Source organism: Magallana gigas, chromosome 2 (assembly GCF_963853765.1).
Source record: "Magallana gigas chromosome 2, xbMagGiga1.1, whole genome shotgun sequence".
NCBI lineage: Eukaryota > Metazoa > Mollusca > Bivalvia > Ostreida > Ostreidae > Magallana > Magallana gigas.
This window is the reverse complement of record NC_088854.1, coordinates 32,197,991-32,460,041: the sequence shown is the minus strand read 5'-3', so window position 1 is coordinate 32,460,041 and position 262,051 is coordinate 32,197,991. Positions and strand designations below refer to the sequence as shown.

Sequence of the window (262,051 nt, the reverse complement as noted above, 5' to 3'; positions counted from 1 at the left end):
ATGCGCTCTATGTTTTCTGAAAGAAAAACTGCTTGAAAACAAGCTGTTTTATGCTAAAAATGGCGGGAAAAGGTTGTCTTTACGATGTCATATTTCTATATTGTGGGCACTTGAATCAAAATGAATATTATTTAAACACATCACATATATATCTGAACTAAAAAATCAAAGAATTACAGGCCCATATCATATATATAGTCCTTTTTCGTAAGTATGCAAGTTGTCGTTATTGTCAAACAACCTGTTTCATAGACAGCTAGAGAGCGAATATCTCATAGGGTTTTTTTATTGTGAACAAAGGCTGTGCCCAGATTTTCTCATACTAGTTTTGTTTTGAACATATTTTATTGAATAAACAAAAGGATCAGAAACAAGTTCTAACAACTTACAAGTTCCTCTCCTTAAATATAACAATAGTTGTCATGCATATGAGTATAGAACAAAAGAATATAATATTGATATACACAAAGAAATATTATTTAAATCTCAAGGATTCGTCTATAAACTTTTGTACAGAAGCAAAAATGCTTTTGTTGATATGTAAAGGAAGGTTATTGTTGCCATATAAAAGTAAATCAGTATCAATATTGACTAAATCTAACATAAACAATTGATCAAACATGTTGTTTCTCGCTCTAGAGTATTTTTTACAAGAAAAAAAGAAATGATACACATCTTCTGTTTTACCACATAAACACAACGGATTATTTATAATATTACGTTTACAAAGATCATAGTTTAATACACAGTTATGTCTCAGCTTTGTATGAATAATGTTGGTACAGCGTTTACCAAAAGAAAAATAAATAGGGGGTTTCGTAACTTTAGGCATATGTTTGCAAAACAAATTGATTGAGGTGGCTGTTCTGGCTTCTATATTTAGTGAATTCCATTGATTGACAGCATTGGGTACAAATGATTTTTTAAGTAAATCTAACCTGCACTTAGGTACATTAAACTGATCCTTGTTTCGTGTGTTGTATCGCGATATATTTTCCCTCTTATTAGGAATAATATCACATAAATAATCAGGGAGACTCCCCATGTTAAATTTGAACATAGTTTTCATCTTGGCGATGTATCGTCTGGTTTGTAAAATTTCCCACCCTGTTTCTAAGTAAAGCGCTTCCCTTGGTACAAAAATTGGCAACCCAGTGACAATTCGTGCAGCACACAATTGAACCTTTTCAAGTTTGTCTGCATCATGCACAGAACAGCCATCCCACACAATCGAAGCATATTCAAGGGTAGGTCTAATGAATGAAATGTATAATTTAGAGAGATGCTCTCTACCCAATTTATACTTAAGTTTTTTTAAGAGTCCTAATTTTTTGTATGCAGAGTTTACAATACCATCAATGTATTCAGACCAGCTGAGATTTTGCGATAATAAAAGTCCTAAATGGCGATGGGTCGAGACAAACTCTAGTCTATCGCCTTCAAAAAATAATTTAGGTAAAACAGAGTTATGCTTCTTAGTAAAAAAAACAACCTTAGTTTTTGATGAATTGAATTTAAGAAGCCACTTTTTGGACCACGATTCCAAAATTTTTAAATCATGATTTAAAATATATTCAATGTTAACTATGTTGTTTGAAGAGTATTGAAGCGAACTGTCATCAGCAAATAATCTACACAATGATAACATATTAACCGCCACATCATTGACATATATCAAAAATAAAAGAGGTCCTAATACAGATCCCTGGGGTACACCTGCTGAAATTTCTGATGTGCTTGACAAAAGATCTTTATACATAACTTTTTGGGACCTTTGACTTAAGTAACTAGAAAACCACTTAAGAAGATCTCCACATACTCCATAGGTTTGTAACTTGAATAATAGGCCGCTATGCCATACTCTGTCAAATGCCTTTGACAGATCACAAAAAATCATACATGAAAATTTACCTTCATCAATATTTTGAACAATGCTGTGATACGTTTCTAATAGTTGATAAACAGTGGAATGACCTGGTAAAAAACCGGCTTGATATCGATAAAATAAATTGTTCCTATGAAAATAGTTGTACACATGTTTAAAAACGATTCTTTCCATAATTTTACTAACACATGATAACAAAGATACCGGTCTATAATTAGAAACCAATGACGGATCATCTTTTTTGAATAGAGGAATAACGTGAGCAATTTTCCAAAAACATGGAAAAGTATTATCAACAAGTGATCTATTAAATAACAATGTAAGTGGTTTTACAATAGTAAAAAGGGTTGCCTTCAACATTTTGTGGCTAACCAAATCAGGACCAATTGCTTTATTAACAGGTAATATTGAAATAATGTCTAACACTTCTTGTTCATTTATATAAATATTACAAAGTGTTTCTCTACATAAACTATACATATTAGGTAAAGCCGCATTCTTATTGTCTACAGAAGAAATAGAAGAAAAATATGTATTAAGAGATTCGATCTTCCCAAAATCTGAATAAACATACTTGGTTGTACCGTTTACATTAGAAATTTGAATAGGTGGTAATTCCGTTGAAAGCTTCATATGAAATGAGTCTTTCATCAGCTTCCAGTATAACTTAGTATTATTTTTGCTTGAATCATCTAAATACGTTTCTATATTGTCATAATAATTTGAGATAGCGTGTTTTTTCATATTGTTAACTGAATTTCGGACCTTTCTATACGCAGACCAAACAGAATCTTTATTCGTTTCAATTGCTTTGTTACGCAGTCGGTCTCTAACTCTGATCTTTCTCCGTAATACAGAGTCAAACCATGGCTTGTCACGAGGCCGAATGGTTATTGTTTGTTCCGGTATACATTCCCTAACAAACGAAAGAAATTTTGTGGTAAAATTATCAACTGCTATATTAACATTGTCAGCTTCCGTAATAATGTTTGTCCAATCGCAATGTTGAATTAAGGAATTTAATTTATCGAAGTCAGCATCTTTGTAGATCCATACCTTACGTTTGTAAGAACGATTATAGTTTAGACTTGACGAAAGTGCAATGTATGTCGCTTTGTGATCGCTAACGGACGAGTCCATTACTAGTGTATGTATATGAAAGTTACAACAAGTATTTTTAAGTCTGGCGTCAGTTCATGCATTCCTTGCTTTTAACATATACATGTAGCTAAATTTTTTGATCGATCACTAAGTGATCCTGGCATAGTTAATCACAAAAGACATCATTCACCGATTTACTTGAATAGATCTAAACGTTTGTCTATATACACTGAAAACTGCTCTATAAAAAAGCCAAGAGATTTTCAGAGTAACAATTCGGCTGTTTACATATATCTGCAAGTCAAAATAGTAAGAACCGTTTTTATGCCATATTTTATAAATTAGGAAAATTAAGAGACGTTGGTTTTATTTTTAATTTAATGTGCAAGTACTTTCATTCATAATAAAATGATAATAAAATAATAAAATTCATAAAAAAATCGTATTCAATATTATGTAATTCTGAAGAGCAACAACTTTTGTAAAATTGAGGTTTTATTGTATGATACTCTAAAAAAAAAGTTTTAAAAACTGCTTATATAAACAATCGAAAATTCAAAGTATAAAACAGTTATAAATATTAGATTTAACAAAAAAAAAAACACAGAAAAGATTTACAACAAAATATTTATGAATGATCGGTTGACAAGTGAGAGTATATCAAAGATGTGAAATGGTTTTGGCACATGATCAAGTTAATAAAAAAGAAGTCTGCATGTGAGAATATTGCACAGCTCTCGTTATCCTTCCACCTCGAAGAAGTTGCCGTATAGAAACTAAAACCTATAAAAGAAACAAAAACGTTAAAAACAAAAATTAAACACGTTAAAATAGGTATGGGACACCTGTCGATATTAATGTAGATTAAAGTAAATTATAATTGAAATACTTCATAGAATTTTCAAATTTTACAATATTTAACCAAAAAATGGCTTTTAAAAATATTTGGAGAGGTAAAAATTGTAAAAGCCCGAGTTTTACAGAATCGTAGTAAACCCTCAAACCCACTGCGATACGCTGTTAGGTAACAATATTGGGAAAGAAACTATTTATATGGTTACATTTCTTTAATGATTTTATTGTTTATTTCGATAAACAATACGTCACAACACTGAAGTATCCCATACCACCTAAATGCAATGCAAGTGTCATGTTGTAAATTTTGAATTTACTGGGTGGGTGTAAATACAAAATTTACAAGTAGTTGTCATGTTGTAAATTTTGTATTTACACCCACCCAGTAAATTCAAAATTTACAACATGACACAAGACCATTTTACCGATTTCAATATTTTCGCTCTAAAAGACGGATTTGTTTCGCGGGCATGTTTCGGACTCTTGGGCCTGATTGAGATTATTTTCGACATACTTGTTTAGATTTTTTCTGGGTTGGTTCTTGGATTATTGTGTGCCTACCTTAGGCTGCCAAGGATGACCCCGGCTGTCTAGTCAATGCCAATTGCTTAGGCGTCCATCTTGGTTCCTCGTACTGAAACAACTTCCATTTTCGGTTGTGACTGAATTTTACTCTCTCCAACCACTCGTGCTATAACAACGAGTAAACATACGAAAAACTATTTTCAGTAAGTCTATAAAAGGCACAAAATATAATCAGCCTTTTGAAAATGAGTCGCAATTATATGAAAAATGCTTATATGAGTTAGAGAAAAATTAAGATATTTTCCTGAAACTTTTTGCATAACTTACCAAGTGTGAAGGATACTTCATTTTATGAGCATGTTTAGAATCAATTGCCCGATTTCTGGCTTTCTGTAAAAAAAAATAATGAACAGATTGATATTTTTTTAAATGTATAATTTAAAAGGAAGAAATAAAGAAAAAGGCATTTTTTTTCCTCAGATGAAATGAGGAACACATTTCATCTCCGAGGTCGGAGGTAAAACGTTTTCTTCGAGTCTTACCCAGTCATCCAACTGTTTTTTCCAGTTGGCGATCAGTGAATTGTAGAGAGTCTGTCGCTGAAGACGACAAAGAAAAGTAGAAAAGAGTCAGATGAGAGAGAGAGAGAGAGAGAGAGAGAGAGAGAGAGAGAGAGAGAGAGAGAGAGAGAGAGAGAGAGTTTAGAGCTGCTCAATACATTGCATCTTTTGCATCAGCAAACTATTAGCAAAATATTAATATTTCAGTCAAATTATTACACTAAAGTTGACTATCAAACTTAATAGGGTGCATATTAAACATCGACTATGATCATCTAGAGCTCACCTGAGACACTTCGGATATCCTCGGACGCTTAGCAACCAGAGTCTTGCGAGGCTGCAGAATGTCTTTATCAGTAACTGTTGAGATTTCACAATTACTTGTACTGCGTTTTACAGTCTTTTTAGGAATAAGTTCGCCCGAGTCATCAAACAATATAGTTCTTTTTAGAGCTCTCCTCCGAGAAGACCCTTTACCAGATGCATTCTCAGTACACGTGCTGGCCTGCGTTCCCGATACACCCTCAAAGGGAACTCGCCTTCGTGGCTCTCTTTTCTTACGTCTGCTTGATCCAGTTTTGGGCAGCTAAAAAATAATGTTTTTGAGAATGAACGAGAATTGGCGACCAAGCACCTTCAAGTTGAACAGGGCATCTACATGTACTTTTGAAATACGACATGCGCAATCTTTGGCTCACCTGATAATTATCGTCTGGAGTGGCAAGCTCAGGGCTTGCTTGAGACTGTAAGGAGTTTGTCCTCAGATTTAGATCTAGCAGGATCTGTTCAAGTTTTGAGGGTTGTGGCCTATCTTTAATAACTGTAGTTGTGGGTGCAGCACTGGAAGTGATGTGAACAGGAGAAGTGATCGTGGACAAGGCAGTATGAGCCAGCATTTGGAGACCGTCTTCTAAACTCGAGCAGGGCAAGATCTGATTGAAATGCTCGTCAATGGTACCTCCTTGTACCTATAAGGATGAACAATATTTGAGAAGATTATTTTTAAAAATCCATTTCATATAGCCTACATATATCCTAAAAGAATAACCAAAGGACTAGACAACTTCAAAAATAGGTTGAGAAACACTAACCGATTTAGCACTGTGGTTTAGGTTTGCCTGCTCTCGTTCTGTTGGTGAAACTCTGAGCACCGTTTTAGGTTTGTATGGATATTTGCTGAGCAGGGACAGCTGACGATGAGGTGGTTCCGCAGGTCTAGACACCTGATCATCTGCATCCTGTCTAGTAATGATGTCACTGTATAGACAGGCATGGGTCTCGTTTATCGTAGACCCGTGCCCCGATTCCTCAGTCGAAGGTTGGTCCTTTACATAGGACAGAGCAGTCTGAGCCAGTATCAACAGATTAGCCAATGACTGTGCACTATCGTCTACAACTGACTGATAGCACGAATCCTCGATCTTTAACCTTTTTGAAGGCTGGAATATTACAAAACATCAACATATAAGAAAAAAAAAATGTAAAACAAGAATTTTACGTTATTGGAGTTTGTTTGAATGCTCTGGTTGGGGTTTACTGTTTTATAGATTTACTGTGAAAATAATATGAATTTTTAAAATAAATACATGTGAATAAAATAGATAAATTAAAGACTATGTATGTTTCACTCCATTTCTGTGTGCTTAATTTATAAATCCAGAGTTTTAATTAGAAAAAACTGTTAATAAAATACCAAGAATTTTAATTTCATGACGGCAATGTTTTGTTGTACTTTGTAAAAACTAGCTTAGCTCAAAATACATCGATTTTTTCTTTATCCGTGCATATTTATACTTAGTGTGAAACAATTTGGATACTTTTATGCAATGTATCGTGTTTTTGCATCTTTTAATTTCCCGATTTTCTGAATCTCAGAGTTAATAAATGTCTTCCAAAATGGTTTTTTTTAACAAAAATATTGTGTTCTAGTATGAGAAAATCACAATCCTTTGAACATTATTTTAAAATCAAATTGAAATAATCACAATAAAAAGCATAAACTCGAATTTTATTTTCTCCATCACTGCCCCCACCCACATCTTCCCGTTAAAAATCTTTTTTCACCAAATAACTTATCATTTTATGCAAATCTTTCCAGAAAATGCATGACAATTTATGACATGTACCCTTATAAGTTCCTCTGTATCAAAATCTGCTTCTGGATGTTTCGTTTTCATGGCGAAATTTTAGTTTTTGCTCGCTTGTCAAAAGACACGTCCGCTCTCGAAAGATGGCAACGTTACTATGATGCGGTTGCGTAAACACAACGACCTATACGTTATCTCCCTTGACAACGTCGTGACGTGTATGGTGCTGATGAGAGCGTGCGCATTCGGGTTTTTAGGCGTAACGTACAGCGTTGTACAAAAAAAAAGTTTGACGAAATGGGTGGATGAATAAAGATATTTCACTTCGAAACAAACATTTTGAAACGCGAGCTGGTTTAATATTGCAAACTACTTTAAATCATACTTTTGATCAGAGTATAACAAAAGTTCAAATGCCTAAACGCATGGGATGCAAATAGCTAGTTCAAATGCACATAGTAATGCAAAGTGAAGTGACAAGAGGAAATTTTCACATGAAAATTGGTATAACCCCACAAACAACAAATATCAAAGAGTTGAATAATTTGAATTAAATGAATATGAAAATTTGTCAAGTAGAGAATCAAAGTTTTTTATTTTGGTTTTGTTTTATTTTAAGAACAAAGAACAATATTAAAACTCCAGTAAGGATCAGTAAAAATCTAGAATATAGACCTGCCATCAATTACGATCTGATTAAAATCGGATCCTCGATCCGCTCCATTTTGTTTTTATCGCTGCATCAAATAATAAAGGCGCGGATCGAGGATCTAATTTTAATCAGATTGCAATCAATTATTAATCAAAACCACTCAGATTACTTTAAGTATTGAATATGAGTGGATAAAGATATGTTTTGAAATATACCAACAGTATCTACAATATATGTTTTTACAGAGATATCATCATTTGATATTGTGATATTGGGGGATGAAGGGGTGATTAATAATTTTTAAAAGATATTTCAGATTGATTACAAACAAAATTGAGAACATTACTTGCATACTTAATTTCAAGGAGAGTTATCGAACATTAATATTGCAAGAGTCGTAGCGCTGACGTGTAAATAAGTAAATTGCCCCCCCCCCCCCCCCTATGAAATAGGAAATGATGATACACTGTATATTTTGATAACTTTCGAGATCCTCATCCCTAAACCATATAATTTATTCTTGCTCTTTGTGTCATTGCGCATCAGATTGTATATAGGTTATGCCCCCTTGGAGACACCCTGACATTCTAGAACTAAAAATAATAATGAATTTTATCTTATTCGTGTGTAGTGTTTGATTCATGTGGGTAATTCCTAGCCTAATGATGACAGTCATTGAACTTGCATGTTTCCATATTCTTGTATACTATGTGAAAACTGACACTAGCTGGGTGTAAACATGCACAAACTTGATAACAGTAGTATGAGTTGAATGTACAAACGTACACAATTCTCCGTTAAAACACGCAGAAATGCAGCTGTTTGATAGAGTTCTATTTCATACAATCATTAATAATTGTCCATCCATTAACGCAATAACAATATATCTTTTATTATCATATCTTTATTGGTTATTTTGCGTTTTTATCATTGTTTGATTTGAAATTTGACCTTTAGATTTATTATTTTGAAAATACATGTATATCATTAATGAATGGCTAAGAAGTCTGTCAAATGATAAAACTAATTATTATTTATGGTCGAAAATCTGATTACTTAAGCCCCTTTTTATCATTAGTAGGTATTGTATCATCAGCATTTTCTACAGTGCACAAGTAATTGGTATGAGTTGGGTAAAAACATATAAATAAGCATAATACTATATATAATACTATATTTGTATTTATTGTCATTTATTTGAGCAATGAGTGCAGGTTTCCAGTGAACATGGAAAAATGAACAGCATTTGCTCTGAAACTTCCAAATATGAACGAAGTGTCAAAGGTCATCCCTGGAGCTAACATTGCAGATCGATCAAAAGATAAAACTTTTCCCTAATTTCACCTTAATTTAGTCGTATCCATAATATAACCACGTAACTTTAAGACAGTCAAAAATACACTGCAAGAACTGTTTGATTATGATGGTAGCTTACAGTTTGCTCGTCAAATTGGAACAGTGAATTCTCTCGGGGTTTTTTTCTTCAACCTTTTCTGTTAAGGCCTCATTTTTCTACCACTGCTTCGTGATGGTTCGGACATTTATAGATAATGCACGGTTCGCGGCTTTGTTTGTTTTTTGTATTATTAGATACCAAATCCATGTAGCTATGTAAAGGCTGGTTTTTAAAAATACCGGTATTCACAAAACAGGGGAGGGGGGTAGTGGGGGGAGGGGTAGTGGCGGCGATGGTTTTTATTTTTATTTATTTATTTTAAAGCACCCCAAATGTAGGATTGAATGTAGGATTTAAAGGCAAGTTAGAATTGGTCGATTTACTATATATTTGGAACTTTCTTTGAAAATAAAAAGAATAAAGAATTTTCGGGTGAAGACAAATGGTGAATTTTGATAGAATCTGAAATGTTTATTACTTATTTTCATTTTTTTTTTATGCTCGTGAATTTTTTAATGAATTCATCATTCATCTTTAAATTATTTTTTTCCGATAACAACCTTATTGACTAAAAATTTGTTGAGCTTTTCCTAAACATCCCTAAAGCTACATGAATAAAATCTCTTTGGCGTTATAGTAAGTTATTTGAAGTCATGTTCAAACAACCCACAGTGTATTTGGATCATTTTAACAAGACCTTGGACTTTCAGTAGGATGTAACGATCTATTTCTTACGTCAAAACAAGTTAAAACGACACTGGTTTTCAGTGTATTGCTTACAGAGTGTTACATCTTTCTAAGTCAAGGGTTTCTGATCCGCTCCGCTCTACATAAACGTTATGTAGAAGGAGCGGATCAGAAACTCTTGACTTGGGAGGATGAGAGTGTTACGGTTTATGGTGATTTGTATGATAATTTTTATTTAATCCGCTGATCAGATATTTTGCTATATCCGAAAAAATGACACATGTCATGTTTATTCAAAGAGAGAACTATACCTCCCCGTTCGTAATTGTTACTTGATTGAAGTAATTTTCAGGAGAACTCCACCATCAGCAAAATGATTTGAAGAAAAATACAACAAAAAAAACATATATAATTTATTTATAACAACATCATGATTAATGTATACATTTGCATACATTCCTTTCAAAACCACAATTAATATTTATTTAAAATGCATCTTTTAGTTTATGTAGTTTATATGACATTGAAAAGTTGTTGATAAGAGTATTGATATACATGTACATGTGTCTGCAGTAATAAATATATCTAAATTTTGTTGAAAAATAATCACTGTTGTGTATATATATATATGCAAAAATCTCTAGACGTTTATTTGTAAGCCAGAAATAAAATAAACACATGATAAATTGATAAGTCAATGAGAAATGAGGGGACCCACTTTCATTTCGACACACTAAATCATTCGCACCATTTACACAAAAAACAACGGCGAAATATACGAGGAGTCGTTTCCGGATGTCGACTCGGTTCTGCTTTTATATTCTGTAACGGTCATCTGATCACAAACTATGGACAGTGTTTCCTGGGAGAAATATACATGAATCTGTGTATATATGGCGAAAACGAAACCCGATGACCAGTCACAATCATGTCCAAAAGAACTTCAGTTTGAAAAATATTTGTTCTGCCTTTTATGCCTTTGCGGGGACCTTAGCCAGAAATTGCACTTTTGGTGGTCTGCGAAAAGAAAAGTTGATCATTAGCTATAATCTGAGCAAAGAACAATTAAAAAAAGACTGTTAATGAAATAACAAGTTGCTGTCCTTTATAAAAGGAGTGCAATACGTGGACCATATGAACGTGTTTCTAACGGAAACGTGAAAGTCTTAAGATTATCAGAGGTTCCACCGACTCTGGTCCCTTGGTTTTAAACGAAGACATCTACAGGGGGTACCTCTATTTGCAAAAGTGAAATGATTACTATCATAGTAGCAAGCATTATCTTATTCTGTGATGCTGACAGTTCATATCACATGCCGATCATTTCCTAAAAACGAATACTTTGTTCAATTGTTCAATTGTTCAACAGTTCCATTGAACATGCACATGGCATGAAGTCCCGACTCAGGTAAACTATCCTAGTTCCCTGGTCTACCTATAATCCCGCACTGGAACCAGGCTAGCTCATGCATAAGCCGAATTGTCCCCATAGCAACCGTTTTAACCTCGCAGATATATTTTCTGCGTGGACCTCAGGGTTCACGCAAAAAACAATCGTTCTGATAATTTATAATCAAACATCACACTAGAGGTTTGAATAAAATCTTTTCTTTCTCCTTTATCATTCCATAGTATATTCCATATTTTAAAGGTATTCATGTATTAAAAAATAATAGCGATCGAACGTTTTAAAACGTCTTCTTTTCATTAAACAACCTGTGACAAATGCATATAAGCGATTTGAAATCTTTGCTTAAAGTCACGTGATTCTATTTCTAATTTTGATGAACATAATTTTGCGAAAAAAATATAGCCCAGACACCCACATTACCTGAGAAAAACAACAACAGAAAAACAAAAGAAAAATTACAATCCTAAATCTCATTAAAATTCCCCTAGCATAAATAACAGACAATTTATAGTTTCGTTCATTGCGCATGCTAGCAGAGATAGGTCAGCTTAATTTGTGGTTTGAGTCAAACAGACATTCTATTATGGTGAAAAAGAAAAATTCTTATCCATAACAGTCTACGATCTTGTCACCTTATATGCATTTTTTATAACCGAAAATGTAGTGCATGTACAATAGTTCAGGGGTCTCTTTATGGGGACGGAGTATTTTTCATTAACCGCGAGAAAGAAATCCACGTCATAAAAATGTCGGCTATTCATCACTTTGCTTCAGCTATTTAGGACAAATCGTGGACAAAAAAAAGTCGTGAGCCCGAGTCATTCCCATTATTGGTACGTATATGTATTCCTTCTGTTAACCAGTGCATAACAAGACTTTAATGGGCATTATACAATCTTAATCAACATGAAAAGTCAATAATAATGCCAGTACTGTGATTTTAAGACGTTTTAGTAATCTGTTGCAGAGAGAGAGAGAGAGAGAGAGAGAGAGAGAGAGAGAGAGAGATATTATAGATGTTCATTTTCCTCTTTGATTTATCTTGCTATACATGTACCATGTGCATGTAGTAATGCCACTGAGACCTTCTCCTTTTAAAATCCAAAAGATACCAATTTGAAATAGGCTTTTGTTTCTTCTTTTCAAGACATTATTATATCAAATGCTCTTTGCAAGATTAAAACGGTAAAACGACGCTCATAAAAATTACAGACCGAGATGAAAGCAAAGATCAAACAGAAAGAGAAAGATTGATATACATGTATAGTTGTACATACCCATTTCCACCTGGCGGATACATCACTTGGCTGTCAAAAGCAAAACACCAAAAAATGATTTACAATGTAACACAACACAAGGTCACAGACTAACAAGAAAAAAAGCTTTAGTTAGTCAAAGTTTGCATCAAAGGGCGTGAATTTAAATATTTGAAAAAATGTATTTATAGTATCGGTTTTTCTTTGACTGAGTTAGCATACTCTAAACTTTTCTATTATGATTAACAATTTGCTTCAACGAATCATTTTTGCTCACAAAATAGAAAAAGTCTTATTTTGCAAACATTAAAAGCCATGAACGTTGTGGTAAAAATAACGAACAGACGTCATGAAATGATTATTGTAGGATATTGTTAAGTTGCTTGCAATGATGTTAGAGTTAACTTGACTTACATTTTACAGTTACCAGGTACCGTGTGGAATTCGACAAAGTTATTATCCACTGTGTAGCGATAAGTAGGACACTGTTCCCCAACTGTCTTGGGGGCTTTGACACCAAGTGGCGGTATGTTCTGTGATACAGGAGGTTTCTGAATCATGTTGGCCGTATTGCTCATAGATGCCTGTGGCCTCGGTGCCATAGGTGGAAGGGCCTGTTGCGGTGGTTGCATCGGCTGCTGAGGTTGCATTGACTGCATTGGTTGCATTGGTTGTTGTGGTGGCATTGGCTGCATTGGTTGTTGTGGTGGCATTGGCTGCATTGGTTGCTGCGGTTGTTGTGGTGGCATTGGCTGCAATGGTTGTTGCTGTTGTTGTGGTGGCATTGGCTGCATAGGTTGTCTCATTGGTGGTTGCATTGGGGATTGCATTGGAGGCATACCAGCGGGTGGTGGCGGTCTGTACTGATTTGTGTTAGGTCTCATCTGTTGTTGTTGTTGTTGTTGGAAGTTATAAGGTGGACCACCGCCGTACGGAGGCTGGTTATAGCTGACCGGCTGACCTTTCATCTGAGGTGGACCTTGGGGTGGACCATTGTTTGGATATTGTTGACCTGTCGGTGACAAAAAACAAATGAACTGTGATGATATTGTAAAAGAACAACACATGCTCAGACCTTCCAGTGGTACAAATACACTGTAAGTATTTCGTTTAATTTTCCCTTAAATGTTATATTTTGATATTAATTGGAGCTTATCTCTTATATCGATTTTAGAATCGATTGTTGGAAGCTGACCTCTGAAAGGCTGATTTGAAGGGGGATTATACATATTCTGTTGCCCCTTAAGCGGTCTCTGAAAACTTGGAGGTACGTAATTTCGCGGTGGCTGTTTTTGATTTTGGGCATTAGGTCCCCTTTGTGGCCACATATTTTGGTGACCACCTGGTGGTCCCATCCAATTGTTTCGCCTCGGCTCTGGTTGGTGTTCCTGTCTTTGGGAGGGTGGTCCCCGCCGTTGTGGCTTTTTCGGTGGTGGGGGAGGGTTGGGTGTTGTTGTTGTGGTTGTGCTTGTGGTGATTGGAATAGTGGTTTCTTCTAGTTCGAATTCTGTCTCTACCGTTGTTCCTGGTGTGGTGGTTGTGGAGGTAGTGGGAAACACTGGGGCGTTATATCCACCTCCCACCGATGGGTTATTGTAGGGTTGGTTATATTGTTGATTATACTGTTGGTTATATTGTTGGTTGTAGGGTTGACTGTATTGTTGATTATATGGCTGGTTGTAGCCCTGGTTGTTGTATGGTTGGTTATATCCCCCTCCGCCGAACTGATTCGCCATGTAGGGACCTTTGAACCGGAAATATTAGGTAAGATCCCAATCACTGACTACGTTTGCAGAAAGGCAGATTCCCAACGCGTCACGTGATTTCACCGTATGCAGAAAATTGCAGATATACTGGTACATCGTTCATTGATTATAGTTTCAAATGTTTTTTTTCTAATTATGCATGGTCAGAGGTTACATAGAATCTTTGGATAAACGTGGTTAATAAGATACGTGTGTAGTTAGGATATCCTCTCCATGTTTGGTTAGACATACTTGGTCCGATCTCAAAATTAATAGATATATCGATTTAAACCCCTTGTTCAGTGTGTACACAGTTTAACTCAAAATGCAACTTTCAATCTACATAGATTATGCAAAACTTATTAGATTAAAGGAAGAAGAATTCTAAAGAAAATGCCGGAATCCTTTACCAAGGTGATGTTAAACTGAATCGACTACTTACGTGTAAGGGGGGGGGGGTGTCTACTATGGGTTCATGCTGTTAAAGTACAAGTAACAATCTAGATTAACTGTTTGCGGGAATGTTAGTTCATGCCAGAAATCACGTGACGTCAGGTTCTTCTGCCCAACTGCAATCGTATTCAGTATTTTTCAAAGATATGTTGAACAATCAGCAGAAATTATATATGAAACACGATTATTTATAATACCAATTTCACTATACATATGTACGTTTTTATTTAATTCAAGGAACAGCCCGCCACCAAAATATACACACAAAAAGCTCAACACTCAGATTCACCCGTAATAGTGTGACGTCATCAGTTTTATGTCACAAAGTTTTTTTTCCAGTTTAATTCTTTTAAAAAAATAAAATTATACGATGGGTCTCCTCTGAGTGTTGGTAGAATTACGACGATCGGATCCAAGTATACGACTACTCTAGCTAGTCTTAGGTTTCATGGAGAAAGTGTTTCAATCCGTTTAACATAGAAAAAGATTAACCTTCCTTGTAAACCCAATGAATCAATTCAACTTACCATGTGCGGTCTGGGCTTCCGTAATAAGCAAAAGGGTGTCTAAAAAAAGAATTGAAAAAGATGATAAATCCTTAGTTATATGCGTGGTTATCTCTCTTTTTTAAACTTGATTATTATCAAATATTAATGATGCCGTTCGATTTAAATTCTAACCAATACTTATATTTTTAAAAAGTATGTTAATGGTTGTGTCCTACAAATATGTTCTTTTGTATTTTGGTAATATTCGTAATTTTTAGATGTTTTATTTCTTTTTTGGAAATTTGTTTATTTTTGCTTTTCTTTTTGGGTCGGGTGTTTGAGATGCAGATACGGTTCATTATTGATGACAAAATAATATTAAGGTGGTATGGGACACTTCCATGTTGTGACGTATTATTTGTCGAAATAAACAATAAAATTAAGTGCAGTTATATAAGTAGTTTCTTTCCCAATATTGTCATCTAACAGCGTAGCGCAGTGAGTTAGAGGGTTTACTACAAATCTGTAAGTCATGAGTTCGAATCCCACAGTGAGTTATACAAATTTTACCTTTCAAAATATTTTTAAAAGCTATTTTTTGGTTAGATATTGTAAAATTTGAAAATTCTAAACCGGTGAAAGTCATCCAATTATAATGTAATTTAATCCACATCAATATCGACAGATGTCCCATACCACCTTAAACATTTGAACCTGAATATGATTTTTTCTTTCTGATTTGTTAATTTTTGGTTTTCGTGTTTAGAAAAACCCTTTAAAACACGGTTATCCTCAAAAAATAAGATTGCAAATAAGACAACATGTAATTATTCTGAACTTCAACTACATAAACTGGACTAGCTGTACTCAAAACCCTGAACACATGAAAGTCTCAACAGTAACAGCATGTTCATAACAAAAAGGGTTGATTTTTGCTGTTCACTGTCAGCGCCCTATAATTAATTGTTCAATTATCTGTGACCCAGACAGTTATTTTACGGGCTGTGTGGTTCGTACTAAGTGATTCGATGTCCAACAAGTTTTTTTCTTCTATTAACTGCTAATCCTGTGTAAGCCACCTTGTCACAAAAGCTATCTGGTAGGTAATGTGTCCAGCTCAAAGAAAGGAGCTCATGTTTAGGCGCAAATACAGAAGAATTTATAATCATTATAAAAATGGTGTAAATATTTTTTGGGAGGAATGATTATTCATGTATTGATTTCGCACGAGTAGAGTAATGTTGTCTTCCAAATACTAGAAAAGTTGGTAAAAACAAAAATAAAATATGTCCTCCAGTGTTTCAAGCTTTATATAGCCATAATTTTGAACAATTTAAAAATAATTGTAAAAATATTTAACTGTATACATGTACTAGGATATACAAATATTCTTCCTGTTTTTCAAGGTTTATATGGAATAAACTGACCTAAACAGTAACTTTAAACACCGTTAAAGTCTTATTCAAATTGCCTATTATCGTCGATAACAACTTACTTATAACTCTAAAAAGTAATTTGCAATGACTATTTCATTGAACTTGATTGGGATATCGAAAATTTACAGTACGCAGCAGATGATATCTGTACGATATTATGTGTCCAAATCTCTGCCCATGATATCAAGAATATATGATTATCATACATTATTGTCCCCTTGTGACATATATTAACGTGGCTCTGAGCGAATAGACAAACTTGAAGAAAATACTAAATTACTGAACAAAAAATGTTTTAATTTGTTATATACTTACCAATTTCCCGTTTCTTTTACATTATTACCAATATTTAACAAAATTTAGAGATAAGTATGAAAAAAATAAATAAAACCATTATATATGATTTTTAAGTTATATATTTGATCCTTAACAATTGGGGGAATCCCAAGGGAAGGAGCATACATTCACACGTTTTGCAATATTTCATATAGAGGATCACATTGTAAAACAGAACATGAATGTCGCCTTATTCACTTCATTTTTGGACAAAACTATGACAAGAATGATTGAATGCCTACAACAGGTTGTTTTCAAGTCCGGTCTATAAAGGCTGCTCATCAAATATCAGCGATACAGAACTGTAAGATGTAGGTGTCCAGATATGGTAAAGATATGGTAATTCGGGGTTATTTTTGACCATATACGTGCTTGCTAAAGTATGTGCATGAATTATTACCATTTAGCTCTAGAGAGGGAGTGGTGAGGAAGAGAGAGAGAGAGAGAGAGAGAGAGAGAGAGAGAGAGAGAGAGAGAGAGAGAGAGAGAGAGAGGGTCAAATGTTAAGGAGTAAAGAAACAGTTTGTTGCAGAAAGGAACTACTCTGACTAATACTTTGAAAATGTGTCTTAAGATTATTTTATCTTGTTTCTATCTCTGTTGTACACCATGATTTAATGAACTTATTAACTGGTCATTACATGATCCTATTTTCGCACTATCTATAGCCCTTGGGTATAAAACAAAATCATTTCCTGAAACGTGATAACAAGAGTCGTTAATTAAAATGTCTCTAGAAATTTACTCATGCTCGTAAAACAGCGAGTTACCTTGATGAAAAACATGTAACTGTTCATGGAAATTTTAAAAAAAAATAAGGATGGTTGTTTAAAATAGAATGAAATTTTCTTTAACTTCAACTACAATACAACCAGCAAATACAAAGTATAAATAAGCGACGTTTTTCAACCATAAAAATTTCATATGTTCGGAGAGACGTCAATATTTACTATTTAATTATCTTGTAACTAATACTAAAAACCTACGGTCATCTTAAATGGGAAAAGGACTGGTGGGAAAAAGGATAAGAAGAAACACTTCTTGAATAAATATTGAGATGTGCGTGTGTGACAATATTGTTCTTGCAGACAGTTGCCCAATTAATCATCCGGTGTATTTATAGCCACTGTCTTGACATATGGTCAACGTCGAAATGATGCAGCGATGTCGCAGTAATCCTGTTGTTGTTAAATTGAAACGATACCTTCTGAACGAAAAACAACAAGCACGTTAATTCTTCCAGGAAAAAAAAATCCGCCAACAATCCAGATCACCCAAGCGTTTCTTCAAACGAAAAGATGGGTGTAATCCATGCGTCTCTTTGCACTGTCGCTGCACAGTTTTATTGACCAAAGGGAACATAACATCTCACGCATTAATTGGCAATAACAGTTTATGTCCGCCCGCAAAACATGCAGAAGTGTTGCCATCTACATTTATGTCCGATTATTACACATAGTAGAATTATTTTTTTAATTTATGTCAAAACAACCTATTGGGCGTTTTATTGTTATTTTAGGACCACAAGCATACAAAGACGATTTTGTGGAACGTGGGCTATATAAATTACACTGTTGAAGGCACAGAAACATTTCAAAGACAAACAAAAAAAACCCAAAACCGCTCAAAATTAAAAAGAAAAGAAATATAAAATGAAAATTCTTTAAAATAAACACATTGAATTCCTTATATAGAGATCGTCTATGTGATTTGTTCGTGAAGTTTCATTTCCTCTTTATTTTTATAATATGCCTGCGTTGATTTTCATTTCCTTTTCTTTCTTTCCTTTCTTATCATCATCTTAAACCGCAGCTCAATTAGACCTAGAAAAAATTGTTTGCTACCAAACATTCATTTATACCGCAACGTGGAAGTGTTCCATCAAGTATTCCAAAGTTGAAAAATTTGAGCAATGAGAACTTGGAACAATTACAAACTAGATTGAAACATCATACTTTTTGAGAAAAAAAATTATGACGATTCTCCTTTTTTTAAAAATCATAAAGACAGGAACCAAATTATATTTGATTTCAATGGACATTTTTGTTTTTAGCATGATTTACAAATATCATAAACGATGTTTCATTTGGGACGAATAAATTACAAAATATCTTCTGCGTACACAGATACGTATCTAATGAAAACAATACCATAAAATAGGCCATCTCTGTACAAATATAGTTAAGTTGTGTCGGTTTTAATAATTTTTTGTGGTTCATCATTATCTTTAAATAAGTACATACTAATCTGTAAAATGGTTTTCTCTTTTTAAAATCTTTCGACAAAATACTATAATTAAAAATCAAAATCAAATCAACTCGTCAAAACATTATTTTTTAACACAAACTTACAAAAAGCACTGTTGCCACTGACGTAAGAGAGAAGAAAGAACACTTAAACAGTTAAAAAAACTCACCAAAAAGAAATAATAGAATCCCTTTGTTGAAATGTCTCATTATTGCTCAAGTATGTTCATTAAAGTGACCAGCAGGAATGAACGGCGTAGTACGAAAACCTGTATCAGTACCCTACTAATTTCCGGAATTTGTTCTTGCCCGCTGCTGGTTCGACTTTCTTTACGAGAGCGACTGCCCGTCCCCCCGCACTAGGTGTTAATGACAGCGAGTGCCTCCATTTTATGTCAGATGTCATCTAGCAAGTGGCTACGAAAATGTCCAATATAACTGTCAATGTATATTCATCTGTTGTCCTTTATTACTGAATACACAATTGACAAATCTTGAAAATAGAGAAGATTATTTCTATTTGGCTAGTCTGTTCAAAGAATACGTGGAAACACACCTATTGAGCCATAAATGAGTTTATTTCTTTTGTTTGTTTATCACTATTGATAATTAAAAGAATTGTCGAGGTACTGACGCATAGCTCGCTTATACCAGCGTTACACATCGAACACGTATTTCATTACACACCATGTCCCGTTTCTACTCCTGTTAAAAATTCAAAGAACAAGAAAGCATTATGTATTTTCCATTTTAAAATTAAACATTTTAAGATTTTTTAAAACCTGTTTTTACCTAAACCCAATTCAAATTTAAAAAAAAACACCAACATTTGAATTTTCTACCTTATTTCTATTAATCTGTTAATTAAACTTTGTATAAGATAGACATACTTAGTATGAGTTGCAAATTTAAATCTTTTCATAAAATTTAATTTTTGTTGATGGGGTGAGTGGATCCTGAGCGTGGACACATTTTTTAGATCCAAAATATTAAAGTCCTTTATTTTCATGTGCAAAAGCTTAAAAGATCAGCTTCTTAGAGGTAATGATTTTTTTCTAAAGGATTTAATATGTGACGAAACTGGACAAAGATGCCTCCATTAAAACGTTATTCAATGGTGAGATATTCTAACTCCACCTATAAATCAGGCTTATTAAGTAATACAGTAGTGTTTTTAGTACTTTAAGCGAGGAACTAAAACCCTTAGAGATCCACATAACTCGTGTTTTTATCTCCGTTCTCACTTAATCCGGAGACAGAACTTCTAAGCTGTCATGTTGCTGCAATTAATTAATAAGTTATCCTAATTGACCGTAGTCAGGATACAATTTGGTCTTTACAACCGACAGACTTGTAGAAATCCCGAACAAATGACATCCAACATGCTGTTTATTGCTCAAGGTTAACAGGTATTTTGTATAGCATTGCTTAAGGATGTTAATCACGCGACTTTTTGTACACCATCTAGGAGACTTCACGGATTCTTTCTTTTCTTTTTTTTAATAACTGGTCAAAGGCCACACGCATTAGCTTGTTAAGATAACCTGCTTATTTATAAACAGATGTATTTCCTACTTAATAAGACAAAGACGAGGGGAGACATGCCTATTTTTAGACTTGATTTTTCAAATTAGCCAAACGATATATGGGATGCTGTTGCCCTTAACGGTTGTTTGGGAATATATGTTGTAGACAGCGTTTGTGGACGTTTTACTGATTCCTCTACATTCTTTCCCTTTGCTTTTTACATTGCGTTTCGTTGAAGTTCTCAAATGCTAGTACCCATACGTCAATCTGTTTAAAACCTAACATGCTTGCTGGAGTGTAAACCAAATAAATTTTTTATCATTTCTACTTAAAATGATGCTTTTAAATAATGTTGATAATAAACCTCACACTTTATGGTTAACATGTAGGAACTGCATTCAGCGCAGACGCAAAATTTGGGGTTTCGTTCATTTAAATGCCATAAAAACTGTTCTCTCCGACGTATGTCGTACACGAGGCAAATGTTGTTAAAACTGATTATGCCCCTTTAAAGCCACACGCAACCTTCAGCATCAGTTATGTTTTTCGCCTGAAATCTTTGGATTACCCGTTCTTTTGACGCTATGTATTATTTCTTAATTATTTTTACTATTTGAAATTAAAGTTGGAGACTTAAAATATTGTAATGTACGCCAGCTTTGAGAAAATTGTCAACAGAATTTCTATGTTGATCACAAAGTTTAATTATTTAATTACGCTGCAGGAAATTGCAATTTTTTTCAGTGTCATTGTATTATCATGAATGTACTTGACCATAAAATCGTAAGAATACTTCAAAATGACGATAAATATAACATCATGAAAATTTGTCTTAAATAGTATCCTAGATTTGGTATTCCAGATTAAACGTACATTTGTAACCCGTGTTTGATCATTTCGATGCCAAAGCTTTGCCGATGCTGATATCATCGCATCTGCTTCCAAACGTTTTGATTTTTCCGCAAACACTCCAGCAACAATTGTTGTTGTTCGTTTCATTATGAGTGCATTCACTGCAATTTTGAAGAAAGCAACTAACAAAAATACATGGGTTTTATACAACAATCCCCCCTTTTTTTAAACTTACTAAAGAATTCTTTGAAGCATAAGGCTTTGTGATGGCCAATTCTGGCATTTAACCCACCCACCAACCATGATGACATTCTTCTGAGTCAACCACGTGCATGATCTTTTGTGTACGTTTCAGTAGTCACAGAGAAATATACGATTAGTGGTAACCACTTCCGTGTACGCTATGTATATTTCACACCGAGCACCTGGTTGATGCCATCGGTGAAATTGAACATGAAACATACATTTTTGTATTGAAGCGTAAAATTTACAACGTCCTCATTATCACGTTGTAGTAACCATCCCGAATTCTAGGTTTTATTTATTTTTCTCATGTGACAGAAACGCGTTTTGTCTTGTGTGTCTGGCATCTGGAATATATTGTTAAAGAACATAAAAAGATCATAAAAAATATTAACTTGTTACAACCCTTTTTACTTCATGTTATCATTATGCTTATTTTCAAATGTCACCTGTAAGTACTAATAGCCATCCCCCTATCTGAATCTTCCGGAAAAATTCTGATAGAACTGAACACGAGGTAAAGAGGTAAGCTTTTAATAACATTCATATATATCATAAATCTTGTAATATGCTGCATGCAAAAAATACGATTGCTACAAGAATAATCAAGTAAGTTATACACATATGTAAAATAAACTATATTGGACGGCTTGCTAACGAAATTTTATCACAGCTCAAAAGAAAAATGCATAACATATATACCAGGGTGTTTTTTTGTAACACGTGTAAATATGCCGCTCTCTGATGCGACCATTACAAGTTAAGGATTCCAGTTCAATATTACATTAGGAATATTGCATTAGCGATTTCCTCTTTGACATCTACTGATAAGGAGTGAACAAGGGAGTGAAAGCATCTGGGGACAGTTCCTTGTTATCCCGATGGCGTTCGAACACGATATTTGCGATTTCCTCCCGGCCCATGTCTCTCAGTGCGTTTGTTAGGGAGTTTACAGCTCCGTCCTTCTTGTCTTTGCACATGCGCTTCCAGTAAAGAAGGATTTTGTATGTGACGTCAGCCATGCTTAGACCGTTTGAAATGGCATCGAAACCGAGGCCAGTAATGGTGCTGTCGGGTAAATTCAGGTGAACGGCCAACGTCAGACCTTCCGGAACCAATTTAGATAAATTGCGCAGACTCTTTCCAGACAAAACTTTTGACTCTCTTTCAACTGAAAATATACACATTATAAGTTATTTCATCTTTAAAGATATTTCTCATATAAATCTGTAGTGGAAATTCAGGATTTGTGATACATACATGAATACAAAATAGTATTTTGAAAATACATGCATAGGCATACATTTTGTGTATGCACCAGTTTAGAGGCAATATCTAATATATGCACATGCATCATTAATGAATTGAACCTTGGCCAACTTGAGTTTGCATGCTATTTGGTAGCACTAAGGGTTGTTCCAAAGACAAAGTCTAACATTTCATCCATATCTAGCTGAATTCTAAAACATCTTTTAACAGGAGGGATATTAAAAACGAATAATAAGCTTCTACTGACAATTGTTCATCAGTATATTATTCATGCATCTTTTAAGATTTAGGGATTCTACTAAAACTACAACAACAATGTGGTTTGAAATAAAATTAATTAATCCATGCAATGCGGTTCATGCAAATGAAATTCGAGCTACACATGAAAAGCCGTCTTGACTATGTTGCAAACAAATGATTAAATCTTTACCTCTTGCTGTGAATCAAAATAAGATAATTATCATAAATCAATTAAACAGGTTTTATACCCATCCGAAAAAAGACAAATGAAAATTAAATAAATCAAAATGGAAATTCTTGTTTAATATGAAATGACAATAAATACTGATAGATAAATGGTGTTCATTTTTTCTGCATCTTTGTGAGAGTGAAAATGTGGAAAGTGATTTTAAAGTTGTAAGATACTGCTTTTCAAAGGAAAAGTTATCGTTCTTTTCAATAGAACGTATAACTTCAACATAAGAGAAATACTTACTTATAATTGGCTTTCTATTGGTTCTCATCAGTCTCTCCATTACAGTTGGCGGGAGTGGTTTAAATTTTTGAATTACAGGGACTTCCGGTTTGTCCTCTTTGAATACAGGGGTATTCAATATGTCGAAATTAACCTTTTCTTTCTTAGGTTCGGGTTCTTCCGGTACGAACTCTGGTTTGAAATAAGCTTTGACGGTTTCCTCGTCGATTTCAATATGAATGGAACATGTACAGTTCTCTTTAAGGTTTTTGTCTTCAATCCCAAGAGGATCGAGGTTTATTGCACCACTGATTGCGCGTTCTTCGTTTGTTTTCGGCTCTATGACAAACTGTCGGTAACTTTCCGGTAAATACCGGAAATAGTGGAGTTCTCTGTTTTCCATATAATTGCTTTCTGAGTTAACTTTAATGTCATCCACCACTGAAAATTCCCATTTCATGCCATCGTTTATTTCACACGTAGGAGGAACTTGCAATTGGCGTGTTGGTTGCTGAAATTTTTGTGGCCGCCGAAAGAAATTGGTACCTTCGTCCTTTTTGACAATTTCTTTCACAACGTGTTTAAATCCCTTTTCACTCATCTCTTTCACACGACTCTCGAGTTTACTTAGTGGCATGCATTCTAGAACCAAAAACCAAAGTTTTTCCTGAAGGTTTAAGAAGGCCACGATTTCGCCCTTTTCCCGATTGTTGCGATTTTCTAGGACTTGCGCTGCGGGCGGAAGTCGTTTTTTCCTGTCTGGTTTGGACTGCATAACACAAAACCTGCAAAATAAGCGTTTGCCAAAAAATATTTAGTGATGTTGTTCTGCCTGCTAGAAATAACAAACGTGTCAACAAAATATGGTTGTACTATACAAATACTAATATACTTTTTAAGAGTATTGCATTCTTTTGGAAACGTGTCACAGAAGCAAGTATAATAAAATTATCTATTCTACAAGATTAAACAAGCTATTTTTCAGTTCTCCTTAAGTTTTAAGTTTTAGACATAGATTTAAAAAAAAAGAGATTTCGTTAAAACCACAACGGAGATACATGTATAACAATTACTTCGTGAGGGATTTTGTATCGAACGTCACGGTGGTTCTTGTGAATTTGTACTTTGAATCCACCAACTCCCAACCGTTTTCGGTTTTCTGAAGCACTGCGATGTCGTCATTCTCCTCCTCCACTTCAACTCCAGTCGGTAGAGGAAGCTTTACGGAAACTGCGCGTTTGAAAACGCAAGGTGTGCTGGGAATGAGGTCGATAAACTCCGTCGCCAAAATGAGGTCGGCTGTTTCCCCGGGGCTGAGTTCTTTTGCAAGCTGAAGTTTATCGCTGGGAATGGGATTTATCTAAAGAAAAGAATGATAAAAAAATTTTGCTGGTTTTTTTTTTCACAACACATACCCTAACGTTAATGTCAGAGACACAGAATGTAGTCGTTTGGTTGCTTGTGAGACATGCAAAATGAATGCAAACATCTGGAATTTAAAACATTTGAGCTTGACTGTGTAAGCTGGTAGATGCTTCATTTCAACTAAGTTCGTGTATCTATCATTTATACCTGGATTGCACATTGAAATGGTTTGTCATGCGCCTTCTTTGGGAATCGCACGCTGATGTAACGGCTTATGTGTGCGTTGTACAAACAGCCTTGTGGAGTGACGTCAAAGATCTCCTTTTTAGGGGTAAAGGTCACAATGAATATTCCTAATCTGTCCACCTCTAGTTCCACGGAGCAATCCTCCTGCAATGATTAATATTATTTATATCACGTTTCCATCGTTGTATTCTATATTCGGGAATGTTGGGTGAAGAGTACTAGTTGGAGGAAAAGTGAACCCAAGTTCTAATTAAGAGAACAAACGTTTACGTCTAAAGTTATAGGTAAAAAACGTAACTGGTTACTTGTAACAACAAAACGAGTTTGGAACCTTTATAGGGACTTGGACACGATTTGACTAAAATTTGAGAAAATCTAGTCGTATATAGCCAAGTATATTATATACATGGACGAAATAGATCTCAGTTAATTCAAATTCTCTATTATATAATTTCTAACAACGCCCAAATACAGATTTTGAATAACGAGTCAATGTTTTACTTGAGCATCGAAACCAAACCAACTTGTTGTGAAAACAAAGAAGTTACAACAAGTTCACCAGAGAATAGGAGGGTATACTAAGTCAATACGTGGAGTGTTTACCATTCAACTTTACGATACCATGGAATGTTTGTCCACTCTTCATTATAATGCGGGGCATTTAATTTAACTTTAATATACCTAACCCCTTTCACTTTTTTTCTGAACGTGAATTCTGCGTTTCTATATTTGAATTTGGAGAGTAAAGTGAGGGGTGTTTTTCTGCAATTGATTTAATGCCTTTGGTCACTATTTATTGAACACGTCTTTGTTATTTCTATCGACCATTTTAAAGTACATGGTACTTAATTATTGTACATAGGAAGAATATTATCATTGGCACCTGACGTCATGTATTTTTTCTAATTAAAAAAAAATACACCTTGCAAAGGTTACAAATAATGAGAAAAATGTATAAAGTTAGGCACCTGTGGAATATATCCTTATATATGTGATTTATTTCAAATCACATTGTACCTAATCATTGCGATTTTTTTTTAAATTTTGTCTTGCCCGATCGAACACACTTTTAATACATATGGTGAGTGCTCTGGTTAGTAATAAACACTTTTGCAATCCACAAACGAGTTCATCTAAAACTCATTTTGTAAAAGAAGTGCACGTCCAATGCCGAAATCTGGCTTTTTTATTACCTTCTTTAAAAATCCAACATCCACCCATTCATTTTCATCGCTCCACTTTCCTTTAACGTTTATTTCATTGTGTTCAGTCTCGATTTGGTAGTACGGAATTTGAATGATAACTGACTTCTTTAGAGGATGCATGGTCGATTGTAGCGTGTATATTTCGCTCGTGATGTGTTCGTATGACGGGAGGGTGGGGTAGTATTTCCATCTCTGTGAAGGAGATGCCACTTGACAAGTAATAGTGTCTTTTTTGCCAAACAGCCCTTCCGGCAAGATCAGTTTCCCGCCATTCGGAAGTCCGAAATTCCCGCCCTTTTTACCCGGCGAGTATGTTACTTTTAAGCTGAAAAAAAAAATAATTAAAACCCCAGGTTAATTAAAATTGCACCCAAAAAATAATTTTAAAACTGTTCACCTTTTGCGTAAACTTATTCTCTTAAAGTGAGAAAATTATTTGGCAAATGAGTTTTTAATATACTTGTTGAAAATAAAGAAAAACTAACTGTGCGTCGTCGTCCATGAAGTCTTTGTTAGTTCCTATAGCAACGCTACACGAATTAGAAATTTCTTTGTTCTTCATGCTTCCGCCACTCTCGGACCTGAAATTACCATAAAAACAATAAAAATGGGCCAAGTAATTGCGAAATTGCTTGTTCCGACCAAAGACGACTGCTTCTGTGTTGCTATGAATAACGAGACTTGTTTTATCCAAGATTTTTATGTTCTTATAAAAGCGAAAACTATGAGGCCATTACTGGCATCTTTCTTAATGTCGTATTTCAAAATTGACTAAAAAACATTAATGTCAGAATACAAACATACATCAGATGAGTAATATATATGAGCCTTACTTGCAAAAGTTTTTGTTTGCAATATTTTAAAGAACCACTCAAAAAATAAATTGCACTCGCTTCATTTGAACATTAGATTTCAATATCAGGTGCTACTCAAAGTCTCATAACGAACTGATCAAATCAACCGATGCATCATTTCTAAATTAAAGATAAACATGTAGAGAGAGAATGAGTCCGCTACCACGATAGACAAAGTACAACATATCAATCACTGGAAACCACTGTGTTTAAATTCATCTCAGAGAGAGAGAGAGAGAGAGAGAGAGAGAGAGAGAGAGAGAGAGAGAGAGAGAGAGAGAGAGAAGAGAGAAGAGAGAGAGAGAGAGAGAGATTTCAACTTTCATCCATTGCACCGATAATGGCAATGGCTTTTTTTTTAACAAAAAAAGAGGAAACCATATTTCTTTCAGATAACAATCTACCATTACCAAGAACATTAGTGAATATGCATGAATAGAAACAATATCAGACTACCTGAAGAAAAAAAAAGACATCAGAACAGAAACAGCAGAACTGCGTTTCGTTGCCTTAGATGACAAACCAGGAAAAAAAACCTTTATAGATTAACCAATTATTTCAAAAAGTAACATTGATGAAGAAGGAAAAGGGGAATTCAACAAGTGAATGTATAACTTTAACAATTGTGTTATAGCTAGTTTTGAATTCTATAAATTTTATAATTTAGAAGAGTCATAAAAGTTGAGATCCTCACGAGGAAAAAAAATCGTTTTAGGTTAAAGTGTTGAATATCATCAAGGTCTCTATGAAGACTACGAAGAAGTTAAACTTAATTGTTAACAGATTCTGAAAACGAAATTAATCTACGCCTATTATAATAATCCTCTACACCCATCTATTACAGTTTGTTCTTACGCTGATTCTGAAACAGTCGAGTCAGACTCAAGGTCAAATTTGGGTGTTGGGATGACAAACACCCCCTTTGCTTTGGCTTGAAACCTCATGTTAAACCGATCTAGAGGAAGAGAGCATGAGAGAAAATATTGAGTGGAACTTGACCAAACTTTAACGCACATACACTTTATTAAATATAGAGAAGTAATAAACCTCGCTGTGAGTCCAGATGTTGCTAACAACACAAATCAATTAAATCGGCCATGAATACCATTATACAAATATGAAGAACAAAATTGCTTCTATTTATGGACACATTTTATCATTTAAACACTTTCCATATCGTACTTAAAAATTTAAATCCCTTTTCATACTTAACATTTTAAATGTCAAAAATGTTCATTTTAAATTGATTGCTATAACCAATTGCACGAGCAAAAGAAAAGAAGGATATGTTTTGCCAATCATTTAATCATTATTTCGATCCATTTGAGAAAAGAAAATTATAGTTCTGTACGTATATTGCACTTTCTGAATAAAGTTTTTTAAAGGGTCATTAAAATACTTTAACGTATAATCGCTCTCGTTATTGTTTGCTCAGAAATAGATCTTGAAATGGTGTTTTTCTCTCTCTACGGAACCCGATGTACTTTTCTGTGAAACGAATGTCACAATGATCTTGGTTTTCAGTGAAAAAAGTGTGTGTCATACAAGATATAATTGCATACTCAAACATATTAATCTATTTCAAATGTGAAAGACGGATAAAGTTATATGAACATGAAATGATTAAAACAATAAACACTATTTAAGAAAGCTGATCACATTGAAAATTAGGCACTTAAATCAAAAGAGGAAAAAAAATCGACTTTCAATAAGAGCCACATTTTAAATCTAGCGATAAAATGAGATGATATTGATGAACTACAATAAATCCCATTCACTCCTAAAACGTTCCATTTTACGAACAAATATTGGGGCGACTTAACGGAAATGGATAATCGTTTATTAATCGAAACACCTGACGAACTAATTGATTGCTGAAGTACTGGTAAAGTTTCAGGACACCTGTTAAAGCATTAGTTTGGACATGTTCTTTACACATTTTTGGCAATAATTCATTTTTTCTTAACAGTTTCTAATTCATTCGGAGTTGCTTACGATATCTGTCTTTTTCTTGTATAAAGATTACCTGTCCTTATATAGAAAAATCAGACTAAAGATTGGCAATATACCCATAATGGGAAATCTAGATCTTATATAACAAAAATGTGCCGGGATGGATGGTGAGGTAAAAAAATTCTTTCTTTTCATGACATTTAAGCGTGAATTAATAGTTTGGTTCAGAAAGTATACATAATTTGATCTCCAACCCAATATAAATGACACTTTCACACGAGAGAGAGAGAGAGAGAGAGAGAGAGAGAGAGAGAGAGAGAGAGAGAGAGAGAGAGAGAGAGAGAGAGAGAGAGAGAGACTCACTCAGGAGATGGCCGTTTCTTGGCAGTGGCATTAGAATTCCGTACAGTTGCTACCGGCATTGCTGGTGGTGTGAATTACGGAGAAAAAAAATCCTTAAAAAATTACAGTTCTTTTTATACAATTCGAACACTGAGAGTCCTTCATAATTTAAACTCCGAGGGTATCTAGATATATCTTATTCATTGTCCACACAAAAACACTTCAAAGAAGATTGAACTCTCTCTCTGTGCTTTTCTCAAGACGTCAATGCCATTGATCTTATATAAAGTATTCCAGGTTGAAGAAAGCGAGTATAGTCACCCTCTTGATTGACGTTTGTCGTTATGGTTGTTTACGACATACCAAAAAACAATTCCGCCGGTGTCGCTAACCAATGAATCAGTGTTTTAAATCGCGAGCCTGAAGCTCATAAGCCACTGGAGTTGATATTGTCACCAAAAGTTCCTTATATCAGATCAAACTTCCATACAGTAATGCCTAGTAATGCTCATACAAATATTCCTTAACGCAAAGTAAACGCTTTGAGGTCCTGTCAAGGGTAAAATTTAAATCGATGACATTTAAAACTCCACCAGGTATTAACGAGCAAAGTTGAAAGACAGTTCAAATGCAAAAGGCTTCTCGATGCAACTAATGAAAAATACAATAAGGAGAACTCGTTATTTCATTTTGCGACAACTCTCAGTGGAAATCAAAAACCAGGGTTTTTTAGTCAAAAGTTTCCATTAACAAAACGAGTGGGAGTTGCGGCCATGGCAATTACATTTAAAACAAATCTATAAATAATTAATTTCTTACAGACTCGGTATATCAAGCAAGCAATAATTCGCTGCTTGTGAGATTGTTGGGGACAAATTCTGCGAAGAGCTGATGTTCTTTTTGTTTATGGTATATTGCCCGATCTGGCAAGAAATATAACTCTTATCGAGGATGTCATCAAAGTGAGCAGCAATCATATTCTAGCCGGGTGTATTTAAGATGGATGACAAAAATGAAACACGATGCATGAAACACTAATATAATGTTCATAAACTACCGCAATATAATCAATTAAATCTTTGTGTATGTAGATGACGACCTAACAGCTGTTTTCACACCAAAATCAATCGGAATTAGATTAATTCTATTAAGATTAAGATTTTTATATGAACCCGTGTATTATGCGGCGGGGGTTTATGCAGCTGATGAAAAGAAAAAGGGGCACCGACCCAATCTATTCAAACTTTCACTTCATGTATATCAAATAAAATTTGATCTATAGCGTCACTTCAACTCAAAAGATTCTCTCTTTTTGCCATTCCTGGGGAAATATGTTAAAACAACTTTAGGAACATTATACAAACAAAATTAATAACAACTTTAGGAACATTTAACAAACAAAATTAATTTATAATTAACATCATACTAAAATCTTTTTTTTTTTAAATCTGCCCTTAAGTGGGGCCTCTCAATTTGTGTTAAGGCCGGGGATCTATTCATCGAATGTTTTCCATTGTCAAAAAAAGATTGGAGGTTCATTCAGGTTTTTCAATCGTGAACTGTTAAAGTTGATTGAGCAAATAATTAGTCATTACATTTAACGCAACTTAATTCGCAGCAGTGTCTGTGTATTGAAAATGTTCCTTATTTGATCATTAATATGTTTTTAAAGATCGTTTCTCGCAAGTTTAACGACCGACTGAAATTGATTTTTAAATTCAAAATGAATTAACAACAACGGTTGGACATTTAATTCAATGACATATTCTTATCTAGTTTTTATCTATTTTACTTTTTCATATCTATTTTGTTCTTTCTTTCGAGAATTTGGGTTGAGGGTTTCGCTCATGTACAATAAAAAAGTGTAAAAATGTAACTTAATTTTTCAGAAATCTCTCTGGACAAAACTACAGGCATAGAAATTAACAAGTTAACTTTTAAAAAGGGTGTAAAGAAAGTTGCAAGGAAATGGCGTTTCCGTTGCTTGTTCCATAGCTCTTTCAAATGAAACCGACATATATTGATTCCAGACATTATAGTCTTTAGATAAAGATTCTGTATCGCTTGGGAAAGCTAATTCTGACACCAATTTGAGAAATTCCATTGAAAGGCCCGCGTTGTGTTGAACCCCTTCCGCTCGTGATGTTGTAGGAATTGTTCAAAATCGCAAAAGAAAGAATCGATTTTCAAAAATCAACCAAAAGGCTGATTGATTTTGAATTAAGAATATTTTTGTTTATGCTAAAACTCCATTCTAGATTATAATAATTATTTTTGCACAAAGCTACACCCGTAAAAGATAAGTCAAGTTATCACTGTTTTTGCGTCATATTTGTGACGGTCATAGAATAATAGCTTAATTGCTGTATGAGATATGTATCAAGAAAACAATATGAGAGAGAGAGAGAGAGAGAGAGAGAGAGAGAGAGAGAGAGAGAGAGAGTTATAAAACAGAGAAACAAATTGTCATTATTTCTCATGATACTGCTGTCTGCAATGATATCTATTTCAACTCTCCCCAAAAATATGATTTTCTTCGTTTCATTTATAACATAAAATTATATGTAAATTCTTTGAATGAAAGGAATTAATTACTGAATTTGGTCCTAGCAACAAACAACGAATGTCTTGTTCACTTACTTTGTTAGGAACCTATCCCTCGTTTAGATGCATACATAGTTTCAAAAGGGGATAACTTTGATTGAAAACAGAAATACAGTTTAAAAACTTAAACGTGACTTACTTGATGATATTTTGCTGTATAAAACAAATTGCATGCCACCACTTACTCATTATGGAATTATTAATTGATTAAAATCGTTTAATTGCTGATCGCTTTTATATACTAAGCTCAATTAACATGTTAGCTTTATAAAAACCCTGAAGGAGTAAGCCAGAGAATGCTGTTTATTTCGCGCCATGTGCAGGTTTACGTGGGCTAATCGTTAAACACCGAGTGCACTTTATTTGATTATTAATTATTAATCATTAATAACGGTCTAATTGTTGATGGGATTACTTATACTGGTCTGAGTCAGAACTTAGTCTTATCGGGTTCATAAACAAAGTCGGGGATAGCAATGACGAAGTTTGGTTTTAAAAGACCGAGATTGTTTAGAAAGAAGAAAAACAATTATCTTAATTTATTTCAATCGCTTCATTTAACAAGATCATATCTCCGGGAATCCCTTAGTGGCGTCAAATTAGATTGTTTAACAAACATAAAAGCACGCGTGGCAACGATCGCCCGAATTGCCTCGGAGTCAGGGATCAGAAATACAATATCTGTCGTATTAAATTCATAATCCGAGTAACTCACTATTATTGTCAATCGATGAACTGTTGTGCCCTGCGAAATTCCGTTTAATCAGCGGTAATCAAATTTGTTAACCATCTATTTTAATTGTTTTGAATTAGTAATTAAATACAAAAAGAGCGGCTGCATTGCGTCTAGCCACGAACATTTATTTCTTTCCATTTACCTGACCAATTAGCCTCCCTGTTTAGGAAAAACTAAATGCCATATAAGAAATACACAAATATTGCTATTTTTCATCTTCACCAAAAAAAAAAAAAAAAAAAAAAAAATAAAAAGGGGATCTATTTACAAATTCAAATTACACCGTTCAGAATACCAATATGACGATTGGGTTTTTATACATTTGAAAATAAGAAATATTTATTTTTAATACATAACAAAATAATTCATTTAATACAGAGTTAATTTATACACATTAACATATACTTTTGTTAAGCCGATATCTACCAATAATAAAGAACAATAATATCAATTACAGTAAACTACATGTATATCAAGTACAAAAACGTACTGTACCTTCTATTTCTGTTTGGCATGTTATATTTTTTGTTATCCGAAACATACACTGTTTTATTGCAGAGAGATGAATTTTAAATGCAAATGACTCTATACACGAAGGCTTGAGCAAACAGAAATGTCTCGTCTGCGATTCAACAAGAGAAAAAAAAATTGAGAGAAAGAGAAGTAATGCAAATGCTTGTTTTGTCATCGCCAATATTGCCCAAACTTGTGCTTTTATTCTTTTGGTATTTGTACATACATATCCCATTCGTCGATGAATAATGGTCTTTCATTCAATCACCTGTTCAAAAATGTTTGTTTTGTTTTTTTTGTGTTTGTGAATAGTAGGTGGAATCGAATTGATCATGAAATACAAGAAACTTAAGTAAATATTTAATGGAACGCGAAATCGTCATAACCATTGCAATCTATAAAATCTGTTCACACAACCCTTGTGAGTTGATTTTAATTCTTTAATTTGTCGCATAATCAATACTATGATCATGTTCTATTACAAAAATCTTTAATTTCTGATAAGTATTTCATTAACCGGCTGTGTCTGTTTTCTGAAAAATACCAGGTTTATGTTCTTTATTTAATCCAACACCCAAATTCCCATTTTTTAAATTTAAAAACTGTTAAGGCAAACTTTAATCCAAAATATTAACATAAATGATTTGCAATGGAAGCTAAGCTGATGCATGATGGTTCTTATGATGCTGATGCCAATGACGAGTAAAAAAACAGGAATTGCACCAACCCTCTCTTAAAAAACCTTATTTTTTAAAAAGTTGAAAATAAAAAATTAAAGGGTAAGAATTTTTTTCAAGAAAAAATTCTTTGAAAATAAACTATGGAACAAAGAGCAGATAGATGAAGAACATACCATGCTTGTAAAGGCGAATATTCCTCGATCTTGTGTGTTGCAGGGACTCTTAAAATTATGTGTTTAAGCGGGGGCACCTTTTGTATTTATGACATCTAAGAAGGCAGTTGAAGCAACGAATTAAACGCACCTTTAGTTAGACTTATCAAAAGACAGCAATTCCATATCCGTCATACTTCATTTAAATACTCTGACAAATTGCTTATTCCTTAAATGTATATGGGTCGTCATGAATATGGAAATGAAAGAGTATAGGCCTACATGTATAAATCAACGTATTTGAAGAAATGGTTGCGTTCGAGTTGGTTACAGTATGTACAGTATGCAACTGTCGATGACTTCTAATGAGTTTGCTGTTAATACAGTTACGAGGAACTGATCAATACATTTCTTTTGACTCCAATCTTGTTTGAGTATTGATTTTTCTTGGTGACATTTGTCATCATTTTATTAATAATCATATGTTGCATTAGAGGTATTGTCCGCTTAGCATCAATTTTGGTTTTTTTTTCCAACGTTGCAAACATAAGGTTTCAAATTGATTTATGTGTATTTTTATTACTAATAAAAAGTTATTTGCAGCTAGGCAGTATTAAATATATAAAAAATCTACGTGTTGGTTTTAATATCAGAATGCAATAAGGTATTGATAAAGTTTGACAAATTAACGTTATATTGACACCAAGAGAATCTAGATATGTCCATTCTGACATATTTCATGTTTTGAATGCAATGGCTCATGTGACTAATAATTATGATTGCGTGGATGTTGACAGTACAAAGAATTTCTTCAAGAACTGTTTTCAGTGTAGTAGTGAGGGAATGTTGGCGTAGAATGTAGGAAGTAGTTATAGAGACAAGCGCAACTATGTGAGCTAGATGGTCAAATAGAAGTGAAGTAAATGTTGTGTTCTGTTGTATTTACAAAGGAGGAACGATGCAGTTAAAAACGACAATGACAGCGAGTCTACATAATACATTGCAAACATGTACATGTACTAGTATATCACGCAAGTCGGTTGGTTCGAAGTGAATTACTGATGAGGTTAACACTGCCGACAATGGCCCTCATATTGGTAAAAAGAAAATAATAAAAAAACAACAACAACGAGTACATACTAAAGTTATTGATCATATCTTGCAAATACAGCAACAAGATTAGCTAAGTGTTCATTCATAAAAGCTTTTCTTTATTCCATATTTTAACGTCGTCAAGAGACTGAATCTTAAGGGTCCCTAATTGCAAGTTAGTTCCTATACTATGTTAAATGATATTATGCATGGAAAGCCGACACGACAGAAAACAAAACGGTGACAGAGCCATATTTTCTTTTTTTCATTTTCGTTATAATACATTTCATTGCAGACGGAGGGTGGTACGTAAAGATAGATAAAGGGTAGGCAATACATGAAAAGTGGCTTAAAACATTGCACATACCCTTAAAATTCTTCGACAATCTAACCTTTAGGCATTATTTGAATTTTTTTCATAAACAACAACACTGAAAGTCGTGTATATCTACATATATTTCTGATAGTGTGGCCTTCTCTCTCTGTGAAGATTTGACATTCCGAGATCTTGCATTCTTGGATAGGAGGTTAGATATTGGTCGTAAATTAAAGCCTACTTATGCACTGGGCGATTCCGATAAGTGTTATCATTTACCTAGTCACTTAAAGTGATATACAATCTGGACTCAATCGATATTTTAAAGTGGCTCACTGTCTCAATGTATTTCGATGAATACGTTCTGTGGGAGATTTTTTTTTAAGTTGGGATTTTGGCAGGGAGGGGCTGGAGAGATTTGACAACCTTTATAACCTTTTGTTTGGGAAAGGGCTGAAATAGGCTGTTCCTGCTGCCTACTCCAATTCAATATATTATATTGAATAAAATATTGTTTAAATCAAACCTACTGTTTTGTTATAGGACTCAGAAGCGGCAGCACAATACATGTGATGGTTTACAAAGATACTGAATTGAAAACAATTTGTAGATTATACATGTATTTATATTTGGCCTATATGCAAAACGCTATAGCTACATGTATATATTCGTCTACCACCATTCTATACAACCATTTATAATATTTTAAAAACTGTGACAATAGGACTTCACGATCGGCATATTGATTTATCAACTTTAAAAAGATTTCAAGGGAAAAATTTATTTCTTTATTTCACACCAACTCTCTAATGCCTGCTAATAAAAAAGCCACTTCTACCATACAAGCCAAAAAAAAGCCCATATATTTTTCTCTATGACCCGTTCGAACTTCTGAATGACGGATCCTCTTTACATCCCAATACAATGTACTCAAAACGGGAGCATTATGTTCTGTCCTTGAAAGGAACAACTTCAAGTTCTGTTACAACAGAGTTATTATTCGTCTGGATATTGGCGAAATGTTGGCTTTCAAAGCACCATAAAACTTTGAATTGTCCACTTTGAGGAGATATGAGAAAACCGAAATCTTCACATGAAGCGGGCACTTAAGACGCTGTTCATCTATTGTGCCTATTTACAGTGAAGTCAATACAACTCGATTACTCTTTTTATGTCGATAGAAGTCTGTTCAATTTTGTTTGGATGACTTGCAATTCAATCGCTGATGTTGACAGTTCGGCTGTTTACAAACAAAATTTTGGAAATCCGAAGCAAGTGCTTTTAATCGCATTTTTGCTTATTGAAGGAATGTAAATCTTTCAACTCTAGATAATCAAACTTGACTTCAGAACGACGATTTGTCAATGTTTGCATGATTAAATCTGAAAACCCAGTGTCTCCAATTGTAATCTTTCAAAAGTCATTTACTTATAACGTAGTTTCCATAAATCATAGATCATTGCACAAATCAGGGGATAGGATGTTTTGATTACTCTCAATAGCCAGAAAATTGGACCTGGGTTACAGGTATTTTTCTTTTAAAGAAGCAATTATACACCTCGTGTCCTGTGTCAAGTTCTAGTAAAGAATTAAAATTTAAACATTTCGTCAACGTATTGTGTTATAAAGTGCGCAATTTTTAAAATGTTGTCGTCAGTTTTTAAAATTACCAAGTACGCGAATGCTCGCACGGACTGCATAGTATTCTTATTTTTAACAAGTCTGGTGTTTATGAATGTACGTGTATATGTGGAATCATGATTCTGAGTTGAAAAATAAATATAGGAAAATATATGATTGTAACACACCAGAAAACACGTATTCATGTCCAATTTTGTGTTTCAGTCGTTCGCTACATTATCTGTGACTTTAAAAAAAAATGATATTCAATATACAAATACTAGCACATTAGTCATTTGCTAACTGTCATAAAAGAGGGTTAAAAATACAAATAACCTAACTGTAAATATATTGTTTTGTTCTTACAGTGGTTAAAATAAAGGACTTCTTGAAAGTTATTTGGTAAATCGTTTTTGCCTTTAAGTACATCTAATTATTCGTTTTTTGGGGAGGGGTTCATGTAAACAACCATCATTCGATACCCCCCTGGAAGACCAAAAAGAAAGGACAATGGAGAAACAACTCAAGACGGAAGTAAGAAAACAATGAACACAACCAAATCCGGATTGGATTTCTACCAATTGTTTTCAACCATTGAGACAAAAGACAGTTGAGCTTCACTAATCATCCCCTACCCGAAAACAAAAATTACAACAGCAATAAAAAAAACACGAAACAATAACAACCCATTGCAATTTACCATTCTACCTATTCTTGAAAATATTAATAATATAAATAACAAAAAAACCAACAATATGTTGATCTGTCAAAACAACTTTAGGAATTTAAAAAACAACATAGCAGTTACATGTTACCTTTTTCCTCCCTCGGCCATTGGAGGGTTAGATTCTCATAGTCCATACAGACTTATGTACTTCTAGTCCGTCTGCGAGATTTATTTGGGCTTATCATAATCTCCAAGTTATATAGGCATTTAATACACTAATCGACGAGTGATTTATTCCAAAGAACTTCTGTACAAACATATCACTTTGTTAATGCTTTTCTAGTCGCGAGTTTACTTTATAGCGCGACGTTTTAATCTCCCAGGAAATCTTCAGCGCTCCGATTTTAAAAGAATCAATTTTCCGATGGTTGCTTAGGGTACCTTTGGCTAACAATTTTTAAAGTATAAAAAAAGTTATATATAAATTAATGAAAAATTAATGTATGGTTTGATGCTTCGTCGACATGGCCTGTTTTTAAACTGTCACGAGATGAATTTACATTGCAATTAAAGCTTGCCTGAGGTATTAGACTGTTTTGATCTAAGAACTGTAAGAAAGACCGCGTATTTCAATAACTGAAGTTACCATACCAGACAAGCACACCATTAAGATAAAAAAGCTTAAACAACCAACATACACACAGCATTGCTTGCCGGGGTTTCCGGTGGTGGGGATGTGTGTTGAGGGGGTGGTGTTTCAATAATTTCGATTTGCTTTATGGTTAGTGCAACAAGATATTAAATGCTTTCGTCACTTTAGAAACAGTGTTTTCTGGCCAACACCGGAATGTTTAATATGAAATAAAGAAGATCTTAATATGACGACCCTTAAATTGACCTGCATGTGTGAAAACAACAAGTTGAATAATTCACCCTACAATACAAAGGGATAACAAGTAAACCATATCAAACTCGTGTTTCATTTGATCAAAACAAATCCGAAATAATCATCAAACTTTGGAAATCTCCACTTGAACATTTCTTAAATCTGGTATGTACACTTGCTTCGTGTAGACGATTAAAATCTACCAAAATAGGCTAGATGAAACATTACAATTAAATCCTACAAAGGAAAAATAGAACTTTACAATGGAAAGGTCTGATCCTATTCTAAAACATGTTTTGAAAACAAATTACATCGTTGAAAGTTTCTCTTGACGAAAGTGTCATGTGTTGAATGGTTTGGTGATATTTACAGTGTGGGGGTCCATTTCGTGCAGGTGCAAGAACAGATAAACTAGACCAGTTGTAAAGTAGTTTCATTTATAAGGAATTTTCAAATAGGAATTTCATTTGTAACATGTTTTTTTTACATGTAACTATTGCTTAATATTTACAAACTATGATAACGCTATCTTAAAATTATAAAAACTATATATAGTCTCTATACATAGACGAAATATACGTGTACTTACAGTATCACGTTTAGTTTATCATCAAAGAACATGTATCCTGTATTCCTTCGCTGTAGAAAATTGCATTGCAGAGATTTCAAATGTAACTTATATACCGGTAACTCATGAGAGATTACAATTTAAATAAACAGACAATTTGTAAAACAAATTTTAATTTGTCACGTAGGCAGTTTAATCAAATATTCCGGATTTTCTTCATCATGTCATAATCTTTCAAAATTCGGGTTTACGACCTAAACGACCCACTTCCTATTCAATTTTAAGTGGATTAAAATAAAATTGGTTTTAGTCAACCGGATTTGGATTTGATATTTATTCTTTAAATATCCCATCTTATTGAAAATTGTAAATGATAAATTGATCAGTTATAATAATATTGAACTTTCTTCCTTCAATTCAACCCCAATGTCTAAGTTACTAAGTGCAAGAGAGAGAGAGAGAGAGAGAGAGAGAGAGAGAGAGAGAGAGAGAGAGAGAGAGGGGTACATGTAGTAGTGTAAAGTTGTTTTCTGTCTGTTTTGTTCTTTAGAAAATGAAGCTAGTGTCATTAAACGTTTTCACTAAACCTTTTTGTGCTTTAAAAGGAAAGATACATTTCAATTCTAAGCCGATTGAATTTCGTATTCAGATTTTGGTCATAAAACCCGGAGACGAGTTAGAGGAAAGGTATCAAATTTAAAATCGCAATTTAGCAACGGCAGATTCGAGACAAAACAACTTTTGATATCGCGACAGTAGTGTAGAAAACATACTGTATATGAACTTAAAATAAAAAAAATGAACCTTGGAATTCTTAGATTTTCTGGTGATAAATGTCGCACAAACACGTTTTAAGGCAGTTATTTATGCTCAGACTCAACAACCGAGTTTTTTTATGTACTTTTGTTTATCCAATACTTAAATGAAATCGACCTGTCAAATTTCATGAAACTCTGTGTCCAGCAAAAACCATACAAGATCCTCATTCTTATTACCATCAAGTTCCAATATATCTACTTAACTGTCTTGTAGATCAAACTTTTGCAGAAGAGACAACTAAAGAATCCAAGACCTATTATCACCTCTTATAAGAAGCGATTCTTGACATTTTCTCTTTTTAAAACAATTTCAATGAATTTTGTAGACACGGAAGTCGGCTACATTTAGCTTGTGGCCTTTCAATGTTCCTCCACTCTCTGTGTTTATCCGATTATTCCCAAGTCAGATAGCGACTTTCAGTTGGAAGCTGTTTGTGGCATCTGATTACTCGAAATATGTCTTACTTTTGACATTAAGCCCACAATTTGGTTTCAAGAAAAGCTACCAAAGGAATGCGTTATCTTTCCCATCAATGTCGTGAACCATTTTTTAATATACTTATGTGGGTTTTTTTGCAAGGATACATATAAGTAAGGGTTATCGTGAAGTAAAATCTTCGTTTTAGCTTGGCGATTAGCTCAATGACTTGAATATTATCAGGAAGAACAATTTTCCCTACCTTTGTCTTGAATCTCAAAATCGGAACATGAAAGGATCTCCGTGGGAGAAAAAAATCTTCGTGGCGACTTGTCAATTTGGGTTTTTAAAAGTCTTCACAATCATTTTCTCTCTCCTGTCACAACCTCTTCGAGACTGGAGTTCTCTTTTAATATATGAATACACTAACCATGCATCAAGACATGGGGGCCAAAGAAAAAAAAATACATAAAAAGGATTTAATTCTATGCTGGTGTGTATATAGATAGTGGGACAGGTCTAGGCCTATATTGAAGCGATGCATTTGTACGCCAGTGACTTTTAAATAAGATATAATAAGCCTAGACACTCCATTATCTGTCACGGAGCTTTGCAAAGACTTTGTATATCTCTGTATGACCCTAGGGGTAGTCTCGGGGATATTCATTTACCTTAACTTTTGTCTCTCGGAAGGTATATCGAATGTATAGCACTCAATATTACAAGTATTTGAGGAGCCAACGCATGTTTGAGATCAGCACTTTTGAAATTCAATTTCACTGTGTTAATTTCTCGTTTCCTCGTAGAGGTATTTAATGGCAAGTCTGGGCACACTGGAGTTCTGAAATCGGAGCATTAATAAATGATCCCTAGTAAAGACCATTGGGAACCGTTGATAAAGCTAGATTAACCGCGTATCGACTTCGTATTACTATTGACATTCATCGCCAGACCGGGTAACTCGAGTACATTATATATCGAGTGCGAGGTTAAAATCTGCAAAAATGGTATGGATGAAAAAAATGATTATAGAGTTGTTTAAAGTCTGGATGGTTTTTCCTGGAGATGGTTTATATAGGAATCTCTTTCTCTCTCTCTCTCTCTCTCTCTCTCTCTCTCTCTCTCTCTCTCTCTCGTTCACGCGTGCGTTACGGACGTTCAACAGATTCATTCCACTTGTTAACTATTGCATATCCGGGAATCTAGGAGTTCGGAGGCATGTAGTGAATAGCCCGGCTTGATTTCGTTGATGTCCGTTGGACACAAGTGATATTCAGACAACTTCCGGTTGTTAAATGTTCTTTGGACAGTAGTTCCCCATGCATTGTGCACTCGCTTTACCTTAATATATCCGTTCATTACCCTTAATTTGGACCCGTTAGTTGAGTGTTGCTTGTACGGAACATATCCAGTAAATTATTAGGTTGTCCGGGGTTTTTTTTGCCATCACGACAGCCTCCAACAGTCCCTTTATTATCTGTTAGACGTCCGTCAGCTTTATATTATTACGCGTGATTTGGACAATCATTAGCATTCAAGTAGTAATATAGGCATTGTTATCGTGTATCTTTCCGACAATAGTAATTTTTAATGCTCTCGTAGTTAAAAAAATAAGGGAACTAAGTACATAAAATAAACCAGTATCAATTATTCAGATTACGTCACGAATGGTATTTCCTTCTAGGAAAGTGTGTATATTTCGTCATAACAACAATTATTAGGTATTCAATATACAACAACCATTTTTTCATTATTAATAAAGAATAGGGTTGATCATTGGTTTAAACAGGCAATCATCAATAAAGATTACGTCATGAATGGTACTTTATTACAACGACATTCACACAAACATTTTATATGCTTAATATGCCGAAGGTTTAATCTCTGGTAGTTTGGTACCAATATAAAGGGTTAACCAAAATGATTCAACCCCGGTATCCAAATAGCCTTATTTATTGCTCGATGAAAATTGCAATGAAATTTAACGGAAATATAATTTTCGTAAGGTATTTTCTTAATTTATTTATACATATTTCATGATTATAAGTTTTGGGAACCTCCTTTTAAGCATAAATCTACATTTGGAAATAATCAAAGGCACAAGGAATATGAAATATGGAACACCCCCTTTAAAATTAAAAAATAAAAAATTATATGGGACCAACAAATACGGTTCTCTTGTAACAAATAAAACCAAATTGTCTTTTTAAGCTTTGGATTTTTTTCAAAGCATTTTTCGACTGATGTCATAACAGAACGTCATACGCCTTCAATCAGTCAGGGAAATTATAATTTTTTTTTCCACCGTCGAAATGATTTTTGGTGGTTCGTGTGGATATGGAGGTAGTGGTTTTTTTTCAATAAAAATAAATAACCCGCTTTATCATGTTTAGAGAATTTTTTGCAATGATAGCTACTTTCATTGCCCTATGAACATTGTATTGTATTCTTTGAATATACCTTTAATGGTAGAAAAATACGCAATTTATCGTTGCAGAGAAGAAACAGCTAAATCTCCCATACATGGGTCAACTATTTGGATGTCTGGCGTCCGGCCGGGTTCTCAATGTAGCTTACTTTTGATCGATTGTGATATTATTTACGCATACCAATTCTCCATTAACAAAATAGCATACATTAAATAGAATTAATATCATAATATTTCCCTTTTTTGTCATTGTTTATTGACTTGTCATCAACAATATTTACAAGACCTTGGTATTTTTGGCGGTAATTTGAAGGTCGTTTTTTATGGGGTTTTTTTTACTTAAAAAGATTAATATATTATCAAATCTTAACCTTTAGAATGAACTTCTCATCTGTCCAAGAGTTTACGACAAATCGTGTCCTCGATTTTATTCAAAACATCTCTCATCAATCAAAAAATGTATTTTTATTCTATAAAGTATGAAGATATTGATCTCAATCTGACCGTTTTGTACTCGAAATGGATAGCACCACGTAAAACGGTAAATGTAAGAACACGAGTGTCATCGACAGTAATGTACACGCACTTCATTTCAAGATATATTACCTTGAAAGGATAACAGAGTCCGAGGTACATGTCAAAAAAGAAATAAACATTGTTCGTGTCCTTGAAATAGACATTCTTGCTTCCTCTGAAATATATAGGTACATGTACTCGAAATTCGTAGTCTATCCGTTTTAAGCGTGGGCAGAGTAAACTATCAATAGTAGATGTTTTACATAAATAGCCATATAAAAGGAATGACACGAAATAGTGTATTAATTCTAGTACAATGTATCACTTATTTATCATTTGCAGGCACGTAGCATCAGGGGTGGGGGGCAGGAGGTGTACATTGATATTAACAAAGGGTAATATCTTTTCAGTAGTTGTTTTTTAAAACTTTTAAAAATCAAAGGCTCATTTTCGCACAAATTTATAAATGCAATAATACCACCATCCACATACAAACAGATTGACAACATATCCTATTGAATTTCCCATTTTAAAAACTTGTTCAAATCACTTTTAATTTATGCCAATATTTCTCAAAAATATTATAATAATGGCTTTTTTTAAATTTCTTTAAAAACTCGGCTGGTCTTGAAAAACAACTATTCAATAAATAAAAAATGGCCTATGACTACGCGTTAAGCTGTAACAGAGACTATCGTTCTGTAATCGAAAACTTTCTTGAAAAGATACATTGCAGACTGGGGAAAAAAATCAATGGCGTATATTTCAAAGGCTCAATATTTCATTTTTCAATAACGACCATGTCAAAAGGCGAACTCAGAATAGAAGAAAACAACGCCAAGTATTGATCTTGATATCAATATTTCATTTTAAAACTTATTAAACTCAACTAAGTCAATATACTCCCCATGTAATATAGTTTTAAAAAAAACTTTTAGAATCGATTGGGCTGGAAAAGCCAAAAGTTTTTGTGGTATTGCGAATACATGTAAAGGGAGGCAATTGTAATTCAATTCGTAGATCGATATTAATTAAAATACTAGAAATATATTTGTTTCCAAAGAATATTGTTATAGCAAACTGTTCAAAAGAGTAAACCTGAAAATAGCATTTTAATCATAAGCAAGAGTTACTGTTCCTGACAACAATGGTCTGAGAAACCATGCACCTTAAGACAGGAATGGTGAAAGGACACTCGAGATTTTATAATGTCATCTGTTGATTGAGCCTCGTGCCAGACAACACTAAAGTGTGTTTTATACGATATATTATCTACAGGCATAAGAAACAGGACTGAAGAGTTTGACAAATATTGCGTACATATGTATGTTGTGCGAGTATTTGGATGTCATTCATCTTCTGTCCAGAATACTGACATCAGAAGTCATACGTCTATCTACCAAGTGATTATTTATGGTCTTCATGAATATTGGGAAAAATTTATATACGTGATTATCTACTGACTTCTATTCCAGAGAGAGAGAGAGAGAGAGAGAGAGAGAGAGAGAGAGAGAGAGAGGGGTAGTAATACAATGGAGTCGGATGGTGGTGTCTTGAGAAAAGAGTAAAATGTCGGAGTTAATTTTTTAGGAAACATTCTTTATTGGTAATTTGAGTACCCATTATCATTTCATTCCACAGGGTTTATCATTTTATCAACTACATCAAGCTTTATTGGGTTGGAAACACAATATATCAGTTGACGAGAAAAGAATAATCAGTTACATTTACATCTACCAAGTATGATTCCCTCTATTTATATAGAAATTTCAATTATTTCATAGCTCTTTATAAACTACGGAACTGAAATTTATGCGCCCCGATTATCGATTTCAGCGACTGAAACCGACAGGAAATTGACAGGACTGAAGTCTACACGCCCCGTTCATCGATTGGTCGAAACCTACAGCGACCGAAGAAAAATCTTGGACTGCACGAAATAATCATGATGATGTCAGACTCATATATTCCGATATGAGACGATTTGGCTGGTTCTTTTAGCTAACGTACTGTTGTACATTAACAGTAAATAAAGGTACTGTAGCGATCATTGCAGAAAAAAAAACGCTGTAAGCGGGATATGTATTTTTTCTGCAATGTCGCCACCTTCATATCCCGCAGGGATCACTTAAGAAAACATTTAATTGTTTACAATAAAAATCTTACTCTTACATGTATTTCAGACCATCTGCACTGTCATATTTTAAATTTCTAAATTTACTGGGTAAATGTAAAGCGGGTTGCAAGGTTGCAAATAACAGAGACGTGTTAATGATCAGCAGAGCGAGTGCTCGCGAGCGCTCGTAAAAAGTTCCTATAACAAAACACAAATTTTGGCGAGTGCTCGCGAGCACTCGCTCTGAACATTTATCACGCCTCTGATGTAAATTCAAATTTTTTGAAAGTGAAAAAAACGTTGTTTTTAACGTTACATATTTTCAATATAAACATATCTTTATTGTTTCAACCACTGTGTTCCCTACTGAAATTTACTAAGAAGTAAATGAATTTCAAATATTGATGGAAAATTAAACCGTTGAACTAACAAAAGATCAATTAATAACCTGCACAAAAAATGACTTACCAGTCCAGTACTTCCGGTTCAATTTCAGTCGCCTCTCGCGAAATGGTTGCAAATATCCATCGATATGTCCGTTGAATCTTTCCCCTGTCTTCCCTTGATGGAGGGGGTTCTCTGTACGGGGTCCGGGGAGTAAAATTAATCGGATCCAAGAAATTGATCGGCGGTACATCGTCCGTACAAGAATCTTGAGTAATCTTCTCGTGATGTTTGATCCGTTCATCAATACATTCCAAGATTTCCATCCTTAATTTCTATTCCACTTTCAACAGACTATATGCATATATATATACACCACACAGTTCGCATCATAACTATGAGGCTTGCGGATTTAGTCTGAGTTTAGTATCCAAGCGCTTGCATCTATTTTTGAAAACAAATATTGTCGTTCATTATGGCAATAAAAACGTGAAAAAGATTACAAGTTCTTGTTTGCTCGACAAGCCATCCTGCTAATTATCAGTTTATCATAACACACTTTAAAGTTATTAGTGGAATATTTCTTACCAATAAAAATGTCACCGAGTTCAAGAATGAGGGTGTTTATTTAATGGGGAAAAAAGTTATGTACTGAATGCATACTAATATCACAAATTACACGCAACATCATAAATATTAGACCTTGAATGCACAATGCACTCGGATTCCATCTTGCTCAAAATATGTAAATGTAAAATTTCTACACAAAAATTCTTTTTATTTTTTCTTCAATTGACAGAAGTGTCTCGACAGGGAAAATTAAAAATAAATACATCAAACGATTATTTGGGCACGTTTTGTCGTTTGATCCTTACTTTTACTCTATTTTTAATAATTTATTGCTTCCTTCACGATTGTGGCAAAGAGATGCTTTTACCTTCAATTTTGAAAAAAACCCAAACAAAACGATTGAAATACATGTAGTTGATGAAAGAGACTTGAAATATATATTAACTCCTATGACGTGCTTTGTGACAAATTATAATAATTCTTTTATGTTTAATATATATTCTCTGAGTGCTATTAAGAATCATGATACACCATTAATGGTCTTTGAAAAAAAAATAACAAAGCTGCATATTACTAGTTTGACAAATAGCAATACCTAGATCAATTTGCTCGGGCATGAAAATCACGATAACTTAGTAGGCATCAGTCATTTGTTTTAAAATTTTGTGTCTTGTTCATTGCTCATTGTTTATTCAAATGCTTAATAAATAAGGTTAACATTGTTAAATTATGTCTAACTTTTCTGCTTTTGAAGTTTAATTTTTTCGAGAGCGATCAATACTGAAGTTAATTTTTAGATAAAATGTAAAGGCAAACATCATTGGTGGTTCAATGAGACAAACTAAACATTTTCTTTGATATTTCATGTTGGTATGAAGGCAGCAAGCATGCAAGGAGAAAAAAGTGTGTGTAGGTAATTTGTCTTGTCTGAACATATAATAATGTTGAGAGGAGGCCTCATTATTCTAGAGTACACATTTTACGACATAATTTTGTTCCTAAAATTTTGTCAATACAGTTTATAAAAAGCAAAACTATTTATGGGTCTCCCAAGTGAAACAGACCATTCAGTGCAACTTCACCTATCCCCTATATGTAATCCCTTCAAACTATAAAAGGAGAAAAAAGGGGAAGGGCAAAACCAACTCACAAAATCTTTGGAGTGGGATGCAAATTATCAAAATAATTAAAACCTTTAATGTTTTCTTTATAAATCAGAGGAGTGACTTCAGATAAACAATTAAAATCCAGTTTATTCATCATCGCTTATTCAAATACTCACAATAACTTTAATTTATTATCACACGCAAAAAATAAAATAAAATACAATACAATTGGTCAACAGGTAGTTCCAAAATAAACCACAACATAGTGTGCACATAAATACAGAACTATTCATACACACATTAACACTAAATGTCTTTTTTAAAATACAAAATAAATAATTTCTAGTTTTCTGACAGTGATGCATAAAGTATACTATTATCACAAAAATTCAAGTAACATCAATAGAAAAAAAAATATAATGTAAATAAACAACAAAAAAGAAGACATAACAACACATAAATAAATTTAAAAAAAATATACTTTTGACAAGTATGAGAAAATAATAAATGTAGAGGTTATTTTGCTTAGATCAGCAGTTTTCAAAAATAATGTTTGGACTTTGGACGGAAGTAGCTAGATATCATCATCAATTAAAATGAGGAAACACTTGTAAACACTTCTGTTTATAGTGTAAAATTCAGCAAGTTTTGGACGGTATGCTTATTTAAAATAAATACCATGTATAATTAACTATGAACTTTAAGGCACATAACTACAACAATTTTTTGGTAATAATTATTTTTATATAAATGTAAATTTATCAACAACAAAGCACATTTTTTTTTAATATGTCATTTGTTGAAATATTTTGTTCAATAAAATGACGCAACAACATAAGAGATAAAATAATCAATAACATATCATGGTTCTAAATATTATTTTTCCTCAAAGAGAAGTTGGATCTTCACAAATCAAAATAAGAATGGCAGTTCATGTAAACAAAAAATATCCATCAAATTTTGATGTAAGATCACAGCATATCCTTATCACTCTCATCCTTGTCTTTGGCACCAGTTGTCTCCTCCTGTTTAGCTGGTTCTTGCTCTTTGCTGGTCTCTGCTTGCTTGTCGTCTGCTACACTCTCCTCCTGTTTTTGGTTGGTAGCATCATCAGTAGTTGCTGTAGCCTCTTTCTGGGATTCTGAATTCTGTTTCTCCTCCACACTGCGGTTAGTGGGTGGTGGGGAAGATTTTGATTTTTCCGACTCCCTGTTTGTGGCCTGTGGCTCTGAAGACTCTTTGGCTTCATCTGCAGAAGATGACTTCTTCAAACTCTCTTTAGATTTTGATTTCTGTAAGGTTTCAGAGGGTTGACCTTCAGAACTGTCTTTTGACCTTGTGGTCTTGAGATTTTCGCTTGAAGTACCTTTCTTCAAACTTTCCTTAGATTTTGCATTGTATAAACTTTCCCCAGATGTTCCCTTTTTCAAGTTCTGGGTTGATGGTTGTTTTGTAAGACTCTGTGTTGAACTACCTTTCTTCAAACTTTGAGTTGATTCCCCTTTCTTTAAACTCTGTGTTGATTCCCCTTTCTTTAAACTCTGTGTTGATTCCCCTTTCTTTAAACTCTGTGTTGATTCACCTTTCTTTAAACTCTGTGTTGATTCCCCCTTTTTCAAACTCTGTGTTGATTCCCCCTTTTTCAAACTCTGTGTTGATGACCCCTTCTTTAAACTTTGTGTTGATTCTCCTTTTTTCAAACTCTGTGTTGATTCTCCTTTTTTCAGAGATGAGCTTGATACAGATTTTTTCATTGCATTTTGATTCTGATTTTCTTCTGAACTTCTGTCACTAGCCTGGAATGTTAATATAAAGACTGTTAGAAACCTGAACAGTTTCATATTAAAAACATAGGTAATCATAGATTACTAAGCTCACCGAGACGGAGCATCACCCTTATGATACATCACCTTCATAAGACCACCTTTATCATTTTATATGAAAATCATACTTTATGATCTTGGATATTCATGGATTCTGTTTTGACAAAATATCGTATATCATCTGATAAATTTTTTTATGATAATCATATGTTCATATGTTAATCAATACAATGATATAAAATTAAATATTGCATCATGTCATATTTCTAATATTATATATATCATATAATAAATAAAATACCGTAATAAACAATAATGAGATTTGATATTGTAACATATGGTATGACATTGTATTGTGTTATACCTTATTGTATTTGATCACATAATACAATATCCTAAAATATAATACAATATAGTATCATATTACAATATCATATTACATAATACATCATAACACTGAAACATGATATTATATTGTATAATATAGAATGATATTGTATTGAATGACACTGAAACATATTTCATACATTATATGATATTATATCATATAATACAATATAATTTGATTCCAACATTGTATCTTATCAAATGATACAATATTATGTGATATGGTAAAATATTATAAAATACATTATTATATTATACATATTGCATCATATGACACAATAAAATATATTACAATATCATATAATACAATTTCATGTGATATGATAATATATCATATAAACCAATATCATATCATACATTATCGTATGATACAATATTATATTAATAATATTACAATATCATATAATACAATTTCATGTGATATAATTCTATATTACTGAAACCAATATCATATTATACAATATTGTATGATACAATATTATAGAATATACAATATTGTATCATAGGATACAATATAATATTTTGCAATATCTTATGTAATTGTATCATGTGATAAAATAATAAATTAAAAATACAATATAATATCATACAATATTGTATAATAATATACAATACTATACATAACAATATCATGATACATAATCATATCATAAAATATCAAAAAAATTGATACAATATCATATCGTATCGTATAACTTTTTATAATATAACATATGATATCATATTGTATCATATCAAACAATATTGTTTCATATCATACAATACTTTATCATAGGAATCATGTTATATCATTTATCAACAAACACATCTATCTATCGAGCTGGTTTGAGTGAGGTAGGAGATTTCTTTAGCATCCTTGATAATGGAGATCAGGCTCTGCTTCTGAAGCAACCTCTGCATTTAATTTATAATAAAGTTAAATCAACTATGCAAGCTATCATCTATAAAACATGTGACCTGTTCCAAAAAACTAAACCTCATCCAGCATCCGAAACCTATGGCTCAGATTCAGCATTCAAGCCCATCAGGTGCATTTGTATCATAAGACGCATCATCCATGCAATTTTGGTGAAGTTTGGACCAGTAATAACTAAGATATCATCATCAGAGGGCACTAGCAATTAAAACCTTAACTTCCTCCCGCATCCGCAACCTATGGCTCAGATTCAGCATCCATGCCTGTCAGGTGCATCTGTATCATAAGACACACCATCCATTCAAGTTTGGCGAAGTTAAGACCAGTAATAACTAAGATTTATTTTTTAGCATCCTTGATAATGGAGATCAAGCTCTGCATCTGAAGCTACCTCTGCGATTCATTCATATTACAGTTAAATCAACTATGCAAGTTTAAAATAGTACTATCATCTATTAAACATGTGACCTGTTCCTAAAAACTTAACTTTATCCAGCATCCGAAACCAGACTATGCATTCAAGCCTGTCAGGTGCATCAGTATCATAAGACACACCATCCATGGAATTCTGGTGAAGTAAGGACAAGTATTAACTAAGATATCATCATCAGAGGGCACCTGTTTCAAAAACTTTATCTAACCAGCTCTTAAAACCTTAACCTCCTCCAGCATCCGAAACCTATTGCTCAGATTCAGCATTCAAGCTTGTCAGGTGCATCAGTATCATAAGACGCACCATCCATACAAGTTTGGTGAAGTTAGGACCAGTAGTAACTAAGATATAATCATCAGAGGGCACCTGCAACAAAAACTTAACCAGCTCTAAAAACCTTAACCTCTTCCAGCATCCGAAACCTATTGCTCAGATTCAGCATTCAAGCTTGTCAGGTGCATCAGTATCATAAGACGCACCATCCATACAAGTTTGGTGAAGTTAGGACCAGTAGTAACTAAGATTAATCATCAGAGGGCACCTGCAACAAAAACTTTAACCAGCTCTAAAAACCTTAACCTCTTCCAGCATCCGAAACCTATTGCTCAGATTCAGCATTCAAGCTTGTCAGGTGCATCAGTATCATAAGACGCATCATCCATACAAGTTTGGTGAAGTTAGGACCAGTAGTAACTTAGATATTGCTATCAAAGGGCACCCGCAACAAAAACTTTAACCTGCTCCAAAAACCTTAACCTCCTCCAGCATCCGAAACCTATAGCTCAGATTCAGCACTCAAGCCTGTCTGGTGCATCAGTATCATAAGGCACACCATCCATGCAAGTTTGGTGAAGTACAGACCAGCAGTAACTAAGATACTGCTATCAAAGGGCACCTGCAACAAAAACTTTAACCTGGTCCAACAACCTTAACCTCCTCCAGCATCTGAAATTTAGGACCCAGATTCAGCATCCAAGTCTTTCAAGTCCATAAGTAGGTCCAGATGCATCATCCATGCAAGTTTGGTGAAGATAGGACAAGTAATAGCTTAGATACAGGACTTGCAACAAAAACTTTAACCAGGTCTGGACGCCGACGCCGACGCCGACGCCACCGCCGACGCCGAGGGTATAGCATAAGCTCTCCTTGACTTCGTCTCGGTGAGCTAAAAACACCACAAAATATTGTCACAATGAGGTTATTCAATAAATGATACACATGTATATGAATGAAAAATAATGAGTACCGGTACTTGAAGATTAATTTCTATAGATAAGCTATTAAATCAACCAACCATTTAAAAATAATTATTGATGATTAGAAACTTTTTAAAAAATATATGAATAAAAACCAGAAGTGCAGTATACAAATAGGGCATATAAAAAAATACTTTATGTTTGTTTGTTCTCATAATCAGATGTCTTACCGGTTGAGTTTTTCTCTCAGTGTCCCCTCCAACCTCATCCTCACTGTGTTCAATCTCCACCTGAGTGACTGGATCTTCATGCTCTGATCGAGGCCTGGTATTGGTAACACTTCCCTTGTCGTTAACCTCTTCCTCTGAAGCTACCTTTTCTTCTTTTCCTTTCGACTTCTTACTGGTCACGCTAGTCCTTGTTGGGGGTCGGGAACCAGGCTTTGCCTCCGTTGGTGACTGCTGTTCAGATCTTTCACTGGCTTTTGTAGGTGTGGCTGTGCGACTTTCTTTCTTTCCTTCTGACTTGCCCTGGCTGTATACAGAGTCCTTGCTACCTTTGATACTTGACTGTTTTGCTTCACCTGCTTGCTTTGAAGATGATGAAGCTTGGTCACCACCCATAGGCGGTTCTTTCTGAAGGGCCAGTCCTGGCGGCAGGGGTGGGGCTTTGGGGCTCATTGGCCGGTAGGACATTTGAGACTGCTCAGAGTTCTCGATCTCTTCTCCCTGTTCTAGTTCAATTAGTTCCTCTTCTTCCTCATCTGATCGAATGGATTCCTCTTCTTGTATAGGCATCATGGGAGCCTTCATCAGCATCAAATAGGACCTTGATTTCTTTACACCATCCTCAGGGAGACCTTTTTATATTAAAAAAAAAACGTCATCACTGTGAGTATCACCTTTCTTACTTATATATACTAAAACAGTGAAACAACGTACTGAAACGCATTACCGGTATTAAAGATGAAAATTTGATAAAGATGTCTCTTTTTACAACAAAACAAGTGAGAGAAACACACCTGGATCCAGTATTAGGGCTACTCTGGCCATCTTCCATTTGTCCACTGGAACTGGACAGTTCAAGTTCACTGTCGTAGTCTGCACTTGTCTGCTCTGTAATTAAAAATCAAAGTACTGATAGTACTGAAAAGCGCTAATCCAGCTTCTGTATGTATATAACAGATATATGTATATAACATTTCAGCTTCTGTATTCGCACTATATCCTTATCACTGCGTGGCACCCCCTGCAATGATGTTTGTAAGCCCCGTACATCAAATTCACAATAGCCCGTACGATTCACAATAGCCCGTGCAGTTATGTGCATAAACCACTGAAACAGGTTCCCTAACCAATTTTGAATAATGGATACTTTTGTCCATAGGGGGCAGTTATTTGATGCACCGGAAGTAGAAGTCTAACGACAATAAAGCGCTGAGCTATGGCTAAGCGCTTTAAAAAAAGATCCAACTATCAAACCAAAATTCCTAAACTATGTCAAATTAGAAAATTTGATTCAGTGAAACATCTTAATTAGATATCTCATTCTCATATAATTTTCAACCCTTTTTAATTCTTTTCTACCAATCTTATTTCTTTCATATGTGTTATTTAAGAAAATATGATAACTTACACATCTCATACAATTTTCAACTCTTTTTACCAATTATTTTCTTTCATAATATGGCCTTGATTTTTAAGTCAGAAAAAACCCCATACAGAAACATCCATACTCTTTACATAAAAATGATTACATCACTGTAAAGAAACATGCATACCTTATTCATGAAGATAGGACAGGGATATATGGTCTGTTTGTTGATTTTGTCTGCCTGCTCGGCTGTTAGAACTGGCTTCATGTACATGTACGGAATGTTGTACAAAGATGACCTATAAAAATAAAATGGCACATCAAAATTCATGCAAACAAATGAGAATTTTTTTCGTAATATGAAAAGAAGAATAAACCAAATATATGTATTGTTTGAATTAATTAAAAATACTTTTCAATAAAGTAATTAAAAATCTTACACAGGGTCTTTCAGACAGTCGTTCTCGTAATCCCAGGCTGCCGCTTGTAGATGAATATCGCTGATGAACATTCCTCCCTCATCCAGATCATACTCGTCAGTGTTGATGTTGTCCATCACGATGCACTCAAAGGAGATCTACAAACAACATTAACATCATTTTGAATCTACATAATTTTTATAAATCCTTGTCCTTACCACTCATGCCATTGTTTACTACCCCTGACCTTAATACCATACTTTTCTTCTAAACCATCTCATAACTATCTTTGAGTGTACTACACAAGCATCCTATATTCTCATTACTACATGCAGAGATATTTTCATTTTCAGAACTCTCCTCTTTGGTTAAAATACTCACAGTGTAATATGTATGCATTCATTTTACAACATTGTTCATCTCTTTGTATAATTTATACCTCTGACATGGAGCACTGAGCAACAATGGCCTTCTCCTGTCTGATAGCCACCAGTAGGGCCTGAGGGTTGACCAGTCCTCCCAGCCAAACCTTGCCCAGGTGACCGGCAGCAATGGTTGGATTTTCCAGGGTCCCATTCTTGAAAATGGGGACCATGTTGTGTTTGACCCAGTTATGTAGCTGGTCATGTCTTTTCTTCAAATCTAAAGCAGAGAAATATACTGGTATTTAAGTACTTGTAACTTTCACAGGATATTCTGGAGAAAACATTCAAAATATTTTTCGGGTGTACAGGGAATTATTTGCCTCCATTTTATTTTCAACCCTTTCGCCCTCATTGTATCGAGGGAATTTGAATTTAAGATTGGGCAAATTTCCAATATCTCAGATTATCTCTCTTTATACACAACTATATCTGGACGAATTGAAGATGGTACAAGACCGTTTGCAAGTGAATATGGGCGAAAATAACACAAGGTGAAAATAACCCTGTATACAGTATTCTTGTAAGAATACACTTTGTGTAACAACTAAAGGTCAACAATGGTATGATTTCTTTTGTCATTAAAATGAGATCAAAACCAACCATCCAACCAGGAAACAAGGGAGTGAGTGGAAGGCTGACAGTTAGGATGGATCCAGGACACAGGAACATGTTCCTCCTGTAGGCTGCAGGCAGTGGGCAGGAGTTCCTTAGTAATAGCCTCTGGGCCTGCCAAAAGGCAGCCTTGTAGTTCGTGGATCTGTTGCCTCATATGACAGAGGGAGTTGTTCATCCATAGGCACTCCTGTTAGTGAAATAAATGGCCATGTTAATTATTCATAGTACAAGAAAGTCCTGTGCACTTTGTTTACTTTTACAGTGACCAGAAATGTCTCTGAATATGAACCTAAAAAGTTGATGTCAAAGCTACACCAGAAAAAAAGCAATTTTGACCCACCTGCAGCAAGCAGTAGCCGATGGTTTCGGGCATTTGGGAACTGCTGGCTGTGGCCAGACTAATCAGACTTGGAACATGGTAGGGGAAGTTATAGTCCTGCTTGATCAGGTCACCAACTTGTCCCAGCTCCAACAGGATAGGTAACTCCTCGGAGCACAGGTCCAGGGAGGACCTCAGCCTCATGATGTTCACTCGGTCCTGCTGGACGCTAGCTATGTCTCCTGCCTCCATTGTCTGGGTCTCAAACATCAAGTCCAGATTTCGGATAAAATCGGTAGCTCTGAAATAAGACATCAGAAATGCATGAATTAGGTTTGCACATAAGGGACTAAAACCATTCCGAGTAAATTATCAATATAAGGAGTAAATTATGTACTCAGAGTCTATGGTTTCTCGCTCTGCACTGGTGTGTAACTGCAGGGCTCCTAGTGTGAATTCATCATCCACATTATCTTCATACCACTGTCCAAAGTCTGCAGGATCTTAAATAAAAAAAGCAAAATACAGTAAAAAATAGATTCCATTCTTTCTTTTCAGTCTGTTCTGATCTATTTGAAAGCTGACATTAAGCAAGTTGAAAAATGCAGTGCAGGTGTTTTGGTTCTTCATAATAAAATTCCTTACCAACGTTAGCAGGAGGTGTTGGGATGGCCACGCTCCCTAGCACCAGGCTTCCAGTACTGTCCTGATACAGATTGTTAAGGACGTTCTTCACACAGGCCTCTACATAGTCCATGTCACTGTAGGTCAACACACAGTTCTGGTATATCAGCTGAAAATAAAAACCAAACCTAACATTTAGAATAGCCGTCAATATATTCATCCGCATTTGAATAGGTAGTTGATGTGTGTGTTGCATTATTGTTAGTATTATTCCGGCAATTAAAATTTCATAAATATCTATCCTTTTACTCAGACCAAAATCTTTTAAAACTTCAGAGGCCAAAAAATTAATACATGTGTATTTAGCTTTATAAGTAAAATATAAAAATATACATATAAAGCAATTATAGGTACATGTACTGTGGAATCATTAGAATTCGAGGTGGCTCAATTTTCGTGGTATTCGTGGGTACCTCTCACCCACGAATTTACATCCTCCACGAAAACTAATTATAAAAGATTAAGTTTTCCTTCTGAAACTGAAAACCGACGTATCCACGAAATTACGTCCCCACGAATACGTAAAAATCCCACAATCCACGAAAATTGGCCCCCACGAAATTAAATGATTCCACAGTATTTTATTACTCATTTAATTGCAAGATTTGGAAATTGATTATTTAATTAATTATTTTAATCAAATTTTTATTTTTTTTTTAGTTATTTCCCTTTTAGAGGATAAAGAATGAATCAATACACCAGCAATTGCAGTGCCTCAGAAACAAAACATTATTTTTTTGGCCTTTGGTGCAACCATCAACACCACGAATGTGCTTAGAAATTACATGAGGTAAAGAGAGGGATGTGTGATAAACATTCAATGCAGAGGAGACTGATTGAGTGTTGAAAACTGGAATTCTTCCAGAAAACAAAAATAAACAAAGATATCAGCTGTATCCCTAAACCAGAATTACCTGGATGAAACAAGACAAAACCAGTTTATGGGGAGGTTCTGTCTTATTGGTAGTCAATGATGCAGTCTGTACACGTTGACAATATATGTTGTAGTCTCATTAATACATGCATAAAATTACCAGACAATTTAGAAATGCTAAAGGCGAAAAATATTCAGCTTACCTTGGCAAATATTTCAACCATGTTGTCGACTTTTGGTGCCTGCTGTTCTTCAGATTTCAGCATTTTACCGGTGAGGGCCACCAGAGCCTGTTCCATCTGAACCTGGTTGAATGGGTACCACTGGTTAAGGCCCTGAGCTCCAAACAGTTGGCGAGCCACCAGCATTCCTTGTATGACGCCAAGACCAAACGCAATGGTGCGGACCATCTGGGGCTCAGTGGAGACTTTCTCCAAGAGCTCTGTAGGAATTTGTTTGAGGGTGGACACAATTGCTGGGGAAGAAGAGAGACAAAAAGACAGTCAGTCTTTCAATGTCAAACATAGAGTGATATATAAAGAGAATTTTAGAAAGAAGAGATGAAACAAGAAAGAAAAGAAAATATGTGATATACATGTAGTTTTACATGACCATCTTTACAGCACATTCAGTAAATTATTTCACAGTTTGAAATATACAATTGATATAAACAAGAGATAAACAAAAATGAAGGAAATTTTTGTCATGTTTTATTTATGTTTTTACCAGAGTGGAGGTATGTGCCCGGGGATCTGTAAGAAATGGCGAGTGGGGCTTTTGGGGCCTGGTTACCCCCTTCAGCCTCCTTGCCCTCATCTTTCATATTCTTTGAGTCAACCACATCCTCAGTAATGTGGTTCCAAGCTATTTTGTGTAGGTTCTGCAGCAAGAAGCTTGGAATCAATGGGCATGGTTCTGATGTAATCCAAACACAGAAACGATTTCCTTTCTGATTTTCATCCTGAGCATTACCTGTATAAGAAAATCAGAGACCAACTTATGAATTATCCGGTGTTTTGACAATGATATTTTTTTCACAACGCTTCTACATTTTGATCAGAAAATGTCAAAGAATATTCAATAGAGTCAATACAATTCTTTACTAATCATGATAAATCATAATATTGATTGACAAATGAAATCCTCCATTGTATTCACTGAAGAAAACTTACTTCTAGATCTGGCCACTCGGATCAGGTGTTTCTTCAGGTTGTTAAAGAATTTGGGCGGAGCCAGGTGAAGGTCCTGAATGATCACCCAGCCATCGTTCTTATCAGCACTGTCGATGGCTTCATCTACCAAAATCTCACAGCCATCACCCACACGCACGATCTCCACCTGGGCTCCAATGGCCTTCAAAGAGAAACAAATTTAATTAATTTAGGTTTCCCCCTGATGTTTCATGCTCATTAAACATCTTTAAAGAAAGATAAAAAATTGAAAAAATCTATGCAATTGAACTTCGATATCTCAAACACTAATATCTCGAATACAATGGATATGTCGAAGTAATTTGTAAGTCCCAACCACTTATTTTTTTAGTATTTAACCCACAATATCTTGAATACTCGAAAATCTTGAAGTTCTTAAGCGGTCACATCTAATTCGAGACAACGCAGTTTGACTGTTTCTAGAAAGTTATTTATATGGGGTACACAATTTATAACAGAAAATTAAGTTTATTTTGGCTTTCATTTTCTAGGATTTAGATAAAATACCTGTGCCATTTTCTTCAGGACTTCCACTGGTGGTTTGGTCAGGCGCAGTCTGTTGGACGGATGTTGCTGACTCTCTGAGACACTAGGTGGCAGCAGCAGCAACACACCTAGATGGCGCTTTGCATCTTGGAGGACATCACTCAAACTAAGGAACAATGAAGAATAGGAAATTTTTTTTCGAGGCATGAAAGTATCTGTGAGCTTTATTTTATTACCGTATTTTAGATACTTGATTTTTATTTCTTATCTTCTAATCTTTTCTAATCTAGAACTTCTTTCTTATCACTTGACTATGGCTGTGAGCTTTATTGTACTACATAGTAAAAACTCTTGATTTAATTGTGAAGATTGCTTACTTGAAGTCAGTTTGCTCTGGGAGGTTAATGGTGAGATGTTTGTTGACATAGCGGACCAGTGCTGCTGGCAGACGGTCCTGTCTAAGCATGCGCAATAACAGCAGCTGATGGAAGTCAGAAAGAGGCCCAAGGTCAGGGGTCTTCATGCCGTTACCTTGACTGTTCCTACTTCCTCCAGATGATGGACGTTTGTCTGTAGAATTATTAAGCATGTAAGTACAAAGTATACCATATAAACAAATGGTAATAATTCATATCATCCCCTGGAGATCTGAATCCTTCTCTAAGTTAACAGAGAAACAATGAAGCTTAACAAATTCCGTTCAGAGTAAGCTCCCCTACCTTCCTCTCCTCCTGCGGAGGCTACAGGGAGTGGCTCCCTCTCTGGGTAGTCCGAGGTATACCAGCTTTTCCAGGTGTCAGAGTTCTGAGCCATGTGTACACACAGACTGTCCAGGGGCCCTGGGAGGACAGACAGGGCCAATATATCCTCCCACTTCTCCTGTGGGAGCCATTTTGGGGGTGGGTCCTTACAGTCAAAATCATTCAAAGTCAACTGCATTCCCAAGCCAGGGTTACCTGAAGGAAATAAATATTAGTTGAGTAATTTTTTTTACTAAAAGGCTATGCCACTAATTAGACTTTTAAACAGATATATTAGGCACTTTTTCAATATTGGTTACAGGTGATGCTTGTTGTATCTTGTGATAATTATCCCTGTATCACTAAACAAAAAAATTACTAGGAGCACAAACCTTGCAGGAGCAATGACATCTCTTCATTTGAGAAGTTTTCTGTTCCCTCTGATTCAATGTTAAGGCACAGCAGAGTGGCAAACAGTAAAATGTCTTTCTCATACAGGGCTCTATTAATTGAGTTAAAAAATAACAATTAAAGAAAATCAACCAATCAAAATGTTCATGAAATTTTTAAAGTGAATCTTTGTCAGCCAATCCATAGAAATATAACATACTCTCTGATCCTTCTGTATACTAATCCAGTCATCTTATCCATGGCTTGCTTAATCTGATTGGCTGAGAGGCTTTCGTATTTAACTCCCTCTGTTGGCAAGGGGACAGTCTCTGGGATCTCAAGGGGAGGCAACTCATCTGATTCTGATCCTTCCAGAAGTTTCTGTGCTGCTGCAGTACTAGCAGAATCTCCTTTTGAAACAAAGTGAATAAACAAATAATTAATTTATTAACTTTGGTAAGCAATATAAAGTCAATATTTCATTTGACAACAACATATGTAATCCGTCTGTGAATATATTAATTTGAAGCTCTTTGAAGCAAAATTTTGCAGTATCAATTTTAAAAAAATAATAATAAAGCAAATGCCTTTTATGTTCTCTGGTTAATATCATATTGAAATAAAATACATCCAGAACAAGCAAACATGCAATAAACATATGTATTAGTATTTATTTGCCACCATTCAATCTCCAAAATGTGTCACAATTTCTCTGGGTTAGTATAATTCAGGTGCGCTTTAAAACAAACTTCCTGTAAAGTAAACCCTTCTGATATATACAGATCATCAAAACATATATACATATCGATAGCTGACCCAACAGTTCAGAAAAGACTATAGTGAAATAGAACAGACATTACTATAAAAGAGAGAAGTCTAGGCATCAACAGTTCTAGACTATAATCCAATTAAACCAGTTTCCAGATTCCCATGCAGTCCTATATAAATACAGGAGATTTAAAGGACTTCTACGCCCCTAACATTTGACAACCACCTGAAAGACAACAGGAACCAAAGCCCACAGACCACATCACTGAACTAGAATGAATAGATGGATGCAGAACTAGATTGATAAAATTGTTGTAATTGAGAGCCCCTGGTTATATATCAAGCACCACAATTTATAACTGGCTTTCAAATAACTGAGTCATTATTTTCATAATTTTTTTTTTACCCTGCTTTCTCCAAACAGTAAGCAACTCGATATATTCTTGATCTGTGAAGCAGAAGATAGCATTAATATATATTGACAATTGGTACAGCTCTGGTAGAACCATTAGGCAAACACTGAAGACTTTTTTTCTTAGTGCAGGATGAATTATTTTGCTGTGGATTCATTCAAACATAAATTAAGCGTTAATTGTTTCTAGAAAACATCAGGTGTTATGTTAATCGCAAGTGTACTGTATTGGAAGAAAGTTGGGAAATCTTTGTTAAGTGTGTCGAAATTTGATTTGGAACATGGGTTACAATTATGGACTGGAATCAAGGGGTGGGGGTGGTGTTGCAATGGGTACTATGGTTATGGGGATGGAGTGGTACTGTACAGTAGTGATTAAAGTCATGCAAGTTATCATTAACACCATTTTCATCTTATTCTGGATATTGATATCATTTATTAATGATAGCTATACAGAAGAAAATTGTGCTAAATGGATAAGGGATCTTCATAATGGTGTCCAAAAAATATTAATTAGAACTGCACACAATGTGAACTTCACTCTTGTCTCTTTCAAAGACTGTTCAGTCATTATTGGTTTTTTTTAAATCTGTGTTACACATCAATCCAGTAATATCACTCAATCAATTAGTGCTACCTGCTAACTGAGTTTCGGGAGGGGGCTCAAGAGCCTTATCATCCTTTTCCTTAGCTTTTTCTGAAACGAAATCAGTGTATGGGGACATATGAAAAATTAAATCATGCTTAATTTTTATCTTCTATAAGTAGACCTTTGGTGCATTTGACAGAAAAGCAATATGGTTAGCTTCATAGTGAATTCTATATTTGTTTTGTTATCCTGAATTAGTAAATAATGTACAGAAATATCCATGTAAGAATTCTGGCTTATACTTATAGGCATGTAAAATACGGTAGATTTGATACGATATATTTAAAATATACTACAGTCATGATTAAGTGGATTTTACTCTCATTTCAAACAGCATTTTTTCTTCCTTCTCGCGATTTTTTTTTATACAGCATTCCTATTACGAATTTTCTTTCTGCTACTAATTGTATTTACAACCAAGTGCTGTGCCTGTCTTTAAGGTCATATGTGACACCTTCATAATATGACATATCCTATCGAAATAAACAATAAAATCAAGAATAATTTTATAATACGTTAACCTAGCATCGTAGCGCAATGGGTTACAGCATTAACAACGAATCTGAAAGTCACAAGTTCATAAAATTTTTACCTTTTCAAATATTTTCAAAACATAAATAGGTCAAATATTGTAAAATTTGAAAATTTTAAACAGGTAAAAGTATTTTGATAATAATGTACTTTTATTCACATTAATATTGACAGGTGTCCCATACAACCTTAAACAAAAAGCTTCACTATACCATTAATTGCAATGTTGTGGTTCGTAAAAACTGAAATGCCAAAATCAGCATTCATTTAATTTTAGAAATATGAAAATTGAATTTCTAGGTGCTGCTATTAGGGTTATAAATTTTAAGTGCTGAATCTAAAAAATGTGACTTTACAGGATTTACAGCCAGTTTTTCCCCTCTGAGAAGTGACTAATCTATGACTAATAATTGTCTACTCAGTGTTGTTTAATACTATATCTACCGTGTATCTGTCATTTTCATTGACTAATTGTGTCATTCTACATTTGTTTCTTCTTTTATTTCATTACTTTTTAAACATACTACTTGAACATATTTCAAAAGAGGAATGTAGCCATAAGCTTTAGAAACAAAAAGTATTAATAAAAGAATGCTGTGAACAATTAAAATACAAAAAAGTTTGATATTCACAAAATACAGTATTTGGACTACAGATAATCAAAAAAATAAATTGAAATAACATCAATGTAGCAAATCAGTTTTTCTATGCATTGTATTTTACCTTCAGTCTTATCCTCATCAAAGTCATCAGCATATTCGTCCTTCTCTCCATCCTCTTTCTCTGACTTGAGGGTCTGTTTGTCTCCCGTACCTGCTGTGGCACTTGCCTTTGAACCCTGGGAGCTGGCCGCACTGTCTTTGCGCTTCTTCTGCAGGGCTCCACCCGCTGAACTGTCATCTCCATCCTCGTAACCCTGCATGAGTAAAAACAGCATGTTTTTTAAATGAATTTCACATTTTTGTCATACTATTTCAAGAAATGAAGGTATGCTAGTATAATCTTATTAGGAAACTAAGAATATTTGAATAATTCTTTTCCCTCGTTTTTTGGTTTCGTTCAGAGGATACCAGACACAAAATTGCTTTTTTGAAAGACTTTAAACACTGGCATTTTGGCATTTGTTTTGAGATACTGGGTAAAAATAACGTTTTTTAAACACTTTTTTATTTGGATATTTATACATGTATTAACACTCTTCAGATACTGCTAAATTTTACTATTGTTTTTTTCCCACAAGGCAAAGAATTCTGTTCATTATAAAACTGAAATTGTTACTTATAAATGTATAAGTAAAAATGTGGATTCATTTCATTTCTTACCCCTTCTTCTTCATCAGCATTCAAGAACTCTGGTGGCAGTTCTCCACCGACCGCCTCATCAAACAACTCAATAAAGTAATGCAGGGGGAACTGGTACTCATTGTGAACACTCTGCAAGCTGCGGATGATCGCAAATAACATGGCTGCTCTACGCGCCAGGGGAAACAAGTCATCCTTCAGATCATTCAGATGAAGCAGGAGGGCTTGAGTGTCATTCAATCTGTTCGCTAACTGTAAACACACACATCTAACTATTAATTTTTCTAGAGTTGATTTTGATAGGAAAATAATACATGTACCTCTCAATATTTTACAAATATTAGTGTTTAAAACTTACCGGTAGTTACAGATATTAGAAGATGGTATGAGCTTGGTTAGAATGAATATATTTGCAGTTTTGATGATAAGTTAAATTTGCTGAAAAAGACTTGCCTCCATTTTGGCATTTGTCATGTCTGTGATGTACTTGAGGGCCTTGGGACTTCCCAGAATTCCTGCCTGATTGGACAACACATGAGACTTCACAATCTCTGACAGATATAAAAGAGTGTCTCTCTGTAACTGGAGGTTCTTCAGTGTTTTACACCTCTCCTGATACAGCTCGGGTCTCATGCGAGCAAACGCTCTCGTCAAGAGGTCCTCAGTCAATGTGTCATGTGACACTCCAAAGTTGATCAGGGTCGTGGTCGAGGCTACTTCTGGGTTAAATCTGGGTTTGGCCAGAGGGGTAGACAGGTAGAAGCGGAAATCTGGTTGGCACAGGACTCTGCGTCCACAAAACTTGATCATGCGGGCTTCTGAAATACAACAATTAATATTGGATTACTAGCATTTACAGCAGTTTTTAGAAAATTTGACTGTAATTTGTAGCATAAATCTCATAATCAAAATTTAGAGACTATTGAAAAGGCTGCTTATCATTTTGGCCTTTAAAAAATAAACCAAATATGCACATAAACTAAATCAGTACCGATATATATAACACTGATTTTAAGGTAAATATGATTACTGGGTATCGTAATGAAATTCTGATGTAAATGCAATCACATTGTATTTCATCAAGTCTAGGTCTTTATAAAGTAACTATGTTGAGTGTACCTTCATTCTTGTCGTTTTCTTCGGCTGTGTTGCGGTGGTGGATGAGAGGGGTGATTACATTGTCAATGTTTTCCTCACAGTTGGTCAGTATTATTGGCTTGCCCCTCATGATGCCTTTCTCCAGTGTAATCAAAACATGCGGATCAGACCTGTTTGATGAAAAAGATTTAAAGTATATTTAACAATTTTATTTGGATCAATAAATGTTTTAAGAATTGATCATTTAATTTTCATCACTAAATATTGTTCTTTTTTGTGAATTAGTTTGCTTCTAGGTACATATGCATACACTTCCTAAATTTCGTTTATAACCATGCTGTGGGGGAATGCCATGACTCTTATTTTCATTCATAGGTAAAAGAGTAGGAAAAAATATCTCCAATGGGGCTGTCAACAATTCTTGTATAAAACAATCTTTCAATTGTTTTTTTTTTATCTGACAAAGTCAAGTTTATCAATTGCATATGCATACAAAATTTCTCTTCATTTTCTTTCCAAAGTTTAAAATGGTTTTGGATGTCAATCTCAGCTGCATTAAATTCTTTGCATGTTTACCAAGCACCATTTTGTGCCTTGTACCGATTAGTCTTCTATTCTTTACAAAACAAGATATACTGTATGTGGTACATGTATAACTGCAAACTTACCATCTAGATTTGCCAAGCAGCACGCAGTGAATGGTTAGTGATAGGCCCCAAGTCAGAGGAAAAAAACCACAACATTAGTTATGTCAACACATCATTCATGCTATATATTCAAAACATCACCATCAACAAATCCCAAATCAAAATTATTGACAACACTGTGCAATATAAACTATATAACCAATTATCTCTTTTCATATTACCTCCAAATTTTTAAAGTATTTCATTAAAAATTTTTAATCTTAATGTAAAATTACATGTTTCGTAAATCAGTTTCTGTTTAAAATGATTATTTCTTAATTAATTATCAATGGAGTTTTTAAAATATAACATATCTATACATGCATTACTTTTTTAAACATCAATATATTCACATTAAATTGAAGCAAAACCACAGCAAACTTACACAAGTGAAAACACAGTAACACATAATTGATTAATTTTCAATGTAGATACATCTTGTGTGCTCTCTCTCTCTCTCTCTCTCTCTCTCTCTCTCTCTCTCTCTCTCTCTCAGATATGCCCTCTCTCTCTTTTTTACATGTACATGTACCTTCTTCTAACCATGACTTTGTCTTATGTCAATTTGCCCTTACACACCTTGTCTCCATGTCCAAGGACACTAGCTTCTTCTTGTTCATCAGCTTATTGAGTTTCCCAAGCCAAACAGATCCCTCTCCGTTGGGGTCAATCATCATGGGAGGTCGTTGCCATGACGAACATAACATGGCTGCATTTTCAATCTGTCGGGGTCCAAAGTCTGAAAGGAAAGATGTTTGTTTTTAACAAACTTATTTTGATCCTTAAAATCCCAACTGAAATTTCTAGAATCCTGAATACTTTCTTTGGTAAACTGGTAATCTTTGGTACTAAATTCATAGCAATAACCATGGAAAGAGAAATTTTGCAAAAAAGGAGTTTTTTTTTAACACATTACATGTATTGAAAAGCAAAATTTATTCAATAATACGTGTACGATATGTATAAAGTGTATACTCTAAACTCAAGTTAAAATTTCATTACTTGCATACAGGCATTAAAGAATCTTCCATTTTAGCAATTATGTACAGCTGCAGACAGAAAGAGTGCAATGTGAGTCGGTACCTTTACGAATCCAGTCGTTGAGAGTTCTCTCCCCCACCAGGAGCTTGATGAGGGACAGGACGTACTTGTTGTACTGGACCGAGGTGATCATGGGGGTGGTGGACTGGGTGACCATGCTGTCCTTGTCCTCCTCCTCACTCCCCTCCTCCTGCTCCTGGATCTTGGCCAGGGACTTCTCTTTCCCTTTTTCTGATTCCTCTGCCTCTTTATCTTGAAATTTATAAATTGAAAGAATATGATCAAATATGTCTGCAAATATGGTTAAATCAGGATACAGGAACACACAGATCTAATTGAAATGCATTAAATAGCATAAACTGATGCCACTGAAAATCTTTTTCAAGGCAGCAACAGGTACCGGTAATGACTATGTAATGTCCAAATCTAGATTTTCAAACTGCTCTCTATCAAATAAAAGTGTAATGGAATACCATTGATAATTTCTTCCTACTCAAGAAAATTCTGACATATTTTTTAAAACAAGGGCACACAACTCTGTCACCTATCAATGGAGAATATTTTGATGCATTTCTTAAAACAAGGGCACACAACTCTGTCACTTATCATCATTGGTGCACATTACCTGTAGCAGGTTCAGTGCTCTCTTGTTTCTCCTCTTTCTCCGATTTTTCCTTGTCTCCTTTCTCCTCACCATCTTCTTTCTCCTCACTCCCTTCTGCAGTCTCCTTCTTCTGTCCTTCCTTCTCTTCTACCTCCTGTTCTTTGCTCTCCTCTCCACTTTCCACAAGAACCTCCTCCTACAAAGTCATAAATATTCATCAGTCCTTGTTTACATAATTATCCCATTACACGACTCAAAATTTGTAAGATTAAACTGCAATATATGTTATTACACAGCCATGTGAACATAGAATGAAAACAGCATTTTTTAAAAATAGTTGCACATACTTCCTCCTCCTGTGGTTGTGTGGCATTAGAGTCGTCCTGGTCAACATTCTGACCCAGCAGTGCTGAGGTATAGTCTATGTCATACACCTGACTGGCCCCTGTGGCAGTCTTCAAGAAGTCAATACTCCAGTCTATCACTCGACCTACAAAACATATTAGTTACAAACATACAATATTTCTTAGCAGCTTTACATCCTTTTTTGTTAAAATGAAAGAAATTTTATTTGATATAATATTTGAACACAAAGCGCAATAATGAGTGTATTTTCTGAATGATCACTGCATGAATTTTTCAATTAGCTTTATGAAGAAATAAAAATCTCATTTCACATTTTTCATTTCTTAGCTTGAACACGATTTCAGATAAAAATTTTCATAAGTCTACCAGTAGGCCTCTTTTCATTACCAGTATATTTCAATGTATATAGCTGTAATTATTATTTAATGCTCACCTTTCAATCCATCAATGCTATCAATAACCAGGGGAATTCCCCTCTCCCTCAGACAGTTGGGCCAGTGAATGGTCAGCATCACTCGTCGGAAGTTGTGGTGGTAGGGTCCCAGATAAGTGGCGAAGGCTGCCGCCATTGCACAACCACCAGGGATCGCCACAGCGCGGCGCTCATGGGAATCATAAATCTGCTGGCATCTCTGTCTCTCTCCTTTCAGGATCTGAAAACCAGAAATCATATTGTACATGGATGAATCCTTAATGTACAGAACACAATGTCAGAATTCAATACAATGAGTAAATTTGGCAAAGAGCACATACTTTTCTGAGTTGAGCAGCCGTTTCCAGCTTCTTTTTCATCATCTTGGTTTTCTCCTCCTGTTGGTTTTTGTCAATGGTGGCTTCCTCAAATCCTTTGGCCAGGTCTGTCAGTCTTACTTCATGTGACTGTTGACAAAAGCCAATAAAATCGTTCAATGAAAATTCATTATAATAACTACTGCACTTTATCCCTGCACAATGGAAGGCATTTTCTTACAAGAATTTTAATGAAATGTTTCATTATCCAATGAACAATAATAATTTTGGACAAAACTTGTTTTGGAAATCTTTATGTAATTTGATTGGTCAAAGAAAGCACTTAAAACAGTTTGACCTTTAGATATACTTCGTATTCTACTTGGGTTTTCAAATTTCTGTCTGTCCAAGAGCACAGCCATTTTTACCTTTCTTTTGTTTTCCAGGGTAGCCATCTTGTGCTCTGCCTCATCCACTGCTGTAGTGGTCTCCTCCACCTTTTGGTGCAGTGGTTTGACCTTGGAGATCATCATTCTATGGTATCGAACCACGCCAATGACCCACTTACACAGAGCCCCACAGGCTGAATTACTGGTCTTCCTCTCCAAGGCCTCAGGGTCAAAGCTGGGCTTTTTCAGGTATGGTTCCACTAAAAGCAGTGTAGACTCGGGAAGCTGGTTGTCATCAAATGACATCAACTCTTCAATGAATCTGAAATCAATAAATTTTTATCATCTGTTTAAGTTTGCTACATGTAATATTTTTTAAACTCTTTTTCATTCACCTCAATTAAAGATTCCCTCTGATATATTTAAAAGAATTAAATCAACAACTCCATTACTGCTCAACTCATGTACCTTTCTAAGTTGGCCATTTGTCGTTTGGCTCCTTTCTGCCATGTTAAGTCTGCTGATGGAGATTTCACTGAGGAAAAAAGAAAAATTTCTATATAAAATGATACGCAACTAGAATTACCTACTTAAAACCAACTACTTTGCAACTGACATGAACCATTTTCACATTTATCCAATGCAGACACATACCATTTTATAATTCAAATTGAATTTATTGATCGTCATACATTTAACTTACATCCTCATTTAATTCTTCTACCAAGCTAAACTTTCTAAGAATTCCAAGAATTTCTTATATTCATTATTGTAGTGCCATATCATATCCTTATGTAAATGCAAAACTCCATTCAACTTAACCAATACTTATACAACCAATAGATGATTATTGATCAGACTTACGTATCATGATGATGGCCGTCATCAGATCCTCGATGTCCAGGATGGGCTTGTTCATGCCGCGTAGTTCACTCAGCTTCTCTATGTCCATGTTCTGAATGACCTTCTTGGTGTCTGCTACGATGGCGATGGCCTTGTATACCGCCCTCTCATGGGCAACCTGGTATTCTGGTAGCAACTGTAAAATTTTAAGAGATATGTTTATGAAAATAGATCCTCTGATTGCAATTCATGTACCGGTACTTTAAAATATATTGAATCATATGCTGTTTGAATTCAGTGAATGTAATGAACATGAAAATATTTGTGTGGTTTTTTTTTTCATTTTGAAGTCATCTTTATGCAAAATTGCTAATAGCTTTTGAGTTTTGCATTGAAATCAACAAGTAGTCCTGGTACACAGTTTTATAATGTAGATGTAATTTTTTTTTTTATGAATCAAACTAATTGTAATTTTCATACACAGGATGAAAAGATGGTACATTGCACTTTTCCCACCTTTTTGAGTCTGGAGATTCTGTCTAGCTGTGCCTTCACCACTTTGATCTGTTGCTCTGTAATGGCCGTGTCCTTTCCAATCTGGGACAGAATTTTAATGGTTCCCTGCTTCCGTTCCTCTAGCACAATCATTTCATGCTCCAAAAGTTTTCTCAGTTTCAAAGCAACCTCGTTTTCACGTTTGATATGGTTCAGTGATTTAGTCACAGAGTCATGATCTGAGCAGACCTCTTGGTTCTTAGCAGAGGCCAGTGATATATATCTACAAAATGCCCATGATATTAAAATAAACTGTAAATTTACATAAAAATCATGAAGAAACTTAATGTTAGTGTGAGGTCTGTAAATGAGAAATTTTTATTGATAGTGGTGAGCAGAGGTGAAAATCATTTCTAGGTCCAAAGAAATTATTGAAAACTTGTACTAATTACAATTATTAAATGTAGTTTGTATCAACATGACTCAATGCATTCAGTATTTAAAATCTGATCTCTTTGATAGATGTACACCCATGGACTGTTGAGACACTGACCTCTCTACGAACTTCTCGTAGCTGGTGTTGGTGATGTGACAGTACTCGCCGGCATCCTTCTCCTGCCCGTCCTGCTGACGGAGAACCAGGTGCATGGAGGCCAACATGTGGGAGATGTTCTCCTTCTGTATGGCTGTCATCCAGTCGATGTCTGCAGGGGAAGAACACACAATTAAATTAAATAGTGTGTACTACAGCAATAAAATATTGCATTGAGATATATCTTCATCTGTCTTGTAATGTTCATCCAGAAGTGTTTTTACAAGTATCAACATTTATCATTACTACTGTAGCAATATAACTAAAATACTTAATTATAATAAAATATAAATATTGGTATGTTCAATTTCAGTACCTACAATTTATTCCATAGTAATTTTTGAACTCCTTTAACATTAAGGAAAATGCAAAAAGAATGTAACTGTATTCACTTTTCAGAAAAAGTGCTTGCTTTGTTGAATTCTGACCTTTGAAATGGTATTGAGCATGCTCAACCAGCTGTGTCTTGGACCAGTGAGGGAACCACAGGAAGTTGACGTTTTTGGCGAAGGACGGGAATTCACGGCACCGTCTCTGGAAAGCCTCCTTGCCCTCGTTCATGATGAAGCACACTCGGAAATTGCTCCTTACAGTCCTAAAAATCAATTATGCATTCATTTATTCAATAATCATACAGTATATTACTGACAGTATTCTGTACTTAAAAGTGTTGACATTTTCAATGGATGAAAAGGACAGACAAATGGATAGATGGTATGTGTAATATCAATGATTTCTATAAACAACCTATATATGTTTTTTTGTAGAGGTAAAAATATTTTAATTTAAAGAACTAAATATTTACACTTTTTCCAGTTTATTCAAAGTGTTTATCAAGCTTCAAGTTCCTTCTATCAACTTATTTGGAGCCCAGCCTACACATTAGAATTCGAAGCATAGTTGGGAAGAGAAAATCAGTGCATGCGTACCTGAGGAAGAAGTTCCACGCTACGTCCCTGGTGTAGGTGAGCCCGGCCTGAGTGACCTCTGTTCTGATGGAGTTGATGATTGTCGTCTGCTCCTCATAAGTAAACAGATGGCTGATGGAGCCTCCCATGATAAACTCCTGGAGGAACACAATAAAGTCCTCCTCCAAAAGCTCTTCCTCATGGAGGAGCAGTAGGATCTTCTCCCCCTGGAAAAAATGAGGACAATGTATGATAATCATATACAGCCCATACTATGTAGTTCTCTTTTCTATCCATTAAGAATAACCTTAGACTAGGAATAGAAGTTGCAGAGACAAGGTTATGGAAAGAAATTAAGGCTATCATGAATTTCCATTTTCAATATTAACTTCAAGTACCTGCAATGTTTATGAATATAAAAACAAAAAGACAGTTATGTCCCAATTTTGGGGTTTTAAATCCCCCCCCCCCCCCCCCAAGAAGTCCATAATTATTGCATTTTGGAGTTATTAATTTTTCTTGTGAATTATAATTTATTTTGAATTTTTAATGTAGTGCAGTTCAATTGGCCAAGATTACAATTATAACTTGACTGCTATTAATATTGATGCATGATAATAGCATGATACCCAACATTGAATGTTGTTATGTCCTTCAATATAGATGTTGTACACTACATGGTAATTAATCCAGCAAAAATTCACAGAACCCTTCCTTATATTAACTTCAAGCAGGATTGTACAGTGTTACAGTTAAGTATTGATAACTCTATGATACAAAAGATTAGTGGGAATTCAATTCATTGCCAAACCCACTATATACAGCCAATTTTTCCAACTAACAAAAGGTGTGGAAATGTTGAGAATTGACCCTTATCTGGAGTATATACTATTGCAGGCATTAACACACTGTGCACTATAAAAGACACAGCACCAAAGATAAGAATCAAATGTCGATCAATATGACATTCGGTAATGCATTCACACTGTTCCTTGTCATTTTTCACAATGTGAACATCATCTGGGCACAGGAAAATTCAGCAGTAGACAAACGCTTACTCTTAAATGACCCCCAGACAGTTACAAGCCAAATGCTTTCTCTTCAGAGGGAAATCCAGACCTTACAGACCAAGATAGCAGAAATTGATGTCCACCAATCCCAAATCCAGCTTTTAAATGCACAAATTGCACAACTTCAACAAGAAAATGCAGGACTAAAGCAACAGATCTCCCATGTAAATTCTACTCAAGATGTTCGAATTTTAAGCAAGATTGTCGAAATTGATGTCCACCAATCCCAAATTCAGCTGTTGAATACGCAAGTTTCCCAACTCCAACAGGAAAATGCTGCACTGAAGCAACAGATTTCCCATGGAAGTTCTAACCATGATGTCCAAAGTCTCACCAATAAGGTGGCTACACTGGAAGCCCTTAATCTGGATCATGAATTACCACTCTTGAAAATGAAATTGGATGCAGTGGTGATAGAAAATCAAAATCTACTGCAACATTCAGGTACCAATTAGTAAATACAGTTATAGCGAACACACTTATAATGAATTGACACTTATAGCGAAGTGATATTCATATTCCTTGTGACTTTATTACATGTTATAAACTTGACAGATATAAAGAATTACCCTTATAACGATGTAAAATTGCATGTATCTAGGACTTCGCTATAAGCATGTTTTACTGTAATTTATATTACTATATGTATATCATAATTTATTAAATTTAATGGATTTGCTGTCAGAAGGAAATCAAATTTTGAAAAACGATATAAAGTACCTAATATGCACAACTAAGGAAGAATAAAAATAAGGTTGCAAAACACTTAATTTTTCCTAAACTTTCAAATGTAAAACCAAATTTTGTCTATTAAATTTCCTGACTTAAAAAAGTCTGAGTGACCATAAAATGGCTTAATTAATGATACATGAAAATGAGATCCTTCTTTCCAGGTTCAACCTACTTTCCCATTTGGGGTCGAAAGTCTTGCCCAGCTATCAACGGCACGGAACTTGTATACACAGGTTAATATATGAAAATTTTAAATGAAACTTTAGATGTCAATTACTGGTACTAATGAACAGTATAAAATTTACAGGTATACTCTACATTTTCGATTGTTAAAAAGGTTTAGAATAAAATTATTATCATTTGTTTTGTAATCATGAAGAATAAAACTAAATTTTATGTCAATATTAAAATACAGGCATAACAGCTGGGAAACATTACAGCAACACTGGTTCTGGAGCCAACACACTGTGTTTACCCCATGATCCTGACTCACTGCCATCTGATTTTCCCACCACAGTATACTCAAGCCGCACAGCTAACCTATATGGTGCTGAATATCAGTTCACATATAAAAATGTTGCTGTTGATGATGATGTTCCCTGTGCCATTTGCAAAGTAAAGCCTGCTACGGCAACCATGATGGTTCCTGCCAAACTCTCTTGTCCCCAAGGATGGACACTCCAATACCATGGATATTTAAGTGCAGAGTATGCTGGAGACCATGCTGCAGACTTCATCTGTGTGGACAGTGATCCTGAATTTTTTGAGGGGTTGAGACAGGTCAACTCAGATGGACATTTGATTTATCCAGTGCAAGCATACTGTGGAGTCTTGCCTTGCCCCAATTACAAAAATGGCCAATATATTTCTTGTGCCGTTTGCACTTTGTAATGGGTCAATTAATTGTACTTCTGCTTGCTGTAATTACATTTTAATTAATAAATAGCTGCACTTTATAATGTAATATGAACTTGGTTTTGTAGACCTAACAATTCTCTATACATTTACTTTCCACAATATTTTCTTAAACTGATGCACATCATATCATCCACACAATCTGCTTTCATGGTGATTCAATTTTAAGAATATCTTATGAACCATACACATCTGTTCAAATTTACATCAAAATAAGTAAATGTATTGACAAATTATGTACATGCAAGTATTTACAAAATTAATGTCCTTACAACTTTACAACAAGGTAACTTAAACATACATTAAAAACACCTCTTTTTTCTCTAATAGCTGTTTTATAAGATAATAAATTATTAATTTTCATGATGTTTTAAAAGATTTAACCCTGATGATCCATGTACATCTCAAATTTGACCTTGACACTCACCCTTGAGCCTGCCCTGGTGTATCCCTGCACCAAGTCTGCCTTAAACTGATCCATCTTGTACTCGGTGGAGGATCCCATGGACGTGGGGTTGATCTGGTACACTGTGTACCCGCACAGGTGGGCGGCAAGCTTGACGATGATCGTGGCCCTCCCTGGGCACCCCTCAGCGACCAGCACGGAGTGGGAGGTCTCGTGGGGGGAGGCAATGGTCCGGGCCAGGCGACACACTTGTTCTATCACAGTCTGAAAAAAATTACCTCTCAATGTCATTCTTTTATACTAACACATCTCTATCTTATTTCCCACTTATTTTTCAACAAATAAGAATATTGCAATTTAACCTGATGTATTATCAAACAAAGAAGCATACATTCTTGATAAATATCATATAAAATTGCATATATTTCTAACTAGAAGCTCCCAAAAATCTCTGTATGCAATCTATATATCTATATCAAAATTCACCATGTCTAAAGAATGTATGTAGCAATTAGCAAAGTATCCAAATAAAAAGGAAATATCATAAATGTTAATTCAAAAAACAAACTCTCTTAAAAAATTTATTTACTGGTATGTAAATAGAATGAAAGATCTTAGATGTTCTGCTTTCTAATATATATTCAAACATCAATCAATTTGAAGAAATGGAATGGAAATAGGATAAAGAAACAGAAATTATTAAGATTCAAAGTAAAATCAAACCAAAAAATAAAGTGACCCATAAATTTTCTAGCAGCTGACAATATTGACTAAAACTGATACTAAGGAACCAACAGACCCAGAATAATGAAAGGTGAACGAAAATCAAACAGAAAAGGAGAGGGAAGCTTACCGTATAGTCACGCTAATATATATTTAACAACAAGAATTAAGATGCAGGCAATCATGCAAAAAAAATCATAGATAACATGCTTCTATTTTCTTCTGCTGCAGAAATTTCATTCATAATATTACCATAATATTGAAAAAGAGTTTTACAAAAATTCAAATCATACGAAAAATATATCATATCAATGGAAGTTGATTAAATTCAATGTAGAGAAAAAAGGTAAATCTTCCTACCTTGTAGAGAGCTAATTTGATGCGGGGATGGATTTTGTTATATTCCTCCACCCCTTTGGACATCAGTTCCTTGACATCCTCAAATTTGAAGACCGGTTTGTACAGGTCGGTTTTGGCATCCTCCTCCGAGATGTTTGAGCTGTGGCGGGTGTCAATCATCCCCGCGGTCACTACCCCACTGTCCTGCTCGATCAGGTTACTGAAATATGGCTGACGCACCTTCAGCATGTGGGTCACCTGTGAAAACAGAAACAACGCATACCTGTATTTCAAGTTCAAAATTGATATCATGCAGTTAAAACATTGATTTTTAAGAGAGTTTTAATGATTTAATATCCTCTTACAAACTGTAAATTTTTTGTTTCATTCCATGCAATGCGCAACACCACTTTGTATATAAATGATACTTGTAGATATGTTACTAACTCTACAACTTAATAAAGCTTGGTAAACACAAATCAAATGTAACAGGGGGTAAAACTCTAGTTTCAACCAAGGTTCAAACCCTCATTCTCTGCCTTGCATGCAACTGCTCTAAATGCTGAGCAACAAAGGGATGACAGTTCAGTTAAGTCATTTTTAAAATTGATATCAAGAGTTTGGCTCTGAACCGTGAATAGATAAATCCTGTTTATGGTACCTCTTCATCATTGGTGAATTCCTTCTTGACAGCAGTCACAAAGGCCTGTCTGTATCGACGGACATCCACCTCGCTCACCATTCTGTGAGAGTACACCCACGTACACTCATGCTGCCATAGCAACATCAGATTCCTCTTGGAACAGCCAGGGCGGAGAGACAGGCACAGATTTCTGAAACACAAGTACAAAAATATCAATGGCATTTTCGATCAGTCATGTCAAATGATAAAAATCAGCATATTGATACAAAAAGATACTGTAGATTCCTAATGAAACAAGGAGAATTGATATCTGCATAATACTGCAAGAAACAAAAAATATTACCAATGTTCAGTGCTTGCAATTTCATATTCTCTAATTATATACAAAACAGTGGAATCACAGAATTAAGTACTCGAGTAAAATAAGGTATCTACCGAATGAGGTAGAAATGAAGGGGACTTACTTGAATATGACCGAGAGGTCCCTCATTGTGAACATGTAGTGACACCTCTGGGAGGTGGTGAGGTACATGGACCTCACTCGGTCCTGTAACTCTACTGTCACCTTCACAATCAGGCTCAATAGGGACCTCATGGCCTCCTCCTGTTTCTTAATGATCACCAAGTTCTGTTAAAATAAGAAAAAGAATACAATTCAAAATGTTTAACTTAGATCTAATTTAAATAAATCCAGAAACCCAATACAATAGTTGCTTTATTTAATCAGCAGAATATAGAAATATTTTTGACTGAATTTCAAAAACCAATTAGTCCCTATAGCTATTTTCTGTATGCAGATAATCAACAATCAGTAGTCAGATTAGTGAGGTTTTATTCTTTACATAATGCAGTAAAAAGTTACATGTACCTTTTCATCATGGAGATGATGACCAGCCTGTGTACTGGAGGTCTCAGGGGCAATGAAGTGTGTCTGCAGGAGGATGGAGAAGATGCTCTGCTGGTCCGCCAAGCTAAATAGGAGAAAAATAAGAATATACATGTATGAGGCTTAAATCTAAATTTGGTTTAGAATTGTTAAAAAAAAAAAAATTAAGGTAAATTCCAAGACATATTTAACCACTCATTATTTGGTCGCAACTTTGTAAAAAAAAAAAAAAAAGGAAAGGGCCAGTCACACTCCAAAAGAAATAAGAACCAAAACTTAACGTTTCTGCCATTATGATTAAAAATTTTGCTGAAAAAAACCTCGAAATTCTCTTACTCTGGGTAAGGCACCCCAAAGACAGCAAAGTGCCTCATGAACCTCTGGCTGAGTTTGGGGACGTTAGCAGTGGTGTTTGGATTGACCGTGGTGCAGTATGTGACACTGTTGACATAGCGCCACGCGTGTGTGTCCTGATTGTAGAAGCCACCATCATCAATGTGTTCTCTCACCAGCTCCACAGCCGTCTGCTGTCCTGACAGGTCAACCTAATGGGAGAAAAGTTGTGAATTCCAATGAAAGTAATGACCAAATAACATTTTTTTATGAAAAAAAAGTTTTAATCTTAACGAATGAAACAATTAAATTTTCTTTTTTGAGAAATTAAACAAAAACTACAACTAACTTTTATATTTTTACCGGTAAGAATCTTTTTTTTTAAATTTAAATTCAAAATTGTTAGTTGAACTGACCTGGGATAGATTGATGTCATCCACGAGACAGAGCAGACGTTTGTTGCCCTTGGGAACGTAGGTCTGTCCATGCTTCCATTCCAGTCTCTCATCCAGTCTGTCATACAGGAGTCTGGCATTGGTAAACCTGACAAAAGAAAACACAACTGTTCAACATAATGTAGAAAAGTAATAAAATAATTATTGTTGTCATTCTAATTACCAATTTGAAAACTAAAGGTTCTGACTATCAGTATCAGCATGCATTAAACATTGCTGAAAAAGACATTTGTAAATAAAATGATACAATAAACTTAAATAATCATTACATGTACATTTAAGATATGATTGAATCAAATTTTGAAATATTTCACAAATAGGTTTGCAATTATTTTCCATTGAGTTTTCAATGACCTTTACCTGTTGGCCTGTATGGTGAGGGACAGGACCTCGGCCACTTCTCCGGAGTAGGCTGTCCGGATCTTGTCATTAATGATGGCAGTCTTACCACAGCCATTTTCTCCGACCAACATCACGGACTTCCTGTAGTCTGTGAGTGTACTTAACAGGAAGGTCATTTGCTGTAAACCCAAACAAAAATTAAATTGCATCATTGGCATTCAACTGTTTACATTTTAAATTTGTTTGTTGGCAAAAACAAAAGAGAAGAGAATTTCAAGTTATACAAAGACAAATATCAGTACATGTACATGTATTTCATTAATAAAAGATTTTTGGGGATTACTTCTGCTAAACTCCATTTGTTGTATATTTTGTGTAACACATCATTGAAAAACTACTGTAAGTACATTATACCTCCGCTGGCACAGTGTGCACAAATGCCTCTGGGGGAATCCCCATGGCTGCACTGCTACTGTAGGAAGGCAGGATGTCGGCCCAGCGTACAAACTCGTGGGTTCCCTGGTCCACTGCATCTACTGATCCCACAGAGTAGTCAAAAACCTGTCACACAAAAGAGGAACAAAATTATTCCTTAAATCTGGTACAAACAATGGGTCAAGAATTTACCTTCTGCTTAATGATAGTGTTGTAATAAAGTATCTTTAAAGCTAGTCAACTCATTAAAAGTCTCATAGAATTCCTCACAGGGAAATGATATGTAATACTGATAATTACATGGTAAATATTCATATCTGGATATACATGTATTTTAATTCCCAGCATTAAACATGCATTCAAAAAAATCCTTTGTACTTCATTTAAATTAAGGTTTTATAAATATCCAACATAATTTGAATATTTATTGAAATTATTTAATTTTCACAGACAAATTGGTATTGGTATATTAACATTATTTTCAAAAAACGACTTCCTCCTTTGCAACAAGTCCCTGTAAGTAAAAAGCACTGTCACAAAGAGAAGCAGCTAAATCTTACAGTTCCCTCCTCGGGATAGTCAATATGCTGCTCAAACTGCTCCTTCCACCAGTTACTGAATGACTCACGACACTCTGCCTCCAGAGTTCCCCCGAAGGCCCAGACAGCAGCAAAGTTAAAGTATCGCTCCAGCTCAACATCACTCAGTTCTCGACATCTGGAGATCAGGGCCTTAAAGATGAAAGGTCATTATCAATTAATGCAAATTAGGGTACGGTGATATGTATCGTCTTTATGCCAGTGAGAATGGAACTTCATCAAATTCTCTACTTTTTTTTAATGATGCTTTAAAATATAAACAATTCAATATAATTTTGCATGTGAAAATATAAACACAAGCAATAATTTTTATAAGATTTTAGGAACTAAATCCTTGAAAAAAAATCATGCAAGGAAATCTAGAATGAGCACTTTCAAAAATGAAATTGCTGAATAACATGAAATAATAGTATAATTAATTTGGCATGAAAGATTGCTGATAGTCCGTTACAAAAAACATGAAAATACTTACATCCAGTAGAGTTGTAAACGTAGACACCATGTTTTCCACTGAGTGGTTGATGACCCTCTTGTAGCGGGGACATCCCTTGGTGTCGTTGTTTCCAAACATGTGTGGCTGGCAGCACTTTGAGAGATAGTCTATTGTCTTCTCAATGTAAATATCACAGAATCCAGTCATCAATTCCTTGTCTGCCTCATCACACTTCTCCAGCCACTGCACCAGCATCATCTTCCAGCCCACATCCTGTGAGGTCATCATCAGGATTCCTACATTGGCCAACACGGCAGGGCTCATCTTCTCCACATTCTCCATCTGGGAGGAAATTTAATTTGTCTTAATTAGCTTCTTCCTTCTGCTAGAATGTTCAATTATTTTTTTTAGATTCTAATACAAATTACCAATATTATATTATTAAACAAGCAAAAAAAAAAAAACTTCATAGTCCAAAAAAAAGTAATTTGAGTCCTGAATCATGACCTCTGCTAGAATGTTCAATTACCGGTTTTTTTTTTTTAGATTCCAATACTAATTACCAATATTATATTATTAAACAAGCAAAAAAAAACCCAAATTCATAGTCCAGTAATTTGAGTCCTAAATCATGACCTTGACCTACCGTAGTTCAAATAACTTTAAGTAAGGTTAATAACACAATCTCAGGTCATGAGTAACCTCTGTGTCAACCTTTGATGTTTTGTCTTTACAAAGGAATGAAAACAGATATGAAATTGGGATGGACAGCTGGACATGAAAATTAATATTTTCAAATACCCCCCCCCCCTTTTCCCTCCACCAGCAAATTTTCCTGGCATAAATTTATTTGATGATTTTACAATTATGACACTTATTAATGTGAGGAGCTTGCTCACCTCCCAGATGAATCGGACAGTCTCTGGAATAATGATCCTCTCGTTGTTGCCCAGCACCACTGCACCATCATTGTTCAGCACAGCACTGAGCAGCTCCATCTGACCTGGATCCACTTCCCCATCCAGCTGGATGACCTTCATTTTCTGGGTCGTCTGGAGGTCATAGTTGGTAGAAGCTGGCTGGATACAGAGTTTTCTTAGGAGAGATGTCAGTAATCCATCCTTCCATTCTCTGTCAAACAAATGAAAGCATGCATTTTTGTATGGGTTACAGGAGAAATAAAGAAAAGAAATAAAGAAAAAATATCTTTTAAGCAAAAAAAAAAACTTGGTATAAAAGTAAATGTATGTGTGTCTCATTACCCATTCTTGGTGTGGAAGTATCCCATGAGCTCCTCAGACTCAACAGCCTTGGTGAATAATGTCTGGACAGCAATAGTTTTACCACGCTCTCTCTCAGAAAATCCAAACGTTTTGATGCACTCGCTTTTTCCACATCCTGCTGGTCCAACCACAAATATCTGTAACATAACAAAGGTTTATAATTAAGAATTTCTTTATATATAATCATGTGTATATATTTCAAATAAAACAAAGATGATGAATTTGTATATCCTATTTTAAAGAAAAAAATTTCATACTGAATATAAACATTGAAGTTACCACATTCTTTTCATGGATATTGTGATCTTAACTTGTAATTTTGCATATTAAAAAATATATAGATAAAACAAAAAAAATAAAGCACATACTGTTTGGTGAGCAGCATTCAGATTTGCCAGTTGTGCCACACGACCTTGGAAAGCAACTCCTGGCAAAAGGCCAAGGTCACCTGTTGCCACAGCTATGGCATCGTGCATGTCCTCCAACACTTGTCTCTGTCCGTCCACCATGAATCGACTGCCTGCCGCGTGAGCCAGGGGCACCACTGGGGTGTTCAAATTGATGGAGTCTGTACCAACCATAGAAGAAGATAATTGAAGGTTTATTATCAAGAATTTTTTGATAATTTATCAAATATTATGAGTATTCATGTAAACATTTGGTTAGAGAATTAGTTTCACTTATCTGTAAATATATTCGCTGAATAAAATCAGGACAATAAGCAGTAAAAGTACAAACATAAATCAGTGCTTGTCATTTTACTGATTTGTTGAACAAATTCATGAAATGGTGATTTCAAGCATGCAAAAAAACACATCAACCTAGCTTAGGAATGAAATAAATACAGTCACGTGTTTTCAAACTTTTCATGAAGCTATAAAAATGCATGTGCACATGAAAGTAGCATGCATATAATCATATTTGTATTCAGATGGTTGGTACATGTATATAAGCTTGACTGTGCTTTGTTTGCTGATGATAAAGACAAAAATTGAACTCATAACAACAAAAACTTAAAATTATTACCAATAACGTCCATCAAGTGACAACACAACAAAACACGAATACCCCGGTACCCAAATTATCCCATAGAGCAAAATTTTCCAAGCAACATTAATAAAGTTAGAATTTACTGTAACTGATATTGTTAAAATATTTAGTGATAATTGAATGTATTGTGAATGAATTTGGTCGTTGGTGTATTCTGATTCAGTTCTAGGGCGAGAAAATTGGGGAGGAGACAATATGTTAATACATGTACCTATAACAACATTTATTTTATACCATATATTATATATTCCATCATGCAGTGCGGTGATGTATACATACTTACCACAGAATTTGTTTGTATTGAGTGTTTGATGTTGATAGAGAGAAATTAAACTATAATTACAAAATATCTATCATTCATATGTACGTACTATGTTCAAAAATGTATATTTTTAACTCATAAATGTCTGTTAATGAAATCAAATGCATGTCAGAGTTGCATGATACTTTTTGGAACACTTTCAGGTCATAAATGTATGAACTTATCAATATAATCATTTGAAAATTGTGAATGGAAAGATATTGAGCTGACTAAATGGCCTATCACTTTGAATAGTATTGGATTTTTCATCGACATATGTCCAAGGCATATAAGTTTTGGTATCCTGTGTTTTGTTTTGTTTTTGTTTTTGTGTTTTTTTTTTTGTGGGGGGGGGGGGGGGTTACCTATAAAGCTTTATTCTCCATTTTTGTCAATATATGTATGTTTATATATGTAACAGAATAATAAGTGATATGGCATAACTATGATATCTAACGTGTACACACTACAGTTCTATTTGATCAAGAGACCATTGATACTGCATGCAAAATACATGTATGTGAATACTGCTACTTATATATATCCCAGTGACTTCAGACACTACAGCATCTTACTTAATAAACTGTTGATTAGTAATAATAGTAATTAGTAGTTTTTTTTATGATATTTTAATTCAACGATATATTTGTGGTGTATTTAGTGATAGATATCATTTAGTGAATACATAAGAACAATAAATTTAAAGTCAACGCCACCTGAAATCAAAACTTGTTCCCCTTCAAATTTTAAAGAAATAAAAAGAAGCAAATATGTATACAAGTATTTGTTAATTAAAGAACTAATTATATTTCTAACCAGCTATGACAACAAATTACAACTATGCTAATATAACCTTACCTCTCCAATGGAATATGGGATCTAAGTTACATTTGTAAACAAAAACTGAATTATACTACCAACAACACTTATGCTACTAGGAATTCACCAGAAAATAGTCAGGCTTTTAAAATATTTTTTTCAAGTCTATTAAAAAATAAGGTCAAATGTAAGAATTAAAATCAATGCACTCAATTAAAGGAGAAAATTTTTCAGCAAGATTAGACTTAAGTCACAAAAAACTATAAGCAAAACATTTTTTTTTAAAATACGATACTATAACAAGGCATATGAATATGTTTGGAAAACGGGTGTTGAATTTTGATCTACTAATTACTTGTATAACCAATATAAAACATCAAAGAAAAAATATCATCCTACATAAACCATTCCATCTATTTTTTTCTACATAGACTGTTCTAATACCTTTACCTCAGAATAAAAAGAAAAACCAAGAAAACTGATTTATGGTTCTAAAAAAAAAATAAACACATTTCTCACCTTTTAATGAGCGTGCAGAGTTATCACTCTTGGCTGTTCTAGCGCGGGAGCTGATTCTAGATTGGGGTGGTTTGGACAAGGGAGACTCCCCTCCGAACAGCAGGGGAAGGTCCACATGGGGCCAGATATCGGTGATCAGGGTGCAGAAGATGCTTGCATCTCTGCCTTGCATTCTTGGTAGGAAAGTGTCTCTTATGGCCATCACTAAGGACTTCTCTTCTGCCCGGAGTTTCATTTCTGAGGAAATGCCGTCTCCTTGAGGAGCAGTGGCAGCAGGTGCTTTGTCTTTCTTCACTGAAAGAAAATTCATCAATGTGCAAATTTTTGACATAGTTCTAACTGACTGGAGGTATCTTTTTATTGGACAGTAACAATGATTTAATTCTAATTTATTTTTCAGTAAGATGGTCAAAGATTTTCTCTTTCCCACCTTTCCCACTTTTCCAAAGAAAACAACATTCCAGTAATTGCATGGCTAAAGAATGAAGTTAACTAAAGTTTCATTTAAATTCAAAACATCCAGCTGATAGTTGTTTAGAGTAAAAGTTTCAGAAAAGTGTTCTAAAATATTGAAATGTTTTACAAAATTGTTTAGATCAGGCAAAAAAAAATCTACAAGACCATTAGAAACCAACAGCTTGTATAAACTGCTTATAGCTATCCCACCAAAAAGTAAAATGCTGTTCAAAAACACAACAAATATTTAATTCAGGTTTTTCTGACTTTCCTCCTTTGAGTGTTACCTTTCTCAGTCTCCTCCTCTTCGTGTTTCTCTCCATCCTCCTGTAGGTCTTCTTCCTCCTTCTCCTCTTCTTCCTCCTCCTCTTTAATTGGGCTCATCTCTGCCATGTCCAGCACGTCGGACATGTTCTTCTCCAAGTAGGCGCCTGCTTCTGAGACCACCCCTTTCAAAGTCTTGATGCTCCAGCCGCCATTGCTTGTAGCTATGTCACAACCTGATAAAATTTTGAATACAAAATTAAATGCTTTCACATCTTCATGTAAGTACTGAAGAAAATATAACTTTGATACAATGTTTAACTTAAATAAGTTTCCAATAGTTCATCGATTGAAGTCATTCATGTTATGAAAGGCAATATTTGTAAATTTTTTACCTTGAGTCATGTCTTCAGATATGAACTGAGTTGTGCCCAGGAGTTTACGGCACATTTCATAAACCATCATCGTCTTCTTGGCAAGTTCTCTTCCATGAATAAATCCTTTATTAAAAAATAATTAAGATTGAATTCTAAGTAATTGTATTCAAAAGAGGGAGAAGAAAAGTATTTTATAAATGACTGTATCAAATTGTTTGTTTCTACAAAACCATGTGACAGTGTTTGTTACCTTGACTACACAGCATGACCTCCAGTGTAAGGTGAAGGTCAGGCTGTACTATGGTGACAGTTCTAAACTGGGTCATGATGTAGTCTGGGAGAGCAGCAGTGATTGATGGATATAGCAGAAGTTTGTCAGGGTTTCCTGGCTGAACCTGAGCAAATAAGAGAAAAAAGGATTTAGGTTCAAAGTCTATAATGGAAAAACTTTTGAAAATCCATAAACTAAAGTCTGTAGATTTTTTTTATGATCCTGATGCCAGTTCTTTGGCTATTTGGAATCTTGGAAACAATTTTGCCATTCAATTCAAAATATACCAAATCAGGGCCTTTGCTTATAAATCTAATGAAACATGATCTACATTAAGGTCAGACGACACGTTCCTCGAGAATCTCCTCGTAATAAAGAGTTCCAATAAAAAATATTAATTTTATAATTATTTCAAAAATGATTAAAATTAAATTGGATGTGGTTATGTGTCTAGATGGCCGAGTGGTTAGAACTGTGGCCGCTCACTGCCAGAAGAGTGTAGGTTCTAGAGGTCGTGAGTTCAAAGCCCCGGCCCGGCCGAGATAGAGTTCCAATATAGTGAATTTTACTGTGCTGTATATGTATTCATTTTTATATCAGCATTCAAGTGTATTTTTAAGAAGATTATATAGGAAATTGCATACTCTAGTATTTTGCAGAAATGCCTGGTAAGGTACCCTAATTTTTTGCAAGAAAGCTTGTCAAAATAGTAGTAAACCATCAACAAATTTGTGGAAAAAGTTATATAAAATTGAGGAACGTTCGTCTCACCTTAAGTACACTGCTCTGCCTTTTCAAATGAATCTCATCAAACCCCCCCACCCCCCCCCCCCCAAAAATACTGTGATGCGGAAAATAGCTTGTGTAACCTTTTGGTCTGCACTTTGGTAAATGGTAACTAAACTGACCTTCAGTGCACTGTCTAGGAGGGCGAAGCATGCCCCGCTGGGGTTGAGCTGTATGTCATCAGACTGGAGATGAACTGCCGCCTTCCCTGCCTTCAGGGCCTCCATTACAGCGGACATCAACTGAGCAAAGACGCTCAAAACGGCAGGGGCTAGGTGGTTGTAGTTGTCAAAACATACCCAGGATCCTGCAAAAGAATTGTACAGAACATTGCAATAGTCAATTTACAAAGAATAATTTTTCACGGCATATATCAAATATTTCCTTTCTGATTAAATAATTATTTAGCAGATATTACATGAAAAGCAGGCAACAATATTGCCCCCCCCCCCCCCATGTCACCTGGTAATTTAAGATTAAGATTTCATGTTCATATAAAAGTATTTCTCTCTCTCTCTCTCTCTCTCTCTCTCTCTCTCTCTCTCTCTCTCTCTCTCTCTCTTCATTGTGAATACACTGACCAGTGGCAGCCATTCCTCTGAAGATGTCCTGAAGCTGTTCATAGTTCATGGTCTTGGTGCAGTTGAACCTGTACAGGGGATAGCCCAGTGATCTACTCAGTTCATGAACAAGTTCAAACTTTCCTGTGTCCTGTTCATACGGAGGGAGGAGAAAAAAGAAAGACTTGTTACAAAACTTTAACAAATCTACATGTACTGAAAAAGTATGGAAAACTGATGTCATGATATAACAATACATGTATTGGGTAATGAATATCATCTTTTAATTGTTTTAAAAATACCATGAAAGGTTTCATATTCAAGAGTCTAGCTGACATATAGAACCAAGAACATTGAAGTTAAAAGGACAAAGCAATTACTAGTTCTTGAGTCTAACGTTGGTATTTCTAATCTAAAATTTTAAAAGAATGAAACAAAGTTTTAATTATCAAAGCAATAGGTACTTTCAAGGCTTTCAAATTGACTAATACAGAGTTTTCATATTAAAAGAATTGCAAGTGAAAGGACATTTTTCATTGCCAGTTGAGCTAATTAAATCACGTATTTTCTGAAAATTAAAAAATATGAAGACACATCTTTATTTACTTTATATTTTTACAGTGTATATGCAGACAAAAATAAAACACGAATCTTATATATCACAAAGAATATGATACAATACTAGTATTTAAAAAGCATGCAGTCGGGTAAATCAAAGCAGGGGAATTAACACATCTTTTTCTAATCCAAAGAACCCCAGAGGGTTAACAGAGATGCTGAAAAGGGGAATTTCATCTTATTACCGGTATATAAAGTCTCTAGGAAAGAAAGCTAGCATATCAGTCAATGTTATTGATACTTTTTTTTTTTTCTATAAGTATAAAGGCAGGAGTAGTTATATAACCTGAATGAAATTTTTTAAAACACAACTTGGCAAACAGGGGTCTGAGAATTTTTCATTTTTCTGTTTTGAGAGAGGGCATTTGATAAAGACACAATGTGTGTATCCATCGACGAAAATCTATGAGTGGCCTTGCTCGTTTTTCATAAATAAAAGGCGGGAAGCTTTATTTACACAGGTTTTAAAAGATGTTTGACTCTATATGACATCCTTTACACTAATATGTCATATGAAATGAATTGAAAAGCATGCATACTTCATGAAATCATAATTTGAAAAAAAAGAAAAAAAAACGTGTTCAGTGAATTGTTCAACTCTGTGAAAATGTATGGTGCACAATCAAATAAAAATGAAACAAAAGCATTCAGTTCAATAAAACAAACTCTCAGATCTTTAATTAATGGTTGGTCTGATTATGAGTTGTATGCAAGCTCCTTTGGTTTCAATCTATAGGTATAAAATAAGCTTAGAAGGAGGAAGGATCTGATAGTTTCAGAGGTTAAAAAATGATTTTTTAAAAACTGAAATTTGATGAAAAAAAAGAACTAGTTACCTCAGGCTGCAAAATTATTGGTGATAAAAAAAGCAAATGGTTACAATCAAATATCAAATGGATTCCAACGACGGTTTGATTAAAAAGAAGCGTAATTTTCTTGGAAGCCATTTTGAATAATAATATGCTTGGCAATGTAAGCATACATGAATATGTGTATACAATGCTTGCTGAGAACATTCAAGGAGACACTATTACTTAAGCTTTAAATTTATCCATTACTTTGCAAAGCAGAATCATAAGTATAATATATTTTGCATAAGGCCATTCAGCTGAAAATTAAGGCTTATGAATATGCAGCAGCATAAAATTTTTGTTTGAATCTGGTTTAATTAATATGCTTGGCAATGGATGTGAAATTTTACAAAACACAAACAAAATAAAATGATAAAATTGCTAAAGCTATTTCTGTTTTTCTTTTATGCCAAGCAATTCTTCAGTATTATGAATGAACTGTAGAAATATTACAGCCACAACATGCAACTGCCTGCATACATACAGCATATTGTTTGAAATTGCAATACATGTAATTATTTCAAATGGTACAAGGATTGAAATCTACTGGTAATAACTTTAACTAAGTTATTCATATGTCTTTTTTCATAAATACAATACTACTCATGCATTCCTACATTTAAATATGCACATAAATCATGCAAGTACTTTTTCAATGTACTTTAAGCGTGTTCTAAGTTTTACTTCATAGTACTCACTAATATAAAAATTTGTCATGCAAAGTTACAAAGTTACAATATGTAGTCAAATCTACTAGTTATATAATCTAAATGAAATCTCTCTTCTATCTATATTAAAATAACCTGCTATTTACTGTACATATCTTGAATTACTTAAATATTCATTTAATTTTGCTATCATACAAATGTCCAAGATGAAAGATTCCCTTACCATGGCCCCTACACACATGCCCCCCATGTGTGCCCTGATGGACTGGCACAAGGCCACGAACACTCGCTCGGTGAGCGGTGTGATCACCTCACGATTGCTGGAACCAATGTACTCATAGCCGTAGTCAAACTCCGCATCTAGACACTGTTATTGTCAAAAAATAAAAACATTACTTGAAACTCAAAAAGAAAGTGAAAAGTTGACATTCATATATATGTACATATCAAACATTATGAAAGGTTGTGCCCTTTAGAGAGTTTCATAAATGATCAAAACACTATTCCCTTGGTGACAAAAGTTACATACCTATAGCAGTTGATAAATGACCTTCATTAATGATCTTGGATTAACAATGAAATTGACCTCTGACCCTTACTATTCAGTTGGCCCAATAGGAGTTCTCTTAACTTGTATTCTTCACAAATATGATTAGAGCTGATACAATAAACGAGAAAACCCCAATATCCATCCAGTAAATCTGTGATCATAAAACACAGGCAAAAAAATCCCCCCCCCCTTCTTATCAACCCTTCCTAGTCTTCTCACACTGTGACCTCAAACTCTTTCTCTCACCTTGACAGTGACCCCTTTAGTGTCCTTGTTATAGTAATATCTGAGCTGGGCGTTCCACTGGAATGTACTGAAGGCGTCGTTGTTCTCCGCCTCAATCATTCTCTCCATGAAATCTCGCAGGTGTGCCATCAAGGCCAGCAAGGAGGTCAGTTTCTGGATCTGACTCGGGAACAGCATGAGTTTGAGCTCCGAGTTATCGATCGGCTCTTCCATCTTAGCTGCTTCGACTTCCTGGGTGGTTTTGATTGTGGGTAGTGGCATATTGAGAATGTTCATTGTATCAATGGGTTCCATTGTCTGAGGTTCAACCAATGCTGTAGAAAATGACAATTTATCTCTCAAAGTATGATTTCATTTACGGTATTTTAATGAATTATAATTTCAAAATTTATTCCAGGAGCCCCTGATATCAAAGTAAAATTTTGATCAAGCTAACAGTAGATTAACGTGAATGCTACGATTTTTACTTTTAAATTAAAGTGTGATCGCTAGCTTCAATACATACTTCAATTTGAAGAAATTGTTGTTGTGTCAAGTAGAAATAAAACCTTAATTTAGATTTCTGAACAATCTAGAATACTGTGGTTTCATGAATATTGTGGGCATCAATTTTTGTGGATTCAGTAAAGTTTAACGGTTTGAGATACATGAATTTCTGGACAATGGTTTTAACAATAAATCGTCATTTATCTAAAAATCTATGAGCATTAATTGGATTTCATGGATTGACTCAACAACAAAATCTACCAAAATATTGATGCTTAACGAATAATGAGGTACCAGGTAATCATTGAATATAGAATACATGTAATACAATTCAGACTAGATGATGTAAAAGAAAATAATGTTGGTTTTTTCTATAGCTAAAAATATGGAAAAAAAGGAGTGACTGATGATAAGGAGAAAAGAATCAGGGTAAAGGAATATACCGGTAAGTATTGATTTTATTTGTCTCCTGTTTTCCAAAGGCAATCATGCTTTTTTTTTTTTATCAGATTCATAATCAGAACATCTAATTACCGTAGTTAACATACAAAAATAAAGAAAAAAATCATTAGCATATAAAATACACCAACAGGATGAAATCTTGTAGTCAAACTTCATTCTGGGTTTTTATTACTTATATCTTTATTCCAAACAATTATGCAAGTCTACATAAATAATGGATCTTTCATTTTTTTTTTTATTTGACCTCATTGATCTCTTTGAGAACCCAGGAGAAAAACAATTAAGAGACATAATATTTCTATATGATATACAAGTATATAGGTACATAGTTCAGAAGCATGTGAAAATTACTTGAAGAATACAAGTCAGAATACTTCTAGGTTAGCAATTCATGTGCAACATAAATTTAGTAAGAATTTCTTTATATTTGTAGGTATAATGTTTTAATAGTTTCCGTGGGAAGTAGAATATTAGTAATTATGACAATTTCATTCAAGCCCTGGACTAAACAAAATGTAATTTCATGCAGTTTAATATAAATTGGGTGTTCTAAGAGTATCGAGTATGGAGGGAAATGGTTGCAAAATGCACACTGCATCAACAATATATGAAACTCATGATTTAAAATCATCTACAGGTGATCACTCAGGTAAACTCAGGTGTGAATGTTACCTTTCTGGTCGGGTTTGTCAGTTTTGGCTGGAAGTGAAAGAGCGTTTTTCAAGAAAGTTGATTATGAATAAGATTTCAGTGACCAAAATCATTTCTATTAAAACAAAGCAAGTTTATTCAGTGATTAATTCAGGGAAACAAATAATTGAATCAAATAATTGATTCATTCAGACCTTGCAAAGAATAATTAATTTGAAAAAAAGTACTTCATGATTTAGATTAGTACATAATAGTATTGTTCACTGAATCATTTTTTAATTTAACTTCAGAAGGGGAAGGTTCATATCAACTTTAACAAAATTGTTTCAAAGAGTCTTCTTGTACAATGAAAATTTTCCAAATGTAAACTTGTATGGAACTAACTTTCAACAATGATCAAATGAACATGAAAATATGTTAGCTTACAGATCTCTCTCTCTCTCTCTCTCTCTCTCTCTTTCTCTCTCTCTCTCTCTCTCCCCAGTATAATAGCATAACAGATAGGGAAGGAGCATTAAGCAATTAATTATTCAAGCATGAAATTTGCAGGAAAGGTTGGCTCTGGAACTCTACAACAGTTAATGGACAACAACAATGAACAGGAGGGGGATAGATATCTAAGATACATACAGCGCTGAGTGTTTTCACCGCCGGTCCCAGTAGCTAAAAGAAGTTACAGTCACAAGTAACAATCTCTCATTCAGTGATAATAATAAGAAATTTGAAACAACATTTTGGAAGTTGACACTTCATTGTAATTTTTTTCTAATTTGGCATACATAAAGTCTGATGTCTTAATCTATAATCAAAGTTGCAAGGTGAAAAATAGCAGAATTTCACCTTCAACAGTACAAGTGTTATAACTTATTAACTCTTTTACAACATGAGCTGGTTATATTCATTTTGACATCATGTTAATTAACATCACATAAAGAAGTTAGCGACAAATAGCAAATAACCTTTGGTAATGACACAGTATTGAGAGAGTATTAATAATGACTCACAGTCCTGGTGGTCCTGCAGGGACCCTTCCTCCTCTGGGATGGGGGATCGCCCCGACTCTAGCCCCACATCAAACATGGAGCCCTTCCTGGACTGCCCCATGGATGCCCCACCGTAGCTACTCCTGGCCCCGGCAACTGAGGCTGACTCTGAGAATTCTTCTTTTTCCTCACCCAGACGGTTGGACTTCACTGCAGAAAAATGATAGAATTATTAACGTTTTATATTTTAATTAATTTGAATAAATATTTCCTCTCTCTCCCTAACTATAATTATATGTACTATGCTTTAACCAAACAATGACACAATAAAAATGATAGATCGGAACTATAAAGCATTTTTTTTCAGTGGACGTGGAACAGTTATTAAGAAATATACCTGTACATTTATTGCACAAATATCAACACTGAATGCTCTTACGTTCACTTTCTGTTTTTTCCTTCCTGCCTTTAGCCTCTTTGTCACCCTCCAAGCCTTTGAGTAATATGACTGTGGCCTTAATACTGGAGTTAATCTTATCCAGACAGTTCTGTAAATTAAAGATAAAGTCATATTATCCCATCCTTATATTCAAGCAATCTTAGTACATGTATACCTTTAAGAGCAATTTATCAAAACTTAAATAGACATTTTTTAGCTTTTCCTCGTTTTCATTGTATAAATTTCCAACCTTGAGACTGTCCCTGTTCCCGGAATCCAGTGCAGCCAGACTCTCGGTGATCTGTTCAGTCATCTGCACTTGAGTGGCCAGGTAGACAACCTCCGCTACATGATCCAGGGTCCAGGATTTCTGGGGGTCTCTCTCTGGGTCGCTTAGCAGTTGCTCGGCAACAGATGATGCACGACTAGCGGTGGGTTCTTTTTCCTTTTCCCGTTCCTTCTTCTGCCTGCTGCTGGCTCTACTTCCTGTTTTGTCTCCTACAAATGTGAAATTTAAAATTTATTTCTATGAAAATTTTTCTTTGATAGTTACACAGAGCAAAAACAAACACCTCATTGGGAATTGATACAAATAAGCATTAAGTAGCTGCATCATATATGATTTAAATATTTCTTTTGCCCTTTTCATTTTATGAGCAAGGTGATGCATTTGACACCATCATTACCATTTGACTGACAGGATGATCATAAGTTCACCACATCATTATTATTATCATCATTTTTTATTTGACCATTTCACCATTATCACTAAAAAATGTGCAGACTATTTCCCCAACTAGACAAAATTCTCCACTCCACCGACCTTTATTCTGTTTGCTAAGGGAGCTTGAGGCCCGGACAGGCACAGAGACTTTCCGGGAGCCAGCACTCCTGATGGTCCTTCTCTTGGGTCTAGGTTTCTCATACCCCAGGGCAGTGGCCATTTGGAATTGTAGGGAGCCCTTCAGACTGCTCACAAAGGAGGACAGCCATGTTTCTATTTGTCCCTCACATGCTACAGGCTGGAAAATAGGTGCACAAAGTATAAACAAGTAACCATGCAGCTGTCTGAAGGAGATTTTTACAAGAGATGTACATGTAGTTATCAATCAATTTTAGAGTAAGGCATTACATATTTCATATTATGAGAGCATTAACACAACTGGACATCAAACTTACATATTATTTTTCTTCTTCAATTTTGTTAACATATTATATATGAGGTGTGGAAATGGATTTTACAACCAGTAAGTGTAGATTTGATTTAGCACAATACATGTATATCTATCTTTATACAAATATGCATGAAATTTGTGAACAAATGTAATTGATTTAGCGAACCAATGCTAAATAGAATACACATCCAACTGTATTCATTCCTTTACAGAGCATTTAAAAAGATGGACTTCATTTCCTCTGTTATTCATCATGCAGCAGAACATGTACTTACTTGGTTGAACTCCAGCCTCTCGCCCAGACAGCTGGTGACGCCGGTGATGAGGAATTTATACCTCTCCTCCTCTTCCACCTCCTCAAACACGATGCTGCCTACATTCTCAAACAGCTTGTTGATGTACAGGTTCACTTGGTTCAGGTCATATCCTGTGTGTGTCAGAAATTTTGTATTACTATAAGACCTTGATGCAATAGGTATTTTATTTCAGTTTCTATGCTAAATGAGCAACTGTCTTTAATGCCAGCTTGATATACTTTTAAAGCATTGAATATCAAAATCATTCATGTTACTCCAACTACATGTGCAATATGTTTTTATATTTTACAATCATTTTAAATTATAAACCATACAACTCTTATTCATATGTTTAAAGCTGATAACAAACACACCCGGCACTTTTTCCCATTGGAAATAAATGTTTCAAATTACCACTATTGTAAGCTAGCTAGCTGACATAGATGATTACTATAAACACAAGTTTACCATTGCAGACAATATGCAGGACATCCTCCATAGACAGGAAGTAGAATCGTGGGAAGATCTGTCGCCGACGTTCCAGGTGATGGAGAAGATTTCTGCGACAGGTCTCCAAACCGTGCTTCATGTGCTCCACGATGGACAGGATATCTGGAAAATCACAACACATAAGATTAGATATCTTGAATTGTATGCAAAAGGGTATCCTTTGCAAGTTGATATGTTAACCAAGTGTTTAATTTTTCTCAAGCCTTTAAGTCTCAATGTATCTTTTTTTTTATTTAATTTTGCAAAAGTAATTTTTTAGCATATTCAAAAGTTTTATATGGTACACAATAACAAAAAAGTTTATTGATTTTTTTTTTCAGTATATCTTTATATGCAATTTTCAAAAGAAAATTTAATAAAATCTACTTCATACAAAACAATTAAAAAATAATGAATAATTGGCTTAAAATCAAGAATTCTTGGTCCATAGAGAGAGATTCAATGAGGACCACGAAACCTGACTTACTCTTGCGTGTACACCTCTGCAGTACATTAGGGTTTTTCTCTGTGGCCCTCATGAGGAGTCTGAAGTCCTTGTTGAGGACAGCAAACCTGTTGGCATCATGGGAGAGCGAGGTCCTCACATCAGTGCTAGAATACACCTACAAGTCAACAAGAGGATTCATTAGTTAATAAACAAGATCAAATTAAAAAAAATGAAAGATTACAAGTCTTTGAAATTGTCACATTTGTATACTATATATTAAAAGTTATGAAAATTAAAAAAAACATTTACAACAGTTCAGTGTTTGAAATATTCTAAGACTCAACATGCATGTACAAGTCACGAGGAAATTTGTTTCAATCTTTTTGCTATCACTGTAACATTATTTCTCAAAACATTTTTGGTCATTCCCTTGAAATTTCCAAAATTGAATTAACCTTCTCTAGTTCAACATAATACAATTTAACAAATTATAAGTTAGTTTCAGAGTCTGAAATATTTCAAGACTAAAAACTCAATTTTGAGGAAAATTTTCCAATCCTATGGGTATCACTGTGACCTTCTCAAAGACTGTCAAGGTCATTTCCTTGAAATTTCCAAAACTGAACTGACCTCCTCCAGCTCAATCCAGAGTTCCTGGACATCCAGCCATGTTCTGAGGACAGCCTCAATGGTTTGCAGACGCTTCTGCCACTTGACAACGTCATCCATGAAGCTGCCTGCCAGACTGTTGCTATGCATCGCTTGAAGCGACACCTGGTGGGCTTCCAGTTCACCAAATATCGGGTCAGTCATGGTAAGTAGCATTATTTGTCCAGTGTCCTGAGAAAATTATACCAGACAGATTTGAAATGTTTTGAAATAAAGATAACATTTGTTTTTCAAATATTACAGTAATTCAGAAAATTATCTCATGAACTTTTTGAGTCAATCATTTAGACTTAGGTAAACTGTAAAATTAAAAAAAAAAAGAAAATATAATTATGTAAAATAATAATAGATATGTTTAAAATATATTTGTTGTTTCTTAATCATACTTTAATATGTATCTGAAAATGATTTGACCCATTCTTTGTTACTTATGGTTTTTGAAAGTGATTAAAATATTGAGGTGTTTCCATAAAATATTATCTTGATTTAACTTTTTTCCAGTGGTGATATACATTGACGATCTTGATAGGAAATCCTGATTTCACTCTAAATGAATTAAGTTTTGAAGGAGGGTGCATATATTGATAGGAGTAAATTCGATCCCATTGTTAAGAGGACACCATTATGACACCACACTAAACACAGGGTGAATTTTATCAATACGTGGAAAACTCCAGTACACCAATGTGTTAGTCATTTCTACTGTTAGAGGGAAAGATCTTTGGTCTATGGTAAATTGTAATTATCTGAGGAGTATATGGCATTGAATCGAATTGCCACATGAATAAATTTCACTGACATTATAGACTAACTATATTTCACTGCAGCCTATAAATTAAAGAACTTTGTAAGTTAAATCGATTGTTTGATTTAATTTTCTTCTTGATACTAGTTTGTTTACTGTATACAATTTTTAATTAATTTGACAATTAAAGCTAGCCAGTCATGCATTACAACAATGAAGCTTTAATTCACTCAGGCACACAAAACAACATGCATGGATTTACCAAATGTTGAAATTAACTTAAGAATTTATAAGATTTACAGTTAAAAGAAAAAAAAGAACTTCAAGGTAAACCAAACCTTCTCAATTATAAAGATTAAATTACTGATAATTAATCAAATCTTAAAAAATACTGATTTTGGATGTTAAATTACTGAAAATTGAGGAATATGAAAGAATACTTTGATTCTTAATAGTACATGTTCCTATAAAATATCACTTTTATATCAAACTTGTTTCATTTGAAATGTATTTATATTTCAACTGATTACATTTTTCACTTCAATTTTTCAAATTCAAAATTTAAAATCTTCTTATTTCTAACCTTTCAAAGCTATTAATCAAGGGAATGGGGAGATATAAGTAGAAAAAAACTCCAGCACACCATGCCAGGAAATACTAACGTTTTCGATTACCTCACCAAGGTTAAGCAGCGAAGCAGGCAGTGATGCGATACTGCTTCGCTTGTTTTTACTGTGTGAACTCTGGTTGGAGATTCGACTTCCTGTGCGGGCCTGGCTACGACTGGCGCCCGGGGGTTGTCCATGCTGCTGAGAGTGGTCGCTTTCACTGTGTTGATCCTTAAAAAGTTTAAATAAAAAAAAAAAAAAAAAAATTTTTACGCGAGTAAGCAAAGAAAGAGGAATAATGAGGTGGAAATAAAATGGGAGAAAAATTTTTTCCTTTTGTATGGAACCTAGATCAGGTGGTTGACGGGGACCATCGTAAGTGGAGTCTTTTGTTAACAGCCTCATGCCTCCTTCGGGGCACAGAAAGGATAAGTATGCAAACAGACTATCTTATAATTCTCTGCAAAAAGCAGTTTAAACATAATTGTATAAAATATTGAGAAAAAAACATAGACTTACTGGATTTGTTGGAGTCACATCTATCTCAGTCCTGATCCTGGTGTGAGGCCTTAGTTCAAAGATTTTGCTGAGCCAGACCTCGTCGTAGGTTTTCAGACTCTGTTCTATTGACAGATCTTTCACAGCCCTCTGTACCTGGGCTCTGACATCATCCACATGTTCTAAAAATAAATAGTTCGGTGATCTAACCATTTTAAACATAATCATATCATACTTAAGTTACATTTCTCTCATGCTTGACTGAAGTCCATGCAAATTTCTTTATTCATCGCTTACATTGATTATAAATAGAAAATTTATCATGATTTATTAAGTCACGGTATGGGAGGTAAGAATACGAATGTATAAAACGAGATAGAGCACTGAAAATGGACCAGAGGACTTACTCTGTAGTCCTAGCCCCAGGAGTTCCCCAAGGGTCATCCTCTTCAGCGAATCAGAGTCAATGTTGATCCCTCCTTTAGTGACCTGAACCAGTTTTTTCCAGTGTCTGGTTCTCATTGCGGGGTTACTGAGGTCATCAATCAGAGGAAGACAGGCCTGGACAAAAAGAAATGTTTTAAACATTTAAATTAGTATTCCACTTAAATAAAAAAAAACATCTTGCTGTGAATATAAAATCATAATCAAATAACACTGATTATTCATCTAACTTTTGACAGATATTTGCATATTCACATTCAATTTCTCAAAACAAACAAACTTGTATATTGACACAGCTCCACCTTTGAAATATTATATTAATGCCACAATTTTTCATCTCCCCAACCATATCCTACCTGAATTGTGCTGATGGACTCGTGCAGCCCCATGTACACATCCCAGGTAAAGATGTCCTCCGGCAGGCCCCTCACAATGTCCAGCTGTTTGTTGGTCTCTTCCTTCAGGAACTTGGTGTTCATCTTTTGCCAGCGGTGTCGCTTCCACTCCGACTGCTGCTCGTCGATGACTCGAACAGTCTCCCACACTTGTTTCAGGTTGTTCAGCTCATGTCTACACCTGTGAAAAGATTAATGAAAGGCTTACAATTTTTGAAAGTTTTTTTTTTTCTCTTTCACAATTTTAAAAGAAAGAAATAGCATTTTTCACTCTAAATACACTGCACATAACTTATCCTCCTACTATCACCCTACCTAATCTAAAAGCTCAATATTATTTTTTTTTTTTGATTGTAACACAAAAATACCATATCATTGGTAGATCATAAATTTTTGGGAAAATGTAATATACATTTATTAAAACAACTTACTGTGGCAATATTTCAAAGTTGACCACCGAGGCCTCTAGGAGTCCCTGCAGCTCTATCAGGTCCTGTGCCTCGTTCTCCAGAACTGTCAGTCTCTTGGAGAATCCATCAATTATAACCCAGGCATCAGAAATGTTACAGTCTCTGTTATACACATCCGAATTCTCCAGCTCCTTGGCAAGGGACATAACTCTCTCTCCAAAGGCCTCCAAATCCTGTTCGAAGCAAGAGAAAGCCATCATAGAAAAATGACCTCACAGGAAAATGTAGCTTTATTTCAATATGTGTAAACATCACTTATGAATAATTCAACAAGAAAAAAATTATCTTTTGATGTTTTTTCATCATCATACCTGAGTAATGCGCACTGACTCCTCCTGGATTCTGGGCCCCAGCCTTTGCTTGGCCAGGGACACTTTGGTTTTCAGGTTGTTCCATCGCCCTGGGGCAGCACTGAAGAGACCTTGGGTCTTCTCTGGTAGTTTCTGGCCATATTTCTTCAACAGCAACACAGTCCTGTGCATAGCTGTGAACTTACCATCCATTTCTAGCTGCTGTGCTGATACCTAGGATAAGGAAAGTTTCAATTAACAATGGAAAGAATTCTTATGATTTGGATTTCTGAATGATCATTAAATTCAGAAAAGATGCAAACATTGATATTTTAATCAATGCAGATTCTAAAATTGGAAACTTGAAAAATAAAGGAATCCTTTCCCCTCCTTACATTACTCCTTCCCCTCCTTCAACTACTCCATTTTTTTTTAGATACTAAGAGGAGTTCTGTTTTTACCTCATTGAACAATCTCATCATCTTCATAAAAGAGGCTGTGTCTCTCTCCTCCCCAGTAATGCCCTCAATCTCTGGCTCAATCCGCTTCAGGAACATGTCATGCTTCTCTAACATGTCTGTCACCTGTTCAAATAAAAGTAACATATCAAGCATTGTTTTCTGATTCGAGCCCTAAACCTTTGCAAAATTGATCGTATTCACTACTTATGAAATGATTTAGCTCTTTTTGGAATCATTGCTAGTTTTGTGCCTTTCCTTCTTTTAATCCCTCCATCTCTCATCAACAATTTACTGCACTAGATAACAGAAATACATTGTAAAGTAAACATTAACTTAAAAAAAAAAATAACCTAGTACCTGGTCTGAGAGATATTTGGTGTATGTCCACATCCATTTGGCAGCATATGTTGTAAGGACCTGTTTGATTGGCTGCAGGTCCACACGCAGCCAGCCAACATTATGGAAGTCCTCCAAGCTCTGAATTTCATCTCTGGCAGTCTACAAGATGTTGCAAGTCCAAAAATTAGTTTTTGATCATTTCATAAATAAGTATTGACAACTTTTAAACATACATGTAGAAACATAAGAACGCAATTTGACTTATCAAACATACCCTGTAAATTTCAATTTCTGCATCAAACTCGTCCAAACTTGGGATGTTGGATGACACTTCCTCTTGCTGGTTTTTGGGTGTGAGGAATGTTCTCTCTGCAGTACCAAGCAATCCTGCTGAATTCAAACTGCTGGTGGATGAAGCTCTGCAAACAAACAACATGTAGAGACTTAGTAATATAACTGGTGATGATGTCATCTGATATACTAGTAGTCACCTCTAAAGGGGGATAACCATGTCTTAACTCTTTTAAAATAGATAACAAGTTAAATTGATTTGCTTTCCATTATGAATTGGATTAAGAGGAAAAGTAATAGCAAGAGTTTGGTGAACTAAAGCTCTACTGACCTTGAATCTGTCCTTGACCTTTCAGTGGCCTGCTGACGGACCATTCCTGCAAATGTTCTGTTGGGGCTCCTGAGAGGATTAGGTGAAAGTTTCCCTCGCAGAAACTCCTCAAATGTCAGATTCACGTCTTGCAACCACAGGAATGCATAGTCTCCAAAGATTTCAATCAGTTTCTAAAATCAGAGGGGGAAAATTAGTTAATTCATTACAGATAGGAAAAGCAAATTTCATCGTTTCCATACATCTTGTTCATAATGCCAGCACAGACTACTGATTATTAATACAGAAATTATCATTATTTAAAGCACAAAGCAAGTAACCTGCTTTATATAGATACAATATGTATTATCATCATGATAATTAACAATTTAATCATGATAATTGAAATAAATTCAGTCTGCTCTATGATTTAGCCTATGAATGCTATGTGTAGATTAGAAGCTAGGTCCATCACAATTAATGGCAAAATGATCAAGAGTTATAAGAATCAAATACCCACTATAAATTTAAATACATTCAGCTGTCTATAATTAGACATCGATGGTAAATTTAAATGACAATTAAATGATCAGATCTGTATGATAAGAAAATACCTACTTCAAATTCCTTTCACATTGAAAGCTTAAAACCCATAATATACAATCAGGGATATATACACACTAACGTTTTAAAGTCAATCTCTGGTACAATACCATGCTGACCACCCCTTGGAGCTGCCTGTTGGATTGAACCAACTAACAATTAAATCCCCCCAATGTATATACCCAATATACAGACTAAGCATCCATCAAGGCTAACAACTAAACATCCTAATTTGGTAATTACAAAGATGTTCTTCTGTGTGTATATACACAGCACAGTCCATTCAATTGTACAAATTCTCTATACCATGATAGTCAATACACTGAATGTATGGAATTTATAAACACCCATCATTAACCATCATTGATTCATAAAATCACTTGGTGTAATTATACATCATTGGGCATTTTCTTTAAAGTTCACTTATTTCTAAATGTTGTTTCAGATAATATGGACAATTTAGAAATAAAAAAAAAGCATGACACACAAAATCATCAAAATATACCTTGCATTCCTCTCCATTTTCATAAACCATTTTATTGATGTCCAACAGAAGCTGTTTCACCTCATCATCTGCTGATATATAGTCTTGGTAGGTGCCCTAGAAAAAGTAAAAACAACAGGTTCTTACTTGAGTAAGTTCTCTACCAGACAGTTTAAAATTTCACCGGATAACTGACTATAATCAGTAGCAGTGCTAGGAGGCTGTCAGAAATTGTGTGAACCCTTACAGAGACAAATATACTGTGGTTAACAATAAATTGATTAATACTACATTGATTATAAGCCAGTTTTTAGAGCCAGTCATCAGTCTAGACGGACTCCCAAAACGGAGTCAACGGAAGTGAATTTCTGCAAGCATTTTGGACTCCGTTTTGGGAGTCTACGCATGCGCACTGGTCCAAAATATGGCGATTTCTCAATAAAAACATGGGGTCAACAAGAAATCGTCTTGCAAAGTGCTGCGTGTGTTGGCAGACTTCTAACATGTTTTAAAAGACCCAGGATATAATTTACTATCGATCGTATTTGCACGAAATAGGGGTTTATTTGCACTTAAGAAAGTTATTTCTCTTCGAAGTTGGACGTTTGGACGATGCTTAAAAAGTGATATTTTTGTGTTTTTCATGGAATTTAATCGTTAATAAAAGGTAAATTGCATTAAATTTTACTTCTTTCGTATTGTGTTACAATTTAAAATCACCAAACATACAAATTGATAAGTGCGTAAACGAAAAAAGCTTCGAATACTAACAAAAACTGGTTGCTCTAGCGATGATTAAAAAACGTCTTTTTGGTATCTAAAAAAATAGGATTGGTTGTTTGAAAGCCCAGAAAATAAAACAAATTGTCACTCTAGATTCAATAACTCTTTAAATTGAACTGATAATTATCATCAAAACAATTATTAACACTCGCGGCATTTGCTATGTTAGGAAACCAAGTTAAATACATAATTATTCAAGATAATTGGATAATTTAGCATGAAAAAGATTAAAATGAGACTATACTTTTAACAAACAATGATAAATAAACATATCCAAGCGTTAAATTTATTTCAAAACAGTTATAATTGTGCGTGATCGAAGTTTTGGGTGAATTTTTCATTTAAAAAATTAATCTTACGTAATACAAGTAAACGGTTATGAACATATGGCATTAACATGACACATAAACGTTCAGAAATGTTTTTGAAAGATTAGAATTAATTTTTGTCGTGTTTTTAGCCAATTTTAGAGATTTATTTAGAACTAAGGGGCATAACTCGCACGTTGTTTACATTAGAAACGCCATTTTACCGCAATGCATGATGGAGCCAAAGACTCCGTTTTGGGAGTTAACTCCGTTTTGGGAGTCCCGTCTAGACTGGTCATATTTTAATTCAATATTTTTTCCTCTCTTTTATTTTCTCCATAATAACCACATATGTTATACGCAAAATGAAAAAATACTATGATGTAATAAAATATACTCACTTTGGGTCCTAGCATTTTGACGAGTTTTCCCCTGGCTAGGAAGCTGTCCAGCCACTGATGAACCAGTTCCTGTACAGAAATCACCGAGGTGTGAGTGTCCAGGGGTGGTCGGAACGCCACTCGGTTGTCTATCAGCTCCAGTCGGATGGTCAGGATTGGCATAACCAGGTCATCCTGTAAAAAGAGGAACTCACATCATGTGTCATTCTGCCTGAAACCAATGTTCCATATTGTATATCTTTTTCATAAGGTACACTGTATATGCTGCCCATTGTGTTGGTGATATTATGGGGGGGGGGGGTATTTCTTATTGTTGTCTTGTTTAAAAGAAGACTAATAACTAATGAATAAAACTCCCTCTTCCTCAGGCACTTTCTTCTCCTCTCTTTCTCTCTTCTCTCTACAATGCCTAATATGCTTGCTCCATACTCTCTCTCTCTCTCTCTCTCTCTCTCTCTCTCTCTCTCTCTCTCTCTCTCTCTCTCTCTCTCTCTCTTCTCTCTCTCTCTTACCTCAGCAGACATGTTGGCCTGCACCAGGTTGTTCAGCATTGACTTCAGACTGGTCAGTGTAGCTTGCTTCAAGCCGTCCAAAACAATGGCGTCCACATAGTCAATGTAATCCTGCCAGGCAGGAGAGGCCTGGCTTATTTGTACAGCCTGAAAATAAAACCGAAGCAATCCAAAAATTATACATCTTTTTGTAACTCAAAAATTAAATGAGACAGGCTGGTAATTGATTTTTTTTCTAGATCTGAAAAGGGGAATAACTCCAGTTTTACTTAACAATCAAGAGTTTGAGTTACTCCCCTTTTTAATGTGACAATAGAATTAAGCTGGCAGCATCAGATCTGATGTTAAGATGCCCGAGAAACCTTAGTTACTTCATAATAAATTTCATTAAATGATTTACCTCAAATGATGTGTCCACAAGCTGATGGATCTTATGGCCAGAAGGGATGACTACATTCTCCAAGTCATCTTCTAAATGCCTAAAATACACATGTATAAAGTGACTGTTCAATGCAAATTTGCACAAGATAAGACTACATAGATATTTTTAATCATTGAAACATGAATATAGTCTTTAACAAATTAAAGAAAAATCAAAGAAATGAAATGCACAAAAATGTTATACAATTGTTATGTAAAAGATTTATAAAGAAAGACAGAGTGTTTGCATGATTCCTTCTTAGAGAACATTATCTGGGTAATATTAGGAGGATTAAATATTTTGAAATTTAACTCCTACTTTTGCATTCCCAGCAACTCTTCCATGGAGTAGGATTTTTCCTGATCCCGGGAAGTGAACACATCCAGAGATCCCATAGACCAAGATATTGTTATTCCTGCAATCTCGTGACAGTTTGTTTGAACAATGTCAAGATTCTGATGAACATCCACACACACAAGTGACATGGCCTGCTCGATGAAGTCAGCTGACTCTCTCATTCTCCATGTGTACTGCTGAAGGCCTTGTTCAAACAGCTGTAAAATCAATGAAGATGGAAAATATTTATCAACTTCAAGCAACACATATTTAACTGTGAAAAACTGTTTTGGTCATACGGTACTTTTTCTTTTACTAAATAATGTATCGGTGTTTGGTTAGAATTCCATTTGATGTCAAATGCATGTATCTTGACATTCAGTAATTAAATAAATGAAGATATATCGGTACTGTTTCTACATTTCAAGAAATCTTCTATATTGTCTTAAACACAGAGAGAGAGAGAGAGAGAGAGAGAGAGAGAGAGAGAGAGAGAGAGAGAGAGAGAGAGAGAGAGAGAGAGAGAGACTTACAATATCAATCTTGGACAGTTTCCTTTCAAACAGAGGTCTCTCAAACTCGGTGATGGATCTCATGATGTTGTTGTACTTTGACACAATAGTCTCCAGTCGGGTAGCAGTGGTCCTCAATTCATGAGCATCAGTGTTTCTCAGCAACTCCTTAGCAGCAGGTGGAAGATGGATATTGAAGGGTTCTCCACATAGATAGTGAATTTCCTTGAGCAAGAGAAGAAGCTGAGCATCCAAATTGGCATGGACAACTTGAGGACGGATATCCACTTCTTCGTCATATTCCTCAGCAATCTGATGGATAGAAAAAATTCAAATTACAGAACATTTTATTTCAAGGATATATCAAAATGTTTTCAAGAAAAGAGTAGATTTCATTCATAAGCATTTCAAGATGAGAATACATCTTATGAACAGGATATATCATAAGGAGAGCAGCTTAAATTCTGAATGACCTATCTACTTAAAAAAGATTTTCAGGAACACTGATTCTAATATTGACATTCTTCTACATTTTATTTTCAAAAATACAAATTGATGTAAAACAGATATAATACTTCAGAATGTATGCATTAACTTGTAATTATAAAGGGTATTGAGTCTTTGCCCGTACCAGCAATGGCTGCTTGAGCTTCATGGTGAGTTCCGAGGTGATGTTGGTCTGCCAGTCGAGGGTGATCTTCTTCTCGTACTCCTCCAGGACCTTGATACACTCCTGGTAGGCGTCCCTCATCTGCCACCCCTCGTCCCCCTCCAGGGAGTGGGGGCTGACCCTCTTTAATTTCTCCATTGGTCTCTGTGAAGGACAAAATTGACTTAAATTAAGCTTAACTGATTCTTTTTATACTTAATGTGTTAAATTTCTGTAATCTGTTTTTCTAATGTGATATCGCATACAATCGCTAAATACATGTGTTGTAGAATAAAAAATCACTCAATATAAAAAAATAAAGAATTATTAAAAATTCATTTTCTAGAGCAATATCTTGATACATATATACAAAAAACTAACCCGGATCCTCTCTTGCAATGCTCTGACCCAGAACAGTCGACTAGCTATGGGGGGCATATTAGCGTGCAGGGGAGGGCTAATGTTCGCCTCATCGAACATGCTTCTGACAGCCTGCAGCTCTGCAGAAAATGCCTTCACTAACTGAAGGTCTTTGTCCTTTAGGTGAATCTGCAAAGAAGAGGATTCATGAAAAATTAAAGTCATAAAAAAAAGATTTATAAACCATATATAAACATTTCTCAAAATAGCAAAGAAGGAGTATAACTATTTAATTGTTAGCATAATGTGGTTAGTAAAACTTGTTTGCAAAATAAAAATCATGCATGAAGGTTATAATACATCAATGGAGTAAAAACTTAATAAAATTTTAACAAGGTCGATTGGGGATCCAATAGAGTATTGAGTGATGCCTCTGGAATGTTTGCCCTGCCAATTTGCAAAATTCATCTAATATGCCTGCTACTTTTTTAATTAACATCTACTGTACTGTCTTGTAATTACCCATACTGTGACAATTAACATCAGTAACATACCCAGATTCTAGTCCTGTTCTTCTGTTGATAGCCAAATGACAAAGCAAGGGGAGAGACGTTAGGGGTATATACTTATAACTCAAGCAACAACAACAACTGATTATTGAAACATTCATTTCAGCTATGATTACGTCCTTGAAATTATCTCATCATTTATCTTAAATGATATAAAATCACAAATATTGATGAATACTTTAAATTCAAAGAATGATTTATTGAGAATGATAAAAACAACTAAAAAGTCATCTACCAGTAAAATCACACAGTCCAAAACCTACGAAATTTCTACTTAAAAAAAACTTTCCTGAAGCTTTCATAGATAGACCCCTGTTTTAAGGTTAAAAATTTGAATTTTGTCCTAATTTGAAGTATGTCAGATCAATGAAAGGAAAAATTCCCCTCCTTGCAGACTATACACAAAACATACAGAGTAATGTCTGGTCAGTACTCTCACAACACGACAAAACAGAATAGGAATCCTAAAACACAATATATGTATATCAAAGCTGAAAACCTTTAAAGGATTTATAAATGCACACAAGGGAACTAAGATTTGATTTATCTAATGCACACATGAGAAATTAATTACTGTGTATGCTTGATTAAAGATAACAAAAAACTAAATTATATATGATTACATGTACATCCGCACATACATGCCATGTATCTAAAGTACAATGCTCCAACGATTCAGATCAATGCTGGCTGGCATTGACACTATCATTGGAAAAATTTTACATTACAATGTATTGTATAGAGCAATTTTTGTTACTGATATTTTTTGTTCTCATGGTCAAAGTAGGCTAAAATTATATGCATTTAAAGCAATATGAGCTGCAATTTTCATGCTGAAATTTTTTTCAAAGAAAATGTTATTTTCTACTCAAATAACAAAAAATATCATGTTTTTAAATTTCTGTTTGCCTTATTTTTGTGGGAAAAGCCGATAAGAAACCTTAATTGAAGCAAGATTGAATTATTGTCGTCCTGTATAAAAATTGAATTGCTATATATTCCTTAGAAGAGAAATCTTTCCTCTGACAAAAATTAATGATTTTTTCAATTCTTTTTTATCATAAAAGTTTAAGTTACATGCAGACTTAGCAACTAGCATGTTTTTGCAGCAAAATGAAATTCCAAAAAATACAGCTCATATTGCTTTAAATCATTACACTCAGTTTACATTTTTTAGGAAGTCTTATGAGGGATAATGGCACATCATAAAGATATTGTCTTTGAATATGCATTCAATTTCTAAAAAGATATAGGGAAAAAGAAAAACACACACTCTAAAACAACAGAATATTGACCATATATACACAAAACAACAAAAAATGTACATAATACACATCTTCAAATGCATTCTCAGCTAGTGTCTATATACAAACCCCTTTATTCTTTAGAAAGAAGATTGAATAAACAATCAAGTTCATACAGTGAATGTAAATTTTTGACTGTGTTTAGTAAGTGCTTGGCAGTCAATACATCATATAAAAAAATAACCATAGTTGATACATTAAATTGTTCAATCCTTTGACTTCATGCCGTGTTCATGCAACACACATACATTTACCAGATGTGATGACAATTTTTAACATTTAAACAAAAATGAATTACCAGTTTGACTCCTGAACTTTCTTAATTCGTGAAAAAGTCAATTTTTTAAAATATTGTCAGATATAACCTAATAACGGCAAAAGTTCTAGCTAGTACATGTAAAATTAGGTAAACCATACACAATTACATCTACATGGTCACTTTTACCGGTAAGATAAAAATACTTTTAAAAAACATGCATTAGGGAATTAAAATAATTGAATTTCGGCTAAGGAACTGTTGTTGCAATCAAAGACTAATTAAAAGCATGTTAGTAAAAAAAACATATGAAAACTGAATTCAGATATCGTGGTTTTATCAATATTCATGGGTATATTTTTTTCATGGATTTAAGGAAATTCACAGTTTTAAGGACAGTAAATTTGTGGACAATGATCCTCGACGATATCAATACAATATATGTTATTTAAAACTGCAATTAAATGAAAAAATAATTCCATGGATCAACTCAAGAACTAAATCCACAATTATCAGAAGGCAACAAATATCGATGAAACCACAGCATCAAATGATTTGGTGAAAATGAGACACCACTGACCTGTACGAGCTCTCGCCCACTGACCCCCTCAAACACCTCCAGGAGGCGGAGCTGGGACTCCACCGTGGGGCAGTGGTTATAGGACAGACGGAGGATCTCCGCCAACCTCTTCTCTAAGGACTGAAATTTAAAATTGTAGGCTGTTAAAAATCAGAGACCCAATGCTACCATAAAAAAATATCTATGATTTTATTTTTGGTGAAAAGTTCACATTATGCAAATGACTCTCTGCAAACAGAGATGCATATATCTATTTAATGTTAATGGTGTGACTGATTCCCAAAACTTGGAATAATTTTTAAAAGGGTTTTTGTTTCAGAACCAAGCATTTTTTAGTTAAAACCAACCTTCACTACAGTTCTAAATCTAAAGAAGGCCCTTTCAAAATTCTGGGTTCCATCTATACTAAGGACGTTGTCCACTACAGCAAAAAACTCCTTCATGGCTTGTGTGTACTTGACGTGGATCTCTTTGACCAAAGCATCCAGGCTCATACTTCCGGCACCACCTATCTCGGCGGCATCTGCTAGTAGACGGAAGTGGCGGGTGGTCTCCACTAGCTCCAGTACATCATTGCACCTGTGATACAAATCAATATTTTGTTGCTTACTTTATACATATTCAGTCATTAAAAAAAAATGTTCAAAAGAAATTTTTCTTATGGTCATTGAAGCACATTATTGAAAACAAACATTCCACAAGAATTTCAGGACTTTGATTATTGAATTTCAAAATCCTGTGAGACCACTTAATAGTTTGATGATTTCTTTATACATGTACTTATTCAGTTATACAAAACGTATCAAGAAAGTTTTCCTCTCATAGAGCATGTTCTACAGCATGAGCATTTTGGTACTTTGATTATTTGAAAATAAGCATAATTACCTCTCCATGAAGCTGTTTAAAAGGTCAAAACAGGGAGCATTTCTCGGAGGCCAGGGACTGTCTGTCCACAGTTCATCGTCAGTGAGGGAGTCACTGCTTGAGTGTCCATCCCCGTGTCTCAGACCATACCTGGGGGTGTAGGCATGGGGTCCATACATTTTGGTCAGAAACAGACTGCCTCGTGGCCTTGAGGCTCTGAAAAGGGGAAAACCAAAATTAATTCTTTACAATTCATTTTCTTTCACTCTGGCTTATTTACAAAGTTGAGTTAAATAGCTACATTGTCTTATATCCAATTCCTATTCATATTTATAATCAAATTCAGATAGATGAAAAAATATTAGATCTCTTTAATATAAACTCCAATGCCATTTTAAATGCATGATCCTGGTAGAAAGGATTCTTACAATCTCTCTGCATTTTCGGCAATGTTTTGGGCATTCTTGTCATCAGCCTTGTCCTTAAAGTCTAGATAGGTTCCTCTGAATGCAGCACAGACCCTCAGAGCCTCCTTAAGTTTGGTATATGACTATAAAAACATAATACAACAGCATATGAAATTGAGACTCTCTATGAGGAAGGGATCAAAACAAACTCTGATTACCGTATAAGCCTATACGGACACATAGTTGAATTTAACTTTAAATTTTTGATATCTTCAGTCTGCAATTTAAACAGGTTCTCCTGTATTTTTTTAAATTAATTAAACACATGTCATGAATTCTGTTTGAATATTACATCTCCCTTGCATACCTCCAGTGGCTCTCTCAGAATGTCCTCCCCGACCATTGCAATAGCTCTGTGAACCACTTCATTGGACAGCAATCTCAGAAGATTGTGGAATTTATCCATCTGATGGTAGTACCTACACATACAAGAATATATTGCAATGTATTGAAAACAAAAGATTCTGCTCATCAAGAAGCCATATTTAAAAATTCTAGTTTCATAAATTTACTGAACTGTAGTAGTTAAATGTACTTAGTACAAGTAAAAATCTTACACTCTTTCAATACATGTAACTATTTCCTATGACTGATATAATAATGAAGAAGATAGTTACAGCTCCCCCCCCTTTTTTCTGGAAGGGGGTGGGGGGGGGGGGGGGTACAAAAAAACTTACACAGAATGCTGCCAGACTAGGAAGAGAACCTGCATCAGTGGTTTGAACAACTTCAGCATGTGGCAAGGGTTCAGAGTGCTGTTCAAATCCTCGAACAACCACTGCATGGTGGTGAGGAATCGAAGAGTTCTGTTTGTCTCTGATACCGCCTAAAGAAAGAGACACATACAATGTTCAACAAAAGAGTCTAGATCATTCAATCTAGCTTACAATAAGCTTTTGCAATTTACTGTACTAAAAATCAAATTCAAACTATAAACCAACTAAACATACCTTGTTGACATCTTTCCTCACATGGTTAAAAGAACTGGAATACTGGCTTTGAGCTTGGTCCAAATTCTGCAGGATGTCCTTGGCTACAGGGGATTCTAGCTGTCTCAGAATGGAGTGCAGACGTCCTAATTGTCGCTCCCACATCTTGACTTCATCAAGAGGGCCTGGCTCTGGTCCATAATGGTGGAACAGGTCAGCTATTGGGTCATGTTTCAAAACGCCCTGCAAGAAAAAAATGCATTTATCTTCATTCTTTTAGTCACACAATGGACAGTTTTTGCCTTATTTCACTTACAGAATGATGCATAAACGGCGCAATCCACTCTCAAATTAAAGCATGAATTCTAGAAATTTATAACACAAGTGTTAAGGCTCCTTTTGTGGGGATTGTTGTTGTTGATAATGTTTGAGTGGTGGTAATTGATGGAAAAGGGGTGGAAAATAATGGCAGTGGTTATAGAAGCTTGCATACCTTTATTTGCTTGATCCATGCCAGCACTGTAGTTTCCAAGACATGTAAAACAGCTCCTCTTCTGTTTGGGGTGGCAGCTGCTTCTGCTAATACTTCTATGGAGGGTAGACTTAGAATGATGCGCCCCTGTAATGGTTGAAAAATACTTTTAATAGAGAATGCTACGGACGTTGAATTTTAAAATTATTTCAAGATTTGACGGTTTAAGCAAATTGCTTTTTTAAATACATTGTAATTTTCATGTTTTTAAACCATTCTCATGCAAATTCAACTCAATCTCAGAAAGAAATAGCTGATTGAATTGAATGCACTAACCTCTACATGACCTTGGGACACTTCTACAACAGACATAAGTCTATGGAGGATATCCATCACTTTGTCCCCACCAGTGGCAATTTTCCCCTGATTTGTGCACATCAAGGGGAGATAAACCTCTCTGATAAGCAGCTCCAGGTGCTCAAGGGGTATGTTAGTGCAATCAATGTAAAAGACTTCATTTCCTGCAAAAAGAGCATTCTCATTAAATGATTTATCTTAAATGGTGATGTATTATGCCTAATCAGTATCTGTATCCAACATTAATATCCAAACCTTATTTCATGTCATAAAAATGTAATTATTTTAATTTATAGTTTTTCACATCTTTATAAAAACACTAAAAAGTTGAGTACACGATAAAGTTCAGTTGATTGCATATTATTTATATTTTAATAATTGACTCGAAATATAAGTACAGTCAAACCTCATTATCTCGAACTAGATGGGACTGGTTATAAACTTCGAGATATTCGAGTACCGTAATCCGGTGAATATAATACGCAGTAGTGTACAATACGCACTCCCCACTTTGGGCCTGAAAATGGTGAAAAAAAGCTTGTTGGGATGTATAATACGCATCAAAAAAATTGACCAAACGGTAATCCTGAGTATCAACAAAGCAGTTTTACTTTGTATGCACGCTCAACTTCATCGCGGGAATACGCTACCGGAAATAAGAAAAACACAATATTTTCTTAGATACGGATTTATTGTAACTAATACATCGCGGTAATATCTTTATTTCGTAATCAATGTTTTTAATAGACCTAGTATTAAATATTCTACCGTAAATAAAATCAACTACTTTTAACAAGCGTGATATAATTGTTTAGTCATTACAATCCCTGTAAAGTGAAAAACGGACGATGTACAGGTATGGAGATAACGGACCTACATGTAATTAAATTCTTAAATGACTCCGATCAAAGTGATCAATTAGAGGCCTGGAACATAATAAAATATATGCACAAATAGTTGTGTTGTGTATAGTACACATAGCCTAAGGGGTTGTCTGAGATACCCAAGGTGTCAAGCGTTAGCGGTGGGGATCCACAACTGTTTCAATGGCTTCAATTAACGGAATAGGTTATAGAATCATTTATATTCATAATTATTTGCAATAAATTAATTAGCATTAAATGAAAATGGTTAAAAATGAGCCAAATGATGTGTAAGCTGTTTTCAAAGATCGGCGTCAAATAGCACGTGGCCATCCCAGTCCGCATTCTATTAATAACAGCTGTAATGGCGGCGTACACGGAGAAAAAGAATAGGCAGTTCAAATTAATTTTTAAAGGCCATTTTGAAACAGTTTATTTATTAACAGACTTAAAGTGTACATTTTCTTTAATTACATGCTATAACAATGATTTCCTAAAGGGGTTACATAGTAATATATATGTGATAATGAAGGAATATTACGATGTATAGCGGGGTATCGGTTCTGTCTGTGAACAGCATAGGTAATACGGCAGTATGATACCCCGTGCTTCAGCTAGGAAAAAATATGCCCAAATCCTATAGGGATGTATAATACGCACCCCTCTCTGAAGGTAAAAAATGCTGGGAAAAAAGTGCGTATTATATTCACCGGATTACGGTATTCAAGATATCAAGGGTAAAATACTTAAAGTTTAAGTGTTTGGGACTTAAAAATCACTTCGACATATCCATTGTATTCGAGATATCGGTGTTCGAGATGCCGAAGTTAAACTGTCCTGCTATATTCATCAACAGCTGCCACCTCCCTTCCACCCCCAGGGCTCTACATTAACTTTTTTTCCTACTTGTCCATTCGGACAAGTGACCAAAACATTTACTTGTCCGAACTTCAACTTCACTTGTCCGAAAAATTTTCTATATTAAAGATCAAATATTGTCAACTTGAAAACTACAGTACTCTATTACTAAAATAAAATCATTTATTGATTACTCTAGCTATAATTAATAACCTGACTTTTTAAATGGAAACTTAAAGTGTCTTTCCTATATGTACATGTATTTGTTCTATATACTGTAACATTAAACATGATTTGTCAGCTGTAGCTTTGTCATGGCAAATTACAAGACATTTTAAATTTAGCATCAGGTTTAAAAATACATGTAACTGTTATATTGATTTCTCAGCTGTTTTTTTAAACTAAACATGGAAAGTCACCATAATCTATCAATGATGAATGAAACCTAAAATAAGTTACATTTCTTTCCATAATCCTTTATCTTTGCTACCTTTTCTTCCTTTCTTTTTCTTAACATATGTGTTTGGTACTTTGTAAGAACTGAGATCCACACCTTGAAAGTTGTTTGAAATTAGTGAACTTCAATCCCGATCAAGAGTAACTCAATTGCATTGCAATTTGATGTCGGGATCGAAATTCAAAATAACTAATCGATAAACTTATAACGAGACTACAGATAAACTTATCACAAAACTTTCTTTTGGAGATTTCTTTACATAAAAAATGCACTTGTCCAGTCGGACAAGTGGCCAGCAATATTCACTTGTCTGCATATTTTTTTAACTGGTACTGGACAAGCGGACAAGCGTTAATGTCGAGCCCTGACCCCACCCCCTAAAAAAAAAAGAACCTACAAAATTCCTTTTCTGACAAAGGCAGACGACTCACTAAATACTTACCAATGTTTTCTTTGGTCAGCTTTGTCCCAGCATTGCACTTCAGAAAGAAGATGGATTTGTATTTGAGATCAAAGGGCGGGATCAGTGACGCTATGATCTGTCTCTCTTTGTTGTAGACAAACAACTTCCTCACATCCTCATTGTTTATAAACTCGTAAAAGGCAAGTCTGCATTAAAGGACAAACGGAAACGATAAATGATACCTTTATTAATTGATGCACAGAAATATGCATGATTACCTAGTTTCCTGGCCAACTTACTAACAAGATAACCTATAGCTTTCCATTCGAAACATTTATATGTATACCATAACTGATCAGAAAATTTTCAATGCATGTTCTGGCAATATTTTTTTGTAAATTCCTAGGTAATGATTTATTTGGTGATGGAAAAAAATATGATATTAATTATACCAGTATATGCATATGAAATTAACATACGGCAACTATATTTGCTGAAATACTACATACAGGGAAATTTTTGCCCCTGTTTTATTTTTACCTCCTTTACCCCTATTGGCATGCAGTGTATGAATTTAGACCAGGACTAATTTGAAAATTGAAAGTTATATCTCTTTATAACTACATCTGTGCTAGAGTAAATTTAAGACTGAAACCTTTTGCAACAGTGATTGCATGGACAAAAAATAACATGTGGTGAAAATAACCATGTATACATACAGAACTCTTGCTCCGTAAGTTTTACTAATTAAAAGTGGTATCATACTTTCCAGTTAATAGCTTTACCTGTTTTCATCGTTAAGGAACATATTTTTCAGCTCTTCATTTCTAGGTCTGAGGGAGGAGCTTATCCTCAGCTCCAACCACTTTAATCGTTCGTCCATTTTGTTGTCTGAAATTGCTTTTTAAATCTACAAAATATATAAAGTTGAAGGTAAAGTCTTGGAGTGTCTTTGATACATGTACACATTTTTTAATTTTTATCCAAGATATATTTTTAAGCTGAAGGGAAAAACCCTCTCATGAAAACTGGGTACTTTTCTTTTGCAGGGCAAATTGACATATATATTAGAGTGTGGTTATAAATATGACATTACTGCTATTGTTTAAATTATATAAAATTATATACTAACTAAAACTTTGCCAAAGTAATGAAAGTATATGAATACACCCTGCATAAGAGCAATACTGAAGTTACCATAAAAGAGGAAATTCAAAACAGAAATCTTGGAATTTTTTCGACAGTCTAATGAATGAATAAAAAAGCTAAAAATGAAAAAGATTTGGATAATTCAAGAATTAGCAATTCAAATGTCATAATCATTAACTGGTAATGTTGCTTTGATTTACAAACTCCCTGTGCAATTTTATAGCTATGAATAAGTATATAATAATATGAGTGCATGCCACCTGATTAGATTTCCCAAACCAGCCTTGTATAAAACATTTGACGTATTTATCACCAATTACCAATTCTAAGTTTAACTGACTATATCAGCATCGCCATTGCTATCTACATGAAATTTTATTTCTCATTTTCTTATTGGTCGCTCGCACTTGTCTCAGAAACGCTTTGCTGTGCGTTGGACTGTGCAATGAATACCCTAAGATTGAAATTCAAGCAACTCACACCTAAATAAAACGGTAACGAATTGAAATATTTCCGTAAACTTACCCCAACAATCAATTTTTTTCTTAAAAATACATAATGTCAATGGTTTCTAAGTCCATGAGCGTTCATGTTGTCCGCCATATTGTTTGGGTTGCCAACTCATTTGCATAACGACAAACTGTTAAAAGTTTAGAATCTTATTCTGCAATCAGGCTTCTAAAATTGATAAATTTCAGCAAAAAAGGCATACAAATTTTAAGATTCTTTAGTTTGAGTTCAACAATTTTGTTTAGCCTGTTTGTTGTCGGCAGTCTCCGGTAATATGGCATGTGTAAAAAGAGATCATTCGCAAGGTGCTCCCGAATATGAATATTACACAAAAAATTGTGACGATGTTGGACGTAATTTTGAAAACATCAGAAGAATAGATTTTATCATTTAAAAAAATCAGAAACAGTAAGAGTATGCGATGGGTTTTATTTTACACAGTTATGCCTAGCAAGTCTTATGATGAAATTCTCGTTTTACCAACCGCTTTTTACTTTCACTTTATGCTTCCGTTTTCTCGTTTTCTGAATGAAGAGGTAGGCAAACATGTCAAATAATGGGCCATCTTCTGTCATGTTACCTGTAGAATTAAAGCTTTTCTGTTTATTTAAACAATAGATATACCTTTTAGGCCCACTAGTTGTTGGAAATTAGTTTTGATAAAATGTTATATAAGATAGGATAGATTGTATATACATATGTACTTATTCTCAGACTGTAAATGAAAATAATCAATACCTTACCTGTAGTTTAGAAAATATTATTTACATATTTTAGATATTAAAGTCTGCCACAGGTTACTGTTTCTGTCACTTTTTGACGAATTTTAAAGAGAATAAACATACCTGTCAAAGAAGTGCAATCAAATATAAATGATACATATCATGAAAGATAAGATATATATTTATTAATTGACATTTCATCTATTTTACTTGGAGAAATTAACATGGAGAAAATAACATAAATTATATCAAAATTTCTTTTAGAGATTTATAATGGGAGATTTTTACTTATTTTTTTCATTCGGAATTAATACTTGGAACACATCGCACTATTTCTCAACATTATCATCAGCTTGGGCACTTTTCACGTCACTTGCAATGCTGAATCCCCATTGCCTTTGTATTTTTAATTGTGTATTAAAACCTGAATGCTAGAGAGGTTAAACTGAAATCTGAACATTCTAGTGGATGAATGAAGTTTGGGCACAAAAGTATTTATGATTGATATCAAAATATGATAATGAAGCAAAACGTAATGGAAGCAGATACCTGGAATTAAGTACAATACATTAGTAATATGTTTTATGATGTGACTGTGTTGAGGGCAAAGTATCATCCTCATGGCAAAATTCATCTCTAGGCTAGGACATTTTGATTAACATGCACATAAACCAGATCTCAGGACTTTCCTGAGATAATCTAGTTTTAAAACATAACCCAAACTTTGGTTGCTTGTAGGGGTTAAAATTAGTATATATTCCAGTATGCATCTATAACCCGGTTTAATTTGGTAGCTAATTATTCTTCTCACAAAAACATTATTTTTTTTATATGTTAAAATGAATAAAGATGTATTTTAACAATCCTCATTGAGACCATTAGAGAATTGTGCATATACATTATTTAAGATTTATTTATTACTTCCATCTCTTTATCGCTTCAGTTTGTATAGAAATGCCAGACCCTTGTAATATAACTTACGGTAATCACCAGAACTTAACCTGATTAACCAAAAAAAGAGGCATCAAATTACTTTTATTGAAAAGTAATGCAACATTGAGATGGTAACAAGCCCGCATTGCAGCCGGAAAAGAAGTCTTATTTATGATACGTGCAAGTGGATCCTTGCCTTTACATTGTTGGTCAATACATTGCATGTGAATGCTGGGTCATTCCCTACACTTCCTCTAAAAGTTGGATACATCCATAATGTCGGACATGATAGATATAGAAGAAGTGATCAATTTCAAAGTCAGAGAAACAACCTGAAAGGAAAACCGGGTCAAGGCTACTATGTGGAGATGGAGATAGGAACCCCTCCACAAAAAGTGAGCAGGATTATCTTGATTATTGTCATTCAAGTTTTAAATCTGTGAATAATTATAGATTTGACTTTGTCTTTTGTTGTTGGTTAATAAAACAGCTAGCCATACTACTTAAATCAATGGCACAGCTGTGTTTGCTTTACATAAGAATTGTGATACATGTGCAATAATATAATATAAAAAGTATGGTGTAATAAGATCAAAATTATTTGTCCAAATCTTTTTTTAATAGACAAAATTACATTAGATATATCATGTACATTAGAAATATCATATATATATATATATATATATATATATATATATATATATATATATATATATATATATATATATATATATATATATATATATATATATATATATATATGGTAAACATTTCACCATTGTAATCCTGATATTTTTTGTTGATCATTTCTGTTATGTACGCTGCACTTGGTGTATTATTTCTTTTTAACAGATCAATGTACTCATTGACACAGGAAGTAGTAATTTTGCAATTGCTGCCACTCCTGACCCAGATATTGATAAATTTTTCCAGAGGGAAAAGTAAGTGTCAAATCTATCAACTGGAGAATTGATAATTTAATTGTTAGATCTTTGTAGTTTTTAGCTCACCTGAGCCAAAGGCTCAAGTGAGCTTTTCTGATCACAATTTGTCCGTTGTCTGTCGTCGTTGTCGTTGTCGTTGTCGTTGTCGGCGTTGGCGTTGGCGTTGTAAACTTTTCACATTTTCATCTTCTTCTCAAGAACCACTGGGCAGATTTCAACCAAATTTGGCACAAAGCACCACTAGGTGAAGGGGATTCAAGTTTGTTCAAATGAAGGGCCACGCCCTCTTTAAAGGGGAGATAATTGAGAATTATTGAAAATTTGTTGGTATTTTTCAAAAATCTTCTTCTCAAAAACTATTCGGCCTGAAAAGCTCAAACTTGTGTGGCGGCATCCTCAGGTAGTGTAGATTCAAGTTTGTTCAAATTATGGTCCCCAGGGGTAGGGAGGGGCCACAATGGGGGGATCAAGTTTTACATAGAAATATATAGACAAAATCCTTAAAAATCTTCTTCTAAAAAACTATCAGGCCAGAAAAGCTCAAATTAAAATGGGAGCCTCCTCAGATAGTGTAGATTCAAGTTTGTTCAAATCATGGTCCCCGGGGGTAGGGTGGGGCCTCAATGGGGGGATCAAGTTTTACATAGGAATATATAGAGAAAATCTTTAAAAATCTTCTTCTAAAACATTATTAGGCCTGAGAAGCTCAAATCAAAGTGGAAGCTTCCTCAGGTAGTGTAGATTCAAGTTTGTTCAAATCATGGTCCCCAGGGGTAGGGTGGGGCCACAATGGGGGGATCAAGTTTTACATAGGAATATATAGAGAAAATCTTTAAAAATCTTCTTCTAAAACATTATTAGGCCAGAAAAGCTCAAATTAAAATGGAAGCATCCTCAGGTAGTGTAGATTCAAGTTTGTTCAAATTATGGTCCCCGGGGGTAGGGTGGGACCTCAATGGGGGGATCAAGTTTTACATAGGAATATATAGAGAAAATCTTTAAAAATCTTCTTCTAAAAAACTATCAGGCCAGAAAAGCTCAAATTAAAATGGAAGCATCCTCAGGTAGTGTAGATTCAAGTTTGTTCAAATTATGGTCCCCGGGGGTAGGGTGGGGCCACAAGAGGGGGGTCATGTTTTACATAGGAATATATCGAATTTTTAGCTCACCGAGACGAAGTCAAGGAGAGCTTATGCTATACCCTCGGCGTCGGCGGTGGCGTCGGCGTCGGCGTCCGGACCTGGTTAAAGTTTTTGTTGCAGGTCCTGTATCTAAGCTATTACTTGTCCTATCTTCACCAAACTTGCATGGATGATGCATCTGGACCTACTTATGGACTTGAAAGACTTGGATGCTGAATCTGGGTCCTAAATTTCAGATGCTGGAGGAGGTTAAGGTTGTTGGACCAGGTTAAAGTTTTTGTTGCAGGTGCCCTTTGATAGCAGTATCTTAGTTACTGCTGGTCTGTACTTCACCAAACTTGCATGGATGGTGTGCCTTATGATACTGATGCACCAGACAGGCTTGAGTGCTGAATCTGAGCTATAAGTTTCGGATGCTGGAGGAGGTTAAGGTTTTTGGAGCAGGTTAAAGTTTTTGTTGCGGGTGCCGATTGATAGCAATATCTAAGTTACTACTGGTCCTAACTTCACCAAACTTGTATGGATGGTGTGCCTTATGATTCTGATGCACCAGACAGGCTTGAGTGCTGAATCTGAGCTATAAGTTTCGGATGCTGGAAGAGGTTAAGGTTTTTAGAGCTGGTTAAAATTTTTGTTGCAGGTGCCCTCTGATGATTAATCTTAGTTACTACTGGTCCTAACTTCACCAAACTTGTATGGATGGTGCGTCTTATGATACTGATGCACCTGACAAGCTTGAATGCTGAATCTGAGCAATAGGTTTCGGATGCTGGAGGAGGTTAAGGTTTTAAGAGCTGGTTAGATAAAGTTTTTGAAACAGGTGCCCTCTGATGATGATATCTTAGTTATTACTTGTCCTTACTTCACCAGACTTCCATGGATGGTGTGTCTTATGATACTGATGCACCTGACAGGCTTGAATGCATAGTCTGATTTCGGATGCTGGATAAAGTTAAGTTTTTAGGAACAGGTCACATGTTTAATAGATGATAGTACTATTTCAAACTTGCATAGTTGATTTAACTGTAATATGATGAATCGCAGAGGTAGCTTCAGATGCAGAGCTTGATCTCCATTATCAAGGATGCTAAAAAATAAATCTTAGTTATTACTGGTCCTAACTTCACCAAACTTGAATGGATGGTGTGTCTTATGATACAGATGCACCTGACAGGCTTGAGTGCTGAATCTGAGCCATAGGTTGCGGATGCTGGAGGAAGTTAAGGTTTTAATTGCTAGTGCCCTCTGATGATGATATCTTAGTTATTACTGGTCCAAACTTCACCAAAATTGCATGGATGATGCGTCTTATGATACAAATGCACCTGATGGGCTTGAATGCTGAATCTGAGCCATAGGTTTCGGATGCTGGATGAGGTTTAGTTTTTTGGAACAGGTCACATGTTTTATAGATGATAGCTTGCATAGTTGATTTAACTTTATTATAAATTAAATGCAGAGGTTGCTTCAGAAGCAGAGCCTGATCTCCATTATCAAGGATGCTAAAGAAATCTCCTACCTCACTCAAACCAGCTCGATAGATAGATGTGTTTGTTGATAAATGATATAACATGATTCCTATGATAAAGTATTGTATGATATGAAACAATATTGTTTGATATGATACAATATGATATCATATGTTATATTATAAAAAGTTATACGATACGATATGATATTGTATCAATTTTTTTGATATTTTATGATATGATTATGTATCATGATATTGTTATGTATAGTATTGTATATTATGATACAATATTGTATAATATTATATTGTATTTTTAATTAATTATTTTATCACATGATACAATTACATAAGATATTGCAAAATATTATATTGTATCCTATGATACAATATTGTATATTCTATAATATTGTATCATACAATATTGTATAATATGATATTGGTTTCAGTAATATAGAATTATATCACGTGAAATTGTATTATATGATATTGTAATATTATATAATATTGTATCATACGATATTGTATGATATGATATTGGTTTATATGTTATATTATCATATCACATGAAATTGCATTATATGATATTGTAATATATTTTATTGTGTCATATGATGCAATATGTATAATATAATAATGTATTTTATAATATTTTACCATATCTCATAATATTGTATCATTTGATAAGATATAATGTTGGAATCAAATTATATTGTATTATATGATATAATATCATATAATGTATCAAATATGTTTCAGTGTCATTCAATACAATATCATTCTATATTATACAATATAATATCATGTTTCAGTGTTATGATGTATTATGTAATATGATATTGTAATATGATACTATATTGTATTATATTTTATGATATTGTATTATGTGATCAAATACAATAAGGTATAACACAATACAATGTCATATCATACGTTACAATATCGAATCTCATTATTGTTTATTACGGTATTTTATTTATTATATGATATATATTATATTAGAAATATGACATGATTCAATATTTAATTTTATATCATTGTATTGATTGAAATATGAAAATATGATTATCATAAAAAAATTTATCAGATGATATACGAGATTTTGTCAAAACAGAATCCATGAATATCCAAGATCATAAAGTATGATTTTCATATAAAATGATAAAGGTGGTCTTACGAAGGTGATGTCTCATAAGGGTGATGCTCCGTCTCGGTGAGCTTAGTAATCTATGATTACCTATGTTTTTTTTTAAAATCTTCTTCTAAAAAACTATCAGGCCAGAAAAGCTTAAATTTGAGTGGAAGCATCCTCAGATAGTGTAGATTCAAGTTTGTTCAAATCATGGTCCCCAGGGGTAGGGTGGGGCCACAATTAGGGGATAAATTTTTATATAGGAATATATAGAGAAAATCTTTAAAAAAATTTCTTTTCAAAACTTTATGGCCAAGAAAGCTCAAATTGTAACCATCCTCAGATAATGTAGATTCAAGTTTGTTCAAATCATGGTCCCTGGGGGTAGGGCGGGGCCACAATGGGGGATAAATTTTTATATATAGAGAAAATCTTTAAAAATCTTCTTCTCAAAACTATAAGGCCAGGAAAGCCCAAATTTAAGTGGAAGCATCCCAAGATCGTAAAGATTCAAGTTTGTTTAAATAATAGTCATGGGGTATGGTGAGGCCACAATGGGGGATGAATTTTTACATAGGAATATATAGAGAAAATCTTTAATATCTTCTTTTTAAAGACTATTTGGCCAGAAAAGCCTAAACTTGTGTAGAGGCATCCTCGGATAGTGTAAATTCAAGTTTGCAAAATCACAGTCCCTAGTGATAGGGCTGGGCCGTGACGGCAGTTTGAATTTTTACATAGGAATATATAGAGAAAATCTTTAAAAATATTCTGGGAAAGTTTTCGGTCCAAAACTCAGTACTTAGTGTGAAAGCACAGGTTATGCAGATTTAAGTTTGATGAAACCATGATTCCCTAGAGAAAAGGGGGGCCACGAAATGGAGGGGGGGGGGTAAATTGGAATAGAGAAAAATCTTCTTACAGGTACAACAACAAAAGGGGCTTGGTATTTACCCCAAAAAAGAGGTGGATAAAAATTGACAGATTTTCTATTTTTTTAGCAAGATCTACTGTACTTAGTTGTCAAGATATTTTGATACTGTAATGCTAATTTGATCAGAATTAAGGCAATTGTTGCTCAGGTGAGCGATGTGGCCCCTGGGCCTCTTGTTTCCCTATGGATTGGAATACCTTATCACAGCATAAAAAAGTGGGGGGGGGGGGGGGGGGGTTCTCTGAGGGTTTTTCTTTATCCTATACCATTGATACATAAGTTTGAAAGAAAACAGCTATTTTGTTTTCTTTTATTATGATAACCTGTAATGCTAGAGATAATACTAGATTGTTGTGTTTAAACACCAGAGCCTTGTTTAAAAATCTTGATATTAAAACGAGGAAAACTACTTGATCTGTACCCTATGAAATAAAAACTTTTTCTCAGACTTTAATACACCCCTTATTATGTTCTACAACCAGGTGAAATGAAGCGGTTAACCAGTTTTTATTCATTTTCAGCTCTTCAACCTATTCACTTATAGGAACCTCAGTATATGTACCATACACACAGGGAAACTGGAAGGGAACTTTGGGGTCAGATCTAGTGACCTTGACCTCACTCCCTAATGTCACGGTGACAGCCAATATTGCCTTCATTACAGAGTCAAAGCAGTTTTTCATCAATGGGTCAAACTGGCAAGGCATTCTTGGATTAGCCTATAGTAGCATAGCCAGGGTAATTTGAATTATCAAACATTCAAAAGCTTCTAAATTAGTAAATAATTCAAGACCATAATCAGCTTTTACAATAAAAGTTTTATTGCCTGGTTATACGATGATCGCTTTTATTTGAAGGTTTAAGCATATGGAAATCCCATAATATTACTAATTACCGGTATACGATTTGTTAACATTCCTCTCAAATCTGAACATTATAGGGTATTAAAGATAGGATACTTTTTAGAATGTCAATTAAACTAGTCTTGAGAGTTTATCTATTTGTGGATAAAGTTTTATTTATAATTCGAAGCTTATGACAAAACTCACTTTTGTAAAAGTAGAGATTTATGAATTTAAACTTTAATTTCCAGTTGTCAGTTATAACTCAGACTTAATTAGATTTATCAGATATGATATGCCAGATTTTGATGATATATTAATGATATTATATCATTAGTAAATCATTGAATTCCTGACATACCTCTTAAATGTGTAAGCATTGTATATCATATACCTGTACAATGCTTACACATTAGATATGTGACTTAATGTTTCCAGCCAGACCAATCTGTGACCCCTTTCCTGGACTCTCTGATCGACAACACAGGCATAAGTGACGTCTTTTCTATTCAGCTATGTGGGGATAAGTTTGAGCAACAGACAGACAAGGATGTGGAATTAGGAGGCACTATTGTAAGTGTAATTGATCTGATAATTTTGATTTACTTAGGACTAGCTGTCATGTAATTTTAAAAGTACCTATAAAGCTACCATATTCATGCATCATCAAACATTTCCATTAAAGTGTCAATCACTTGCTGTAAAAGCGGTTATTTACACATGGGGGGAATTGACACTAGTTACATGGTAAGCTTAAAACTGCATGAAATACCCCTGCGCGTATGGTAAAAATATCAAAACTTTAATGTGGTAAATCATGCATCTGTATTTTATACCCATGCATATTGTTTGACTGTAGAAAGCATGCTTAACAACCAGCATAGATAACCACTTTTACAATGTAATGCATAATTGATGAAAATGATGTTCTTGAATAAATAAATATAGAAGTATTTACATGTATTTCCATGTTTACTGTAGACATTTGGAGGGGTGGATCCAAAGCTACACAGTGGACCTGTGTTCTTCACCAACATACACAAACAGTGGTACTATGAGGTCGTCATTGTGGATGTACAGGTCAATGGAGAGAGCATCAACCTGGACTGTAAAGAGGTACACTGAGTTCATTGCCATCATGATGGAAGTAATCTTTGCCAAATTTCCTTACACCAAAATTTTGTTTGTACTTTTTCCTGGTTCTCAATAATTTTCTCTCTCTCTTATTCTCTCTCGCTCCTTCAATCGAGAAGGAGAAATGGTTGACATTCTTATTTCTGCATCTGAAAATGTCATTGTTTTTTGTTTTCAGTATAATTTCCCAAAGACCATTGTTGACAGTGGAACAACGGACCTGAGATTACCAAACAAGGTGTACACATCGGTCATTGACCACATCAAAAACTATGTACAGGTAAGTACAAATATTTCAAACAATCAACATCCTTTATAACATGAACATTCTTTATTGAAATTACAAGATAAATACATGTATTAGGTTGACTACACTAAAGATGTTCAAGTAGGTATCCATAATTTTGCTCTGATAGCTGAACATATTGAAGCATTCTGAATTTTATTTTATCCCTGCTATGTTAGGGAGGATATATTGCAATCATTTTGTCTCTTTTCTGTTCATAAATCTTTCCTATCAGGTTACTGATAATTGCTTAATAGAAGAAAGAGCAGAGGGGTATCTTTGGCCCCAAAAATGTGTCATAAACCAGACCTGAGGTCATCCTGAGGTCATTTGACCAATGTAAATGTTAAATTACAAAAAAAAAATGACATTTTCATGCTTAGTCCATTCTTTTTGAGAGAAGAAACATCAGAGGCTCATACTTATGATACAGGTTTCTTATGACCCAAAGTTTTGTCATGACCCGACCCTTACCCAAGGTCTTTTGATAAGGTCAAGGTCATATGATCATCACCATGGTTGTTTTGTGCCTGGTTCATAATGTTTAAAATTTGTGTTTTCAGAATTCCCCCAAGGCTCCTGCCTTGACTCATGGATTCTGGACTGGAGATATTGATCTGTGCTATAAAGATGGGGCAATTCCCTACGACATTTTCCCATTTGTTGGTTTAGGGTTTGCAGAGAATGACCAACAGTCCTTCAAGATCATTGTTGCTCCACAGGTAGGTATTTTTTGTTCATTTGACAATTTGTGATATGTATGTTTAGAGTGTATTTAAACCTCATTTTTGTTTTTTCCTTCGTTCCTCACAGAACATTGCATTTGCTGATAATGCAATGGTTTCTGTTCAATAGTTTTGTAGTGCAAATTTAATAAAATTTTACTTGAAAATAAATTTGTCTCAACCAGGTACCCACCACACAGTTGTCAAATTGTATAGATGTGCCTTGTTTATTTTCTTCAGCAAAAGTAATTTAATATATGATTTATTTTGATTTAAAAATAGAATCCGCATTTCTATTTGCTCTTTAACAAGAGTTGACAAGAAGGAAATTCTAGTATGGTATCAAAGAAAATAAAAACAATCATGAGTAAAATGCATCAAATTTTGTTTTTGTCTATTTTCAGCAATACATTAAATCTGTAGGGAAGGATGATGAAAAACCAGATGAAATATGCTTCAAGCTTGGTATTGCAAGTTCTTCTTCTGGTAAGTTACAACTTACAAGTCAAAGATATGGGTAATTTTCAATTACATGTTCAGAGACCGACCCTTCCCCCTCCCACCTTACCCCGTTATAAGTTTTAGTTGATTGTGCTGTTTATTCATGTGTTATGTATTCTTTTATATTGATAGTAGATGCAGTTTTAATGTATTTTTTGTCTCACTATATACATGCATGTACATATAAATCACTCAATGTTGCTTACAGGTACAGTCATTGGAGCAGTTGTGATGGAGGGTTTCTATGTGGTCTTTGATAGACAGAGCAATAGAATAGGGTTCGCTGACACAACCTGCCCAGCAGTGGCCCAGCAGTTCAACCGGTCGCACATGTCTGGTCCTTACCAGTTTTCAGGTTTGTCTGCATTTAATTATACCCCCGCAAACGAAGTTTAGGGGGGTATATTGGTTTCACCCTGTCCGTCTGTCTGTAGACGCAACTTTGTCCCCCCTATAGAATTTTTCATTATTGCATGGAACAGTTTGAAAATTTGTACATATGTTGAACACTACCTGAAGATGTGCACCTGCAATTTTTTTTAAGATCAGACAAGATTTAATGATTTTATGACAGTTTTCATTTTCCTTATTCTATATATTGTACACTAATGTTGAAAAGTAAGGGAGGTAATCCTTACAAATTTTATTAATTATTAATAGAAAACACTCTAAAATATATTTATATAAATACATCCAGATGGAGGTTTTTTGTCTTTATGTCTTAATTGATAAAAAAAAATATTTTTTATAAGTATTCTATCAACTGACAATGCAAAGAGAGCTAATAAGAACATCAAAGACAAGTGTGGCTGAATTAATTTGTCCCAAGGGAGCCATTATCTGAGCCATGGTTCAGATCGAGCATGTGTTTAGGGGAAATTGATTATCTGTAAAATGGGTGATGGTTTTGGGGCTATTTTAAAACTGTTTCATGTAAACCAAAAGTTCTATCATTATAAGGAAATAAATAATATCATTATTCATAAAGAAGTTAAACTATTTTTAGAGGTTGTTTAAATTTATTTGTCATTGACAAGTAAATTGATGAAGTGACCCTATTGGGCATTAATTTAAATGAAATTCAAAATTACTGATATGATTGTAGTGTTTTGGCAATTTTAAAATTGTTTGAAATATTAAATTTTCTTTTTTACATATTTTTACATAGTATGGTAATTATGGTAATGTTTTGGGAGTTTATTAAATTCAACAAGCTCATCAAAGAAAATCATAGTCCTATGGGATCAATTTTCTGATATGGAGTTCCATTGTGCCATAGGAGAAAGTGAGGAAAATTTGAAACAACTAATTGCATCTGTCAAGACTCTTATTAGAAAGATATTGAAAGTTTTATCAACAGAAGAGCATTGCTTGGCCACCGGTATTTCCATTTACTGCAAAGGGAGGGGTTATTGTCATTTTGTTGGTTTTTCTTTAAATCAATTAAATTAAAAAATATATATCATCAGATACATACATTTGTAAATGTATTACTGTTGTAGATATGTATGTACAGTGAAATTCTGACAATTTTGATTTTAATTTTTCTTTGTTAACTAATTCTTTTTTTTTTTACAATTCTAGAATTTTATTTTTGTATGTGTTCCAAACCTTTATTATTCAATTCAATTATTTGTCCCATATGAAATTAGCCTTGCGGGGGTATTAGTCCCATTAGGACAGTTCTAGTTTAAGTTCTTTTTGAAAGATTTTTCTACACTAAAAAATCATAATAAAATAATTTTTGTTTTTGGTTGGTTAAAATTCACATGTTTATATGAATTTTCTTTCATGTGTAGAGTTTTTAAAAAAGTATTTCGAGTAAAGAGTATGTTTTTAAAAATGTATATTTGTTAAGCGCTTAAACATACGTTAATCCCAATGATCATCAGACTGTGATCATAAGGTGTGTTTACCGTTAACAAACACATTTTGTTCATATATTCCAGGTTCCATAGGGAACTGTGCCTATGCTAAACCAGAGAAATCCAATAAGACCCTGACAATAGTAGCGTACGTTTTGGCGGGAATCTGCGGAGCTTGCATTCTGCCCTTGCTTTTCCTCTTCGTTCAGTACCAGTGGCGGACATCGAAGTGTTATGAAAAATTCAAACGACAAAATTCGGATGGAGACTCAAACGATCTGATCGATGAACCATCATTTATGCATGAATCGTAATTACGCAGAGCAGATTAATTTTTTTCTATTTTTAGGCTTGTGAAACTGACAAGGTACTTTGATTAATAATACATATAATTATGTTTAACTAAGAAAACTTTAGGAATGGTGTTTTTAGAGGTATTTTCTGTTGAGGTGTTAGAATTTTCATCCGGTAGTGAATGTTGTAATATGCTATACATCATGTTGTGGGCCTCAATCATAGATAGTATTATTTTCCATATAAACATGTATTTTACATATTTTTGAGTAAAAATACATGTACGTGTATACAATGCCTTTCAGTATACATGTACATGTTTATTTTTTATATTGCCTTAGCTAATGATAATTTGGCATTACCGCTATATAAAACAAAACTCATGATATTGTGCTCTTCCATCGGTGCATCTCTTTTATTCCAAGACAAACATGCTACAGTAGTTAGGTGGTTGTTGGTTGAATTTGAACAACAATCTCAAAATATTTATGAAAGTAAATAGTGCATAACTTTAATGGGCATTTTATAGCTTAAAATTAGCACTGTAATCTTTGATTTTGGCATTGTTTGATCTTGTATGAATCAGCCATTTTAAGCCTGGTTTGTAAATTACCTGCAAGATTGAAATATACCAGAAAATAAATTCTATGCATTTCTCAAACTTTTCACATACAACTATACTTTCAGTTCTTTTAGTACTTTGATTTATTCCTGCAGTACATGTAGTAGTACTTTAACACTCGGATCTTCATAGTATAAGGAAGTAAAATATATACCCTATGCAATGTACATTTTGTACATTTAAAGCGCAAAATTTCCCTCAATTCTTTGACCTTAACCTGAAATCCTGAAATACCGGTAAATGTGTAGCATCTATCTTTTGTCTAGAATATACATTTGCATGTATCAGTATAAAGGTATAATATATGTATTTAATGTTATTAAGTCTGTATGGGTTCTTGTACAGTTTAATTTTTTACAACTGCATGGGTATACATGTATGTTATTAATAATGTATTAAAAAGTGCATTTTATAAAGTTGCAGTTGAAAATAGGACAAGTTGTTAATGTTTAATGATTTTGTGTTCAGTTGGTTTTTATATTATTGAAATCTCAACATGTAAAAACATGACTTTGAGTTTATATATTACGAAAGATATATGATCAAAATGAAAGTACATTATCTTTAAATTGTAATCACTTTTAATGAAATTTGTATTATTTGGCCATAAAATGAAGATGTCTCATTTTTGCTTAAAGATCATGGCTACATGTTGTTAGCATGTATAGTGAAATGTTTATTCATGTTTAATTGAGGTTGTACATGTCGTTGGCTAAATATTTAATAATATGTCCTTTATATATACCGGTATTTCAAATTCAATGCATTTTTTGTGCTGTGTAGCACAGATAGCATTAGTGCTAGTTGTAGCTATTACGCTACAGTTAGGGAGAAAATCATGTTATACTCATTAATTAGCTCCATGCAATTAAGAATAATTATTGTAGTTTGATTGGGTGCACATCAGCAACTAAGTAAAGAAAAAACACTCAAAAGTGTCCTAATATTAGTACACGTACATTACGTATTATATATTTGCTATACCCTGTTAGTATATATACTCAAAAGCTGGTGTTTCACTTCTCAGTGTCTTCTTTGTTTTGTTTATGAATATTTTTGTCATTTATGCATTCTCTTCATAGCTTGATAAGGTATATACATGAACATTCGTATGCATGTGTATATACCCACCTTCTTTGTTTTTAGTATAAAAAGATATATTTATTTCCCTTTTTGACATTACACTGCTGCCATTTTTTCACTTCTATAAGGTTTCATGTCTGTTTTAGCTTTCATAAGTATATTGTAATCAAGTCATATTTCCTATTTCCTAATTCTATACAGTTTTGAAATTCTTACTTTAAGTCTATTTTGTTGTAAACTGTGGTTTCATTAAGAAAATTCATTGGCATCAGTTTTCATGGATATGTTAATCTGTTGACAAATTAATGGTCCATTTTGAAAAACATGCTATCAATTATTTAACTTTGATGGACATTTGGCTTTTGTTGATCACCGTGAAATCCACAAAAATTGATGTTTAATCAGTATTGATGAAACCACAATTTATTGCATGGACAAATTATTTGGAAAAAAATTCTAGAACTTTGCTATAAGTCATGCCTGGAATATGAATAATATGGCATCTTCATGGCTCACTACATTTAAGCATTAAGTGGAAGTTACGGTACTTTGTAGATGTAGTTTTATCTAGTTTTAGGGACAAATTGTTAATTATGGTTTAGGCAGCTATGAATGGAATGATATTTTAATTATCGTCATGGTTACAACCTGTTAAATTGTTTATCAAGCTGAGAGATAAATATATAATACCGGTACATAAGTCTATTATTCATGAAAATAGATTTACATTTGCTGGTTATGTCTTATAGATTTATGAAATAAAATCTCATATTGCTAGCAATAATGTGAATAATTAATAATCTGAGAATACTTTTTTTTTAATATAATAAAGTCAATTTAAAAGTGTTTTGGGTTTGTAAAACGTAATTTGAAAATTTTGTACAGTTATTTAGTAATTTCAATACTCACAGCTCAGCTAATATTGCAATATTTTCTCTGTGATACTTGTGGGTATTTTTCAGGTTTAGATGATATGTTCTCACCGTGATAGAAATTACTACTCACTGGTTTATGGAATTGGGTTTTCATAGAAGTATATTATGATTCAGGTGTTTCAACTTCAAAAAACCTTGCTTATTTGTAGAGAATTCATTGATGTACATATGATATATAATTAATTGCCAAATGGTGTAAAAATTGGAAATAAATGCTTTAAATCTTATAAGGAATTAAATTACTAATAATTGTACATGTATATAAATTATGTCTCTTCTCTAGTCAGAAAGATATTTTTTAATGCAAAGGCAACATGCTGCTAAACTGGTTGGGAATTAGTGCAGGGTTTCTAGGAAAGTTAGATGAAAATAATGAAGTTGTATATACCTGTATACATGTAGGCAGGAAAATAAAGAGTTTAATTTATTAATTCATTATACCCCCCTTCAAAGAAGGAAGGGCATATTGCTTTGCTGCTGTCTGTCGTTTGGTCCACTTTTTTTTTTTCAAAGAGGATGCACAAGTTGAAATGAAATTTGGTATACAGATTTATCAAAATAATATCTAGGTCAAGTTTGATTTTGGATACAATTGAGCAATTTTCGACAGAGTTGTGCCCCTTGGACTTAGAAAAATTCCAATTATTTGCAGTTTCTGTTCATTTTCTTCTCAGAGGTACACATATTAAAGTAAAATTTGGTATACAGGCTTATCATAATAATATCTAGGTCAAGTTTGATTTTGGATACAATTGAGCAATTTTCGACAGAGTTGTGCCCCTTGGACTTAGAAAAATTCCAATTATTTGTAGTTTCTGTTTATTTTCTTCACATTGGATGCACATATTAAAATGAAATTTGGTATACAGGCTTATCATAATAATTAATATCTAGGTCAAGTTTAATTTTGGGTACGATCAAGCATCTTTTTTGACAGAGTTATGTGTCTTGGACTTAGAAAAATTTCAGTTATTTGTAGTTTTACGTTCATTTTCTTCACAGGTGTTTCCAAGGGCTGGGGCATAAGTGTTTTACAAACATCTCTTGTTGTAAATTTAAAGCTGCCTTTCCTTTAAAAACAAATGTTTATCAAAAAATGGCTTATTGAGTTATATCTTACAAGTTGAAAAAAGCATTTTTTTAAAATCTTCCAATAGAAAGTTAGGGATGAAGGAGGCAAATATAAAATGGTACATTTAACACAAATTTCCTTGTATACATCAGTATAAAATCTTAGGTAAGATAATCAGTGTAAGCGCATTTATTCATTTCATTTTCTACTTGGTTGCACTAATGGTTAAAGAAATAGGAGACCAGTTTGAGCAAATCACCATGATTCAATTATTGAGCATACACTAGTACATGTATTGGACATTATCAGACACAGAGTATATATATATAAGTTTATGTACTAAAAGAATCTAAATTTTATTTGATAAAACATTCTTTACATATATACAAAATGTTAAATGTTATATAAAAAATCATTTTTGCATACATCCAATAGACAACTTTACAAACTGTTTTTATTAAAATTATTTTTTTTATACAGACCTATACACATATGTACATGTATGTGTGTAGCAGCTGAAAAATCTAAAATGAGTAAAATAATTACAAAGACCTTTTTTCATTTAAGGTGGAATAACACATCATCACAAAATGGCTGACCGCTGATCGAAATGAAATTTCGTTTTATTAAAACAATTTTATGGACTAAAACATGTAACTTACTACATAGCCGAGTGAATAAAGTGTCGGACTTGTGATCCGTACTTCCCGAATTCGAATCCCACAGGGTTTTACTTACTGGAATAATTATTTTAGATATTCATTTTTTATCCCCAAACTGCAAATTTTTCGCTTATTTGACATTTGTACAGTTTATTTATCATTATATCTTTCATTTTCAAAACATTTTCTGTTAATTTGAGTGACTTTTTTCAGGTGTCTTATTCCATCTTAATAGTTGCACATGGAAAAAAAATGCAGGTTTAACAGGTATGAACGTGAATGGGTTAATACTCAAAAATAAATATCATATATATGTACAGAACCAAACATGATCACAATTCATTCATTCTCATTCTACATGAAATAATAAGCTGCAGAGGAACCAGTTATTATTCTAAACTTTTGATCATCACCACTGTAAAAATGGTGTCTGGGTAATTTGAGTACAAATGGCCGCTGTATACTGTCTGTACCCAAACTCTGTCATTTACTTGTAGGTGTTGGACAATAAGATTAGATCCTGTCTGATAGGTATGATTGGATGATCCTAAATAGGCCATCACCCCAGCCTTTGCCATGCCATTGATCATTATTTTTGCCCAAAATTGTCCTCGGTAGTCTGCCATGATATTACAAGATATAATATAGAGTCCATTTTGGGGGACCGTAAACACCCCTGTTGTTTTGTCATATCCTCCTCCCACAGCATACAAAATTAAAGGAAAACTTACTCTTTCTTGTGCATTATACAATCCACTATTTGCACCAGCTGAGAATGCTACTGTTCCTGTAATAAGGAATCATGCAGTCAAATCACGACATGTTTTAAAAACGGTATTATTTCAAATAGAATATTGAAATAATCATTTCAGTCCCAACAAGAAAATATGAATATAGAAATGATTAAAACAATATTAAAAGATAAAATTCATAGGAAAAAAATTGTTATTATGGCAAATATATAATCCATTAAGGTGGTATGGAAAACCTCCATATTTCCTATCGAAATAAATCAAGTATAATTTTAAAAATGTTTTCTTTCCAAAAATGGTTACTGAACAGCGTATTGCAGTGGGTTAGAGCATTACATGTAACTACGAATCTGTGAGTCAGGTTCAAATCCCACTTTGGCTTTTATGATTTTTATCTTTTTAAAAAATTTTAAAACGTGTTTAAAATTTGAAAATTCTTAACCCATGACAGTTTGTTGTTTATACTATGTACTTTTATCAACATTACAATATTGACAGGTGTACGTCCCATACCATCTTAAATTAAGTTAAGAAACTTTTCGGATTATTGACAGGTGATTAAAATAACTTATTAAACAGGTGGTGCATCTTTACAACCTTTATATATACAGTGCCTTCTATCTTGTTTTTTGTGAAAGCTTTTTATCTTTGTAAATATATCCAGAGGTCTAGGATTATCATTTTGTCATTGTCAGTTCAGGATCCTTGACACCACATGATTTCTACTTTTTATGACAGTACGTCACAACATGCCGATTTTATGCATTGTGAAACAGTTTATATCGATCACCATAATATGGTGTCAAGCTCTGTGGCGCAAAGGGTTTAGCTTCGGCCTGGCAACCCACTGGTCCCGAGTTTGAATAAAGCAGGGACTTTTATTTTCAAGAAGAGCGGTAAAATTTAAAAAGTTGATTTGAAAAATTAATTTTAAGTCAAAACATGCTAAAAATCCATATCTTTTGGTTATTTAGAAAAATGTATGAAGATCTTGTAATTACATGTTAATTATCTCATTATTACGAGTTTATTATCTTGTTATTACGAGAAAAAAGTCGTAATAACGAGAAATGATCTAGACTATATGAAATGGTGCGTTTCATTGTTTTACATGTAGTCTCTTTTTGTTAAATGGATGAACATATGTTCGAAATTTATAAAATCAGTGAAAGATATTTCACAGGAAGGAGCAAAGCAGGTTGACTAATAAATTAATTGATCAATTTATTAATCTGAAGGATAAATAAACTTGCACTTTGTCAATTTTGGTTATTTTAACTGTTTTTATAAACTCAAACCTTAATTAATTGTAATTAATTATACTTTAGAATCAAGGTACAGCAAACTCAACACCAATATCTAACAAGCTATATATGCATGTACGTTAATTGAGCCAATAATGCAAAATCTGTATTGTGGGGTAGCGCAATACTCTGACTACTTTAATGCAGTTCTTCTATTTCTTCAAAAATGAAAATTTCAACTTCAAATTCTTTTCTTATTTCTCTTAAAGTTGCAACAATGACCAACGAATTCTTCTTCTGAATCAATTTTAAAAAAGCCTTTCAATATCATATTCAAATTTAAAATTAGCGATTTCGTCACTCTCAGTATTAATTAATCCCCAAAACTGATCATTGCTAGTGATTAAAATTTGTTTATAAGGCTATCGTTATTAAACATTTATATTGTGTGTCATAAAAATAATTAAGATACCAGTTTGAAGTTTTAGAAATGAATCCTTCAATTTCGTCACATCTAAGCCCAGGGACTGGGACATGTTCTGAATGTTATTTTTTGTAAGGAGTTACTGATTTTTCAAATGGGTCACAGAGTATTCAAGAGTTTTTGTTCTATTATCCACATTCTTTGTTTTATTATCCACATCAGATAACAAAAGTAATATGCTATGATCCTTCCATTGTAATTCTTTAATAATGCCAGATATATTCTTTATGAATTCCTGTTTGTTTTCTTGAATTGTCTGTTCTAAATTAAAGGTAATGATTTTTTCAAGTATTCGCACATCATCTGGAGTTGTCATATTTTGCTGTAGGTACATGATGGTGGAGTCCAGTTTATCAAGTTTGAGTTTCATTGCAATATTTTCTGATAGTAGGAGCGTAGTTGTATGGTTAAATGCTCCAATCTGAGCTGTTAACAAAGTCTGCTGTTGTTCAAATAACTTCTGTTGCTGTAGCAAACGTTGATTTTCCAGCTTTAGTGAAGCAAAATCCGAAAGTACAGAATTTAAAGTTGTTTCCAAATGAAGCAGTTGTTTCATGTAGATATCATGATCTTTTTGTTCAGTGGAAGGTGCTGAGATATTGCTTTGCCCATGGAACAACAAGCCATTAGACTGTAAAATTATACAGACAAACACGGGAAGACTGGAACCCCAAAACATTTCTGGTTTCGACTTATCCAATGGTTAAGAAAAACTGTTAATACCTACAGGTACCTAGTTATATATAATAAGTATATGATTGTGTTATCTTTGTCAAAGATATAATATCAAAAAGCAAATAACATTGAATAATTATCACGGTATATGACAACTAGAGCAAACCAACTTCGATATATACATGTACATCTGAGATAATAAAAATGAAAATCTTCATGTATGAATTTAAAAATTAACCATACTACCGGTACATGTACTGTAAGTAGATAAAATGATAAATATAACAAAGTACATGTATAACATTATTTCTCAGCTTTCAAATAAAAAACAACTTACCATAAGTATTCTTAATCCTGAAGATAAAAAATAGTTTAATTAATTTAATTGTCTTTAGCATCCTATGGTATAACCTTGCTTATTTTCAAACTACGAAAGAACATATTTATCCAACATAAAATTAATTGGTCAGAAATTTAATAAGGGTATTAAGGCTAATTGTGAATTAACCCAAAAGAAGGAAAAGCTAGCACAGGGAGAATATGTAAACAACATATATCCATAGATGTCTGAGTTTCAGATATTATTAGTTAACTAGTACATGTAGATCGATTCCTAAGGTTATATATTAGCTGTACTACAACTATGTTAATCGACCTGGCTGCACAATTTACGTCAGTATTTATAACTATAAAAGCTGAATGTGAACCAAAAGCCTGTAACTCAGTAAAATGGTAAATAAGCTCTTCCAAGTGATAATAAAAACCAGTGAGGGACGAGATTTCAAAGGACCTCAGACTTTAAACTATAGCCAGATATGTTCTATGACATGGGGTCCTTGGAAATATAGGTATTAAGATAACAATTATGTTTATGCAATTAATTTGTAACAAATATATATTGCATTTTCATACAATAAAGCATTTTAGTAATTGGTTATTCCAAGAGTTGTTCCCCTTGATACAGAGCAAAGAGTGAAGATATAGCCTGAGAAAATCCTGCACCTGAACGAATTAACAAGGCCCATTAACGTCTGTTTTCTATAAAGTGTGAAATTTAACATATAGAAGTTCTCCAATAGATGATCATTCATGTATTCATTAAAATTTTTGAAAAAAAAAATTAATCAATGGTAATTCCAAAGAATCAATATTTGAAACAATTTATACAAGCTAATCATAAAAGAGTGGGGATAAAAAAAACTTACATTGTGTCATTAAATTCTAAATAATTTGTGTAATATTAAGAAATACAGCTATTTAACAGACAAAACCAATGAACGATTCGCGATACCCCGATCGTCAAATCAGCCGAATCACTCAAGGAACTAATTGTACTGGCACCTGTAAAGTTTACGGTGCGTTGCTGCTGTAAACATCCGCTGCAAACAACGATATGTTTCGAGATTCTGAATGGTCTGAGGAGGCAACTTAAACGCCGATGTTATGAGTGACATCCAGCTGTACAACAAGGTACTCCCGGTTCTAATTTTTCTGTTTGTTTGGTTGTTCCTTAACCTTTTCGGTCTAAAACAACAGAGGAAATACTGGCTACAAATACAGAAATAAGTTTGGGGGTTTAAAAAAAAAAGAATTTAGATAAAAAAGAATTTACAGACTGAAACCATAGCGAAAGAGTTTTTAGATCTTCATCACCGATCTCATAATTTTCTACTTTCCCGCTAAAACGGATGTAACGTGTAATAGGCCCTAATTAGCGTTAGAATTAAGGTATACGTACCCACAGGGGCTTCTCACAAACCTTTTTGTCTTCTTACTCCGTGACCACCCCTATACTATACAACAAAATATTCTATAATATACGTATGTGTAGTATAGGGATGGCCACATAATAAGAAGATAAAAAGTTTGTAATGAGCTCCTTTGCTTCTGCTTGCCAGCCTATAATTAATGTTCTGTGACTCAATCTATGCTTGTGTTGAAAAGATGTAAGGGAGGTTGATTTATTTGTATCATCTTAGAAATATTGCCTGACAAATATGCAGACAGTGGACTTCAATGTTTATTAAAGGGTTAAGAAAAGTGAATTTAGCTGTTCTACAAGTTAGCACAGTTGTTCAGTACGGAATCTGTATCAATAATGAATGAGAATGCAACTACCATAAAAGTTTTTTTATGGCTGTATTGTGAACTTTCAGGCTGTAGATTCAGCCTGCTATGTGGGCAATTAGGATGGGAATTAGGCAGGGCAGTGCTGGAATGGAAAGTCAAGCTGCCACTTCCCATAATTATTTAAGCTCCTGGCCCAAGGATAAACATCATCACAAGCCATTGGTTTTGTGTACATTTTACTTCTACAAACAGTTTGTGGGTGTATAGGCCAAATGGATACAAAACCCAGGCTTGTTCTAAAAATTGAAGTAGATCTATAGAGGGAAGAAATAAAAAAGTAGAATGGCCGGGGTCTAGCATATCGCTATAGGTAATTATGTTGGTATAGGCGAAGGAATTCCATGTCCCCCGGGTCTTAGAGACAACCCTGGCTTGCAATGATGGGATCAGTTGGACAGAAACATTAGATATAGTCTTGTTTTTGGCAGAAAACTGATATGCTAATGATATATTTTATCTGTATATTCCTTACATTGATGCATAGCAGTAATTATGAAACTATATAATCTATCTGTATAAGCTAAAAATCTTGAATTTTTTTTTATTTGATACAAAACTAATATAATATATATATAATGTAATCCTAATTTTTTTCAGAATATTTTGTCTTGTTTTTATAGTGCAGGACTTGGGATCATGAAGCGTTTTTAGACTTAAGTCTAAATTTCGGTCATTTATGAAATTCTAATTTGCCATAAAGTTACCCGGTATGTTTAAAATTTGTATATTATCAACATTATAAAGAGACACATTTTATATTAAGCATTTCATTTTAACAGACATAGTGTATTTACTCAAAAGACAATATGACAGTTTACAAGTTTTGACTTAGGTCTAAGATTGCTTCATGATCCTGTGGTCAGGTTAATATATATAATAGCATAAACTGCTCAAAGTTACATGCATGTTGTATAAAGTACAACATACATTAATTAACATCAAAATTATATTCAGTCCTGAATTTATTCATCAATGCTACCTAGTGAGTGTTACCAGTGGTTACTGTACAAAAGAGGTGTATATCTATCACTGTGCCTCACTTTTGCACCACACTGTATTTTCCAGAAGATGGTTACTATAGAAACACAAGAGTTTGAAACTAATCCAGAAAAAAGTAATATAATATAAATATAGCAGTGTTTTTGGAAAGTTCTATTCAATCAAAGAAGTTTTTTACAAAAATAAAAAGAAGAAAACTCTAAGCTAGAAAAGAAAGGGGAACTCAGGCAAACCAATTTTTTTTATATGATAATGTTGATGAAGTTTTGAGAGTGTGCTCATCACTTCCTGTTCCGGTGAAGCATGACGACTGCCTATCTGCTGTGTTGTGTCCGCTGTAGATACAGATTGCAGAATTCTCCCTACCAGGCCACATGTAGCAGCAGTTATTTGGTAAATGACCTGCTTTGTACTCATTGCAGAGATATTTGCAGAGGGTGGATCTAAAAGTTTACCAACTTTTTCTTTATGAACTTTCATAATTTTTTTGTACAGTACGTGTACTAAGGGTAATATCTTTTAAGGTGCTCTTATACGGCTGGCATTTTATTTTTCCATATTTTGATATGCCATACTGTTAACTTCAAGAAGGCATTGCGTACAGTATACACACTGGCTTCCATGCACTTAATCCTTAATTGTTACATATATATTGCATTGCATATATGACAGTATATTATAGCAGTTAGAGTCTAGTTAGTAGAATCACAGTCTTTCAATAGCTGACTTTTTGTAAATGGAAAGGTATTAAGATGATTAAATTTGACTTTAATAACAATATTTTTGAAAATTAATTGTGATTTGCTTTTAGCATTGTGCATAGATCTAATTTTTAATAATAAGATTGGAAATAAATCAAGTATTCCCCCATTCCCACAACAATGATATTTTTCATAAATTTAAATTGCATAAATGTTAAAAACTGTTTTCCTTAAATCCATACAGTTCCCTTCGACAAATTATACAATGTATAATCAAAAATGACATCCAAGATGTTCAATGGAGAAGACCAAGTGAGTTTAAATTGATTTGAATATCTTGTCTTATCAATTTATCAGCTATTCATAATGGAACAAAATAACTTTAGGAATTTATTTGGTTGTCAAAGTTTGTCAAAGGAATTTGTTAACTTTTAAAGTAAACATTTGTCTATCAATATTATGAATGGCCCAATTGTTCAATTTTGAGCAAACTTTAAGATATATATATGACTTTTGTACAATTTCGATGTAAGTATTAGGAAGGGTACCAGCCTGATAAACAAGAAAAGGCGATAAGTAAAATTGGGATCTCCAATAGTAATACCAACCAATCAATTTCATACATAGAGAAAACACAATGGCAAATACATTGACAGGAAATATTGGAATTTCTTTTCTTTTCTGTTATTGATTTCTTTTTTTTGGAAGTGGTGCCCACCTTATACTAAGTGCCATGTGGTCATTTTGATCAATTTTTCGCTACCGTATTGAGGGGTGTTTTAAATTAATAATTCCGTAAAAGAAAAAAAAAAGAAGGGTAGTACTGGGTGTAAGTCGCAGTGCTTAAACCCATTGAAATCCGTTAGCAAATACCAGAGGGAGACTTTAAAAACCTTCTGCATGTGTTTTGTGTGTCTTGTGGGGGTCAATATCTGACCTGTTTAAATATTGAATAGGACCATAGATTGACTCTCTGCCACCACAATCAAGACTCTGCTAGGCTGCCCCCCTTATCTTCTATCTCACTACAAATTTAAAATTCATTCGTCGCTATCAAAGTTATACCCAGCACGCTTTGCTACTCGACAGTCGTCTTTGATAAGTCACTATCCAAATTAATTTACATTGTTTAATTGTTTTTTTTTCTGTTGTTTTTTTTTTAAAGTCATGAACAACCTGATGTTATTTTTAATCAGTGATGAACAGATACTTGTCTTGGGTTTGTAAGTTACGAAGAAAAAACTTTAATCTGGCATGTGGCATATATTAAAGATCAAAATTCTAATCGCAGCACTGGAAATATAGAAAAAAAAATGAAAACAATCGGTTAAAGAACTAGTGGTGTTTCGTTCAGTAATTTAACATTGATGTGTTAATAAGGGATTAAATACACGGATCAATATTTTAAATGAGTTTAATTGAACGCAAGTGGATCTATTTATTGAATGTTTGCAAAGGTCAAATGCTTTAATCTGTTTGGGGTCCATTGTTCTGTAACTGACTGTGAGGTGCAGCGGACTGTTAATCTATAAGGATAGATATTTGTTTTACGGGTTGTTAATGAAATGAAGAGGATTGTTTTTGTTAACATGCAAGTGACGTAATTATATTAGTTCAGCTGTGGACTAAAATGGGATTTGAAAATCAAGATCAGGTGAGAGAAAAAATATATCTAAAAATTATTGAAATATTGTTCAAGATACCAAGGTTTATATCAAATTAACTAAATGTGCTTGGGGATAGAGAGAGAGAGAGAGAGAGAGAGAGAGAGAGAGAGAGAGAGAGAGAGAGAGAGAGAGAGAGAGAGAGAGAGAGAGAGAGAGAGGTTATTTGATTGTCTATCTAGACTTTCATAGATCATTCCTACCAATAAAAAAAAATATTCAGAGGACTGGTTTTGTGCCAAGAATTTGAAGCAATAATTTATCTACCGGTACAACATGTATTACATGCAGTTATATGTTTAAAAAGGTTTGATAGGCTGTCAGGCTTAAATTATGGTATGTACGTTGCATGGTACTTCTAGGTCAAAGTAATGGAATAATAAATTATCGGTCCATCGTCATATTTTTTAAAATTATATGTATCAATAAATTCCACAGATCTTGAGATTATTCATCAACAATAGCTTAAATGATCATACTAGCAGTAAATAAGAGTTGATACTATTTAGTTACATTATTGTTTGTCTTTCAGATATCTGGAAATGACTTAACATCAACGGGGCCAGACAGGGCCCCTAATCAATCGGTGAGTATCATAAATTTCTAATTTCATTATAGAACCTGTGTGGGGTCCCATTAAATTTTTTTTTTTCAAAGCTGAAAAATATGGACAAAATATGGATTTAAAAAAAACATATTTCTTTTAGATGGGTGAGAGCACTGAGGAAAACATCCGGAAAGAAAATGGAGATATCAAGAAACAGGATGCGGTCACTCAGATGCATGCGGCTGCTGTTAATGGAGACAAGGCCTTGCTGGCCAAAATCATCGTCTGTGAGTGGAATATACACCTTATGAAATATAAATCTGTTTTGTAAGACGGCCTGACCATGCAGGGCATGGCTAGCCTTCATCCACTAAGGATATGCATGCCTGCATGTCCACTTTTCTAAATGACAATTATCAGATACCAGTACATATACAATACAAAAAGTGCTCTCAAATGCAGGAGTTGAAGAAATTTTTTATGTTATTCCTAAAAGCTAATAACATATTGTCAGGATCTTTGAAAAACACGTATGAGGATAATCAGCCAATGCATACTACATTTGAGTTTATCTGTAAATTAACCAGTCATGTTTGTTTATAGCTTTTAAGGCAAAACCAAAATAACAGAAATGCACCAAAATTGGCAAAATGATTTCTTTTAAACTATAAAAAAAATGATTTGGAAATTGTTTCTTTTTGAGAGTGTAGTTTCTTTGAAAAAAAATTAATTTTTTTCCATGGAATCATGAAATATCATTTTAATACATGATTGTACTGAAAAATTTTATGATATTGTAAATATGTGGGTATTCATGGAGTACATGGGAATTGATGATTCCATCAATCCACATCAAATTGATCCTCCAGGTTGTTTGAGATTTATATGTATGTAAAAATGTTGGAAAAATGCAATTATGCATGTATATCTGAATTAAAGCACATATGGGCTAGAGATTTTGACATACAGAAATTATCGGTTCTCAAGAGAACTTGATGTCCTTATATTTAAAATGATTTTAGATTAGAGAAAATATTCTGTTTATTCAGTTTCTTAAATCATCCTGTTACCAAAAAAACCCACTGCTATCATGCTTAGAACATATTTCTTTTTATTTAATAGTAAATTTATATACATGTATAATGGACAAGGATCAGTTTTAATCAGAAAACTTAAAATTGCTATCATGCTAAGAACATATTACTTGATAAATTAACAGCCAGTGGACAAGAAATTGACCATGGGGATCAGTTTGGGAGGACCCCCCTTATGTTTACAATCCTTGCCGATCGGCTGGAATGTGCGGAGTTGCTGCTGCGGGCGGGAGCCAATGTAAACTGTAAGGACAAGGGCGGTCGGACAGCCCTACACTGGGCCGCTCACAAGGTAGGCTCTAACAGAAAGGAGATTGATTGATGTACACTGTAGCCCGAAATGTGTTGATTCATGTACATTAAGTAATTTTGAGAAATCGTTGTTGGAAACGCATGTTGGATCAGTCTTTGAATGCTTAAGGCACTTGACAAAGAGCACAGTATTAGAAGTGTATAGCTATTTAAATAAAATGCAATTAAATGCATCTTAATACGGGTATCATAAATAAACTATTTTGAAAATAATTGGATAAAGGGGACAAACAATTTTATTTTTGTAACAATATAAAATGTAGCATGTTTTTCAAAATACTAACCAGAACAGTGTTTTGAAGTTTGTGATAGAGGCAATTCAATGTTTATAGTTGGTGAAATCACTAGTAAGATGACATAATTATGTTAAGTTCAGAACATATCACTGATTCTCTCCTAAATTTCAGGGAAATCTGAGGATGTTGAAGTTACTGTTGTCTAAGGGGGCCAGTATACGAGACAAGGACAACGAAGGACAGACAGCTGTACATCTGTGTACACGACACAAGTCACCCAAATGTATGGCGCTGTTGCTACGGCAACTCTCTCCCGGTGAAATTGATGATCAAGACAAAAATAAGGTACATTTGCTATAAAGTAATTCACTTGCTAGTGTAGAAGTACATGTATAAAAATGCATGTACATGTATAAAAATATTTAAGAGTTTCAGACATTTTGTAGATTTGTTGAATTCTGAATTTCTTTTTCACAGAGGACTGCACTCCACTGGGCAGCTTCCTATGGCAATATGGAACATGTGAAGATGTTAATCAAACAGGTACATGTTGGCATGAACAAATGTACTGAATAAAAGGGGATATTAGCTTATTATAAACACTTTTTTCTTGCCAGAGTCTAGCCTCAAATTATGAAAGTTTTGAAACTGCATGAGTAATGAAGTGAATGTTTGCAATTGTGGCCAAGCAGTTCTTGAAATCTTGAAAAAGTTTAAAACAACTTTGCTATAATGATCTGCTGTGTATTAATTGGAATGATTGATCAATAGGACTCAAACATTGGCATCCCTGATGTGGAAGGGAAAACTCCACTTCATTGGGCAGCCAGTAGCAGGGATTCAGAGGCGGTTAACTGTGTCAAGACAATCCTAGTATGTATATGTAATTTAAACATCTTGCTTTTAATTTTTCTTTTACATTGTATAATCAGATTAATCTTGCTTTGAGTCTGCATGCAGTCTGACTGTGATGTTATTGCATTCTTTTATTGAATTTTTGGGTTCTTTCAAGTTCTTAGAATGGTTGGTTAAAATATATATAATATGATTAAAGCTGTAAGATTTATTGGACAAAATTCTGTTCATAAATAAGATAATTGAAAACAAAAAGTAAAAATACTTAGCTGACTATTGTTTATTGCTGTTATAGGAGACCACGCCCAGTGTCATCAACTGGCAGGACTATGAAGGGAGAACGGCCCTCCACTTGGCTGTAGCGGATGGAAATGAAGCCATTGTCAGAGCATTGGTAATAATATGTTTCATCATGAATTCTTAATTAATATTGGTTACCATTAATGGTTGATTCATTCCCAGAGTTACAACAGAGGAAAAATATGTTCATTTGCTCCTTTATCACAAATAGTTATGATTAAACAAATTTTCAGTTATATGGTTAATAAATGCATCATCTTTTTTTTTTTTTTAACCAGACCTCGGTGGAGAACTGCAATGTGTCGGCCTTAGACAATATGTTCAGGACACCACTTCATTGGGCCGCTGTGTTAGGTATGTTGTACCTGCATTAATCTTGAATCTGTAAATTCAGAAATATGAAAATCCCTTCAGAAGGCAGTTTATGCTAGATTTTTTGTTTTTGAAAATTAATGAAATTCTTTTTATTGTTTTATATATTCTTTTTTAGGAAAAAAAAAATCACTACCAATCTCTTTCAATACTTTTATAGAATGGTGATTATAGAAGCTCTTTTAGTGATTAAGAGATCAAAACATCTATTGAATTTTTTGGTAGAAGATGATAATAAATTGATTAGATTAAGCTTTGAAATATATTGCTTGATATGTTCATGTTGGTTATATGATTGGAAGGTCACTCTGCTGTGGTGGCACTGCTGTTGGAAAATGGTGCTGAATACTCGGTCTCCGATTCCAATGGGGCCACACCACTCCATTATGCAGCTCAAAATAACCACCATGTAAGTTGAATTAGCACAACAACTAAGGTATCCTTCTCTTATGAATAATCAATGTAAAGTTTTCACAGAACATGATATCACTGTGTGATCTTTTCAGTAAATGATCTTCTGCATGAAAGTTTTGATCAAGGGCAATAACTTTTATGAAAATTATTCTTTACGTACTAATGTTAAATTTTTTTTGGTAGGAAACAGTGGAAGTTTTCTTGTCCTGTAAAAATGTAGTGGATGAGCCTGACATTGAAGGGCGTTCTGCTTTTATTTGGGCTGCTGGGAAGGGTGCAGATAATGTTATCAAAGTGTATCTCAAACACAATGTTGATATTCAGCAAGTGGACAGCCATGAAGGAACAGGTATGGACGGTATATGTTCGTAAGAATTCAGTTTTCATAATCAAGTTTTACATTCTATCAGTGTGTGAGAATGCAACAAATATACCACTACAGATCTAATATTAACTTTATATAATATATCATTTAAGATTTCATGAGTTAGGTTTATTCTAGGAAAAATTTTGGAAGGGGTGTTTTTGTTTTTTATTTTAGAAATATTAATTTAAATTTGTTTTTCACTTTATATTATTCTAGATTCATATTTGGTCAAAGTGGCAAATGTTATTAAAGTAGAACATTGAAAATTGAAACTTTTTACATGTTATAAACAGCTTGAAAATATCATAAATTGAATGAGAAAAAATTCTTTTTTGAAATACATGTACGTATGTAGTACTGGTATATCTGGTTTCTTTATGTCCAGCCCTTCATGCTTCTGCTCTGTCTGGTCACGCCTCATCGGTAAAGCTACTGCTGGACCATGGAGCACAGATTGATGCCGTGGACCGCCTCAAACACACGGCGCTGTTCCGAGCCTGTGAAATGGGGCACACCAGCGTGGTGCAGTCACTGATAGACTATGGTGCTAGGGTCGACGTTTTGGATTTTGATGGACGGTCACCACTTCACTGGTAAGGGGTTAAAGAAATCTTAAATCCCTATAATTTTATTAATAAATGGTTGTGACAAATTGAAGAAAATTTTATTTCGAAATTGGCTGCAACAAAGCTGAATGGGAGTGAATATGCAACACAGTTCAGTCTTATATGAATTTGAAAATGAAAACTTTATATGGCAAAGTTTCACATTTCAATTCCGTTTCATGTGAAATTTTTTTTTTTAATATCCCATTTAAAAAAAAATATAGTGAAAATGAAAATTGTCTTTAGCGTACATTTAGTATACTTGTGTGTGTTGTGACTTTCCACCAGCATAGTCTTATATGTGGAAGATATTTTATGAATCACTTTGTTTCTTCTATCAGGGCAGCTTTAGGGGGTCATTCTTACATTTGTCAGACACTCATTAAATATGGTGTGGACCCAAACATCAGGGATTACTCAGGGTAAGTTTACTGACAAATCAGGATCCGTATATACCAGATGGTATATTGTACATATTATTGTTTCTGTAAGAATTTACTTTTCAATTTTATTTTTTGTGGGTGCAGGCGGACTCCACTGCAGTGTGCAGCCTATGGTGGATTTGTCAATTGTATGTCAGTATTGATAGAGCACAAAGCCGATGTGAACGCCAGAGATCGAGATGTAAGTTTTTCTGATTTGAGAATTATTATGCATTAACCATATAACGTACCGATAAAGGTTTGAATAAAGGTGTAAATCTTTTATACATGTATATGAACAATTCATGTAGATTTGAATTACATTTTTAAAAAAAATCTTTTTTATAATTATGCTTTTAATATTTAAGACAATGTAAAATGTTCATGTTACAATAACTTAAGAAATATTTATATGACTATATACATGTAGTTATATTCTCCATCAGTTAAGTTAGTATTTTTTTGTGTGCGAAATATACAATATTCATGTTACATTAACTTAAAAAATATTTATATGACTATAAAGTAATATTCTCCATCAATTAAGTTAGTATTTTTGTGTGTGTGTGAAATATACAACCAGCCTGTTTATGTATGTTTCAGGGTATGACAGCTTTACACTGGGGGTGCAGTAAGGGACATTTAGATGCTGTCAAATTATTAATAGAATACCAAGCTTTTCCAAACCACATGGAAATGACAGAGGACAGGTTAGTCCAACATTCTCAGAGAAAATTTTAAAAAATCACTTTCAGTCTCCATCTCACTGTAAAAAAAAAAGAAGAAGAAAATAGATCGATTGAGCAAGACTGAAATAAAAAATGAGTTTGACCAACTTTTATGGCCTCATTGATAAACTTTGGCAGGGGAACCTTATGGATTACTTTGTTAGGAGCATCTGAGGAATTTGAAAATTTGCTTGATTATTTTTTTTATTACTTAAAACATGTAATGTTAAAGCAAAAAAAGTCATGATTTACTGATGGCTAAATACCCAAGAAGTTACCAAAACCTATTGGGATATATTAAGCAAATGTATTTTATATCTTGACAATGTATATTTAAAGGGAGGCAACTTTGCTCTTTTTCCATTAGAACCTTTGAAACAAGTTTATGTATGAACAACCACTCGTTAATCTAGATGCCATCCATGTTATCATTATTATGAATATGGTACTGTTTAATATACATGTGGTCTGCTTGGTTAACTGAATTTAGATTCGTCTGTAACTTTTAAAATTCATAAAAATATACAAAATACATGACATTGACTATTTTTATGAATTATGTTTTGGGAGTGATTAATGTAAAATCAACAATGCCATGATATTTGCCTTGCACCTTATTATTTATCCATTGTACTTTATAATTGTCTATTGAGTTTTTGTAAATATGAATTTTGTATATTGTAAAGATGAAAATGCTAAATATAAGCAGTACTACATAATGCAGGGTGTATGGATGATGACAAAAGAACACTTAATTCAATCAATATTTGTTATTTCAACAGAAATGTTCTGTAAAATTTGACCTTTTTAAATTATCCATATATAAGTATTAAACATTAAAATATGTACCGGTAAATAAAGAAATATTTGAAGTTTATTGCAAACTTGGATGCTCCTGTGATTTGTTAATTAATATAATTACTTGAATTTATAAACTTACAGTACTTGATTAAATCAGCTCCATATGTAACTGGGAGCAACAAAAACACTTTTTCTAACGATTCAATAACACCAAACCTGATTAGTTATACACCTGTAAATTTTTCAGATATACGCCCCTGGACTATGCCTTGATGGGGGAACACCATGATGTAGCCCAGTACATGCTGGAGCAGGGGGCGCTCTCTATTACGGGTATACAGGATCTCGCTGCCCTCAGCATCCAGGTCAGCTCATCATATCATTTTTTTTTATTCAAGTCCATCTACATACTATAGGCTTTGTTGGTGTCAGAATTTTGGCGAAATAGTTCAGGAGTGTTTTTTTAATCAGAATTCTGCATTAATTTCAAAGATTTTCAAAAGCATGCAATTTCATATGTTAATCAAAGGTTTATATCATTTTTTGACATTGATATATGTCTTATACATACAAGAATTTCAAAGATATTTAAAAGCATTTTACCATGTTATTCAAAGGTTCATTCATTTTTTGGTTATTTACATGCATGCAAGATTAAAATTTAGTATTGCTATATAGTTTGGGGTTTTTGAAATGTAAACTTGATCCATGAGTCTTATAAGATTGAACTAAAGTATTTCTGCTTCTTCATGATTTTTTGTTTGTTTCTCATTTTTAGAAAGTGTTCAGAGGTTATCGAATAAGGAAGACTTTCTCTGAGAGGAAAAAATTGCTAATGAAACATGACCAGCTTCGGAAAGAGGCTGCAAGGTATATGATTTATTCTTGCATCCACTTATATATTAGAAAATTAAATTAAATTTCAAAACTTCAGTCAGATTATTCACATTTCTGTATGGATATTGTAGAAAGCGAGCTGTTGAGGAAACGAGGAAGAAAGAGGACATGAAGCACAAAGAGGAAGTCAATAGTCGCCAAAAACTTGTGTTCAAAGAGATGAGTCTTGTGGAGCAGGAACCTCCTCCAACAGTCAAACAGGAAGAGGTTATAGAGGAAGAGGAAGTGCCAAAAGTTAAAGAAAGAAGAGAACCAAAACACAAGAAAAAGTAGGTTTAATCTTAATGCCAGTTAGATAGAGTATTGTATCATATATATTGGCTGAAAAATTATGTTGATTTTTAGCCGGGCTCTGCTGAAAGCAGAGTCCTGGCTATAGGCAGGCAAATCGCCAATGTTACTATAAATAGCACAAATAAACGAAAACCAAACAGCGTCAAGGTAAAGCTTCCGCTATACCAAATAGTTACACAAAGAGCCACGTTTTGTCAAAAGTTTTGGCATTTTGTTTCTTTTTTTTTAATTTCTAATGAATTTTCTATCTTTTTTAGTTTTCTTATTAATAACGTGTTTTTAAAACATTACTATGCATTTTGGACACATACAATGCGCATGAATTTCCATGAACTACTTTGCTGCGCGATGAAGAAAAGGGGATTGAATATATAATGCTTGTTACAAAAATCAAGGCAGCAACTGTTGAACTTTTTTACTTCTACTAGACAGACATATTTTTTGTTTATAGCCGCTTACAAAATTTGGTCACTCTCTGATGCTTTGCCGACATTAAAAGCATGAGAGAGAGAGAGAGAGAGAGAGAGAGAGAGAGAGATTTTCAGTCTTTACTACACAATATGCATAAAGACACACCAAAAGAGCCCGGCTTTCAGTACTTCAGTACTTTGATTTTTATTATTTAAGGTAGCTTAGTGTCTGGGATTTCTTTTAAGTTCATATATTCAGTGGTATTTTTTAGGTCAGTCTGTAATTAAGATTCTATCAAAAAATACTACTAATTCTGTTATACCAAAAACCCTACAGCCTAAAAATGAAAGTTCTTAACAAAAGAAATAATGAGTTGCAAATACTGTAGTTGGATCTGGGATGAACTTTAAGCATGGGATTTTTGTTAAAAAATGTAAAAACATTGGTATTATTATGAATTCTTAGTTTTTGAAACTGTAATGATCAAATATCCTGCAGTTTGATGATATTCGGGTTAAAAAAGTGTGATTTAAATACATGTACCAGGTACCTTAAATCTAATAACAAAAATATTTTCCCATTTACTTTTTAAAACAATTCATTCCTTGATTGAGTATTTGTACCTACACATAGTGTGTTTGTAAGTCTGGCAAGCATAGGAACCTCTCCAATGCAATTTCTAAAAAATATGTATATTTTTCATGTTAGCACATGCACATATCAAACAAATCAAATTTTCAAGATTCAGTGAAGTATATTACATAATTACTAGTAATCTACAATGTATATGGTGAGATATTGATCATTTGAGATTGATTTCTTGGTTTATATTCTTCATTGAACTGAAAAAGACACTGGTACCCATGCAATTACCTGACTGTTTTTATTTACCTAATTTGAATTATTGATGTTTTGAATTGATTAGATTTGAATTTTTCTAAAATTTTATCCAAATCTATTTTAAATGTTCATAAAAATGTTAAAGAAATACATGTATACTTGCAATATGTGTGGTTTCAAACATGATTTCATGAACATTTATTTTAAGTATCAAATACTGTTATGAAGCTATCATGAGCTTGGGTACTTGTTCATACAGAAATTGATAATATATACTTGCAAAACTTGTGGCATAATGGGAGTATTGATTATCTCTGAGTTCAGACTGTTGGGCCATCTAAATTGTTTTTGTTTTATGACCCGGTATCAATTTTTGAATCAATGCATATTGTCTGGCGGAAGAGTTGTTTGAATGAAAAAATCCCTGACCCCGTAAGAACAAAATGCTGTTGATTGCTTCTTCTTTACACTGTAAATGACCATTTAATCAGTGCAAGGAGATCGAAACGTCCATTTCCATTCATTAGGGGTATATAGGATAAGAATACTGATGTCATCGTGATTGTTTCACATACATCACATGGAACGATCAATCTGTGGAAAATAAAACACTCAAAGTGAATGAATGAAAGCGCCAGAAATCAAGAGCTGTTCCTTAGAATCAAAGAATTGATTTTTGCGTTCAACTTAGTAAGATTGGGCTATTAGCAAAAGATGACTTTATTGACACCCTGAAGGGAAGTTAGATGTATCAGTATAGGAGAAGAGTGTGTTTGATGTGTTTTTCTTGTTGGAGTATTGTGACGGAGAAATGTATGTCACTGACACATTGACAGCAGTGGTCGTTATGCGGGACTCTGAGATGCAGTATGACCGCACCACTAAAGTACCGAGGCGGAGGTTGGTTTCTTTGGTTTTAATGAATTTCTGGCACCATATTGGTTTCAATATTCCATATATGATTAGATTATTTTTTTTCAAATATATCTAAAGTTCAGAATCATTGTTGTGTTTCTATGAAAGCATTTGTACCAAATATCATCGGTTAAAGTGTTTTGTTGTTGAAATTTTTAATTTTTCATTAACTTATATTGAGAAAGTACATTGTTATATTTTTGTTAAAGGACTTTTTTCAGTGTTATGCATTTACTGCCCCTCAAATTAAAGGTTTTAACAATAATATGCCTTTTGAGTTAAAATATATTAAAATATAAAAGCCCGTTCATATAAATAATCTTAAATGTGTATAATTTATACATAGGGAAATTATAATCAAAGAAGATGCAGTCATGGCATTTTGTCTGCTTTTCTGTAAGTTAAACATATCATTTAGCTTTCAAACAAATATTTTGCATTTTCTTTGTTCAGTTAATCGATCTCTTCAAACTACCAGGTACATGCATTTCAAATTTTGCCTCTTTTAAAAGAGGATAAATAGCAGCCTGTAATTCTTCTAAGATTATGATAGTGTCAATGGGTAAGGACCAAACGGGATCTCAATGGGATCTCAATGGGATCTCAATATATAATGTATGATTACTTGGACTAGAATTGTATGAACTAATGGTAATAGATTTAATTCATCTAAGAGAACAAAAAATAAAACACTTGGAAAGCAATTCAGATATTGTTGTGCTAACTGGTAGGTAATTTTTTATAGAAATTAGATTTTATTAATATGTTTCTATGCCATACTTTTAAATCTATCTAACAATGATCGAGTGTCAGTGACTATATTCCACTTTCTCAGATTACTAAGGACTTTAGTTTAATTCCTTTTCTTGTTTATTTGTTACTACTAGTGTTGAATTCATTTACATCTCCTAGGTGTTAAGAGATTTGAATAGAATGTAATTGGTGACCCCAAAATCTCCTGTTATTGTCCAACATACAATAAAATTAACAGATAGTAAAAAAACCTGGTTGGACCTTTAATTCTCTTTCAGTCAGTCGCAACATGTATTACACTGCTCTGTTTTTTTTTTTATATATTGCATGTTAAGGGGATTAATTGAAAGTAGATTTTAAATGGTTTCTATTGAAAGTTAAGGATTTATGATGTAAAGATAACTGTTCCGTTAATATAATGGGACTCCATGCTTTTGTTCGTTTACGAGAGTTATAACGGTCAGTTAGAATTTAAATTGTCCGTGGAATTAAGGGGCATATTGAAAAAGTGTTCCAGTTTCATGGAAATGGGCTGATTGATTTTCAATATAATGTTGTGGGCTTAAATTTCACAGTTTTTTGTTAAAATGTGAAATAAAGCAAAGGTGGAGTTTAATTCTGAGTGTGAAATATTTGATTTTGATGCAATTGGAAATAGGAATGTGTCTGGAATATCACATTGTGGAAATCTGTGTTTCAATCTTCAGGAAAAATTCAAAGTTTTAGTTGGGATTATCGTACATGGGAAACATTTCATTAATATTATTGTCTTAAATTAACAGTGATGGGTGGAACAGTTGAACATCTTCCTAACTTGAATGGTTATAATGCTAGGGGTGTGAAATGGCAAAAGTTCACTACAAAACTAAACATTATACGAAAGTTTATGAATGACGGACAGAGACCGAAATCTCTGCCCACGATCAGCCAGGGACAGCAAGGGTTTTCTCAATCACGCTCAACAATTTTAAGGTACAGTTATTCAGATGAAAAAAAAATTTGAACTGTAATGTTTTTCCATGCAACGTGGCTTTTAGTACTAAAGATTTAGACAATATATGTTGGTCCTGATTTATTTTATCAATATAATTGTAACAGATTCAATATTCTGAATTCATTTCTTAGTTTATTATAAAGAAAAAAAAAGATATGCATAGTTACTTTATCACTTAAAAATTTAAATATTAAACAAGAGAAAAAAAGAACACATTTGATATAATGATGCATGTATTACACTGTATTTGATATCATTCCCTGACCTAAATTCGTGTATATCAAAGACATTGTACATGCAGAGGAATACCGGTGTCATATAATATTTTGAACCCCGTGATATATTGAACCCGGGTTCAAAATATCGCTGCGATATATTGAACCCCCCCATAAAATATTGAACCCAGGTTCAATATTTTATGGCCGCGATATTTTGAACCCCCCCTCTATTTTTTTTTGGTATTGGAGAGGGGGTTCAAAATATTATGGCTGCGATATATTGAACCCCCCTCTATTTTTCATTGCTATTGGAGAGGGGGTTCAAAATATTATGGCTGCAATATTTTGAACCCCCCTCTATTTTTCCAATTCCCATTGGAGAGGGGGTTCAAAATATTATGGCTGCGATATTTTGAACCCCCCTCTATTTTTCATTGGTATTGGAGAGGGGGTTCAAAATATTATGGCCGCGATATATTGAACCCCCTACCTTTTTCCAATTCCCATTGGAGAGGGGGTTCAAAATATTATGGCCGCGATATTTTGAACCCCCCTCTATTTTTCATTGCTATTGGAGAGGGGGTTCAAAATATTATGGCCGTGATATTTTGAACCCCCCTCTATTTTTCCAATTCCCATTGGAGAGGGGGTTCAAAATATTATGGCTGCGATATTTGGAACCCCCCTCTATTTTTCATTGGTATTGGAGAGGGGGTTCAAAATATTATGGCTGCGAAATATTGAACCCCCTACCTTTTTCCAATTCCCATTGGATAGGGGGTTTAAAATATTATGGCCGCGATATTTTGAACCCCCCTTTATTTTTCATTGCTATTGGATAGAGGGTTCAAAATATTATGGCCGCGATATTTTGAACCCCCCTTCTATTTTTCATTGCTATTGGAGAGGGGGTTCAAAATATTATGGCAGCGATATTTTGAACCCCCCTCTATTTTTCCAATTCCCATTGGAGAGGGGGTTCAAAATATTATGGCCGCGATATTTTGAACCCCCCTCTATTTTTCATTGGTATTGGAGAGGGGGTTCAAAATATTATGGCTGCGATATATTGAACCCCCTACCTTTTTCATTTCCCATTGGATACGGGGTTCAAAATATTATGGCAGCGATATTTTGAACCCCTCTCTATTTTTCATTGCTATTGGAGAGGGGGTTCAATATATTATGGCTGTGATATTTTGAACCCCCCTCTATTTTTCATTGGTATTGGAGAGGGGGTTCAAAATATTATGGCAGCGATATTTTGAACCCCCCTCTATTTTTCATTGCTATTGGAGAGGGGGTTCAAAATATTATGGCCGCGATATTTTGAACCCCCTACCTTTTTCCTTGATAAGAAGGGTTTTCAATATATCTCTCCATAATATTTTGAACCCCCTATCCAAGAGCAATAAAAAATGGAGGGGGGGTTCAATATATCGCAGCCATAATATTTTGAACCCCCTCTCCAAAGGGAATTGGAAATAGGTAGGGGGTTCAATATATCGCAGCCATAATATTTTGAACCCCCTCTCCAAAGGAAATTGGAAACAGTAGGGGGTTCAATATATCGCGGCCATAATATTTTGAACCCCCTATCCAAGAGCAATAAAAAATGGAGGGGGGTTCAAAATATCGCAGCCATGATATTTTGAACCCCCTCTCCAATGGGAATTGGAAATAGGTAGGGGGTTCAATATATCGCGGCCATAATATTTTGAACCCCCTCTCCAATAGCAATAAAAAATGGAGGGGGGTTCAAAATATCGCAGCTATAATATTTTGAACCCCCTCTCTGATGGAAATTGGAAATAGGTAGGGGGTTCAATAAATTGCAGCCATAATATTTTGAACCCCCTCTCCAAAGGAAATTGGAAACAGTAGGGGATTCAAAATATCGCGGCCATAATATTTTGAACCCCCTCTCCAATTGGATTTGGAAATAGGTAGGGGGTTCAATATATAGCAGCCATAATATTTTGAACCCCCTCTCCAAAGGAAATTGGAAACAGTACGGGGTTCAATATATCGCGGCCATAATATTTTGAACCCCCTCTCAAAGAGCAATAAAAAATGGAGGAGGGTTCAATATATCGCAGCCATAATATTTTGAACCCCCTCTCCAAAGGGAATTGGAAATAGGTAGGGGGTTCAATATATCGCAGCCATAATATTTTGAACCCCCTCTCCAAAGGAAATTGGAAACAGTAGGGGGTTCAATATATCGCGGCCATAATATTTTGAACCCCCTCTCCAATGGGAATTGGAAATAGGTAGGGGGTTCAAAATATCGCAGTCATAATATTTTGAACCCCCTCTCCAAAGGGAATTGGAAATAGGTAGGGGGTTCAATTTATCGCAGCCATAATATTTTGAACCCCCTCTCCAAAGGAAATTGGAAACAGTAGGGGGTTCAATATATCGCGGCCATAATATTTTGAACCCCCTATCCAAGAGCAATAAAAAATGGAGGGGGGTTCAAAATATCGCAGCCATAATATTTTGAACCCCCTCTCCAATTGGAATTGGAAATAGGTAGGGGGTTCAATATATCGCGGCCATAATATTTTGAACCCCCTCTCCAATAGCAATAAAAAATGGAGGGGGGTTCAAAATATCGCAGCTATAATATTTTGAACCCCCTCTCCAATGGAAATTGGAAATAGGAAGGGGGTTCAATAAATTGCAGCCATAATATTTTGAACCCCCTCTCCAAAGGAAATTGGAAACAGTAGGGGATTCAAAATATCGCGGCCATAATATTTTGAACCCCCTCTCCAATTGGATTTGGAAATAGGTAGGGGGTTCAATATATAGCAGCCATAATATTTTGAACCCCCTCTCCAAAGGAAATTGGAAACAGTACGGGGTTCAATATATCGCGGCCATAATATTTTGAACCCCCTCTCCAATACCAATGAAAAATAGAGGGGGATTCAAAATATCGCAGCCATAATATTTTGAACCCCCTCTCCAATGGGAATTGGAAATAGGTAGGGGGTTCAAACTATCGCAGCCATAATATTTTGAACCCCCTCTCCAAAGGGAATTGGAAATAGGTAGGGGGTTCAATATATCGCAGCCATAATATTTTGAACCCCCTCTCCAAAGGAAATTGGAAACAGTAGGGGGTTCAATATATCGCGGCCATAATATTTTGAACCCCCTCTCCAAGAGTAATGAAAATTCGAGAGGGTTTCAAAATATCGCGGCCATAATATTTTGAACCCGAGGTTCAATATTTTATGGGGGGGTTCAATATATCGCAGCGATATTTTGAACCCGGGTTCATAATATCGCATAATATATTGAACCCGGGTTCAATATTTCGCGGTATCAAAATATTATATGACACCGGTACATGTAGTTGCCACAGTGAATAGTTAGAACAGTTTTTCAAGGTGTCATTATTATTTTTTCATCTAGTTGGTTAGTTTTGTTTGGTACCTGGGTATTATTTCGTAAATAATTTTTTAAATATTATCATTGTTTTTTGCAATTCCTTTGGGGAATTTTGGGAATTTATAGTTAATGGGTACTTCACCTTCTGGCAATACAGTGTAGTGGCTTTTGACTGGGTTTTAATCAGTGCACAGATTAAAAGTGGCAAAGATGTAAACTGTTTAAGTGTATATTGTACATACATGTATATGTTGTGCATACAATACCTGTTGATATTTCTGCATGCTGTTAATAATTATGCATGAATTCTTATGAAAAGAACATGCCCAAGTTGTATTGGTAGGGATGCTCAGCAAAATTTTGCCAGCGCATTCTGATAAATTCAAAGGAAAAGGAAACATCTAAAACTGAAGCACTCCCAAGTTTGTCAATATTAATTCACATAATATTTTTTTACTGCAACAATTATGCATGAATATCAAGTATATAATCCTTATGGTGTACCATTTCAGAGAATTTCTCATCAGCACCAGTATCATACAAATTTATGATGAGATAGAAAGGTAAAATGTATGTGTTATACATGTGTATGCTGTGATAACATTGTATTTTACATGTACCGGTACATTGTGATTATGTATTATTTTGTTACCGAACTAACGAAATTGTATTACCTGGTAATTGTTTTAACACATATATTTTTGACTTAATTCAGTGATGTATGTATCGATCGGCACAGTATAAAACCCGACCATTTTAAAACTTGTTTTGTTTGTGTTAACAAAATGTGCTTATATATGTATTTGCTAGCTGTTTTGAAGCTTTGGTTTAAAGTGGACTAAGCTAGTAGCTGAGAGCAATTTAAAAAATGAATTTTTTTAAAGTTCAAATGTTTAACAGCCAGTCCCTGAAATAGGTAACTCAGACCTTGAAACTGCCTCATAGATGTGTCTTTTTAACTGCATTTATAGGCTTATACAATGTTTTTCCCAAGATTGTATACAGTCTTTTCTCTCTATGGAATTGAATGTATTTTCAAAGATGCTTAGTCCAGATTCTTGTATAATTATGTAGTTAATCTTGTAAACAAAAGGCATTTTTATGGTCTTTGAAATAAAACACAGTCATACAGATAAGTTAGTGACAAATGCTGATGAACATTGAAGGAATATACTGGAATGGAACCCTCATCCAAGCATCCTTTAGGATGTGATGGATGAGGGTCATTCTCCGAATTAGACGGAAGGCTACAAGTGTTGAAAGTACAAGTGGACTTAGTATGACATGATGTTCCATTTAAGCCAGAGTAAAGACTCGATCAGGACCAATGAGGGAAAATAGAAACATCACTACGAATTATCGACCATTTTATTTGTCAAAATTTATTTATATAAATCCGATGCAGTCCATCTGAGACTCAGCATTGATTTCTATCTGGTGCAATTAAATTTTGAGAAGCAATTAAGAATCAATATTAATTACCATAGATCATATTTTTTAATGAATTGAGCAAGATCATTTATTTATCGTAAAATGTTGTTCCTATGTATAACACGCACCCCCTACTTTGGATAAAATTTTGGCTGAAAAAATTAGTGTGTTATACATGAGACATTACGATATTTTTATATAATTTAAAAGACCTATTGATTGGCGCATTATTCAATGTAAGTAATAAAACATGTAATTAAAAGTCTTTTACTGTTATTTCATATAGCAAATAATACCAGTACATATCCTTTACCATATTTATTTACAACCTAACATTATATCAGCCCCAAGACAACTATATCAACCAGGGCCAAAGGCATATGCATGTCAATATGTAAAAATATAACCCATTCCGTATCATACTTATGTACTGATTAAAGTATAAAGTACTACCGGTATTATATCCCAATAATATACTATAAAGATGAGATAACTTTCTAGTTTCAAGTACAATGTAGTATCTTGGAAGATCGACACACAGTCTCTGCGACCAAATCCGTTTAATTTAGTTTTAAGATAATTTAAAAGTAGATGTATATTAAAGTGAATTTTGTGTTAGCAAGATTTTTTTAAGTGATGAATCTGAACATGCATGCATGAAACTACTGATTAAATTCAGAATGAATTGTCAATTTTTTTTTTTTTTAATTTGAGATAAATCAATAGTTGAGTTTGTCTGTAATACAAGTAATTAATGTTTTATGATCATAGTCTCAATATGTTTGATTTTGCAATTTCATAAATCCATACATCAAGAATAGCTAAAAATATTTGTTCAAACACAAGTTCCAGTTCCTTGTTCATCATAGTTTCCTGGATTCAATGCATGCATTGAATATTTAAAGTGCAGATTGTAATCAAGATTTCAAACATAAGGTTTGAAAAAACATCCCTTCTTTCACTGCGAGGTTGAAATCAATGATTTATGTATTCAATACATGGCAGATCGTCGTTATTTGCTTCTTTGAAAACAGAATTGCCAGTTTGTAGATTGGTAGTTCAATATTTTGCTTACGAACATTTGACAAACAATTTCTATAGACATGGAACAGTTTTTAAGCTCTATTTACATTTAAATACCGATATATAAAGGATTAAGATTTTTTTGTCAAAAAATCGCTGATAGACTTCAGAGGCTCAAATAATTGGATGTATTCTACAGGACAGATTGTCATATTTTTTCAAAGTGTGAATATTCCTATGTTATATCCTTCTCGCGTTACATGTACCGGTAAATAGAGTAACATATGATTGAATTTTATTGGTAGCATTGTGGGAATTGGTCTCGACTTTTTAAATAATTGAGAAGGGTGGAAAAAAAACAATTAAAGTTATGGGCAGTTACCCTTGATCATTTCTTTCAATATTTAGAGAAAGTATCAACCATTCTTTGTGAGACTGGATAGCGGATTATATAAATCTTTATTCAATGACTGGCCGAGATTCTTTTGAAGTTTGGTGTACACAATTACTGGACAACATGTAAATTTCTAGATCGGATGTGTGAAAAATACTTTAAATAGATTAGTTCATTGGAAAACTTTGAGGATTGTGTCAATTAAAAAGTGTGTCTTTTATATATGTGTGACTCAAATAAATTTTTGACTGCAGTGTATTTTCATCCTATTGTGTCTGTGTAGAGTATATTATTTTGTTTGAGCGCTTTGATCAGAGAGAGTATAAAAGAGTGCAAAATGCCTCAGTTTTTCCGCACTCTCTCAGCCTCAATTCAAGGTTTTTTGAGATCGTCTAAACCTTCTCAACAAGAACCTCCTTCTAAATTTTACAGACGGAAAGAACGGGACCTCTCTGAGCAGGAAGTGGTCTTACGTAAAAAAGAAAGTCAGAAAAAAATCAAAAGTGCTGAAAAATCTCGACAACGACAATACAAACTGAAACAAAAGGCAGCATCCAAAATCCAGAAAGCATGGAAAAAGTAAGTATTACTTCATTCATGTCAATTTTGTTTGAATCGGTATGAGGATATAACAGCTTAACTCCTTACTTGGATTGATATATTAGATAGTACAGCAGTATTTTACAGTAATTAATGAGTCAAAATAAGTATTAACATAGATATGACTTTTAAAATATATTTTACTGTACGTGTGTCTACCACTGGGGCGAGCACTGTGAGCAGGAACAACACACACATCTATCTCGGGCATCATTATCAACTACATATATTGTACATCCCATGGACTTGCGAATGCCCCACTCAAAAACAGTCCTTTTAATTCTCTAAAAGATAATTTGATCAGTGAAATCTGTAAACGATAAATTTCCTTGTTGTTATCTCGAGCTTTGAATAATTTTCATTTTTGTATGCTAAATGTGTATGTTGTAGGCAAGTGACTCCTCTTCTAGGTGTAAAATTACAAACCTAGGTAGATAAATACTAGTTACTATAAGCAACATCTACATATATTTTTTAAACTTTAATTTTTCTATTTTTTTTGGGGGGGGGATTATGTATTACTGTTGATTCCTAATTTAATGTGAAGATTTAATACCGGTATTCATGTAAAATCACAAGAAGCAAGTCTTGCGGATTTTAAAATCTCGGCTTTTATATTTCAAACAGATTTTAACTACTGGTAATTAAAATTAGAACAAAAAATGCTGTTCGCGATTTTATATTCTCGCAATTTGATACAAAGCAGCGGAATTGCAAAATTAAGTACTTGCGTAAAATAAGGAATTTACACTACTTGATGTGGCGTCAATTCTAAAAAGATTTTTTTAAAATTCCTTCTCACTATTGAATCAATATCACAGCAAAGCATGGAAGTAGCATCAATCCATCATCGAAGCCAATATAATTAAAAATTTTTTTTTATCAGCCGAGAGATCATAATTTCTGAAATAGCGAGTACTCATTACATATAACTCCCAATACAAAAGCTTGATCAAATCTCTACATTTCATGTTTTACAACTATCTAATAATATCATAACACCCAGAACAAAAGCTTGATCCATCTCTTCATATATCGCAGTGCCCAGTGCTTGGAGTTCGCTGTGCTTGCTGGCGCTCTCGCCAGCAAGTTAAATGCGCTCGCTGCAATTCGACTAATATTATTATAAGTAATTTTAAAATTATATTCTTTTGAAATGATTTGCATTTTCAATAAACTTGATCTCTTCATCTAAAACATTCTTCAGTTAGTTATAGTTGTCCCCAGTTTAACAAGTGTATCGGTCACTACTGATGATCTATCTTTTTTGGCGCCAAATGTTACAAGTAGTGAAAAGTCAGGTTTTAACTGTGTAGGGCTTGAACTCAGGGCTAATGCCAGTAACCGCTGAGCTACTGAAACCTTATACTAGTATATTGACAGTCACACACCTGTAAACAAAATTAAGTGACATAATTTATATTTATATAATTATAAAACAGCTTTGGTCAAGTAAAGATGAAGCAATTATATGTGTTGATTTCAGAATATTTTGCCTTTACTGTAATATTGGTTTGTTTGTTAAATTGAGTACATAACATAATTGTTTGCCCCTCCCCCCCCCCCCCCCAACCCCCAACCCCCCAACCCCTTCCTCATTTCAAGAAGAGGGCATAATGTATGTATTGAAAATGTCTCATGGTAGAACGGTGCTGCATTCAAAATTGTAGATGCTTAAGTTAGCTCTAAGATACCGGTATTTTCCTCTGTTGGACAAATTCCTCATCAAGATTTATGTTGTTATAAAGGATTATCTTTAGGCATTCCATTTAAAAACATGTGAAAAGTAACCTGTATATCTATATTCAATTTCTATTGTTCTTTTAATGACACCATGGTTGAGAACATATAAACTATAATGTACTGATTTCTGAAAAACTAGCCATTTGGATACATTTTATTTGTGTAACAAGGAAAAAACTAACATTTAAAAAAAAAAAAATTCTTCAATTTTAATTTAAAACGACAGATGAAAATGTACATCACATGCATTTTTACATTATGTTGATTTAAAGATTATGTCACAATTAATACACCATAATTGACCAAGAAATATTGAATAATCATTTAATTAAAGAAATATATTTATCAACTTTGGGAATTAACAAAGGCATCGTCTTTTAAAATAAGTTACGGTACATTTCCCTTAATTATAAAAAAAATTTGCTGAAGTGTACGTTATTGCCCTAATGAGAAAAAGGCTTTAATTGTTGGGTCCAACCACACAGTATACTAATTGTAAATACCTAACCAATTACAGGTTTTACCTGCTCTAAAAAAACAAAAAGGAGTTTCAATTGATATTTGTTTAAGATTTTAAAGACGTCTTAGTTTTCGAGTCATTTAAAGCATCTCAATGGATGGCATTCTATAACGGCCTCTGTGATTGAAGGGTTGCCAAATGCGATGTAAGGGAAAAAGGGACCATTATCTCAAAAGGGCTAGAATTACAGGGTATTGAATGAAATCGAGTATACATTTAGTATTAATATACCAGGTAACACTGCATGGCCACCTTTTGAAAGTGTGAACTGAAAAAAAGTTTCAAGGAGAAGTGGAACATTGAAAATAAATATTGTCAGTGATTTTTTTCTAATGATCTTTGGGTAATATAAATGGAATATTCTGTGATCTCTGCCATGGTGGATTATGGTAAGAAACATCAAATTTATGTGTATTTCATTTCATGGTAATTAATTTTGAAATAGAGTCACGATTGATTTGAATATAGTTATTGCTTGTTATTTTATGGGCTATTTAACACCGCAGGCCCCATGAGAGTGAAAAGTTTACTACATGTATTTCTAGGGAAGGAAGCTTTTAGTTCTTGTCTATATAAATTATTGTTTGAACTAAATACCTGCCAGTGTAATAAACTTCAATAAAGTATGTATATTTGCTTTTATGCAATTTTTGAGTTTGTGGGATCCTAGCTGATTAAATGGAACAGTTTAAGGGTTTAGATAGAGGTTAAAGATATACCAATAAGTGCAATTCTGTAAACCAACTTTTACTCCAGTATGAGAAAGTTTCGCAAGGTTCACAATTTGAGCATCATCAGTGGGAATATTTCTTGCCATGAACGTGTGAGCCACCAAATGTCCCAGGTCTTTTTCCAGATTATCAACTACATCTTGATCATGAAAATCAGCCATTTTGATAACCAGTGAATAAAAGTTGGTTTACAGTAATACTATTAAGTTATTCAGGATTTTTCTAATGACTAATCATAACAATTCAGTCATTAATTACTTTTTGGTTTTATTCTCCTGCTCAGTAACCACATATACTATCATGACCAGAGAAAAAAACCCTATCGTCTCAGGGTCTAATTATCAAATCAGCTTTTTAATGTTTATCAAAGAAAGTTCAATATCATCATCATACATATGCAGTGCTTTAATATCATGTAAAAAAAACAACTGTAAGGAAACAGTATCCCAGTCTTATCAGTATAACTAGGTAAAAATACCCAGTAGGTAATTGTAAATGTATATAAGCATTAGGTACCTTTTTACGTTTATTTCATTGATACACTTTTTTGGGGGGTGTAATCTTAGCTTTATACCCTAAGACAGCAAATCAAAAAGTTGCCATGCCCCCAGTAACAGATATATATATATTTATATACTTTCCCCGATAGGAAGAAAGTCGACCCAAAAAACCACTTAAACCATTTGTTCAGTGTCAATTGCTCGTTCAGAAATTAGCTCGGTGTTATCATAGTTAGAAACCTGACTAGAATTTTACATCAGGTAGATAGCCGCTTTACCTTGTGTTCTAGGTCATCAACACTCTTGAAGAAAGAGTTTAATCTTATGAGATATATTTTCATTGATTTAAATGTAAGCTGTGTCTTGGAGACAAGGCCTTAGAAGTCAGCTTGTTGTCGGTAAATTTATAGTTTCAATGTCTATGCGCGTATTGATAAGAAATGAGAAATTTGTAACATATAGCACATATTTTTTGATATCGATTGTATGTTTTCTTCAGTGTAATGTACGTACCCCTCAGGATTTCATTCGGCACATAGTACCTGTAATATCTTGAGTTTAAAGCTCACTGAAGTTCATTTGTGGGGAATATTATGGAATGCATTGGTCAGACAATTTTTCCAATGAATAGATGGAAAGTATAACATTAAACCTTTGAAGAATACATGTACATGTATTTCATTTTTTTCATCAGCTACAAAATGCGACAAGTTGGAATTCTGAAGGTGGCCAAACAATCGATAAGAACCATGCGACTACGTGCAGGGGCAGAAGAGTTTGAGAAGTCCATAGCGGCTCTGACCATTCAGCTCGCATGGCGCAAATACTACAGGTAAGAGTCAACAAGTGCCAGAACAACCTGGTTAGGGTAAATGTTAATTCTAGTAAAGAATTGACATGAGAATTTATTCAAAAGAATTGATCCATGCTTAGATTTTTCACCATCATTATATAGTCAGCAGAGAGGCAAATGATAAAGGAATATTTATAAAAGGTTAATTATCTTATTGATTGATTGATCACAATATTAATTTTATTATGCTTATACCTGACACAATATTTCAATTCTCCCCTTCGATACTTATCCCCATTACTCCTAGTCCACCCATTTTTGCTCTCTTAAAGGATTTAACATTTCTCAAAAGAAAAGCAATCAGTTAAAGAACAAATCTTATTTTCAGTTCTTGCACTGCATATCAATAGAGTAATGAATGGGGTCAGGTCATTTTGTACAAACACCAATCATCAACATTTTAGTTCAATTTTTATCAACCTTTTTTGTCCTTCTTCAGTATCAAATTCACACAGTTCTGTTCAGAACAATGCACGTTTCTGAACAGCATCGAATCACATGACAAAATCCATACCAGTCATTGTATTGGCCCTTTCAGGAGGCTTCATCATCCTTGAAAACTTCCTTCGACATTTTAATCTTTAGCATTTTTAAAGTTGCATCCAGGCTCCGTGAATCCAGGCTTATTAGCTGGGGTCTAGCTGATGCATTTATTCGGTGAAGCAAAGTCATCGATTAATTTGTCCAAGATTTTTTCCACCAGCTAGTACGTAGCTAGTTGAATGACAAAGTCGCATAAAAGAGTATTGATGTCGTATTCTGATGGATTAATATTTGACTGATATACCGTATTTCCAATTCTCTTTGCTTTTTGGAGCTAGCTACTGAATTCACTATACTGATGGTAAGATAGCATTTAAAAAGTTTAAGTAATTGATCTATGATTATATATATATGCAAAAGTTAATTTAAAATTGTCGTTTTTGACCAGATGATATACCGGTACTGTAGAAACACATGTTTTCGTTGGGTCAATATTTCGTTGTTTTTTAACCAAATAAAATTCCGTTGGCATTTAATTTTGTCATATCGTAATCTCTTTGTATTCATTAATACTTTGGTAAAAAATTCGTCATGGATTTAATTTTGTTGATTTATACTGCCAACGAAAATAACAAAATTAAATCCTCAACGAATATTTTGCTTCTACAGTATTCTGAAACCTGACAAAGATACTTCTAAAGGTCTGTTTTTAATGACATTAAATCTTTATTTACAAAAAAAAAATTATGGGTATTACGTTGTCTGTGATAGAAACACTTTTCTCTAAAAGAAAAATATGATCATAATGGAAGCTAACTGATTAACTGCATGTGTTCATCTTTCTTCTTTCATAGTACCGGTAACTTCCTACATAATTAGTGTAAAATTCACCCGCCCCCCACCAAATACTGCCGATTCCTAATTAAACGCAAGGAATAAAATTCTGCATAAATTTCCCTCGCTGAGTTTTAAATCTCGCTTTAGTTTTAAATATGACATTTGTGAACTACATGAAATTATAACAAAATTTGGTGCTCGCAATATATATTATATTCTTGATTTGATATAAATCAGTTGAATTGTGGAATCAGTAGCTGCAGGTCTGTAGCTCCCGGTCAGAAAAAATTCAGATGGACAACCTGGGAGCTACAGTACCTCCCACAGTAAAAAAATTTGCAATTTACAGCGCACAAAAAATTGTGCTAGTTTTGGACTGATTCACCTCGCTTTCACACACTGAAAAAATTCACACTTTTAAATTCTTCAGTCAATTTACTATTGATATCTGTACTTTTCTTGCCTCATACATTCTCTTAAACACCTAACTGACCTCGGAAATCAAAGTATGTTAAATTCACGTTGAGATAGAGTGTCACCATTTTTACATGCAAACAAACTGCACCACTTTACTTTACGTGGCTGGTGATGGTGTTTAAAAGAATATCAGAGGCAAGTAAAGTGTTCATATTGTAGCAAAATTTCCATGGAATTTTTTTGAAATTAAATATTTGTATAGAATGTGTTCGGAAATAAGTTTAATCAGTCCAAAACTAGCGCACTTTTTTGTGCTGCATAAATCACAGAATTTTACTATAGGAGGCACTGTACATGTAGCTCCCAGGTTGTCCATTCAAATTTTTCAGACCGGGAGCTAACAGACCAGCAGCTAGTGGAATCTGCAAGTACTCGTTTAAAATAAGGAATCAACAGTATTTGATTCAATGTGCAGAGTACTACATGTTTAAGAGACATAGTGGTTTAAATTTCTATCTTATAGATAAATGCTATGTGTAATCTACTATAATTCCTTTTGATTTTACTAAATATAGATAATTCATTTTGCTTAACAGTGCATTTTTTTAAAATGAATTTTTAAGAGCAAGAGTTGATGAACTGGCATTTTTTTGTTTTTTTGGGGGGGGGGGGGCAATATTGAATATTTTTTTGACAATTAATAAGAAATAAAAATTTTGACAACCAATGAAGAAAAATTTAAAAGATATGAATAAGATTCCTAGATGTTGATCTTTATTTACATAACCCCATCAATTTACCAGAAGATATTAAATACCAGACTTATCAGAATGATAACAAATAAAACCTTTTGGGGATTTTTTAATGAAAAATATTTCATATCTTTGATCCATTCAGCTAGAAATACATACTAAGGCATTAAGTTTGCATATTTTTTCAACATCACCAAATAGTCTGCAATGCAAACATGTCCCTTTTCCATTTCTATTATGCACCATAAATTGATTTGGCAGATACTCTGTGACCAGTTTTTAAAACTTGGTCATCAATTACTTGTTTATCTCTCTCTTATATTATGTAATCTTGCAAGCAGATTATGTAATCTTTTAGTATTCGACCTAACAGAGTTGGCTCAGGTAAACTGTCCAATATGATATATTTTGGCATGAAATTGCAGTATCCGCGGCCCATGTAACACTCTATGGGCATGCAGTCAAATCACGGTAATAGTTTAATCCTTGTGCAGTGCACATCATGCAGAAGAAAATTTTAATTCTTTCTGAAAGTTTTATTTTGGGGTAAGGTAAAAGGTATATGTTTGCAAATCTTTTTTATACATGTAAAGAATTTAGAATTGCTATACATGTATTGCAAAATCAACAACTAAGAAACAATCACAAATCAAAGAGAATTTTGATGAAGTGTTTTCTCAAGAAAATCAATGCTTCTGTTTGAAAATCAGCTGTTGAAATGAAATGGAGTAATATATCGACTGGGCAAACTTTGGATAAGTTTTAATGGGATTATGTGTCCACTGCTTTCAAAGTGCAAACTTAATTGATATTGATAAATTCATTCTCGGTGGCTACGATTATATCTTTGAATAAAATCTCTTACCTATTATCAAATCAAAATTGATTTTTTAATACATATACAGCTTGAAAACTACAGTCCTTGCTAAAAGTTAAGCCACACACTTTTTCCATTGACATTAATTTATAATTCATTTGATTGGAGCGTGGGTGAGCTTGAAATGTTCTTTTGTGTTCCTGAATAATTTACGTGAATACCTCATTTGATAAGGCTTAAATATCAGCATGATATATCATGAAAAAGTGATCAAAGATTAATGAATCGATTTTTATTGCCATATTTTCCCCTCCTCTCTGAGCTAAACTTTTGGGTTAAGACTATATTAAACGTTTAAAGGGCTAAATCTGCCATTGTTCCTGCTTAATCACAAATCCATTGCTATATACTCTTTGTCTTGAAGTGAAAACGCACCACACACTTTAGCTATTCAAAAAAAAAAAATTAAAATCTGAATACTGTTGACTCAGTGCACGTTGCTATTGACAGATCATTTTGAGCGAGATATATTTTTTTATTTAAAAGGAAGAACGTTATTTTCCAAAAGCGTGTATTCATGTTGGATATGAAAAGGGAAAATATGATTTAATTAATTCATTGTCAACTTTTAAAGGTGCGTATGAATAATCTTTGTTTGTAAATTCAATCTCTACGGTGCCTGCAAAATATGTAATTTGAAAATGGCCTCTGTGAGTATTATACACATTGAACATCTGTCTAGGCTTAGCTAGGAAAGTTGATTGGCACAACTGTGATGGTTTTATGATACTTTAAGGGTGCGGTGTAAAGGGAGCTAGTCTTTTTAGATTGTTAATCCGGCCGGCCTTAAATATTTTATATACTAATACCAGCATTAATGCTAAATCACAAACCTTAATTAATTAAATGATTATATTTATGCCCAATCAAATGCTGTGTATTGACTAGAACCTGACCTCTGACCTCAGTAAACTTGTCCTGATAGTCACCTCACAGGGTCATTTCAATTCATCATATTAGACACTTTATATTACGTACTGTGTTTTATTCAGTTTGTGTCAACTGCAGATCTGTTATATATATAGCTCTAGAGGAAATTTGGGTTGACATCCCATAACTTCCCATAATGCTACAAATATGCAGCAATCAAAAACTGTGTATAAATGTATAATGGTGTTTCCAAAAACAAATTGTTATCATTATGATACATGGTGATGAATTTTGTTATTTTAGTTTATAATCTTTGTATTGTATAAACATTAGTGTTAATGAATAGTTTCAAGGTCACATATCAGCCTCAAGAAGAGGTTGACAACTGTTTTGACCTATGCCTTAAATTACTAATGTGCTAAAAACAATTTTGCTTTTGCAATAGGAACTGAAAAATTACAATATCAAGGGTCATTAAATAGAATGAAATATATAGGTTAATCAAATTAAACTTGTAAATCAAAATTTTGAATTTCTATATGTCTTATGGTCCTATTTAAAATATGCATTTGTAACATAAACTGTGTAACAAAAATAAAAGAGCCTATGAGAAAAACCCCCCAATATTTCTGTTCAGTGCGATTTTTGATTGTAGGAACGATCAATTTCCAGGGTGTGCTTGTTTGAAACCTTCATGTTTGATTTTTTAGGCGGAAATTACTACGCCAACTACATCCTAATAAACGTCAACTGCATATGTGGGATCCTGAAGTCATAGCCATGAAACAAAGAGCTCTAGTCAAGTCAGTTTACGGTTAGTATCCACATAGAATTCACATTCCCTATCTAGTCAAGTCAGTTTACAGTAAGTATCCACACAGCATTTACATACCTTATCTAGTCAAGTCAGTTTACGGTTAGTATCCACATAGAATTCACATTCCCTATCTAGTCAAGTCAGTTTAGAGTAAGTATCCACACAACATTCACATACCCTATCTAGTCAAGTCAGTTTACGGTAAGTATCCACACAGCATTTACATATATACCTTATCTAGTCAAGTCAGTTTACGGTAAGTATCCACACAGCATTTACATACCCTATCTAGTCAAGTCAGTTTATGGTAAGTTAATCCACACAGCATTCATATACCTTATCTAGTCAAGTCAGTTTATGGTAAGTATCCACACAGCATTCACATACCTTATCTAGTCAAGTCAGTTTATGGTAAGTATCCACATATCCTATCTAGTCAAGTCAGTTTACTGTAAGTATCCACACAGCATTTACATACCCTATCTAGTCAAGTCAGTTTACGGTTAGTATCCACAAAGTATTCACATTCCCTATCTAGTCAAGTCAGTTTACAGTAAGTATCCACACAACATTCACATACCCTATCTAGTCAAGTCAGTTTACAGTAAGTATCCATGGCACACAGCATTTACATATATATCTTATCTAGTCAAGTCAGTTTACGGTAAGTATCCACACAGCATTTACATACCCTATCTAGTCAAGTCAGTTTATGGTAAGTATCCACACAGCATTCACATACCTTATCTAGTCAAGTCAGTTTATGGTAAGTATCCACATATCCTATCTAGTCAAGTCAGTTTACTGTAAGTATCCACATAGCATTCACATATCTTATCTAGTCAAGTCAGTTTACGGTTAGTATCCACATAGCATTCACATACCCTATCTAGTCAAGTCAGTTTACAGTCAATATCCATTGCAACTTTTACATATCCCAATCTATGGCAACAACCATTCTCCCATATTGTTTGGAAAGTGTGTTTGACTTTTGATGTGGTATCTGAGGATTTCCTCTTCAGTAACGGTTTTTACCACCTACATTTCATTGTGATTAGATTCCTGAGTTAAATTTCATTAATTCAATGGTTCACTTTTAAATCTACATTTATGTAGCAAGTGGAAAATGTATTAGGTAGGGGGTCATAATCATTCTACCTTTTTTTAGACATTGAGTATATACATGTATTGCTATTTAGGACATCATATCTATTTTACTAACGATAAAAAATCAAGTCAAATGTGTTTTTAAGACTTGAAATATGTTACACATGAATAAAGGCATATGAAAATAGCTGGGAAACATTCTTTTGTCAAAAGAACCCCTTTTTTTTAATTCCAACAGTAATGCAACTACAGTACATTAAGCTGAAATGTCAATATGGAATCAGGATTATATATTTGTATTCATTTAAATAGAAGGTTATGAAAATACCATGGCCTTGATGTTAAAAGCAGTTCAACATTTCATACACACAATGAGATAGTGTCTTAATTTTTAGGAGAGAAGGTGAATGCCCCATTTTGGCATCCCCAGCAGAGGAAACACACAAGGCCATATTGGGCAAAATGGATTCCCTCCCCTGCTGGTATATATGATTTTATTTCTATTTTACATATGCGTATAATTTTTTAAACTTTTTAAACTTGCTATGCAATTCTGTTTGAAGTACAAATAAATTAATTCACATAGGTACTGTATACAGGGAAATATTTGCCCCCGTTTTATTTTCGCCCCTTTCGTCCTTGTTGTCAGCCTGCGTATTTTTAAAGACTGGGCAAATTCCAAGGTCCTAAATTATCTCTCTTTTAACAAACGTACTGTCTGGGCGAATTCAAGACGGGACGAAACCTTTTGCAAGTGAAGAAGGGCGAAAATAACCCTGTATACAGTATTTATCATGATGAATAAATGAAATGGTTATACAAGTTTATTTTCATTTGTTGTACAAGAGCCTAGCTATTATGATTTGATCATTTCATTTTGTGATTATTTATTTATTTTTTAGCAATATTGAATGTCCTAAGAATCAATGTGCTACTGTTACGTGTTATCATTGTCTTTAGATCATTATCAAAATGCAGCTATGATTTTGACCATTTGTTTACGTCACTTCAGATATTAAATGTCTAATCACTGTAAAACTAAAGTCTCCTCTTGACAAGTCACTTTGAAATGAGGATCTTATAAATATATAAGCCATAAGTTGATCCGTCTGGATAAGGTCAGATAGGCCATTTTGTAGGTTATAGCTAAGGCACCAGGGCTGCGTTCAAGACCTAATTAGCAGCTATTTAGCTCTGCTAGCCACTAGCTATGAATTTGAATGATAGGCTAGCTTAGGGATAACAGCATAAATTTGTTCAGTGTGTTCAATAGGACCTACAATAGATATCTAACTTAGCAGCTTGGGTAGCAGCTACAATCTTGAACACGGTCCAGAAATAACCATGTTCATTGACTGAGGGGTACTTGCATGTTCATTGTAAGATGATTGAAAAGATGTGTACTGTTTCTGAAAAAAAAATCACATGGATACAGTTTAAAATTCTTTATTTTACCCTTTCAGCTTTATCATATAACTTTGCGGTGGATAACTATCATCCCCTGGCCTCAAAGAAAGGTTTCCTTCCCACCCCATTCCTGGATGAGACTGGGCATCCCAGAGATTTCGACTGGAAACCAATTGAGGATGAAGATTTAGAGAGTAAGTCAATACTGTATACTGTGGATTATTCTCTCCTGTTTTATGTTTGCTCCTTTCGCCCTTAGTGTCAACAGACGAATTTAAAACTGGGCTAATCGTAATGTTTCACATTATCTTTCTGTAAACACAACTGTGTCAGGGCGAATTCAAGATGGGGCAAAACTGTTTGTAAGTATAGAAGGGCAAGAATTACACAAGGCAAAATTAACCCAAAATACGTACAGTAAATACCGGATGTTTGAAGTCATGTATAATCAGATGTTGTGATGATATAGTATAGGTTTACTTATACACTTTGTTCATAGCTAAGATTTTTTTCAAACAGTGGTACACATGTATTGATAATTCCAAATCTGTATTGCAAAATCCTGACTTTTTCAAAAATAATAAGATTTTATATGTATGCATTGCATAGGAATAAATTAATTTTTTATAGGTCAAAATTGCTCTGAAGGCTGTCCATATAACTTTAGTTTCAGGTGAAAGAGAAATTCATGCTTTTTCTTTGTTTCTTTTTTAGAAAATTTGAGAGATGTTCGAATAACGGATAATCCTTCGAGGAAGTCTAGTAGGTATTCATACAATTTCACGCCTTCGCGGGGAGGGGACGTGACAGACATGTCAGGCCTGAAGAAGAAGCTTCAGCAAATCGAGGATGAATAAAAACTGTGCTTTAATTTTGTCTACTTAGGTGATATTTCTTGTTAAAGGCTGTATGTTTTTTGTTGCAGGTAAAATTTGTTTTTATTAAGCCTATTTGATGGTTGTGCATTTACAGTTTGTATATTTTGTATTTACAAAGTGCAAACCGAAAAAGTTATCCGTCATATAACATGTTTGGGTAGGAAATTCACGTATCATGCATGAAACTGTCATTTTGGGATGAAAAACAATGACAGGCTTGTCTCAATCATCATTTGTTGTATCATGCATCAATTTAGATCTGAATTTCTTACAATTTTGATTAGTTCGCTTTAGCAAAATTCCCTTGCTTCGACTCTCTCTCTCTCTCTATTCGTTGGAAGTTATAAATATATTAGACGATTTGTCCATAAGAATGGACTACTTTGTGTATATTAAGTTTGTGCATAAATGTAGTGAATTAGAGATGAGGTTACCAGTATTATGAAGTATATTGTTTTATTTCGAAGGAGCTAGAGCAAAACTTTTTTGTTTGTACTGGTTCCTGCATTTTTTCTGCAATAAAACACAATATATTTTAATAATCCTGATGGTTTACATTCATGTATGAATGGTAATTAACTTATTTGTAAGTTTGTGCACGCTGTGTATGAATTTATGTTAATGCATGTACACACTCTCAATCGTTGTGTTTACAAATATATGTACCAGCTAGTATGGTGTTTGTGAATCGAATACTGAGGTTTATTGATTTATGAACCTTTTTTAATCAATAAGTCCGTCCATCTTCAAATATGGTTTTCAGTATTTGTTGTATGAATTAATAAAATGATTTTAAACGTCTGTGGTTGAAATCTCATATGGATTGAATTCAAGATTTGACTTGTAGTAAATAATTTCAAATTTTATATGAAATTTATTATTATATTTTGGCTATTAAAAGCTGTTGTATTATAACAGATGTATAAAAGAGGTAACCTTAAATGGCCAATTGTTCTGCTTGAATGGTCATTATAGAGCAGCACTTGTGTGTAAATTTTGAATAGACCTTGAATTTTGAACTGTTGGTTGTTTTAATCCTTTGTGTTTCAATGCCAAGATCGAGCTTTTCATTGAAATTCATTGATGATTGCCAAGAGTTGAAAAACTTTCTAATCTAGCGAACTAAATTCCTTTTTTTTTTTTTGGTACATATATGTAATTCATTATATTGAAAATATTGTGGTGGTAATAATCATTGTTATCACTTTTTAAACAAAAAATTGTTTATTTATCAAAGAATTAGTTGAAATTTTGTTTCTGTTGTAATTTTTCTGTTTTATACGTATGTATTTTTTTTTCAAATGCAATCATTGATGTGAAATTTTGTTTCTCTAGCTCTGTTTGGAACTTGATCATGAAACGCATTTTGAAAAATATATATTCTCTTTGTTTATCGAAGCATGAATTCTGATGAAGAGTTCTGAATTGCTTTGGCTGTCTGTGATACAGATGTTTATTTATATATATATATGTGTAATAATAATTGTATCATACAGATTTTATTGTTTATTATTGAATGATTTGACTGTAGAAATATATTTGTTACATGATATATTAATTATTAAAGATAAAAATTTCCACCTATTCTTACTCTCTTTTACTTCAAGTTTTATTTTATTCTACGTTCCCTTTATTGATCCATCAACTTTTAAGTGCAGGGCATTTTAAATACAGCGGTAATAAGATAGATTTTCCATTCTAAATGAAGTAAGGAAGAGCAAATATTCTCGTTTTTTACTTAGCTAAACAAAACAGACAAGAAAATAAGTACTACCTTATTTGGCATAACGCGCCAATTCAAAATATTTAGTTGATGGAATACTAAAAAAAAATTAAGTTCATGTTTGAACAATCATTCCATATCATATTTATTTTCTCCTTTAATCTGCAATTTTCAAAAGTTCACGTGAAGCATGCTTACCTGTTTACAAAGTTTACACATTGCACAATACCGTATAATATCTGCAGCATCCAACAGATCATGTATCTACCGACAAATAAGCGATCTCCATGCTATCAAAATGTTTGTGGACTGATGGTATACATATGATCAAGAATGAATCTTTAATACCATATTTATAGAGAGACAAAATGCGATGTTCATCGATGACAAAAGGGTGTGTCTTTCTTGCGTTGACGTAGCGTTGCGTCAAACCTGTTAAAAGGGTCTTTGTAATTCTTCACGATATCATTAAAACCTTCAGGTTTTTGTAGGGATATTCAAGAAAATAGTTGGTATGCAGTAAAGTGTTGGATATTTGACTATTTGAACACACTCTAAACCAAATATTAAGAAAATTGATGAGAATTATGTTCTACGGGTATTGCAGTACACTTTAACATTGAATAAGGAACCATTCTTTGAGTATTATGAGGTGATAATGTTGGTCGAGGTTTGATCAAATCCAATAAAGCCTGAAGTGATTTATGATAGATTTTGCTAGAAAGGTTAACATGCACTTATGTGGAAGAATCCTCAAGTAGCATAGATTCGAGTTTCTTCAAACTATGAACCTTGTGGGGTTTGGGGTTGAATTTTTACATTGTAATAAATATAGAGAAAACCTTTTGAAAATCTTGCTCTCAAAAACTGAAATAAGAAAAGGACTTCAATATTTGATATAAAAATATGGGGAGAAATTGAAGGATATTTCTGCACAAGATATACATTTCTATGTGATACTATCAAGCCGATTTGACCAAAGTTTTGGCTATATGTAGCTCAGGGGAGTGAATATGACCCCGGCTCTCTTGTTTTTTTTGAAAGGGGCACACTCGTCCGAAATCTTGACAAAAATTTGCCAATCTTCAAAATTGCCAGTCTTTAAAACTCAAACACGTGGCGGTGGTGGTGGTGGTGGTGGGGTGGTAGTGCGAAGTACTTAATTCTTCTGTTCCGTTGTTATTTTTAAGTTTCTTTATTTCCCTATGATTTACAAAAAAGCTCCCCAAAAAGCGGGGCCATTTCCACCAAAAATCAAATCATTTCTTAAGTACATTTAACAAAAATGTTTGTTGCAAAAAAAGCCCCCCCCCCCCCTTTATGGCCGATTATTTGAAATTGAATTGTTTATTATGGATTCATTATTTTATTTTTTTTTATCATTATTGATTTTGATCAAATTAAACTGTGATTTTCTCAAAAGAGGTTTAGCACAATTGGTAGCTACGATTTCGCCTACAATATAGCGCTTTTGCAAATACCATACATTTTCAATATTATACTATATATTTAGTTGATTAAAGTATGTTGCTTTAAAGAAACGCAAATTACACAAAGTCAGTTGCCTGCTTGAGAGAGTCTTAATAGTTATCTTACACGACATCAATGGAATCTTAGGTTTTGTGAGAGATACATGTACATGAATTTAGTAAAATAGTTAAAATGCAATATACATGTACAAGTAGTTACATGTAGGTTATTAATTAATTGAGTCCTTAAACCACACTATAAAATATGTTAAAAAATGTGTTATATGTAACGCGCAAGTGCGTTTAATTTTGCTAAATTAATTGAATTTGCTAAGTGCATTTGATTTTGCTAGGTGTATTTTGATTTTGCAGTTGCTGGATCGATTCCCCTTTGTTTTTTCTCTTCACTTAGATACATTTTCAAAAGATAGAAAGCTGAAATTGCATGTAATATACATATATAAATACAGGTATGTTGCATTGGATTAAGAAAAACCCAAACATCTTGTATAATTCTGTAGTATATGCACACCAATATTAACATTATAATTTATTATGTAATAATTTATTATTAGATCTTTAACTTAACACTACATTCTGTTTACGGTTAGATGTTCTGCATTTTGGTGGAAGTTATCACGGTTCAGAACGTCAACTGACTTTTAATTTATACACAGAGGTCTCTACATGCGCGGATCCAGAAAATTTTTCCAGGGGGGGTCCGAAGGATAATTGTGTTTGCCAGGGGGGGTCCGAGGCATATTTTCGCGATAATTTTACTATGTAAATTTAATAAATTTTCATTTTCCAGGGGGGGGGGGGGGGGGTCGGGACCCCCCCGACCCCCCTCTAGATCCGCGCATGCTCTATATTCATTTCAAACCATATTGCAACAGGTTTTTGTATTTTTTTTTTTTTAGTAAAGAGGTAATCTTCGTCAGAACGTTTATACTAGTATACTTAGTATATATATACGTCCCTGTCTTCGTTTTGAACACGGGTTTAGGCGAATTTCTATATTGTCCGGATTTCACATGTCTGTCGTCGAATTTTGATTTAGTTTTCGTCAAATCTTTTCCGGTGTATTGTTAGGATGTAGAAAAAAAATATTGTCCTTAGTTATGGTGAGTTTCATCAGTTTTATGAATTTTGAATAATCATTTATTGCCTGGATGGTTTGAAATGTGTTCTTAACATCTTTAGATGGTTCAATCCAAACAAGGAAATGATAGTTTCCGCGTAAACTGATTTTGTGCTGTTTTTTCTGCACGTGTCAGAAATCATCATAATGATCAAGACATCACGTGCTACATTGTATTTTTGAGAACTCCGCATCAACTTAATAGTTGCACAGTTACACTGAATGAATACCAGCACATATACATGTACAGTATCTGAAGTTATATCAAACATCCAAATTTATTGCCCTCGGAGGACCTCATTGAGTCGTTCTCAGCTCACAAGTGTATTTACAGAGGGAAGTACACGTATGTTGATGGGCTAATTGAATAGAATATTGGGTTGATCAGTCTCACAGATGGCTCAGGTTCCCCTTGTCCTCTTTAGGATAAATCAACCTGATATATATCAGAAGTCTGTCAGCCAGTAACAAACCCCAATAAGTAATATTACGCTTCCTGCTGTCAGCAATTTATGCCTATATATATATATATAACACATTCTTTTTTTTGTAGATTACAATATCCAGACGATATGCTGTGTCCTTTTTGGCACTTGGGAAAAGAAGTGTGCCTATGGCAATATTGGTGATATACATAGGCTTTGTAACATTTGCTTTATTTAATTATCGAATGCACTGTATTTTCACGGAACCATCCACACTGATAAAATACCATTTACTGGAAAAGGAGGAGGCAGATAAGTTGTGTAGAATTCCATTGGATTCTCTAGGTAATGCATGTGTGTGTCTGAGTAAGATTTAGAAATTGAAAAAAACAAAGATTACAGTTTTAAAAAATAATAGATTTCCCCCGTTAATAAAATTATATGAAATTGTATGTTAAAAAATGATATTAAGAATTTGAAAAGTGTAATGTGTGCTTGTATTTTTCCAAAAGTTTTCAACATAATATTTAGATTATGAGTTCATCTTTTTAAAAGATTTTTATATATACAAGTACATATTCAAATTTTATGACATTCATAGAAGGTAAAAATGTGTCTTTTCTTTTTAACTTTTAGGTGTTGAAGATGTTGACATTTTTCATGACCATGATTTAAATTCAATTCAACACCAGAATCCGTTGGTGATAAAAGGGGGAGAGGGAAAGCCAGAAGATTGTGTGTCATACCAGAAAGTGGCCATTATTGTTCCATACAGAAACCGATATTTTCATTTGAAATTGTTACTCTCTAGACTTCATCCTTTGCTTAGGAAGCAGAAAATTCATTACCGCATATTTGTCATAGAACAGGTATATTTATCATTATTTATGTATGTTAAATATCTCAATTGACAAATAATATATGCATTATTGCTTGCATAATATGATATACACGTATTGGGCATACGTTCAGCCATGTTTTCTTGCACAGATTAAAGTCTCTTATTGTTACACAATGAATGCTAACTGTTTTTGTCATTTTCATTGTGCCCTTTTTAAAAAGAACCTGACATTTCGCTGTTATTATGACATACAGTCAAACAATGTAATCTCAAACTAGATGGGGCTGTTTAAAAACTTCAAGATATCTGAGTATTCAATATATCGAGGGTAAAATACTGACTTACAAATCACTTCAGCATATCCATGATATTCAAGATATCAGCGTTCGAGATATAATAGTTCTGCTGTTCATAAAGTACAACAGGTTAAACAAGACCTTTCAAATGAATACTGGTAATAACATTATCATCCCTGTTAAAATATAGGCCACAGATGACAGCTTTAACAGAGGAAAGCTGATGAATGTAGGATTCAAGGAGGCACTGAAGGAGGACCAGTATGACTGCTTCGTTTTCCATGACGTTGACATGATACCAGAGAATAACAAAAATTTGTATCTATGCGACGATCATGCAAGACATTTGTCATCTGCTATTGATGAGATGCGTTATCAGTAAGTACGGTACATAATTGGTTGATACATATAAAATCTCTCTTTATCTTAAATCTAGATTGAGACTAATTACTGAATAAAGAAGCATTGATGTTTCAACACCTCTGCAAGGATTTATCAGAAAAATATTTGACTAATTTTTTTTTCATTTAGTGTGATGTATTATAATTATGCCGGTGGAGTAATTGCCATGAAAAAAGATGTGTTCAAAGTAATTAATGGTTATGCCAATTCCTACTGGGGATGGGGAAATGAAGATGATGACCTCTCAGCCAGGTAAGAGACCCTTGATATTGTATTCAAGTTCCTATAAGCCTTGATATTAAAAAGACTCGTGTGAACCAATGTCAGATTGAATCAGCCTAACATTCATATCATAGCATCACTAGTGTCTTCAAAGAGAGAGAGAGAGAGAAAGAGAGAGAGAGGAGAGAGAGAGAGAGAGAGAGAGAGAGAGAGAGAGAGAGAGAGAGATTTTATGTATTTTCAGAGTATTTGTATAAATATAACATCTGTTAATTTAGTCTAACATCCAGCACTAACCCGTTTATATACCCAAGCAAAATGGCTATGTTCTTTACATATTTAACCAAAGAAGAGAAATATTATGGAATTGAAATGCTCTATGTGTAATTGTTACTGTACATTTTCTTTTTAAATGAAGAATACAAGAAGCAGGGTATTTATTAACGAGGCCACCAGAACATATAGGGAGATATAAAATGGTACGCCACAAAAAGGAATCAAGATCAGAAAATGGGTGAGTGCTTGTTATTTAGTATAAAATACCCTCCACTTTGTATGAAATAACACTTTATTTATTTATAATGCTGATAAGTTTGATTTATATTGCTGTTAAGTTATTTATTTAAGGCATAACAATTCTCTATTCATGTAAACTCATATTCAATTTTGCTTAAATTTTTTTATATATCTGAAAATTTTTTTTAAGTTTTTAGTTTGAAAGGCACACAATGCAATGCGGATAGAAATTCATCCCAGTTTCGAAGATGCATCTTTCACTTTGATCTAAAAATACACTGTAGTACTGCATGTTGCTTTTAAATTAGCAGTTTTGTTCATCATGATCAATTTCCCTGATTAATTTAAAAATTTAAATTCCAGTTTCAAGAAAACAAAAAATATTGATTTGTTGGGCTATCATCAGATACCCTGCTGTATGTTTTCTTTCAGTTGTGAATTTGAATTGAATTCTCCATGAAAATTGATGGCAACGAATATTAAAGAAACTACAGTATATTCTAGGTCACATTGAGATGTACTGACAAACAAAATTCATGTTATTTAGTGAGCCTTTATCAAATAAATTATATTTACATTTCTTACTGTGATACATATTTAAATGATAGATGAACTGAAAGAAGCAGTTAAATCTGTCCATGCTTTTTTGAATATATAGTTATTTCCCTTTGATTCTTAATTGATTTACTACATAACCAGTAAAGTTGATGCTTATGATGTCATGATTATTTTAAAACGATAATGAACATTTTATGTTGGCCATGATCTATATACTGTAAATTCCTAATTAAACGCGAGGAATTAATATCCGCGTAAAATCGCGAGAAGCCCGCCTCGCGAATTTTTAAATCTCGCTTTTAATTTTCGAACATATGTAAACTACATGAAACTATGATAAAATTTCTTCTTTCGCGAATTTATATTCTCGCGATTTGATGGAAAACTGTTGAATCGCGGAAATAAGTACTCGCATAAAATAAGGAATCTACAGTATATAACGTAGGGTTTCAGTGTACATTGTTTTTGAGGTAGACTAATGGGTTTATGTATTTGCTGTAAATGTGCTAGCTGTCACGTTTTATGTTTGCCTGCATTTAAATAGAGTTTAGTATACATTGTTTTAAGATTCATGTAGACTAATTTGTTTATGCATTTGCTATGCCGAGAAATGCGCTGTCATATTTTAAGTTGGCCTTCATCTATATTGGATTTTAGTGTACATTGTGTTTGAGATAGACTAATGATCGGGTACAGAAAGTCTGTTGATTTAATTAGAATAAATTCATTTGTCCCTTCTCAGTGTTGCATCAGAATACCTAAGTGTGTGGTCATCCCTGCTTACTCTGGCAGTGGAGCATTAGTGCCAGGTCATCTTTCTCTGGTGCAACTGTGAGGTTCTCCTGCTTGTGTTAAGTTTATGCATTTGGTGTAAGTGTCATTTCTGCATGCATTATCATAGGTTGTATCTGCTGAGATTGTAAAGGTATATTGACTTCCCTGGCTGCACAGTGCATCATTCCTTTATAGTTACAGTTGTAGTGATCGAGTTTGCTTTTGTACATAAGATGTTTGTATCAGTCAGCTTTCTCAGTTATGAGTCAGAGCACAAGACAGAAGCAGGGACCTCAGTGCATGTTACAGAACTCAACATCTAAACTCAATTAACTTGATAATTAGTGTTCATTCAATAATGATCAAACTACAGTTAATGTGCATGTAAATTCATACTCTTTTATCTAACATTGCACCAAAAAAAAGTTTTGCTTTTCAGGCTAAGCCGCATCAAATGCTGTCCCATTTTTTGGCCATTTTGAAAAGGAGAATAGAATAAGATAATGTTTAGATTTTAGTAATACATGTACTATGAACATTGAGTTATTCTTCTGTGCAAATTTTGAAACAAAATAAAAATAATGTTTGTCTGCCATATTAAATTTTGATTATTTTTTTGAGATATGAAAGCCTTAATTTTTTGCTTTTAAAAGGTATCTTAGTTGTTATCAAAAACACCATCACTACATCACTATGTCTGATTTAAATACCTATAAGGTTATAAAACTTAAGAGAAACAAATACATTCTTTGTCTCTGAACATCCAGATATGAGCGTTTCCTAGGCTGGCGAGGAAGATGGCTTCAAGATGGCTTACACAGTCCTAAGACCATGACTTACAAAGTCCTCAGCAAGTCCAACGAACCGCTCTACACCAACATTACAGTAGATCTTTTGTATGATAAAAACAAAGAGATCAACGTGGCTGAGGATACTACAAAGGAGTCACTGTGGTGGTAAGTTTTGACTTGCATAAAAACCGTGGTATCAGTAATACTTTTGGGCATCAATTTTCCAAGGATTTAGAAAAAAATCACTGTTTCAAGGATACATATATATCTTATTTGATATTAGAAATTGCAATTTAAAGATTATTTGATTTTTTACATCAACTTAACAACGAAATTCATGAAAATTGGTATTTAAAGAATATTGATGAAACACAGAAGGTCACCTACAGTAGATTTATATTGCAACACTGTATACATACATGTACATTGTGAGTCTTTTTAAAATTTTTAAAATTTTATTATGTAAATGGTAGTTTTAATACAATTTCATGCTTGTATATTCATTTTGAAATGACTTTGTATAAAATAAATTCTTTGTTTTTCTTTTCCAGGTTTCTGAAATTTTATTTTCCATAAAATGTTTTATTGAATCAATGAAACATTGATGCTTGCAAGAAGGAAGCAGAAACATGTTATATTTTATTTATTGATATTTATTCCTATAATAAATAACCTATTTATTTATTAGTCTGAACTAGTAAATTTTTCAAATTTTGATAAGTAGGCACAAATATGAACATGTTTTTATCTAAGCAAAGCCTAAATGGAAATATTAAACATATGATCGATTAATTCCCAGCTGATTGGTTATGATGAAAGTTCATTCCTGTTGTCCAATGAAATTTCACGTCTCTCGCTGTGTTTGGTTGTTTGTTTAAATTGACGCAAACAAACTTAAGAATGGTTACGAGGTTTTTCTCGCCTAATAACGCTCAATTTGATACGTATGTATCAATATGTTACTGAATCATATAATAAAACAAATTAGTTATTGCTGTGTTTGAGGTGAATTCGAGGATTTAGCTACCCTCGAAGTACAGTATTCACCTAGCCCTTCAGGCTCTGTGAATATTTTACTTCTCTGGTAGATAAAACAGTGTATTGACCTCAAAAGCAGCAATAATATACATGTATATTATTATACTTTCATGTTAAATACTGAAATCTGATTGGTTTAGACGCAGTTGATAATCCGTTCTATTACCCTCAGCGTTAGCAACACACGTAGCAATGGGTAACACAACGAATTGTTACAGGCGCGTAAACTATGCGCGTATGGTTCGCCAAAGAATTTATGTCATTCATATTTAAAAGTACTAAAGTTTTCTTTAAAATTGAGACATTCATTATAATAAAATAAATAGTGCCTGTTTAGGAGGGTTAGAGTTGAAATTGACACCCCTCGAAAACAGGCACTATTTATATTGTACAATTACATGTTTTTCGCAATGTTACCTGAGAGATTGCCCTGTAAATATGAAAAATAAAGAAAATTGAAGCAGTATAGGGGAGATTTAATATTCTCTAAACCTGTACATACTAAAGTTGAAATGCTCGTGTAGTAGGAGTCAGATAGAATCTTAAATATGTATCAATGTTAGTAGTATATATGTGTTAATAGTTGTCAAGAATTCTGGAAGATCGTTCCATATTACATAAATTTTATTCTCTCAGTTTTTTCATATTCAACTAATCCTGTATGATTATATTTTGTATATATACATAATACATGTATTTGAAAGTATGCATAGCGATATAAAGTCAATATTGGCATTGGAATTGTTCATATGTACACGAAATAGTTCTGTTTCTTGATCATCAGAGGTTCCTTCAAATATGGTATGTTAATTTTACAAGAAACATTATTTTAATACTTACAAGTGAGGATTCCTAGTTTTAATGGAAAGTAATAGCCTACTGTGAATATGTAGATTTTTTAAATTGCACATGCATGTACCTTTTTATATTTGTATATTTTCCCCATTTAAGTTTAAATTGTGTACTTCATGCATTTGCAAATGTACATAAACATGAACATCTTTTTATAAAGAAAATTATAAAACTTACATGTTTTACTTCATCATTCAATGAAGATAAGATTGGTGTTCAGAAACACTATGTGGACTAGGTTTGTGGTTTTAATTGTCGCAGATGATAACTGTTTAGTAAACAGTAATTCATCCTTTAACTGTCTTGGTTACATTAATGGAATATGAAAGTGGACTCTACAAAATGATGATGATGAATCAAGTCCCACTCATGGATCCATTGTCATATGGAAACCTTTTTTCAAAAACCCATTTCCCCCGCGAGTACAAAATTTTCATTTTATATATATCTTTTAGTCGTTAGGATATTGTGTAATTTATGGGATTGCTTAAATGTATAAATGTGAATGTTCACCCATCAACATAATAAATAAAATAAATGTCATAGTTTCACTTGAAATTTGTGAAAAATCATTGATGATCAGATGATGAATATGCAAGTCCTGTCAGAGAATCCTTTAGTTAGATTTTTTAACACAAAATAATAGCAGGTCAAATGTTGTATATTTACACCTACCATATAATTTCTCCTCTATTTTTTTTAAAGGGTCTTGGATACAATTTGAGCTCAAAATTTTCAACTTTTTTATTTTTTCATTTTTTGTACCAAGACTGGTCACTATGGGTATTTTTAACGATTCGCCAAAATTTGAAAGTCAAATATTACATTACAAGCAAGATACAGAGGTTGAAATTCTTTGTTATGTAAACAAAGCTTGAGTCTTGTTAATTGTTTACATATGTGTGGTTATGGTATGAGTTTCAATCAAATGTTGCTTTTTTATGCTAATACTATTCATTAACACCTTGAATTAGTTTATCTTGTTTGGTACGGGTCATTTTGTCAAAGAAAAGGTGATTTCTGTACTTTGCATTATTTGTAAAAAATAAATATAGAATCGAGCTTTGTTTACATAACAATGATTTCTTGTAACTTGCGTTCAAGAATTTTCGAATTGTTCAAAATGCACAAGTAAATGATTTTAAACATGAAATTTTGATCTCAAATCGCGCCAAGGCCCCTTTAAGAAAACCGATTCAGATTCATAGCTCTACAGAAACTGACAGGGAGGAAATCTACATGATCCAGTTCTAACCAATTTATCAATCGGTCGAAACCTTCAACCACCGACTAATCATGAAATAATCATGATGATGTCCGACTGAAATTCCCATATAATACGATTTGGCTTTTTCTTTTATCTAACGTATTGGTGCACATGTACAATAATTTAGTTACTTTTTCTGACTTTTTTACTTTACGATCAATTCATTAATTTGTTTTAAAAAAAGATGTATACATTAACAATTAAATGCTTTCTTTGATAATCCATGCAGGCTATGAAGGTAGCGATCATTGCAGAAAAAATTTACTAACCCGCTGACATTTTACTGCATATCCGACATGAATCGCCAAAAAATCATGTATTCTTTTTTATTGTTTAAATAAAAACTGTTCCTTAGGGATGTAGTATATCTCGGTCCATTAACATTTAAAAATTAAAGTAAATGTCCCTTTGATTTATAACATATGAAATGTTTCTCATGAGGACGTTATATATAATAGAAAAATATCCAGGAATCAACTTAAAACAAACATGAATGCAAAACATCTTAATTTATTGCATACATGTATATTGTTAATATAATGACAATGTGTAAACATATAAATACAACCTGAGCATTTATTAGCACATGTCGTTACTGACTGTATATATATATATATATATATACATGTGGTCATACAATAATTAAAATATATAATTGTACACAAAATTATTTTGTCACAGAAATTTCTCAATCTGGTATCTTTGACGACTGAAGGCATTGGTCTAAAATATACAAATGTATAAATGTTAGAGCTATTGTATTTAAAAAAAGTATGCTGGTCAGTAAAAAAAAATAGTGAGAGACAAAAAGTAATCATTGTAAAATGTAATTTGAAAACGCCATTTAAAAATAGTTGAGATCAGCAATAAACCAATTAATAGTATGATGTGGTATTTCTGCTGCCCTATTATGGTATTTAAAAATTCATTATAAAACTCAATATAAATCATCGAACACACCGAGTATGTAATAAAAAAACCTGAAAGTAAATATAATTACGATAAAATTAAAAGATAATAGATGTAATCAATGACAATATACTGTATATCAAAATATTTTGATAGTAGAAATGTACCTATCATAATAGAAAAAAAATTAACACATAGTTTTTCCATATAATAAGTTTGAAGAATTCAGTCATTAAATACAAGCTTTGCCTTCTCAAAATTGCAATTTTTTAAAATCTCAATATTTCCAGCTGTTGGAAAATCCTGGAATGTTGATAGAGGTTATCTGATAGCTAATAGAGAGAAATGATACAGCATCTTTAAAACAAGAGGCCCAGGGGCCACATCGCTCACCTGAGCAAAAATTGCCTTAATTCTGATCAAATTAGCATTACAGTATCAAAATATCTTGACAACTGAGTACAGTAGATCTTGCTAAAAAAATTGAAAATCTGCCAATTTTTATCAACCTCTTATTTTTTGGTAAATACCAAGCCCCTTTTGTTGTACCTGTAAGAAGATTTGTCTCTATTCCTATATACCCCCCCTCCCCCCATTTCATGGCCCCATTTTTCTCTAGGGAATCATGGTTTCATCAGACTTAAATCTGCATAACCTTTGCTTTCACACTAAGTACTGAGTTTTGAACCGAACACTTTCCCAGAATAGTTTTAAAGATTTTCTCTTCATATTCCTATGTAAAAATTCAAACCGCCATCACGGTCCCGCCCTACCACTAGGGACTGTGATTTTGCAAACTTGAATTTACACTACCCGAGGATGCCTCTACACAAGTTTAAACCCTTTCTGGCCAAAAATTCTTTAAAAAGATTTTTAAAGATTTTCTCTATATATTCCTAAGTAAAAATTCATCCCCCATTGTGGCCTCACCCTACCCCTGGACTATTATTTAAACAAACTTGAATCTATACGATCTGGGGATGCTTCCACTCAAATTTGGGCTTTCCTGGCCTAATAATTTTGAGAAGAAGACTTTTAAAAATTTTTCTCTATCTATAAAAATTCATCCCCCATTGTGACCCCGCCCTACCCCCAGGGACCATGATTTGAACAAACTTGAATCTACACTTCCTAAGGATAATTACATGCCAATTTGAGATTTCTTGGCCAAATATTTTTGAGAAGAAGATTTTTAAAAGATTTTCTCAATATATTCCTATGTAAAACTTGATCTCCCAATTGTGGCCCCACCCTACCCCCGGGGATCATGATTTGAACAAACTTGAATCTACACTACCTGAGGATGCTTTCATTTCAATTTGAACTTTTCTGGCCTAATAGTTTTTGAGAAGATTTTTAAAGATTTTCTCTATATATTCTTATGTAAAACATGATCCCCCTATTGTGGCCCCACCCTACCCCCGGGAACCATGATTTGAACAAACTTGAATCTACACTATCTGAGGATGCTTCCACTCAAATTTGAGCTTTCCTGGCCTAATAGTTTTTGAGAAGACTTTGGCTCAGGTGAGCTAAAAAAGGTTAAGTTTACAATGCAATAAGTTGTTAAAGTTGGTTTCTGGAAGAAGAGACTTTGAAAATTTTCTTAATAAATATTGAATTTTTTTTTTAGTTTTTTAATCTTTAGTTTTTAAGATCTGTATACAAACATAGAATTGTGAGCAAATCTCTGTATCTTGCTTATAATTCGAAGCTTAACACTCAAATATGGTTAGTAAATAGAAATTGTAAACAATTATATAAAACACAAGAAACATGCACTATAACAAATAAAGAACACAATTTATTTTTTCGAAATGAATCATATATATACATGTACATGTATATACCTACATATTTCCGACAGCGATATCAAACTCTATTTAAACTGAATAAACTCGAGAAAATGCCGAGCATCTCAACAAAACCTATTGCATTAATATACCATTACGCAAAATATAATGCCGAATTACCGATAGAATGAATTGTATTTCAGTACTTTTTTGATACATCAGATTTTGCTTAATTTGCGCAGGTAAACAGTTAACTGTTTGATTTACCGAAGTCTCTGTTTAATTTGATACGTAAAAATCACGAAATACAGACGATAGTTCCCAGGTTACAAAGCATAAATAATGAAAACGAAACGAAAATCAGAACAAGCTACATTGTAACACCAACGTCATGTGTGAAAACTGTCAACGCATTGAAATATTTAGCCTCAATTTACTTCACAAAATCGGCACAAATACATTTTGCATGTTTCAAAACTCTCCCTTCATTCGCGAACTGTTGCACAACAAGCAAATTCATCATAGTCAGATCGACCCTTTTTCGTATAATGTCATGGCTGCTTTAAACAAAGAACCTCGTTTTAGATGTATGGAATACGAGTCTTGGTAAAATGGGTACGCAAACCTGGGCCGTGGCAAAATAAAAGCCGGGGCAGATCGGCAATCGTCAATTCCAAATACGCATTATTTTGCAGCAATATTTACAGCAAATACAAATATACTGGTCCATCAAATATCCTGAAATTTTAATGAGATTGGCAGATTAATAACTGCCAATCTTTTGTTTTGCCCAGGCCAAGTCTTGTCTACCCATTTTACCGAATGCCGAATCCGAAGCTATTAAACTGATTGAAACACGCCTTTCCTTTATTAGTATTTTCGTAATAACTCAGATTTGAAACATAATTAGACCTTAATTTTTGCAATTTATATTTTCCTTCCCATAAGGATAATTTATGCTAAACAACGTTGAATTGGAATCAGTAGTTCTTGAGAAGAAGATTTTTTAAAATGCACCCCCCTTTTTTTACAGTTTCAAGGTTTTCTCCGCTTTGAATACAGATCTGACTTTTATTTCTGCAATTTATATTCGCCCTCCCATAAGGATGCTTTGTGCCAAATTTGGTTGAAATTGGATAAGCGGTTTTAGAGAAGAAGTTCAAAATGTAAAAAGTTTACAGACGGACAGACAGACGGACGGACGGACGGACGGACGGACGACGGACAAAAAGTGATCAGAATAGCTCACTTGAGCTTTCAGCTCAGGTGAGCTAAAAAAAGAATTATAACAATGAAAAAATGAATATAAATCCGATTCCACTATTTCCCATCAACTTGGGCTTCATAAACCATTAATTTATCAGGTGAGCAACAACTCGTATTTATCTGAGATACCATTTTACTGTGAGAAAACTATTTTCAGTTGAAAAAATACATGTAGACATGTATTTGATTTGACCATTATGCCAATTTCTTTTGCCGCAGCTTTGAGCCTTTTGACAGAAAAGGTAATTGCAATTAACATACACAATCTCATAGTCCAGCCATCACGTATGGTAAAAAATACCAACTATGGTCATGTTTATTGTTTATATTGATTGACAAGTGTCATAAGTTATTGACTTTAGTCCACGTGAATTTGTAGATCATTGATATGCTTTCTAAATTCAATCTGTGTTTCAGCAGATACAAACAACTTGCAAAATAATGTCGGAAGACTTGATACCCTTGTTAGTGAATAGAGTTTTGTCAGTCCAGCTTGTTTACTGGTTTTCCACAGGAACATGTTACCCAACACTTATCACTCGTAATCTCTACTTTCTTTTTACATTTAGTGCACTCATACTTTTTCAGTCTTGCAACATTATAAGCTTCGTACCCGTCTGCAAAAGTGAAAGCCAGAACAAACTCAACACGTTCTCCGGCATAGCGACTTCCAACTAACTGCTCATTCGTTTTCACGGGAACGAAAAACAATTTAATTGGAAAGACATTGTCTCCGATATCCATCTGGATATATCCTGTTTGCCTCTTGGTATTGGGTCTGCATATGGTTCCTTTAAAAACAGCTAAGTGAGTGGTAGATGTTTCTCCGGCTTGAACGGCACCACTTTCATGCTTGTGTACTCTGTGTGCAGGAATAATGGCTTTCACACCAGGACCCTTGCCAAACCATTCTTTTGGTTTTCTAGACTTTGATAAAGATTTGCTCAGTTTCTTGATTTTTTCTTGCAATTGCGAAGCCTCTCTTAAAAGTTCTGCATTTGGTGCTACGTTGTCTACACATCCAATTCCGAGAGCGGTTAGAAATATAAACGAATAAAATGTTGAATTGAGGCTTCTCAACAAAGCATGCCATCTGCGTATGCGCATCATTACATCTTCAATTGTGTATATGTCAGAAAAAGCATCGGTACGTATTGCATTCAGCCAATCCTTGTGTTCCAAATCAATTGCTCCTCTTAATAGTGTGATATCTCTACTATCCATTTCCTGAAAATTCAACTCACACAGTCGAACTATCTCACAAATATCTTGCTTTGATGTGACTGTTTCCAGAGTACCGAGATTTTCATCCTTCCCATACTTCAATTTTATCAATGCTGCTTTTACTCTTCTTGAATAAATATCTTCAACGACCTCGAGTCTAGCCAGTTCCTTTGCTTTGTCTTTGAACAAGGCGTTATACCAATGTATATTGAGGAAGAAGTCCTGCGGGAGATCGTCATGATCTACAGAGCCGAGACATTGCATGAAAAGTTCTAGTACGACGGTTATACTTTCTGTCACAAAAGATGACATATCAGAATCTGAAGTTGTCTTAAGATATTCTGATAATTCTTTATTCGGCATGCATTGGTAAACCATTTCACAAATCCTAAGTCGTGTTGATATTTCTCCCATATATCCATGAGCCTCTTCACATCCTAGTATTGTAAGATCACGCGTCTCTCTGAAAAAATAACACGCCTGTTTTGCGTAATGCAAAAGAATATTTTTACGCTCTTCAGAAATTGACTTTTTTGCCGATTTCGTAGGTTTGTGTCCGTGTGTTCTGCCAGTATATTTCATAATTCGCTGCAGATAGAACATACCATACATATGATATACATGCTTCAATGTGTTTTTTGTCCCTTCGTCAAGTTCCGAACCCAGTTTCCCTTTTGTGCGACTCTTACAAAGATGAACAGCTGTTTCAAAACAAGACTCTGCCTTATCCTCCTCCTCTGGACGACAAATTGAAATGATTCTTCCCAAATGAGCATGGAAATTTGCGTCCTCGGGAAAAAGCTCAGTTAACTTCTTAATAATATTTACTCTCTCCGTAAATGGTGCTTCACATTCAACATCGTTTAAAAGTTTCGACAGCTTTCGTCGCGTGAATAATTCATTTTCTGCAACATCTAAATTGTCTCTAAATATTACAGTTTTAGCAAGTACATCTGCAATAATGCTTGAAGAAGCGTGGGTTTTCGGTTTTCTTTTTCGGATTTCACCCATAAATATCATAACAAAGTCGTACAGATGAGCTTTTGCTGAACGCGACAGTCCAGATGACATTGATATATCACCTTGAGGTTTTCCTCTTGTTAACAACTGTTCCAAAATTTCTCTCGCCACCAAATAATGTGAAATTCTGATACTGTTATCTCTACTGTCATGTTGACTTGGCACGATAAAATGTCGCACTAAATACGGAAAATCTTCTATTGATACATTATAATTTTCTTGCCAGCCGAGCAATGAGGCAAAAAATTGACAAGGCATTGATGTCTGGCCATAAAAGTATACCAATGCCAAAATTCCTAGTATTTTTTGAGACGGATTAAATTCATAGGATTCGTTTTTATCTAATTGAAGATATCCTTTTACGAAGGATCGTATCCCCTTGAATTTTTCTTGATATGCTGTCATACCAAATTCGTACATAAGATGGTATCGGGTCCCATTCTTGATATCGCTTACTAATTCATCAATTCGATCTTTTTTATAAGGCGCATCACATCTACTGGAAAATTTTGTACCCAACTTGCTAGCTTCAGAGACAGACACGTTACCTGGTAGCAAATATTCGGTTTCTCTAAGGATCAATTCGTCCTTGTACTCTCTTGTACTTCTTCTTACATGAAGAAATATGACAACTAATCGATCAGCAAGCTTATAAAGATGAGTGATACGCTGTTGGTCTTCTCCATCAACAAGCAATACGATCGGTAAATTTGTTTTCTCAAAAAGAGTTTCTATTTTCTGAAGCAAAGATTGGATTGTACACCTTGTATTTGTCTTCACTTGAACACAAGGAGTTACTGTTCTCAACTCCCATAAAATCCGCTGGCCAAGTGTTGTTCCGCCAGAACCTGGTGCGTGGTAAAGGATGACCTTGCCTGACTTGAACTGATTGATGAAAGATGATTGGATCTTGGAAACAATCTCTTTTGTTAAATCCCTTTCTGCATCAAAGTGACCTGCACCAGCCTCATAGAATAGAAACCATGGAATGTTTCCCCCTTGAAAGAACAAATCTCCTTCCCTTTCAAGGTCTTCTGCTGTATAGTCTCCTTCTATGCCCTTACGATAGGGGTTTTCTAAATACAAAACCTCCAAATCTTCCCTCAGTTCTGCGGCTGAAGGTTCGTCAATGGATGGAAGATTCTTTCCATCCGAGGTAGGAAGCTTATATTTAAAACCGTGGACAGAAAAACGATCCCCGAGCGTATCAATGATACATTTACATATATCTTTAAGGCAACAACTTGAAATAAAATTTGGTTTCATAATACTAGCAAATGATTCTTCTTGTTGGGTCTTCTGCCAAAACGAATCGCAAACTATTATTTGGAGATCTAAAATCTCTTCAATTTTCATTAGCGCTCTATGCATAAATCTAATATCGTTCTCGTGTTCTTTATTAGGCCACAGAAATATCAATTTCAGATTGGTATAGTCATCACAGAAATTGGCTATTTCTGTGAGGTGTCTCTCAAAGTTTTGTCGTATGTATTGAATCCATTTCTTTTCTTCACCTGGAGTTTTGCTGTCTGCTTCTTGTATGGAACCCTTAATCATACACCATTGAGTGCTGTGCTGAGAGAGAATTGGTGGATCTTTCCACGTGCACGTATACAGTCGTCTTTGACATTTTATTTTATCCTCGAGCATAGAAAGCAAGCCATCTGTTCTGCTTCTTTCGTCAAAATCATAAACGCTGATCCACGGCACCATTGCGAGTGCTTCAATATATTTTATCCGTTGTTGTCTTGAAGTGAATAATATGAAGTTCCCCTTTTTAAATTTATGAACGTATTCTAAAAAATCTTCAACTTTATCTGATCTATCTAAAGATTTTCTTTTTTCAAAAGCAGAGCTATTAGGAGCATTTACGGTTTGCCGTTTTCCACTAGCCACAGATGCGTATGTATCAACAGACGACCCTGCATATGAGGAATTTTGAGAATTTGAGAGATGCTGCCTTCGTTCAGGTTCTGTGCTCAGTTTTTGTTGATGACGTTTATGAGTGACAATAGTCCAACCGCTATCTACACTTCCTACAGACAAATTGTCGACATCCTGCCTGTCAGACGAGCAAGCGCTTATGATAGAGCCTGCTTTTTCGTTGGCTTTGGCACAAATTGGCAAAGACGAAGTGTCAAAAACACTTTCGCACCTGTCTGTTACATCAATGCACGAAACATAGCATATCCCTTGTCTTTTATCAGTTCTTAAAACAAATTTTCCGGAATTATTTTTCAAAAATGTCTTCATTTTAACGCCAGAAATTTCAAAGAATGTTTTTTTCTCTTTTCTTCTTGTGCCATAAAGTTTAGTGAATGCAGATTCAAGTTTTTGCAAAACCATTTCTTTAGATTCTTCACCGTTGTTCGGATTCAAAATGCTTGTTAACATGCCAGCTAAAATGATGTGCTGCTTTGAAATATCGCCTGAAAAAAAGTTGGTATATAAATTCAATATTTTAAGGAATATTTAGCGTATATTAGCGTGATCAAAATTTGAAAATGTCTTTTCTTCATCTACTTTTGTAAAGATTAACTTTCTTGCAAATGATATTTAATTTAATCGTGTTATAATGTAAACGATATCGTGTCAACTGTGAACACAACATTACATCTGACTCGAAAAACTAAAAATCGTTTTAAGGAGAATGGAAGCTTAACAAAATAACTGTCGGATCTACTTTACAATTTTTAATATGATTTTAGTCGAAAAGTTTTAATTAAGTAAAGAAAAATCCATAAATACCTTTAGTTAAAATATAAATATTTTTCTATATATCTTTTAACTTCTTTGTCTAAATGTGATGTATATAGTCTAAAATGGTCGCGATCATCCAGCTCCTTACATACTAGTATCTGCCAAAATATGCTCACATGATTGTGTTTTTAATTTTATCCACAAAATAAAGAAGATATAGTGATATATTTAGTATGTACGATAGAATACATTGATATTTGTTGAAAAAATATTACAGAAAGTAAGGCTGGAAAAATACGAGATTAATACGACAAGGCATCGAAATGTAGACACGCGAATGTTTTTGATTTATTCCCGCGCCCATAAACGGTGGTATTTACATGTTCAATGACAAGATTTAATAAAGGTTGAGGTCAAGATCTAGTAAATTAAAGGTGTCTACAGGTTCATAAAATTCAAGATATCAATGCTTTCATTGATGCTTCATTACAATAGCTTTTTTGATAGAATGTACCGGGGCTAAAATTTTTGGTAAACACAATAAAAAAATTATGTTTTAAACTGCCATTTTCAATTAAATATGAAGGAATTGAAGGGTTAAATTTCGGTGTTTTATCCATTTTTGACTAATAAAATATATCTAGAATGCCTACAGTCTCCCCAAAAACGGAATTAAACAAGCTCTTGACCTCCTCTTTAAAATCTTTCAAAACAAATACGTGCATATATTCACTGTTAGTGATTTTTTTTTCAACAGATGAACGATTTCAAACTAAAGAAAACGTATTTTCTATTGAACAACGGAATAAAGGGTAAATTTTACCTTTACTTTTTTCCAATTCCTGGTTTGCCTGGGAAGTCGAAATGATATAGTTTTTACCAACAGCAACTCCACTACAATTCTTGATAATGATTGACCCTCCTTTATCTTGGATTTCTAAAAACAATGAGTGAACGAATAGATACATAAATCATGAAAGAGAGAGAAAAAAAGAGAGAAAAGAGAAAATAAATTCCCACCTTCTTCATCTGTATCCGAAAAAGAAACTTTATTGAGGTCTTGAATTAAACCTTCCCAAATTTCTTCTTGGTTTGATGCCTCATATTCTGTAAGCAGTAAAAATTTTTTCTCAGAGCTGAGGAATATTTGCTTTTTTTTAAAGTTACACTGTTAGAATACTCTTTTAGATTTCAGATTTACATACAAGTTTTCTTTTTGCTTAGAATTATTCTACATTTATATCAATACACAGAATGTAAAATATTACCAATACCTAATAATAGGGTAGAAATTCTAAGGAAATGTTTTTGTTTAACCTGTGATCTGTGTTAATGTAGTCATTAACCATTGGAAGTTCCATAGTTTGTTGTTGCGAGGGTGCATAAAATCACACGTTTAATTTAGAACCATTTTAACAAGATCTTGGACTATTAGTTGGGTGTAACGATCTATTTCTTGCGTCAAAACAAGTTAAAATGACGCTGGTTTCAAACGAAATATACACCGATTGCATAGTCTTCGCTCAAAAGCCAGACAAATCTTGTTGATTTCAAAGAGCCATGGCTGAGTGGCCTACAATGAAATAGACAGACTTACGTCATATTGCCGTTTGACTCAACTACCCAAAGTCCAAGCTCTTGTTAAAATGGTTCTAGTAAAAGGAAAAAATTAAAATGTCCATGAAATTTCGTACCCTCAAACTTGTTTTACAAAAATGATACCCATAGATAATAATGAAACTACAGAACCAACTAAATGTTGAATACAGGTACAGCTGAAGTATATGTTACATGCATTGTGCTATATTATAGTGTTAAAATATAGTTACAGATATAGCAGCAGAAAATATTTGGATGCGTAAACATGGTAAATGGGTACTTCTTTCAATCTACATACGTACTGATATTTGCCTTTACAAACAAGAGGCCCATGGGGCCACATCGCTCACCTGAGCAACAATGGGCGTTCAAAAGATATTGTGCCATATGGCCCTCGGTAGAATAACAAAAAAATAAATATTGTAAAGTATTCGAATTTTAAACTTATTTTTGCATACACGTAATCTTTGACATTGTACCTTCATGAAATACTGTTTTTACACAGAATAAGAAAATCCTACGCAAGATATAGAACTAAATATTTGGTAGGGGTACACTGTTATATACTAGTTATTGTATTTTTAAAAAAAAATATAATAGTTATTGTACTTTATAAAAAAAATCCTACATGTATATATATATATATATATATATATATATATATATATATATATATATATATATATATTATATATATATATATATATATATATATTCAAATATATATATATATATATATATATATATATATATATATATATATATATATATATATATATATATATATATATGAAGAAGAAAATTGCACCTCAATGCGCTCAATTTCTCAAATTAAAAATATTTAACAATTTAATTTGTCTTCTCCATTATAATTAAATGACTGTTGTTTACCTCGCGTAAACTCGTGACTTTTATAACTTTACTCACACTTGATTGATGAATACACTGGAATGAAAAATGTTGTCACGTGACATGTTAAAGAGCTATAAAAATCAATGTTACCGTATTGACAGGCACATCACTCTAATTTACTATGGCCCACCCATTATTTTAATTTTTTTTTCAAAAATAACAAATGGCTACAAACCAGGATAATTTTCTGTAATATTTTTTTAGGAATAGCGATAATTCTTTTATCCCCGCAACAGAAATGTGTCAGAACTATGGAAACTGTTTTACCGATGTCGTTTTTATTTACTCACATTTCACATTATTCATTGTATAAAGAGGGGGCCCCAGAAAGTAGTTATATACAGCATATCATTCTTTATTTTTTTGTGTACAAGTATTTAACATTCTCTAATTCATATAGAATTTCTAATGATCAACCAATATTTCAGCGTCAATCGTAGAATTATAAGCAAGGTGAGCTCAAAATTTTTCTAGGTTTGAGTCATATTTTGTTCACATTAGTTTATCACATTCAGCTTAAGATTTTTAACTTGGTATTTCCTATTCGGCATTTAAAATGGAAAAAAATGAATGGCCTCAGATCTGTGTACAAGCAGAATTGTGAGCAAATCTCTGTATCTTGCTTATAATTCGAAACTTAACACTCAAATATGGTAGGTAAATAGAAATTGTAAACAATTAAACACAAGAAACATGCACTATAACAAATAAAGAACACAATTTATTTTTCAAAATGAATCATATACATGTATATACCTTCATATTTCCGTCAGCGATATTAAACTTTTTTAAAATGAATAAACTCGAGAAAATGCCGAGCATCTCAACAAAACATATTGCATTATTCTACCATTACGCAAAAGATGATACCGAATTACCGATAGCCTGAATGAATTGCATTTTAGTTCTTTCTTAATACATTAGATGTTGCTTAATTTGCGCAGGTAAACAGTAAACTGTTTGATTTACCGAAGTCTCTGTTTGATTTGTTACGTAAAAATCAGGAAATACAAGCGACAGTTCCCATGTTAACGCAAAGCATAAATGAAAACGAAACGAAAATCACAACAAGCTAACACCACCGTCATATGTGAAAACTGTCAACGCATTGAAATATTTGGCCTCAATTTACTTCACAAAATCGGCACCAATGTATTTTGCATGATTCAAAGATTCCCTTCGTACACGATCTGTTGCACAACAAACAAGTTCATCATTGTAAGATCGACCCGTTTATTATATAGTGTCATGGCTGCTTTAAACAAAGTACCTCGTTTTAGAATTATGGAATACGAGTCTTGGTAAAATGGGTAAGCAAACCTGGGCCGGCGGGGCAAAATAAAAGCCGGGGCAGATCGGCAATCGTCAATTCCAAATACGCATTATTTTGCAGCAATTTACAGCGAATACAAATATACTGGTCAGTAAATATCTTGAAATTTTAATGAGATTGGCAGATTAATAACTGTCAATCTTTTGTTTTGCCCTGGCCCGGTCATGCCTATCCATTTTACCAAGACTCATGGATGCTATAAAATGCTTGAAACACACCTTTTCTTTCTTATTATTTTCGTAATAACTCAGATTTGAAACAGAATTCGCCGATAATTTTTTCAATTTATATTTTCCTTCCCATAAGGATTATTTATGCAAAATTACGTTGAATTTGACTCAGTAGTTCTTGAGAAGAAGATTTTTTAAAATGCACCCCCCTTTTTCTACAGTTTCGGGGTTTTCTCCGCTTTTAATAAAGATCGGTCTTTCATTTCTGCAATTTATAATCACCTTTCAATAGGGATGTTTTGTGCCAAATTTAGTTGAAATTGGAAAAGTGGTTTTAGAGAAGAAGTTCAAAATGTGAAAAGTTTACAGACGGACAGACAGACGGACAGACGGACGGACGACGGACAAAATGTGATCAGAATAGCTCACTTGAGCTTTCAGCTCAGGTGAGCTAAAAAGCATTACATATCATAAATTATATAAATTTATATTGAACGAATTATACACCTGCTAGAGCAATATAATTTAAAAGGATGCATTGTTTTTGACATATTATCACGGTAATCTATGAGCTGAAGAAACGTCTTATTCAAATCTTACATTTTTTAATTATTGTGTTTGCATACTCATTGCAAGAATGTTATTATGGTAAATCAGTTGAGCACTAAGTTATAAGTACGGTGTATTGTTTGAAACAAACTCCTTACCACTTTTATCTGAAAATACGAAACATATTTTGTACATGCACAGTTTGTGTTTTGCATGAACTACAAACTGATTTGCAAGAATGAAACATTTATTAGTTAAAAAACCGTTTCTACATCTACATCTTAAGTCATTTGTAACCATTTCTAAAATTTAGAGCACTGAAACACGCCATTATATTTTGCTCCATATCAATGCACTAAGGGCAAAATGGATGAACAATGGATTACCTTCTTTTGTTTGTTGTCGTAGACGTTCAGCAAGATTGCCAAGCCCAGTAGATTGAAGACTTTGGTACAAAAGGGGGATAATTTTAATTGTGTGTTTGACAACTGTTTGTTTCCACATTTGTATCATGCGTTTGGAACACAGGGGAACATCGTTTTTGTATAGCTGCTGGAGTTTTGTGAGTTTATCATGGTCAAATCCCAGATTAATGCCAAGTCTGAACCAAGATTTACTATCCAACTCAGGGCATATGATGTCTTCAATTTGCGGCAAAGAATTTGATTTGCCTGTGAAATAAATACTGGAAACATAAGTCATTTTAATGAATAATGTACAAAACCATGGATTTATGCTGAAATGTATGCTATAAAACCTCAGGATCTGATGACGCTTAAGGGAGAATTTCGGTGTAGCAGCACAACAATATTACTCTATATTTTTCAAAGTATTTTCAGCGAATCAACATTACGGGGTCTTCTACAATATTTTGAATTAAGGGTAACTTTCTAGCTACCTAAATGTGATATGTTAATATGAATTACCCGCGCTCTTTTCGGAAATTATCAATTTTTAAAAAAAGTTTTTTTTTCAGCAAGTAAAAAATTGATTTCATGGTATTTATTTGCAAATTGTTCAAAATAATTAAAGGAATACATGAATTAAGGAATCAGTATTAATACAGGCATTTCTAACGAAATTCTTACGTACGACTTTGTAAATATTTATTGACCTAGCCACAACCTACCAGAATCACGATATATATGGAGTAGTAATTGACAAAGATTGTAACAAAACGCTACCATTGGAGAACTCTTGATAAAAGTCCACACCGTTGCTGTCGGATGTAACGATTACCAAAAATGTTCTGTACAAGCAACGCACAAGGATTAGAAACGGACTGTTTGGAAACGCATAACCGTCAGTTAAATTGAGTAACGTTTACATCATGGGAAGTCCTATTTATCCTTTTACTTTTTTTCAGCCACTAGTTGTCGGGTTGTAATTAATTTTGGTATAATGGACATCAACATATCCTAAAGTATATGTCAGATAAAATGGACAAAGAATGTTTGCAAACAAAGACAAAAGGTTTAAAATCAAAACTTATAACAAATAGTCATCCCTTAAATCTAAGTAATCGTTAGAAAAAAACCCCACACAACCATTCTTCATAAAACGAACCTTTGTTTCTTTTCTTTTTTTTCTTTGCCACGGGTGCTTGTGCCATATTGCGATTTATATGAAGCCTATTTGAAATCAGCACGGCTGGCAAATCTCTCTCTGTACGAGAAAAGTATAATTGTATACAATATGCATTATGTTGGGGCCCAATCGAATAATACAAAATGAAAATAACGTTAAAATATTAATAATAACATGTCATGTTGAATTGTTCAATTGCTGAAAACTATATAAACGTAAGTACCTGTAATAAGGAATCTTCTTTGAATATTTCGGAGCTGATCACATCATGGTAATTCCGTATCTTTTAGATAAACTCCTAGGCAAAATGAATTAAGTAGCTTTGCTTGAACATACTAATACTATGTCGTTTTAAAACAAGGGAAGATTGCTACGAGCGCTTTATAAAATAACTAAAGGAAAAATCAACATGATATATAGACAATCCCAACGTTGTTGGTCTAATTAAATGACAGGCACCTGGGGTAAAAATGAAAGATAATTATATTTCAGGAAATTATCTTACATGTACTATTAAACGTAATATTTTAACGTAAGTCAGGCGCCTGTTGATTTTGAAACCTTTACAATTTCAATTGTCCTATGTGTTAATGTAGAAAAATATAGTTGTAGTTATAAATTTCATCTCTATACATGTACTGAGCAAAAGAAATACAAGATAAATTCATAATTTAAAAAAAAAATATAACAACCTGAATTCGTAACGAATCATGAACAACTTATATAAGCATATCATTTTCAATCCAATAAGCATATTCAAGGACTTTTTTTTCTAATTTCCGTTTCGCCTTCCGTTACGTTTTCTGTCCCGCGTATTAATGGCACCCTTCAGCCCTAAACTATTATATAATAATGAAAGTAAAAATATGTCAAATACAGCTTCACTTAACTTATATGATCCAAAATTACAACATTAATGGTAGATTAAGAATTTATGCTTAACGTTTGCTTTAAATGACTGACCTGGCTTTAACGTTTCCGAAACTTGCGGAATTTCCAATCGATATTTATAGATTTAATTACCTTAGATTTTTGCGATGCTTTGATTTATTTACAACATACCTACACCGTATGAATAAACATAAAAAAAGCAAATTGAAATACAAATTAAGCATATATTTGTAATAATTTATATAATGGTTAAGAACATGACCTGTTTAACTTTCCTTACCTTATTTAAAAGTCCAACTCATGATCGGCCATTTCCGTTACATAAATATTCCTTCTATCGGCGACTGTGATCCGAGTAAATAAAGACGCGCAGCAGCAAAGTCTCTCTTGACCAAAACACTGTTACAGCAATTTGGAGATGTGTATGGACCACACCTCCAGACCCCTTAAATGATTTTAAAACACATGAAAAACCGTCCTAATTATTTCGCCTACTCTTGTGTTTGAACGGAAAGTACAATTTTCTAAAAATAGATAATATCTATTTTTACAAAAAATACACGCATCTGGCGAGATTTGGAGCACTGATTCAATAATGGCTCATTCTGTCATTTCAACTAGCATTAGAAGTCTCTGAACTAAAATATCTAATTGAGATAATTGTATAAAATTTGAATGCAGTAGATCTATTTATTTCGGATATAATAAAACAACAGGAAAGCGATCTTTGAATAAAAAAAAAGATTAGAAAGTTCAAACTTTCTTTTTTTTAATGCTTCTCGTGAAAGGACAAAATAGTACTGATTTTGTCGTTGCTAGATCATTCTCGTTAGTTTTAAATACATGTAAATATTTTCCCTCTATTTTTTCCAGAAATATAACCATTGCCATTGATAAATGTAACAACACCACATTAATACATACAGAATAAAAGAGGTATAGGACAATAGGTTTACGATTTCCCTACATTATAGCAATTGAACAGTATTTTGCATTATCTTTAATTCAAAAATCTCATAAGAGGGGAAATTCATACCATTATACTCAAAAGAGTCTTAACTATCTTTAACGACATCAATCAAATTTTAGGGTTTTGTAAGGAGCATATGGAAGAGAAACGAAGAGTTTGCATTGAAAACATTCATATCTGAGTATCTGAACCACTTAAAACTAAAGAAATTCTAAAATGCTATCTGGTCTGGAACTTAAATGCCAACCAGTGTTCTCCTTTTTATAAACCCTTTTTATAGAGGTGGAATCTGAGCATTAAAATGCTGAAATTTTCAGATCTTTACTTGCTACAAAACGGGGTTTAACAATTAAATTTGCTCTTTAAGTAATATACTAGATTGAGCAAAGTCTCAGGAGGGTTGCAAAGAATGAAAAAAAAAATCTGTCCTGATTCCAATTTGTTCTTGAAAAACGCCCTACCATATTTTACACTAGATAATGTGATTAAAGAATGCGTACTATTATCACTGTAGTCAAATAGAGATGGTTTGAAGAGCTCTACGAGTTTTAGTCATTAACCACACTTTCAACATCCATAATTACTAAAGATTGCCTGGATACAATAATGCACCTTATTGATATTTTCAAAGCCTTATGAATAGACAGAAGGAATACAATTTATTAATACTTTGGGGAAAAATACAATTGTATATATGAACATGATTCTCAAGTTTGGTCCAAAATTTAGCATATTTTGATTAAAGGTGCCTCGGCACATCAATATATTATATTAAATGGAACAATATACGAGGGTTGTCCCAAAATAATGTAGACAGGAAACATAATTTATAATCTGTTCACAGCAATTTCATTAGACTTCTGTGTTTTCTTCAATGACCCTTTGGCAAACAATGCTGAAAAGTTCAAATCTGTACTTTATTTATTTCTCGAGAAAATGAATAATTAGTAACAACAAGTTTTGTCAGGCGGCGCAATATGCGACGTCGAATTTCCAGTTTTACGTTGTTGCTAAACCCTCCATTTCGCTTACGATAACATTTACGTTTTATTTCCGAAAATGTCTTAGAAAAAATATTATCTTTGAACATGTACCCTGCTTGCACATTCAATATATATTTCTAGTTTTGTATTTTTTAAACATTTTCTAAGTACAAACGATCTGTCGGCTCCAAACTTGCCCCGTATTACTTGTTGTCTAACGTCCGTCTTACCGAAATGTGTCGTTCAACATTTTGACGTCCATTGATATCGTTCGGGGTTTCTTTTTTCCACTTATTGTCATCACACTTGTTCAAATAGTTTCAATGTTGTTCAACTACTTATTCACAAAACGCATTTCTCATCGATTTTGTTAATTTCATTTACTTCCAAAGCTGCTTAGGATTTATTTCATGGTCTTTACAAAATTGTATCAGTTACTGCTGCGCCGTCTTTAACGCTGACAACGTCATTTTATTACCATTTAACTTTTCAACTTGTCACAAAACACGCTATAAAATATTTGAAAGTTTTGTTATAGCCAAAACATTTTCTGAGTAAATAATAGAATTATTATCAAATATCAGTGTATGTTTTATTTGAATTTTTTCAGTACTTTTCCTCCCAATTTTCAATTCATTATGTTGATTTAACTTTTTGTTTTTGACATTGCGCCGCATGTCGAATTTCTGATCTAACATGCTTTCATTTCACTAATTTAATCTCAAACAATGTTCGATTTTAAAACATTATTTGAATGCAAATTTCTTGAACCCTTTGTGGCACAAATTTCATCTTCCTTTGTCTTCGATTAACTGAATAACGCCACTTGTCTACGCTATTTTGGGACAACCCTCGTACTATTTGAAATATGACTTTACGATAAGAAACCGATATAAGCTATGACTTCTTCTTCTTCTTCTTCTTCTTTTTTTTTTTTTAAATTTCGTGATTTTTCACAGACAAGAAAATTGTTTTAACTGATTACTTAAGGGGTAAATTTTGTTTTGAAATATGCAAAGTATAATTATCCATTGCTTAGCAAAGATTGCCAGATAAAACTTTTAATCAAAAAGGTAGTTCTGAAAATTTAATCAACCATACTTTCGCAGATTGTAAACTTTTTTTATCTCCTATCTAAAAGATAAATAAATGGTTAAAGTGCCATTAAATTGATGATTAAATAAGTAAAAGGTTTAAAAAAACGTCATATTAAGGTGGAATAACACGTCGTCACAAAATGGCTGACCTCTGATCGAAGCGATATTTCGTTTCATTAAAGGAATTTTTTTGATGGCAACTTGTAACTTTCTCTATAGCCGAGTAGATAGGGTCTTGGTCTTGCGATCCGTACATCCCGAGTTCGAATCACGCAAAATCTTTTTGTTACTTACTGAATTATTTTTTTAAATAATCAATTTTTATCCCCAAACTGCAAGATTCTCGCTTATTTGACATATGTTTAGTTAATTATCATTATATCCTTCATAATCAAAATATTTACTGTAAATTTGAGTGCTTTTTCGAGGTGTGTTATTCCACCTTAACTATTATGATGGTTAACTATTTTTAAAGTGCCAATTCTCATACTAGCATTCACGTTCAAATAAATTCATTTTTTTGCTTGCAACAGCTATTGCTTACTTCTGCTTTGTTCAAGCATTAAACACTGTAAATATGAACGGACAATACCTTTGTATGTGTTGTTTTGAATTGTATCGATTGAAGAAACAAATATCTTTACCTATCCCTCATTCTACATCTAGCAGTGGCTCAACTTTAAAACGCTCAAATTGTAACAATAATTTGTTGTAAATTTGTTACTGGAAATTATCTGATGATTATACATCCCCTCATCTTGTAAGGACCGGAATTTAATAACTATTTTTTTTAACGACACGATAGTTGCCATCTTATCTTGGGTCGTTCTTCAATTGTTACAAGGGTACATTTATATTTTTACTAGATGATAACCCGCGCGAACGCGGGAATTTACACTTAATAAATGAGTGTCATAATGTAATAATGTTGAATCATATTTTTTTCCGTATATATTATGTCCGAATTTTTTGTTTATAGTTTTCTTAACATATTCTTTAAAATTGAAATTAATAAAAAATACATAGAAAAATTTAAATTGAATTGAATGATATATATACATGAACATGGCCTTGATTCTTTTTGTTGCAACTGAATGGTCCAAAATGATTACAATGATTTTTTAAAAACCAGTGAGTGTGTATTTAGGACGTCATATGTCTAAATTTTTTCTTTAGGTCAAATTTCACTTATATTTTTATCCCTGTCCCAAATGTAAAATTCAATTAAAAGACAGTTTTGAAAAAAAAATGGGGGAGGGTACCCCCCCCCCCCCCCATTAATTAAACTTCCCCGTTTGATAACACAATTAATGTATAAAGCTTACTACCAATCTGTCGTTGTATTAAAAAGTATAAATTTTTTTTTAAAAACGCTAGTGTATGCATATTATTTGCATTTTTTAAACCAACGTTGTTATTTTTAAAGCATCTCGCTTTACACTTTCCGCCACTGTGTAAATGAGTCAAACCGCTTTCCCCGGCACTCCGTTCTGGAAAATAAATTCTTTCGATCAAAACTTAACATAGGGTTTATTTTGTAAATAAAGCAATATAAGTTAATCTTTGATTTGTTAATTGTTATATCTTATGTTTTAATTAAATACCATGTTATTATACTTGTGTAACATTTATGGGGACTTGCTTTTTTATGCACCACTTTTGTTTCCATTGTATTTCATTAATGGTAGTTTTGTTAGCACGTGAACTAGTTTAAGCAATTTTGCGGATCGGAGACCCCTTTTGTTTTATACTCTCCAATTTGTTTTCTAGTCAAATGTTTGTGGATCTTCAAACCACTTTTGTTTATGTTTATATGTTCTATAATTTTTGCGTCATCCTTTTTTATGCACCAATTTTGTTTCCATTGTATTTCATTAATGGTAGTTTTTTAGCATGTGAACTAGTTTTAGCAATTTTGCGGCTGGGAGACCCCTTTTGTTCTATACTCTCCAATTTGTTTTCTAGTCAAATGTTTGTGGATCTTCCAGCCGCTTTTGTTTATGTTTATGTTCTATAATGGTTGCGTCATTTTTAAATAAATGACAATATTTTAACAATCAAGAGGTGTTACTGTCTTTTTTCAAATGGAAACAAACAAGACGCAATGTTGCCTTGAAAAGTAAAGAAGGGGTTTTAACATAAATAGCAGGCTTGGGGCGAATTACATTGTAAAGTAATGCATTACATTACCATTACTTCATGAATTTGGGCATTAAATTACCATTACTTGATTTTCTTGAAGTAATGCATTGCATTACCATTACATGAATAAAGTAATGCATTACCATTACCATTACTTTTTTTTTAAAGTAAAGCTAATAAAGAGTTTTTGCAAATGTTTCAAATTTACAACACTCTTTAACATATCTACAGCTTTATGCTTGCGGTATCAGGTTCAAATTCAATGAATAAACAAGAGTCATTCTTTATTTGCTCAATATATAATCATATTGTGGCAATATGAACAACATATTACATAAGTAAAATGATATTTATAGACATTTGGCATAATACAATATCAGATAATTATGAAATAGAGAAACAGGATAACATGCGTAACAAAAAACAATTTATGAAATAATGTTGCTGTTTTTAAAAGCTAAATATAGATATATCCCAAGATTACACAAATCTTTATAATTTTGGACACTTAATTTTATTAATTTATCAATAGATGATTTTTCCCAGTTATATTTCTTAATTTATTTTAATCGTATTTCTTTTTACGGAGGACACTTTAAGACAAAAGATTGCTGTTGCACTTTATGGTCGAAGTTTCAAAGGGTTCATCTTTTAAATGCATCCATCTTCCGGGCTATACTAAATAAATGTTTTGCAGGAGCAGCCAAAGCTTGGACTGGAAAATACTGTTTGACGATCTTTATCTTAGGATATATTAAGTGCAATAATAGATTAAATACATAAATCTTGTATTTTCTATCAGTCCAAACTAATGTAAAGTGTAATTAATATACAGGAGAGAGAGAGAGAGACAGAGAGAGAGACAAAAAGAAAGAGAGAGAGAATAAGTAAGATTATTTTCAAATGGGTTATAATATTGGAAGTGATATTGATTTTCATCATGGATGGACAGTGCATTCATTTGACTTTTAAAGGTGCATGTCTGTCTCCTATTCTATTGTGACATATTGCGAAGGGAAGGGGATTGGGGTGTTTAGCACTTCTTATAACAATAGATTGTTTTGATACTTAGATTATCCTGGGGGCATAGTGTGTTGTTGACACATTTCTTATTGAAGTGCAAACTAATTGGAGTAAAGTGTTTAAATGATTAAAAACTCTTAATAACAACACTCTTAAAATGTTATGAAATTGTGCTGTTATCTTTAGTAATATAAACAATTCAAAAATGAGTTTTAAAAAACCTTTTTTAATAAAACATGTACAATTAAAACATTTTTTCTTAATTAGAATTATTTCTTTCTTCTTTAAAAATAAATTAAATCAAATTTAATTTCAACTATTCATTTATTCATCACATTTTTTAAAGTGAACATGCATAAATATGCATAGTAATGCAAAGTAATGCCATGTAATGCCAGCATTACGCTAGATTTTGGAAATTAATGCATTACATTAGCATTACTTGTAATGCTAATTTTGAGGCATTACACATTACTAGCATTACTTTGAAAACATGTAATGCATTGCAATGCATTACCATTACATTTAGCATTACCCCAAGCCTGATAAATAGCATTATTTCTTTTTTCATTTTATTAATTAACTCTTTTTTTATTAACCAAAGATGTCCCATCTTTGTATGAATATCTATCCGAGATGCAATATGAACACTTCCTGCACTTTTCGCCAAGACGAAATAATTTGTCAAACCGCGTTCTTGGTTTCTCCGTTCTGGAAAGTTCTATTCCATTCTTTCGCTAGAGGTCACGCTTCGAATTCGCTAGCTACTATCAAAACTAAAATCGCTCACTCAAGAAACGAATTGCCTTATTTGCTTTATTCAACATTTGTCAAATCTTAACCTCTATGTGTAATCCAGGTAGGTTCCTGATAAATATATTTTCTGTTTACGTAATCATTCAATATTATTTCATTGCAAGCATATGTTTTGATGCAAACTATCCCTGACTTTGATCCACCAAAGCGTGTCCACCACCTTACTCTCATTTTTGCTATTTCGGGTTTGTTTATCGAAAATGAAAGTACAGTGGCCTCCGGATAAAAGGAGATGCTGGGGACAATGTTTAATTTCTCGTTATAACTGATACTCGTTATATCCGAGGTTGGCATTTCCGAAGGTGACACGTGATCGTTGTTCTTTACATTTCAAATAACGTTTATAAACAAGTGATAACTAAATAAGTATAATTTATTCAATTTTTTTTGAAAAGTAACATACTTAAAGCGTATTCATATAAATGACCATGTGATAAATGCGTGTACAGTATTAACCTTGTGTTACCTACACTTCACGGGAGACAAAAACTGTGTAATAAATCTAGACTGTTGCTTTTTTTTAATTCCTTGGTAAGTTTCAATAACGTCTTTCAGTTTTCGTAAAACACTAAATGTGGAATCCTCGATGTCTGCATGAAGATGGTTTGTAAAATCGTTACCGCGTTTAATGCATCCTTTCTAGAAAATGCTCGAGTGCGTGCCGACACACCGATATCATCAACACCTTTTGCGGTTTTCTGTCTCGTCGTCATCTTTCATTTCACCCCGAATGTTACTAACTTAGTATCTCTGTCGAAATTGTCTTTGATTTTATATAGGCGAAAATCATCCATTAATCGAGTTTTGAACGGACAAAATGTTAAAGGTTAACTATAAAATCTAAAATAGTCAATCTAGGATTAAATTTCAAACACATACAATACCCCCCCCCCCCCCTTTAACAAAAAATAAAATAATCAATAAATATTGTAATTGTTGTTGAAATGTGACTTTCCCGGCCAAGTGTTCTTTTCTATGGTTCATTTCTCTGTTATGCTGAAGTAACATACTTATGTCCGAATACACCAATTAACAATAATTGGATAACAAGTATGATCAACACATTTATGATGTAACATATGTATTGAGTACTTTTTAAATGTTTCCAATCATCATTTTGAGGGTTGCTGTGGTTTTCCTCATTTGTCACCCCATCTTTTTTCTCTATGAATTTTAAAAATCTGTCTATTTCATCAACTTTTACTAATTCAGCGTAAAAACTTTTCCTATCTCCTTCGTGAAGTCGTTCTTTTAGCTTGTTTTTAAGGTCTGCAGGATTTAATTTATTTTTGCAGTGAAGAGCGTTGCGAATGTTTTCATTACAATTGTTAGAGCTAAGAATTGCATCTTCTATAGCTCCATGTCTCCATATAAACGTGTTTTTTTTGCTGGGTTCCAGTAACTGTGCAACTTTCAAGGAATCTTCATTTTCGATAAAAGATGAGAGTTTTTCGTTTTTGTATTTACCGCCATATAATATTTTAGAAGCAACATCTATGTCATCGAACTTTTTCACATCTTTAGTTTCTTTATCAAACTTAACCACTTTGTCAAGATCCCATAAACACAAGCACTTCAGATGAATGTACTCGCAAAACGATCTCATTTTTTTTGTATTTTCACAGCCGTTAACAGGAATAACCTGATACGTCGTTATATCCTTATCTAAATCATGAACCGTTTTCTTTTCTGAAGCTTTGCGTTTAATATGGGTAAAAATACCTTCCACAACTTCTCTGTCTATTACTCCTTCCACTAATAAAACTTTGGTTGCGAATAACAGTGTTCTCAGGGTTTCAATATCGGACACTATTGAGAGTTTTTTATTTCCCATAGCATTTTTCACAGAACATTCGTAAATGTCGGTTGTTGTTTTCTTTCGAAAGAAAACATGCGTTCTGTCGATTGTAACAGTGTCGATTAAATAGGGACTATGTGTCACAACAATTATGGTCTTTTTATATGCTTCTCTATACAACATTCTTTTTAACCGTTCAATCATTTGAGGGTGCATACCGCGATCAGGATCTTCCAGACAAAGAGTCTGAACGTTTTTGTGCGCCAGGAGCAAAGACGTCAGTTTGGCCTCTAGTATTCCCTCAGACGTCTTCAACAAAGGAAAATCTTTAAATGTACCATTATTAACATCTTCTTTTGATTTGTAATGTTGAACAAAAATAAGTTCTCCTCTCTTTTCAAATTTAAATATATCTGGATATGTTATAAATTGAAAAATTCCCTCTTCATCATTCTCATTAATATTATCCTTATACTCGTTTGACAAGAAAGCTGATATAACTTCTGCTCGTTCACATGCCATCTTGTAGTTGCTTTCCTTGTGCTCTTTCTTGATTTTCTCACTTCTTGTCCACTGTACAATTCCAATGCCCCTTAGAGGTAATGTAGACACATATCTGCGTTCAATAGTAATCCAGCTTGGCTCATCTCCTATGTTAACATCTCCAGGTCTTGAACGTTCTATCCAATCTAGAAGATTAACATTGTTGGTAGCATCTTTTTTACTAAATATTGACTGAATTGCCTCTATATCTTCTTTTGTCTGAGCAAAACCGTTATAGGTAATGCTCTTGTCCGAGGACCTCAAGCGTAGAAAAGTTCCGTGTTTGTCAGTGAAAATAAAAATTTTGTATACTTTTTCTTCATCGCCTGGTTTTTTGATAATTCCAGATATAACTTCATCATAGCCATCTAATCCGAATTGACAGAACGCGTATGCAATCAAATTTTTATCGAAAGATTTTGTTGCAGACACATTTGTTTCCTTTGTCATGCATCGTCTAATTAATTCTAAAACAGTACTTTTCCCACAGAAATTGGCACCAACGAAAATATTGAGACCATTGACACCCACTGTCTCTTTGTTTTTGCAAGGTCGAGGGCAGAAGGGAGATTGTTTTGATTTAAACTCACTGTTTAAATAAATGAAAGTCTTGTCTTTGAAATGGACATGGTTTTCAAAAGTAACTGCTCTAAGCATCTGAAAAAAGTAAATTTTTTAACTTTAAGTTCTTCAAAACGATACAATAAAGCAATATTGTAATAGTTTTGCAATGAAGGTTTGAATATTTTTATCATACATGTTCTATGGGTTCTTCGACATCTTTTAAAACATTTCAATGTTTAATGTATATATTTCAGTACGATAAATTATATATATATATATATATATATATATATATATATATATATATATAAACGTTTTCGTGTTTCTTTTTTTTAATTTTTATCAATAATTCGCCGACCACAGTGGACTTTATTGTGTTTTAATATAATATAATATATATATATATATATATATATATATATATATATATATATATATATATATATATATATATATATATATATATATATATATATATATATATATATATATATTATATTATATTAAAACACAATAAAGTCCACTGTGGTCGGCGAATTATATATATATATATATATATATATATATATGATAAAAAATAACAGAAAGCCGATTCAAAACTCTACCGGTTTCATTGTTATCTTCAGGAGTTTTAAACAATCACCATGGATATATAATTACATACATTAAAACAAAAGAAATGTATGTTCTTATGTATCTATGGTGATTGTTCAAAACTCCTGAAGATAACAATAAAACCGGTGGAGTTTTGAATCGGCTTTCTGTTAATTTTTATTATTTATTATTTTTGTGGATTAACAATACTCATTTTGGAATATATATATATATATATATATATATATATATATATATATATATATATATATATATATATATATATATATATATATATATATATACGAGGTATATATCTCAGTGACAGCTGGTGTTAACAAGGGTCTTAAAGGATGACATTTCGATTTTTTTATCTTCATATCTGTCATAATTTTCTGTTCGAAACTCTTGTCAAATAAATTGTAACAGGTATTTTCGTTCGCCACTTACTAATCATCTATTTGAATCGATGTTAAGCTGTGGAATCATCATTGTTTGGGAATAATGTTCGTGGCTTACGTAGGGTAACCATTGCCCACGAATTTACATCCTCAATAACGTAATATATACATGTACAGACATTTTTTTCATAAATTATAAAAGTTATCCCGAAACTGCTACCAACGATATTACATTTCAACGAACCTGGACCTTTTTTTCATCAAATTGATGCTCTGAATTCAGTATCCTACTTTTCATACCGTTAAATAACGGGGATAAGAATGAATGAAGCCCCAAAAAAGGTTACAAAGTCAAGCATATTGTAATCTGTGATGAAATTATAAAATGACATTCTATACTAGGGTGTAGCAGGAGAAGGAACATTTACCGGGGCTGAACCATTACCTTTACCTTTAACATTTATATTATCTTTCAGGGAAAAAAACCTTCGTATTCTTTGCCGAGAGTCACAATGTTGATAAAGGGGTAGTAACATGGCTTTTCATTTATTTTACATGAACCTAAATTCTCAAGAACTGACAAATTTCCTTGGAACCTTATTTTCTTTTAAGATCTGCGAGTGTGTAGAACAACATATTATAACCAAGTAAAGATGCAGTTCGTTAAAAAAACCTTATAGAAACAAATGATCGGAGTAAGCTTAACTTATTTATAAATAAACCCACTTATTTTGCAGTAGTACAGTTAAGGCGACCAAAACAAATATTAGCAAATTTTTGTAATAAAAACACGTATACTTTAGTTCAACTGGCATGTCCTTTTTAAAATCAATAACAGTCACTCAGATGCAATATATTTCTAAAATATATATATAAAACAGTACAATATTTTATGTTCATAGTGGTCACGTGATATGGCAGTCGCATGGTACAAGCAGATATGTATTTATGATTTTGAGGTAATTTAAAAAAATCAATATTGCAAGGGCATAATCATGTCAAAATTCACAACTGAATTATAAAATATCTTGATATTATATCGTAGATTTTGAAAAACGTTGCGAATTTTTTAAAGATAAGATTATTTGTTAGTAGAAACCGTAGTTTCTAATTCATATGTTGAATAATTTTGAAGGTCACAGGGTTAATTTCATTAAAAAAAATTAATTTATAAGATTTTACAAGGATCTCAGAGGTTAGATACATAGCATATTTCAAATTCACATGTAAAAGTTTGTCAGGATCAGGTAGGTGTATGCCCTTGCAGTTAAGTAATTTATTTAGGTACTCAACTTTAAGATATACGATATTTTATACAAAACCGAGGTTGCCTCTTATACGATGCATACTTATAACAAAATGAAAACAAGACTATATATATAGGTTCCATTCTACTTATAATAATGTTAAACAATTTATAATTTTCAGGTAATCTATGCCATTTGTTGTTCTACGCAAAAAACTGCATGATAGCCTTCAATGACTTAAGGACGTTGGATCCTGCGATCAAAAGTCTTAAAGTTTTTTTCTAAAGTATTTTTTAAAAATCTGCACACAAAGCTTAACCAAAAGTCAGAACAAAATTTTGGGGTCTATATACTTCATTTAACGCTACGGTGTATTTAATATGACCTTTCTGCACTGAAAGTGAAGATTGCACATAAATCGCTTTTCCCTCTATATTTTAATTTCGGAATGAACCATTGTATCAAATACAAATTTATACTATTTAAAATAAATGAAATTAAAACTATCATACCGGAAATATACCTTAACAAGAACTAAATTTTTAAATGAGGTCTGTAGTGGAATAACTGAACACGGCATTTACTGTATTTTGTTTTTCTTTTCATTGATCTATAATAATAGAGTTTTTTGTCCCCCGCCGCAACGCGGAGCGGGGACATAGAAATGCCGGGCGTCCGTCTGTGGGTCCGTGTGTCCGTGTGTCCGTGATTCCGTCCGTCACACTTTTTTGTAAGCGCTCTCATGCCTACAAATTGTGACGGATTTTCATTAAATTTATACCAAATATTTATACTACTATTACCTTGGTCAAGTTCGAAAATCAGCATTGGTCAATACTTTTTGTTGGAGTTATGAGACTTTGACCACAATAATGACTCCGTTTTATCCAAAAATTGACCTTGTTAGCACTCTCATGCCTACAAATTTTGACGGATTTTCATTAAATTTATACCAAATGTTTATACCACTAATAATTTGATCAAGTTCGAAAATCAGCATTGGTCGATACTTTTTGTTGGAGTTATGGGACTTTGACCACAATAATGACTCCGTTTTATCCAAAAATTGACCTTGTTAGCACTCTCATGCCTACAAATTTTGACGGATTTACATGAAATTTATACCAAATGTTTATACCACTAATACTTTGGTCAAGTTCGAAAATCAGCATTGGTCGATACTTTTTGTTGGAGTTATGGGACTTTGACCACAATAATGACTCCGTTTTATCCAAAAATTGACCTTGTAAGTGCTCTCATGCCTACAAATTTTGACGGATTTTCATTAAATTTATACCAAATGTTTATACCACTAATACTTTGGTCAAGTTCGAAAATCAGCATTGGTCGATACTTTTTGTTGGAGTTATGGGACTTTGACCACAATAATGACTCCGTTTTATCCAAAAATTGACCTTGTAAGTGCTCTCATGCCTACAAATTTTGACGGATTTTCATTAAATTTATACCAAATGTTTATACCACTAATACTTTGGTCAAGTTCGAAAATCAGCATTGGTCGATACTTTTTGTTGGAGTTATGGGACTTTGACCACAATAATGACTCCGTTTTATCCAAAAATTGACCTTGTAAGCACTTTCATGCCTACAAATTTTGACGGATTTACATGAAATTTATACCAAATGTTTATACCACTAATACTTTGGTCAAGTTCCTAAATCAGCCTTGGTCGATACTTGTATACTGCTTGACCGGCGGGGGACCCAGGAATTCTATTCTTGTTAAACAAGGCTAACAACGGACTTTTTTATGGATTGGATCGTTTGGAAAATGGTTGCTTTAAAACCTTCATGGTTTATACATGTACATACAATCAAATACTAGTACCCTATACTTTGATATTTAAATAGAAAACCTAGATTGGTTCCTTGCAGTACATTTTAAATGAAGTTTTACTTTAAGGTACTTCACTACACCGAGACTTATACTTTTTAAGACACTACGTCACAAGATGGCGATTTAAATGTTTTGTTAAACTGTTTGTATCAATCGATTCAGATGTATATCGTCATAGCTCAGTGGTTAAAGTATCAGGCTTGTGAACCGCAGGTAATGAGTTCGAATCCACCTGGGGCTTTTGTTCATGTTTACTGAATGACATTTTTGAAAATATCATTTTTATCTAAAATTGTTCATTTTCTCGCCTCTTTGATATATATAATTCTTATCCATCATTCTTTCTATTATAATCAAGTAAATTTCTGCTGATTTGAGAAACTATTTCAAGGTGTAGTGAGGTACCTTAAGCTATCGTTATCACTAAGCATGAAAATTTATACCCAAATAATCAATCTTTAAACACAGCGAAATAGAATTTTGTATAATGTTTAACACACAACTCAAAATACCTTGGAAAAAGAAACAAACGTTGAAAGAGTTAATCACCAAAAATAAAAAGTGTTAGGAAAAGGTATAAATGCAATTAAACCAAAGTTTTGAGCACAATTTCTCGAAAAAATAAGTTGGTCCATCTACTAACAAAACTTTGGTTGCAAACAAAAACGTTCTCATACCCCAAATGACTGCATCTCCAATACGACGCGTTTTGGAGCATATGTAAGCCAGAGGTTATTGGTTAAAGCTCCACTGTGGTCATTTGATGTTGTGTGCTGTGTCTATTGACAGGGCACTTTTTCTACATAATCACGGTCCACCCAGCTGAAAATGGATACCGGCATACGCTGAGATTTTACCTGCGATAGACTGGTGTCCCATAAAGGGGATGTAAAACGCTGGCCTAGTGCATCTTTATTTGAAAAGGATTTTACTCTTTCTTAACAGTATGGCGCGTAAAGACTACTAGTATTCTTTTATAGTCTTCAGCTGAACGTCGAAAACGTAGGAGTTAGAGAGAATATTAAGAAAAATTGCACAGAGCAGGAAAAATAATTAATAGGTAATTTGAAACAAAATTAAGTCATTGTTTCAACTACAGCAGTTTTTCAAGACTTAAGGTCAAGATCTAGTAAATGATTCCAGACTGTCCTTTTGGTGCTATAGAATTATTATGACTTCATAATTGATTTGATGAATCTCCTCACGTATTTTACGGCTATAATGGAATTATGCAGAAAATAAAACAATATTTTGACAATCTATATTTAATCATATTCGTCAAAAATGGACAAAACTCCAAGATTTGTTTCTTTTATTCTTCATATTTCATAGAAAATGGTTGTTTAAAACATGATTTTTCATTGTGTTTATCAAACATTTCAGCCCCGATACACCCTATAAATTAAAAAATTTATCTCCTTAGTTTCCTAAACCTGAAGGCACCTTTCATTTACTAGATCTTGATCTTAAGGAAAACCAAACTCATTCATCTGAGAATTAGTAAATATATAACTAAACTTACATGTAGCAATAGCACAATAAAATTTAATTTAATATTCTACCTTCAAAAATGCTTACAATAACATCCGATCCCGTGTTCCTCCTTTTTCTGTCTGTTACGGTTGGCAGTAGCAACACGAAAAAATGTTGATCTGTCTAAACTTGTGCAATTGCCTTCTTGAGTGTTAAATGCTGCGCCTGTTGTGCTTTAAATAATATTGAAATTACACAGCGATTAATATTTATAGTTAATGTTAAGAAGTGGAAATAAAGTTTTGGATGATATTCATATGCAATATTTCTAGAGTTAAAAAAATTTATTTATTTTAAAACGCTTGATTGACCAGTTCTACAACTTATATTTATATCTTTCGTTGACACGGATGTAAGCGCGAGGGGGTCACTTATGTGTGAGTAAGCCGGAGTGCCCGGAGAAAAGCCACGTGTCCATGTGGACGACTACCATTCCCTTTCACATACACCCACTGTTGATCACGGAGGTCGAACTCGGGACGCAGCGGCGATAAGCGAGTGAATTGTCCACTGGGCTACTTGGGCACCCCATTAGAGTCCTATAATGAATAGTTTTGAAATGTCTTCGCATACCGATCACACAAACCGTAGGGTGCAGGGTAGCGGATTATTTAAAGATTAGTAATTTTATTATTTAGTAAAAAATCTAAAGTTCAATTTCATGTCCACAAAAGGAATCAAGAAACAGTTTTGGTGAAATACATGTCTGATGAAATGGATCTTCCTAATAATACTTGAAAACAGCAGAAACTGTTGTTTAACCAGAATGACAACAAGCTATTTTTGGATCAGATCGTTTGCAGAGATTGCTTTAAAATTTTTAATGTCAATACACACAATGAAAAACCCTATACGTAAAAATTTAAATGGAATACATGTGCAGTACATCTAAAACGAATGTATATATTTCTTTTTCTTTGTGGCGGCTGTGCAGAAAAATCGATATTGACCCGTTTTAACTTGTTTATGTGCAGACCGTGTTGTGCTTCGGTTGTATTGAATCAGTTTGATTAGTGATGATCTGTTACGGTGTTTTGTTTGATACATGTAACAACAATGGTATTATCAGTTCTTATATTTAAAGCAAAGAACTATATATGATATTTGTCAAATTTGGCCCCTAAAATTCCCCTAAAATTCGCTATTTTTAAAATGATTCGAGTACATTAATTTGTTGTGTTATTCTATAAAAGAGATGACATGAAATATGTTTTTCACCTATTTATTTGATTTATATGCACTCACTGGCTGTATATGACGTCAGAAGTGACGCTATTTTTATAATTCAGTCAAAATCAATCAAAAATTGACATTTTTCTTATCTTTTTTCGAATGGGAAATTGAGAGCGACTCTTTGAACAAGAACGAACTTTTTGTCACTTATAAGTATTGGGGAGATACATCTTTGGTGAAAATATTTTGTTTGTTCCAGCAGTTGCTCAATGTTTCCTTAAAGAAAAACTGCCTCAAAACAAGCCGTTTTATGCTAAAAAATGAGAAAATGGCGGGAAAAGGTAAACTTTATGATGTCATATTTTTAAATTGTGGGCTTCAAAATCAAAATGAAAATTATGAAAAAACTTCAAATGTATATTTGTACAAATAAGAGTAACTACAATAACGGTCAATTTTTATATTCTGAAGATTGTTTGGAAAACCGCGATTTCACACTTGAGCGATTTTTAAATCAAGCCGATTTAGCGCGAGATGATCTGTGACGTCACGAGGTCAACCTCGCTGTGAAAAAAAAAACAAAACAGGGGACAATCTTATAAAACTTTTCGTTTTCTTGCATTGTCCTATCGATAAATAAATTGTTTTGCTTTTTCAGTTCATTATCAACTTTGGATGAAGAGCAGAACTCGACAGACTGTTTAGACAGCTAAGTTTGCTATTTAATGACAGCAGATTGATTGTGGTGACGTTCATTAATACCTTTAACATGCAATATATTAGATTGAAATTCAGTTTTTATTATGGTTTATACGATTTATTGCACCAGGAAACACCACAATTAGTTTTATTTCTTTTTCCTTTATAGAAAAAATATCTAATAAAATATTCATATAGCTCTGAACTTAATTTGGTACATCATTGGCAAGCATGGCACTACTCGAACAGCTTTACCAAAGAATATTAATTCAACTAGACACGATCTCGTTGCGAGCAATGAGTGGGTCTTCCGTCCGATTTTTTAATAGATTAGATCAAACTTATCAATTCAAAGATAAAACCGTTGATCTAAGCGAAAAATAGTAAAAACGAATTTGCCGCACTCGGGGCTTGAACCCGGGTCGCCTTGGCCATGTCCACGACTCTATCGACTGAGTTACTCGGACTCTCGCTTTAGAACTTTGACGCTTAATTTCTCGAGAATGCCTTAATCGATTTTAAACAAATTACATATTCTGAATCAGTAAAAGGGTCATTATAAGATGTAAAAATTTCAAAAAAAAATATTAAAAAATAAAAAAGTCGAAAATTCAATTTTTAAAATGTCCTTCCGGTGACGACCGGAAGTGATCGTAGGACATTATCTTGACCAAGGTGCACCAGAAAAACGGTAGATCTATCATCTCTGAAATTTTCAGCCTTTTAACTTTACACGTTTTTGAGAAACCCGACAGACAAAATTGACTTTTTAAAATCGTAAACGGACGATAACTTCTGACTGGGAATGTTTTTTTTCAAAAATTTAAAAAAATGTATCAGCTTTAGATAAAAACACGTTTATATTGAAAATTTGAATGAAATCGATCGAGACATCTCTGAGAAATCGTCTGCACAAATTCGGTAAGAAAAAAAAGAATAATAAGAAAAGTGAAAAAGAAACAATAGAATAATAGAAGGGTCTTCCGCTGAAGACGGAAGACCCTAATAAGATTCAAGATATGACCCTTTTCATAACCCATACCTAAACGATGATACCTTAAACAATATTAATCAAGATATTAGAGGCAATCTTCAGATACAAAAAATTGGTAAGTATTTTAATTTTTTCTCACAAGGTAAATTATACTAGGGTATATTTTTATTTCTTACCTGTAATAAATCTTACAAAAAAATGTCACATTCAGAATAGAAGCGAGAAATAGATAACCGCTTTAAGATATCAGTTATAGCACGGACTCTTGGTCTAGTAATTTAATCAAATAATAGTGATGAATAGATACATGTAACACCTTTAAGAGGGTTCGATGATTGTGGCCATTTAAGAGGGTTTGATCCCCTCTAGAAGAACAGGGCTATGTAAAAATAAAAAAAAAAATACCCAAATTTAAAAGATAAAATATATGTGTTGTGTCATTACTTGATAATAGTTTATAACTAAAAATCAAAGTACTGAAGAACTGACGGGAGTTGATTTTGTCGATGTTTATTTTAAAATCAATGATATGTTATTTTGCATGACAAGTACATATAGTTTCTTATTTGAATTACGCACATTTTTATAATATGAATTTTTGGACTTTTTCGACAAGAATGTCGAGAAACCCCAATATGAATCATGTTAAATAATATTTAAAGATAAAATTAATTCAATCAAACTATGTATCAGTAATAGAAATATTTCTCGTATGGATCCAAGCAATATTGAACTCTAGTCTCGTTCAGCCGAACGCTCGGCTGACACCGTAAATCTCCGATAAGGGTTTACGGAGACAGCCGAGCGTCGAGTTGAACGAGACTATATTGAACTCTGGCGTAGGAATACATACGACTACAAAAAATATTTAAATTGTTCGTACCATTTAAAATCTGACTATTTTCAAGGTATTTTTAAATAATTTTCCTTGAAAAACAATGCTTTAGCATACAATACATCGAATTTATCAATTATTTTCAAGAACTAAGTCTTGTCAGCAGCATTGATTTGTGCAGAGGTCCAAACACTGTTTCACTTTCGGTTTCTCTGAGTAACTGCATAGGAGAGTTGATTAAAATCAACTCCCAAAAATGATATCCTAAAATTCTAAGAAGATCTGATGTCCAGGTTGCTGACCACCCAGCCTCCTTAAGATATAACATGTAGTTATACATGTAGCACAAACTGCTGGTCAATATAATATTATTAGAAGAAATTAAAATAAAATGGATCCACCATTATTTATCAAACGGAAAAGGTACATTTTATGTACATGTGACTCAAGAACTCAGGTTTGCTGTTGAATCTGTAATATCATTATTACCATATATTGATTTCAAAATAATATATATTCACTCAAACTTGTTTTGTCAGTGAGAATGACACCGTGCCCTTTCAATATCATTTATAACTTGTATCATTTTAAATTGTCTCGTGTTTCTTTAAAAGAATTCATGGATACAGGCACGTAATCAAGTTTACAATACAGAAATATGTAAAGCAATAGGATATTTAATTGTAAAAAGTTGATATTTGATAATCGTGCATGTAATTTAAACCTGTTTAATAAAGGCATTACATTGAATAGAAGATTTTTGTATTCAAAATGATTAAGCACAATATTAGACATTTGGAATAATAGTTGTACATGCAGGTGCCACTTTATATTTTTTTCTTTCAAATAACGTACAAAAAACATAAGAATGTAAACCTGTATTAATTTTTTCAATGAAGCACCCATGTGTAATTGTTTAGATCAGGCACGGAAATTACAACCTAATGACATTTTTACCTATGTATTTCCTCATGGGTATATGTATAAAGTGCATTGTTACTGTAAACAACCAATGATGATATATTATTTTCATGTTTTTGTTTATTGATATTTTGTGTTGCATTCCACATTTTAAACTGTAAAAAATTACCCCGATGGAATGATGTAAGTTAAGTTATGTAAATTAAGAATTATTTCACCCGGAAGTAGTTTAATACTATCACGTTAGAAACAAGTTAGGGGGAATGGGGTCTATATATTGGTCGTATATTGTACATGCATTGAAATATAAAGATATAATTCTCATTTTTTGACAATTAGATAGTCAGTTTGCTTTATAAAGATAAACAATGATTTCTAATTATACCAATGCTTTCATATTGTCCCTAATAAATGGGTTTTTATTGCACTTACCAGCCAAGATGATTGCATAGTGGGGATAAACAACGGTTCCCTTTACCAAAATTGTGATTAACAAAAATGTTATATGGGATACAATAAGCAACAGTGAGCCGGAGTTTTCAAGTAAAAAAGAGGTTCACCACAACAATATGTTACCCGATGACAATTACGGTAGAATGTAGGTAATAATTTATGTTCGATTATCATTATTAACACAAAATCATCAGTTTAGATTAAAATATAGCTAGAATATTTACTGTAGGAACTAATTCGCTGAAGGGGGCGTGTATCGATTTTCTAATCAGTTGGGCGATTTCATTCATCTTGAAAATGTTATAATTTGCGCCTCAGATTGCTAAATGTACGCTATGTGTGTATATTTCGTTCGACAGATTTCTTCAAAATACATTCCATCTATATATAGTATATATCGCTGTTATAAAACAAATGTCATGAAATTGATTTGACCCGGCCTTCATCGATGAGTTTATTCAAAGCATCGAAGATCTCGTCTTTCGATTGAAAGGGGAAGTAGGTCTTCGCAATATAATTTTAACGCACTGTTAAGTGGACGAGTCAACATTGAGATTATGAGAATACTCCAAAGCACACCGTGTGAACACATCCAGCTTTTCTTTGTAACATTAATGGTAAATGAAAAAGGGTGTTGAGTACCCAGAGACTCTCTGAAGTCGCAAACGCCCGAATCTCTGTTCAGAGTATCTCATATCACGTGACCAAAGGGTATAAATAAGCAGATATCGCAAGTCTGTAGCGAGTTGGAAGCTCCAGTCACCAACTGTGCACCCATGTCTTCCACTGTAGTGAGAATACTTCGAGGTAAGATTTTTAAAATAAAATTAACGATTTGCAGAAAAATAATACCGGTATACAGAAGCAATCTGTCTTCGTAAGCGTTGCTTGTAAATTAGCGGGTAGGCATTGGTTGTCAGATACAAGGGTGCTGCGTGTGGTCGCTGAAATTGAAGTGCCCGATAGAAGTGACGAAGTGCTTCGGAGCGACACATAGAGTTCGGCAAGGGCCCATACATTAATATATTTATATCTAATTATTGAGTTCTGAATGAATAAACGCTAAAAAGGCAACAAGGAAACTATATATATTACGGAAGCCCGTTGGTGCCACGTAGGAAAAATATTTTATCTGACGGCCGCCACTTATTAACAGGCGACCGCCACATAATTTTCTGGCGGTCGCTACTTATGTATCTGTCGGCCGCCACATAATCTCTCTCTCTCTCTCTCTCTCTCTCTACTGTTTTTGTGTCAATTAACACGGTCGAAATATTTTGAAACAGTGTTTTAGAGTGTTTTTTAATTATATATATATATATATATATATATATATAGAGAGAGAGAGAGAGAGAGAGAGAGAGAGAGAGAGAGAGAGAGAGAGAGAGAGACTAAGCAATATGCTAAGCCAAATTTCAACCTGCTAAGTACACATTCTGAACGTAAGAATATGCTTGAACACTATATAACTTTTTATGTTGTTATTTGCAATGTCAATTGTTAGCCAATGTCTAAGTTGAAATAATTTTTTCGATGATAATCAATGAAGGTTTCATAAACGCGGGCATTTCTCGAGTCGAACAATAAATAGATTTGTGGTCCGCTTGCAAACCTACTACACAATTTGTAGAGAGTAGGCTAGCGGATCTAATATCAATTATTAGACAAGAAATCATATATTGACGCAAGCGTCAAATGGGCCGCAAAAAAATATAATTTTTGTATGAGTCATCATTGATTGTTTACATAAAAACACACCAAAGGAGAAGAAAATAGCGAGTTGGTTTACTAATTTTTATGGTAAATATTAATATGTTTTCAGCAACACGTTTTGAAATTTAGCATTTTACTATTATTATTAAGAATCGAGTTCGTTAGCATGTATGAAGATTGCCATAGTATGAAGTATAGGAGAACACATTGATTTGTATGTATTCTAATACAAAGTTCAACTTATCATTATTCTTTTGGAGATTATGTATTTCATATCATTTTTATTTTTTGTTGCATTGTATTGAATTAAAACTAAATGCCTTAGTTTTTTTATGATTTCATAATAAAATAGAAATGGATTATTTTAAAGGTACGTGTAAGATAATATGCTCATCCGGTTGAAACTGCACAATTTTATTGGTAAAAATTAAGCCGGATAATTTTTTACCTAAATCTTACTAGTCTCTACACTTCAGTTTATGAAGATAATCAAGACAATCATGCTTATTTAATTGCATGAGGTTCTCAAAAGTATTTAAATAGATAAGGTCAGCTCAAATTTTCAGGTCTTTCATATTTTTGCGTAAATAAATAAAACGCACCTAACACGACAGTCTACGACCTACTATACATTTACAAGTAAAACAAAAAATGTGTAATGTTTTTTAAAGGAATAACACATATTTCTTCATGCAAATATACTGTAAATTCATTAAAAAAATAAGCATCATATTTAAAAATCTATAAAAAAAAAAATACTACCCCTCAGAAACGCAGTTACAATATCAAAATGTATATCAAATAACGGACCGCCTTCTGGCGGCCCGTAATAAATTAGTAAATTAAATTTATTGGTGATGATGATACTGTTGCATACCGTGTCCAAATAAGGGGATCACGTTAAAGTATTGATGACGTTAAAGTATTGATGAAATGCATGAATAGGATGGCAGCAGGTTTTGCCTCTGCCTTGGTAGCTCATTGATCAAAAACACAGCAGTTAAGGCTCTATACTGACGTTGTTACACAAATCAATGATGATAGCCAATTGAATATAACGCAGAACGTGTTTTCCCCAATGGTTTTATTTTTAAAAAAAATGTCTCATTTTGCTGTTCCGGTAGAAATTCATAAATTAATGGTGATAATGTTTCTGCTTTGAATAATTTGTTGAGTCAAATATTGCGGAAACTTTTTACATGCTATAAAAAAGCCATAATTTCAACATTTAAGATACAATTTTAGCAAATAGTACTAGTCTCATATTATAAATTAGATTTTCATTGCATCAAGTTAAAAATAGTCTTGTATACCATGTACATGTATTATTTGAAAATCAGGACTTTCCAGAATATATAATTGTTAAGATTTTTAGGACGGTCCTTTTAAAGTTTTAGTCTTGTTAATAATGTCCTCTCTGCAGATCTGTAATGTAGTACTTTAAAAAGGACATACTGTCCTTTGTTTCTTATTGATTTTTAGGACGGTCCTTTTAAAGTGTTAGTCTTGATAATAATGTCCTCTCTGCAGATCTGTAATGTAATACTTTAAAAAGGACATACTGTCCTTTGTTTCTTATTGATTTATACTAATATTTTCACCAGAATGACAGCGGGTTAATTTTGAATTTGTTGGCTGCAAATTATGTCGGCATATCTTGCCTTAAAATAGTCATCAGATAGTAAATACAGACAATTAAAAAATCCTATGCTTTAAAATATAGATGAAAAAACCTAAATCTGTTCCGAGCAGTACGTTTAAAATGAATTGAATACTTTTAGTTGCCAGTACCACTAAACGAGAAAAAAAATCATGCCTAAAAATCAATTTTCAAATATAACGAAAAAGAATTATTCTTAAATGTTCAAATGACAATTCAAAATTTACCTTGGTAAAAGAATAATTTGAGACATAAATATCAAAAAATTACTAGGAAAAGGGGTAAAGGCAATTGAAGCCATAAGTTTGATGTAAACTTTATTCTCGAAAAAATAAAATCACAAAAATTTATTTTTTGAGTATTAATTAGAAAAAAAATGTACATTTGATTGATTATAAAGAGCTTACATTTTTGTTTGTTTCCGTCTTCTTTCTATTCTATGTGGCGGTTGTTACCTACTGCGCAGATAAAAGATATTGACCCGTTTTAACCTGTGCATTTGACTACTGTGTCAAGCCTCGTCGATTGTGTAAAATAATTTTTCCTTGTAATGATCTGTTAAAAATTTTTGTTTCATATCAGCAGGCATATTATTGTCAGTACTTTTAATTTTGAGCAAAGTTAAACATTTAATGCAACATGAAGAATTTTTTTTAACAAAATTGTTATTTTGAAATTAAAATATTTTGTAACTGTTTTAATAAGAATAACAGTTTTAAATCTTAGTATGTGTTTTCTAATCCAATATAAAAAAAATCTAGCAAAATATTGAACTTAACTGGTCAGCGATAATCTCCGTCCGTATTCATCGAAAGACATTAGGCCAATAAGCCGTGGAAGTTGCACGCTTATTGCACGGTACGGTACGCTTTTTTGTCCGTCTGGAGGCGGGTCTTGCATGAATTATCTTGCACGCTTTTTGCACGGTACAGTTCGTTTTGTGAACGGTACGGTTCGCTTTGTGAACGGTACGTTTCGTTTTGTAAACGGTACGGTACGCTTTGTGAACGGTACCTTCGTTTTGCGAACGGTACGGTTCGTTTCTTGGACGGAACGGTACGGTTCCTTTTAGAGGTGTAGTAGCACGTTTAAGGGTCTATATATATATATATATATATATATATATATATATATATATATATATATATATATATATATATATATATATATATATATATATATATATATATATATATATATATATTTATTTATTTATTAGCACAAACATTGCAATAACTCTCAAATTGACATATACCTTTAGATTAAAAAAATAATTGAATCCTCCTTATATAGAATATCTTCCTTTTACCCTGGTAATTCAAAAATTTAAGACGAAAGCAAGATTTATCTAATTGAATTTCGAGCTCTGCTTCTTGTTAATAAATATACGACTCCACTACGTACATATATGGTTTAATCCTGACATAAGAATTAACTGATCAATTTTTTAAAAAAGTTATTTCATTTCAGGTTATAAATTTACTAAGGATTTGATTGAAGATGATGGCAATTTTGTTGAGGTAAAATTTGGACCATTTATACACAATTCTCTCAATATATTTTACAATCCAAGCAAAGGATGTAAAGATATGTACTTTGTATTTACCATTAACAAAAAGAAACATTTTAGTCAATAGAGGACAGATTTTGGATTTGCTTATACAGAAACTGAAGGGAATAACATTTTTGAACCCACATTTAAAACCCTAAAAGAATCAAAGAAAGATTCAATGGGTGCAATTCCAGACTTAACCTAGAATTTTGCCAACAAATGAATGCCTATTTAAAACTCAATATAATTGTTTCACGAACATGTTCATTATGTAATCAAGATATAGAATCTATATAACATTCAATTGTCGACTGTTTTCATGTCAAAGAAATGTGGCACCCTTTGGAAGAATGGTTAAGAAGCAAATTTAATATTTAATGACAATTGATAAACAAACTTTACTTTTTTTGGTAATACATGTTCCATATCTGGTTGTAGTTTTAAGTTTGAGTCCTCCTCTCTGAAGTTAAGATCCGCCATTTTTAAATGAACCAGAATGCAGAATGTTGAAAACACGATGCCTTTGATTCAATGTATTTTAATAACATACAGTAAATCTGCAGTTGTATTTTTATGCATTTATCAAATAATAGTAGTTAGGTTCATTTATAATTAAAAAAGTGTCATTTTAAAATTGTGAGTAGTCTGGTGAAATTGCGAGTTCATTTTCTTTTTTGGCTGTAAATTTACGGAGTTTCACTCCTTGCCTTGAAACAAAATAACAAAAGAAGCGTTCATAAGCATTTGCTTTTTAATATTATAATACAATAGTCAGTTAGAGTGTCACAGCACAATGTATTTGGCTTTATGTCCCCTTCAGAGGAGCTCGTTTATACGTTTATCTCCCCATAGTGATTGGTTGTTTAGTGTCTTTTGATATTAACTATAAAACAAGAATTTGGAAACATCCTGAAAATATTGCTTAAAACAAGAAGAAATCGGTGAATACAAATACATTTGTACATTTTCCTTAAAGCGAAACCGTCAATAAATTGTTCGCGTGCAGCGTCTTAACAAAACTTTGACATGGTATGTTTATATCATAATAGTTGAAAAAAAATCCAAAAAATTTAAATTATGATTAATAGCTCTCTGTATGCCAATTATATCCCCATAGTAATTGGTTATTTAGTGTCTTTTGGTATCAATTATTAAACAAAAATTTAAATGTTTGTATGTAGAGGATTCTAGAAAGAGTTTATTAATGTGAAGTGATTTTACCTGAACAATTTATTCTTAAATGTTTTCAAGAAAATATCGTTGTTAAATTTGTCAGGACGGTCCATTAAATGTTTATGCCTTCTTTGCAGTAATCTTTAACTTATCAAATTAGTTCACGCACCCGGAAATATACCTTAACAAGAACTAAATTTTTAAATGAGGTCTGTAATAGAATAACTGAACACGGCATATACTGTAGTTTATTTTTCTTTTAATTTATCTATAATAATATAACTTTATTTAAACAAGGCTAACAACGGGTTTCTTTTTTTGATTGGATCGTTTAAAATGGTTGCTTTAAAACCTTCATGAATTACACATGTACACACAAACAAAAACCAAATTCTTTGAAATTCAAATAGAAAATGTAGATTGGTTCTGTGCAGACCATTTAAAATGATTTTTTTTTTTACTTTAAGCTACCATTATCACTTGTCGTGTAAATTCATATCCAAAAACCAGTCTTTAAACATAGGGAAATAGAACTTTTTATAATGTTTAACACACAACTCAAAATTTATATCGGAAAAAAAAAATACCTTGAAAGAGTTAAACACCAAAATTATAAAGAGCTAGAAAAAGGTATAAATGCAATTCAACCAAAGTTTTGAACACAATTTCTTTCAATTTTCTTCAAAAATAAAATCATATTTCTGACATTAATTCAAAGCAATGGAATATACAAATAATCATAAAGAGCTTACAATTCCGTTTGTTTCAGTCTTCTATTTTATCTCTGTTATGATTGTCAGCTATTGCGCAGAAAATCGATATTGACTCGATTCTAATTGCGCATTTGCGAATTGTGTTATGCTGTTTTGTTGAATCATTTATGCCTTGTGATAATCTGTTATGGGGTTTCGTTTCATAACAACACTAATATCATCAGGTTTTTTAAATTTCAAGCAAAGTTCCGCATTTGAAAAAGATATGAGTCTACCTTTGATACTTATATAAAAAAACATGATATGATTCGAATATGAAGAGGCATATCATGTGAAAGATTAAGCTGATCTTCAGGTATCGAATGTCACAATCCTTTATGTTCTAGTATTCCATATAACTTAAAATATTATGCAACATAATCAGCTTCAGATTCTTTGTTTCGATTTGAAATAAAATTTCTAATAACACAAATACAAGTTTATCTGTGTTACAATTTCCTGATATCGAAATCTAGTTTTAATATAGTAGCACAAAGTACACAAGGTATTCAATGACATATGATTATATATTTACTTAAGAGTGGGCAATGCAGCGAGAATGATATGTTAAAACACACCCATATTAACCTTTAAGGGTATTTTTTCCACTGGCTTTCGTGTCATTTTTAAAGCGCTAAGCATAGCTCAGCGCTTTATTGTCGTTAGACTTCTACTTCCGGTGCAACGAATAACCGCCCCCTATGAGCAGAAGTTTACATCATTTAAACTGGTTAGGGAACCAGTTTCAGGAGTTTGTGCGCATAACTGCTCGGGCTAGTATGGGCTATTGTGAATTTAATGTACGTGGCTTACATACGTCATTGCAGGGTCTGCCACGCAGTGATGAGGAAATATATCGCGTATACAGAAGCTAAAATGTTATATACATATATTTTTTATACACAAACAGAAGCTGTGTTAGCGCTTTTCAGTACTATCAGTACTTTGATTTTTTTACGTTGCGTGATAAATTTCCTGTAATAGTTATGGCACACATCGATGACATATCCTGACATATTTTATTACGATTGAATTTTTACTAATTGAAGCAACCACCTTGGTTACAGCCACTTGACGGCAAGAGATATTATGAATTAACACATAGTTATGTAACGTCAAGTGGTTGTGCCATTGGGGAAAATAATTCACACTCCTTGGACCGGCACTAAGTCTTCCTTTTCTCTGAGGTTGAAGAAATTGGATGATGTATTTGCGCGAATCAGGAAACAAAAAAGAAGAAAAACCTTTTTCCGGGGGGGGGATTCCGAGGGATAATTTTGTTTCTCATGCCTATTTCCAGAAATTCACTATGTGAATTTGATATGTTCAAAACTCCAGGGGAGGAGGGGGTACGGACCCCCGTTTCCAATTTCTCATATGCATTTAATTCACAAATTACTACGCAAGAAAGTCCATTATAGATTAATGCATATTTAAGGCATATACGGTAGCACTAAACATCACTTCAATTACTTTTTAAAGATATTTGCTCAAATACACAAGGTATTGGAATAATTCTTAATGTCTCTATCTGTCAATTGCTTATTTTGTGTCATTTGGTGCACAAATTATCAGATAAAATATTTGTATATAGAAAATTTTTCGAAGAAGTTTTTGAAGTATTGAATTTATGTGATATCTGCTCAATAGATTCGACTCAAATCGATTAATTTTTTCAATTTATGTTTAATTGTTCTAAAACTCTCCAGAATATATAGCTGTTTGATATTTTGTTGGAATGGTCCATCAAATGTTTTTAAAATGTTATCATGTCTTATTTGCAGTAGTTTGTAAACTGTCGAATTTATGGATGCACCCGAAAAGAACTTAATTTTTCAATTTGATCTGTAATAAAATAACTGAAGAAAGTACATTCTTAAGTTTGTTTTGATTATTTTTAATTTTTAATATCAAAAAGTAATTTTTTAACAAAAAATAACAGTTTTTACCCAAACTAACAACGGAGTATTTCACATCGGCATAGTTTGCTTTAAATCCTCATAGTCAATACACACAAACAAAAATAGCTACATTACATGGCTATTTCATAAGAAGATTGTGCTTTATTATATTATGCTGTGGTTGTTACAACGCACTTTGAAAAATAACGCACTTTAAATTTTTTTGTCAAAAGTGGGTTAATTTTAGGACCAAGTCAACGCACTTTGTAAAAAATTTTTTTTTTTTCAAAGTGCGTTGATGTCGTCGATATTAACGCACTTTGAAAATAAATTATTCAGGGTTTAGTAAAATTAATTAATACTTTTATATACAATAAATGATTGCTTTACTCTTGTGTAGCTTAATTAAAAAAAACCCATTGCATTCTCAGTTAACTTGATAAACAGTTTCTAGATGAGAATTTTTTTCTCTCATAAGACAATAACGACAATTTGCACACAAAGAACATTTCGGGAGATTTGAATTATCCAAATATGACACACTTCATCGCTTAGCAACTGCATTTTCCTATTTTGAGTATGCAGCAAGTTTACTTCTTATCTGGTATATTGAGCTATGCGAGAACGAATATGATTTGTATATATTGATAATGGAGATCAATGTATAACATATTTCAACTGGCTTATTACATGTGCTTGTAAACAAACATAATGTGATAAAAGGATACGTTAGTTATGTTTATCAAAAACAATATGATCTCTTAGAAGTTTAGTGCGAGAAAAAAAAACCCACATCTTAATGCCCATTTTAAGTTTATAATAATTTATTGTTAATTTAATGTCATTTCTTTTTAATTTGAAGTGATTTATTTGATTAGAAAATAAAAAAGAATGTTGAAACTCTTATAGATTCTTTAACATACCAATGGAGAAATTATTGTTTGGCTAACTCGTCTTTTCAATATCACTCCATGTACTTAATTTACAACAGAGAGCATATTTCTTTTTACGCTCTTAAGCGATTAAGTTGGTGAATATCATATGTTTTGGAAAGAAAAATGAGGGGTATGGGTCTTTCTTCCTGTAATCAAGTAAATGATACACTGATGATTGACCGGTATCTTTGGTTAACCCCCTCCCCACCCCACCCCACGCCCATCCCCGTTCTCAAATACGGTAAATTATAGATTCACCAGTGTTAACAAATCATCATACTATAAACAAATTAGAAATTCAATTCCAGAATTTGTGATTTATACATATTTTTAAGTACGTTAAGAGTGTCGATACTAAAAAATGTTGATTGACCATCTAAACGCTCTTTGAAAAAAATTTTCTCAGTGGGTTAACTTGGGTTAACTTGGTTCAAAATTTAACGCACTTTGAATTTTTTTTTTCAAATTGCGTTGCCACAGACCAGCATGCAGCTAATTCCTTTAAAAAGAAAATTTCTTATAAAAAAAATCCATCCAGCTCTGACCTCAAGGTTGGCACATTATTGGCAGGCATGAAAGTACTCGAAAAACATTACCAAAGTACAGAAAAAATAATTCGAGACCCTCTTCATAACCTCTATCTAAACGGTGATACCGTAAACAATATTAAATCAAGATATGAGAGACAATCTTAAGATACGACACAACTTTTTTTTCTCAAGGTAAATTATACTAGAGTATATTTAATTTCTGACCTGTTGTAAATCTTTAAGAAAATTTCACATTTAGAATAGTAGTGATAAATAGATAACCGCTTTAAGATATTAGTTAAATCATGGACTCTTGGTCTAGTAATTATAATAAATAATAGTGATGGATAGATACATGTAACACCTTTAAGAGGGTGAAATGATTGTGTATTGGTTCCCTCTCGAAAAACAGGTCTATATAAAAATAAGGACACTACTCAAATTTAAAAGATAAAATATTTGTATTGTTTTATTACTTAATAATAGTTTATAACAAAACAAATGATATCCTAAATTCTAAGTAGATCTGTTGGTAGGATACTGAAAACCCAGCCTCCTTAAGATATTAGTTAAACATGTAGCACAAATTGGTCCATATAATATTATAAGAAGTTAGAATAAGACGGATCCATCATTATTTATCAAACAGAATAGGTATATTTTATGCACTGTTGTACATGTGACTTCAAAGTTGAATCTGTAATATCATTTTACGGAAGATGGTGTACCTTGTTATGTACCATATATTGATTTCAAAATAATATATATTCACAAAAACTTGTTTTGTCAATAGGAATGACACTGTGCCCTTTCAATATCATTTACAACTTGCATCAGTTTAAATTGCAGTGTGTTTCTTAAAACGAATTCATGGATACAGGCACGTAATCAAGTTTACAATACAGAAATATGTAAAACAATAGGGTATTTAATTGTAAAAAGTTGATATTTGATAATTTTGCATGTAATTTAAACCCGTTTTTTAAAGGCATTACATTGAATAGAAGATAGATTTTTGTACTCTAAATGATGAAGCACTATATAAGACATTTGGAATAATAGTTGTACATGCAGGGTGCCAATTAAATTAAATATTTTATTTTTCGAATTACGTACAAAGAACATGAGAATGTAAACCTGTATTAATTTTTTTCAATGAAGCAGCTATGTGCAATTGTTTAGATCAGGCACGGAAATTACAACCTAATGACTTTTTTACCTGTGTATTTCCTCATGGGTATATGTATAAAGTGCATTGTAACAGTAAACAACCAATGGTGATATATTATTTTCATGTTTTTTCTTTATTAATATTTTTTGTTGCATTCCACATTTTAAACTGTAAAAAATTGCCCCAATGGAATGATGTAGTTAAATCAAGAATTATATATTTTACCAGGTAGTAGTTTATACTTTCACATTAGAAACAAGTTGGGAGGGGAGGGGGTCTATATATTGGTAATGTTTTGTACAGGCATTGATATATGAAATTTTGAGCATTGGCCATGCAGTCACTTAGATGATTTCTCAACATAAATTATGACATTTTTGTTGACTTCTGTAATAGGGGTTATGTTGTTCAAAGGGGCTCTATGGGTCTTATGGTATCTTTTGGACAATATTATACCAATGCTTTCATATTGTCCCCTAAGAATGGGTTTCCATGAGGAAAATGATTGCATGGCGGAGATGAACAACGGTTTACTTTACAAACATTGTGAATAATGAAAATGTTATATGAGATACAATAGTCAACAGGGATTAGGAGTTTTCAAGTAAAAAAGAGGTTCACCGCAACAAGTTGTTACCTCTTGTCTATTACGGTACAATGTCAGTAATAGTTTATGTTGGATTATCATTATAATCACAAAATCATCAGTTTAGATTACAATATATATTTATATTGCTGGAATATTAACTGTAGGAACTAATTCCCCGAAACGGGGCATGTCCCGATTTTTTTAATCAATTGGGCGATTTCATTCATCTTGACTAGTGTATAATTTGCGTGTCTAACCTTTAAGGTGGTATGGGACATCTGTCGAGATTAAAGTGGATTAAAGAACATTACAATTGACATACTCTCACATGTTTAGAATGTACAAATTTTACAACATTTAAACCAAAAGATTTTACAACATTTAAACCAAAAGATACCTTTTAAAATTATTTTGAGAGTTAAACTTTGTAAAACCTCTTGTGGGATTCGAACTGATGGCGTACAGATTTGTAGTAAACCCTCTAATCCAATGCACTACGCTGTTAGATGACAATATTGGGAAAAAAACTACTTATACAATTACACTTGGTTTTATTGTTTATTTTGATAAACACTGCGTCAAAACATGGATAGTTCAATACCATCTTTAACACCATTCAATTTGAACGTGAAAATCATTAATCTTGCAACTTACCTTTTGTTTTACTTTCCAGCTTGCAATTGATGATATTTTAATCCGTCGACTTTCGGTATGTTAAAAGCATAATGTTGAGAGTAAACCTATTTGCATTCGGTTAAAGGAAGTAAAGGCATTAAAAAGTTCCTTTTTTGTTGATTATGTAATGTAAAACATCCCATTGTAATGAATTTTCACGAGAAAATATACCGATATTTGATATAAGTTTCACATTAAATATACTTATAGGGCGAACAAAACGATTACAGTGTCAATTTCGCTCCGTATATGAAGCTGAATGTTAAAGAAATTGTCATTTAATCATATTCCTGCTAAACGTTAGATATTGTAAAAGCTTACTTTAAAATTGTTTTTTTAAAAACAGAAGTGAACAATGACCATAAATTTTGTGATTTTGGAAATTAGCAATTTACAGTATGGATATAGTCCGCGCCGCGTTTAACGAGATCATCGAATTAGTGTTTAGGATATCGATCATTTTCAAAATTGAAGTTTACTGAAATGAAGTGGCAGTACACCCAGAATATATGCAATAAAACAGAAAAAAAGCTGAATTCTTCGTGAGATTAAATCGAAAATGGCCGCTGAATAGTGGGATGATTGAGACATTAATATATTGCTTTGAATAGCATCACTAAAAATAAAAAAAAGTTTAACTAAAATAATTAGCACATTTTACCATGTCCATTGAGCCTACTGGTAAACCCCAAAGCCACGTTACTACGTTGGGCATAGTCTACTTATTATTACTTATTAGGTTAGTTACTGACTCACTACGGAAATATATTGGGTTGATCAATCTCATAGATGGCGAGGCGAAGCCGAACCGTCTATGAGATTGATCAATCAAATATATTCCGTAGTGAGTCAGTAACTAACGTAATAAGTGTTTTGTTTTCCCGAGGACTATCAAGCGACATATTTATTCACATATAGTGATGATCTACGCAAAGCCATGTACAAGATGCCTAACATTTCGTCCAATTCATCTCATTTAAACTCCTTAAAATTTCCAGTCTCACCTTTCAAATACTCTTTAATAATCTTTGCTTCACCTATGTTTACTTACAATGTTTTGTTGCTATTCAATTTTAAATGTTTTCTCCCTTTCCGCAGCAGAGAGTTGAGCAAATTTCGACGCTGCAATTTTGTTTTGCTCCAGACAAAACAATGTGACGTCAATATTCTAAGGGCAACTACTAATTTTAAAGAATTTCAAAGGGCAACTACTCCAAATACGTTAAGAACCAACGGCATGCGGTTTATGTATTAAATACTATGAAATGTCGAAATGAGTAAGCGAAGCGGCGGCCAATGACGGCCATATTGCTTATATTATTTCTCACCGAACAAATATAGAGATATATGAGCAATCACGTGCTATGTTTAAACCAGTGAAAGTGTGACATTCCAGTCCAAGGAAAACAATGTGTTTTAGCTAACAATTAAGTGATAATTATAATAAAACACTATATTGTGAGAATAATGCTAAGTTTACTGCACTGATCAATTCTACAGATATTTCAGACATAAGAATCGATGGGTTTATGAGTGCCACTGAGTTGACAAATACATGTACCCAAAATTACAATTCAGCCAACTAATGGCACAGTGGAGGAACGGAAGAGTACATTTGTGTGTAACGCTATTTTTAGACGAAGGTAAATATATAGAACATATACATGTAGCACTGAGAAAAGTCGAAGACAATATCTGCATATTCTTATACAAACGGGAAGATCTTTGAATGTTTATAGCATATCAAACAATTTAATTTTAATAAATAAAAGGTTTCTACAAAGTACGGTTTTGGTTATAGTGATTTCTTTCTTATGATTATTAGAACTAGACTTTGACCCGTGCATGCACAGGTTGACGTTGCATATCGGACATTTACGAAATAGGTACATGTACATCGACACACCTTATTATTGACATTTACATAACAAAGCTATAAGCCTTCAATAATGCTATTAATTTCACTAAACTTTCCTTAGTTTGAAAAATCTGTGTCTCGGAAAAGGCCCTCACCACAGTTAGAATGCCTCCCTTATACCCGTAATGTAGCAGAAAATTGCAAAATCGCTCCGGAACGATTTTGAAGAACGTTAATGAAGTTGCCTTGAAAATAACAGTTAAATTCATCACAACAAACCTTTTTGAGACTGCAAATACCTTTCAACTAAAATTTTAATCCATAGAATGGAAGATTTCAACACCTTTTCACCAACGTACACGTATTTTCTTTGTAAAACTGGGTCCGTAGGACATTATTCATTTTTACGATAAAACATATTCTATCTTCACTCTCCTAACAAATATAATGTAACGTTTTTGCATGTTGCCCGATGAAAATAAAATTGTATAATCAATAACTTTATTTACAAACAAAATATGTTGCGCGAGCGCACCGACGCGCTTATTACAATTAGGCTTCCGAATGGAGAAAAGATGTATTAAACATTTCAGGGCTCAACATAAATTTTTCATTAGAAAAGACGAATCCGGCTTGTAGTAATAAATTTCACTATCCCTGACATTACTTTTACTAGCCCTGACTTAATAAGATTGGAAATTTTATAAAAATAAGCCTTTTGACAACATGCAATTATTACATTATGTATACTATTTATTCCAATTATTGTTCATTAACAGATTTTACTGTTACAGAATCATTTTAAGGTATATTGAATGAATTGGAGTCTTAAAGAATGATTCATAAGGAAAGAACACTATAATGTTTTAACAGTGAGTCATTTATAATATACATAAATTTCTTAAAAATATGATAACATACAACACTTAAGGTTAATCAGTTATAACTAAATCCTGCCAGTCAGCGTAAGTCTCTCACTTTGTAAACTTTAAGTTAAGCATATTTATCTATAAAATTCATTTATACACAAAATCTCCTTTGTTTCATGAAAAAAAAATAAAAGCCATAACCAGTTGTCCAATAATGACAAATATGACCATTTATCTGAATGGTCAGAAAGAAAGTTAAATGCCAAAACACCATTAATGTCTTTTCAGTTTTAATTAAATTCTGGCCTTCTTGCCTTTTGACCACTATGCCATTACAAAGCTACAACTTGCATTAAAATCCTTAGGATCTAGACCTGTTACTGAAATAGCTTTCAAGCAATTGAGCATGTCTACATTAAGACTGGCCCTCCGATCAGATTTAATTCTTGCTATTGCTGAAAACCCACGTTCGCAAATAGCACTGGACATTATAAGGAATACATAGGACAATTTCAACACACATAAGTATGTTCTTGAAAGTATCTACCAGGTTTGGATCACAGAATAATCTCTTGGACAACTTTTGTAAACCAACTCCAACATTCTGTCTTTTCTAGTCCACTTTGAGACCGGGCCATTCTACCTGCTTCAGTTGCAGTTTATTGAAGTTTATCCTATTCAATACTGCAGCATAGAACTTACACAAGGCATTTATTAAGGTTTTCCGCTCTCAGCGGAAAACCTTACTATTATTCTGAAAATTTTTCAAATTTCTTATAATTTTTTTTTCTTCTAGACGCCAACTTTGATCTTTAATATCTCGCTCGTTTGTTCACCGATTGTTTTGAAATTTTCAGGACTGATAACATGCCGCGTGATGTTGTCGTTGCATATTTTAGTTGAGGAAAATCCCTATCCGGTTTTGAGTTATTCCCCTTTTAGTAAAATTTAACGACTTCTTTTGTCCAGGGGGTTTAGCTTTAACCATGACTGGCAGAGTCTCAAAGATGGGCTGGTTTGGAAGCTTATACATTGAATTTGTGCGAGATATATTTTATTTATTATTTAAATGCAAATAAAAGGGGTGGTATAGATGTTGAAACAAAGGTAAGAAAAAAAATCAAAAAAATTCGCGTATTTTCCGTGTTAGTTTTCTACCTGATAAAAAATTGTTATAACATGTATTTTAAAAGTTCTTGGTCTTACCCAGACCTTTCATTTGGTATACCGAAAAAGGGGCTGGCCCTTATAATAAGGGAGTTAGAGGCGTCCAAAGTTTCTTGTCAATAACTTAAAAAGGAATAAATATTTCTAATGCATTATTGAAGCAAAGTTGTAAAGAAATTAATTTTGAATCCTTCTATAGTATTCAATTTAATGTTTTCGTAATTTATAGTCAGTATTTGCAAAAACAATTGTTGTCAGTTCGGTCCATTTTTGTGGGGGTGTGCACGTTTACGAGGTTATGAAAGGGCTTCTTGTAATGCACTAACTGATACATGTAGCGCGCAAAAATAATTCCACATAAAATTCCCAAATGTTTTTATACATATGTACATTTTCATTTCATAAAGATAAACTTCTTTGACCTTATTTTTGTTGTTTGTTTCATAACTGTGCCCCTGTCTATATTTAGATGCATTACGAGACTCAGGTAACCGATCGATAGGAGAGTCGCTAGCTGTATTCAGGCCGTCGCCTAGACGACAGTGCATGTGCTTGTAGAGCTGGACGTACACGATTAACGCCCCACTGTGTTACTGTAACAGAGACATTTTGAATTGTTTCAGTACTGGGAGATGTGTTAATAAAATGGTTCCAATGCATGGTAATTAAACTCAACTTTTCTACAATACGTATACACGGCCGTCATATAAAGCACAATGTGTATTACTGTCATGACAAATGTACGCTGGCAATTTAAACGAACGCGGGATTGCTCCCGATAGAACAATTCGCGATGGATATAATATAATTATCATCGTGGAGATGATTTTAAAAAGTGAACTCAATATTCGTATACGATAATATTTGAATCCAAAGCCGCTAGTTTTAAGTTACGGTTATTAGGGATATTAATAATGACTTGCCCCGCGTTTCAGGTTTTTTACTTGCAAAGCATCTACAAACGAAAATACTAATAAACAACCTTCAGCAGCAACTTATAAATTATTTATTCCATACACAATTCTAAAGAGGTAATTAAATAAATTTTATAAATGCTTTATACTTGTATTCGCTATCTTCCATGTAAAAAAGTGGCATGGAAAAAATGTTGTTCAATGTTCATCAAATACGCTGTAGCTTTAGCAATCGAAAATAATTAACAAACTGTATATTGAAAGATTGACATATCAACAAACATTCAGACCCGCATTGTGTTTTCTTACAAGTTCTATAAAACGTAGACTCAATGACTGAATTCTTTACCGTTTTCCGTCTGGGTTATTTTGAATCAAGTGTGTACGTTATGCATGTGTAGCCATATAGATGAACACTTTAAGTGTTTAAATTCTAAAAGAAATTGTGTACATGCAGAGCATTGCAATGCTAGGACAATAAAATTCCAACAATGTATATGGTGAGGCCGGTCAGACTGATACTGGTTCTGCTTGTTCTACAAATAGCGAATGTAAGACGAAGTATTTGGGTGTTATATTTTAAACAAATATAAGTGTTGCTTTCTTAAAAGCTTGCATTACTCAACAAAGTATTTTATTGGAATCATTCTTAGTTACCTTAGCTGCATATATGTACCGCTCTGTCTGTATCCCGGAAAAACTGACTACCATCCGAAATTTTTCATACAAGGTCTACAGACTTGCAGCTAACATTACCTTTAAAAATACATTTTAGAATTTGCCGCTGTTTATAAATTCATTAAAAAGACGCGCAGAATCAAGTGGTTATATGGCGTTTGATATGGGATTTATGACGTCTATTTATATTGTTTTCATTAAAATTATTTCATTATTTCAAGCTTGTGGGTGGAATGAAATCAGTTTCACATGTTATATGACATAAAGATGTCCTCTCCCCACTTTTTCTCGAAGCAACTATTTTTATAAAATTTACATAAAAAAAATTTAATTATCATGGAGTTGCCTCCCCCCCCCCCCCATTTTGGTAGCATGTTAAAAAAATGGTATGAAAATCATGAAATTATGAGTGAAATTTTGAAAATTTTGGAAAATTCAATTTTATTTTCTTTTTTTGCTTGTCAAGATTTGTTGGATGAGTTTGCCCCCCCCCCCTTTCAAAAACGATGCTACGTGTTTGGAAATTACTCATTTCTTTATTCACCTCTTTAGTAATCAAAACAAACTAACAAACATAACCGATCCAGATAAATATAATTAAATGTATCAAAAATAACCTTAAAAAACAAACTACACAATCATCCTTCACCCACAATATTGCCTTTTCGATATTTGTCATCGTTGTAGACCCGTGTAACAATCTGTTAAGTAGGTGCTTGCACGAAAAAGAACCCCTTGCTGATCTACATTTTCATTAACGCATACAAAGAAAAAATATATTTAGATTTATTTTTGAATTTCTCTTGATGTAAAAAAAAAAGAGAAGAAATTGGTTCTCAGTCTCTCTTTATGCCTGTTTGTTAGCGGTTAATCCAAGTTAATTTTGAATATCCTTTTGTAATTTAAAAAATGCGATGTAAATTTTTTTCATGCAATATTTCGGATAAAGCAATGAAGAGTTGTTTCTTGAAATTTTATTTATCCATAAAATTGTAAAATGCTAACATTGAAAATTGTGCCCGATTTCTTTCTTTTTTTTAAGGTAAAACTTTATTGATATAAAAAATGATTCTTTGAGACAAACAAATTAACATAATCAATAAGAGTTTGAAAATCTTTAACTGCAGGTCTGTAGCTTTTAGTCAGAAAAAGATTCGGATGGACGACCTAGGACACAGATCGTCCATCCGAATTTCTTGAAAATTGCCATTATTTTCGTACGCGGACGCAATACTCATCGACACTAAATGGTTCGTATCTTAAGTTTTAAGTTTAAACTGCTTTGAAAGGTAATATTGGTTTTCTGATAATTATGAACATGAATAATTAAATAAAAATGGTTAAAATTACAGTAAAACTACCGGCATCGGTCTTCTCCGTGCGCGGATCTAGAAAGGGAAGGGTTCCAGACCCCCCCCCCCCCCGCGAAATTTCTTTCAATTACGTGTACATTATAAACTTACCAAATATGCCTCGGACATCCCTTGGCAAACTCAAATAACCGTCTGACTTTTCAACCCCCACCCCGGAAAAATTTTCTGATCCGCGCATGTTCCCCCTCCTCGAAATACAAAATTATTCTTAAAAACCCTTTGTAAAATTTCCAGGATCTCCGCATATATACTAATAGATTCATTGGCGCTTGCGTTCGATAAAAATGCGTGTCAAACGTTTGCCAATGGTCTTTTTACCATCGTACCGGGCATAACCACAGTCCCACTCTGTGAATAAAATGCGGCGAATCAAACTAGAGACAACGTGTTAAGATCTGTATTTGCTTATAAACATGTAGTATCATCGTGCAAAATGCACTGTTCAATTATTTTTTTTTTTACTTTACTTGTAAAATTCAACATCTGTTTCGTAATTTTTTCTCACAGTTTATTTCTTGCATAGTTACATTTTTTTTAGTGATTGACACTTTTCAGACTTTATATGTGATTTCAAAGAGACAGTAGAGAGGTTGAGATTTTAAACGTGTACGGGTACGCGTACGTGTGTTAAAACTACACGTACGCGTACACGTTTTTGTAATTTATCAGTTGAGATTTCTTAACTTGTAGGATATAAATGTGTACGTAAATCGACGCAGTTTTGTGACATGAATTTATTTAGTTAATTCCAAATAAATGGTAAATTTCTTATTAATTTTCATGCAATGAAGTTTAAAAATCTATATAATGTATCAAAGGAATACACTCACTCATCAATAAGATTTAATTTGTTGTAAAAAGCTACACGTTTGTACTTACGTGTAGACGACACTCTACAAGTTTAGAGAACGTGTAGAAACCATGTCGTCACAAAAACTGATGACGTAATACGCGAAGAATTTAGGTGATTCCCCTAGTTCACGTACACGTACCCGTACACGTTTGAAATCTCAACCTCTCTATTGTCATGTCTCAAGGACTGTTAATCTCTTAAAACAACATTGTGCAATTATCAGATTTTCATTTCTTGGACATCAAAGACTCATTGAGTTTATTTAATTATTTTATATCTGTGAACCTTTCACTCAGCTTACTTATATCATTACCTGTTAATTGCAATTTATACTCATTGTTAAGATTCTTATAAATAGTTATGTACAATTGTCAATGCACAGTCTGGAATACGGCAGCCAGCCCCGGCCACGTCCGACTCTCCCAGAGTCTTGAGTCCGGAGGCCACTTCTGGCCATATCCGACTTGTTTGTAACATGTCTGATTGTTAAATTGTTATAATGTTGCCATCGTTGAGTCTCGTCCAATAATGTGGAATCCTGCATCAATTGCCTGTTTATTTCTCTGGAACTGTATACTGGTGGACCTTCGGGAATACGGCAAACCTACCCTTCGTTTTAGCTTACGGCCCCCAGCGCGCCCCAACCTTTTACCTTATACACTTTACGCCAACATTCCCTCACCCGGTTCGTACTGCACACGACCGATGCAGATCCAGACGAATTCTCTATCACCGTAAAATCTACGCGGTCACAGAAATATAATACTTTGTTTCTCAATGTTTACACATCTAATATTGTACGATGATCAGCTATCAATTTTTTGTAATGCGTCACAAGTATGACGCAGCTACGACGGAAAACCTAATCGTTGCTTGCAACGAGCTCGTCTCTAGTTTCTTCTCCATATATTGCCCTAGCATCTGTTTCAGGGAGATTATTTATCTTTTATTGGAAAGAAAAATTGCATGTCTTTGAGTAAATGATCTGAATATATATCTCCAACTCTTTTGTTTACCTGGTCTATGACTGATTGAATCAGGCCATTCTGTTTTCTCTTTAACTGATCAGGTGTGGAAGAAGGAGCAAAGAGTTTAACTCTCTTGAATATGTTTTCTTGATCAACATTGTCCAGAAAACTCTACCGTTTTTCACATGGTCGTTGTTGCAGAGCAACAAGCTGCAAAGTGGCTGTCTCCAGTGTCTTCACTGCATCGCGCAACATATAAATGTCCTTCTGGAACTTGAGAGAGAGAGATCGAGAGAGAGAGAGAGATCTAAGAACAGCAAGGGCATCTTTTAGGAAGTACATGTGGTTCAAAAGGTTGTAGTCCTTTAGGTGCTTTATGATAAATGTTGCTCTGTTTTGAACATCAACAGACCCAATATGCCGTCAACAGTGTTTTCAAAGTGATTGACAAACACCAAGTACTGTCGCAAAAGAACATCCAAGCAGTTGCTTAAGTGGGGCATCCATTAGATGCCCTTTAACTGATAAAGTCCCTTTTAGATTTACAGGCTTTAACATTTTCTCAGCCATAGCCTCAGCCAACATCTGCAATTCTATCAAAGCTTTAGCACTGTACTGGTATTGTTTGTGTAAATTCAACAGCACACTTCTAAGATCAGCAAATATATTTGCCTACCTATCCTTCATTGCATCAAATGCACTCAATTTTAAACTATGACACATACAATGCATAGCAAACAGATGAGGTACTTCATCTTTCAAAAGCTTTGTTACACTGTGCCTTTTCCCGAGGTAAATGCTATCTCCATTTGAACCAGTAGCAACTATAAACGCTCCTTCCAATTTCAGCCTCCATAAACATTATTCATGGCTGACTCAATTGCCGCTAAAACACCTTCTGCGTGTGCATTTTCTACTGCCTCTTTGCTTATGTAAATATTTCCTGCCACACCTTGATCCACATATCGTGCTTAAAGGGGCATGGTAACAATTTTTGTAAAAAATTATTTTCCCGATTTTGATATTAACAATGCTTCAGGAAGGCATTTTTAATAGGATACCGAAATTTGAGTGTCATTTGTTGATTTATATGCGAGTTACAGAGCTTGAAATTCTTCGCTATGTAACAAAGCGTTTGTTTACATTTTTAAGGTTGAATTGAAAATGTCAGCTTTAAACCTGAAACGAATGTGTTAAACGTTATGAACTGTTTATATACGCTTAAAATAAATAAAAAGATAGACAAATAAGCTGGAAAAAGATTTTTTACTGGTATATTGAACCTATGTAAACAAAGACAGGGCACGGGCCTTGTTTACATTACAAAGAAATGTAAGCCTTCAAACTTTAGTTATCTCCTGGAGGTGCTACTCAAACTCAGTAACCACGAAGTCCAGTACTGTTGTTCTTTCACAAGCGGTTTTATTAAAGCGTGATCGTATAGTCAAAGTTACGACAATTAAAAGCAGCCCAAATTAAAGAGTCTGCTCAACCTCATTTCACACGGGTATATATAAGATTTTACTTATGATGGACAGTTCTGACTAGTTCGGCCCATTTACGACGATCATGAGTGAACATTTAGTGTTCAAAATTAAGATTAATATTTTATTTCTAAATAAAGTAACAAAACTGTCAAAACTGCCAATCAAAGAGGACAGATGCAGGATTTAAGTCTCCGAGTCTTGAGTCTCGGAGTCCCCCACCTAGGTATGAGGCATCACTTACTCATAATACGTTCATTCATACAAGGCATAAAAGGTTACGAAGGTTAATATATAGAATATACAATACATGACTCAATATATAGTACCAGAGCTATCGTTGCAGACACAGAATCGCCAAATATGACACTTGTTTTTAAACTCTCAATTTGGATATTATTATGCCCGTTTTATTCACCTGTTTTTATAACATCATTTAGGAATACTACGCAGTGCAACACGATTTACAGAGTTCATTCTGTTAGTTATCATTACCACCATTCACTGCGCAGTAACTAGGTATACATAAGTATCATAGTGACCAATATGTAATACTAGCAATTCAAGGTCATAGTATGGCTATATGTTTACAGAAATATGAGCCCTGTATCTTGCTTATAACTCTATGAATGACTCTTAAATTTAATTTGATTGTTAGAAATGCATTTCTAAAGCAATGCATTTCTAAAGCAATGTAAAAAATAAAATAGAATTTGACCAAAATCGTGACCATGCCCTTTTAAGGCAACTCCATACTCGTAAAATTCTGTTAAGAAAGTTTGAAAACAGAACTGATTTCAACTTAATAGACTTAAATTTCATCAATTATTAGAAAAATACACATTTCATCACACTTTTTGAGATGTCTGATAAACATGAACTACAGCATATTTTAGCATCAGAAAACCGTACTTTTTTTGTCAGAAGTAAAATCTTTGAAGGCAGAAACTTGTTTATCTTTTTTAAATTTATTGTCAATTGTGTTAACAAACTAAAACTACAAACACATTTTGAAATTGGTTGTTTGGATTAGAATAATTATAGCATTTAGACAAACAATTGAGAGAAAAGTCAGACAAAGAGTTATTTCTCCTTAGCATAGATAAAATGTATAAAAAATTGGAAATTTAGGATAAAATTAAGCTGCAAAAATATCTTGAACTTTAACAGTATTTCTAATTACAGCCATGGGAATATATTCACATAAAATAAATAAAACTATCTTGCACAAGTTTTAAAGAATTCAAAGTTTTACAATAAAGTTTTACATCACAGAACACTGGATCTGCTTTAAATAATTTCATTTTTTCACACAGATGTATCCGTAGCACCATCAACCATTACAGACAGAACTCTTGTATTTTTAAAACCATGGAGACTGAGCTGCTGGTTATCATTGTAGATATACAGTACTCAATAAATGGTGAGATGCCATATCTGTTTGATAACTTGATGGAAAAACTACTCCATTTTTCCTGGAGCTCTAGAACTCTAAGGTAGAGTGTATATGGGAGCTCATTTTTTGCTACAAAATGAGCAGTGTAAAAACACAGCAGAGTTTCTCCTTTTGGGTTTCGTTTATCCTTTGCACTGCTATGTCACGTGCCCCAACAACATGTGGCCATAAAGCACCGACTTCATTGTTCAAAGATTGACTTGCTCTATCGTCCACTTTTCCAGTGTAAGAACAAACAACAATGCTAGATTTGCCGTTCAGGCAATCAATATCAAATCTTCTCTGAAAATTATTGTGAGACTTACTGGCTTCGTGCTGCATTATATAATTGGATTCTAAAATTACCCGTCCAAATCACAAATCGACCCTCTTTTTCATATTTACTGCACGGAATACAAAACATCAAATTATCACCCTGGTCATACTCAACCCCCTTGTAATCTTCTTTCCATTTGGAATAAAACTCTCTTTTCATATTTTCCTTTGTTTTTGCCCTGCTTTTAGCTTCAGATGCATCATTTTCCTTTTTTTCTTCGAGAAACAAAAGTTAAAGATAAAAAAATCGATAATCAACCGATCAGTTGTCGTAAAAACTTTCCACTTGCTGGATTCTATTTTTAATGCCTAGAAAACTACTGAGGTCTGCCGATCGTTTTTGTCGAATAGATACATGTACATAATACAAGGAGGTGTGGTCCTCTGTCTATATCGAACGACAGATAGACAGATATATATAAAATATAGCACTGAGTTTGCTTGAGTGACCTATTGAGTGAAATTTTAACACACCAGTCGGACTACCATTTTTGCAATGTTTACTAGCACGGACCAAACTTTTATTAGACGGACGTGCCTTGTGTTTGGCCCTGTATTTCGCTTTGTCATTGATCAAATAAGGAATCTTGAATTTCCCCCTTTCATCGATTTTATTTGTACTTAATGGACAGGTACATGTATGTTTATTTTCATTTAAAATCACCAAAAAATAACGGAAGCAATTATAATACATGCACTGACAGTCTAAAAAAAATTGTGTATGACCAAATTTCACGCTTTTCATTTTCAGGTTACTATATTTTTGTTTAGTAGTGTACGTGTACTATAGTTAGTTATTGAACCTTTCGTTTTCTTCCTTCTCCATAAATGTTATAAATCGTTATATTTCAGAGACTTCCATGAGCTGACTATAAAATGTTTTCCTTTCTTCTTCATCAAGTCGTTCTTTCAGTTTTTTCTTTAAGCTCTTGTTAGTCAATGAGGGGCAGTTAATGGATGAGCAAATTTCTTCATAACGATTCCTAGAGCTTAAAATCGCATCTTCCACAGTACCATGTCTCCATACAAACATTTTTCGTTGCTCTAATGATGTTGAAATTGTTTCGAAATCTTCATCACAACCAATGAGGTATGAAAGTTCTTTATCAAAGTATTTTGCTTTTAACTTATCTTTATTAACATTACCTATCTCCAAAAAGTCTTGTATTTTACATGTTTGTTTATCAAATTTTACAACTTTGTCTAGATCCCATAAGCATAAGCACGGAAGATTGATAAAATAGCAAAATGATTGTATTTTCTTTGTATTTTCACAGCCGCCGACCGGAATAATTTGAGATGTGGTTATATCCTTATAAAGCTCATTCATTCCGATCACTCTCCTCTCTAACAAATTGCATTTGTATTGGGTAAAAATACCTTGCACAACCTCCTTGTCTATTGGGCCTTCCACTAATAAAACTTTGGTTGAAAACAACAACGTTCACTTTGGAGAGTTCCTTATTTTTCCCAGCGTTTTTAACCGAACATTCGTAACTGTTTGAGGCTGTTTTCTTTCGAAAGAAAACATGCGTTTTGTCGATGGTAATGGTGTCAATAAAATATGGACTATGCGTCACAACAATAATTGTCTTCTTGTATGATGTTACGTGCATGTACATCATTGTCTTTAATCGTTCAATCATTTGAGGGTGCATCCCTCGATCAGGATCTTCTAAACAAAGTGTCTGAATGTGTTTGTGCGCTAAGAGTAAAGAGGTCAATTTTGCCTCTAAAATCCCTTCAGATGTCTTCAGCAATGGGAATTTTGATTCGTTATGTTGAACATACAATAGTCCATCTTTTTTTATGAATTTAAATATTTCTGGATATGTAATAAATCGAAATATTTCCCCCTCTAACTGTTCATCAACATCATCTCTATGGTCCTCCGACAACAAAGTCGATATAACTTCTGCTCGTTCATATGCCATCTTGTAGTTGCTTTCCTTGTATTCCTTCTTGATTTTCTCACTTCTTGTCCACTGTACCATTCCAATACCTCTTAAAGGAAGTGTAGACACATATTTGTTTTCGATGGTTTTCCAGCTTGGTTCCTCTGGTAAACAATCTTTCTGAGGATTTGAAGATTTTATCAAATGAAGAAGTTGGATAATGTTAACACTCTCCTTTTCTACAATTGAATGTATTGCCTCTTTATCATTTGCTTCGTGAACCAAACCGTTGTAGGTTGCAATACTTTCTGACGATTTCGAGCGAAGAAAAGTGTCATTTTTTGCTGAATAAATGAAAACTTTGTACATCACATTATTCTCAGGTTCTTTTATAATTCCAGAAATATTTCAACATATTGAGACAAATTGAATTGACAGAAAACATATGCAAATGAGTTTTTATCAAAAGAATTAGTTACTGATACATTTATTTCATCTGCCATGGAACGTCGTATTAATTCTAAAACGGTTCTTTTTCACAGAAATTAGCACCTACAAAAATATTTAAAGAGTTCCAATCCACAGTCACCATTTTTTCAGCATCACGCCTTTGTTTGTACTTGCATTTGAAGAAGTTGCCTTTTTATGCAAACTTGCTTTACTCTGTTTCACCCTTAGAGTTGTTGTATCAAAATCAAAACAGTTCTGTCTTTGAAATGCACAAAATTCTTTAGAGTTATTGATTTTAGCATCTGAAAAAGAAATTTTACCGTATTTTTTTTTAGTTTTATGTGTGTTTTTTTTAAAACAAAAATATCAGGAATTATGAAGTCTGGACTGATTATCAGAGAGAGAGAGAGAGAGAGAGAGAGAGAGAGAGAGAGAGAGAGAGAGAGAGAGATAAAGAGAGAGAGAGAGAGTATTGAGTAATTTTGGTGATTGTAGTGCCTACCCTTACAAACTATGTACTCAAATCTAAAAATACTATTATATCGTAGATTTAATAACTGAATTTATAGTTCAGATATAATTGCAATGTCTGTGCTTTGTTCCCCAAGCTCCTGAGAGATATTTTAGTGTTCCACTTCTCAAGTTTTAAAGATATCATATAATTAAGGTCTTCCGCTGGGAGCGGAAGACCTTACTATTATTCTGAAAAATTTTCAGATTTCTTATTTTTTTTTTTTCTAGACGCCAACTTTGATCCTTAACATCTCGCTCGTTTGTTCACCGATTGTTTTGAAATTTTCCTGATAATATGCCGCGCGATGTTGTCGTTGCAGATTTTAGTTGATGAAAATCCCCATCCGGTTTTGAGTTATTCCCCTTTTAGTAAGATTTAACGACTTCTTTTGTCCGGAAGGTTTAGCTTTAACGATGACTGGCAGAGTCTCAAAGATGGGGTGGTTTGGAAGCTGATACATTGAATTTGTGCGAGACATATTTTATTTATTATTTAAATGCAAATAAAAGGAGTTTTATAGATGTTGAAACAAAGGTTAGAAAAAAATGCAAAATTTTTCTCGTATTTTCCCTTTTAGTTTTCTTCCTGATAATAATTTGTTATTTAATGTATTTTAAAAGTTCTTGGTCTTACCGAGACCTTTCATTCGGTATACAGAAAAAGGGGCTGGCCCCTATAATTAAGGAATTAGAGGCGTCAAAAGTTTTTTGTCACTAACTTGAAAAGGAATAAACATTTCTAAAGCATTACTGAAGCAAAGATGTAAAGAAATTAATTCCGAATCCTTCCCTGGTATTCAATTTAATGTCTTCGTTATTTATAGTCAGTATTTGCAGAAACAATTGTTGTCAGTTCGGTCCATTTTTGTGAGGGTGCGCACGTTTACGGGCTTATGAAAGGGCTTCTTGTAATGCACTAACTGATACATGCAGCGCGCAAAGATAATTCCACATGAAATTCCCAAATGTTTTTATTAAGGTCTTCCGTTTCCAACGGAAGACCTTTCTATTATTGTGCGGGAAAAAAATTCAGATTATTCTTATTTTTCTTTTTTTTTTTTGTTTCCTAGACGCGAACTTTGAGGCTTCATATCTTGCTCATTTCTGAACGGTTTTTGCTCAAATTTTCAGGGCTAATGTACTTGACAAAATACTATCTTAAGCAATTCATAAAATGTAGAATTCCCTTTCCGTTAAAGAGTTATTCCCCTTTTAAATTTTTTTAGGGCCTTTTGTTTCCAGACAAAGGCTCCCAGACTATGATAGCTGGGAATGGGAATCCAACGAATTTGAATAACAGAGACATTGTAGTTGTGCACATCTGTTTTTGTTTTAAGATTACGTTTTTTATTTAGGAAAAGGTAGGGGGTCAAAAAACAGGATTCAAAAAAGTGCGAAAATTCAGACATGTTTTCCTTTAATCTTTTAAACGAAAAATATTTTGATAAGACATGTAGAATAAAAGTTGTGCAAAATATCAAGGGCTTTCATTTGACACCAATAAAAAAGGGCTGGCCCCTTAAATTAAGGGCCAATGGCCCCTAAAAAAATTTGCTTAATAACTCAAAAACGGTTAGGATTTTGATATGGCTGTCGCTGGAAAAGTTGTTTGTTGGGATCTCATGAAGGTCGTTTCAATGTTATTTTGTAAGTGATTTGTGTAGTATGAGTGTAAAAAGCTTTACATGTTAGCATGTACCTGTTTTTATTTGACAAGTTAACGAAAGACTTTGTGCGTACAACTGGCATGAAGTTACCGCAGAAAGTATGCTGGTTTATACAGGAGGCATTAATTCATAAGAATTTTTTTTTTTTAGAATACATGCTTTTTTAGGAGTTTAAGTCATTGCTGTTAAGTTTTTATAATGCACAATCCTTAAAACGGGTTTTGGAAAACAAATCATTGTTTTTCTTTTCTAGTAAACCACAAAATATGGAATTAAAAAAATCTATGCATTACATTTTCGTTATTAACTCCATGCATTTAAAAATATACCTTGAATCAGAGCTGTGTGTGTATACCATTACGTAAGCTCACCCTCGTCCGCGGCCGAGAAAATCGGGGCACGATAGTCGCGGCTTGAATACCTAGCGGTCAGCGGTTATCTAATACACAAGAGTTGCGTCTCTCATATATGAGTTTATTTATCCGCAAACTCAAGAATTGTTTTCGTTTTGATTACACATATTTTTTTATGAATTAAACAATTTGGTGTCAATTAAGAAATCGTTCAGTTAATTAATAAAAGCAATGTCATTCTCAATCTAAAGCAATAATAGACATAGATCAATTATGGGTTTTAAGTTTAAAATAAATAACTTCTATTTGATAGAGTAAGGTCATTATACGGCAATCATTTCAAAGCTTCCTGGATTCTGAGCTGTGCGGTTCTGTGCGTTGTACCTTTACGTAATCTATCGTTCACCCACGGCCGAGGAGATCAGCCACGGCTGCACTACTTAGCGGTTATTTAATACACAAGATTGGCACACCGAGACGCACACTTCCATGCATATGAAGGTGTTTGAGTTAATATAGCCGTAAATACAAGAACTGTTTTAATTTTATGTTATAAAAGTTTGTCCATTTTGGATTTATTTAATTAAATTTGAGTGTAAATGAATATTAATGAACGATATTACTCCAAATCGGAAACATCGTCAGACAGAAATTAATGGTTGGTTTGTTTATGTAAAATATTTTATAAACTGTACAAATAATGTTTTAAATCAACAACAACAACAACCCCTAAATATTAAACATTTAAATGATGATCATCCATCGCACATGGCTGAGGAGATCCGGCGCGAGTGGACAAGTGACCCGCGGTCGGTTCGTGATCTTCTACATGTACCTTATCACGCGCTCATGTTTCAAATTTTGCACGGACACAACTATATTTTGTTATGTTTTCAACTATTATATTGGTTTTATATGAAAAGATAAATTTATTTTACTTGTATAGTTGATTAAGCATTGATGTATACGATAGCGTACAAGGTATAGTTTAAAAATCAAATCAAATTATAATCAAAGTTCCATGTTACATGTTTGCGGTAGGTGCTAGCACGATAAAAGAATGTCCTGAGTTGAGGCATTCGATGATTATTTAAAAGAATATTCACATGAGTTTTAAACAACTTTAGATTAGATTCTATCGGTCATATATTAATCACTTCTGTAGTTTTTCTACATGTTCGTTTCATTGTGGAAGCGAACTCATTGCTGCCCCCCCCCCCCCCCCCCCCCCCCCGCTGACAGGAGCTCGCGCTGTATTTTTTTTTTAATTGGCGAAAAGATATCAAGATCTGTCGCAGTCATTTTTGGTGGCTTCTTCTTATGTGTAACATTTTGTTTCACTTTCCCACCCGTTTGTTTATTCGGTCAGTCTGTGTTAATTCAATCGCCACGTGCGACCGAGAATCGTGTGTCGCTTCAGCGCACACAGCTCAGAACATATATAGCCCCGGGTCATCAATTGTTATGTAATTGAGTGACAGTTGAAATGGTGCGTTTACTACATAAAATAATAAATTAAAAAAAATCATCCAGAAAAAAGGTTACCGTAACTCAATAGTCAATACCAAAAATAAAATCCGTATGATTACAAACTTAAATCGGTTTTTCAGTATTCGACGGGATTTGATTTTTCTTTTAACATTAGTATTTTTATTGGTTTCAGAGAATACGATGTAAAAATACAAATAGTAAATAAATCTGATATTATTTACATTGATAATGTTGAAAAATATTTAAAATTAAATTAGTCACATTCGTTAGAAAACAATGTTATACAAACATCCGATCATTTTTTCCTATGTCGTATCATTTGCGTAAATAAATATGGTCTGTACATATTCATGTAGCTCAGAAAAATTCAAATTATTTAACAACAAAGAAAGTTGTAATTACTATTTCTGATTTTTTTTTTCAAAGTAATTTAACATGGTATTGAAAAGAACAAGAAATAATAATGATTTAAATTTTTGACTCAATATTCGTATATATTACCTATGAATCGTATGGTTCTTGGTAATAAACAATACAATACAATACCGGCGCTCCTTACACGTATAACGGCGTACAGTGTATAGATTATCATGATCTATTTGAATTAAGTACCATACGTAAAGATTCCCATAATGATTAATTGCATGACTCTGTAGATTGTAGGCAAATCCCTGTGCGTTAATTACTTCTAAGACCTCTTGTTTTCCGTTAACAGTGGTTTAAATAATTAGAATAATTACTTGTAAAAAATATCTAGAATCGGGATTCCAAAGAACTTACTTCCTGCAATTCATAGAAATGATCAGTAACACTGTGCCGGATAATTATGCCAGTGCCAAGGTGGCATTTTTGCACCCGCTTAAGATGCAGTTTCGGAAAAATCCATGTATACCAAATGATAGACCATTGTCTAGAAAGTATATAACCACTTTTGTTTTCAGTGTGTTTCACCTGACAGGTGAGATATTTACCTTTAAAAATTAATATCCTATCGGAAAATGATAATTCCCATAGGAGAATTGACTCTCCTACAGGAAATATTGACAATCCTATAGGATTTTTTAAAAGTCCTGTAGGAATTATATTTCCTATAGGAGAATGGTAATTCCTGTAGGAATTTGATTCAGACATGTAGTTTTCCTATAGGATATTAAGTTTTCCTATCGGATTTTATCAAATCCTATCGGAATTGAAATTCCTATAGGAAGTTATGTATTCCGATAGGAAATTTCAAATTATCTATAGGAATATTGATTTTCCTACGGGAAACATTATTTTCCTATAGGAATTTATTTTTGAAAGGTAAATATCTTACCTGACAGGTGAGATACACTGATAACAAAGGTGGTTGTTAACTATTTAAGCAATGGTCTATCATATGGCATATTTGAATTTTTCGATATATGCAGCTTAAGCGGGTGCAAAAATGCCACCTTGGCACTGGCATAATTATCCGGCACAGTGTTCAGTATATTTTCTTTCTATGTTTACATTTAATTTTGTTCAAATAATTAATACATTTTCTATCATTTAAATTGTGTGCTTCATCAAATACTGATTCCGATTACCTTGAAGTCATTAATTTTTCCATTGGTTATTGACAAAAAAAAAGAGACGCTTGACCATCCAATGAAAACAAAATATACAGAGTTTGATTGACAGGTTCGGTCAGGTCTCACCCGATGTCTTGTAAGTTAAAGTTGATTAAGGCTTGTTCCAACAGAAATCATGTTTTGCTAACTGTATTTAATATTTTTTTTTATTTATAGCGAATTTTAATATTGTACAGTCATTTTACCGGTAACGAATCAGTATGCGGTTTCGTCGTGCATGCAACTATTACTATCGGAATTCCAAATGTTTTTATTTTTTGTTTAAATCGCGTTTCTTTGTCCTTCTAAATTGTAGTATCAAACTTCCGAAAATATAAAGGATGAATTACGGAGACAGTAATTTCAACACCCTCTCCATTTTCCTAGTTTCGTATTCGTTTCCCAGTATCGAATTAAGCGCCCTTTATCACTTCTGACCGAATATTTTGAGGCGAATTGATTTCAAAAATATACTAGAGGTACATGTTAATGGACTTATAAATGAAGAAGGAAAAACAATTGTGGGAATATGTCATTTAAACAAATAATATGATCGTTATTTTTATCATACCGTTTTCCCGTCAAATTGAAACTGGACTTGAACAGTTTTCATTTGCGTTACTTTATAATATTGAGTTTTCATAAAAACACTTTATAATAGTAATTGATGATAAGTAGTTGCCATTTTCCTTTGTTTTTCCCGTATATCTATCAATATATGCAGCCAAATAATACTTCTGTCGCAATGAACCGAAACTAGGAAAACTACACGTGGTTCAATCTGATACTGGCAAATACTCGTTACCGGTAAAACGACTGTACCAGTACTGAAACATCGTATAAAAACGTTATATATACATGTACTCTGTAACTAGTCGTCTTTTAATACATATACATGTACCTTTCTTTTGTTTGTTAAAAATAAATTCAATTTTGTAAAAAGATAAGTATTTCATTTCTTCTAGATTTTTTTTTCATGAAAATACATACAAAAGAGTTTTGCCAATCACAAACAGTTTAAAGTACATGTAATGTAAAACACGGGCGCCATTTTGAAACAAATTGTCAGAGAGTTCCGAATGAAATCTGATGAACGTTTCACATGGTTCTCGCACGCTTTGCTCGAAACGATTTACACGCTTTGTCCGAAACGCTAAACGGTTTACACGAAACGCTTTACGATTCACACGAAACGCTAAACGGTTAACACGAAAAGTTTTTTGAACGTAAGTCACACGCTTTTTTGGTGTAGTAGTACGTTTCAGAGTCTGTAAATTTTGTCAGCATGCAACAATTCTAAATTGCACATTGTCTTAAAAAATTTAGAAATATCTAAATAAAGAAGTTATCTTAGAGGAAAGGTTACATGTTTTGTAAACGGGTTCGGTTTAAAAAAAAACACAATTCCTGACATGACACATGAGTACATACTGTTTATAACAATGCTTGCTACCCTCTGAAAATTTAACTCGCCATTAAATATCTCATTTTTTAAATAATGTTTGTTACGATTACATAAACTGTGTGCGACAAATAGTTTTCCTGAAACATTTTCTTATTTTCTTTTTCAAAACACGTTTTATATGCCGGCTTTCAATCACAACACGTTTTTATAACAAAAGCAGAACTGAAAGTTTAGTAATTATAATCGTTTGACACCATATCACATATATTTTCAACTCGCAGCAACAACGGAAGACCTACTCGTGGCTTTGCCACGAGCTCTGCTCTAGTTCATATGTACATTTTCATTTCATAAAGATGAACCTCTTTGACCTTATTTTTGTTGTTTGTTTCATAACTGTGCCCCTTTCTATATTTAGATGCATTACGAGACTCAAGTAACTGATCGATAGTAGAGTCGCTAGCTGTATTCAGGCCGTCGCCCAGACGACAGTGCATGTGCTTGTAGAGCTGGACGTACACATGTTTAACGCCCCACTGTTTTACTGTAACGGAGAAATTTTGAATTGTTTCAGTACTGGGAGATGTGTTAATAAAATGGTTCCAATGCATGGTAATTAAACTCAACTTTTTAACAATACGTATACACGGCCGTCATATAAAACACAACGTGTATTACTGACATGACAAATGTACGCTGGCAATTTAACGAACACGGGATTGCTCCCGACAGAACATTTCTTTTAAAGCAAAACAAGATACTGATTTACGATGGAGATAATATTATCATCGTGGAGATGATTAAAAAAAGTGAACTTATTATTCGTATACGATAATATTTGAATCCAAAGCCGCTAATTTTAAGTTACGGTTATTAGGGATATTAATTATGACTTGCCCCGCGTTTCACGTTTTTTATTTGCAAAACTATACAAACGAAAATACCAAACAACCTTCAGCAGCAATATATAAATTATTTTTTACATACACAATTCTAAAGAGGTAATTAAATAAATTTTATAAATGCTTTATAATTGTACTCGCTATCTTTCATTCTTTTATGGAAAAAAGTGGCATGGAAAAAATGTTGTTCAATGTTCATCAAATACGCTGTAGCCTTAGCAATCGAAAATAATTAACAAACTGTATATTGATAGATTGACACATTAACAAACATTCAGACCCGCAATGTGTTTTTTTAAACAAGTTCTATAAAATGTAGACTCCATGACTGAATTCTTTACCATTTTCCGTCTGGGTTATTTTGAATCACGTGTGTACGTTATGTGTACAAATAGATTAATAGCCACATAGATAGACACTTTAAGTGTTTAATTTTTAACAGAAATTGTGTACATGCAAAGCAATGCAATGCCAGGGCAATTAAATTCGAACAATGTACAATGTATATGTTGAGGGTCGGACTGATACTGGTTCTGCTTGTTCTACAAATAGCGAATGTAAGACGAAGTATTTGGGTGTTACATTTTAAACAAATATAAGTCTTGCTTTCTTAAGAGCTTGCATTACTAAACAAAGCATTTCATTAGAAGCATTATTAGTTACCTTAGCTGCATATATGTAGCTCTCGGTCTGGATCCCGGAAAAATTGACTACCATCCGAAATTTCTCATACAAGGGCTACAGACTTGCAGCTAACATTACCTTTAAAATTACATTTTAGAATTTGCCGCTGTTGATAATTCATTAAAAAGACGTGCAGATTCAAGTGGTAATATGTCGTTTGGTATGGGATTTATGACGTCTATTTATATTGTTTTCATTAAAATCATTTCATTATTTCAAGCTTGAGGGTGGAAAGACAACAGTTTCACATGTTATATGACATAAAGATTAACAATATTCAAGGTTTTCCCTCAATTTGAAGCAATGGTAATAAGGACTCTAAAATAAGAAAATAGACGCAAAGTAAACTGCATTCACGGTACAGTACCCGCAACGTTATTTTTTACAATCCTATCCTATCGTATCGTGTATCAATCCTATCGTATCGTGCGTGTATACTGTTCTATCGTGCGTTAATTCTATCCTATCGTGCGTGTATACTGTTCTATCGTGCGTTAATCCTATCCTATCGTGCGTTAATCCTATCAGGTTTATCGTTTAATTTTAACAACTCTTCCGTTTATCCTATCGTGTTAATCGTTTCGTGCCTTTTCATAAGCAAGTAAATTTATTACTAAGTTGCAACTCGTTCGGTGCGCCGTATTTGAATATTTATCGAACAAGAATTGTAAAATCCTATCCAACATTCCGTCAGGATACTAATTTTTAATTTTTTTAGATCAAAATTAACCAATATTATATGTAAATCATATCTGTTAACATTGAAAATGAAAAAAACGAAGTTCTTAGGAACAAGGTAACATATTTACCTGTACATCGAATATATTAAACCGTACGCAGAGTGTATACCTGCGTAAACATTAAAGCTGCTTGGTCCGATTTTTTTATCAAATTTTATGCACGCTTTTAAAAGATGGTTATGCTTAGTATATGTATAATAATAGACATTGCAGTTGTTTTCCCAGTCAATTAAGCCAAATTTCAATGAAGAAAAATACGTACACATTATTGCTAACAAAACAAACGACATAAAAGGGTACCGCGTTATTTCGCCTCATGTTAAATTTCACCCCTGACGACGAGGCGGGTATAGTTCTATTACGACTTTGTCATCGCTTTGAATAAAGGTCGAAATGATCAGACAAATTACAAATAAACATGTGTACGTTTTGTTCGCTAATATTTCTGAAGTTTGTTTTCTTTATAATCGATGCAGAGCATGCGTGTTGAATGACCCCAATCATTCGGGGGACGAAACCAAATGGTTTCTTTTTCTAAACATTCCCGTGATGCATTTTGGTTTGTTTTTTCGTTTGCCCAAAGAGAAATTATTTTTATTTACTTTGAATATTTCTAACTTTGAAAGGAGATTGATTCTGCTGGTGTAAATAGGAGAAAGTCCATAACTTTCTACGATAAATGGTTTGTATGGAAAAAAATTTGATACTGTAATAACAAATAAATCGGACCAAGCAGCTTTAACTTTAATGCAATATAATTTTGTTGCATCATATTTTACAGAAACAAAACTATTTATGATATAATTTATATTTAATTAAAACTCGAGTTGTATTTTGAACCCGTTATTTACCGTGTGATATTTGATTTCAGGCTGAAATGTTCTCGGCAATCAGCTAGGGTGTGTGGTAATGAAAACAATGTTAACAAATCGTACGCGGAATGTGTATCTGCGTAGATATTTATTTAACTTGTCTGTAATAATTCGTTTTTAATGCATCATGTACTTATAAAGAAAGAAATGTACTTATGATATATTTTATATTTACTTTATACAAGAGTTGGATTTATATAATGAAACCCGCTATTTTCCGAGTGATTTAATCTCGGGCTTATATATTCGCGGCGATCGGCTAGGGTGTTCGGTAATGAAAACAATTTTAACAATACAGGAAAATTTATTGCAGGGTCAGTGTCAATTATAAATTAACAATGAATGTACACTCTAGTACGCTAGTACACAATCTTGTTGCAATGACCATCCCCCCCCCCCCCCAATTATACGTGCCTGAAATTTCCGATATGAAGTCAAGCATATTTTCCGATATGAAGTCAAGCATATATTTTCTTATTATCATAGATTTAAAGCATGTTGGAAAAAAGAAATATTGTATCAAGCAGTTATTATGCGCAGATCATGCATGCATTCCTATATGGTTTTCTCAAGTACATGTATCATTTTCTACACTTACTAAGGAGAAATACACTTCCAAAGAGATGATGTCGGTAACTTATAGTTCATTTAACAGTTAAGTTCCAGCTTGTCTTGTGCCACATGCAAGCACGTGTGTAATCCTAATTTAGAAATAGGTATCATGAACGGGGGGGGGGGGGGGGGGGTGTCATCGCAACAAGATTGTGTACTAGCGTACTAGAGTGTACATTCATTGTTAATTTATAATAATTTATTGATGTTGGGGGCAGCTCCCCACTTTTTCTCGCAGCAACTAATTTTTTCAAAATTTAGATTTTAGATTTTAGGGGTATGTATAAAAAAATGGTATGAAAATCATGAAATTGAAGTTTTAGATATACACAGCCCCCCCCCCCCCCCCCCCGGATTAGATTTTGAAGATTTTGGAAAATTCAAAATTTCTCTTTTTTTTTTTTGCTTGTCAAGATTTGTTGGATGAGTTTGCCCCCCCCCCCCAACCACTTTCAAAAACGATGCTACATTCCTGGAAATTACTCATTTTGTTTATTACCCTCTCTAATAAACAGAAAAAACAAACAAACAAAACCGATCCAGATAAATATAATTACATGTATCAAAAATAAACCCCAAAAACAAACTACACATTGATCCTTCACCCACAATATTGCCTTTTCGATATTTGTCATCGTTGTAGAATTTCTTTTGATGTAAAAAAAAATGAGAGAAGAAATTAGTTCTCAGTCTCTCTTTATGCCTGTTTGTTAGCGGTCCAATCCAAGTTCATTTTGTATATCCTTTTGTAATTTAAAAAAATGCGATGTAAATCTTTTTTTCATGCAATATTTCGGATAAAGCAATGAAGAGTTATTTCTTTAAATTGAATTACACCATAAAATTGTAAAATGCCAACATTGAACACTGTGCCCGATTTCTTTCTTTTTTAAGGTAAAACTTTATTAATTAAAAAAAAATGATTCTTTGAGACAAAACAAATTGACATAATCAATAAGAGTTTGACAATCTCTTAGTCTGAAAAAGAGTCGGATGGACTATCTAGGACCCAGATCGTCCATCCGAATGTCTTGAATATTGCCATTTCTTTCGTACGCGGACGCAATACACACCGAGACTAAATAATTCGTATCTTAGGTTTTAACTGCTTTGAAAGGTAATATTGGCATTCCGATGATTTTGAAAATGAATAATTAAATAAAAATGGTTAAAATTACAGTAAAATTACCGGCATCGGTCTTCTATATGCGCGGATCTAGAAGGGAAGGGGAAGGGTTCCAATTAAACCACCCCCCTCCCCCCGCAAAATTTCTTTCAATTAAGTGTACATTATAAACTTACAAAAAATATGCCTCGGACATCCCTTGGCAAACTCAAATAACCGTC

General features: G+C 33.5%; 8 protein-coding genes across 28 annotated transcripts; 3 read left to right on the top strand and 5 right to left on the bottom strand.

Annotated features, from left to right (window-relative positions):
- Nucleotides 1-3,478: 3,478 nt before the first annotated feature.
- Nucleotides 3,479-7,192, bottom strand: LOC105343949 (uncharacterized). 2 transcript variants are annotated; one of them, XM_034448405.2, is made up of 8 exons: nt 7,053-7,192; nt 6,018-6,365; nt 5,625-5,894; nt 5,213-5,512; nt 4,909-4,965; nt 4,694-4,756; nt 4,403-4,532; nt 3,479-3,769 (listed from the first exon to the last, which is right to left on the bottom strand). In XM_034448405.2, exons 1-7 carry the CDS (start codon nt 7,101-7,103, stop codon nt 4,404-4,406), a joined length of 1,218 nt encoding a protein of 405 aa, XP_034304296.2. In that variant the 5' UTR covers nt 7,104-7,192; the 3' UTR covers nt 3,479-3,769; nt 4,403. The 2 variants fall into 2 exon arrangements, with proteins under 2 accessions (XP_034304296.2, XP_034304297.2); XM_034448406.2 differs by lacking the exon at nt 4,909-4,965 and having other exon boundaries at nt 3,480-3,769.
- Nucleotides 7,193-10,145: 2,953 nt separating this feature from the next.
- Nucleotides 10,146-19,510, bottom strand: LOC105343950 (amelogenin). Of its 2 annotated transcripts, XM_011451474.4 has the most exons (6): nt 19,290-19,510; nt 15,141-15,179; nt 13,611-14,159; nt 12,830-13,427; nt 12,437-12,466; nt 10,146-10,765 (listed from the first exon to the last, which is right to left on the bottom strand). In XM_011451474.4, exons 1-6 carry the CDS (start codon nt 19,327-19,329, stop codon nt 10,720-10,722), a joined length of 1,302 nt encoding a protein of 433 aa, XP_011449776.3. In that variant the 5' UTR covers nt 19,330-19,510; the 3' UTR covers nt 10,146-10,719. The 2 variants fall into 2 exon arrangements, with proteins under 2 accessions (XP_011449776.3, XP_011449777.3); XM_011451475.4 differs by lacking the exon at nt 13,611-14,159 and having other exon boundaries at nt 19,290-19,507.
- Nucleotides 19,511-22,259: 2,749 nt separating this feature from the next.
- On the bottom strand, nt 22,260-46,524 carry LOC105343952 (uncharacterized). 11 transcript variants are annotated; one of them, XM_066076193.1, is made up of 8 exons: nt 41,002-41,186; nt 28,230-28,329; nt 27,006-27,101; nt 26,509-26,845; nt 25,277-25,459; nt 24,778-25,064; nt 23,726-24,489; nt 22,260-22,912 (listed from the first exon to the last, which is right to left on the bottom strand). In XM_066076193.1, exons 2-8 carry the CDS (start codon nt 28,316-28,318, stop codon nt 22,563-22,565), a joined length of 2,106 nt encoding a protein of 701 aa, XP_065932265.1. In that variant the 5' UTR covers nt 28,319-28,329; nt 41,002-41,186; the 3' UTR covers nt 22,260-22,562. The 11 variants fall into 11 exon arrangements, with proteins under 11 accessions (XP_065932265.1, XP_065932263.1, XP_065932264.1 ...); XM_066076191.1 differs by lacking the exon at nt 41,002-41,186 and adding an exon at nt 38,198-38,258; XM_066076192.1 differs by lacking the exon at nt 41,002-41,186 and adding an exon at nt 29,691-30,190.
- A 1,464-nt stretch (nt 46,525-47,988) lies between these two features.
- Nucleotides 47,989-116,236, bottom strand: LOC105343954 (uncharacterized). The gene is made up of 100 exons (XM_066076189.1): nt 116,084-116,236; nt 115,195-115,319; nt 114,449-114,615; nt 111,808-111,992; nt 111,493-111,618; nt 111,021-111,242; nt 110,748-110,896; nt 110,378-110,489; nt 110,032-110,153; nt 109,625-109,819; nt 109,087-109,318; nt 108,740-108,859; nt 106,052-106,219; nt 105,653-105,835; nt 105,043-105,333; nt 104,492-104,727; nt 104,153-104,231; nt 103,753-103,899; nt 103,241-103,414; nt 101,770-101,865; nt 100,683-100,855; nt 100,335-100,479; nt 100,079-100,219; nt 99,722-99,844; nt 99,282-99,494; nt 98,932-99,143; nt 98,462-98,681; nt 98,069-98,222; nt 97,683-97,843; nt 97,230-97,394; nt 95,772-95,981; nt 95,181-95,316; nt 94,673-94,816; nt 94,184-94,335; nt 93,557-93,755; nt 92,984-93,231; nt 92,734-92,842; nt 92,316-92,504; nt 91,942-91,974; nt 91,333-91,359; nt 89,713-90,026; nt 89,140-89,283; nt 86,801-86,930; nt 86,342-86,526; nt 85,413-85,557; nt 85,181-85,285; nt 84,809-85,021; nt 84,066-84,359; nt 83,586-83,606; nt 81,745-81,944; nt 81,356-81,513; nt 80,993-81,224; nt 80,133-80,435; nt 79,622-79,792; nt 79,041-79,187; nt 78,645-78,805; nt 78,246-78,372; nt 77,833-78,041; nt 77,479-77,581; nt 77,075-77,238; nt 76,629-76,800; nt 75,989-76,225; nt 74,927-75,169; nt 71,804-72,009; nt 71,303-71,469; nt 70,836-70,986; nt 70,304-70,565; nt 69,809-69,983; nt 69,413-69,479; nt 68,984-69,266; nt 68,580-68,705; nt 68,260-68,479; nt 67,808-67,950; nt 67,482-67,656; nt 66,899-67,108; nt 66,395-66,554; nt 65,151-65,299; nt 64,485-64,849; nt 64,053-64,283; nt 63,454-63,646; nt 62,188-62,247; nt 61,545-61,586; nt 60,591-60,780; nt 60,373-60,482; nt 59,960-60,196; nt 59,618-59,810; nt 59,262-59,406; nt 58,716-58,896; nt 58,270-58,515; nt 57,747-58,018; nt 56,631-56,778; nt 56,383-56,488; nt 56,007-56,286; nt 55,652-55,853; nt 55,066-55,268; nt 54,648-54,784; nt 54,395-54,506; nt 53,636-53,729; nt 52,845-53,473; nt 47,989-49,655 (listed from the first exon to the last, which is right to left on the bottom strand). The coding sequence occupies exons 2-100, from the start codon at nt 115,290-115,292 to the stop codon at nt 48,831-48,833; spliced, it is 18,129 nt and encodes a 6,042-aa protein (XP_065932261.1). The 5' UTR covers nt 115,293-115,319; nt 116,084-116,236; the 3' UTR covers nt 47,989-48,830.
- A 236-nt stretch (nt 116,237-116,472) lies between these two features.
- On the top strand, nt 116,473-131,860 carry LOC105319223 (beta-secretase 1). Its single transcript, XM_066076188.1, has 11 exons — nt 116,473-116,604; nt 117,734-118,118; nt 118,576-118,664; nt 123,865-124,081; nt 124,624-124,758; nt 125,167-125,301; nt 125,498-125,599; nt 126,169-126,327; nt 126,735-126,816; nt 127,040-127,186; nt 128,781-131,860. The coding sequence occupies exons 2-11, from the start codon at nt 117,852-117,854 to the stop codon at nt 129,008-129,010; spliced, it is 1,563 nt and encodes a 520-aa protein (XP_065932260.1). The 5' UTR covers nt 116,473-116,604; nt 117,734-117,851; the 3' UTR covers nt 129,011-131,860.
- A 5,992-nt stretch (nt 131,861-137,852) lies between these two features.
- Nucleotides 137,853-175,608, top strand: LOC105319221 (inversin). Of its 4 annotated transcripts, none has more exons than XM_011416660.4 (25): nt 137,853-137,989; nt 142,546-142,599; nt 142,721-142,847; nt 143,780-143,946; nt 144,374-144,547; nt 144,680-144,745; nt 144,974-145,075; nt 145,353-145,451; nt 145,636-145,711; nt 146,032-146,138; nt 146,327-146,492; nt 146,896-147,103; nt 147,457-147,537; nt 147,643-147,739; nt 148,141-148,247; nt 149,314-149,431; nt 149,845-149,936; nt 150,035-150,232; nt 158,303-158,353; nt 161,071-161,217; nt 165,427-165,564; nt 170,532-170,635; nt 172,141-172,227; nt 173,209-173,346; nt 173,867-175,608. In XM_011416660.4, exons 1-25 carry the CDS (start codon nt 137,963-137,965, stop codon nt 174,007-174,009), a joined length of 2,874 nt encoding a protein of 957 aa, XP_011414962.1. In that variant the 5' UTR covers nt 137,853-137,962; the 3' UTR covers nt 174,010-175,608. The 4 variants fall into 4 exon arrangements, with proteins under 4 accessions (XP_011414962.1, XP_011414960.2, XP_011414961.2 ...); XM_011416658.4 differs by lacking the exon at nt 137,853-137,989 and adding an exon at nt 139,922-140,041; XM_011416661.4 differs by lacking the exon at nt 137,853-137,989 and adding an exon at nt 141,616-142,003.
- A 2,670-nt stretch (nt 175,609-178,278) lies between these two features.
- On the top strand, nt 178,279-186,139 carry LOC105319220 (beta-1,4-galactosyltransferase 4). Its single transcript, XM_011416657.4, has 8 exons — nt 178,279-178,346; nt 178,917-179,133; nt 179,425-179,657; nt 180,116-180,303; nt 180,457-180,579; nt 180,968-181,063; nt 183,165-183,353; nt 183,740-186,139. The coding sequence occupies exons 1-8, from the start codon at nt 178,344-178,346 to the stop codon at nt 183,762-183,764; spliced, it is 1,074 nt and encodes a 357-aa protein (XP_011414959.3). The 5' UTR covers nt 178,279-178,343; the 3' UTR covers nt 183,765-186,139.
- Nucleotides 186,140-187,877: 1,738 nt separating this feature from the next.
- On the bottom strand, nt 187,878-202,822 carry LOC105319219 (hypothetical protein). Of its 6 annotated transcripts, none has more exons than XM_066076183.1 (8): nt 202,579-202,808; nt 202,100-202,246; nt 201,631-201,705; nt 201,387-201,485; nt 200,207-200,491; nt 196,278-196,364; nt 196,081-196,194; nt 187,878-194,986 (listed from the first exon to the last, which is right to left on the bottom strand). In XM_066076183.1, exons 4-8 carry the CDS (start codon nt 201,430-201,432, stop codon nt 190,797-190,799), a joined length of 4,722 nt encoding a protein of 1,573 aa, XP_065932255.1. In that variant the 5' UTR covers nt 201,433-201,485; nt 201,631-201,705; nt 202,100-202,246; nt 202,579-202,808; the 3' UTR covers nt 187,878-190,796. The 6 variants fall into 6 exon arrangements, with proteins under 6 accessions (XP_065932255.1, XP_034304272.2, XP_065932258.1 ...); XM_034448381.2 differs by having other exon boundaries at nt 202,100-202,241; XM_066076186.1 differs by having other exon boundaries at nt 196,087-196,194; nt 202,100-202,241.
- Nucleotides 202,823-262,051: the final 59,229 nt, after the last annotated feature.

Bases quoted from the DNA above. Each gene is read 5' to 3' on its own strand.
- LOC105343952 (XM_020073589.3), bottom strand. From the start codon at position 46,509: ATGGAAATCTTGGAATGTATTGATGAACGGATCAAACATCACGAGAAG. The intron at 26,846-27,005 runs GTTAGTTTTTCT...TTTTTTTTTCAG, and splicing joins TTCATGGACGACGACGCACA to CTTAAAAGTAACATACTCGC. The intron at 25,460-26,508 runs GTAATAAAAAAG...TAATCATTGCAG, and splicing joins ATGTTGGATTTTTAAAGAAG to GAGGATTGCTCCGTGGAACT.
- LOC105319221 (XM_011416658.4), top strand. From the start codon at position 139,952: ATGACGACTGCCTATCTGCTGTGTTGTGTCCGCTGTAGATACAGATTG. The intron at 165,565-170,531 runs GTAAGAGTCAAC...TTGATTTTTTAG, and splicing joins GCATGGCGCAAATACTACAG to GCGGAAATTACTACGCCAAC. The intron at 173,347-173,866 runs GTAAGTCAATAC...TTTCTTTTTTAG, and splicing joins TGAGGATGAAGATTTAGAGA to AAAATTTGAGAGATGTTCGA.
- LOC105319223 (XM_066076188.1), top strand. From the start codon at position 117,852: ATGGTAACAAGCCCGCATTGCAGCCGGAAAAGAAGTCTTATTTATGAT. The intron at 125,600-126,168 runs GTAAGTACAAAT...TTGTGTTTTCAG, and splicing joins ACATCAAAAACTATGTACAG to AATTCCCCCAAGGCTCCTGC. The intron at 127,187-128,780 runs GTTTGTCTGCAT...CATATATTCCAG, and splicing joins TGGTCCTTACCAGTTTTCAG to GTTCCATAGGGAACTGTGCC.
- LOC105319219 (XM_066076185.1), bottom strand. From the start codon at position 201,432: ATGGCACAAGCACCCGTGGCAAAGAAAAAAAAGAAAAGAAACAAAG. The intron at 196,195-196,277 runs GTGGGAATTTAT...CATTGTTTTTAG, and splicing joins TTCGGATACAGATGAAGAAG to AAATCCAAGATAAAGGAGGG. The intron at 194,987-196,080 runs GTAAAATTTACC...ACTTTTTTTCAG, and splicing joins GGAATTGGAAAAAAGTAAAG to GCGATATTTCAAAGCAGCAC.
- LOC105343954 (XM_066076189.1), bottom strand. From the start codon at position 115,292: ATGGACGAACGATTAAAGTGGTTGGAGCTGAGGATAAGCTCCTCCCTC. The intron at 67,109-67,481 runs GTAATGTGCACC...ATAAATTTCAAG, and splicing joins GAGCACTGAACCTGCTACAG to ATAAAGAGGCAGAGGAATCA. The intron at 61,587-62,187 runs GTAGCACTAATT...TCTGCTTCACAG, and splicing joins TCCCGAAACTCAGTTAGCAG to ATCAAGAATATATCGAGTTG.
- LOC105343950 (XM_011451474.4), bottom strand. From the start codon at position 19,329: ATGAGACATTTCAACAAAGGGATTCTATTATTTCTTTTTG. The intron at 14,160-15,140 runs GTAAGTTGAATT...TCCGGTTCAAAG, and splicing joins GGAAGCCCAGACCGCACATG to GTCCCTACATGGCGAATCAG. The intron at 12,467-12,829 runs GTAAGTCAAGTT...TGCTTTTGACAG, and splicing joins GTACCTGGTAACTGTAAAAT to CCAAGTGATGTATCCGCCAG.
- LOC105319220 (XM_011416657.4), top strand. The intron at 181,064-183,164 runs GTGAGTGCTTGT...CTGAACATCCAG, and splicing joins GAATCAAGATCAGAAAATGG to ATATGAGCGTTTCCTAGGCT. The intron at 183,354-183,739 runs GTAAGTTTTGAC...TTTCTTTTCCAG, and splicing joins ACAAAGGAGTCACTGTGGTG to GTTTCTGAAATTTTATTTTC.
- LOC105343949 (XM_034448405.2), bottom strand. From the start codon at position 7,103: ATGAAAACGAAACATCCAGAAGCAGATTTTGATACAGAGGAACTTATA. The intron at 4,966-5,212 runs GTGAGCTCTAGA...TGTCGTCTTCAG, and splicing joins GGATATCCGAAGTGTCTCAG to CGACAGACTCTCTACAATTC. The intron at 4,757-4,908 runs GTAAGACTCGAA...TTTTTTTTACAG, and splicing joins AAAAACAGTTGGATGACTGG to AAAGCCAGAAATCGGGCAAT.